The 252,368-nt window shown below is 39.1% G+C and overlaps 2 protein-coding genes across 10 annotated transcripts; one reads left to right on the top strand and one right to left on the bottom strand.

Annotated features, from left to right (window-relative positions):
- The first annotated feature begins 12,337 nt into the window (after positions 1 to 12,337).
- ESCO1 (establishment of sister chromatid cohesion N-acetyltransferase 1) lies at positions 12,338 to 36,649 on the top strand. Its single transcript, XM_070747618.1, has 12 exons — positions 12,338 to 12,720; positions 17,845 to 17,944; positions 18,034 to 20,030; positions 21,124 to 21,238; positions 23,504 to 23,567; positions 24,563 to 24,677; positions 26,803 to 26,934; positions 30,949 to 31,038; positions 32,314 to 32,454; positions 33,609 to 33,796; positions 35,599 to 35,766; positions 36,450 to 36,649. The coding sequence occupies exons 3-12, from the start codon at positions 18,036 to 18,038 to the stop codon at positions 36,472 to 36,474; spliced, it is 3,033 nt and encodes a 1,010-aa protein (XP_070603719.1). The 5' UTR covers positions 12,338 to 12,720; positions 17,845 to 17,944; positions 18,034 to 18,035; the 3' UTR covers positions 36,475 to 36,649.
- Positions 36,650 to 38,759: 2,110 nt separating this feature from the next.
- On the bottom strand, positions 38,760 to 249,998 carry GREB1L (GREB1 like retinoic acid receptor coactivator). 9 transcript variants are annotated; one of them, XM_070747610.1, is made up of 35 exons: positions 249,760 to 249,998; positions 198,193 to 198,364; positions 193,751 to 193,799; positions 154,475 to 154,577; positions 144,395 to 144,551; positions 143,613 to 143,810; positions 131,878 to 132,054; positions 128,311 to 128,487; positions 126,387 to 126,524; positions 112,811 to 112,945; positions 110,648 to 110,767; positions 108,135 to 108,284; positions 105,393 to 105,578; positions 94,682 to 95,008; positions 90,430 to 90,558; positions 88,999 to 89,133; positions 86,732 to 86,929; positions 85,307 to 85,487; positions 83,518 to 83,710; positions 81,295 to 81,428; positions 78,707 to 79,046; positions 77,089 to 77,204; positions 74,930 to 75,174; positions 66,191 to 66,744; positions 65,121 to 65,223; positions 64,582 to 64,737; positions 64,312 to 64,451; positions 62,485 to 62,646; positions 58,970 to 59,174; positions 55,837 to 56,002; positions 53,193 to 53,423; positions 50,435 to 50,576; positions 46,929 to 47,129; positions 46,327 to 46,465; positions 38,760 to 43,739 (listed from the first exon to the last, which is right to left on the bottom strand). In XM_070747610.1, exons 5-35 carry the CDS (start codon positions 144,546 to 144,548, stop codon positions 43,576 to 43,578), a joined length of 5,796 nt encoding a protein of 1,931 aa, XP_070603711.1. In that variant the 5' UTR covers positions 144,549 to 144,551; positions 154,475 to 154,577; positions 193,751 to 193,799; positions 198,193 to 198,364; positions 249,760 to 249,998; the 3' UTR covers positions 38,760 to 43,575. The 9 variants fall into 9 exon arrangements, with proteins under 9 accessions (XP_070603711.1, XP_070603714.1, XP_070603707.1 ...); XM_070747613.1 differs by having other exon boundaries at positions 108,147 to 108,284; XM_070747606.1 differs by lacking the exon at positions 249,760 to 249,998 and adding an exon at positions 150,677 to 150,724 and having other exon boundaries at positions 144,383 to 144,551.
- Between the last annotated feature and the right edge of the window lie 2,370 nt (positions 249,999 to 252,368).

Here is a 252,368-nt window from a genome sequence, read left to right as displayed (position 1 = left end):
TTTCTCAATGAAAAAGTTGAGTTTAAACTAGGACCAGAGTTTATTTTTGGCTGGGAAAAAATCCATTGGTAATATCCAAAAGCATCCAAAAGTATTACAGTAAATCACAAATTCAAATTTCCCAGAATTGTCAATAAGATATACAGTGGTACCTCGAGATACGAGTTTAATTCGTTCCGGACCTGGGCTCTTAAGTCGAGCAGCTCTTATCTCGAACGACTTTTCCCCATAGGAATTAATGTAAATAATTTTAATTGGTTCCAGCCCTCAAAAAACTCACAAAGTTAGTCTAAATTATGCAGAAAGACATGTTTTTAATGAAGAAATGTACATGTACATATAAATGAATAATGAAGTTTCTTTCACTTAACTTGTAAACTTTCTTAAACTTTTAAATTTACATATGTTCAACTTCTCTGCCACCCAATCCTGTAGGACAGAGGTCCCCAACCCTTTTTGCACCAGGGAGCGGCTTTAAGCGATCAAGAGAGGAATGGGTGAATGAATGGACGGAGGGTGGGAAGGAAGGAAGGAAAGAGGGAAGGGACAGGAACAGAGGAAGGAAGCAAGGAAACTTATGAAAGGGGAGAGTAAGAGAGGAATGAGTGAAGGGAGGGAGGGAGGGAAGAAGGTGGGAAGGAGAAAGAAAAGAAGAAATAGAGGAAGGGAAGGTAAAAGAGAGAAAGAAAAAGAGCAAGAAAGAAAGAAAGAAAGGGGGAAGGGACAGGAACAGAGGAAGGAAGCAAGGAAACTTATGAAAGGGGAGAGTAAGAGAGGAATGAGTGAAGGGAGGGAGGGAGGGAAGAAGGTGGGAAGGAGAAAGAAAAGAAGAAATAGAGGAAGGGAAGGTAAAAGAGAGAAAGAAAAAGAGCAAGAAAGAAAGCTGCAAGCACCCCCCCGAGCCCCCCAGGCCGGCTGCAACCTTTTAAAACACGCGCGCCGCTTCGCAGCTGTCTCCTGAAGCCGAACGCGGAAGTTAGCGTTTGGCTTCAGGAGACAGCTCCTTGGCGCTTGTATCTCGAATTTGGGCTTGTAAGTAGAACAAAAATATCTCTCCCCTCCCAGCTCTTATCTCGAGTTGCTCTTAAGTAGAGCAGCTCTTATGTCGGGGTTCCACTGTATTAGAGGAACTTTATCAAAAAAATCTATAAGGGGAAGTATTCTTAGTTGCTTATTTTTTCTTCAAGGAATTAACCATACTTTTGGTTAGCAGTGTCTGCAAGAGGGGTCTTGGAGTCTTGGTGGACAACCAGCTAAATCTGAGCCAGCAATGTGCAGTAGTATCCGAAAAAGCCAATGCAATCCTAAATTGCATTAATAAAGGGTCACTATCTAAGACAAGAGAGGTACTCTATAAAGCTTTAGTTAGACCACACCTAGAGTACTGCATCCAGTTTTGGTCACCACACTACAAAAAAGACATTGAAACTCTAGAGAAAGTGCAGAGCAACCAGGATAATTAGGGACTGGAAACTATAACATATGAAGAGCGGTTGCAGGAACTGGGCATGGGCAGTCTAGCAAAAGGGAGAACCAGGGGAGACATGATAGCAGTGTTCCAATATTCAATGGGCTGCCACAGGGAAGTTTAGTTTAGTTTACTTAGATTTGTATGCCGCCCGTCTCCGAAGACTCGGGGCGGCTAACAACAATAAAAAACAATGTAACAAATCTAATATTAAAAAGTAATCTAAAAAACCCCAATTTAAGAAACCAATCATACCAACAAACATACCATGTATAAATTATATAAGCATAGGGGGAAGGGAGAAAAAAAAATTCAATTCCCCCATGCCTGACAACAGAGGTGGGTTTTAAGGAGCTTGCGAAAGGCAAGGAGGGTGGGGGCAACTCTGATATCTGGGGGGAGCTGGTTCCAGAGGGTCAGAGCCGCCACAGAGAAGGCTCTTCTCCTGGGTCCCGCCAAATGACATTGTTTAGTCGACGGGACCCGGAGAAGGCCAACTCTGTGGGACCTAACCGATCGCTGGGATTCGTGCGGCAGGAGGCGGTCCTGGAGATATTCTGGTCCGGTGCCATGAAGGGCTTTATAGGTCATAACCAACACTTTGAATTGTGACCGGAAACTGATCGGCAACCAATGCAGACTGTGGAGTGTTGGAGTAACATGGGCATGCCTTGGGAAGCCCATGATTGCTCTCGCAGCTGCATTCTGCACGATCTGAAGTTTCCGAACACTTTTCAAAGGTAGCCCCATGTAGAGAGCATTACAGTAGTCGAGCCTCGAGGTGATGAGGGCATGAGTGACTGTGAGCAGTGAGTCCCGGTCCAGATAGGGCCGCAACTGGTGCACCAGGCGAACCTGGGCAAACGCCCCCCTCGCCACAGCTGAAAGATGTTTCTCTAATGTGAGCTGTGGATCAAGGAGGACGCCCAGGTTGCGGACCCTCTCTGAGGGGGTCAGTAATCCCCCCTCAGGATTATGGACGGACAGATGGCATTGTCCTTGGGAGGCAGAACCCACAGCCACTCTGTCTTATCCGGGTTGAGCTTGAGTCTGTTGACACCCATCCAGACCCCAACAGCCTCCAGGCACCGGCACATCACTTCCACTGCTTCGTTGACTGGACATGGGGTGGTGGAGATGTATAACTGGGTATCATCCGCATACTGATGATACCTCACCCCATGCCCCTGGATGATCTCACCTAGCGGTTTCATGTAGATATTAAATAGAAGGGGGGAGAGGACCGACCCCTGAGGCACCCCACAAGGGAGTAACCTCGAGGTCGACCTCTGGCCCCCCACTAACACTGACTGCGACCGACCGGAGAGGTAGGAGGAGAACCACTGGAGAACAGTGCCTCCCACTCCCAACCCGAGTCTTCGGAGAGGGGCGGCATACAAATCCAAATAATAAATAAATAAATAAATAAAACCCCTCCAGTCGGCGCAGAAGGATACCATGGTCGATGGTATCAAAAGCCGCTGAGAGGTCAAGAAGCACCAGGACAGAAGACAAGCCCCTGTCCCGGGCCCGCCAGAGATCATCCATCAACACGACCAAAGCAGTTTCCGTGCTGTAGCCGGGCCTGAATCCAGACTGCTGGGGACCTAGATAATCGGCTTCTTCCAAGGACCGCTGGAGTTGGAGCGCCACCACCTTCTCGACAACCTTCCCCATAAAGGGAAGGTTGGAGACTGGACGGTAGTTATTAAGCACGGCTGGGTCCAGGGAAGGCTTCTTGAGGAGGGGGCGCACAAGTGCCTCCTTGTAGGGATCCGGGAAGGACCCCCTCCCCAAGGAAGCATTGACAATCTCCTGGACCCAGCTCCGTGTCACCTCCCTGCTGGCCGAAACCAGCCAGGAGGGACACGGATCCAGTAAACAGGTGGCGGAACTCACAGCTCCAATGGCCTTGTCCACTTCATCAGGTGTCACCAGATCAAACTCTTCCCAGACAGGTGGACAAGTACGTGCCCCAGTCACCTCGACTGACTCGTCAGTCAACTCTGTTTTCCAATTGGAGTCGAGGTCAGCCCGGATCCGAGCGATTTTATCAGCGAAAAAAGTGTTAAAATCCTCGGCACTACTCTGCAAGGGCTCCCCAACTCCCCCCTGGCTAAGAAGGGAGCGGGTCACCCTAAACAGAGCAGCCGGGCGGGATTCCGCTGATGCAATCAAGGCGGCATGATACGCGCATCTTGCCGCCTTGAGCGCCACTTTGTAAGTCTTAATGTGAGCTCTTACAAGTGTTCGATCGGATTCGGACCTACTCTTCCTACATCGCTTCTCTAGACGTCTCTTCTGGCATTTCAACTCCCGGAGCTCCTCATTGAACCATGGAGCTCTACGGGGTCTAGCGCCACGGAGAGGTGGCAACGGCACAATTCGGTCCAGAGCCTCTGCTGCAGCCTTGTTCCAGGCCTCAGCCAGGGACTCTGCCGAGCTGTGGACGAGTGTATCTGGAATAACCCGAAGCGCCGTCTGAAAACCTTCTGGATCCATCAGGCGCCTGGGGCGGAACAACCTAATCGGTTCCGCCTCCCTGCGGGGAAGGATTGCAGCCAGGAAGTCAAGCCGCAGTAAAAAATGGTCCCACCATGACAAAGGCAATGCTTCTAAGCCCCTTAGTCTCAGACCATTACTCAGTTGCTCAGAGAGGAATACCATGTCGGGTGCATGCCCTCCCTCGTGAGTCGGACCCTGTACTACTTGGGTCAGGTCCATGGCTGTCATGGTGGCCATGAACTCCTGTGCCAGTCCAGAGGTTTCGCCGAGTGACGGCAGATTGAAGTCCCCCAAGACAATAAGTCTGGGGAACTCCACCGCCAACCCGGCTACCTCCTCGAGTAGCACAGGCAGGGCCTGTGACACGCAGCTGAGAGGCAGGTACGTGAGAAACAGGCCCACCTGAACCCCTAAGTCGAACTTCACAAGGAGGGACTTGCAACCCGCAATCTTTGGAGCAATGAGTCTACGCAGGCCAAGGCTCTCCCTGGCTATAATAGCCACTCCTCCCCCCCTTCTCTGGGGTCGAGGCTGATGCCATATCTGAAACCCGGCTGGGCAAATTTCAGAGAGAGGAACTCCTCCCTCCGGGCCCAGCCAGGTTTCAGTTACACAAGCCAGGTCGGCCTCCTCATCCAGGATTAAATCCCGGATGAGGAGAGCTTTATTTACCACCGACCTGGCATTGAGTAGCAGCAGCTTGAGCCCAGGGCCAGAATTACACTCATCACCAGTACCCAAGGTTGGGTTCAGAGAGCCGGAACAAGGGATCGTTATTAAGCAACGATCCCTCATTCCCCTGGAACGGCTAGGGAAGAGGGAAAAGCCAGGCAAGGAATAATGGATGGAAGCTGACCAAGGAGAGATCCAACATGGAAATAAGGAGAAAATTTCTGATGGTGAGAGTGATCAACCAGGCACCTGCCCCCCCCTTCCCTCAGCAAGAAACATTCCAAAAGAACATAGCATAATGTGGCAGGCCAAAACCTCCAAGTATTCTGACTTTGGCCTGACACTGAAGCTTTCATGGGGATAATTTAACTTAATTATTTTCCTTTAGAAAGGAAAATTCAAAAGCAAGCCAAGAAAAAAACTTTACAAAAACATATTCTAATAAAAATATTTCTGATCAAATTGCACACAAGTACCCCTTGGATTATGAAAACAATCTGCAACCTGCTCTGCTAGCTTCCTCACTGTTATGCCGACGTGTCCCAACCGCCTGTAATTACAGGGTAATTAGTCCAGGAAGACACACACCACATAATAAAAGGAAAACCCAAAAGTTTTTATAAACAGAAAAACAGAAACAACTCCCTTTTTAAATGTCAAAGGGATTTTCTGGTACACACAAGGCACAGGTTAAATGCGATCCAATTGCTTACCCAATAACTGGGAAATTGAGTCCAATTCTAAAGTCCAGAGAGTCCACACACACAATCCTGAAGAGCAAAAACCACGATCTTGACGAAACAATGAATCAGATAAACTGCCATGAGGCTAAAACAACAGGCTGCACTTTTATCTGTAGCACTAATTACAGCAGCCCCACCCAACCACAGGTGGCCTCATTTTCTCTTGTAATAATCCTTCAGTTGTTGTCTCCTATGCATCACTCTACGCATGCGTGGATGTGTCATTAATTCTTGTTCAGAATCCAGGGATGATACAGATGACTGATCTCCTCCTGGGCTGTCTGCCAAACTCCCCTCTTCCCTGTCACTCACGCTTCCTTGGTCAGAGGAGATTTTGTCGGCAGATTCTACTGGGAGCAAAACAGGCCTGCGGCATGTGGATGCCTCCCCCACATCCACCTCCACATTGCTTGGGGCAGGAGCTGGGCCAGAGCTAACCACAACACTCACTGACTACTTTGGGGGAGCTAATGGGGGGGATGGTGGTCACAAATGGTGATCCCATGATTGCATCCATCATGCCAAGCACCCAAATTGGGATCATATGACAATGGGGGAACTACAACAGTCAGAACGTAGAGAACTAATCATATCACTTGTGGAGCACCATTGCCACTTTGAACAATCGATGAAAGGATGATCGGTAAATGACAAATACCAAGTAGCTCTAAAGCATGACAGTGACTATTGTTCACCAACAGAAATCCAGGCATTCCTCATATTCAGTGTGACTTAGGGGTTAAGTGAGGAGCTCCTTGTAACCTCCTGTATTCTTGCAATGAAGAAATGGAGAAGCTATGAGGAATTCACAAGACCTACCCAGCTTGCAGAACGCTTATTGATAGATAAACAGCTGCTGCTTGCAGTGTTCCCTCTAATTTTTTGGGGGGGCGGGGCGGAAAAGTATAGTGTCTGAGCGGCAGTCCCTTCGGGACTGGGCAGCACAGAAATAATAAATAAATAAATAAATAAATAAACAAACAAACAAACAAATAAAAAACCCACCCTGTTTTGCCTCAGAGAATTTCAAAATAAAATACTGTACTGTGTGTCTATAACAGTGAGCTGATAATAGTGCAACTCTATCAATATCAAAATGCCACTTAAATAGTTGAGCTAGTTTCAAACTAGATTTTGATTTTCTTTCTCTCTTCCTTACTCCCATTCTTTTTCTTTCTCTTTTCCTTCCTCTTTTTTCTATGTTTCTCGCTCTTCCTCTCTTCCTCTCTCTCTCCTTCCCTCTCACTCTTTCCCTCTCGGCTTCTGGGCAGGTTTGGAAAACTCTGAGTTGATGCTGATTTTTAAGTGAGCGATTGCTCACTGCTCAGCTTAGAGGGAACTATGGCTGCTGGGTGGGAGAGGCTACGGCCTGTGGCCAGAGAAGCATGGTGTGAGCCTGAAGGGGCCAGGGTGGCTGTTGCCAGAACAGGGCTCTGAGTGACTTACTGGATCAACTTGCAACTTTCGCTGCCAGCGAGAACAGCTGTAAATTGGCAGTCATGAGATTGAGAGGCACCATAAATGTCAAGTGGTTGCCAAATTGCAAAGACATGACTGCAGTAGTGCTGCAACAGCCAGAACTTCCATACCTGGCTGTTAAGTCCCTCTTATGCTGCACTACTATTACTACTAGTTTTTTCTCATCATTCCTATCACCCATTTCCTCCCACTTATGACTGTATGACTGTAACTTGTTGCTTGTATCCCTAAGATTTTTATTAATATTGTTTCCTCATTGCTTATTTGACCCCCATGACAATCACCAAGTGTTGTACCTCATGATTCTTGACAAATGTATCTTTTTCTTTCATGTACACTGAGAGCCTGTGCACCAAAGACAAATTCCTTGTGTGTCCAATCACACTTAGCCAATAAAGAATTCTATTCAGAGCTGCCATAATTTTGAACCGTTGACAAACTCATGGTCATTAACTGAAAACTGCATGTAAATTTACTTTAAAAAAAACGTTTTCACGCTTTTCTTATGAAAAGCACTCCTTAACTATGGTTGTACCATTTGTACATACAGACAAGGTAAGACGATATACAGTATGATGAGCAGAATCCGAGACCAAGCTACAAGAAATAAATTGGAATCACTCTATAATATGTAAATAGATATATTGCTCTTGGGTCAAGTGGACTATACAAGAAACACCCCCGATTTGGTGGTGGGGAATGTGTGTGTGTCTGGGTGGTGGGCACATTTCACTATGCACTGTTTTATGTTGTGTGTAAATAAATTTGTTAAAAATTAATTTAAAAAAATATTTTTAAAAAAACCATTTGTACATACAAGTCAATGAATACTTCAGCTTCAACTGCAACTATACACAAGCACACAATAGATTCAAAGTCAACGTAAACTGGTTGAAACTAGACTACAGAAAATGTGACTTCAGCAACAGAGTGATCAATGCCTGGAATGCCCTACTTGACTGTGGTTTCTTCCCCAAACCCCAAAAACCTGAACCTTAGACTGTCTACTGTCAACTTCACTCCATTTCTAAGAGGTCTATAAGGGGCATGCATAAGCGCACCATCGTGCTTACTGTCCCTGTCTTACTCTTGTCAGTACTGTGTACTTGACTAATTGGGTTTTCCAATATATAACTTAAGCCAGCAATGTATGGTTAAGAGAATTAGCCCAATGTTGCTTTAAGGGCTAGTGCTGCAATTAGCTATAAGAGGAAGCCAGATGCATCTCTCTCTCTCCCCATCTCTTACTGATTATTTTCTGCTAGTTACTCTGTGTAACTGCTGTAGAACTCCTTTGTGCTAAATGCTGGTTTAATGTAAATGTATTATGTAACTAAGCTTGAAGTTGGTTATATGTATTGAATAAGACTTACTTTGTATATGTATTTGTTATGCCGGGCTTCACCTTACGAGCCCCAATTAAGTCAGAAATGTAAATTCAAACACACACACTGTTATAAAGTAAACAGAAATGCAGTTTATCCAAAATAAAGCTGTGCACCCGCACTTTAAACTGAGCAAATTAGCTCACACACAGATAACAGTCCTTGAAAGCTGTGAGAGACAAAAACAGAGCAGATAAGAGTAGCTGTGAGAGCGTCACAACCAAACCTCTTCGAGTGAGTCCACAAGATTTACTTAGCTGTGAAATCCCAAAAAGTCTGTGAAAGTCCAGGAACAAAGCAAACACAAGGTATTCTTCTCCAAATGGATAAACTCCCACATGCGCTCTCTGCAATGCTGGTAATTTATCAGCAACCCAATTAGCCTAATTGCCTCAGCCACAGAGGTTCTCCCTTATCTCCAACGATACCTGCACAGTTGGTCCCTTCTAGCCATGAGCCTGTGCATTCTGGCATCTATCCACCGATCCTCCTCCTCCAAGTCCGATGACCCATTAAAGGGGTCATTAACTAATGGGCTGGCTGCATCCATCTCTCTATCTGATTCTTCTTCTTTCCCAGCGTCTGACCTTGGCAAGGAATCCTCATTCTCAGAAGCTGATGGCAGTAAGACAAGTCTCTGGGAACCTGAGGACTCTCCTAAACCAACATCCAAATTCTCCGTTGCAGGAGCTGGCCCAGAGTCAGATTTAGATTTAGATTAGATTTTAGATTTATTGGATTTATATGCCGCCCCTCTTCGCAAACTCGGGGCGGCTCACAACAAAGTAAAAACCATACATAATAGCAAATCCAATACCCACCAATCCAATTACAATTTTAAGCTAAAAAATTCATAAAAAACAACCCCAGAATATTAAAAAACAAGCACACAATCAATCTAACACCAAAACAATATGGACAAGGGGGAGATGTTTCAGTTCCCCCATGCCTGACGGCAGAGGTGGGTTTTAAGGAGTTTGCGAAAGGCAAGGAGGGTGGGGGCAATCCTAATCTCAGGGGGGAGCTGGTTCCAGAGGGTGGGAGCCACCACAGAGAAGGCTCTTCCCCTGGGTCCCGCCAGACGACATTGTTTAGTCGACGGGACCCGGAGAAGGCCAACTCTGTGGGACCGAACCGGTCGCTGGGATTCGTGCGGCAGAAGGCGGTCAACCACAACAATATTGAAAATATTGCTTACTGTAATATGTAAATGACTAGAACTGGAACTGGAACTGACTACACTATTTGTTTACTGTAAATAATATTTACACATTTATTATTTATTTATATTTGTCAAACAATTATAGGATGGTAATTTATATAAACATAACATTAGAAAAGTAATGATAAAAAGTAATGATAAATGACAATAGGACAGTAGGACAGGGACAGTAGGCACAATGGTGTGCTTATACATGTCCCTTACAGACCTCTTAGAAAGTGGGAGAGGTCAATTGTAGATAATCTAAGATTAAAGGTTTTGGGGTTAGAAGTAGAAACCACAAGTAGTGCATTCTAGGCATTGATTATTCTATTGCTGAAGTCCCATTTTTGCAGCCTAGTTTAGAGCAGTTTAAATCTATTACGTGCTTATGTGTTGTTGCAGTTGAAGGTGAAGTAGTTACTAACAGGAAGGATATTTTGGTATATGATTTTATGAATTATAGTTAAGTCAGAAGGAAGACAACATTCATTGTATGCGGTCTAGTTATTTGAAGTTCTGCTCATATCGGTGTGAATATTAGCTGGATATCTGTAACCTCCATGTTTGTGCTCTGTGCATACACTCAGTAACTCTACTGACTCCTTAAATATATAACAACTGTCCTATTGTCCTAATTTACCTGTACCTACTTTGCTTTTTTAATGTTTATATACCAATACCTGTTATCTTGTACATGTTTTGACAAAATAAATACAAATAAATAAATAAAATAAGTTAAAGAATAAAATAGAGACTTAAAAATAATCTAAAACACGGTTTTCTGAATTAAAGACGGGTGGCATTCCAATCATATTCCATCGTATTGTATCATTATTTAATATTGCTTTGCACCAAACCAGAAGTGCTCGCTCCTCGCTTACGTCAAGTTAATCAGAAGCAGGAACTTAAAACATGCTGAAGAAAACTGAGCATGCTCCGTAAGAGAAAAATTCCTGACTGTCAGCGTTAACTCGTTTTGAAGAACTCTATGATTCTCCAAGCGGCTCTAAGGCGCTTTTCATCAACGGCGCATGTGCACCAGCTCCTTTCGCCACTCCTTTCTCGGAAATCCGGTTCTGACGTCATTATTATTTAAGAAGACCAAGCGAGCCTGTCAGGTGTCAGCTGATAGCGTTGTGGGGCGGGGACTTTGTTGGTGTAAAGAGTGACAGGACATAGCCATCACCGCTACACTTCTGGTTCCTCAGCGCAGAACTTTGGAAAAAGACAGCTTTGCCGGATTTAAAATGTGCTGGTGGCTGCTGTTGAACAGAAATAAAGTGGATCGATTTAAATCACATCGGGCATTTATTATATGAATTCGATTTCTTGGATTTATATCAAGAGGTATACCAGTACACTTTAATAACTTGACGCTCCTTATTGTTAGTAGCTTTGCAGCGCGCCAAGGGACGTTTTTAATCCTGTGGCGAAGCTATCCTCGGAATTCCCACATTTCCTCAAAGAACAGAGGAAAGAAATCAGTTACAAGTTTGAATCCGTTCATTAAACCAGGCGTCTCCAAGCTTGGCAACTTTTAAGACTTGTGGACTTCAACTCCCAGAGTTCCTGAAGAATTCTGGGAGTTGAAGTCCACAAGTCTTAAAAGTTGAGGAATTCTGGGAGTTGAAGTCCACAAGTCTTAAAAGTTGAGGAATTCTGGGAGTTGAAGTTCACAAGTCTTAAAAGTTGCCAAGCTTGGAGATCCCTGCATTAAAATGTTAGCCACATTACCTGAACGACGTTGACAAACATACGGCTCAAAAAAAAAAAAAAGTCTCTCGCCTTCCAATGAGACAGAGGGGCAGAACTTTTTACACTAGAATAGAATTCCCTATTGGGGAAGTGTCATTGGACACACAAGTAATTTGCCATTGGTGCATGTGCTCTAAGCGTACATGAAAGAAAAGATACATTTGTCAAGAATCGTGAGGTGCAACACTTAATGCTTGTCATAGGGTACAAATAAGCAATCAGGAAACAATATTAATATAAATTGTAAAGATATAGTAATATATATTATATAATAATATAATAAAATTGTAAAGATATAATATATAATATCCATACACATATATGTATATAATATATAAAATAATATTAAATAATATAATATAATAATAATGTAAATTGTAAGGATACAAGCAAAAAGTTACAGTCATACAGTCAATAATATGTATATATGTATATATGTATGTATGTATATATGTATATATGTATGTATATGTATGTATGTATGTATGTATGTATGTATGTGTATATGTATGTGTATGTGTATATGTATGTATGTATATATATATACTGTATATATGTATATGTATATATATATGTATGTGTGTGTATATATATATATATATATATATATATATATATATATATATATGTCACATGTTTAAGCTGAATTTGAAAATTAAGGGAGACTAGGATAGATCTATTTCGGCCTTATTTTGGCCTCATCAGCTAGCCATACCCACTGGGACTTGAACCTGAATATATATATTCTGTTACTATATTCTATATATTCTATATATTCTATTCCTATATCTTCTTTTCTATTCTTTCTTAGATATATTTTACTATGAGTATCTCCTCTATAACCTTCATCATGTATTTTACTATGTGTATATTGATATATACTCACTAAAACCCTCATTGTGTATTGGACAAAATAAATAAATAAATAAATAAAATAAATAAGTGGGAGGAGATGAGTGAAAGGAACGATGAGAAAATCTAATAGTAATAGTATTTTATTTATTTGTTTTATCAAGTACGTCAGGCCAGGGCCCCCAAACTTGGCAACTTTAAGACTTGCGGACTTCAACTCCCAGAATTCTCCAGCCAGCCACTACATATTCTCACAGCCATCTTTTTGACTCGTGCAGTATACAGGTCCTCAATGGAAGGCAGGTTGGCAGCAATTATTTTACTCTGCAGTTCTGATTAGTTGATTATAACTTCTCGCCCCCGCATATGGGAGACCTCGAAACCTGCCAACAGACAACCGGAAATCCACCTCCGAGGGAAAATTTAGGCTCGATTCCACCTCCCCCCCCCGCCTCAATCCGGAAGCGAGAAGCTAGTTCTGGTCGCCTCGTTCTTTCGTGCCGGCCGGGTGACATGGGGAATCGGCGGCGGCGCTGACACGGAAGCCGAGACGAGCCGGCCGCTTCCTTGCTTCCCGGGCCACTTTGTTCCTTGCGCTCTTGGACCGCCGCCTTTGTGGGTCCCGTTGGCCAGGTGAGGCCTGCCGGTGGTTAAAAGGTGGGCTCGCTCGCCTCCCCTTATTATAGTGGACGGGGGGGGGGGGGAGAGAGACGACAGAGGAGGCCTCGCTACGCCCGGCTCAGTTAAATCCTTCTCGCCCGTCCCTAATGCCCGGTAAGCGGCGGGACTATTGATCGCAAAGGGCCTCGACGGTGAGGAATCCGCCTTTTGGGGGGCGGTGGGGAGGGAATCCTCGGTGCTCTCTGAGCCTGGTGGCTTTTCTCGCGGACGTTTCATTACCGGACTAGGTAACCTCATCGGGGCTTCTGCGAGGAAAAAAATACCAGAAAAGAGGGAGTAGAAAGCGCTGGGTGGCTCGGCCTCTCTTCCTGTACCCCAATATTACTCTACAAATATATTTTCCTCAGAAAGTGGAACATTTACTCTACAAATATATATTTCCTCCGAAAATACCACAATAATAATAATAATAATAATAATAATAATAATAATAATAATAATAATTTATTAGACTTGTATGCCGCCCCTCTCCACACAAATATATTTTCCTCAGAAAGTGGCATTATGTAAAAAATGCCACTTTCTGAGGAAAATTTGTAAAGGATTCCCTTTGGGGCCCCCCACAGAAGAGCATCAGGGCTCCCTAACTGAGATAAAATGAGATCCTTTCAATTGAAAGTTTTTGACGTGTATGCTTTACTCGGTTTGCTTTTCTTCTGGGATTGTAGTAAGGCTTAATCTGCGGCCCTTGTTTTTAATTGTATCTTGTTACATTAATCATTTGTCTCACTGGCTTATGTTGAGTCCTAAACCATGGCTACAGCCAGAGTGGTTGCTGTGCTCATTCTGCTAAGTCAGGGGCAGACAAAGTTGGCTCTTCAACTGGTCCAAAGATGGGCTACAAAAATGGTGGAAGGTCTTAAGCATAAAACTTATCAGGAAAGTCTTAATGAATTCAATCTGTATAGTCTGGAGGACAGAAGGAAAAGGGGGGACATGATTGAAACATTTAAATATGTTAAAGGGTTCAATAAGGTTCAGGAAGGAAGTGTTTTTAATAGGAAAGTGAACACAAGAACAAGGGGGCACAATCTGAAGTTAGTTGGGGGAAAGATCAAAAGTAACACGAGAAAATATTATTTTACTGAAAGAGTAGTAGATGCTTGGAACAAACTTCCAGCAGACGTGGTTGGTAAATCCACAATAACTGAATTTAAAGATGCTTGGGGTAAATATATATCCATCCTAAGATAAAATACAGGAAATAGTATAAGGGTAGATGGACCATGAGGTCTTTTTCTGCAGTCAATCTTCTATGTTTCTATGTTCCTTCTATGACTTGTGGACTTCAACTCCCAGAATTCCTTACCCAATCATGCTAGCTTGGGAATTCTGGGGGTTGAAGTCCACATGCCATAGAAGAATCAACTTTCAGCCTACCCCTGTGCTAAGTCAGACCCCAAATGATTTAACACTAGCGTTAGAAATGCATGCTTTTGTCCTGGCTCTTTTCCTATCCCCTGGAAGCAATCCAAATGTGGTTTGTGGAGGTGCACAAGCTGGCTTTAAAAATAAATAAAGAAAACATGTATTTTGACAATTTAAGGCAAACATTAAGCAGACTTTGGAAGCTAATTTCTGCTGTGAATTGTTGTTAGTTTCAAACTGTTCATGCTTACCTTGATCTAAACAATGTGATTTCCTCTGCTTTGGGATTGTGCTTTGTTTTCTCTGTAATATGCACTGTTTCTGCTTTAATAATAAGCCTGAACGTTACATACACTCCAAAATTGTATTCCTGGTTCTCATGATAACTCTGTAAGTTTAGTAACTATTCTGTTACCTAGCTAACTTTTCTAGGTATTTACATAGTGTAAAATATGTGGAACTTCTGTATAGTTTGAGAAAGTGGCAGTGTAAAAATGTAGGTAGCATCTTTATATGACCCTAACCCTATATTGTTATCCATTATACATAAAATTGGGGTGTAGTTAGTTGTACTGCACATGCTGCATCATTTATTCCCAGATTTTTACTCATTATTATATTAAACAGTTTACTATAGTAGTAATATTGGCTTCAAAGTCTTAAATTGTACTCATTTCTTCAATCCTTTACTCCAGCAGTCCCCAAACTACGGCCCGCGGGCCGGGTGCGGCCCAACGAGGTCTTTTAACCGGCCCATGGCAAGCTCACGAGATTTTACTGGTCGATAAAATAAGCTCCCGAATCTCCTGTCAACTCACCGCGGTCGGCTGCTCAGCGAGAAGAAGGTGGAGAGGCAAGGGGGCGGGGAGGAAAGCGGGCCTGCAATTGGCCCCTTCCTTTGTCGCCTTTAGGGAGAGAAACTGTTGCTGCCCTATGGCAGAGCAGCAACAGTTCCTCTCCCTAAAGGCGAGAAAGAAATTGGCCAATTGCAGGCCCGCTTTCCTCCCCGCCCCCTTGCCTCTCCACCTCCTCCTCCCCTCCTCCTCCACGGTGAGTGGACACGAAATTCATGAAAAGGCGATTGGCAATTGAAAAACTGTCCACTGAAAGTCACAGCTAAGTGCACCATGGCTAAGTTTGTGTGTGTGGGGGAGGCGGCTGCTTGAAAACCCCTGACCTCCATCGCCTCCCCCCCACGGCACAAGGTGAGCACACCTCGCCGCTGACACAGGCGGCGGGGACTGCCCTGTCCCCCTGTCCCCCCTGCGCAAAACTACGCAGCCCCAGATCGCTTGCTTCTCCAGCCAGCAAAGCCGACTGCCCGGCTTTGCTGGCGATGCAGGAAAGGAAAGCGTCACATTTAAAAAGCACGCCACTTTCTGGGACTGCGGCGCCGTGGTGGCCTTCAAGCGCGGCCCTTTGCGGTGCCCCACCACCCGTTCCTGCAGGAAGAGATCGGGCACTTTACCGGGAGGTGGAGGCGGCTGGGTGCCGGGGAGGGCGAAGGAGTGGACGCGCCTCTCAGCTGCAGAGCGGAACGGGGGTGGAGATCAGCGGCGGAGTCCGGCGCTGGGGCCATGCGGGACCGCTCATCCAGCAAGCCCGGCAAGCCTGGATGAGCGGTCCCGCATGGCCCCAGGCCCCCAACGCTGGACTCCGCCGCTGATCTCCACCCCCGTTCCGCTCTGCAGCTGAGAGGCGCGTCCACTCCTTCGCCCTCCCCGGCACCCAGCGTCCGGCCCCACGCCGCCTCCACCTCCCTGTAAAGTGCCCGATCTCTTCCTGCAGGAACGGGTGGTGGGGCGCCGCGAAGGGCCGCGCTTGAAGGCCACCACGGCGCCGCAGTCCCAGAAAGTGGCGTGCTTTTTAAATGTGACACTTTCCTTTCCTGCATCAGCCAGCAAAGCCGGGCAGTCGGCTTTGCTGGCTGGAGAAGCAAGCGATCTGGGGGTGCGTAGTTTTGCGCAGGGGGGACAGGGGGACAGGGCAGTCCCCGCCGCCTGTGTCAGCAGCGAGGTGTGCTCGCCTTGTGCCGTGGAGGGGAGGCGATGGAGGTTAGGGGTTTTCAAGCAGCCGCCTCCCCCCCACACAGAGATAAGAGAGAGAAAGAAAGAGGGACAGAGAGAAAGAAAGAGAGGGACAGAGAGAAAGAAAGAGAGGGACAGAGAGAAAGAAAGAGAGGGACAGAGAGAAAGAAAGAGGGACAGAGTAAGAAAGAGAGGGACAGAGAGAAAGAAAGAGGGACAGAGAGAAAGATAGAGAGGGACAGAGAGAAAGAAAGAGGGACAGAGAGAAAGAAAGAGAGGGACAGAGAAAAAGAAAGAGGGACAGAGAAAAAGAAAGAGAGGGACAGAGAAAAAGAAAGAGAGCGACAGAGAGAAAGAAAGAGGGACAGAGAAAGGGAGAGAGAGAAAGAGAAAGAAAGGTAGAGAGAAAGAGGGAGAGAGAAAGAGTGAGTGAGAGAAAGAGAGAGGGGGAGAGAAAGAGGGAAAGCTAGAGAGGGAGAGAGAAAGGAAGAGGAGAGATAGAAAGGGAGAGAGAGAGAAAGGAGGAGACAGAGAGAGGGAGAGAGAAAGAGGGAGAGATATAAAGAGTGAGTGAGAGAAAGAGAGAGAGAGGACAGAGAGAAAGAGAGAGAACTAGAAAGACAGAAGGACAGAGAGAAAGGGAGAGAGAGAGAAAGAGGAAGAATAAATATTAAATATTGTATTTGTTCCCATTTTGTTTTTTACTTTAAATAATGTATGTGCAGTGTGCATATGGATGTGTTCACACGTTTTTTTAATAGTCCGGCCCTCCAACAGTCTGAGGGACAGTGAACTGGCCCCCTGTGTAAAAAGTTTGGGGACCCCTGCTTTACTCATTTGCCTCGGGATTAATTGAAAACCAAATGGGTAAAAGAAGACTGTCTTTCAGCTAGAATTTTTAGGAAAAAGAATAAATTGAGAAATATGTGTGTTATATGTATAATATCTATGTGATGTACTTAATCATGAAAAGACTTTTTATAGATGCAACTGTTTGATATTAGTTGATTTAATATCCGAGTCAACTGCTGTCACAACCAAGCAAAGAAATTTAGAATGAGCTTATATTTGAAATATGTTATGAAGGCTTAGAATATAAGACTGTCAGTAGACAATTAGAGGCTCTTCTCCTCACCATAATTGGGATGTCTATGAGGGGTTTTTTTAAGTTTCTGAAATGCACATAGATCTTCATTTATCAGCACTGAAAGTTTTCACGTTACAATAGAAGATATGGTATATATTTCTTTAATGTATTTAGCACAAATATATTAAATCTCTATTTGTTGCTGTTTAATGAGCAAGCTTTATTCCGCCCCCCCCCCCCCCCCCAAGCCTTATATAATGGCAAAGTTACAGGAATTAAAAAATAATTTCTGGGCCCATAAGCCTTAGAGGGTGATGTAAAATTTAAGAAAGTAGATTTATGACCCTGATAGTTAGCCAGTAGTGAACCATAACTGTTAGATTGTTGGTTTTTCATGATATGTGCAATTTAATCTTCACTGACATTAGAATACTGTAGGAAAAGCAAGATAAAGAACAATATGAACATCAAAGGATGAAATCTAACATATAATCCAGATGTTTTCCAAGTATATGTTGCATGCCCTAAAAATTGCAATGAAACAATTTTTTAAATTAGACAACTGTGCTCAAAATTAGTGGCACTCCCACTAATATTTTATTGTTCCTGTGTTTATAGGATATATATAATGCTCTCTTTGGATGTAAATTCATAAGGAATGCATTTTTCACAGATCACTACACTTCTATTGAAGCAGAATTCACTAACAAAACTACTTGTGAGTAAACCAAGTCAACACGTTAAGCTTCTCATTCAAAATGTATTTTTCAAGAATATAGTTATAACTGAATATCCTTTTTTTTTCAGAAATGGCAGCACAGAAAAGGAAATCTGTGCTGGTGGAATCCTCTGCTAAGCGGCGGAAGTTGAATAAAAGTAATAAATCAGTTTCTACTAGCAAAGAAAGAAAACTACAGGATGCTAAATGCATATCAAATAAGAAAGCAGTGCTGAAGAAAGAAGTGCCCCAACTCTCTGCCACAACTAAGAGGTCAGCTGTCAATAAGTTTATAAATAGAGCTTCTCTGCGATCTTCCCAAAATAAACAAGCACAAAGGAACTCCAAACAGACTTTAAGTGAGTTAAAGAAGAAATCATGTAAAATGGTATGCATGAAAAGGACCTCCTTAACATCTTTAGGTAAATTATGTCCCGCACAGACATCTCTGAAATCTTCCAAACTAAAGCATGCTAATTCTCTGAATTTTTCAAAATCTTCTTCCAAAATCTGTTCTAGGGGGAAGGGAAAATGCAACATTGTCAAAAATAAGGCTTCCAATGAAAACAAGAAACCGAATAAATCACCTGTAGATTCTAAAACACGTTCTACTGAAGCTCGGTATCAAAGACATCCAGTTTGGTGTGGTAAAACAAATCATAAGAACCTGCATTCAAAGTCACGGCCGATCAAAGAAAATACAAGAAGAATTACAAAATCTGGAAAATATATTAGTAGTAACTTAGAGCTTCAGAATTCTAAAACCCCTTCTCTAAAAAAAACAGCTTCTCGGAACAGTGAAGCAAGGTGGACTAAAACGTCAAGTGAAAAGCCTTGTGATACAGACCACAGAAAGATAGGCAAAAAATCAATGGGCACTGATTCTGCCAAAGGTGTCAGAATTAAGCAAGAACAATTACCTATTAAACAAACTAAGAAAGTATCTCAGAAGGATACAGTGCAGGACCTTCCAAAATCACAACATACTGTTTCACAGGGGCCTCAAACTAGAAGATCGCCAAGATTGCAGCAATCATCTGATGTTTCTACAATAAAATTGAGAAGCAGAAAGGTTAAAGAAACACGTGGCTCTGTCACAAAGCAATGTAACCAGATGAAAAGGCTGGTACCACAACTTAAACATGATATGTTGAAACACGTCCACCAGAAACCAGGAAAGTCTGTGGAAAGTAACGATCATCAAATTAAAAGAAGAAAAATATCAGATAATGAGAAAACCGGTTGTTTCTCAAAAAAATCCCATGAAATGGTTCCTGAAATCAGTGATTCATCTACATCTCAAGATAAACCAAGAGAAGAGAGAAATAATTTTGGAAGTAATAAAGAATCTGAAAAGGAAGTTGCCAACACAATTTCCTGTCCTATAAATTCAGTTTGTAGTATAGTAGGCAAAGCAAAGGCAAAGCACAAAAATGGAAAAATCAGTATAAAAGCAGATAGAGCTTTGTCAGTAGAACCTGTTTGTCAACAAGAGGATGTGATAAAATCCAAAAAGATTAGCATTCTTGAACTGTGTGAAGAAATTGCAGGTGAAATTGAATCAGACACAGTAGAGGTTAAAAGAATTTCTCCTAATCCTGACTATGGAAAAGAGGAAGAAAAAAACCCAGTGCTGGAATTGCCACAGGACATAGTATTAAATGATGAGAAAACTAACCAGAACTCTCAATGCAAGCGATTTTTTCCCAGCAGAAAAGGAAAGTCTGTCAAATGTACTGTAAATGGCAGACATAGCACAGTGAACAAAAATTCTAAGTGGACCAAAATAAAATTAGCTAAGGTCAATCATGTGAGCCATAGTATTTCAAGTACTCCAAAGCTTGATGTTTTAAAATGTAATAATCCTGAGGAACAAGCCAGAACTGTAGAAATAAACTTTCCAGACGTTCCAAGGAAATTATCTGAAAACAATGATAGCACAATACGTGAACGGAAGTTAAGTACATCTGATTTTGAAGGAATCCAGATTAAAGATAGAATGCTACATGCCGAACAGCCCACTGTACAGAAGATAGAGAATGGTTTGCCTGTGGCAAAACATTGTCCTAGGCCAACACCAGATAAGGTAAATATTTTGTAATTTTGTGATATAACAGTATGACTTTGTATTTTATTGCCAAATTAGTCTGTTTCATGGGGCAATATGATTTACTTTGTGGATGAGTGTAATGCAGTGCATTCTGTTTAAAATAACCCATTATCGCTATCATGCATGTATAATTTATAATTTATTGCATCATTTATCACTCATGCCCTAGTAACTTTGCAGCTTGACTATTGCAACACACTTACATGGGGCTGAACGTGGAGACTACCAAGAAGTTTAAAATCATCCAGAATAGAGCGGTATAAGCAATAATAGGCATGTCTTGGTATGCTCATGCAACACCTCTGCTTTGTAAGCCGTACCGGTTGCATCCAGTACAATCAGCTTGCTTCTGGGTGTGATTCAAAGTGCTGGTTGCTTTCTATAAAATCTTACTTGGCATCAGGACTGATTGTTTGAGGGACTGCCTATCTCTCATTGTATCTGTCTGACCACTTTAATCTTACAGGGTTGGTGTGCTCTGGGTTCCTTCAGTTAAATAGTATCATTGAGTGAAATGTACTACACAGTTATTTACTATACCTCATGAAACCATAGGTGGTATATGCAAACATAGCTATATATCAGTATTTGCTAAGCTTTTAGAGTGCTTAAAAGGATGAAAGGTTTCTAATGTTAACATGTTTTCTGGAACTTCTTAAAGCAGCTGCATCTTTTTCAGAGCCTGTTTGTAGTGCTGTGTGATCTTAGGGAAAGAGACATTTAGTTTACATTGAATCCAAATACATGTTTCTGAATGCTTCAAAGCACCTTTTTGCATTGAATCAGAAGCTGTGCACAACCCTAAGATTCCTTGAAGATTGCTTTAGAATTTCTAAATTCTTTATTCATTTGAACAGACTCAAGAAAACTGGTTAATATTATCATGAGATAAAGTACCTCTAGCCCAGCTATTGCAGCAGTCCTTATAATTTATTGCATCTCAACTAGACAGCTCAATTATGCAAACATGGTAAAAGTTTCTTAAAGTGAACAGGGAAAAACAGAATTTTTTGAATTGTTACGATCTGTTGTATGTTTGAATAAATAATTCTTATATGTATATCTTCAGAGTTTCAATTTAGAGTTTTCTACACAACCAGAAAATACTTCAGTGAAAATAATTTCTGAACAAGCATCAGTAGTGAAGCAAGTTAAAAGAGAGACAACAGAAATCAAACCTCAAGGTAAACTTCAAATTATATTTCATATTAAAGCATATTTAATTACAGAGAAAGTAATTTATAGTTTAAATCCAAGTTTATGTATTGTGATATATTTAAAAAAACCTATCTGGCCAAATAATCATGGAGTATAAACTTGGAAGGAAGCAAAGGTAATCAGATGCAATTTCCCTCCCATTAATAGGATAACTTGTGCTTAAAGTATTGCTAATAGTAGATTATAAGGCTTAACATAAAAATGCCAAAGTGAGGCTACTTATAGCGTTTTTTTTAACTGATTTTACCATTGACAAAATTTAACTGATTTTTTAATAGATTGACCACAGTATGTATAACTGTAAGCCAGAATTTGTTTTATAATGATGTTTTCAAGATATTGTGATACCTCACAATGAATTAGATTCATGATAACATGCAGTGCAAAATGTAACAAACCATATCAGTGATCAACTTGATGTATGAACTCAATTTTATTGCTGACAGGCAAAGCAATCACTACTTGTTGTATCAATTCTTGTAGCGTCAAGAAGAAAATAGATCAGAAAAACTAAATAGAAATAATATGAGATTCTAGATTTAGATCCAGTTACTTAATATAATACAAGCATTAAATTTCTTCCGGAAGTAATGCATAGTTATATGATTTATAAACGACTGCGGTTAAAAACATGGTGCTGTTCCACTGTCCCCAGTCAAAACTGAAATACAAAACAAAAACAAAAAAAATGTTGTTTTTTTAGTTGAGACCATCTTATTGATTTGTCTTTCACAACTATCTGTTGAACTACAGGGTTTAGTGCCATGGTCTAGACCAGTGATGGCTAACCTTTTCTTCCTCAGATGCCAAAAAAAGCATGCATGCTGCGTGACAGCGTGTGCATGCATGCCACCCCAATGCAATGCTGCCCCACAGTGCCCCCCATGCATGTGCAGGCAGCCCTCCCATTCTCCCCCACCCCTCGTGCATGCACCGGCAACCTCTCCCAACCCATTTTGGTGCTAGCAGGCCTTCCTGAAGCCTCCTGGGACCAAAAAGGGGGAGTGGGTGCTGGACTCCCCTACACCTGGTTTTTAGTTCCACGAGGCTTCGGGGAGGCTTCCTTCAGGGAGACCTGCTAGCACCAAAATTGGGAGGGGCGCGTTCCCCAGTCTCCTCAATTTATTTCCCCAGTGTGTGCTAGTTTTTTTGTGGATTTCTCCCTCCAGTGCCTCCTCTGATCTCCCAGAGGTCTTTCTCCAGTGCCTGTTAGTTTTCTCCTGGATTCCTCCCTCCCGTTCCTTCTGCGATCTATTCCCATTTCTTTCCCCAGTGCAGCAGGTGGAAATGACATGCCCCTGCATATGTTCTGCAGAGATCCTTATAATTTTGCGGAGCTTTGACGTCACGAAGACGTCCTTCCTGGTCAGCCGACACGTGGCCTCCAGGAAGGACGTCTTCGTGACGCCAAAGCTCAGCCCATGGAATTCCCTATTGGGATTCCCCACCTCCGTTTCAGCCTCCAGATCGGCCGAAAACGCCGCTGCTGATTGCAAAAATGGCGTTCCACCGGGCGATGGCGCCCAGCTGTAACCTTCTGAAACAGCTGGGCGCTTCTTGGCAGCCTCCAGAACCCGAACCTGAACTTTTGCCGAACTTCCGGGTTCGGCATTCGGGAGAATGCCGAGAAGCCCCCCGGCTGTTTCAGAAGGTGGCAGCCGGGCGGCGGCGCTTCTCGGCAGCCTCCTGAACCCGAATCTGAAAAGTTCAGGTTCGGGAGAACGCCGAGAAGCCCCCCGGCTGTTTTAAAAGGTGACAGCCGGGCAGCGGCGCCCAGCGGAGCACCATTTTGCGATCTGCGGTGGGTTCGTAAGCTGGAAAAAGTTCGTAACAAGAGGCAAAAAATTTCCGAACCCCGGGTTCGTATCTTGAGATGTTGGTATCATGAGGGGTCCGTATCACGAGGTACCACTGTATTTGTTCCTCTTATGCACTCTTAGGTAATATAAAACTGAAGGAGAACTTTGATAAAGATAATTATCCCCCAAGTAGTCTCTATTATATTTTAATTGATAAATATGAAGTAATATAATGTCCTTGGCTGTCTTTGAGTTTAGTTGTTTGATTACAGATGTTTCAAACAAACATCCAAATTCAGGAACACCAAGGACCCCAAGCTTAACCCTGAGCTACAGGTCTCTTCGGAGACGGGTTGCCATACAAATCTAATAAATAATAATAAAAATAATAATATTATTTTATAATGCAGTAACATATTGATTTATTTATAGATCCAGTTGGTAAACAGTTGATTCAGACTCCTGATAATAAAACCTCTGAGATACGTGAGAGCAGGTACAGTATTTTAAAATTATTTTATGTTTTCTTATATTTTATGCTGCAATATTTTACAAGTTTGTACTAAGTTTGCCAGTCAGTTGTTAAGAAATATCTAAGTATTATCAACTCAGACTTAACATCCTTTCTTTAATATTCCCTTTCCTTATACCCTGAGCTCAACTGGTCAAATAAACTGGCCCCATAGACTTCCAAGCTCCATTCAGACAGTTAATTATTACCTAGAAGCCTTATACAGTACAACTCAAATCACATCAGTGGCCATGTTATCTATATGATTCTGCCTGTCTTGTATAGTTGTACAAGAGGGGATCCAACCCACTGATCATAATACAGGTGTGGACTAGGATACAGGATGGTTCCACAGTAGCTCTTGTCCTTGGAATTTCATTTTCCCCCAGATAACTGTCTGTCTGTAAGACTTCTGATACTTCATAAGAAAACTTTACTTTTTAAACAGAAATTTAATATCTTGCAATTTTCTTTGTGTAACTGTCAGTAATATGGGTTAATGGATTTATGCTGTTTTTATTGTTAGGGGCTCAACTTTTGTACATTGCCGGACACTTGTGAGAAGGCAGTATTAAAATGAAATAAGCAAATATTTAGTAGAATATTTTAAAAGGCTGTGACTTTTGCACCTGATGATAAGGACAGTTTCTGCATATTTTTGTTTTATTGTTGGAGCATAGCATACCATCATGCAAACACCACATTTCAACAGATTAGGTTCACTTTAAACATATTTTAAAACCCAGCATGGCAAGACAGGGTTTTGATCTTCTTAAATAAAACCTTGTTCTTTTTGGACCATCAAGCATAGCTAAATTATTTATTTGATTGCCTTTCTTCCAGGAGCTTAAAGTGCCTTGTACTGCACTCTGTCTACTTAGATTTAATATTAATTAAGTTGAATTGTCTGGCAGAGAAATACATTTTATTATAATACATACACAAACAGTAACTTTTATGAATTATTTTTATACATAAAGGGCCTCTGTACCAAATATTCCATTAACAACAAAATGTGGTGGCTTGCTTACATCTGAAGAACATATTCAAAAATTAAAAGAAGCCGCAAAAGATGGTGATAAGCAGCTAATCATAGTAAGTATTTGTGTTTGGCATATACTGGTTGTTACTTTAAAACAATTATTCAATGTGTCAGGCTTTTATAAGTTAATAAAGTATAATATGTTAATAAAGTATAAAAATATTTTGTCTATTATTGTGAAAGTAGAAAAATGGGTTAAATCTAATTTAAAGGTTTGTTGGTGTAGTACAATTTTTCATTCATTATAGTAAAGAAACACATTATATAGCAATAGCACTTAGACTTCTATATCGCTTCAGAGTGCTTTACAGCTCTCTCTAAGCGGTTTAGAGTCAGCATATTGCCCTCACCAATCTAGGTCCTCATTTTATCGACCTTGGAAGGATGAAAGGCTGTGTCAGCCTTGGAACTGGTGAGATTCAGTTTATCAAATTGCTGGCAGCTGGTCACCAGCAGAAGTAGCCTTCGGTACTGCACTCTAACCACTGCGCCACCACAGCTCTTATTATATGTATTAAATTCAGCAGATATGGCCATCCATTAACATGGACTGACTATTAAAACATAAAATAGGGTTGCTGGAATTGGGTATGTTTATAGTTTAAAGAAAAGAAGGACTAGGGGTGACATGATAGCAGTGTGCTAATATGTACAATTGAGCCCAACATTTATGTTGTTAAATGAGAAATTTTTAAAGTGAATTTTGCTCCATTTTATAAACTTTCTTGCCCCATTTATTAAATGAATCACTGCAGTTGTTAAATTAATAGTAACATTGTTAAGTGATTCTGGCTTTATGACTCTGAGATCGACTATCATAAATATGAATCAGTTGTCAAACCCCCAAATGTAAATCATTTGGTTTGGTGCAGTGATCATAACTCTGAAAAATGGTCATATGCCACTTTTTTGAGTGCTGGTCCCTAAACAAAATGTTGTAAGTTAAGGACTACCTGTATTTGTTTCCCAGTTCTTGGTTTCCCTGGACTAACAGAAAATAATAGGAGAATATGCTATTGTACCATACATATTTTAATTAACAAGAAAGATCAAGTCAGTTTTCTGATAATGAATTACGGTATTTTTTTAGAATATAAGGCACACTGGAGTATAAGATATGCACCTTAGTTTTGGGGGAGGAAAATAGGGAGGGGGGGAAATCTACCTATCAGGTATTCAGCGACGAATCCCAGCGACCAGTTAGGTCCCACAGAGTTGGCCTTCTCCGGGTCCCGTCAACTAAACAATGTCATTTGGCGGGACCCAGGGGAAGAGCCTTCTTTGTGGCGGCCCCGACCCTTTGGAACCAACTCCCCCCAGATATCAGAGTTGCCCCCACCCTCCTAGCCTTTCGTAAGCTCCTTAAAACCCACCTCTGTCGTCAGGCATGGGGGAATTGACATTTTCCCTCTCCCTAGGCTTATAAAATTTATGTATGGTATGCTAGTATGTATGATTGGTTTCTAAATTGGGGTTTTATAAATTAATTAAATATTAGATTTGTTACATTGTATCATTATTGCTGTGAGCTGCCCCGAGTCTGCGGAGAGGGGCGGCATACAAATCTGATAAATAAATAAATAAATAAATAAATAAATAAATAAATAAATTCATCTACATAGTCTGGTCAGCTTCAGCACATTATTTTATGCCCTGGTTAGGGATGAAAAAAAAAATATTTGGAGGGAGTAGCAATGAAAACAAGCCTGCAAACACTTAGGGCTGGGGGGGAAAAACCTCCTTAGAGTAGCAATGAAAAAATCCTGCAAGCCGAGACAATCGCTAACACCTCGTTTAGGCTGAAAAATCATCTTCAGAGGGAGTAGCAATGAAAACAAGCCAACAAGCCAAGAAGAGCGGGAAGATAGTTAGCACTTCGTTAGGTCTGGGGGAAAAAGCTTCAAAAAAGCTACATTTGCACCGAAATGTTCAGCCTCTTTTAGTGGGGAAAAAGGTGTGTCTTTTGCTCTGGAAAATACTGAAAATGTTGCCATGACCCTAGTATGCTTCAAATCCCAACAAATGTATTTTGAATGGTCTTCATAGTTGCTATTCTTGATATTGAAAGTATTTGTGTATTTTAATGAGATAGCTTTGCAGCTATTTATGTTCCATAAATTGTATTATTTGGTTAGGAAAGTTTGTTTCATGAGCTATATTTTAACTTTTAATATATAGGATGCAGGACAAAAACGGTTTGGAGCTATTTCCTGTAATATTTGTGGAATGCTTTATACAGCTTCAAATCCTGAGGATGAAACCCAGCATTTGTTCTTTCATAACCAGTTTATAAGTGCAGTAAAATATGTGGTAAGAATATTTTTTTCTATATTCCAAAGCATTAAGTATTTTTTATATTCTCAGTATATTATCCAAAATTATACTTTTAAAGCAACAGTCAAATCCACTTAGAATTTTTTTTTACTTATTGGTTTAAATAAAGTAATGAAACATCCTTGTTCTCATTTCTCCTAACTAATTCTTCAGTGAGTGAATATTATATCATCTAAGTCAGAGGTGTCCAACCTTGGCAACTTTAAGATTTGTGGACTTTAACTCCCAGAATTCTGGGAGTTGATGTCCACAAGTCTTAAAGTTGTCAATGTTGGAGACCCCTGATCTAAGTTACCTAATACTGTCTGTATGGTGTTGGATTCAATTCAAATCCAAAAAGGTGTTTAGAAGCACTTAGAAACCTATCTGCCACCCTTTAAAACAACTGTGTCTTTTCCGGGAATCAAGTGGCAGCTGCAGAAAGCATGCTTTTGAAGAACTTTTGAAATCAAATCAAAATCATTCTATAGCCCTTATTATTTTATTTTATGCATTATTTTATGCTTTTACATACGCAGCGAAAATAATATTGCCCACAGTGGTATTTTAGTATGGAATTTTGTTTGGCTAGTAGAAAATAATTAGCATTTAATTGTGCAATTCATAAAAAAAACCATATTTCATATTAAAATTGTTAACTGACCATTATATGTCACTGCAATTGATATTCAGAGTACTAGAATTCTGTTTTCTTTATCATATATGTTACCTTCCATAACTTTTATTTATATTGATAAGACCTCCAGGATAATTGAACTGAACTCCCCCAACTGCTTCCAAAGTCTACCAAACAAATACAAACTGGTTCAAATCTATCTGGTGATTTAATCATTTACAAAAGCATTTATTAGTATTGTGGTCTTATTGACCTACCTGTAAACTATTGCTTACTTAGGGAAGAAATACATTACTAAAGCTCTGGAGAGTAGAACTTTTAAAGCATCTGGAAAAACAGTGGTGGTGAGACATTAAAAATGTTTGTTAAAATGATCAGAGCTTAAGATGTAATTTGAGCATCAGGTTTTTTAACCTCTTTGCTTTTCAGTTCAATATATTATATTCCTTTTCCATTTTTAAAAATATTTTGGCTAGGCTGGAATTCAAAATAGAAAACTCAGAAGCTAGAATACAAGTTTCTTATAATGAGGGCAAGAAATTAACAACTTCTTGCAGCAAGAAGAATTTCTGTATTTTGTAATTTCCCCCCCCCCCCAAACAGACCAGCCGACAGACAGTGTTTGGGGGTGACAGATTGGGTGGGGTGGAGCGGAGCTGGGGCTCTTAGGAATGAAGAAAGGCAGACAGACAGACAGAAAGAAAATTGGTAGGAAGAAAAGAAAGAAAAGAAAGAAAGAAAGAAAGAAAGAGGGTAGATAGGAAGTAAAACAGACAGAAAAGTAAAGGAGGGAGGGAAGAAGGAAAGGAAAAGGAAAGAAAGTAAAAAAAAAAAGATTTATGGCCACAATTAAGCCTAACATTTTGGTTGCTAAGCAAGAGCGTTAAGTGAGTTCCACCATATTTTAGAAGTTGGCCATGCCCACCCAGTCACCTGACCACCAGGCCACACCCACCTGAAGTGGTGGAGATGGGGAGCGGTGAGGATAAGTTTGTAGCACCAAGGGAGCATGGACTGAAAAAGTTTGGGAACCACTGCTCTAAGAGAAGGTTCATACTGCCTTTTATTGTCAGAGTTTTTAATGTTTTATATTTGTTTTGATGATAGCTTTATTATTACAATTTTTGTAAATTATCTAAAGCCATTAGAGGAGTGGACAGCGTAAATGTGGATATACATTTCTAAATAAAATAAATGCTAGAAAAGTATCATCTAAGTAACATTTTAGGTGTTAAAATAATATTTTGGGACTCTAAAATTAAATGACTTGCTTTATGAATAGGTGGGCTTAGAAATCTGATGATCAATTGTAATTGTATCACAAATGATACCAGAAATATCTTTATTTGAATTATGGTGTTAGCCTCAAAAGATCAGGACTACAACTGAAGTTCCAATTAAACTGATTTATTCAACAGAATTCAAAAGGAGTTGCACTTAATCTGTTTGTGGTTATATAAAAAAACTCCAAATGCCTCTTTTGATTCGGTCCCAGGTTCTCTTCTTCTTCTACTAATTGGTAGTATCACTTCAGCCTCTTTTCTTGGGTGACTGTTATAACACTATGTAAGAGTATGTAATTATATACATATAAAGGTATGTATATAAGTGTCACTGGAATATACAGTGATACCTTGTCTTACAAATGCCTCATCTTACAAACTTTTCGAGATACAAACCTGGGGTTTAAGATTTTTTTGCCTCTTCTTACAAACTATTTTCACCTTACAAACCCACCGCCGCTGCTGGGATGCCCTGTCTCTGGACTTCCGTTGCCAGCGAAGCAGCCGTTTTTGCGCTGCTGGGATTTCCCTGAGGCTCCGCTCCATGGGAAACCCCACCTCTGGACTTCCGTGTTTTTGTGATGCTGCAGGGGAATCCCAGCAGTGCAAAAATGGGCACTTCGTTGGCAATGGATGTCTGGGGGTGGGGTTTCCCAGCGAGGGGAGCCTCAGTGAAATCGCAGCATCGCAAAAACACAGAAGTCCGGAGGTGGGGTTTCGAGGACAGGTGTTTTTGTGATGCTGCAATTTCACTGATGCTCCCTTCGCTGGGAAACCTCACCTCCGGACTTCCATTGCCAGCAAAGCGCTCGTTTTTGCGATGCTGGGATTCCCCTGCAGCATCACAAAAACACAGAAGTCCGGAGGTGGGGTTTCCCATGGAGGGGACCCTCAGGGGAATCCCAGCAGTGCAAAAACAGGCACTTCAGCTGGCAAAAGGGGTGAATTTTGGGCTTGCACGTATTAATTGCTTTTCCATTGATTCCTATGGGAAACATTGTTTCATCTTACAAACTTTTCACCTTAAGAACCTTGTCCCGGAACCAATTAAGTTTGTAAGACAAGGTATCACTGTATTTAGTGAATTATTTAATTTTTAGTGAGCTTTCTTTTTCTTTCTCCTGTTTTTAAAATGAATATACAATAGGTTAGGCTTTTGAATTCATTAGCCTAATTCTGATACTTTTCTTTACATTTCCTATAAATACCGCTTAAGGCAGCCTTTGCAAATAACATAAGCTCTAATTTATGGATAACATTAAGTCTTAATAGACTTAAGTGGATTTTTGTTTTGTTTTTTCATACAGGTACTGATCATTTATCACCATCAGTGTGGATCTGAAGAAGAGTTAATTACCTCATTTTTGAGTATGTTTAACTTCAGATACACACAGCGTAGCAACTTGCCCTTTTAGAATGTTAGAAGGTAGCTATTCGTTTATAGTCTCATTTTTGTGACTATTAGTTATAATCAGTGACATAATAAACGATTTCATCTTTTGAACCACCAAACCACTGCATGCCTCCTGGAGGTCTCTTGCATGCCACTTACCAAAATGTACACGTATCTGTGGAGGTAACTGTGTTAAAGAAATGCTATATATACATATTCCTACTTGCACATATAAGCTCTAGACTGATTTTGGGGAAATTTGCTAAATGAATAAACATACTTCCCAATTCTTAATGGATGAATTCTACAATTATTCTGATGGGAAAGACCAGGGCTGCCCAATGCTTCATGTTTGAATCCAACAAAGTGTTGGATCGGCACCTCTCTCTAACTCTTGAAAGCAGCCACCTTTTCCTAGGATTATGTAACAGATATGGAAGGCATGTGCTATGTTTGAACTCCTACGTATTTAAAACCAAGTTTTGTCAAAGTATCACTCAGCCCTTAAATAGTTGTAAAGTGCAAAATATCTTCATATTTTGTGTGGAAGCTTTTGAGTTATACAAGCTATATTTATGGACAAGTATAATCAAGTCAGGATTTTTGTTTGCTAATATGAATTATTTAACATGAGATAAAAGTATAATTGTAAACAAAGCTTTTTATTTAGCCGAGCATTGTTTTTTTTTCCTTTTAAGGGGTGGAAAAAAGAAAGAATTTTGTCTGAGTATCCTGATGGTAAGATTATAATGGTGCTTCCTGATGATCCCAAGTATGCACTGAGAAAAGTAGGTGAAATGTCTTGAATTGTATTGCTTTGCTAAGCTTTTTACAATGGTATTTTTTGTCAAGAATGTGATAATAAAAACCTACAAAAATATTTTCTGATCACTGAAGTTGCAAAATACAGGACTTTCCATGCTTTGATTAGTGCAATTATTGTTCTTACCATATTAACTTGAGACTGGCATGACAAAGTAATATCAAAATTGATGTGTTGGTAGAACCTGTGACAGTGAGGGGCGAATCTATGGCATGTGTACCACATGCATGGCATGTGAATCCTTATCTGAGAGCACGCAAGGCATTGCCCTATGTCAGGCTGATTTTTGGCATTCCGGAGCACTGAGAGGGGGCTTCAAGAAAGCCTCCAGAGTCAGTGGATGGCAAAAAATGGACCCAACAGGCCTATCAGTAGTTCAAAAAATGAACTTCTTGTAGGCCCATTGGGCCGTTTTTTCACCTTCCGCAGGCTTCAGGTTTTTCTGGAGTCTGGAGACTTCAGTGAGGTCTTGGCGCATGTGTGGGAAGGGGCAGCGCAGGGGATTGTGCACGCATGCACTGGGAGGTATTGCATTATGGGTCTGGGCACATGTGCATGTGTTATTGCGCACGTGTGCACCCTTTTGGCACCCAAGCAAAAACAGGTTCGCCATCACTGACCTATGAATTTAATTTTCAGTTGAAAGATCATAGAGAGAAATAAACTATCTTCTCTGGCAGATTTAAATGGAATTGTTTGCATGACAAGTTTAGTAGCAGAAACAAACCAATATGTCTTAAATTCTGTAATGTGAGAGAGATTGACAGCGTATTTATTGTGTACAATATCACTGGAATACAGAATGTCAGAAAATTTTGGGTAGAACAAACTTAGTGTCTATGAATGTATTAAGCTTGTTTACGTAACTTTGCTATAATTTGAATTATAGCTCTGTTACATTCAAATATACATTGCACATTCTAAAGTTTTGTTTCACTATTGCTGTTTTTTCTGTTATGCACATTTTCTGTATTTGTGTGGTTAGATGGGTTAAATTGGTTTTCCTTCCCCAAATATGTTAAATTCCATATAAATTACATACCTGAATACTCTAAATTTGTACCTATGTACCTATATAGGTACCTATGTACCTATATATGTATTGAGTTTTGAACAATTATGCAACAATTCTTTTATGATTTTTTAATGTCTTCTGGTTAGAACACGTATTTTTGTTTTTTTGGTTTTTTTTAAATTGAATATATTGGTTCTAAGGTTTGTTATGGTGTTTATTTGGCAGGTTGATGAGATCAGAGAGATGGTTGATAATGATCTGGGATTCCAACAAGCTCCTCTTACATGCTCCAGAACTAAGACTCTCTTATTTATTTCTAACGATAAAAAAGTAATTGGCTGCTTAATTGCAGAGCATATTCAATGGGTGAGTAAAGTGTAGATAACTACTGTCTTAGTTGTTACATTTGTCTTAGAAAGTTTGTATATATTTATTTAAAATGTTGAAACCTCTCAAAATATTTCCTGTGAAAAATTAATAATTAAAGTAAGGAAATGTATGTTTATAACCTAAAATGAGAAAAGTGGATGGAGATAGACAGTAAAAAAGAAATAACAATTCTTAAGGTAACAGTTATTGTAGTGGCCATCTGAAATACGTATCTGAGACATCTTCTCACCTATTAGGCTTCAATTTGAAAATTGCAGTGCAGCGCTTGGTTGCAGAAAACAGAGCAATCTAAGTTCTATAGCAGTCAGTTATGTTTTAATTCTTAGTGCAACTGGTAAATACTGTTGCAAAATTCATTATGATTTGAAGATGGCTGCAAATAGAAGCAAGATTTTGCTGTTTTGTAATCCTTGTGCTGGTTTTTCTGGCCATACTTTTTCATCCATTGGAGAAAGGTCTTTCACCAGGTTTGCATTTTGAGTTATGGCCTTGTGTGCTGACTGTAGAAAGATGTTTCTTAAATGGGAGTGGATGTTGTGTAAAGTTCCTCAACCATTTGTTGGATAAGGAAGTCCATGTGGCAAGTGGATTTTCCCATAATTCTAGCCATCTTTTTTCTTTTGTTTCAAATAGCATTGTGTGGGACTATTCAGCAAATATATCTGGATGTAAATACCATACAGTGGTACCTCTACTTACGAACTTAATTCATTCCGTGACCAGGTCCTTAAGTAGAAAAGTTTGTAAAAGCAGCAATTTTCCCCATAGGAATCAATGTAAAAGCAAATAATGCATGCAATTGGGGAAACCATAGGGAGGGTGGAGGCCGTTTCCTCCCAGGAGATTCCTAGAGATGCCCCATGGAGGCTTGCCCCTGTTTTCTCCCAGAAGATTCCTAGAGAGGCCCCACAGAGGCTTCTCCCTGCCTTTTCCGGTTACAGTTTCAGAGGCTCAGCTTTGTAAATGGAAAATGGTTCTTGAGAAGAGGCAAAAAAATCTTGAACACCTGGTTCTTATCTACAAAGGTTCATAAGTAGAGGCATTCTTAGGTAGAGGTACCACTGTATTTGGAAAGAAGATAGTTAAAATAGGAAATTGTTATTAGAAATATGTTGTTATTGTTTCCCAAGGGATACAGAGTTATTGAAGAAAAGATTCCAGATATTAGTTCAGAAAATGATAAGCTCACTTTTGAAAGACAAAAGGCCTGGTGCTGCTCAACAACCCCTGAGCCAGCTATCTGTGGCATTAGTCGCATTTGGGTGTTCAGCATGATGCGACGGAAGAAAATTGCTTCTCGGATGTTAGAATGCTTGAGGTAAGGACCTTTGCATTAGTGTGAACAATTTACAGGCACACCTACATTACATTAAAAAGGGATGAGATTGCCCACATGGCGTTTTAAATTTTGTGACACCCTCCATGCCATTGCCCCTGACTGTTATGTCTTAAGACAGGGGTTGGCAGCCTGTGGCTCTGGAGCCAAATGCGGCTCTCTGTCATGGCTCTAGCACCCTGTTGCGGCAGTGGCATGGTCAGAGCCTCAGTACAGGAGCAAAGCATCCCTGCACTTGCTTTTATGTGGCAACAGCATGCCTCCTGGTACATTTGCTGCTGCCACCAGCGAAGATTGCTGGGAGAGAACGTCGGGGTGGATCTTGAGGGATGGAGGCCATTCCCCAACCCTGGCCTTGTCAGCGAGGCCAAGAGAAAGAAGGGGCGGTGTGGGGAAACCCTACCCAATGGGGCTGATGGCCCAGCAGAAGCACCCCTTTTGGCGAGTTGGACTGTGGAGAGACAGCAGAACGCATCGCAGAGAGCACTCCCGCTTTTTCCTGCCAATCAGGCAGCAATGACGGCGGGGGGGAGGAGACAGGTTCAGCTCAGTTCAGCCCTCGCAAAGACACTTAACCATCAGCCAGTCTCTGGGTGTATCTGTGTGTGTTTCTCTGTTTGTGAGTGTGTGTTGTTTTGTGTGTGTCTTGCGCTCTCTCACTCCATGACTCTGTGTCTCACTCTCAGAAAAGTCTGCACCCTGTGTGCTCTCTGGGGATATTTGCCAGCTATTTTTCTTAAAGCCAGGTTGGTGGATGATTGATTGGCGGAGATTTCCCTTCTCCCTCCCTCCTCCTCCCCCTCTTGTGCGTACCCTTCTGGCCCGGCCACAGCCGGCCAAGGGTCGCGAGGGGGAAGAGGAAGAGGAAAGCCTTTGCTGCAGGTTGCGCTCATTGCTCTGCCAGCCCAGCTTTCCAAATGGAAGAAAAACAGCTGGTGAAAAGCCCTAAATAGCACACTCAGGACTGCAGGGCTTTCCAAGTAAGAAGAGACAGTGGCAGGGAGTGTGAGTGAGCGAAACACACACTCATACTCACAGACATAGAGAGAGAGAGAGATACAGAGGGAGGGGGGAAGAAAGAGAGAAGGAGACACAAAGAGAAATGAGAGAGGGATGAAAGGGAGGGAGAGATAGAAAGACAGATGAAAGAGATAAAAGAGTGGGAGAGAAAAAAAGAGATGAGAGATAGAGGGAAAGAAATGAGAGGGAGAGAGACAGAGAGACCTGTTTCCCATAGAAAACATGGGAGTCACAAAACCTCAGTAGGCGTGGCTGGATGGGTCATGTGACTGAGTGGGAGTGAGTGACATCAAGTTGGTCACCCCCATCCAGGTTTTGTTGCTCCATGTTTTGTTTTCTGTGTGAAACATACCTAAGTGGCTCTTTGAGTGTTTAAGGTTGCCGACCCTTGGCTTAACATAGTCTGTATTTACTTTTATCTTAGAGTAGTAAAATACCTCATATACTGTTTAATAAATTGGAAGTAAACCAATCACAACTAAGAATTGTTAAATTGTTCACTACTTGTTATTTGGAAACTTTTAATTATGAAAACAGATGTGACTATTTCAGAGGTGTAATAATTTTAAGAGGAAGACAAGACTAGGTAGCATCTGAATACTGGTTTTCGAGAAGCATGAATATACATTGTATTTGGGGCAGTATTTTTATGTTTGTTAGCTCCTTGATTCATTGGTATTATTTGCCCAGTGTATGTTTTTTTAAAGTTTCTTTGCCAGTTTTATTTTGTTACAGTGACTTTTTTTTATCTTGTCTTTAATCAGAAACAATTTTATATATGGATCACATTTAAGTAAAGAAGAAATTGCTTTTTCTGACCCAACTCCGGATGGAAAATTGTTTGCAACACGGTATTTTGGGACTAGTCAATTTTTGGTATATAATTTTCTTAGTGGACAACAGCCTCAAAGTGATAACATATATAATAAAAGGTGATGAGAAATCATTAATTCTGTTGCTTGATGTTGACCAACAGATATGGACTTTTATTAGCAGTGACCTCAGGAGTAGTAACAACCAAAATGATGGTGGTTGTATTTTATTAAAACTGTAAATTGCACAGAAGTAGAATAATTTTGATATTTTTATAAAAAAAATTATGTATTATCTCTAGTACACTAGCCATGTTTACATGCAGCAAATAATTTGTTCATAGTGGACTGTCAATTAGTGCAAGAACGATGGTCGCCTTTTAAGTATATTCTGAAGTTCACAATGTAATAGTATACCTAAGAGAAGGAGAAAAAGTCAGTCTGTATTTGGTGGAAGTGGGAATCTGAGAATCTTCTTAGAAATTTCGACTGATGATTAGACATGTAGAGGTGTGAAAGTAATCTGTATTCAAGATCAATAAAAACTAAGATCTAATCAAAGTGTATAATTGGTTCGCTATATATGTTGAATGGAAATAATAGTTTAAAAAGGATACTAGCTTCTTTTGAAAACTACGCCTCCAACCATAGCTTAGCAATAGCAAATTGGGTATATACTTTAATTTGTGGACTTCACTTGATACTTTAGCCCAGTGTTTCCCAACCTTGGCAACTTGAAGATATTTGGACTTCAACTCCCAGAATTCTGCGAGTTGAAGTCCAAATATCTTCAAGTTGCTAAGGTTGGGAAACACTGCTTTAGCCTAAACCCCTCTTATTTCAGAGGGTGTATATAATGAAAAACTACTGTGGCCTTTCTTGACATGTATATAATGTAGATTTAAAAAGAAAACTTTTGATAACTTTTAAATAATCTACTAATGATAAATGTATTTAAGCAATTTCTTTGATATTATTGACTATTAAAAGTTGATTGAAACACTGGTCTGGTGTAATAATGATTTGAGGTGGTTAATAGTTGCAGTATTTATATTTTGGTGATCACGACACTTAATAATTTTCAAAGGAAGCTTTCGATCTACAAGTAGCTTGATTAGTTCAAAACAGTGCCTTATGTAGTTCAATACTCTAGTTCCAAGTGGTCTATACTTTAGGAATACAATGGATTTTGATGTAGTACATCTTCAGGTTCACTTTATACAAAACAGGCTTGTGCTCCCATTCTTGGATAATTGTGTGAGACAAAAAGATTTAGTACTGGGTACATAGTATGTATCCTGAATATGTCTCAGACAGAATGGCTACCTTCATGTTTAGTCAGTGCTAATATGAGAACCTTTTCATGAGGAGATACTAGAAATAGATCAACTATTTATTAACTTGAAGTTATACTAGGCCCAAAATACAAGCTTACCTTCTAAAACTTAAAATCTGGAAACATCCGTAGAGCCTGCAAAAGAAAGGCTGTAATCATGAATTTCTTAACATTTTTCCTTCTATTGAACTTTTTAAATGTCTGTCTGTCATCATTCTACAGAATTACAGTTAAAATGGAGGGAACTCCCATTCGCTATTCTTAAGGTTGGCTTAAATCTCAGTGACACTTATAATTCATATTTCCTAAGGGAGTCTCTCTTTATTGAGGCACACCTATTGATCTTAACTAAGGTTTGAACCACAGGAGTCGTCAGTTCATGAGTTGTTCTGGTCGGTCTTCATTCAGAAGAGATTGTCTACTGTCTGAATCTTAAGGTAATTGTTGTCTTTTTGTAACAGCAGCCATATATTTTGCAAGGCCTATGTGTATAGTTTAGGAGATGTTATGGCTGTCTTTGTAATTATGTAGCATTATATGAGCCTTGGAAAAGGCAATAGCTTTCTAACAAAGCTGCTTTTTTCTGTGTATAATAAAACTCCTTGCGAATATTATTGTGTTGTTTCCTGATATACTAAGCATCTACAGTCACCTTTGAGTAATGATTAGCTAGTCGAAGTTTAACTGTTAACTTATGTATTGGCTGTTCAAGTAATTACTAAGCTATTACATTAGTAATTGGTCAAAATAAAAATTCTGAGGCATCAAAATAGTGTAAACCTAATGTAGAAAGCATTAATTGATTAATCACTAGCATGGTACAGAATATGACAACAAAATAGTAGTACATCTAGCTATTTGAACAAGGGAGAAATGATATGTCTGCCCTGGTTTATATTTAGACTAATAAGCATATTATATGAATTGAATCAAGTGTACGATAAAAGGATTCATTACATTGGTCTACACATATATCATTAACAATGGGGAAATTGTCCCAGTAGCAATATTCTGGATAAGATATTTAAATGAACTACAGTAAAGGCTCTTGCATCTTTTAACTGGTTAGTATTAAATTCCAATTAGGATTAGAGGCTAGTTCGCCCATGCATTGTGGACAACAATCACACTACTCTTTTCAACACTCGATAAGGCTTGATGTCACCAATATGTACTCTACAGGATCATTTAGTTCTATCAAATCCCAAATCATACCTTTCTTTCCATCAGCAAAGGGGCATCTTGGAGACATACTAAAATTGCAGTTTTTTACATTGGACACATGCCAGTATAAAGGAAAATTGAACTGGTTCCTGTGTATATGGTTTTGTACCTTCACAGTATGACCAGGCTTCTGAAATTGGCAAAAAAGTAACCTAGCATACTTTTATCTGAAGTGATACAAACAGCATAATATATGCCAGTGTTTTTCGACTATGGCAACTCGAAGATGTGGACTTTGATTCCCAGAATTCCCCAGCCCACAAGTTAGGAGAGTTGAAGTCCATACATTTTAAAAATGCCAAGCTGAAAAATCACTGATTTTAGACACCACTGTGTTTTGAAAGTGTAATTACTCAAAATAATTGTGAAACATTATTTCTAATTTTTCAAATTCTAAACTAAAAAATGTACATCACTTACCTTTTAAACAAATAGAACAAGCAGACCAAAACCAAATTAAAAGATTGATTGCATAGTGGGGAAAAAAGCCTTAAAAGTATTTCGTTCATATGGACCAACAAAGAGTGCACTATATTAAGACCAACACTTCAAAGGTAATAAACATTACTGAATTTAATGAAAGAACATTATAAACATACTATAGACACAATTGCAGACAACTTCAGTTAAAATAAATGTGAGGTAGACTGACTAGTGAAGCTAAATTCACTGTGTTTTGGTTAAAACTTTTATACCAAGGACTGCTTCAAATCTGAGGAACTTCCTCTAGAGTAAGTAGCTCTGTGTAGGAGACAAGTTAAACAAGGAATTGTTGCCAAACAAGCTGCATGTGTGTTTGTTTGTGATGCGCGCGTGTGTGTATGTGTGTGTGTGTGCATATATATATATAGTGTATGTATATATATATATGTGTGTGTATTTATACACACACACACATACATACACACATATACATACACACACACACTCACAAACAATATATCACAATATATCACAAGTAGCAACAAACTCCATAACAAATGTGGCATGTACATCATTATCACACTGTTGATTTACAGATCACATATTTTATTTCTTAAAGTTTATCTCGGTAGGAAACTGGTCAAGTTAGAAGCAGTCCTAAGAAAGCAACATTCACTCACATAAAGCAACTGTATAAATTACAGAAATAGAATCTGAGTCATTTTTTTTTAAAAAATTACAGATTATATTCAGTATAACCTGAGACCAGGGGTGGGTTCCTCCCGATTCAGACCAGATCGCCTGAACTGGTAGTGATCCGCTAGTGACTTCACAATGATATCATGGATCCAGTTCGGTCAGTGCTGGTCCATGAACGCCGCCCTCTTTTGTTTGGAATTTTTTTTACTGTTTGGAAGTATTTTCCTCTGCTGCTGCTTGAAAAAGGCCCTTCCCGCCTGCCTCCATGTTTATACTTACTTTTATTCCTTCACCCAAAGCACAGCTGATCAGCTTTTCAGCTGTGTTTCGGGCTGATTATAGCTGCTGAGCATGCGCAGAAGCAGAATTGCACGAAGGGACATGCAAAACGTCACAATGCGAATGGTGGCGAAGGTAAGTGGAACCCACCCCTGCCTGAGACTTGTCAATTATTTATATTTAACAAACTCACAGGTAAAATAATGCTGGCCTTTTAATACATTCATATCATTACCTTGCTACAAGGCTTGTAAATGAAATAATATCATAACATTTGATATCTTGCTCTGATCTCATGTCTCACTTATCACATTCAGAATTTATTTCACTATTACAGATAATTTAACAGTGAGGTTGTGAAGACATTTACTGAAGAGGTTTCAAGGAACATTTAACCAAAACTCTTCTGTCTTTGCTTCCGTGAAACTATGTTGAACTTTCAATTGTTCTTGTCAAATTTAGAAAATGTCTTGTAAGATCTTTTCACACAATCACACAAAACATTGCTTAGTAATTAGAGAGAATAGAGTTTTTATACATCAATGATAAACAAACAAAATATATTCCCGCACAATTTGTTCAACAGGGAGTGCACTAGTAAATTCTAAGCAAAAACTACACAATTTGGATAGCATTTGAGTTAAACACTTCACTGTGATTATAACTCAACAGTAGTAAAAACCATGGTGCATCAAAAAAATAAGAACCTGCTACTCAGGAAATACATTTTCTTATGTATAAAAACATAGTGTTTGCTCAGATATTGTAACCACTTACATTCTCCTTCAAATATGGCCCTAAACCCCGATTGTGTGAAAAGACCCTTTATCTGTAAATTCTCAGCTTCTATTTTTATACCTCTTTAACAAGGGTCAAAGCACCTGGAATTTTAAGAACATAGTGCAAACTTCAAATATATAAAGAAGGTTTCAAAAGCTTTCTATCTGCAAAATTTGCAATAAAATGGCAACTCTTTGGAAACATTTACAAATCATGTTCAGCCTCATAAAACTACAATGAAACTTAGATTATCTGACAACCCATACTTGTAACTTTTATGTAAATTTCTATTCCCAAAATGTAAAGGTACTTATTAAAGTATAAGGCAAATGTTATAAGGGTACCAAAAAAAGAATATACTAAAGTAAACAATTGTTCATTTGAAATATGCTACATTATGTAAAAGTACAATAAAAACAATAGATTTGAAAAACCATTACTTCCCTTTCAACTTCAATATATTATGCTTTTCATTATTTGTAAACAGCTCTTTCACAAGGTTAAAAAAAAAAGTTGCATGATTAACACTGTTCTAAATGCAGTTTGGGCAGGTGCTTCATTGAGAGTTGCAGGTTATTATCCTTTGTATTTAAACAGCCCCAAACAAATCAATATTCGTTTTCACCATCTTATGAAATAGGCTGTACAATTTTAAATATCTGTGCAAGAAATGTAAGATTTGTGTCCAAAAGAAGAACTACAGTAAAGGATAATGTAAAAGAAATTGAAAACTGACTAACAAGCAGGAAATAAAAGGGAATTCTCTATATATACGTAGTCCTCAACTTACAGCAGTTCGTTTAGTGACTATTCAAAGTTATAACAGCACTGAAAGAGTGACTTATGTCGGTTTTTCACAATTACAAATGTTGCAGCCTCCCCATGATCGTGTGATCAAAATTCAGATGCTAGTTGAACTGGTTCATATTTATGATGGTTGCAATGTCCCAGGGTGATGTAATCACCTTTTGCAACCTTCTGACACACAACGTCAATGGGAAGCTAGATTTACTTAACAACCAGATTACTAACTTTTCAACGGCAGTGATTTCACTTAACAACAGAGATCATTTTTTTAAAAGCTCAGTTAACGACAGAAATTTTGGGCTCAATTGCGGTTGTAAGTCAAGGACTACCTGTATTCAGAGGTGGGCTGCTAAGGTGGAACGGTGATGTGTGCTCGCCTGTGCGGCTCTGAGTGCTAACGGAGTCCAGCGCAATTCTGCTACTGCGCCCCTGCGTGTCCGTGTGCAATTTCGCTCCCTGCCCAGGTGAAATAGCAGAATTGCACCAGACTCTGCTAGAATTCAGAGCCACGAGAGCGAACATGCATCCCTTGGCTCCCCTGCATGTCCATGTGCGATTTCACTCCCTGCCCAGGTGCAGTAGCAGAATTGCGCCAGACTGCGCTAGCACTCAGAGCCGCGGGGAAGAGCACACCTTAGCAGCCCACCCCTGCCTGTATTGTTGACTGCCGTATGAAGACCTGATTGTACTAGACTCATTTTTAACACTCGGCATATTTCACAGCACAAAGTGCTGGTGCAAAGAACCTCACTTACACAACTTAACGGCTACTTAAAATTTAACACATCATCTCTTTCTCTCTAATTCGAACAAAAAACGTACAGGCTTGATCCAGTCAAGCACATACATGGCTATATTTGCATATGAAGGAGAGTTGTGCTCAGCTCAGGAAAGCTCCAGTTCTCCCATTGCCCACCAAAGTACAGACATGTGCAAGCAGTGCAAGAGGCATTTGCAGCAAGAGATGCTCTGGACCTACCTCCCGTTTTCTCTAACTCTGTGCCATCTAAAATCCCTTGAGCTTTGGAGCAGAAGCATGATGCCAAGGTGCCAGATCCAGACAGGACTACTGCCCCGTTACGGTGCCTCCATTTGGCCATTTGCTCACACTGGCAAGAAGGGGGAAACAGAGCTTGTATGAGCCCCGCTGGGCCAGTGTTCAACTGCTTCAAACCCTACAGACTGGCCCACTTTTCTAGGTGTGTTTTAGATTGTTGCTGGTCCCAATTTAGTGGAAAATGACTCTCAAAGGACTTTTATAATTTAGTTACACAATAAAGTACTAAGCCCTGTTTTTTTCCTGTTTTATGCTCAGTCCCTTCATCACAGAATAGTAAAATGCTCTTCATAAAGAAAAAAAAACCTAACATTTTTTTCTATCCCCAGCACTTGAGAAAGCTGAAGCATATGTGAGGCATCCACTGCAGAAACAATTCCAGGAATTTCAGCTATGCAAGAAACAAGGTTATTTAGCCATTTCAAAACAACATAACCATAACACTGAGGACAGAAATCATTGGTGGAGCTTAAATTACACTGAGGAAACAATATGCAAAAGCTATCTATTTAGGCTGGCTGAACAGATACTTTTCAAACCATGGTCAGCGATGACCTGAGTGCAAAAAGCAGGTTTGTACGCAGCCTCTCCTTTGGGATCCAGTTCCGTACATATTGTCGAAGGGGGAAAAAAAGAAGTCACCTACACAGATTCTCTCTTCACAAAGGATCTCTGGAGATTTAAATCGCGACACCTCCAAGCTGCATCTTTATATCAATGCCTGCCGTACATTCACTGATTTGTTCAGGCTTTTGAAGTAAACGTTTCAACTTTTGTGGAAACTTTGCCAAAACAGTTTCAATACATACATACAAAAAAAAAAAATTACAAACCTTCACCTAACACTGCACAGAAAGTGAATAAAAATTATTGTTTCAAACACAAATATCTGTGTTTTGCAGTTTTAAACCCCTGAGTTTAGTCCGTACCAAAAGTACAGATATGACGAGAAATGGACAGCATTCCTCAGGACATCTCCAGACGTGGCCCCTTGCCTTGGATGTGTCTCATGTAGCTCCAGCTGGCAGAGGGCCAAAAGTAGTTTCACCCCCCCTTTCAAAAGATTTCTCCATATCTTAGTCACAGTGGTTATATCGTCTTCTAAATCAGTGACCCAGAAGTAATTCACTTTAATGCTTTTTCAATCATAAAATAAGAGAGAAAACTTCTAAAACTGGGCCTGGATTTGGGGAAATCCTTAAAACAGCGATTGAACACAAGTCTTGGGCTGCACTTTGCAGTGATTGTACATTGACCGAAATCGGGTAAAAAGATATCATTCAGCTCATCGGGTCCTCCTGTATCCTGTGCTTTGGACTGAAGCTTATACATGGCGCCCGGTTAGAAAATAGAGCGGCTTGTCATCGGAGCTGTTAGCAGTTTGGAATTCATCTCTCAGACGGAACTGCCACTCATCTTCCAGCTCTAAACGCACAATGGTTTGACGCAAGGAGCTCCTGTCTTGGCATATCACACACAGTGTCGCACCTAAAGTTAAAAGATGAAATTAAATAGCAGACAACTTATATCACAATTTAAGAACATAAGAAGAGCCATGCTGAATCAGGCCAAAGCCCATCGAGTCCAGCATTCTCTGTCCCACAGTGGCCCACCAATTGTCCATGGGGATCTTGAGCAGAAAGAGAAGGCAAGACCCTCCCTTTCCCCTGACCCCCAACAAATGGTACTCAAGGGAATCCTGCCTGCCTGAACCAACATAGAGGCGACATATGGACATCTGTTTCAATAACCACCGATATACTTGGCATCCATGAATCTGTCTAATCCTGCCTTGAAACTATCAAGGCTGACAGCTGTCACGACCTATTCTGGGAGTGAGTTCCATAAACCAACGACCCTCTGGGTGAAGAAATATTTCCCTTTATTTGTCCTTGCTTTCTTACCTATGAGCTTTAGGGAGTGCCCCCTTGTCGCAGTCTTGTGTGATAGAGAAAAGGATTTTTCTCTAGCCACCTTTTCTATCCCATACATGATTTTATACACTTCGATCAAGTCACCCCTTAAACGCCATCTTTCAAGGCAGAAGAGACCAAGGCGTTGCAACCCGGTTTCATAAGTTGCTCCATTCCCTTGATCATACTTGTTGCCCTTTTTTGCACCTTTTCCAGTTCCATTATATCCTTCTTGAGGTGAGGTGACCAGAACTGTACACAGTACTCCAAGTGTGGTCTCACCAATTTAATTTAGAATCACTCCCCCCCGGAGATTCACACTGTCCCCACCCTCCTAGCCTTTCGTAAGGCCTTGAAGACACACCTCGGCCAACAGGCCTGGGGACACTGAATTTTAACATCTATCCCGGCCCATGACTGACCCTATTATGTATGTTTGGTTGAATGCGGATGATTGCTTTCTAAATATATTGGGTTTTTAGAATAGGATTTGTTTAGATCTTTATATGTTTTTTTAGGATTGATGGTTTTAAAACCGTTAGATTTCTTGCACATTTATCTTTTGTTCTGTTGTGAGCCGTCCTGAGTATCAGGAGAAGGACGGCATAGAAATCTAATTAATAAATTAATGAATGAATGAATTAATTAATTAATGAATTAATAAATTAATAAATTAACTTCAGCAACATTTATCTCCTGCGATTGCTTGGAAACATTATTGTTTCCAAGTAATAGAGAGCAATCCCAGACGATAAACAAATCTTAAAAATAAAAAAATTACAGGAAAGAATAATAGCAAAAAAAAAAAAAAAAAATCCCACCAGTAAAGAATTAAAAAAAACAACAGTAAAGAATAACAACAAGAGCCCTGGTGGCGCCATGGTCAGAATGCAGCATTTGACATTAATGCGGTACTGACCATCTGACCATTACAGAATGCAGGAATTTGATCCTGGCCGGGTCAAGATTGACTCATATTTCCAAGATGATTAAAATGAGGAGCCAAATTGTTGTGGGCAATATGCTGACATAAATTGTCCAGAAAGACTGTAAAGTACTATATGTCGGTATAAATGTCTTCAAATTATGACTCAGATCATCACATAAATTTCAAAGTATACAAAGTACTTGCCTAATTTTCCGACCTAAAAAACCATATAAATAGAGATATATTAATACGTTACAGATTTTATTAAATCTATAGCATTAGGTTTTTTTATTATATGCTTATTTTTGGAATCTGGATGAAAACAATGTATAATATGTTAAAATATACCAAAGTTGTTGTTATTATTATTATTATTATTATTATTAGTAGTAGTAGTAGTAGTAGTAGTTAGTAGTAGTAGCAGTAGTAGTAGTAGTAGTAATTAGATTTGTATGCCGCCCCTCTCCGAAGACTCGGGGCAGCTCACAGAATAGATACAAACATAAGCAGGTAGCACAAGTCTAATAATTTAAAATACAACTAAAAACCCTAATGTAATAAGCAATCATACAATTATACAAAAATACAAAATGCAAGGTAGAATCTCTGCACAACTAATCTTTTACATGGAATTAAAAGTTTGACCTCACCTTTTATCATTCACTGAAAAAAAATGGAGCCAACCGACAGCCTATCACCGTGATGGTTAACCTTTTCTGGACTGAGTGCCCGAACCACGGGCATGCATGTGTGAATGCGTGCATGCACGGAAGAACCCCCTCAAATGCAATGCGTGCATGGTCCCCTGCATATCTCCTACCCCCTCATGCCCCCTGTCGCCCTGTCCATGGGCTTGCAGTCCCCACATGTGCCCCATCTCCCAATGCCTGCACACAGCTTCTGCATGCGCCCCATTCCCCAAGGTGTGCATATGCCCCGCCCCCTGCATGCGCCCCACCCCCATGCGTGCATGGCATAGACCCGAAGGACGGCTGAAAGCACACGTGCAGGCATTGGGGGAGCCGAGCTGGGGCGACAGCTCCATCACCCAGAAGGGATGTTGTGTGCCACCTCTGGCATGCATGCCATAGGTTCATCATCACAGGCCTATCACCTTTATTAATAAACTTTGTCAAATAAGGGTTGTTACATCGCACCGCATATAATGGCACTGTCTGTTCAGTCTATCCTTGTTAGGGAACAGCCATCCAGTTCTATACGGAAATCACATTACCTTTTAGGAATTTGAACCTTTTGAGAAAGTCCGGTCCAACGAAGGAGTCACAAAGGTAGAGAAGAAGACCACTGAAAAACACCCCTTCGCAGTTTACATTAACTGAATGTGGCCGTGAACTTACATAGCAAAGAGCTACCTATACAAGAAACGGGAACAGATACATACATTTAAGTCTTCTTTCCTTCAAATGTTCTTATCTCAACATGAACATAAATATCTTATCAAATTAGCTTTAACAATCCAGGGTAAATTCCAAACAAATTTGTGTTTAGAATGTAGATTATCCTTGTAATAAATCACAACTGTTTCCAAAATAGACAAAGTGAGTTTAAGAAAATTAGGGCAAAAGTTGTTTAAACGGTTAAAAAGAGATGGGAAGTATCTACAATATGCTGAATTAGATTGTCTATCCAAACATTTTTAAAAGGTGAATGGTTCTCAACACCCAAAATATTGATAAAGCAATTATAAAGAGTAATATCAGTGCTTTAGCTTGACCAATAAAAGATAAACATCTTAAGACTTGCCACATTCATTCCTTTCTAAGAAAAGACTTTATTTCTACTGAGCTGTAAAATACAAAGTTTCTGAACACATACCTGAGGCCCAATATTCAAATAGCAATCAACAGCTAAGACAGGGTTTTTAAAGTTGTAGATGGCCTTTGGGAAAAGCTTGTAAGTGGCATATTGAAGGAACTTCTCTAAAAGGAATTGAGCTGGAGCTGCCAAGAGGGTGTGCTCGCTGTCTGGAGCACAAACATACTGAAGAGGTATTAGTGGAGTCAAACTTTCAGAGACCTAGACAGGAAAACAATGCATCCACATGAAATATACTGAGAATATTTAGGCAGTTCAGGGTACAATTAGCATTTAATTATCAGTTTAAAATGTTGGACGGAGTGGGGAAAAATGGAGCTAAACTTGAACAGGTCTTGGCACACTATCCCTCTCTAGATCTTCTCTTGTGGTAGTGGTTGTGTATGACAGATAGGTAGATGACTGGGGAGGGAGAGAGAAAGAGAGAGAGGTGACAGATAGACAGACAGGCGTACGGATGGATGGATGGATGGATGGTAGACAGACAGACAGACAGACAGACATAGGGATGGATGGATGGATAGAGAGAGAGAGAGAGAGACAGATGCAGACAGACAGACATAGAGATAGATGGATGGATGATAGGTAGATAGGTAGGTAGATAGATGGATGGATGGATAGAGAGAGAGAGAGGAGAGAGAGAGAGCTAGGTAGGTAGGTAGGTAGGTAGACAGACATGGATGGATGGGTGATAGATAGATAGATTATAGGTAGGTAGGTAGGTAGGTAGGTGGATGGATGGATGAATGGATGGATGGATGAATAATAGGTAGGCAGGCAGGCAGGCAGGTAGATAGAGAGAGACACAGACAGACAGACAGATAGATGATAGAAGATAGATAAATAAATCTGGAAGTGCCATCCAGCAACAGTTTCAACACAAATCAATGATGCTGGACAGACAGCACTTCCTATACAGGAAGAGAGCCAATTTGGTCTAACGATGAAGGTACCAGGCTACAAACCGGAAGGCAATGACTTAAAGTTCCACCTTAGGCATGAAAGCTGACTGGGTGACTGAACCAATCATTCTCTCCCAGCCCCCGTCTGCCTCACAAGGTGGTTATGAGGAAAATAAAAGGAAAGAGTATTAGGTTAAGTCTGCCATGTTATTTGTAAAAATAATAAAGTTGGGAAATAACCAAAAAGCAAACAAACAAACAAGGGGGAAACCATTAAGAAAGAATTAAAATATTCCTATAACAAACGTTCATATTTATACAGGGACTGTGTAATGATGTTAAGTCATTGTGTAATGATAAGGAAACAAACAATTCCCTTTAGGAAGAGTTTTAGGAGGAGTGTTCAAAGCATTTCATATCTGAAGCATTTCCACCTTTCACATTTACAGTAAATTGTTCCTAACATACTTAGGTATGAACATAAAACATTTGTGTCAAAATCAAAGGCCTTGTCAAGCATGAAAAATTTCTGAAATAATCACAGCTATATATTGCAGCAACCTCTTTTGAACTCAAAACTATTTCAAATTCAAAATGGTTTATAACCACGAAGGGAGGGTTTTTAGGTGATATTGTCATTATTATTTTTTAAAGCAGCCTTTATTCTAGGCCTGATCCTGCACTACGCTACAACTAGATAGAGCCGGGGTGGCGCAGCAGGTAGAGTGCTGTACTGCAGGCCACTGAAGCTGACTGTAGATCTGTAGGTCAGCTGTTCAAATCTCATCACCGGCTCAAGGTTGACTCAACCTTCCATCCTTTTGAGGTGGGTAAAATGACCTGAATTGTAAGGGCAATATGCTGGCTCTGTTAAAAAGTGCTATTGCTAACATGTTGTAAGCCGCCCTGAGTCTAAGGAGAAGGGCGGCATAAAAATCGAATGAATGAATGAATGAATAAACAAATAAACAAATAAACTAACTAACTAACTAACTAACTAACTAACTAACTAACTAACTAACTAACTAACTAAACTATCTAACTTGCTGGAAGCATTCACTGAAACCAGTCAGGAAGCAAGCAGCACATTTGGCAGCTGCAGAAGGAAAAGTATCTATCAAATATGTTTATTTGTTTACTGATCCATTGATCAGCCAATTTGAACAGCTGGATGATCATCAAGAAAGAAATTGAAGGCCAAGAGCACAGAGCCAGAGTTGCCAAACAGGGCGGATCCTTGGGAAGGAAGTGCCCCTACCGCTAGTGAAGCCCCACCCTAGCTCTGCGGATAAAAGGAGGCGAGCAGAGACGAATCAATGTGGCAGACAATTATTCATCTTCCAGGTGGATGGACTTGTTGGCCTGAGGTGAGAAAGGCACTTTTTGCCAGGGTTGCCAGCACGCTTAGTTAAAGGAATCTCTGAGGGTTTGTCATGTTTGAGGAGCTGGGCAGTAGTGAGTTGCTACCGGTACGGTAGGGGATGGCGCCCCGGCAGCGAGCACCAGACTGCACAATTTGCGTGCAGCTGCTACAATGCCTGTCCTATGGGCATTGCCATCTTTTTTTCTTCAATTTTTCATATTTTTGCTTTGTGTGCATGTGCAGAAGCAAAATCTCGTGAGGGGGCGTGAGTGAGATTTCGGCAAATTTTTTGCTTCCGTGCATGCGCGGAAGCAAAACATTTGTCGAAATTTCACATGTGCTTGCATCCGGGACCGACTTCTGCCACACGAATCCCAGCGACCGGTTAGGTCCCACAGAGTTGGCCTTCTCCGGGTCCCGTCGACTAAGCAATGTCGTTTGGCGGGACCCAGGGGAAGAGCCTTCTCTGTGGTGGCCCTGACCCTCTGGAACCAGCTCCCCCCAGATATCAGAGTTGCCCCCACCCTCCTTGCCTTTCGCAAGCTCCTTAAAACCCACCTCTGTCGTCAGGCATGGGGGAATTGAAATTTCCCTTCCCCTAGGCTTATAGAATTTATACATGGTATGCTTGTATGTATGAGTGGTTCGTTAAATTGGGTTTTTTTAGATTGTTTTTAATATTAGATTTGTTTACATTGTCTTTTTATATTGTTGTTAGCCACCCCGAGTCTTCGGAGAGGGGCGGCATACAAATCTAATGAGTAATAATAATAATAATAATAATAATAATCATCATCATCATCATCATCATAATCATAATAATCCCCTCGCAAGATATCAAGATGTTTTTGCTTCCTGTGCATGCGCGGAAGCAAAAACACTCTGGGCCGCACACGAATAGCGCACACGCACGCAAGAGAACCAAAGTTATGCATGCAACGCACCAGTATTTATTTATTTTATTTATTATTTGGATTTGTATGCCGCCCCTCTCCGAAGACTCGGGGCGGCTCACAACAAATAGTACAAATCATAAATAATCCACTCAATTAAAATATTAAAGCTTATAGCAGCGGTAATGGCAGTCCGTCCCTGGAGCTGGGTCACAACAGGACTGCCAGCCCTGGCCTAGACAGATCAATGATTTGTCCCTCAGAAACCTGCCCTATGTCTATGACTTCATAAAGAAATGGAAGTGGGGAGAAGAGAGGGTTATACGATAAGAACTTTTTTCTACTCACCATGATTTTCGGTTTAATCTCAAAATCTTTCTGACTGCCAACCTGGATATATTTTTTCATAAGACTGAAGTTGTTGAAACAACAGATAAGCAAGCCACTGCTGTTTGTTCTCAGATTAAAATCTACATCTTCACAGAAATACCTAAGCAAATGAACATAGATTTACATATGGTTATATAATCTGAGGCTTTCCAAATAAGTTGATGCTACAGTTCCTAGAATTTCTCTTTGATATTTCATACGCTCATCGCGTCTTGATAGAGCTGAAATCTTAGATGGAAATCATAGGCTTAAAAAGCTAATTAGGACTTCTAGATTAGAATTTTACAATATAAAATCACAAGAAAAGGCTGTATATGTACAAATATTTTACAGTTAATGCTCCATGTAATTTACACATTAAGACACAGTCATTTGCTTAGAGGTTTCACTTACATTGCCTCCCAAATAAAACACTTAAAATATTGCTAGCCCAAAGTTACTTCTTCCTACCAGATAGCCCCCGGGAAGACAAGTAAATTTCCTTGGTCCCAATTCTGAAATGAGTTTCAAATGAGTTTCAAAATGAGTTTCAAATTAGAAAATGAATGAAAATAATAATAATAAATAATAATAATAATAATAATAATAATAATAATTTATTAGACTTGTATGCCGCCCCTCTCCGAAGACTCGGAGAAGCTCACAACAACAATGGAACAATACAGATACAAATCTAATAATTAAAAACTGTAAATAAAACCCATTATCTTAAAAACAATCAATACTACACAATCATAACCACACATAACTTTCAATGGTCAGAGGGGGGGATACACTAGTTATCCCATGCCTGGCAACATAGATAGGTCTTAAGGCTCTTACGGAAGGCAAGGAGGGTGGGGCCAGTTTGAATCTCCAAAGGGAGCTTATTCCAGAGGGCCGGGACCACCAGAGAAAGCTCTTCCCCTAGGCCCTGCCAGGTGACATTGCCTGGTCGACGGGACCTGGAGAAGGCCAACTCTGTGGGACTTAATTGGCCGCTGGGATTTATGCGGCAGAAGACGGTCCCATAAGTATTCTGGTCCGATGCCATGTAGGGCTTTGTAGGTCATCACCAACACTTTGAATTGTGTCCGGAAACTAATCAGCAAACAATGCAGGCCACGGAGTGTTGACGAAACATGGGCATATCTAATATTCATGGATGAAAGTGTTTGGCTAAAAGACAATTTTCTCCGATGCTTGAATTCTGTCTCATACAATGTCCCAGCTGGCAAAGAGGGAAGGTATCAATTAGCAGCAGACAGAAAAATATATTTCCTTCTCCTCCTCCCTGCACCCCTTACTAGTATTAATTTACCAGATTACCTCCGGGCCCACCTTCTCCCGCATGAGTGCCAGCGACCGGTTAGGTCCCACACAGTCAGCCTTCTCCAGGTCCCATCAACTAGACAATGTCGTTTGGCGGGACCTAGGGGAAGAGCTTTCTCTGTGGGGGGCCCAGCCCTGTGGAATCAGCTCCCCCCAGAGATTCACACAGTCCCCCCCCTCCTTGTCTTTCGTAAAAGTTTAAAGATCTATCTGTGGCGCCAGGCTTGGGGCCATTAGACCCTAGCCCCCTGGCCGATGAGTGTAGTATGTCTCACTGTGTAAATGGGAATGAATGATTTTAAATGTTATTAGAGCTTTTAAAGTTTTTTAGCTATATTAATTGGATTTTTTAGATATGTATATTGTGTTCGGAAACTTCAGATCGTGCAGAATGCAGCTGCGAGAGCAATCATGGGCTTTCCCAAATATGCCCATGTTACACCAACACTCTGCAGTCTGCATTTGTTCCGGTCACAATTCAAAGTGTTGGTTATGACCTATAAAGCCCTTCATGGCACCGGACCAGATTATCTCAGGGACTGCCTTCTGCTGCACGAATCCCAGCAACCAGTTAGGTCCCACAGAGTGGGCCTTCTCCGGGTCTCGTCAACTAAACAATGCCGCTTGGTGGGACCCTGTGGCGGCCCTGGCCCTCTGGAACCAACTCCCCCCAGAGATTAGAATTGCCTCCACCCTCCTTGCCTTTCGTAAGCTCCTTAAAACCCACCTCTGCCGCCAGGCATGGGGGAATTGAGATGCTCTTTCCCCTGGGCCTTTACAATTTCATGTGTGGTATGTCTGTATGTATGTTTGGTTTTTTTATATTAATGGGTTTTTAAATCATTTTTAGTATTTATTGGATTATTATTGTACATTGTTTTATTACTGTTGTTAGCTGCCCCGAGTCTTCGGAGAGGGGCGGCATACAAATCCAATCAATCGATCAATCAACCAACCAACCAACCAACAAACAAACAAACAAACAAACAAACAAATAAAATATTGTTTTGATATGTTGTGAGCCGACCTGAGTCCTCAGAGAGGGGCGGTATACAAATCAAATCAATCAATCAATCTATCAATCAATCGATAATTTAATCTGATGAAATGAAATGATGATCATCATCTCACAGGTAAAATAAGATGTTCTTGCACCTGAGTTCTCTACAAAGTGCTCAAGAGGAACGGAGGCAAACCTTCTGCCCTTCATCGTCCAATGCTCTTTCCAGCAGACTTCTACCTCCTACTTTACCATGTTCCAAATAACTATTAAAGAAAAATGGCACGTAGGAACTTTTCTCATTGACCTTTTTCAGGAGAGCAAATGAAAGCAAGGACAAGGAGGGAAAACATATGAAGACATCCAATCTGGCACCATATTTGACTTGCATGCATTTTCACCCACCTGTTCAGATCATATTGCACATTTTGGGTCAGGTCTATGTTGAGCAGTAGAAAATCATGTATGTGGCATCTTGAAAAAGGGACTTTGGGTGCTCTAGAATTCAACTTGCTGTTCCATTTCTGGATGCCCAATATTGCGTAATGAACAATTTTGGGTGTGGCTTCAATATGTTGTAGAACAGTCTTTAGAGATACGTTTTTACTGGTTGTTCCCTGATCCGTACACTGACTACTGAAAGCCAAAAAACCATGAGTAGATTAAAACACAGTGATATGTTCAACACATACATGAAGATAATGTGCTTAGGAAAAAACATTGAAAATGTCACAACGAATGCAACATTCTCTTTGGATCACTATGAACCAGATTTAAGCTGACATTCTACAGTCTTTTAGTCTTTTAAGCTAATCAGGAAGTGGCTATTTTTATGAAGATACTAGTCCAGGATGCACTCTAACCACTGCACTGAGCAGTGGTTAGAGTCAGGCAAGGGTTCCTTGTCGCCGGCCTTACCAGTATGGTTGTGCATGCAGATTCCGGTGACTGATGGGCACACGCACACTCGTGTAAGATTTAGCTTCTTGGCAAGCACGTAAAATGAAATCTTGCGTGAGAATGCTCGTGCACATGAAATTTTGCCGATTGTTGGCAATTTCTTTGCTTCTGTGCATGCAAAAAAAATGGCAAAATCTCTGCACATGAGATTTTGCTGTCTATTATGCGCAGAAGCCAAATCTCACATGGACGTGCGTGCATGCCTGCCATTCAGCTGAAGCTGCACACACAGCTCCATTTTCCCTACTGGAGCTATAGAGTGGCCTGTCCCCAGGGATGGGCAGCAGGCAGGATGGGGTGGAATGCAGTTCCACCGGCGGAAATCAAGCTGAATGCGCAGCTCCAGTTGACCAGTGGCAGTCACTTCCTGAATTACAGGTCTCCGCTTGGCTCTCCTATTTTTCCCTGCTACCGCTGCTGCTGTTGTGCGCTCCTCGCTTTTTTCCTCTTTCCTCCTTCCTGGTCTCAGACGAGCTTCCCTCTCTCCTGCCCGGCTCCCTTCCAGCCTCACGTGGCCGCCTCCCAAGGCCAGGAAAGAGGAAAAAAGCGAGGAGCAGCAGCAGGGGGAAAAAGGAGAGCCAAGCCATGCCAAAGCAGTCTGGGCTGTGGTCTTTTTCCCCTTGTGAAGCTCTCTGCCCGCAGCTGAGATGAAAAGGCATCGTGCAGCAATAATAACCTTGTGACTCTCCCTCGACTCTCCGATATTTTTAAATCCACCCTTCCCATCCTCCTCCTCCTTCTCAGAAAGCAGCAGGGAGACCAGCGCCAGCAGGAGTTGTGGGGGGTCCTTTTCTTCCCCCATCTTTTCTCAACAGCTGATTGGCACCTGTTTGCCTAGCTACCTAGCCTGAGGCAGGGGACGACCCAGGAAGGAGAGCATGGGAAATGTGAAGCAAATTGTCACCCCAGCGAGTGACACTGGTGAGGTTGTAAGTGGAGGACTTAACAGTTCACTTGAATGATGATGTCGTTCAAGCCACTCCCACCTGGCCACATGGCTGGAAAGCCACTCCTAGCCAGTCACATGAGCATTAAGCCACACCCAAAAAATAAGCCACACCCACAGTGGCAGTAAAAGTTTTGGCTCTCCATTACTGCCTGTACCAATTGGAACCCAATACTGGTTAGTGCAATACTGCAGACTACTTCTGCCAGCAGTTTGGCAGATTGAATCTAATCAGGCTCAAGGTTGACTCAGCCATCCATCTCCTTCCAAGATTGTTGGGGGCAAAAGACTGATTCTGTAAACCACTTAGAGAGGGCTGTAAAGCACCGTGAAGTGGTATATAAATCTAGGTGCTATTGCTATAGCTTAGGAGACTTCCACATAGCACCATTTTCACTTCCCAATATCTATCAATTTTTTTCCAGCAGATTATGCAATTATCTTGACTCCTGAAGATTTTAGCATGTAGAAAATAGACAAGCTAATCCATGTTTTATATCTGATCAATGCAAAAAGTTATCATGTCCTCAATGCATCATTCCAACCTTTCCCATTTTGGAAGAACAAAAGTCTCTTATACCCACTACTTGCTGGAAAAGGAAAACAAAATAAATTACTTGCAATTACTTCCAATTCATATTTTCAATTCTATTAGATCAAATTCATTCACAGACAAACACAACTGCATTGTAATATTGAATAATGGCTTTAAAATCAGATAGATAAACTGCTGAATACACTTGAGATTATCCTTAACATATTGCCCTTTATTTTTTTAAAAAACTGTCAAACAGTAGATACAGCTACGGTATCGATCAGTTTCAAGCATTTTAGTTTCTTTAGTGCAATATTTATATGATGGAGGTTTCCTAATAAAGCAAAGATTCCTGTTTACTAATCCTATCCTGTGTCATAAACCAGTGTTTCCCAACCTTGGCCACATATCCAAATATCTTCAAGCGGCCAAGGTTGGGAAACACTGTCATAAACTATCCCATTTTAGATGCTGAAAAGAATATCTTTTTCATGTTATGAAATATCATCACAGCAGACTTGCCCTTTCTTGCCTTGAGCCAGTGGATACCACATTAGGACTGACACTGCTCCTAGTCATTAGTGCCACATCAGCTTTGAAAAACTTACCTAGATTGTTCTTGGACAACATGACTGTTCCATAAGACACAAGAATCATCCATTACAACAATAAATGGCCAAACACACTGACGTTTAACTCCCAGTTCCTCCAAACGATTTCTTTCCAGTTCCAGGTTATGGTAAGAAAGCTCTTTAATGAGGAATCTTGCAGCACCTGAAAATAGGTAACAGGGAGACTGATTTTTCTAATTTTTTTGAGTGGCAAAAAACAGGCATGCACGAAGAGGAACAGATTCTAAATTAAAGGTAGATCAGTGTTGGCTGCCGATCAGTTTCCTGTCACAATTCAAAGTGTTGGTTATGACCTTTAAAGCCCTGCTTGGCATTGGACCAAAGTACCTCCGGAACCGCCTGCTACCACACGAATCCCAGCGACCGATAAGGTCCCACAGAGTTGGCCTTCTCCAGGTCCCGTCAACCAAACTATGTCGTTTGATGGGCTCCAAGGGAAGAGCCTTCTCTGTGGCAGCCCCGGCCCTCTGGAAACAACTCCCCCCCCGGAGATTAGAACTGCCCCCACACTTCTTGTCTTTCATAAATTACCGCCAGGCATTGGGAGTTGAGACACCTTTCCCCCAGGCTTTTTTTATATATTTATGTTTGGGTATGTATATGTTCTTTGCTTTTTAAAATATAATAGGGTTTTATGTGCTTTTTAATATTAGATTTGTTTTCACTGGAATATTGTTTTTATTATTGTTGTGAGCCGCCCCGAGTCTTTGGTGAGGGGCGGCATACAAATCTAATAAATTGAATTGAATTGAATTGAATTCTCAATCTCAGCAAGTTTAAGATAGAAAGTAGGGTTTTTTCTTAGTTTGAGATTTTAGTTTGTTTCTCTATTTTTTCCAGGTTTTTTTTTAATCTAAACAATACAGCCAAAAGACAAACTGAGGTAGATGCAAGCATTTTGTACTGATTCAGCAGTACCTACATTACAATAACATGGTTAAAATTAGCCTCAAATATAAGATCTTGCAAGATCATTAATTAAGGATATAATGTATGCAGGAAAGCAATCAATGGCAAACCACCTTGTGTGTGCAGAAATGGCTTTATGTCAATCTGTACCTCCTGTGGGGCTAATTTGAACTGTGTTATTGTAATGTAGGTACTGATGAGTCAATACAAAATGCTTGCATCTACCATCTGCATCTATCTCCCTTCGTCTTTTGATTGTGTTGTTTAAATTATTAAAAGGGATTGTTTTAAGGTTTTTTTTTAAGTTTAAAGATAGTTTTGTTAATTGTGCATCTATAATGTTTTTAGAAAAATAAATTGCTTTTTAAAAAGTAATAAAACGTACCTGGATTTAATAACAGAAATAGGCAAGCTTATTCTTAAAGATGCTACACAGTATGGAAATCATTGCTATTTAAAAGTTTACTGTTAATTAGACTGAAATATTTTTGTCCTTAGGGATTTTTCTTTTCTTTCAGTCCTGCAAACAAAAGGGAAATACCAAAATTCTAGACCAGGGGTGGGCTCCAATTATCGTTTCCTGCCGGTGCAAATCGCGACATCCCATTGCGCGATTTTACTTCCTCGCATGCTCAGAAGGAGGTTGCAGCCAGAAGCACAGCTGAGGAGCTGCTCAGCTGTGCTTCGGATGAAAAAATAAAGGTAGATAACATAGAACATAAGAACATAAGAAGAGCCATGCTCAGGCCAAAGCCCATCGAGTCCAGCATTCTGTGTCACACAGTGGCCCACCAAGTGTCCTTGGGGCTCTTGAGCAGAAAAAGAAGGCAAGACCCTCCCTTTCCCTTGACCCCCAACAAATGATACTCAAGGGAATCCTGCCTGACTCAAACAACATAGAGGCGGCACATGGACATCCGTTTCAATAACCACCGATACACTTGGCATCCATGAATCTGTCTAATCTTGCCTTGAAGCTATCCAGGCTGACAGCTGTCACGACCTCTTCTGGAAGTGAATTCCATAAACAAACGACCCTCTGGGTGAAGAAATATTTCCCTTGATTTGTCCTTGCTTTCTTACCTATGAGCTTTAGGGAGTGACCCCCTCGTCCTAGTATTGTGTGATAGAGAAAATAATTTTTCTCTATCCACCTTTTCTATCCCATGCATGATTTTATACACTTTGATCAAGTCACTCCTTAAATGCCGTCTTTCAAGGCTGAAGAGACCAAGGCGTTGCAACTTGGTTTAATAAGGGAGGTGCTCCCTAGATAGTAATGTGGGGGGGGGGCAGGCTGGAGGGCTTTTCTTCGAAGCAGGGGATGAGGAGAAATCACCCAAATCCGAAAAAATTGCCAAAAAGTGCGCAAAAAAGATGGTGGCACGCATGGAAGCCATCACACTAAAATGACCTCATCCAAAGACAAGAAATTCAGTTCGCCTTCTAACGTTCCACCAAAAAATAAACAACAACAATAGAATAAGATTAAATATCGATCACAAACAACTGAAATGTAAATATAGACCTTTCACAACATAACCCTTTAATTGTAGTTTGCATCACATAAACTTCTACATCCCCACACAAACACCAAAACCTACTACTATAGTTTTGCATCTGATTTACTACCCTTTATCATATACACCTACCACATAATTAAACTATAAAGTCGTATATCTCCAAAATGTCTGCCAGGTAGCAGACATCTTTTCCCCTCTTCCCCTCTTTACCTTTTTTCTCTTCCTAACCTTTCCCTCTTCCTAACCTACCTTTTCCCTCTTCCCTTCCCTTTACTGCTTCTATTACTTTATTTATTTACTTTATACTATATGTATTACAGCAGTGTTTCCCAACCTTGGCAAGTTGAAGATATCTGGACTTCGCATTCGCTGGCTGGGGAATTCTGGGAGCTGAAGTCCAAATATCTTCAACTTGCCAAGGTTGGGAAATACTGTATTACAACACTTAAAGATATATAATTGTTGTTTTGACTTTTTGATATGTATGTTTCAAACTATGTACAATATAAGACCTTTCTTTATTGTATACCCCATTCCCTTTGCCCCCTTCCCTTCCCCTTTTTTGTTTTCTAATTTTTAATACTCAATAAACTATTTTTTTAAAAAAAATTACATCAGCCCACCGCTACCGGTAGGAACCCACCCTGTTTTCTTGAGTCTTATCTTGTCTTACTCACCAACTCCTGCATTGTTGAACATGCCAGGTAGAACCAGCATGATATGGTTGGGCCAATATTTGCGGTAAAGTGGCATTTCATATTCCTTGACCACAAGAAGATGGAGGTGGTTGATGCCTTCCATAGCATGATAAAAATTCAAGAGACCATGTTCATGACGTCCACTCGAAGGTGTAAAAATAGGACTCTTTACGGTATTCAAATTCTGCAAGATGACAAGACAAGGGAAATACAACACGTTTCATATATGTGCTCATTTTCCATGATTGTAATGTTGCTTACTTTCAGGACTATGGGATATATGGAAAAATCATGTTGGGAGATTTCTGCCCACCAAACATTCTTCAATTTTCATTGCCTTCTCTCTTTTCCCCATAAATATTGTGAAGAATAATTTTAAATTGTTATACAGTAGTACCCCTAGATACGAGCATAATTCATTCCATAAGGGAGCTTGTATCTCGAGGCAACTCGTATTCTGGAACAAATAACTTTTCCCCCCTCCGAGATAACCAAAAGCAAGGATTCTAACCAAAAGCAAGGATTCTTGCGCCACCTAGTGGACGCTCGGCTTGTATCCCGAATTTCAGCTCGGGAGTAGAACAGAAATATCTCTCCCCACCTAGCTCGTATCTGGAAATACTCGCATGTAGAGCAGCTCGTATCTAGAGGTACTACTGTATAGTTGTATGACATAATTCATGTATGTTGGCATTATTCCTAAAAGAAAGCCTGGATAGGCTGAGATCAGTTTATAAAACTGAGAGATGGAAAGGAAAAGCTGATAGTTGAGTATCTAAAATACCTACTAATTTATCAGTAGCTTGAATCTAGAAAACCCTCACAGTGCACCCTAAATGTAATCTCACCAAATGGTAAAATCTCATCAGTAATGGCTGTGATCCTCTATCTAGATTAAAAGTGGATGGGCAATTTTTTCAGAAAGCAGAATTTTTAACAATGAACTCTAATACTGTCATCCCTTCAAGTTAGGTCAGGAAACAAATGTCACTATGAATACCAGAACTCTACTTCCCTGATAGAGATTATAAATCAGAAAATGGAAAGTTTGATAGCATTTCTCTTTCTTAGTCTCTTATACTAAATAGCGATGAAGCTTCTTGAGTTTTATCACTCTTCTGTTTTTCTGGGATAAATTTATGTTTTCCGAATGACTGCTGCATGTCTTTTCCAAGGCCCCCTTTGTACTTCTCTACTAGTTGGGGAAGGGAGCTTTATAGTTCCTGCTTTTCTCCCAGCAACTATTCTCAATGCTTGCTTGTTTCCCATTGAAAGCAGTGAAATAAATTCACAATCCTGCGCAGCAGTTTTTAGTCCCTATACATCTTTGGTTTTTAATTTACACATGGAAACGGACGTACACATGGGCCTCAATTCTGAGCAACAAGATGCTGCTTATATATGGCTGGAAAATAGATGACCCATTAGTTAATTTTAGGTAATGAAATAGAGATCTAGTTCAAACTCTGGAACTGAGTATCAGCCTTTTAGATATATTATTTTATAGATTTAGAACTTAAGACAGAATAACTTTATTGTCACTTTAAATGTACTATACACTAATTGGCATAAATTAAAATGAAATTTTGTTGCATACAGCTCTCAAAGGGACGCCACCTCCAATATACACAATGTAAGCATGATGAAATAAATACAATAAATATTTTTTAAAAGAAGTAAATAAAAAATTATATATATACCCATATTGCTACATATACTGCTCAAAAAAATAAAGGGAACACTCAAATAACACATCCTAGATCAGAATGAATGAAATATTCTCATTGCATACTTTGTTCTGTACAAAGTTGAATGTGCTGACAACATGTAAAATTGATTGTCAACCAGTGTTGCTTCCTAAGTGGACAGTTTGATTTCACAGAAGTTTGATTTACTTGGAGTTATATTGGGTTGTTTAAGTGTTCCCTTTATTTTTTTGAGCAGTATATTATATGACACAAAGAAAGAAGACAGCCTAGTTTGGCTGTATACATTTACCTGGTGATAAAAATGAATGTTGCAAGTCTACCAGATGGATGGCAAAGGGAACAAAGCTGTTACAGAATCTGGTAGTCCTGCTAGAGATACTTTAGAAAATCATCCCAGAGGGGTGCAACAGAAACAGACAGTAATCTGACACAGGAAATACAGGTGCTGATTTGCACACTTACTAAGGATGACATGACCTAAGTGCTAAAGCCCACTGCAACAATATCACCAAAAAGGCTTCTAGAGTTGTTAACTTGATCCTACGTAGCTTCTGCTCCGGCAATCTCACACTACTCACAAGAGCCTACAAAACTTTTGCCAGACCCATCCTAGAATACAGCTCATCTGTCTGGAACCCATACCACATCTCAGACATCAACACCCTTGAAAAAGTCCAAAAATATTTCACCAGAAGAGCTCTTCATTCCTCCACTAGAAACAGAATACCCTACGAAAATAGACTAACAATCCTGGGTCTAGAAAGCTTAGAACTACTACGCCTAAAACACGATTTAAGTATTGCCCACAAGATCATATGCTGCAATGTCCTACCTGTCAATGACTACTTCAGCTTCAACCGCAACAACACAAGAACACGCAACAGATTCAAACTTAATATTAACCGCTACAAACTTGACTGTAAAAAAATATGACTTTAACAATCGAGTTGTCAAAGTGTGGAACTCATTACCACACTCAATAGTGTCAACCCCTAACCCCCAACATTTCTTCCTTAGACTATCCACAATTGACCTCTCCAGGTTCCTAAGAGGTCAGTAAGGGGCGTACATGTGCACTGGTGTGCCTTTCGTCCCTTGTCCAATTGTCTTTCCTTTATCTCATATATCACATATATTTTTTCTTCCTTAGATATATCTTCTCCTCTATTTTATATTTTTCTTTATATATATTACCTCATGTCTATTCTCTTCTATGTATTGTGTATTGGACAAAATAAATAAAAATAATAAATAAATAAAAATAATAAATAAATAAATAAAATGTTCAGGCCAATTCAGATTGTTAGTTATCTGCCCCCCAGATACTTAATACTGCCGACAACTACTACAGCTCTATCCTTGATATTGAGTGGAGTATGACTATGTTGGGTTTTTCTAAAATCCACAATGATCTCCTTCGTTTTATTAACATTCAGAACCAGGTTATTTTTATTGCCCCGTTCCATCAGAGCCTTCACCTCTTCCCTATAAGCATCTTTACTATCATCCCGGATTAGACCCACCACTGCCATGTCATCCGCATAGTTCACATTATGATTCGAAGAAGATTTGGCACAGCACTTGTAGGGCATCAAGGTGAACAGTAGGAGACTCAAGGCACAGACCTGTGGGGAGCCTGTACTCAAGGAGATGGGGTTGGAAACTTTTCTTTGAACTCGCACAAACCTGGGACCTATCTATAAGGAAATCGATCCTTACTTAACTCCATGCTTGCATGTATCTACTCAACGCACCACTTCAGTCAAAACACAGTTCACTACTAACCTTATCAGACACAAGAGGAAGTCGCATGCTTTCCAAATGCCGGCCCTGTTTGCTGAACACAAAATAGCTTTCTTTGGATTTAGGAATGATAAAATGTAGCTGAATCTCTTCTCCTAACATTGAGGATGAGAATGTGAAGGCATGTAGGGTAGAATCAGACATCTGCATACAAGGGAGGAAAAAAAGATATTGCAACACACTAAAGAGACCAACTGGCAATATTAACTAGCTTTAGTTTGTGAGGCTATGTTATCAAATGTTATATACTGTATGTGGGCAGCATATTTGGATTACTCTTACAAAAATACAGTGGTACCTCTACCTACGAACTTAATTCGTTCCGTGACCAGGTTCTTAAGTAGAAAAGTTTGTAAGAAGAAGCAATTTTTCCAATAGGAATCAATGTAAACCAAATAACGCATGCAATTGGGGAAACCACAGGAGATTCCTATAGAGAGGCCCCACGGAGGCTTCTCCCCGCCTTTTCCGGTCCTGTTTCCACCCAGGAGATTCCTAGAGAGGCCCCATTGAGGCTTCTCCCCACTTTTTCTGGCCCTGTTTTCTCCAGGAGATTCCTAGAGAGGCCCCACAGAGGCTTCTCCCTGCCTTTTCTGGCCCTGTTTCCTCCCAGGAGATTCCTAGAGAGGCCCCACAGAGGCTTCTCCCTGCCTTTTCCGGTTACAGTTTCGGAGGCCCGGGTTTGTAAGTGGAAAATGGTTCTTGAGAAGAGGCAAAAAAATCTTGAATATCCGGTTCTTATCTACAAAAGTTTGTAAGTAGAGGCATTTGTAGATAGAGGTACCACTGTACCAACAAAACAGAGTCTATTTTCAATAAATGAGATCATATGGTGCATGCTGTTTGACTCATCTTCATTTTGCATCACAATTTACATAAGGATGTTTTCATATTGCTAGTAAAAAGTTTCCCATAGTTGCATTCTAAGGAATATTGGCTAAAGCTATATAATGCTTTCAGAAGAGATACTGTATTTCATAACACACGGGGATATGAATATAGCATTTATCTGCAGTATAGATAAATGTTTCCAGCATAATATGGGTAAAGTAGATACCTGTACAATCCCAGAAAATGACACAACTATGTTAATAAGTCATCAGTAGTGCTGTGTTCATACTCCTGCCTTTTTTAAAAGAACCCTTTTCATCAAAAGCCAAAGCATCTGCAGGCATATATTTAACATGCAGTAGCTTTTTCCAAAAGAGAAGAGAAACTCCTTATAAATTGTAAAATGCTTTCAATACTTTAACCACTACAGTGTTCCCTCGATTTTCGCAAGGGATGCGTTCCGAGACAACCCGCGAAAGTCGAATTTCCGCGAAGTAGAGATGCGGAAGTAAATACACCATTTTTGGCTATGGACAGTATCACAAGCCATCCCTTAAGACTTTAAACCCCTAAATTACCATTTCCCATTCCTTTAACAACCATTTACTCACCATTATTACTGGTACTCACCATTGAATAAGACACTTAGTGATCCTGATATTTATAAACATAATTATTTATTAACAATAATTATTTTTTTTGTTATTTATTTTCAAAAATTATTAGTTTGGTGATAACATATGACATCAGCGGGTGGGAAAAACCATGGTATAGAAAAAAACCTGTGAAGTATTTTTTTATTAATATTTTTTGAAAAACCGTGGTATAGGCTATTCGCAAAGTTCGAACCCGCGAAAATCGAGGGAACACTGTATTCCATTCTGTTCTCATAAAAGCATCACTCTGAGAATCTATTTTTTCCCTCAATGGGACCCTGGTTTTAAAAAATGATGCCTGCTAGATGGGAGCATTGCATACCGGAGCTGAAGGATTTGTGTCCATATATTGGTGGCACTGTTCACAGTGGTGAAACGTATTGTAAGCTGCGTACTTTGTCAGCATCATAGAAACAGTATTACGCTTTCTGGATTCTTCAATTTTGGTTTCTCTATCAGGTTCTGTGGACAAAGGGGATAAAAGGAAAAAAGGCAACTTAACAAATCCTAAAAAAATATTTGTTAAAATACTCCAATAAAATTTCTAAAAATCTAGATAGGAAGAAGAAACTATAATTTAGTGTCCCCTCACCTTGCTTTATTTTTTGCAGTTGCTGTGTGTAGACTGGGCTCATAAGAACATATTTGGGGTCGTGCACACTGAAATCAAATTTCATTTTCCTGACAACTTCAATGTCAGGCCACTGATCACTGCCAGCCTGGGCAATTTCATTTTCTTCCATGTGATCTAAAACAAATATGAATAACTAGTTAATACTCAAATCATAGTTGTGTGTTATCTAAATTCCTCAACAGATTATAATATTTTCAGTAAATATTACAACGACAATGTTAAGTATATAAAAACTACAAAGTCTTTTAGAGAAATTAGAATAATGTTTCTAAAAATAATATTTTATCATCAGGGAAAGTATCAAGGAAAATGTTGGTCAAGAATAATTTGATATTCCTACTTCTGATTTGTCATTACTCCTTCCATTTTTTTGTGCTAACACAAGGCCAAATTCATATTACAAGAATTGGTTTTCTCTTTTCGGATTATTCTATAAGCTTAACACATATTAAAGAGAACTGTCTTCAGAATTTAGAACAGAGGCCCTTAGTACTCACTGATATTAATATCTTCCTCATCATACACGTCTACCTCCAGCAATCTGATCAGCATTCGAAAGAGAATTCGCAGGAACTGCAAATAAGAGCCAGTTTTCCCAACCTAATAATAATAATAATAATAATAATAATAATAATAATAATAATAATAATAATAATTTTTTAAAAAACAACAGCTTCTTAAAATATAGTATCAGAAAAAGTGTATTCATTTTGTTCTGGGATCTCCTGCTTCAATCATTTCAAAAAAGAATCACTGTTCGTTCAAGCTGTGATAAACAAAATGTATTATCATTAATAATACACCGGACCAGATTATCTCCGGGACCACCTTCTGCTGCACGAATCCCAGCGACCAGTTAGGTCCCACAGAGTGGGCCTTCTCTGGGTCCCGTCAACTAAACAATGTCATTTGGCGGGACCTAGGGGAAGAGCCTTCTCTGTGGCAGCCCCAGACCTCTAGAACCAACTCCCCCCCAGAGATTAGAATTGCCCCCACCCTCCTTGCCTTTCGTAAGCTTCCGTCAGGCATGGGAGAACTGAGATATTCTTTCCCCCCTTTACAATTTTATGCATGGTATGTTTGTATGTATGTTTGGTTTTATAATAAGGGTTTGGGGTTTTTTTTAGTTGTTTTAGTATTGGATTGTTACATGGGGCGGCATACAAATCCAATCAATCGATTGATCGATCGATCGATCGATAGATAGATAGGCAAGCAGGCAGGCAGGCAGACAGACAGACAGACAGACAAATAAATAAATAAACAAATACATAAATAAATACATAAATAAATAAATAAATAAATACATAAATAAATAAATAAATAAATACATAAATAAATAAATACATAAATAAATAAATACATAAATAAATATATAAATAAGAATTACTAAATATTTTATTCTTTCTTATTTAACAGCACCTTCCTTAACCTGCTTAGATGTTTTAGGAATTTCTATTTCCAGAATTCCTAGCCAACATAACTTAAAGATGGGAAATCACAGGCACATCTTCCCAACTTATCTGGAAGAAGCCTGGCTGGAGAAGATCCTATAATGTCTATTTACCTGAGGCGGCCCTGTAAGAAGCAGCCGTCGTGGATGAAAACTCCTGCTGCTAGTGGTTTCACCATGGTTGTTGTAGTCCGCATGGTGTTGCCGTGCAGTAGTCCACTGTCGGTAGTGAAGAGACTGCTCTTCACTGCTCATATCCTTGTGAAGCAAAGGCCTGAGCGAGCTCACCCAAGATACGTCAGCGTGAGGTAACAAAGCAGAGGAAAATGGCGTCTGCCCACTTTTCTGAGAACCAAGGAGGCAATAGGCAGCTTTTGACAAGATCACGATTCGGGGTAAGCATATGTGCAGCGTCTTGCAATGTTTTGCTGGCTGGTTAGGCCATCGGAAGGTCTGGCTGACCGAAGGGGAAGCGGATGACAATTTAGACGTGGTGCTGCTGGCTATCTGGTTGGCCAGAGAGTCACATTCTTGTTTCAAAGATTCTCCAGCAGCAAAGCCTTCATCAACAGAGCTAGTAGCAACATTCTGGAAGTTCATAGACTGCGACTGTTTCTGAGACTTGTCTGTGGCACTAGAGGAGCTCACTCCATTTTCTGCTATAGAACCTGGAAGGTAGATTGAAAGGAAGGAAAAGAAAGGGCTGAAGGCTATTCAGCATCATAATAATGCATAATGCACTGTACTGCAACTTATATACCAAAAATATCCTGCTTACACCTGGGACTTTGGAACAGCACCAAAGATTAATAGAGGACAAGTAAATAGACGTGAACAGAAAATGAATTCTGTAGTACTACATGGACATGCAGAAGTGTAAATAGAACAGTCCATATCATCACATTCCTACAATTTGTAAAAGGTGTAATAGATGTGACATCAGCAAAAATGCAGCAAGAATCAGCAAATGTTTAATCTGGATTTTTGTAATCAAGACTTGGTAGACCCAGCACAAATTTTATACAGTAGAATAAGAACAGAAATCCTGTCGAGGAACAAAAAAGCAGATCTGAATCAGGGTTTGATAAACATTTTGGGGTCATGGTCACATCAAAATTTATTATTTCGTCAATGAGATTTATAACTCTTGGAAGAAGTACAAACAATTTTCCCGTCTCTCCAAAATATTTTATTCTAACTATAACATGTATGAAAAAAGACTTTTCCCTCTCCCCTAAATCTTATCCTCTTCTGCATTTATCAACTTATCCTTTTTATACTCTATATTCTGCTATTATCTCCCACCTTCTTGTTTTCTAACACATTTTTTTTTGTAAACAATGTAATAGATACTTGAGTTTATAAAAGATTTAATATGATGTATATCAATTGAATTTATGTTTATACATAGATTTCCTTTTATTATGTATACGTTCCCCTCACAGTTTTTCCCTCCCCCGCTTTCCTTTTTTAAAAAAAATATAATTTTATTGATTTTTATAAAATGATTACATAAAACAAACATGTAACAATGCACAGTGCATGTGCCCATCACCTAACAGACAAAACACCCCCCTTCACCACCACCACCCATTACAAGGGGTTCAAAATTTTTCTGGTTTGTTTATCTGTATTTCCTTGGCTCTACCTTGCATTAGATATTACTAAAAGAGTGATTGCAGTTTATTTTTCACATTTACATCACAGATTCTACTCAACATATAACCTTTCACATTATTCCATCGTACCATCAGCTTCTCCAATTTGTTTTCATCAAAATTGTTTAATCTTATTTCCATAATTTCAAAATGTATGTGATCCACCATGTACCAGTACCAATTCTGTAATGTCCATTTTGTAGAGTCTTTCCAGCCCAATACCACTACTGCTTGAGCACTTTCCAATACTGCAGTTTTTATTTCCTTGAATTCTCCTAATTTTCTTTGTTTAATTAAAATCGCTATTTCTTTTGTAATTATCCAGTTGATATTTAACATTTTATTAATTTCGTTCTGTACTTCCTTCCAAAATGTCTGAATTTCTACACACTCCCAGAACATATGCATAAAGATTCCTTTCTTTTGGCAACCATGCCAACAATTACCCTTCTCTTTCCCTTGGAAGTGTGCAAGTTGTGCCAGGGCGTAATACCATTTGTGTAAGATTTTCCTTCTCATCTCTTTAACTCTTGTATTTTTAATCTTATATATATTTTCTACTATTTCTTTCATTTCACTTTCATCTATTTGTAATTCATTTTGCCAGCATCTTGTCAAACTTTTTGTTACTTCCTCTTCCACCTGCAGTAACATTCTATATATGTTACTGGCTTGGGCTTTTGTCTCATTAATCTTTTCTTTTATTATTTTTTCTAAACAATTTTCTTCTCGTAAAAAAGCTTCTTTATTCTCACTTTTATTTAAGTATTTACTTATTGCATTAATCTGCAGCCATTTCTGTTGACCAAGCCACCATTCCAACCGAGTTCTGCTAACTCTTCCGTCCTTCTCATATAATTGTTCAATTCTCATTATCCCTTTGCTATTTAATACTTTTATAATTCTACTTAAATTAACATCATAACCTGTATTCAATACGTGTAACGTTGATAATTTGGAATTTCTAGTTCCACATTTTCCCTGCCATTTGGACCATATTTCTAAACATGCTTTCAGAGGGTCGATTAAATTACTGATTTCTATTCTACTCCAATTTTTAAATAATAGCTCTTTATTATTTATATTATTAATTTCCTTTTCCAATTTCACCCACTTCTTTTCCCCCCATAACTGTAATTCCATTAATCTTTCTATTTGAAATGCTTCTCTATATAGTACTAAGCACGGGCTGCCCCACACCCCCTCTTTCTCGTGGGCAAACTGCCATTTTTTTCTTATTCTAGGCCTTTTGTTTCCTTCACTCCAAAAATTTAATTTACTATCCCATTCTCTCAGTTTTGCCCCAGGGAAAGTGCCTGGTAAAACCTGAAATAAATGCATCATTTTTGGTATTATCATCACTTTAAGGGCTCTGATCTTAGCAATTCTCCCCAACCTTTTCCCCTCCAATTTTTTATCTGCTTCTGAATTCTCTTCCATATTAAATTATAGTTGGCTGTCGCAATTTTAATTGGATTCTTAAACAACCAAATTCCTAAATATTTCATTTTTTTACATCCTAGTTTCAATCCTGATACTTTTTGTATCTCAATTTGCTCTTTAGGGCCTATATTTAAGCAAATTATCTCCGATTTCTCTATATTAACCATAAGTCCCGATTGATCTTTAAATTCCTGGAGCAAGGTCATTATTCTTTTCATCATTTCAATTGGGGTTTCAGACATCACTATAGCATCATCTGCAAAGAGATTTAATTTCAATTCGAGTTTCCCTAGTTGATAACCTCTCCATTCCTTATCATTTCTAATTTTATTTGCTAAAACCTCAATTGCCAATGCGAATAACATTGGGGATAATGGACAACCCTGCTTAGTTCCATTCTGAATTTTAATCGTCTCTGTTCTGTTGCCATTTACTCTAATATGAGCTATATTATCCTTATACATTGTTTCTATAATTCTACAGAATGAATCTCCCATATTTAAATCTTTACATAATTGAAACAGGTAATCATGGTTAACTTTATCAAAGGCTTTATACACATCTAACTTTAAAATACCTAATTTTCTTTTGGTATTGGTAGCATGGTGTATAACATTAACCACGTTTCTAATTGGTTCATAAATCTTTCTTCCTTTAACAAATCCATATTGGTCTTCTTCAATTACCTTTGGTAAGATATTCTCTACCCTATTTGCCAATATTTTCATAAATATTTTGTAATCCTGATTAAGTAAGCTGATAGGGCGATAGGAACTTGGGTCCATTAAATCACAATCCGGCTTTGGGATAGTTATAATTTCTGAGATTTTCCACGACTGTGGAGTTTCAAAAGTCTCAATTACATTATTAAACAATTTTTCCAAATGCGGTAATAATACATTCTTATAAGTCTTATAATATTCACCAGTAAAACCATCTGGACCTGGGGCTTTAGCAGGTTTCAACCCTTTAATAACTCTAGATATCTCATCATTTGTTATTTTTGCATTTAAATTTTGTTTATCTTCTTCCGTTAATTTCTCATTAACCTCTATAGTTTGCAATGTAATATGTTCTTTTTTATATAAATTCTCATAAAAATCACTCATTATTTTTTCCATTTCTGCATTACTACATTTTATTGCACCTTCTTTATCCTTTAAAGCAGAGATATGGGATTTCTCTTTTCTTTTTTTCAAATAATGTACCATTTGTTTCATTGATTTGTTCCCCCATCCCATAATTCTCTGTTTTACAATCATCTTCATTTTATTCCATCTCTCTTCATCCAGAGATTGTAATTTCTTTTTCTTAGATAATAATAATGTATTCCAAGCTCTATTTCTTGTAATTTTCAAAGTTTATTGAATTAAATCTATTTCTTTTAATAGGCTTTCTCTTTCAGTTTCCCAGGATTTCCTAATAAAAGCTTCAGTGCTAATACAATTACCTCTCATAACAGCCTTATGTGTATCCCAAACTATTGTTTGCTTAGTTTCACCTGTTGCGTTAATACTAAAAAATTCACTCAATTCCTTTTGTAATTTGAGTCTATTTTTCTCACTAGCCGAAACCACAGGGTTATATCTCCAAATCCTTTGTTGCCTACCAACACCTATTTCAATCACTGCTTACAGTGGGGCATGGTCTGATAACCAAATGCTTTTAACTTCTGCTTTCTTAAGCTGTACCTCCCCTGTTTTGTTGATTAATATATAATCAATGCAACTAAATTTATTGTGTCCTGCCGAATAAAATGTATCCCTGTTTACTATATTTTCATGGAGGTCCATCATATTGATTTTATTTAAATGTAACTTTTTCTTTTCTCCCCTCCCTGCTGTTAATTCCAAGTTGAAATCGCCTGCTAAAATCACTGTGCCTTCCGCAAAGTTATCTAATTTCCGTTTTACATTCATTATAAATTGTTTTGCATTTACATTGGGGGCATAGATTACTGCTAAAGTTACTGGCTTATTATTTATTTTCCCCTTAATAAATAGCATTCTACCGTCTTTGTCTCTTTTAATATTAATTAATTGAAATATTATTCTTTGATTAATCAAGATGGCGACTCCTCTGCTTTTTGCCGTCCCTCTCGACTCATAGACCCGTTGCCACTCGCTATTGGTGACTAATTTATCTGATTTTTTCCTCCCTTTATGAGTTTCTGATAAAAATAAGATATCAGCTCTACTATCCCTAGCCAGCTTCATAATTCTATAGCGTTTTTTCTGTGATGAGAGACCATTTACGTTTAACGACAATATCACTGTTTCACCCATTTACATAATTTTAAATGTATTTCCCCCTCCTGCAAAGCAGAGCCTGTTGGAAAAGTATTTGTTAATTGTCATGAACCCCCACCCTTGTGCCTCTACCCTTGCACACACACCCCGAGGGGAGGTAACGAAAAGAATTTCCGTTATCCAAGAGGCACTCCTGAATTTGCGTTCCACTAGAGACCTCCCCTATCTCTCCCCTTTTAATACAATAAAGAAAGATCCCCCCCTCCTTCCCTCTTTTCCCCTTGTTGGTTAGCGTAAAATACACAAAGAAGTTAGTTAATTGAGAACAATAATACCATGTTGGCAGATCAACTCAGTTCAGTTCAGTTCATTATTTCTTCTTCTGGCGCGTGATTCTTGGTTCTTCTCTTTTTTCCTTTTCCTGGAGTAATTCAAGTTCCTTTTGAAGAGCTGCAATTTTTTCCTCTTTTCTTTGTTCTGCTGCACGAATTGGTTGGAGCGTAAACAAATCCTCTTCTCCTCTTCTCCTCTTGATGCCTGGGAAATTACCTTCGAATCGATCCCCAGCTGTTGAAGCAGTTTCTTCCCCTCATCCGGAGATCTCGCCTGGAAAACTTTGGAATCTTTAAAAACAATTACTGTAGCAGGATAACGCCATGTGAAACGGATTCCATTTTCATATAGTTGGGACGTGACGCCTCTCATTTGGTTTCTCATCTTAAGAGTTTCTGCAGACAAGTCTTTTAAAATGCGTATTGGAATGGCTTTGTAATGTAAGTTTGAAATCTGCTTTAGTTCTCTGAAAATTTCTGCTGCTCTCCTTTCCGAATTAAATCTTACGATAACATCTTTTTGATCTCCTTGACTCCGAGAACCAAATGCCCAATGTACTCTTTCAAATTCACCTGGATCACATTTAATGTTATTTTCACCAAACCATTGGTAAATTGCTTGGATAAGACGTTTGCCCTCAGCAAAATCTTGTTTGAATCCCCTCAGGCGGAGATTAGCTCTTCTTTGTCTGTCCTCCAAGTTAATTATACGTAATTCCTGGCGACTTTTCCCCTCCTCCAGTTTCACAATTCTCTGATCTTGTGTTTTCGACTGCTCTTTTAAATCAGCAATGCCAGCACCAACGGCAGATATTTCCTTTTTCATGTCTTGGAGCAGCTGCTCCATATTAGCAAAAGCCATTAACAGTGAATCCATTTTTCCCTCCAGCTCCCTAGTAGTCGCCATTTTTCCTTTGTTCTCACTTTTCCGCCTACTCACGTTTAAAACTGCAACTTGCTTCTTCTTTGACTCCTTTTTGTAAAGTTTTCAAAAGCTCCGTTCAATCCGCTCCCCCTCAATCCGCTTTTCACCAAGCTAGAGAGGGTTGTCAGGGGTTAACTTTCACTTTTCCTAATTCACATTAGGGAGCTCTCTGTAGATGCGTCTATCTAGTTCGACGCATGCGCAAATTCCCACCTCCCCCGCTTTCCTTATATTTAAAACTCAATAAACTATTTTTTTTTTTAAAGGGAAAAAAGAAAAAAAGACTTTTACTGACTTTACAGAGCTCAACAGCTATTTGAATAAAAACAACCCTGGTATTAGTTCTACATACCATTGCTACTATGTACACAATACTAAGCACAATAGGCCAGGATTCTCTCGGTTATTCAGCTGTCAGCAATGACTGTGCCATCCTTGCTCATTGGGCTACAGTCAATAAAGGTCAAAATTAGTCCACATCAGAAAATATATCTGTAACATTGGCTTAGAAAAGAAAAAATATCACTTTTTTTCATAATGCTAATTGGAAGAATGTCTCAGCCTTCCACCTGTATTCAAGGCTATTTGAAATCCTGCATAAAGGAAAATATATCCACTACTAATATTATGCAATTACAATCAAACTATCTCAGACAAGGAGATTGCTAAATTTAGATCCCATTATTCCAATTTCCTGGACGTCAACTGAACCCTAGGTATGGTCCTATGTCTAGACAAGATAGTCCACAAGTCTTAAAGTTGCCAAGTTTGGTGACCCCTGACCTAAGTGATATTTAACTGGCAAGGGTTTCCTATTACTTTAAGTGAAAAATACAAAAAAATATTCTGACCCCTCGCATCCTAGACTTAAACTGTTTCAACCCCTACCCTCAAAATGTCGCTATAGAGCCCTGCACACCAAGACAACTAGACAAAAAAAACAGTTTTTTCCTGCTAAACAAATAATTCCCTCAACACTGTCCAATTATTTACTACTAGTTTTTTCTCATCATTCCTATCACCCATTTCCTCCCATGTTGACTGTATGACTGTAACTTGTTGCTTGTATCCTTAAGATTTTTATTAATATTGTTTCTTCATTGCTTATCTGACCCCTACGACAATCTTTTAAGTGTTATACCTCATGATTATTGACAAATGTATATTTTCTTTTATGTACACTGAGAGCATATGCGCCAAAGACAAATTCCTTGTGTGTCCAATCACACTTGGCCAATAAAGAATTCTATTCTATTATGAACAGAGCTTTTTTAAATATCATTTTTGAAAGACTTAAAAAACAAAGGAAGAAAGTGAAACTTACAAAATTCCTGCTTCAAACCTAGCAAATAAAGTGAGCTACCCACAGGTGTGATGCAATCCTTGCCCATTATGGCCCTCATTTGCCTAATACATATAAAAGGCCACCTCTGACCATTCAATGCAGCCTGTTGAAAGGACACTTAGAATCAGGCATTTGAGCTGACCAGCCACTCTAGAGAGCTGTCACAATTTCAATTCACACCTGAGAAGTATCCAAGATCCTAATAGCAATGCATGAGTAAAGGGACTAGAGTGGCTGCCTCTCGCATGATGACGTCGGTGATTCCCATAGCCTCACAACCTTACAATGGCTCACTGTTCTAAGAGGAGACTATTGAGTGGATGAGTATCTCATTAATAAGTGAAGGAGGAAACTGTTACAACTCTGAGGATGCTTATAACACTTCCCCTTTAAATAATGGTCCCTCTTGAATTGCCTTTGAATACCCATAGAAACATAGAAACATAGAAGACTGAGGGCAGAAAAAGACCTCATGGTCCATCTAGTCTGCCCTTATACTATTTTCTGTATTTTATCTTAGGATGGATATGTGTTTATCCCAGGCATGTTTAAATTCAGTTACTGTGGATTTACCAACCACGTCTGCTGGAAGTTTGTTCCAAGGATCTACTACTCTTTCAGTAAAATAATATTTTCTCATGTTGCTTTTGATCTTTCCCCCATTTCACCTCTTTCATCTCCATCCCTTCCAATCTGAAACAATCAATCTGGATCACATTAAAACTTCACCAATGTCCATTCCTTTCCATTTTCCACTCATCCTATTCTGTCCTAAAAATTTCCCCATTTTCTTATACCCTGCAAAACTAGCTCTGCTATATCCTGGATTAGCAGGGCCTCCTGGACAAAAGGCATTCACTACAAGCTATAGCAACTGTGAATGATAAAATTAAGAACCAACCTGAAGTTCCAGTCACAGCACTGCTGTTACTCTGTGGCCTCTCCAAGTCAATCAACAGCTCATCAGTATCATTCTCACCAATGCTGGTCTTCTCTTGCTCCTTTTCACTAAGGTCAAGAGCGACGATAGGCCCTCGAATTGCCTCCTTGGAAACATAGCAGCATGCTAGGCCAACTTCTTGCTCTAAGGCTGTGCGAGTTAAATAGCTTGAATCAATCAGTCGAAGATCACAGTATTTCAAAGACCTGGGGAAAAAGCAATATAGAAAGGCTTGCTGGACGATGGGGTTATAATTCTGGTCATTTAAGTGTTGTACCACGTGATTCTTGACAAATGTATCTTTTTCTTTTATATACGTTGACAGCATATGCACCAAGACAAATTCCTTGTCTGCCCAATCACACTTGGCCAATAAAAAAATCTATTCTATTCTACTCTATTCTATTCTATTCTATTCTATTCAAGTGATAAGTGAACCATATGCACAAGGCAGGCAGGAGAGGTTTTGTTTTGTTTTTTTACTTTGCATTAACTTTTCTAATAAAGTAAACAAAATATTGAAAAGAAGGTAGGACAGATTTTTTTATACAAATAAAATAAAATTCAAATGACCTGTAGTGCTTTATAAAATCTGAACTTGTTAAGAGTTGTTTTGCTGTGATATTTAGGATACAGAGGCAGTCTCCATGATTGTTCAGCATTCTGTCGAACTACATTTTGTCCAATTACTCATGTGTGTTTTTTTGTTTAAATGATGGTTTTAAATTGTAAGACTAGTTTGGATCATTTTCCTCAAATCAATGAAGAAATCTAATGTTTTTGATTAATACATTTAATTAGACTCTCTTCATTTAGTTTTAGGATTTTTATGGAGAAAAGATCAGATTGTAAATCATATTTATGCAAAAATATTGAAAGTTCAAAAATATTTGCAACCTTTTATGATGCCATTTACATGTATGGACTTCTCTCCCCAGAATCTTCCAGATATCAGAATCATTACTAAAAATTCTGGAACTTGAATCCCATATAACTAGACAGCAACCAGATTGGTATAAAAATATTTGAAGCTAAAGGGCCAAGTGGAAGCCTTTTTACGGCTGGAGAATTTCACTAAATGAAATGCCTTCTGTGACACATCCTGAACCCAAGAAAAACTATTTCTATTATCCAGATAATAGCTCATATCAATTGTAATGTAAATTCTATCTGTGTTACAAGACATATGCTGGCTTCTTTCATATACAGTGATACCTTGTCTTACAAGCCGCCCCGAGTCTGCGGAGAGGGGCGGCATACAAATCTAAATAATAAATAAATAATAAATAAATAAACTTAATTGGTTCCGGGACGAGGTTCTTAAGGTGAAAAGTTTGTAAGACGAAACAATGTTTCCCATAGGAATCAATGGAAAAGCGATTAATGCGTGCAAGCCCAAAATTCACCCCTTTTGCCAGCCGAAGCGCCCGTTTTTGCACTGCTGGGATTTCCCTGAGGCTCCCCTCCATGAGAAACCCCACCTCCGGGCTTCTGTGTTTTTGCAATGCTGCGATTTAACTGAGGCTCCCCTCACTGGGAAGCCCCACCTCTGGACTTCCGTTGCCAGCAAAGTGCCCGTTTTTGCGCTGCTGGGATTCCCCTGCTGGGATTCCCTTGCAGCATCACAAAAACACGGAAGTCCGGAGGTGGGGTTTCCCATGGAGGGGAGCCTCAGGGAAATCCCAGCAGCGCAAAAACGGGTGCTTTGCTGGCAACGGAAGTCCGTAGGTGGGGCATCCCAGCGGCGGCGGTGGGTTTGTAAGGTGAAAATAGTTTGTAAGAAGAGGCAAAAAAATCTTAAACCCCGGGTTTGTATCTCGAAAAGTTTGTATGACGAGGCGTTTGTAAGACGAGGTATCACTGTATTATACTTAAGTGTTATAATAAATTGCACACTATGATCTTAGGGATTTGAAACACAATCAATTTTTTTTCAGTCAATGCTGTCTATTTTCACATTGCATTGTTTTTCTCCCTTAAATTCCCCCCCCCCTTTCCCCCTTAAATTACAAATGTGATGTTGAAGATTACCAGATTGTCACCTAAAGAAAGAAATTGGAAATAACCTAGATATTTAAGGAAGGTTTTATATTTGCACTGTGGAGTAAATCAGCATATACCTGGGAAATGTTTCTCCTAATGGATCCTTGCCAGTTAAAACAACAATGCAAGGTAGACCTTCTAAATCTTGGTAAGTGTGAGGAAACCAATCATCTTCTTCATTTCCTCTCCATGCCTATGGGAAAGAATAACAAAAAAAGTTTTTAATCCCATGAAGGCTGTTTCAGAAACCCTTTTTTGTATGAAAAAAAAAATCCTAGAAGAAGATAGCAATCAAAAAGTCTGTTCACCATCACTCCGCAGTCTGCATTGGTTGCCGATCAATTTCCGGTCACAATTCAAAGTGTTGGTTATGACCTTTAAAGCCCTTCATGGCATTGGACCAGAATATCTCCAAGACCGCCTCCTGCCGCCCGAATCCCAGCGACCAATTAGGTCCCACAGAGTGGGCCTTCTCCGGGTCCCGTCAACTAAACAATGTCGGTTGGAGGGCCCCAGGGGAAGAGCCTTCTCTGTGGTGGCCCCGACTCTCTGGAACCACCTCCCCCCAGAGATTAGAACTGCCCCTACCCTCCTTGCCTTTCGTAAACTCCTTAAAACCCACCTTTGTCGTCAGGCATGGGGGAACTGAAATATCTCCCCTGGGCCTATACAATTTATGTATGGTATGCTTGTATTTATGTCTGCTTAATAATGGGGGTTTTTAAATATCTTAAATTGTAAATTATTAGATTTGTTATGAACTGTTTTTATTGTGTTGTGAGCCGCCCCGAGTCTACGGAGAGGGGCGGCATACAAATCGAATAAACATAAACAAACATAAACATAAACAGCTGGAAATGTATATAAATTGAAACTCTTGCATTAGAAATCTTCTGCAACTCAACTCAACTCTCAGAACAAAAACAATGAAAATGATGGCAGCTTCAAACAGTGGATCCTTTCTTCCTTATATAAATGAACTTACGGCATTTTCTAAATTTCTCAGTTCTCTTTTTTTTAATTGTATTTTCCATGTCTTTGGCTCTTTTATTAGGATTCAAGCATACTGGCTGTTTTGAAGGTCACAAGACAAGACTGAGAACCTTCAGAAACTCCATGGCAGAGAAAATTATTTTTGACATAGAATCTCTGGTGCTTTTTTCTTTGCTCTGTGGTAGCTCTGGAATTGGCGGGTAAAAATGGCTACATTCACACTAGGCATGCTTATGAATTATCATTATGCGTGATCTGTCTTTAAATCTTCTTACCATTTTTGATAAGAATTTCATCTGTTGTAAAAACAAACCTATAAAAAATTAGGTGGGGACTAAACTCTGTACAAAAACATTCAATGTGTGATGACCTATTATCATAGTCTATCGTTATTAGCACTTGAACAAGTACAAGCTGATCGGAATAATTTCATGTCTGCCAGTTAATATTCATAATTTGTGGCCACAATTCTGCAAGAGAGATTCCTTTGTTTTATAAAATATATGCAATTATGTATAAAATATATACAATTTCATTAAAGAAGAGAGAATGCCAGTATTATATCCCCCTCCTCTGTCCAATATGACATCTCTGTGGCTTCTCAGTTTAACAGAGAAATCGAACAGTAGGTTGCTATATGCTTCCACGCAAGCTTAGCAGATTGGGCTATTAGTCACACATAAACAAGCCTTTGAAGCTAACCTTTAATCTTTTCACAAAGTGCTTGGCAACCATAAGCTCTGAAGCTGGGTTCCCCAAAATGATCTCAAAACGATACTGCAGGCCTAGTTTATCTCGCGCTTCTTGCAGCCTCTCTTTGGCCAGCATTGCCAGTTGCACGGAAGGAATTCGGATCACTAACATGTGGCCGCGTCCATTCTTATCCTTGCCAGGAGCAGAGATGATGTCATCCATTATGCTGAGTGTTTCTGGTGTGCTGTGGTCTCTTAGGGAGGACATGGTAGTGAGAGCCATCAAAGCTTCCAAATACTGCTGAATGAGGAGGTAGCAGCGAACCACCATACTGTGCAGCCTGGGATACCTTGAAAGAACAAAGGTCTTTTTTAATCATTTTGATACAAACAAAATAATAGTTGGAGGCCCTATCTTTACTCTTAGATTATCCACTGTTGATTTATCTCGATTCCTAAGGTCAGTAACAAGCGTGCTTAAATGCACCAGAGTGCCTTCCATCCCCTGTCATAATGTTTCTCTTTTACTAGTATCATGTATATAAATACAATGCTACCTCTACTTACAAACTAAATTAGTTCCGTGACCAGGTTCTTAAGTAGAAAAGTTTGTAAGAAGAAGCAATTTTTCCCATAGGAATCAATGTAAAAACAAATAATGCGTGCGATTGGGGAAACCACAGGGAGGGTGGAGGCCTTCTTCCTTCCCAGGAGATTCCTAGGGAGGCCCCACAGAGGCTTCTCCCTGTCTTTTCCATCCCTGTTTCCTCCCAGGAGATTCCTAGAGACGCCCCACAGAGGCTTCTCCCTGCCTTTTCCGGTTACAGTTTCGGAGGTTCGGGTTTGTAAGTGGAAAATGGTTCTTGAGAAGAGGCAAAAAAATCTTGAACACCCGGTTCTTATCTAGAAAAGTTTCTAAGTAGAGGCGTTCTTAGGTAGAGGTACCACTCTATTATATCTTCCTATACCACCAATATGTATGTGACAAAACAAATAAATAAATAAAACAAACAAATAAAATAAGCATTGTGTTTAAATATAACTTTTAGTTTGAAAGGTTACAGTCATACAGATGATCTGTAGACATTCTAACCAAACATAAGAAAATTCCACTGAAGTAATATTAATATTTATAAATATTTATTTATTAATATAACCTCCGACAAACATGGGCATATAGGCTGAAAATTCTGGTATTTGTATCCCAACACATCTAGTACTATAGGATTGGAAAAGATGCATTAGTATTTTCATAATTGAACTTATGCCTGACTTATACAAAGAGTACTGGAAGAACCCAAAGACTAGATATTTTATGAACAACATTCTCCTTAATGAGTGGGTGCTTGAAAGTAAACCAACATTGAAATCTAAGCTAACACTGTGATTTATCATAATTAACAAGTTTACAACATATTATAAATGTCCTTTTGGCACCTTAGAGACAAATATATTTATTATTACAAAAACTTAATGCCCTTTTAATCAGATACAGGCATGTATCTAATAAAGTAGTGATCCAGGAAACATTAACCAATAATACATTTGTCATTCTTTAAAACAGGGGTGTCAAACTGATGGCCCGCAGGCTAGATGTGTCACATGCAGGCCATGCCCACCCAAGTTCCACGAAGGGGAAAACTCTGTAATATGTCATGTGATGCCAACATGATGCCATGAGTATGACACCTGTGCTTTACAGTGTAACAAGAAACATTGCTTTGCTTCAACAGCTTATTGTTGTTTCAAAACTGTCTCAGTAATTAATAAGTTTATACCATTGAAAGATTATATCAGGGAAGCAATTTTCAAGCCTACTAATTATTTCTTAAAATTATTGCATTACCACAATTTGATGCAATTTTATTATTAGCCATTATAAAAACCCTTTAAATGTTAAATATATGAGAAATTAATTTATACTTAAATATAATAATGATAATTAGATAAATACTAATCGTTTATAGATTTTACCACTGAACTTAAAAAGCTAAAAAAGAACTAGATCTGATAAACATCCCCTCCAAAGTAAATACTAGGGCTGTAAACTTGACTGGGAAGTTTTTAAAAAATCATATATTACTCCTTTTGAAACACATGAGAAAAGCATTATTCTTCTACGGCAATCATGTATTAAAAGGTAGGATCACTCACAATGTAATTTAAAGACAACCTCTAACAGCCTTCCTCAGATTTATACCAGAAAGATTTCAATATGAATAATATTGCAAGATTTTACCGAGATCAGTTCCCAACCTTTTTTTAATCATCCCCCACTCCCACCTAAGCATCTTTAAAATTCTGATGCCCTCACCTGTGACATATGATTCTTACTATTCAAATAGTGAATTCCTACTCACACAGAGGAAGTCCAAAAGGACATTAACTTGGTTTAAACAAGGTTCCAATTGCCCCCATTAAAAATCAAATTCCCTCCCCCGGCCCGTGGGACATGGACCCCATGTTGGGAACCACTGAGCATTCTTACTGTTTTCCTATTTACATATTGAATTGTATTAAATAAAAAAGACTTTCTGAGTGCCTTAACATACAGTCCTATAAGTACAGTCCTATAAGTACTATCCCCAAAGCATTTACCTCTCTAAGAGGGTATTCACCATTTTTTCAAAAATGTCATCACATCTCAGAAGAGGGCTTGTGATTCCCCACTGCAGAGACTTGCTGTATTCATTCAAACCAAAGTAAAATTTCTCCTCTTGGGTTATTTCTTCCTGTTTGATACATTTCAAACAAAGTGAGTCTCAGAATCAGATTACACTTAGCCTGCATTTAAAACATGGAGCTTTTATCCCTTTCTCCCTTAAGAGTGAACAAAATTATATGTGTATACATTAATACTTTCCTCCATTGTGAACAATGCATCTGTTAAACACAACTGGCTGTTTAGCTAAACTATCTTTCCCCTATGAGCCACTGCAATTCCAAATAAAAGATTGTGAGATATACAGCAACATGAAAAATAACATAATTCCAATCCTTCATATGTATTATTCCAGAATTAACTTCAGAATAGAATTCTGAACAGAAATCATAACTGAATTAAAATCCAACCAAAAGAGAACCAACATATCATCAAACCAATCAACCAATCCGCCCACCCAAAAGTCTCATTAGAGGCCCAAGTGACCAGGTTGAAGTTATCGTACAACCCTCAATTTACAATCATTCATTCAGTGATTGTTCAAATTTATGACAGCACTGAACAAAGAACGATACAACCAGTCCCCAAGATTATGGCCATTTAAATACCCCTGAATTCACAAGCTGAGAATATGGGCAACCCACCTACACTTAAAATCACAGGACAGGGGTGGGCTACTAGCTGGAATGCCTAATTGGGCTTGCCTCCGCGACTCTGGAGGTCCTGCGAGTTCTAGCGGAGTTATGCTGCTGCGCCCATGCAGGTAGCGAAATCATGCACAGAGACACAGGTACGCCCGTGTTCCGGTGAGGTTTTTTGCTTCCGCAAAGTAGTTTTTAATTTCTCCCAATTTACTGGAGAAAAGCTACATTACTGCCAATGGGTCTGGAGGTTCCAATTAATGTAGCCTACTAACAGGGATCAAGCATTTAGACTCATTTACACATACTATGAAGCCTCTTTATTGGTTTACAAGTCCAAATTTAACTTCTATGATTTTACAGTTCTTAGAATTTAGGTACAGTAAATACTAGATTACTATCTTCCTCTACATCAGGGGTGATTCAGGGGTGTCAAAGTGGCAGCCCATGGGCTGGATGCGTCATGTGCAGGCCACGCCCACGCCCACCCCAGCTCCATAAAGGGAAAAAGAGGTCGAGCTACGTCACATGGCAGCAACATGACAATGCAAGCTTGACACCGTTTTTCTCATATGATGTGATTTATGCCTGTGGGTTTTTTGCAGTAAAAAGGGATTTTGAAGTGAGGATCCCTTCTGTGGTCAAAGATTTAAAAAATATTCTTAGCTTTTTTTTTTACTTTCCTATATTTTGAAGTCAGTTATTCTTATAAAATACTATTGGTTGGAAATTTTAGCTAGTATTTTATTTCTTTTCTTGTGTAATTCAATCCAGAAATCCAATTCATCACTAAAAGGCAAAATTTAAATTCCTGAAAATAAAGGTGGGGTTAAATAATTTCTAGGACAGTGAAGGCAAACCTTTTTTTCTTTGGGTGCCGAAAGAGCGTGCAGGTGTGCTATCATGCATGCACAAGTGCCCACACCCATAATTCAATGCCTAGGGAGGATGAAAACAGCTTCCCCACCCAAAAGGCCCTCTGGAGGCTGGAAATGGCCTGTTTCCCAAATTATGGTGGGCCCAGTAGGCTCGTGTTTCACCCTCCCCAAGTTCCAAAGGCTTCCTTGGAGTTGGGGGAGGGTAAAATGCCCTCCCCCATCCCCGTGGAGGCTCTCTGGAAGCCAAAAGCAACCTCCCAGAGACTCTGTGTGAGCCAAAAATCAGCTGGCCAACACATACATGCATGTTAGAGCTGAGCTAGGGCAACAGCTCACATGCCAGCAGATATGGCTCCCTGTGCCTCCTGTGGCACCCGTGCCATAGGTCCGCCATCACTGTTCTAGGATATCAAAGGTAAATCAAGGCATGGAAAATCTGGCTGGTTAGTAAATGGAGTACTTTATAAGATGACTACCTTATAAAACTACCCCTTCCTTCAATGCAACCATATATCGAAAATAAACTATCAAAATTAATTAACAAAGCAATCCCCCTCTTTATTATCAGTGCACTTGAATCCACGCTATTCCGAATACTTTAACATTTTCTAATTATTATTTGTAACTTGTAGACCCTTACCATATTGCCAAACTGTATCCAGTGCACTTCATTTGCTGAGTTAATTCGGGATTGGAGAGTCTGAAGGGCATATGGGAAAGAACTCACTTGGAGGACAAGGAGATTGAAAGCTTCAAGGACTTCTCTGCAGTTTATCACTCTATCAGCAAGTCCTTGACTAGGCTCTCCGTGAGACAGGGAGCTTGAGATAGCACTGGGAAGAGAGTCAAAACATAATATGTCTAGTATACCAAAATAAAAAAACATTAAAACAGAAACAGCAAGATTCACTCAGTTCAAAAAGAAGCATGATCCGTAGCTTTATCCACCCTTGTAATACAGTATAACCAACAAAAGTCATCGCGGTGAAACCTGTAGCACTGTTCCTGCTTAAATACTGGTACCAATGAAGGTCACCCTTGTTTTATAAAAAACATTTCCACACATTTAGAACACGTTTAGTGGTCTGCACTGGCTGCCAATTAGTTTCCTGACACAATTCAAAGTGTTGGTTATGACTACAAAGCCCTACGTAGCATTGGACCACTTTCTGCCACATGAGTCCCAGTGACCGGTTAGTGTTAAATATTACTAGCAATAAGGCTCAGGTTGTTTTCCCGCTGTTTTGTAAACCAACCGGCTTATGCCTCGGCTGTCTCCAGGGAGATGCCAGGACCCAACAGTTAGGTCCCACAGAGTCGGCCTTCTCCAGGTCCCGTCAACTAGGCAATGATGTTTGGCGGGGCCTAGGGGAAGAGCCTTCTTTGTGGGGGGGGAGGTCCTCTGGAATCAGTTACCTACTGGAGATTCGTATTGCCCCCACTCTCCTTGCCTTTTGTAAGAGTCTGAAGACTCATTTATGCCGCCAGGCTTGGGGTTATTAGACACTACCCCCTGGCCAATGAATTTATTCTGAGCTTATTTTATTTTATTTTATTTATTGGATTTGTATACCGCCCCTCTCCGGAGACTCGGGGCGGCTAACAACAGTAATAAAACAATGTACAATAATAATCCAATAAATACTAAAAATGATTAAAAAACCCATTAATATAAAAAACAAAACATACATACAGACATACCACACATGAAATTGTAAAGGCCCAGGGTGAAAGAGCATCTCCATTCCCCCATGCCTGGCGGCAGAGGTGGGTTTTAAGGAGCTTACGAAAGGCAAGGAGGGTGGGGGCAATTCTAATATCTGGGGGGAGTTGGTTCCAGAAGGCCGGGGCCGCCACATAGAAGGCTCTTCCCTGGGTCCCACCAAGCGGCTTTGTTTAGTTGTTAACTGAATGGGTATGAGAGCTTTTTAATTGGTTTTGAGGTTTTTTTTAGATTATTAACTTAAATTAATTGGATTTAGGATGTATATTGTTTCCTTATATGTTGTAAGCCGCCCAGAGTCCTCGGAGAGGGGTGGCACATAAATCCGATTAATAAATAAATAATAAATAAACAACAGAGAAACAATTTTAGAAACACGAAACTCCTCATTCTGGTAACAAAGCCAAATGAAATAATTACAGTTGTAACTGCTTTCTCCTGAATGAAACAAAACAAAACAGTTCAATCGTAAAAGACATTTATTAATATCGTCCAATCATAAAAGACATTTATTGCAATATAATTGATTATAAGCAATCTTGAAAGCACACCCTTTCTATTCGTTTATAATCTGAAATCTATGGTTTAATTTTTAATCTTTACTTCAATCTTTAGTTTAGTTTAGTTTAGTTTTGCTTTGCTTTGCTTATATTATCTTATCTTAGTTTCACTTAATTTAATTTACAACTTTACTTCAATCCATTACCTTGTTAAATCCACATGGGCATTATCATGTACAAGCACAAAAAGAGTATATGGATTCTGTTTCACTCGTCTCATAAAACTATCAAACTTGATTTGCACGTCACTGTCAAGCTGCACCACATATTTTTCTGCTCTTTGGTAAGCTGTTCCACTTTCTTCAAGCCCTAAGTCTACAAGAACACCTAGAAGAAGAAATAAAGAGTTTTATTCAAAATGAACAAAGATGTTTTAAAGTGTCAAAGCAGCACACAAAAGGTTCGATTTCAATTTATCAATCTGTATTATGCCTATAAAATCCATGCTATATCTGTATATATAGCATCGTATATAAATGTGCACCCATTGTTACAAAACCAAAAATATTGTAATTGTGGCACATCGTGGCATATTTACTCACTAATAACCTAGGAAAAAAATGAGAAAAATTGAACTAATGATGAGAATTAAGATTTACTTTTCCTACAACTTCTTATCCCAAAGAAGTCATTCAACAGCTTCAGAGACTATTTTTTCATCTACAAAATCTTCTGCAATTAAATAGCCCTGTGGGCAATGGTGGGTTCCTACCGGTATGCCCCAGAGCTCTGTTCCAGTAGCGCCCTGCAGATTATGCAATTTGTGTGTGATGACTCCAGTGCTGTCTTTGCTAATCCATTGTACAATGCCACCTTTGTTTTTTAAATTTTTGGCTTTATTTTGCTTCCCGCGCATGCACAGAAGCAAAATTGTGCGAGAAGATGTGTTCACATGACCGTAGCAAGTGCATACGCAATTGAATCATCATGATGCAAGCGCAAAACATTGGTAGGCAGGTAAGAGCAACCCGCCCCGGCCTGTGGGTATTTTCACTAACACTTCGTGCTTTGTAAAGCTTTAGAAAATTGCTTCACACTGCAATGTAAGCAAAGCATCTCTTTCTAAACAACAAAAATAGATGTGCTTTTTGCATTGCTCACCCAACTGCTCAATTTTCTTTATATGATTCAGAAGGAGTTGTTTTATAATAATAACAACAGAGTTGGAAGGGACCTTGGAGGGCTTCTAGTCCAACCCCCTGCTTGGGCATGAGACTATACACTACTTCAGACAAATGGTTATCCAACATCTTCTTAAAAATTTCCAGTGTTGGAGTATTCACAACTTATTGAGGCAAGCCGTTCCACTGATCAATTGTTCTAACTGTCAGGAATTTTCTCCTTAGTTCTAAGTTGCTTCTTTCCTTCATTGGTTTCCAAAGTTTTATTTAAGCTTTACTGAAATGGCTTCAGTTGAGATGCCTATGAAATTATAAATCATAATAAAAAGTCCTAACAGGACATTCAGCAAACAATCTCCTATGTAGCTCTTCTATCTCCCCTTGGCAGGAAAAAATAGAATTCTGAAAAATAAGTTTCTGCTGGATTTAATAAGCTTTTGGATTACTTACCTGATTGTCGAATTCGCTGGATGGTTTGTTGAACAAGGACCTCTGAACGAGGAACAACAATCATAAAATCTACTTTGTTGAAGTGGCCCAGATCCAGACTTTGGTTGCCACTATCTGCTATGGCACACACTTGTGACAAGAGCTTTCTGGCAACTGTCAGTTGTGGTTGATAAATCTGGAAAGTTTCAGTATCTAAGTCTAGGATAAAGTAGATTCATCATTTAATTTCTGGTCCAGAATTTGACACTAAAATCTACTGCTATATGTGGCCCCCAAACTCAATGTCTCTTGTATTCTATAAGTCACTATTTTAAAACAAAAAATACATAACATTAATATACTGTACATCCTAAAATTAACCTCTAAAACTTTTGTTCCACCCATATGCATCAATTTTGCATCATCCTTCTGCTTAACGTAGCTTTCTCCATCACAAACAATATTAGTTGTAGCTCCTGGAAATAAAACCATCTCTCTCTCTCTCTTTTTCTCTTGTGACTTACAGCAGTCGTTCCTAATTTGGCACCTTCCTGATGTGAATTTACTATATCTCCCATAATTCAAAGATTTCTGGAAAGACTTTTAAAAGTCATGTTCCACACATATCTAGAAAATGATTAGGGAATGCTGATCTAGAGAAGTCTGACTATTGGTTTTAACTCTGAAGTGAACATGGAGCCATATCAGTGGGCATGTGACTTCAGGTCTGGCACACTGATTTTCAAGCCTTCTGGGCCCACTGTGAGTCGGGAAACAGTCTGTTTTCAGCCTCCAGAGGGGATGGGAAGGCTTGTTTTTTGCTCTCCCCAAGCTGGGAAGCACCTGGGGAGGACGAAAACGGCCTTCGCCACCAACAACCACCAGAGTCCTCCAAAGGCCACAAGTTGGGAAATGGGCCATTTCTGGCCTCTGGAAGGGGATTGTTTTGCCCTCCCCAGGCTCCTAGAAAGGCTCTGGGAAAAAGAAAAATGAAAGGCTCTGGAACTTGGGGAGAGAAAAAAAAAAAAAGGTCCAATCAGAAGTTGACAAACAGAATGTTTCTGGCCTCCAGGGGGCTTTCGGAGGTGTGGGGAAGGTCTTTTTCACACTCCCCAGGCTCCGAGAAAGGCTCTGAAGCCTGGGGAGAATTAAAAACAGGCATGCCATCATGTGCCGGGAGCGGGAGGTCTAATGGGCATGCGCCCCCCCACCATGGAATTATGGATGTGGATACATGCGTGCATGGCCCCCCTGTTCCCCTCCTTTTGGCACTGAACCAAAAAGGTTCACCATCACTGGTCTAGGCCTTTCTATAAGGGGCTACCTTTGAAAAGTGTTCGGAAACTTCAGATCGTGCAGAATGCAGCTGCGAGAGCAGTCATGGGCTTTCCCAAATATGCCCATGTTACTCCAACACTCCGCAGTCTGCATTGATTGCGGATCAGTTTCCGGTCACAATTCAAAGTGTTGGTTATGACCTATAAAGCCCTTCATGGCATTGGACCAGATTATCTCAGGGACCGCCTTCTGCTGCACGAATCCCAGCGACCAGTTAGGTCCCACATAGTGGTCCTTCTCCGGGTCCTGTCAACTAAACATATTGTTTGGCGGGACCCAGGGGAAGAGCCTTCTCTGTGGCGGCCCCGGCCCTTTGGAACCAACTCCCCCCAGAGATTAGAATTGCCCCCACCCTCCTTGCCTTTCGTAAGCTTCTTAAAACCCATCTCTGCCATCAGGCATGGGGGAACTGAGATATTCTTTCCCCCTAGGCCTTACAATTTACGCATGGTATGTTTGTATGTATGTTTGGTTTTATAATAAGGGGTTTTTTTAGTTGTGTAGTATTGGATTGTTACATGCTGTTTTTTGTCACTGTTGTTAGCCGCCTCTGCGGAGAGGAGCGGCATACAAATCCAATAAATAAATAAATAAATAAATATAAGACTATACTGTAAGAACTGGACTAGAATTCCACTCTTCCCTACAAAAGGTTTATGGTTTGGAGGAAGACAGGATGAATAAATACTATAGTAAATAATATATAAAATTCATTAAATAACTATCATAAATAAATAACTTCAATTTTAAAACAATAACCTAAATCTGTGCAGCTACAATACTAGTATTTTTAAGAAGCATGCTTAATATAACTTAGACTTTGACAGAAATTCAGACATGGCCATGGATTAAGATATTTTGCAGGCCAAGAGCTGTATATAAGTCTAGGTGCTATTGCTATATGCAGACTAGCATTTGACATAAATTATTTCTCATGAGATAATCCTTACCTAGTACTTGAGTGGAAACCATGGCAGCTGCTTCTTGAGATGATACACATTCATTAACGTCGCCACTGAATGGAATGACGACGTGATCTCCCCGTCGCTGTTGCATCATCTCCAATAACTTGTCCAATTCGTCACCTGGTAGAGAAGTTACTCATGGTATAAATATTTATATTTATAAATAAATTATCTCAGGGACCGCCTTCTGCTGCACGAATCCCAGCGACCAGTTAGGTCCCACAGAGTGGGTCTTCTCCGGGTCCCGTCAACTAAACAATGTCGCTTGGCGGGACCCAGGGGAAGAGCCTTCTTTGTGGTGGGCCCGGCCCTCTGGAACCAACTCCCCCCCAGAGATTAGAATTGCCCCCACCCTCCTTGCCTTTCGTAAGCTACTTAAAACCCACCTCTGCCATTAGGCATGGGGGAATTGAGATCCTCTTTCCCCCTAGGCCTTTACAATTCTATGCATGGTATATCTGTATGTATGTTTGGTTTTTATAATAATGGGTTTTTAATCGTTTTTAGTATTGGATTACTATTGTACACTGTTTTATTGTTGCTGTTAGCCGCCCCGAGTCTCCGGAGAGGGGCGGCATACAAATCCAATAAATAATAATAAAATAAATAATAATAATAATTTATTCATTTCATTAAATATTTTGTAAGAAATGGTGTGAAGTTATGTATTACTTTAAACATGACCCAGAGTCTCATTTATTCTTGGCTGTTTCATTACTTCAAGGTATGAATTCAGATGTGGAGAAGTATCCAAGTGGGTTTGCTTAGGAGGGTCGTGTCAGCACTTTAAAGCCAGGTGTTTTCATTAAAAGACCTGCAACTTTAAGGCAAGAATACCATTTGTGATGTGAGGTTTCACTCAGTCAACGTTGAAGCAATGTTTTGTTTTTATTACTGTCCTTTTGCCATGGTAATGATTGAGGGGCTTTAGGAGCTTCCTGCCAAAGTTAATTTCAAAGAGGATACTGTAGCCAGAATCATTAGGCTTTAGAATCAAAGGACTGAAAATAATAGTTGATTACCAGCGTTGTTTGAAAAGAAAACATAAAGTCTATTGCCTTCCAATTTCTTTCCTGCCTAGGCAAAACACACAAGTTTGGTAGAAAAGGTAATTAAATTAATAAAGTTTGTACCAAATGATTCATTTGTTTTAAACAGGAGGGGGAGCTCTTACAGCATAAGATAACATTAAGAGGAAATAAATTGATGCTTTTAAGAATTGAGGAAAACAAAATTATTTTCCTCCTGTTATCTCTTTTTCTTTACTTTTATACATGCACTCCTTTATAAAATTTGAAGACTTTCTGAACCAGTTTTATGGAACAAGATTACCTGAATCTTTTTAAATGACATGAACTTTTCTTTAATGGCCACATCATTAATTCAGAGCAATGGCAGACTGTAACATTCACTCACCTAAAGATGTGTTTTTGAAATGTGATGCTAGAAAACTAACTTTTCCTGTAATGAGCTCGTAACTTATCTCCTTTAAAAACTCACTGGTGGTGAGCATGCTCTCTGCCAGAGCTCTAGACTGGTATTGACCTATGGAAAAAGCGAGGGGGTGGGACAAGAGAAAAAAATATCAAGACTTTGTTTATGTGAATTTTACCTTCCTGTGTTTCTTTTAACACTCCCCAGAAAAGCCAAATAACCTTATGTTAATGAAGACTCCTGCATATCTTTTATTTATCCAATCATCCTGAAAATCTAAAACTTCTCATATATGCTTGTAATCTCTCATTATAAAACATTTTTTTTAAACTGCTCTTCCAGAAACCTATCAGTAGCTCACCTTCTAAAAAAGGAAACACAACATTAATACAAAGGATTTATTGATGGAAACTCTGCCTTCAGTCCCAACCAACCCAGATCTCACTCTAGCAGCTAGGTTTGTTGATTATAAATTCCCAACAACTCTGGACCATATACAGTGGGACCTCTACCTAAGAATGCCTCTACTTACGAACTTTTCTAGATAAGAACCGGGTGTTCAAGATTTTTTTGCCTCTTCTCCAGTGAAGGGCTACCAAAATTTTTACTACCACACTGTGGGTGTGGCTTATGCAGGACGCCCTGCACATTTTCTTTCAACATCTTTCAGTAAAATTGGGTGCTCTGGGGTGGAGCTCCATTTTTACTACCCCACTGTATTCCTTCCCATCTGGGAAGTAGCCCACCCCTGCTCTTCTCAAGAACCATTTTCCACTTATAAACCCGAGCCTCCGAAACTGTAACCAGAAAAGGCAGGGAGAAGCCTCCGTGGGGCCTCTCTAGGAATCTCCTGGGAGGAAACAGGGCCTCCACCCTTCCTGTGGTTTCCCCAATCGCATGCATTATTTGCTTTTACATTGATTCCTATGGGAAAAATTGCTTCTTCTTACAAACTTTTCTACTTAAGAACCTGGTCACAGAACGAATTAAGTTCGCAAATAGAGGTACCACTGTATATGGTTGAATTAAATTAAACTCCTATACGTATTCATGTGTGGTACTAATGTTTAAATCCTATATACATTCACATAGAAACAAGTTTTATTTAACTATTACATTATCCAAGATTTCAAGGAGGCATAAATTAGAAGCCTGTCCCTAATTTTATCCTCCCCAAAATACATCTTAAGGTAGGATGACACAGTATTACTGGTGCAAGGTCATCCAGTTGACTCAGCGGTTGAACAGGACTTGAATTTCCCTGGTCTAAGTCCAACAAATGAACCACACACTGGTATATTTGAGTAAACATCAGTAAGATTGTTAAACCATTTAATACTCTAAATCTGCAATAGTGGTTGAAACATACAAATCAGTCTCTTTCTGTCACCATATTTGGTTTCTAACCTTTATTAATAATAGCCAATTTGATCTTAAGGCACCAGACTAGAAATCAGGAGACTGTGAACTTTACTCCTATATTAGATATGAAAGCCAGCTGGGAGATGTTGGATCCAGCCATTCTTTCTCAGCCCAATTCACATCACAGCTTTCTTGTTATGGGAAAACAAGAGGAGGGAGGAACATTAGCTGGGGTGGGATGCAGTGGGATAGCGAAAATGGAGCTCCACCCCAGAGGAAATTACTGTTTTAGTAATACTAGCATAAAGGTCTCAGTAGCACCCAATTTGCACTGAAAGATGTTGAAGGAAAATGCAGGGCGCCCTGCATAAGCCATGCCCATAGAGTGGTAGTAAAAATTTTGGTAGCCCTTCACTGAATAGTAGGTATATTATTTTCACCTTATCTTGAGTTACTTTTTTAAAATAATAAAGGTGGAATACAAATGTCTAAATTTAAAAAAATAAACATAGATAAATGGTGCAAAAACTCTCACAGCTCTTTGGCTGCATTTAATGCCACTTGAGAAAGTCTAAATACAGTGGTACCATGTCTTACGAACGTCTCTTCTAACAAACTTTTCAAGATACGAACCCGGTGTTTAAGATTTTTTTGCCTCTTCTTCTGAACTATTTTCACCTTACGAGCACAAGCCACCGCTGCTGGGATGAAGGGGTTTCTTTTTTTTTTCTTTTTTGAAGAAAGAAAAGGGAGGGGTGGCTTGGAAACAGCGAAAGAGTTTCCATTAAGAAAGCAAGGAGAACTGGAGTGCTTACAGAGGTAATAAAAGGGTGTATTTTGAAGAAAAAAAGGGAGGGGCAGCTTGGAGAGAGCGAAAGAGTTTGCATTAAGAAAGCATGGAGAACTGGAGTGCTTGCAGAGGTAATGAAAGGGTGTATTTTGAAGAAAGAAAAGGGAGGGGCGCCCCCTTTCCTTTCTTCCTTCCCACTCACCCTTTCCCCTAGCCTTGCTTCTTCCACCCACCCCCTTTCGCTGCTCCTCCCTGCCCTCCGTTCGCCTCCCTTCTAAAGTTTGGGATTTTCTGAAGGATTTGCACGCATTATTCGCTTTTACATTGATTCCTATGGGAAACATTGTTTCGTCTTACAAACTTTTCACCTTAGGAACCTTGTCCTGGAACAAGGTATCACTGTATTTGTAAAACAAACATCAAAAACAGCAACAGATAAAAGTATAAAATTTTAACATAGACTATTCTGCAAGCTAGTTCCCATGCAGTAATTTAGTACATTGTGCAAGTCAGAGTGCAATCCACTTTCCTTCACATCAGAAATCAAATTATTTACCTGAGGAGTTAACATCTAGTATATTATTTTAGAATTAAAATGAAACCTTGCTCACTTGGGGGTGTATGTGTTATTATCTCTGGTTCTATTTATTACCAAAGAAATCTAGCGCATATTATTGCAGGAAAGAGGGCACTTCAACCATAACAAAGACTACCACTCTGGATATGAAATCAGTTGGGGCCTGGAAAGGCACAAGAATTAAAGGGCTGAATGCGCTGGAGAAATCAAGAAATCATTTACTCCCTCCATTCTCAAAAAGCACCAATGTTCTTCCTACCACCCATGAATGGTGGCAGGGTGGGGGAATAGAGAAACATGTTTCTGGAATGTTTCTGAAAATCTGATGTACCATTTTACATTTCTAAGAGAGTCAAGACAAACTTCTGTAGAACGTTTTTCATGGTTAAAGTTGATGGTATAACCCACATGCCAGGATACAGAATATTGCATGTTGTCTTGCAAATATTTAATGTCGTCTATTTATGATTTTTGTTTGGAGTTGATAGTATAAGCAGGTTATTTAAAAGTAGATTTCAGTCAGTAATCTATCTGTTTCTCTCTCTGACAGATCCAACAATAAAGCAGAAATCATATGTTTAAAGCAGTAGTGGATTCTAAAACCTGTTTCTACCGGTTTGTGCACATATCCTGGGTGGATGGCAGAGCCTTCCGGCACCACCGCTATGCAGAACTGGGCCAAACCGGGAAAAACCCACCACTGGTTTAAAGCATTCAAAGACACCAAATACAGTAATACCTCATCTTATGAACTCAATTGGTTCTGGGAGGAGGTTCGTAAGGCGAAACGTTCATAAGACGAAACAATGTTTCCCATAGGAAACAATGTAAAATCAATTAATGTGTGCAAGCAAAAAAACACACGCAAAAACGGTGCTCCGCTGGGCGCCGTCGCCCGGCTGTCACCTTTTGAAACAACCAGGCGCTTCTCAGCGTTCTTTCAAACGCCGAACCCAGAAGTTCGGCAAAAGTTGAGGTTCGGCGTTCGGGTTCGGGAGGACGCCGAGAAGCCCCACCGCCCAGCTGTCAGCTTTGCAAAAGAGCCGCGGAGCTGTCGGCCGGTTGGGAGGCTCAAACGGAGGTGTGGCTTTGACGTCACAAAGACGTCCTTCCTGGAGTCCACGTTTCGGCCGGCCAGGACGGACGTCTCCGTGACATCAAAGCTCCACCCATGGAATTCCCTATTGGGATTCCCCACCTCCGTTTGAGCCTCCCCACCGGCCAACAGCTCCGCGGCTCTTTTGCAAAGCTGACAGCCGGGCGGCAGGGATTCTTGACGTCCTCCCAAACCCAAATGCCGAACCCGAACTTCCGGTTCAGCGTTCGGGCAGCGGGTTCGTAAGGCGAAAAAAGTTCGTAAGAAGAGGGAAAAATTTTCCGAACCCCGGGTTCGTATCTCGGAAAGTTCGTATGACGAGGGGTTCGTATCACAAGGTACTACTATATTTGTATTGCATTTCAGTAAAATGTAGTTAAGATACTGTGTATATAAAAAAAATACCTACCTAAAACTATCACACAGAACTCACTTCCTCTAATCTTCGAGGTGCAGATAGCGACCACGTAATCTGGCATCCTCTGTTGGTGCTTCATTTCGGTCAGTGACCGCAGTGTTTCAGAAATGCCTTCTGCCAAGGAATTCTGAGTAACCACCACATGTACCATATCTTGGGAAACGCTAGCAATTAACTTAGCTAGCCATGGAAGTTGAGCTGGTGACAAGGAGATGCTCGGTGCATTCATTTGTAAGGACTGTTCCCTTGAAGTAAATTCCTGCATAGCTTTCAGCATGATCTGTTCAAATTCTTCCCTGAGAGGTATCTTATCCGGACCTGCAATACCATTAAATAGGGAATCAAAACATATCATAAGTACCTTTCCCATCAACCTAACTTGTTCTGTTACTAGGTCAGAAGTTAATATTAGATTTGTTACTGTATATTGTTTTATCATTGCTGTGAGCCGCCCCGAGTCTGCGGAGAGGGGCAGAATACAAATCTAATTAATAATAATAATAATAATAATAGTAGTAATAATAATAATAATAGTAGTAGTAATAATAATAATAATAGCAATAGCAATAACAATAACAACAACAACAACAATAATAGTAATTTTATCAAAATAATCCACTCAAAATAGAAAGTTTCCTCATTTAAAAACACCAGCATCTCACTGTGAATAGATTTAACCATTATCATAATAGGAAATTCAAAAAAATCAAAACTGTTTGGCAGAAATTATGATGCCAGCTACAGAATAAGATGTCAACAGGTTACTTGGTTTATCTCTTAAAATGGTCCCTCACTTTCTTCTTAGCAGCCATCTTTTTTGCAGTGGGCTACTGTTCCCACCTCAGTGGTATTCTAGAACTTGCACTCTATTGGATTGATAATGACTATCTACATAAATGCTTGGGAAACAACTGAAACAAAAGATGTTCTATAGCAATAGCATTTAGACTTATATACTGCTCCATAGTGCTTTTACAGCCCTCTCTAAGGGGTTTAAAGAATCAGCATATTGTCCCCAATAATCTGGGTCCTCATTTCACCCACCTCGGAAAGATGGAAGGCTGAGTCAACCTTGCGCCAGTGGTGAGATATGAACTGCTGCACTACAGCTAGTAGTTTTTTTCACAAAAATGAGGTGGGCAAAGGGTCTAAGGAGCCTGCAGAGAGCTCCTGGAGACTGAGGGAAGGTAAAATGCCTCATTTTTTATGAAAAAATGGGCAAAAACCCGGCCCACTTTTCACAAAAATGGGGGGCTTTTTCCCCCATCCTCCAGTTCCCAGGAGCTCTCTGCAGGTTCCCCAGACCCTTTGCCCATCCCATTTTTATGGAAAAATGGGGCCATTTTGCCACCTCCCCAGCTCCAAGACTCGCTGTAGGCTTCCCAGACCCTCTGTTCAAAAATGGGGTGCAGGGATGGGGGTTCAGGGCAGGAAAAATGGCTTATTCGTTGTATAAGACGCACCAACATTTCCACCCTCTTTTAGGGGGGATAAAGGTGTGTCTTATAATATGAAAAATACGGTACTTCCCAACCCATTTAGACTACATATAAAAGCAGTTCATAGAGGACTTAACCCTCATTTAAAAACATGACTTTTTACCCAGGTCTTCCCTTACAATAGTTAGGTGGACCCCTTTAAATTGTGGAGAATGTGGAAGAATGGTTTATTATTCCCTAGACATCCATTCTTTTATATACTATTGTTGTTTAGAAACATAGAAACATAGAAACATAGAAGTCTGACGGCAGAAAAAGGCCTCCTGGTCCATCTAGTCTGCCCTTATACTATTTTCTGTATTTTATCTTAGGATGGATATATGTTTATCCCAGGCATGTTTAAATTCAGTTACTGTGGATTTATCTACCACGTCTGCTGGAAGTTTGTTCCAAGGATCTACTACTCTTTCAGTAAAATAATATTTTCTCATGTTGCTTTTGATCTTTCCCCCAACTAACTTCAGATTGTGTCCCCTTGTTCTTGTGTTCACTTTCCTATTAAAAACACTTCCCTCCTGGACCTTATTTAACCCTTTAATATATTTAAATGTTTCGATCATTTCCCCCCTTTTCCTTCTGTCCTCCAGACTATACAGATTGAGTTCATGAAGTCTTTCCTTTTACGTTTTATGCTTAAGACCTTCCACCATTCTTGTAGCCCGTCTTTGCACCCATTCACTTTTGTCAATATCTTTTTGTAGGTGAGGTCTCCAGAACTGAACACAGTATTCCAAATGTGGTCTCACCAGCATTCTATATAGCGGGATCATAATCTCCCTCTTCCTGCTTGTTATACCTCTAGCTATGCAGCCAATCATCCTACTTGCTTTCCCTACCGCCTGACTGTTTACTGACATTGTTAAAGCAACTAGAGTTGGTTTGGAGTTAAGTGACAGAGAAATTAAATTAATTAAAATTAAACACTTGTAGACAATCTAGTTGAGGTGTGGTTTCCCCATTCCCAGGTCCTCTTATTCTAACATTAACTTGTTTAGAATTCTCTCATCTCTATATTTGATCTTATTTCCCAACTAATATGAAAAATATTAAACATCTTACAACAATTTTGTCTTTATTCATCTCTTGGAACATGGGAATATTCTTTATGGATAAAATGACATTACGCAGAAACAAAACTCCCATTTTATGCTATTTGTATCCTGCTATTATTATTTTTACAAATAACTGAAGGTGGTGAACATATCGAATATTTTCCTCACAAAAACAATCCTGTGAGTTGAGTTGAGACAGAAAGTCTCTCAGCTGTCTTTCAAGGCTAATACAATATTTTGCTTTTTGATCATTCTTCCGTCAAAGACTAATGACTTTTCTTTGTAACATGGTTGAACTAATATCTAGAAAACAAAATACTTTATCTCTGTCCCAATTTAGGTCTTCCAGCCCACAAATGTTTTGCTAATTTCCATCTCTCACCAGAGCACTTACAAATCTTAGTATTATAGCCTTTCCACAAGGTTATCAGAACATTTTATGCCTGATCCTATTCCATCAAGCTTGAAATATACAGTTTTTCTACATTTTCTCTAAGACTCATATTATTTATTCTATTCTGATCCTGAATAACAGAAAATCCAAATAATGTCTGTAACTTTTCCAGTATCAATATTTATTTATGGTAACAACTTCATATGCTATGCCAGAATTTTGGGCAACCTCCACAACTTGAGGAGACAATTCTTTAAGCTGTTCATTAACTTGTTCAAACATAACTGCCAAGTTTTGGCAGGTTGCATGAGCTAACCTAACCCCTTATATCTTCAGTTTTTATCTGGGCTCCTAAAATAGATTTCCCAATGGACAATTTGAAAGTTTCATCCTGAATGGTGCTCAATTTTCCTTATATAGTAATACCTCGTCTTACGAACTTAATTTGATGTCTTTGTGATGTCAAAGCTCCGCCCATGGAATTCCCTATTGGGATTCCCCACCTCCTTTCCAACCTCCCGACGGGCCCGACAGCTCCGCGGCTCTTTTGAAAAGCTAACAGCCGGGCGGCGAGGCTTCTCGGCGGCCTCCCGAACGCCGAACCCGGAAGTTCGGCAAAAGTTCGGGTTTGGCGTTCGGGTTTGGGAGGATGCCGAGAAGCCCCCCAGCTGTTTCAAAAACCGACAGCTGGGCGGCGGGGCTTCTCGGCGGCCACCCAAACCCGAACTTTTGCCAAACTTCCGGGTTCGGCGTTCGGGCGGCGGGTTCGTAAGACGGAAAAAGTTCGGAAGAAGAGGCAAAAAATTTCCGAACCCCGGGTTCGTATCTCGGATTGTTCGTATGACGAGGGGTTCGTATCACAAGGTACCACTGTATTTTTAAAACCATTCTCCCCCACCATGTCTTTTTTGATACTATAGTGGAGTGCTTTGGGATCAAACATGTAAGCCTAATTCCTCTTTTTTGAAATGAACTTTCTTTGACATACTAATCATGCCAGTTAGCCAGATATTTATAAAAAAATGAATAGTAAAAGTTATTAGAAAAGATGGTTGAGAAGAGATCGACGCATCATCTTTTCTGGTAGCCAGCAACATCCTCCTCCATTTTCTCACCCTTGGTTCTAATACTGAAAGAAACCTGAGCATACAGATTTATCCCACCAATGTTAGCATATGCTAAGTACAGCCCTGCTGTTTGGATATGTTCCATTATTACAGAAACTTGTTTTTTGTAATGGCATTAAAATGAGTATGGTTCTTATTTTGATCAGAGGTGTTCAGAAGTTAGCTTTTCCCCACTTTATCTCACCTAGCCAGTTGCATCAGGGGATAACGGTTCATGCAAGAAATAGCTAAAAGGTTGCCAAGGAAATATGTCCGCTATAAAATCAGTATATAAAATAGTAACTGAATATTGATTGACACAGAGGAATCAAAGGATAACTTTTGCTCTCAGATTTGGATCTGTGCTCAATCAGATCAATACCCTAGCATAGATATTGGAATCAAAACACATTCCTCAGAAATGGAATTACCATATTTTTTCAGGCTAGAAGACGCACCGGTGTATAAGATGCACCAAGATTTCAAAGAGGTAAGTAAGAAAAACATTTTTTTGTCCTTCCTTGCCCCCAGGAGCACTCTGCAAGCCTCCCAAACTCTGTGCATACCATTTTTCAAAAAAATGGGCCCATTTATACACAAAAACAGGGGTGGTTTTGCCTTCCCCCAGTCCCCAGGAGCACTCTGCAGGCCTTCGAAACCCTCTGTACACCCTGTTTTTCATCCGTTTTTGCAAAAAATGAGGCACACAGAGGGTTTGGGAAGCCCGCAAAGTGCTCCTGGGGACTGGGGGAAGGCAACCAGCCATGTTTTTGAAAACAAATGACCTGTTTTTTGCCCATTTTTCCACAAAAACACGGGTGTTTTTGCCTTCCCTCAGCCCCCAGAAGCACTCTGCAGGTCTCCCAAATCCTCTGCTCACCCCATTTTTGCAAAAACGGGCCCATTTTTCACATAAATGGGATGTGTGGGGGGGGCTTCAGGAGGCAAAAAATTGTTGTATTTGGTGTACCTAAGAACGCCTCTACTTACGAACTTTTCTAGATAATAACCGGGTGTTCGAGATTTTTTTGCTTCTTCTCAAGAACCATTTTCCACTTACAAATCCGAGCCCCCAAAACTGTAACTGGAAAAGGCAGGAAGAAGCCTCCATGGGCCTCTCTAGGAATCTCCTGAGAGAAAACAGGGCCGGGAAAGGCAGGGAGAAGCCTCCATGGGGCTTCTCTAAGAATCGCTTGGGAGGAAACAGGGCCTCCATCCACCCTGTGGTTTCCCAAATTGCACGCATTATTTGCTTTTACATTGATTGCTTCTTCTTACAAACTTTTCTACTTAAGAACCTGGTAACGGAAAGAATTAAGTTCGTAAGTGTTGTGATTCCGTCTGAGGCCCCTCAGGGAACGGCTGATCCTCTGCCGGCTTCCTGCTCAGAGGGGGAGGATGAGGAACAGGAGGTTCAGGCAGACGGGGAGGAGGAATCTCAGGCTGAGGGAGAGGGAGGACAGCCAGAGTCCCCAGAAGGGGAGCTCTCCCCAGCAAGCAGCCTGGATTCCTTAGATGAAAATACACAAGCAATCATCGATCTCCGGCAGAGAAGAGCAACACAAGGAACGGGACAATTAGCCAGGTACTTTCAGCACTAAAGAGGCAACAGCTGGGTTTGGGTGTGGTGATCTCTGGAAAGGCTGAAAAGGCAGACCCACCCTTCCTGGCTTGTGGAGTATTATCTTTGGGAGTCCTGGGACCTGGCTGTGATCTTTGGCGTCTTGGAATTCTGGTTTGTGACTTTGAATACTGAAACCTTGGGGGGAAAAGGCGTGGGTCTTATTCTCTACAGTGGTGGGTGTGCCAGCAAGAAGTCTGCTGTATTGTCTGGCCGTCAGGACTCTGCTGTGAAGCCTCATAGCCTGCCTGTTGGGAAGAACAGGTTTTTCTCTGTGTTTATTTTTCAAACTATAAAGTGCTTTTGCTTTTACCAGCGTGTCTGGCTGCTTTTTCCAGTTGGTGTTGAAGTCTGGGGGCACCCAGACAGAACAGTAAGTAGAGGTACCACTGTATAAGACGCACTGACATTTCCACTCTCTTTTAGGGGGGAGAAAGGGGCATATTATACTCCGAAAAACATGGTATATTTCTCAGCGATGTTCATTTCTATTTCTTGGCCAAGGGAATCAGCATTGTCTGAAGATAGTTTCTGTGTTCATATGGCCAGCATGGCTATACTCCAAAAATAAACAGAATGCTGTTAGCTTGCCGCTGAAGTGGTCCCTATGCATTAAAACTGCTAAGTGGGCAGAAGCTGGGGCAGGAACATGAGCTTACCCTGTTGGGTGGTGCTTAGGTCTTGAACTTAGACTGTTAGTTGTCTAGCTCAACGTTTCTCAACCGGTGTGCCGCGGCACACTAGTGTGCCGCGAGACACGGTCAGGTGTGCCGCGAAGCTCCTAGGGAAGCTCCAGCTGGGCGGGGCGCTGCCGGTGCCAGTGCCTCCGACCTGGAGGTCCCACTCGCAGCTGTCCCCCGGCTCCTGCCCGATGCCGCGGTTTCTGGCGCTCTCCTGCTGGGCCCCAAAGAAGGAAGGCGGGAAAAATGAGAGCTTCATTCTTCGCGCCTCCTTTTTCCTGCCTTCCTTCTTTGGGGCCCAGCAGGAGAGTGCCAGAAACCGCGGCATCGGGCAGGAGCCGGGGGACAGCTGCGAGTGGGACCTCCAGGTCGGAGGCACCGGCAGCGCCCCGCCCAGCTGGAGCTTCCCTGGCATCGGCGGCAAGTGTCCTTTGGGGCCCGGCGGGAGGGCACTGGCGGTGGGAGCGGGAGGGTGCCGGCTGCAGCGGCCCCAGGCAGTCGCGGGGAGATGGCGGTGGCGAGAGGGAGCTCCAGGGTGGAGGCACTGATGGTGGCGGTTGGACGTGCTGCTGGACGCCGTACATGCTGGCGCTGCGGGGCTGGCATATACGGCGTCCAGCAGCACGTCCAGCTGCCGCCGTAAGGGCTCCCGCTCGCAGTCAGCCGAGAGAGAGAGAGAGAAAGAAAGAGACAGAGAAAAAGAGACAGAGAGAGAGAAAGAGAGACATAGCAAGAGGCAGAGAGAGAGAGAGAAAGAGACAGAGAGAGAGAGAGAGATAGCAAGAGACAGAGAAAGAGAGAAAGGTAGGCAGAGAGAGAGAGAGAGAGAGAAAGAGAGACATAGCAAGAGAGAGAGAAAGAGAGAGAGAGAAAGAGAGATAGAGAAAGAAAGAGAGATAGCAAGAGAGGCAGAGAGAGAGAAAGAAAGAGACATATAGCAAGAGACAGTGAAAGAGAGAGAGAGAGCAAGAAAGAGAAAAAAGCAAGAAAGAGATAGCAAGAGATACAGAGAGAGAGAGAGAGAGAGCAAGGGAGAGAGAAAGACATAAAGGAAGGGAAGGAGAGAGAGAGAAAGAGAGCAAAAAAGAGAGGAAGAAAGAAAGAGGGATGGAGAGAGAGAAAGAAGGGAAGGAAGGAAGAGAGAGAAAGAGGGAGAAATAGAGTGAAAGGCAGGAAGAGAGAGATTTTTTTTGTCCAAACTTTTCTTTAGCGCCCTCCCCCCCTCGTTCAATGTTCCCCAGGATTTTGAAAACATGAATAATGTGCCGCGGCTCAAAAAAGGTTGGGAAACAGTGGTCTAGCTGACAAACTCAGCATTTTTAACTACTGAACCATTCTGCCTCAGCCCAGAAAGCGAAAGTACACACTACAAAATTTTGTTTTTTTGTTTCCTGTGAAACTTCGATTGCACATTTACAAGTACAGTAATTACCTGCTCAAAACTATGAACACTGAATTTTGCTACACATCAGATTTTATAATATCTACCAGCTAATATGAAAGAAAAAGTTCATACCAAATCAGATGTGCAGCAAAATTCAGTGTTTGTGGTTTTGAGCTGCTAATTACTGTACTTGTAATATGCAAAGTTTACAAGTACAGCAATTACTTCACAGGGAACAAAAGTGTTAGTGTGCATTTTGCAAAAAATGAAGCAACATGCAATGTATATAAACACATGGAGAGATGTGTGTACTTTTGACATTACTTTTACTAAAAAAACCCACCCTCAAAAACACATAATCCAACTCTTTAATCTTCATTTTCCACATTTGTTACATGCCACTGAAAAAATTCTCCTGAGTTGTTTCCTGTGGTGTTTAGTCTAAATTTGGGGAAACATTTAGTTATTTAGGGACAGAAGGAGTGACCATTGTCAGTTACCAGGAATACAAAGTCCTGTTATTGGCACTTTCCAATATTTTTCCCTAGAAAAGTAGCCAGCATGTACAATATCCGATCAAATATTTACCTATGTATTATATGTTTATGCTTTTAAAAATAACATACACATACATAAATGCAGATGATACAGTACTATATAAATTTGTCTTCCCACAGTGTGGTTAACATACTGTTAGATTTCAGTAATTTTTAATTCAGTTGGGGTTAGAATCACATCTTATATATTTTTTAATCCATCCCAGTTTTCAACACTGCTTCTTTGATTTTACACCTTTTCCCAAATAATAATAATAATAATAATAATAATAATAATAATAATAATAATAATTATTATTATTATTATTATTATTATTATTAATAATTAGATTTGTATGCCGCCCCTCTCCGAAGACTCCAAATACAGATTCCTGAAGCAAAACTCCGGGAATACCCAGTAAAATACTGAGAAAACAAATTAAAAAATACTTGAATCTTCTGAAAACTGAATGACGGTTGAATTGTGCAATTTTACAAGAAAATAGATACAAAAAGCATTAAAAATATTGTATTTGCTTTAAATAATGATCCTTATAGAGAAGTGTGTGGTTATTTAAAAAATTTAATTACCCAATTTACTCATTCAGATCAAATGTATTTGAAGCACTTCAAGAACTTCATAAATTATTATTACATTTTCCCAGGGGAGAAACTCTTGTAAAATATTTATGAAAATTCTTGGCTAAAAAAGTACCCACGTATATTTCTGCGTAAAATGTGCTTAAAAGCCAGATAATTTGTGTGCATGCGGTCATGTGCACTGCTGTCTGCTGATGATTTCCTAATACAGTTCAAGGGCATTTCAAGTATCAACCATCAACCATTAATGCTTTTACAAATACAGATTAGCCATATTGTGGAGGGAATCTACTCATCAAGGAACCCTGGTGCCATTCCAAGGATGAGTCAGACTAATTTGTAACTAGAAAGCAAGCCATATTGGGTTCTTATATTCAGTTATATTTTATAATATTATATAAATATTATATACATTTTGAGTTGCAAAATTTGAAAAAGGTAGAAAATTATTCTGAAACATATTTATTTGATTAAGTCCTTTCTATTTTCTTAATGGGAATTATATGCAATATTCTTTGTATAGAGACAGCCCTACTTGCTTATACTTGCAGGGTAGAATTTATCCATTAGCAGTTCATGCATAGAAGCCTTTCTCAATGAAAGCAAGTGGTTATAATTTAAAGTTGCCCCAAAGGAAATCAGAATTTTTTAAATTGAAAAAAAAAGATAATAGAAACATAGAAATATAGAAGACGACCTCATGGTCCAACTAGTCTGCCCTTATACTATTTCCTGTATTTTATCTTACAATGGATATATGTTTATCCCAGGCATGTTTTATCTTACAATGGATATATGTTTATCCCAATTCAGTTACTGTGGATTTACCAACCACGTCTGCTGGAAGTTTGTTCCAAGGATCCACTACTCTTTCAGTGAAATAATATTTTCTCACGTTGCTTTTGATCTTTCCCCCAACTAACTTCAGATTGTGTCCCCTTGTTCTTGTGTTCACTTTCCTATTAAAAACACTTCCCTCCTGAACCTTATTTAACCCTTTAACATATTTAAATGTTTCGATCATGTCCCCCCTTTTACTTCTGTCCTCCAGACTATACAGATTGAGTTCATTAAGTCTTTCCTGATACGTTTTATGCTTAAGACCTTCCACCATTCTTGTAGCCTGTCTTTGGACCCGTTCAATTTTGTCAATATCTTTTTGTAGATGAGGTCTCCAGAACTGAACACAGTATTCCAAATGTGGTCTCACCAGCGCTCTATATAAGGGGATCACAATCTCCCTCTTCCTGCTTGTTATACCTCTAGCTATGCAGCCAAGCATCCTACTTGCTTTTCCTACTGCCCGACCACACTGCTCACCCATTTTGAGACTGTCAGAAATCACTACCCCTAAATCCTTCTCTTCTGAAGTTTTTGCTAACACAGAACTGTCAATGCAATACTCAGATTGAGGATTCCTTTTCCCCAAGTGCATTATTTTACATTTGGAAACATTAAACTGCAGTTTCTATTGCTTTGACCATTTATCTAGTAAAGCTAAATCATTTACCATATTACAGACCCCTCCAGGAATATCAACCCTATTGCACACTTTAGAGTCATCGGCAAATAGGCAAACCTTCCCCTATGTCACTCACAAACATATTAAAAAGAATAGGTCCCAGAACAGACCCTTGTGGCACACCGCTTGTAAATAATATTTCTAGAATAAGGGGAAAATAACTTCTGTCATAATTTTTGTGACAGTCTCACAAAAATTGAACACAGAAGTTCAATCTCTTATTACAAAAAATAAAGTTTATTAAATGCTGATTTGTAGGTGATAGTATTTATGTGTTAAAAAAGGCAATATCTATTTTAATGTCTTACCTAGCCAGACAAGATACTGTATTGTTAAAATAATCATGTTCTCCACACTTAGTAACTGATTACCAGTCAAACCAAAAAGATCCAAATCTTTGTTTTCCAGCTGAGGAATCTTGTAGGAATTGATTAACAATGGACTTACTACAATGTCTCCAACATTCCCATAGAAATAAGGTAAAGTGCCATAACCTTTAAAAAACAAAAAGACAAGTTCAAATTACTGCAGGATTGCTTTCCAATTTTTAAAAAATAAAATAAAAATTATTGTTAAGCAAGTAATGAAAGTACATTTTCCTACAAAAATATTTAAAATTATTTTTAGATGGAATATAAAGACTATTACAGACCATTACTAAAAAATGATAATGATGATTAATGATAATTAATAATTTGGACCAGCTACTCCATTGCTAAGCAACATAAAGTGCAATATCATGTAAAAAGAACAAGTTATGATGGAATAGAATAACAGAATGGAATAACAGAGTTGGAAGGGATCTTGGAGATCTTCTAGTCCAACTCCCTGGTTAGGTAGGAAACATTATACCACCCCAGACAAAGAATTATCCAACATCTTCTTAAAAACTTCCAGTGTTGTACCATTCACAACTTCTGGAGGCAAGTTGTTCCACTGATTAATTGTCCTAACTCTCAGCAATTTTCTCCTTAGTTCTAAGTTCCTTCTCTCTCCTTCATTAGTTTGCACCAATTGCTTCTCATCTTAGCCTCAGGTGCTTTGGAAAATAGCTTGACTCCCTTTTTCTTTGTGCCATTTGTTGAGATATTGGAACACTGCTATCTATCATGTCTCCCCTAGTTCTTCTTTTCATTAAACTAGACATACCCAGTCCATGCAACCATTTTTCATATATTTTAGCCTCCAGTCCCCTAATCATATTTGTTGCTCTTTTCTGTACTCTTTCTAGATTCTACAAGAGCAACAAATATGTGGTTCTAAACCTGGGGGTCGGCAGCTATTTTCCAAGACCATGTAAAAGAAAATTTCCCATGGTGTTAGGAACTAAAGCTTCTATTCTGGCGCCTCGGAACATATTTTTACAATCCGACCAATCAGGCATTTACAGTGGGGATGTCCCTTTGATCTTCTTGCCAATCAGCTTAAAACTCTGTTGGGAGAATTGGCGCTAGACTTATGGCTGGGGGTCACCACAACATAAGGAACTGTATTTAAAGGGTTGCGGCATTAGAAATGTTGAGAACCACTGATAGTGTTTCAACTTTTTTACATCATGGTTGGCCTTATCAAGGCATTATAAAGTGGTATTAACACTTCATGTTATCTTGATTCTACCCCTCTGTTTATGCAGCCTAGGACTGTGTTGGCTTTTTTGGCAGCTGCTGCACATTGCTGGCTCATATTTAGATAATTGTCCACTAGGATTCCAAGATCCCTCTCATAGTTACTACTATTGAGCAAGGTACCACATATACTGTACCTGTGCATTTTGGTTTTCTTGACTAAATGTAGAAGCTTACTTTTTTCACCACTAAATTTCATTTTGTTAGATACGGGCAAATGTTCAAGTCTATCAAGATCCTTCTGTATTTAAAACCTATCTTCTGGAGTGTTGGCTATTCCTACCAGCTTGGCGTCATCTACAAATTTGATGAGTTACTATCTATTCTTCGTCCAAGTCATTGATGAAGATGTTGAAGAGTACTGGGTCTAAATCAGAACCTTGGGGCATATTACTTTGTTTGCTTCTAGTTGTTCGTTGATTTAGGTCTGTAGTTTTCTGGATGTATTTTCCCTCTCTTTTTTGAAGATGGTAACTACATTCAACTCTTTTCCAGTCCTCTGGCAGTTCCAGGATGCTCCAGGATTTTTGAAAGATATAGTTTAGCGGTTCTGGGATCTCGTCTGACAGTTTCTTCAGAACCTTGGGGTGTAACCCATTCGGTCCTGGTGATATAAACTCATCTACGGTAGATAGGTGTTCACATACCATTTTCTTTCCTATGCGTTCCTAATTTGTTTTTTGTAGTGCTGTTTTTGATAGGTTGGACTATTTTTTATCTTTGTGCAAAGACAGATGCAAAAAATGAGTTAAGTATTTCTGCTTTCTCTCTGTTTCTTGTCACCTTCCTGCCACTTTCTCCCAGCAATGGACCAATTGCTTCCTTGACTTTTTTATTGTTTTTAACATGTTGGAAGAAGCTTTTTTTTTGGTTATTTTTTATTTGGGTCACAAGTCTTTGTTTATTGTGAGCCTTAGCTTTCCTCACTTCCATCTTTACAAGCTCAGGCTATTTGTTGATAGAAATAGTTGTAGTTTAGTTGTCACTGTTAAACAATATGTCATAAGATTACCATTTGCAATCATCTTTGCTTGTTGAAAACCAACAATAACGTCACAAATGGCATCACGTGATCAAGATACACTGCGACTGTCATAATGGTGAACTGGTTACTAAATGCTCAAATTGAAATCATGTGATTGTAGTTACTGTGACAGCTACAACTATGAGGATCAAGATACACTGCGACTGTCATAATGGTGAACTGGTTACTAAATGCTCAAATTGAAATCATGTGATTGTAGTTACTGTGACAGCTACAACTATGAGGAGTGGTAGCAAATCTCCTTGTTCAGTGCCACCATAACTTCAAATTGTGGTTGAACAAGGAATTATTCGTGGAGGACAAAATTTTAATCCAAAGATAAACAACAGTAACAAAAAAAATCAGGAAAGTAACAACTGTAGATTATTGTACAATATTACCTGAGAGCTTACCTATTAGAATCACTGGTCTGATTCCAGAGTTAATCAGCAGATTTTCAGGAACTATTACTGTCTCCCCTGCAGGGATGGGTTGAGGCTGTAAAATTCCAGTTAACATTGATTGCGGAACTGGGACAGATAAAAGAGGCTCTATAAAAATACAGAAAGAGGACGGATCTATTATAAAAAGGCTCATGCTGTGATTTGGCCTTATGAACAATTTAACAGTTTAAAAAAACAAGCATTCTTGTTCTGGAAATCATTAAACACAATAAAATTCAAACTACACTGCAGTTCCTTTTGAAATTCTTTCAAAATCATGAAGGCTTTATGTTTTTTTTAAAAAAATCTAAGTTTGTAGTTGATGGAGGTGAATTAGAAAGGAAAGGATGCATATACAATTTCCTTAAACTCAGGTATTATAATAGAGCTGCTTACAAAACCCCCATTTAAATGTTATCTATATAGAGAATAAGATTCAATACTAACTTATAAACAATCACACACAGATTAATAGTGAAACATTCTCATGGACTAATTGAATGTTAATTTATCATATCCTAATCAAAACTTTAGACACAAAGGAGCCATAGAGATTTTTAAAGATAAAGATGTTGCTTCAAGCACCAGGTACAAATCCTGTTATTCCAAAACTGAATTAATTATTTGCAATAATTAAATACACAGAAAGAAAAAACACATCTTTTTTAAAGTCACATAAATCTTTTTTGCTTACATAGTTTATAATTCTCTAGGGAAAATATCTGCATTTTTAAAAATGTCTAGTATACTGTTATCCATTAACATTCTATTTCAAAGTAATCTCACTTCAGCTAGCAAACACTCTGATGAATGATTGAAGTCAAAGCAAAATGGGGAAAATGCAATCCTGCTACCATCCCTGGGGATTCCTGGTAGTTCATATACTAGTACTGTACAGTGGTATCTCTACTTAAGAACTTAATTCGTTCCATGAATAGGTTCTTAAGTAGAAAGGTTTGTAAGTAGAAGCATAGGAAACAATGTGAAAGCAAATAATGTGTGCAAACCCATTAGGAAAGAAATAAAAGCTCGGAATTTGGATGGGAGGAGGAGGAGGAAGAAGAAGAGAAGGAGGAGAGTTGCTGCTAAAGGAAGAAGGTGAGGTGAGGGGAATCAAAACATTCCAAAACTTTAAGGCTTAAAAAAAGAGAGGGACTCTAAGGCAGCAAGGAGGAGCATGCGCCTCCCATATACCTGGTGCGAGGCTGCTTCCCATACACTGCGCGCGAGAGAGAAGCACAGGCAGACGAGAGAGGGGATCCTCCCGTTCCTTTGACGGAAAGGCTGTTATCTGCTTCCTCTTCCTTCCCATGCTGAAGGGCTCCCCTCTCCTCTCGCTCGCTTGCTTTGTAGCTGGTGCCTTTCCTTCACCATGGTGACTCCTCAGTTTGGCTGAAGCCGAGTTGATCCGGCCAGGCAAAGTGCCCCCCTTTTGCCTTGCTGCGCCCAGATGCTCCAGGAGGCAATCTTGCACCAGGTGTATGGGAGACAGCACGAGGGAGTCCCACAGCGAGGTGGTTTATTCCCTCTCCAAGCACTCAGAGAAAGGAAAATGCTCCGTTCGTTCTGGACTGCCAAAACCTCCCTAAGCACCACTGAAAGGCTCCTTTGGCAGTCCAGAAAAGCCCAAGATAGCCGGGATTAAAGTGGGAATAGCAGGAAACTGCCTGGGCCTTCGTGCTGCTCTCAAATTTCCCGGGAATTTTTTCCGGGCTCAGATTCTTAAGTAGAAAATGGTTCTTGAGAAGAGGCAAAACAATCTTGAACACCTGGTTCTTATCTATAAAATTTCTTAAGTAGAGGCGATCTTAGGTAGAGGTACCACTGTACCTGCAATCTCCTTCTGAGCCCTCTGGCAAAATCAGAACCTCCCTGCATGTAATCCACATGCTTCCCCATCCTCTGCACCTGGTCGCTCATCTCCCACATGTGCTCCACGTTCCATGCATGCATGGCAGAGACCCAAAAATCAGGTGCGAGGTGTGCACGCATGTACAGTGGAGTTGAGCTGGGGTGAAGGCTCGCGGGTCTACAGAGAGGGCTCTGCGGGCCACATGGATCTATGCTGTCCTATCCTATGAGGCATAACATTAACATCAGATCTCTTGAGAAGCTCATTTTGACCTTTATGACCCCTAAGAACAAAGGCTTCTTTTCATGATGTATAGATCCATGTTGGAATCATGTTTCTTTACCTTATTTAATATGCACGTATTGATAATCTATTGAGATTAAATTAAGTACAACTTGTACAAACATCAATTGGGATACTTGGATTCATATCCACCATTTGGTCATGAAATTATTGGGAGATTCTGGCAGAGCCCAATTTGGAGACAGAGGTTCTTGTTCTCTAACCTGAGCTGCTGTAGCAAAAGCTAGTTATCAATTCCAGAAATTAATAAAATAAATTAAGGTGGATGTATATCACCAGGTCACTGGCTGAACACACACATATATCAGAATCTTGCCTGCTCTCGGAAGAGGCCGGATGGCAGGAACAGGCACAATTACACCAGGAGGGGGGACTGGGGATCCAGGAGACCATCCTCGGTGTCGTTTCTTTGGTGGGCCAGAACTTGTCAGGGTAGCTAAGCAGATTTAATACACACAAAGAAAACATAAATAACAAAAAGGATATTTCCTTTCTATATGCTTTAATGTCTACTCATGTACTAAAGCATTTTCATTGACAACTCTGACTTTTAAAAACTTTATAACTGCTGAAGTCATGATAGTAAAGTAGGTAATAACAAGGTCAAGAAGTTATTTTTACTTTTCTTTGCAGCTATATTAGGGTCACGTAGTAACATCAGTGGTTTCCAGAGAAAGGTGAGCTGAACACAAAAAAAACCTACAAATATTTTTAGACAATTGTAAAACAACTGTAACAATTGTAAGAGCTGGGGTGGTGTTGTGGTTAGAGTGCAGCACTGTAGGCTACTTCAGCTAATGGCTAGCTGTAGTTCACCAGTTCAAATCTCACCATCGGCTCAAGGTCAACTCAGCCTTCCATCCTTCCGAGGTGTGTAAAATGAGGACCCAGATTGTTAGGGGCAATAGGTTTAATCTAACTGCTTAGAGCAGTTTACAGAGGGCTGTAAAAGCGGTATATAGTGTTCCCTCGATTTCCGCGGGGGATGCGTTCCGAGACGCCCGCGAAAGTTGAATTTCCGCGAAGTAGAGATGCGGAAGTAAATACACCATTTTTGGCTATGGACAATATCACCAGCCATCCCTTAACACTTTAAACCCCTAAATTACCATTTCCCATTCCCTTAACAACCATTTACTCACCATTATTACTGGTACTCACCGTTGAATAAGACACTTAATGATCCTGATATTTATAAACATAATCATTTATTAACAATTTTTTTTTTGTTATTTATTTGCAAAAACTATTAGTTTGGTGATGACGTATGATGTCATTGGGTGGGAAAAGCCGTGGTATAGGAAAAAAACTGCGAAGTATTTTTTAATTAATATTTTTTTGAAAAACCGTGGTATAGGCTATTTGCGAAGTTCGAACCCGCAAAAATCGAGGGAACACTGTATAAGTCTAAATGCTGCTATTGCTAAAACAAGCAATTGCATTGAGGACCAGAAGAACACTGTAAGAAGATAACAAAGCAAGGGATTTAAAAGGGTGGGTAAAAAAACACAATATGGCAGTATGGCGTCACCCAACTTTTTTGGCCTTTTCTGCAACAAAGATGATGCCCAATATCTCTGAATATCATGCAAAGCTAGGATAAGCAAGATCAGTATTTGATATCTGGATAGCATGCTAAGTTTTCTGTTCCACAATTGACAATTATTATAATTATCCCCAAGGAATTTATTTTCACTTTTTGTCTTATTAAAAATAAGTTGGGGCAGCTTTTTTTTTTTTTTTAGCTATTCTGAAGTCTACACATTTTTGGGATTTTTTTTAAAAAATAGAATATTTATATATGTTCAGACTTCAGAGCTCTGTAATGAAGCTCACAGGCTGATTTTGACTAATTACAACCTCTGAACCCTACCAGCTTAGCTTTCGAGCAAAAGTAAAATGGGGAAGAAAAGGAGAAGGAAGAACAGAGGTAGGGAAATATATTTAAATTAGCTACATTGTTTATATGAAGTGCAAATTATATATGTAACAAGTACACGAACTTAGTAAAAAATAATATTCCAATAGGACAGTTTATTGTTTGGAGATACCAAATTTGAACTAGAAAATAATGTGGCAATCACTAGGTGGCAGCAAAGAAAACACAGAAAGAAATTAATCCTTTCCTGACATCTAGTGGTTAATTAGATTGTTGCAACTTAAATCTGGTAATACGTATCACAGAAATATGATTTGAAAGTTGTATTCTCTTTAAAGTTGTCTTCACTAAGTTGAAACCTTTCTGATATACTTTGTGCCATTATATTGGTTGATCTATCTGAGAATGGTAAGAATTAAACATATTTGAAGGATACCAACTGGAAGACATGTGAAGTATGAGCTATTTATCATCTGTTTTGTTCCACAAAGACACTTCTACAGCAAAATATTTACATTTTGTGATACTTTACACATAACTGGTACATACTAGAGTCCAAGTAGTCCTAGATTGCAAGGAGTTTGAGTGAAAATATATTACCTGTTGCAAATGTGTTTCCTACAAGTTGCCCAGGCAAAGCAAGTGGTCTCACTATGTTCTTATTCCGAGTCAAATCTTGAATTCCACTTAAATTAACAGCAGAGGAAGACTGTGCTTCACTGAATACCGAGGACTCTGTCAAAAAGATAATTGTAACTATTTTTTTTAAAAATCTACAATAATTTTTGAAAATGTGTCTAATATACAGTATCATCAAGAGGGATTTTTTCAGATGCTATCATGAATTTTGAATATGTGTTAAATAATCATATTTATTATTTATAATGTAGTTCCCCCTTTATGGGTGTCACCTTGCTGTTTGTATGTATGTGCGGAGAGCTTATGCATTGGAGACAAATTTCTTGTGTGTCCAAATTACACTTGGTCAATAAAGAATTCCCTTCCCTTCTTTTCTTTTCTTTTCCCTTCCCTTCCCTTCCCATGCCATCCCATTCTCTTAATATTAATCAAATATTGCAGAAAAAACAATAACTACCAACCTGCCTTCCATTGAGGAATTGTATACTGCATGAGTCAAAAAGAGGGCTGCAAAAATATTTACTGATCCCTCACATCCTGGACATAAACTTCAACTCGCCCAAAATGCAGCCGCGTGAGCAGTCTTGGGCCTTCCAAGAAATGCCCATATCTCACCATCACTCCGCGAACTGCATTGGCTACGAATCTGTCTCCGGACACAATTCAAAGTGTTGGTTATGACCTATAAAGCCCTACATGGCATAGGACCAGATTATCTCCGAGACAGCCTTCTGCCGCACGAATCACAGCGACCGGTGAGATCCCACAGAGTTGGTCTCCTTAGGATCCTGTCAACCAAACAATGTCGGCTGGCGGGACCCAGAGAAAGAGCCTTCTCTGTGGGGGCCCCGGCCTTCTGGAATAAGCTCCCTCCGGAGATTCTCACTGCCCCCACCCTCCTCGCTTTATGGAAGAGTTTAAAAACTCATCTTTGCCGCCAGGCCTGGGGTTCCTTAGGTCTTCCCCCTCGACCAATGAATGCTTTAGTTTTATTGCTGAATGAATGATATTAATTTTTTTTTCTTTTTAATTAGAATTTTAAAGACTGTTTTAAATGTATTAATTGGATTGCTATTATTCTTGTTTTTCTGTATATGCTGTGAGCTGCCCCGAGTGCTCGGAGAGGGGTGGCATACAAGTCCAATAAAATAAAATAAATAAATAAATAAATTGTTTCAACTACTACCCTCAAAATGACACTAAAGAGCACTGTACACCAAAACAATTAGATACAAGAACAGTTTTCCCCTGAATGCCATCACTCTGCTAAACAATTCCCTCACCACTGTCAAACTATTCACAAAGGCTGCATTACTATTACTATTAGTCTTCTCATCATTCCTATCACCCATCTCCTCCCACTTAGTATACAGTGTATTACTGTACTCTGTTGCTTTTATCCTTACAATTTATATTAATACAGTAATACCTTGTAATTGGTTCCAGGACGAGGTTTGTAAGGTGAAAAGTTCATAAGATGAAACAATGTTTCCCATAGGAATCAATGGAAAAGCCAATAATGCGTGCAAGCCCATTAGGAAAATCCAAAATATGAAGGCTTTAAAAAAAAAAGCGGTGGGCAGACGAAGCTGAGGCGAACGGAGTGGGGGGAGGGAGTCCCAAGAAGCAAGGCAAAAAGAGCCTCCCTTGAGCTCCATGAGTCTTTTCCTCCCGTTTTTGTCCCCCCCTCCCACTCTGCTAATTTCCTCCACACCATTCTCCTCCCTTGAGCTCCATGAGTCTTTTCCTCCCGTTTTTGTCCCCCCCACTCTGCCCAGCGGAGCACCGGTTTTTGCGATCCTGGGATGCCCCTGAGGCTCCCCTCCATGGGAAACCCCACCTCCTGACTTCCGTGTTTTTGCAATGCTGTAGGGAAATCCCAGGAGGGGAATCCCAGGATCGCAAAAAGTCCGGAGGTGTTTCTGTGTTTTTGCGATGGTGCGATTTCGCTGAGGCTTCCCGCACTGGGAAACCCCACCTCTGGACTTCCGTTGCCAGCGGAGCACCCATTTTTGCGATCCTGGGATTCCCCTCCTGGGATTTTCCTACAGCATCGCAAAAACGCGGAAGTCAGGAGGTGGGATTTCCCATGGAGGGGAGCCTCAGGGGAATCCCAGGATCGCAAACACGGGCACTTCGCTTGCAACGGAAGTCCGGAGGTGGGGCATCCCAGCGGCGGCGGCGGGTTCGTAAGGCAAAAAACGTTTGTAAGAAGAGGCAAAAAAATTCCGAACCCCGAGTTCGTATCTCGAAAAGTTCGTATGACGAGGGATTCGTATCACGAGGTACCACTGTATTGATTGTTTACTGATTGCTTATTTGTACCCTATGACAATCATTAAGTGCTGTACCTCATGACTCTTGACAAATATATCTTTTCTTTTATGTACACTGAGAGCATATGCACCAAAGACAAATTTCTTGGCCAATAAAGAATTCTTTCCTGCCTGTCCTATTCTAAAAAAATGAGTAGGCTGAATCTTTGAATAATTGACCTGTGATTATTACCATTATTTTTATGAGAGATTCCTGCATGTTTTTTTCACATAACTCCAGAATTTAGGAAATAAATGGTTTAATCCTATATTGATAGACTAAAAAAAAATAAGTCCCATTTTTTCCAGTGAGACTTGCTACTCAGTAACTGAGTTCAGAACTGCAACCTGAACTCCTAGATGAATCCAGTAGATGCAATATCCTATTAATACACGTATTAAAAAAGGATTAAATTGATATGCCAAAGAATATGCAGATGTATTTTATTCTTCACTATTGGATATTCCAATCGTCTAAAACAGGGATATCAAGCTTCCATCCCATGGACCAGATGTGTCACGTGCTGCCCATGTCCAGTTTAATAAGGGGGGGAGTCCCAATATATCCCATGACAACATGAGTTTGACACCCAGAACCAAATATAAGTATGTATTAAATTGAAGCTAAATGTAACTTTTTCCAATAGGTCATCTCTCTCCATTATTATTAAGAGTGAGTTAGGCTAGCATCCTGATCTGGTGCTGATAGTGGCCCACCCACTCTGCCTCAACAGCCAGTAATTGTACCCCAGGGGCTGGCAGGCCTTTGGCTGGCATGCCTTTTTCTATAACTAGTATATATATCTACTCACAGTAATGTAGAGACAGAAAAAAGGCAATCTCAGGTAGAAAGGTGGAGATCCTTCAAGGGTGGAGAACACAAGTCCTTTATGACTAGGACAGAGTCAAAAGAGGGGGGGTGAAGGTACAGAGGTGTTTTTATACCTGTGACTTGCTCCTAATTGGTTAAAGGGCAATGTCTTCCCATTCTTGGAGGCTAGCTCCCACCATGGAGAATGTATTTTTTTACACTGAACCGAACGTGGTCACACTACAGTATAAGGTTATACAGTACATTTATCTTAACTCTCTTTCCTTTTAAACCATTTGGTTTATGTAGAATTTCCAAGGTCTGCTTAACTAGAGGCAAAACACTAGAGAGAAGGACAAATACAATGATTAACGTTATCTCTAACTGTACTATACAGCAGTAAGTCCTAGCAAGTGGGGGGGGGGGGAGATAGTAGATAAAGAGAATTTGTACGATAATGCCTAGACTAAATTGGTGTTAACAGCATCAGCAGCTTAGTTCAAGCCTTCATTTCACCAGCAAAACTACTGAGTCCCTAAAATAATAGGGCAGATTTCTTTCTCTTAGTTCATTCCAGAAAGGAAAACGTTCTGTATCTCTGTCTATCATACTAATGATTGTATAATGACTACAATGTATAATGAGTTTAATGATTGCTGCTACTCCTTTCAACTCTCTTAAGATAATCAAGCTCGGGATCTTTGAACTGCACCTGTGAGTTGAGAACTCTACCACTCTGCTTCCCACGGAAAATATGGCAAATTAGGCCTGCCTTCCAGAGTTGAAACTGGAGGTAGGAACAGGTATATCCTAGAAATACAGCACAGTTGTAGGTTTGTTCAATGGCGCCTCTTTCTTGATTTTTTCTTATATTTCGAGCCTACTTGCTCCCAGGGAAGCCTGCCAGAACGGCTTGCAATGCATATCTAGACAATAATAATCCTGGCCTTGAATAATAAAGAAGATACTAGTACTTTGAAAACTTTTGAAATACTATATGTTTCTCTGCAGCTAAAATCCTCCTCATTCAAGGGACTGTCCCTGACTTCAAAGAGACATGCAATTTAAAAAAATCAAAGGAAAAGTTTAATTATTTACTGAGGCAAGACTAAATGGGTGGATGGGTGGATTTAGTCTTGCCTCAGTAAATGGCTGTTCTAAATATTTTTATATTGCCCAATGCATATTTCAAAACCTGAGCAATGATCTTTCTCTATGCTCCATATGCTCCCAGAGTTTTCGGAGGGCGGCATATAAATCTAAATGATGATGATAATGACAATAATGATGATGATGATGATGATGATGATGATGATAATAATAATGATAATAATAATAATAATAATAATAATAATAATAATAATAATAATGGGACATCTTAGAAATATATAAAGTATGTTTGTGCTGTCTCTTTTGTTCTTCCAGGTCTCTACATTTTTTAATATCTTTTTCTTCTTGTTTTCCTGAAACAAACATTTCTGCCATTATCAACAATGCCTAATGAATGTCTCTTAAGATTAAGGCGCTGTACATTCAACTCTCATTATTCCTGCTTAGAATTCTCTATTATTTAAAGTATGATTAAACTAAAATATACTATTTCCCAATCAGAGGAAGTCAAAATGTTATGCATAATTCCCAGTCAGCATGGGTTCTAGCCTGCTGATTTATGATAATGAAAGCTGTAGTTCAATATATCTTGAAGGTACAAAAACAGAATCAATTACATGTGATAATTCAATCTATACATTATGCAAAGTGTGCAGATAGAAGAACCTTGCAAAATTCAGCTTTACGTAGCATAGAATATTGCTGACATGCAGCTGCTATATACTTGAACTCTAGTTCCTGCTCATACAAATGTACACAAATGACTTCTTTTGTCCCCAAGTTACATTTTAACGTGGGCTCAATCTTCTTAATGCTATTGATATCTCCAACATGTTGAAAATTGTTGTGAACTAACAGTGAACTTTTGCTTGAAAACAATGTAAACTGGTTTTCACCAGATAAATAAATAAATCTAAGAAAAGCAAACAGGTTGAAACTATACCAGTCCCACTGAAAGTAGTTTGGGGGGGGGGGGGCAGAAAGAAGATAGAAAGAACATTTCCTAAAAGCTTTGCCAAGATCACAGATCCTGGAAACAATACACAACTTTCAGGAATGAAGAGAGGCCAAGAAAGGTAGAAACGAGAACACGGGGCAATTATAAAATGGACATGAAAACTCTCTTTTGCAAAAGACCCAACAGCTGTAACATGTTTATGTTTGGAAATAAAACCAAGGAATCCAGAGGAGAAGATTCTCCCATCACTATTTTCCAAAATGATCTGTCTGGGTGCCTGGTCAGCCATTTAATGCCAGGTTAGGTGACTATGTTTAACCAGCAAAAGTAGAGAACAAATTGTAGTATGACAAAGATTTACACCACCTTACCCAATCTTCCACATGTATGTGAGTTTTTGGGTTGGAGAGCAGTGACTATGGAGATCTTAGTTCAACTTAACACATGATTAGAGAGCTCCCAAGGGGATTTGTATTTTTTTCTGAGCATAAAATGAGGCATAATCTAGATCTCTCTCTCTCTCTCTCCTCCCCACTTTATCTCTCCCTCTCTCTCCTTAGATTTCTTAAAGAAAAAAGTGGCTGTGGGTTCTGCCTCCCAAGGACACTTCCATCTGTCTGTCCATTACCCTGGGGGGAGGAACTTTTGACCCCCCTCAGAGTGTCCACAACTTGGGCATCTTCCTCGACCCACAGCTGATTTTGGACCATCATCTTTCAGCTGTGGCGAGGGAGGCATTTGTCCAGGTTCGCCTGGTGCACCAGCTGATGCCCTATTTAGACAGGGAGTCACTACTCACAGTTGCTCGTGCCCTTTTCACCTCAAGATTCGACTACTGCAATGCTCTCTACATGGGGCTACCTTTGAAGAGTGTTCGGAAACTGCAAATCGTGCAAAATGCAGCCGCGTGAGCAGTCATGGACCTTCCTAGACATGCCCATGTTTCTCCAACATTCTGTGGACTGCATTGCTTGCCGATTGGTTGCCGGACACAATTCAAAGTGTTGGTAATGTCCTATAAAGCCCTACATGGCATCGGGCCAGATTACTTGCGGTACCGCCTTGTGCCGTATGAATCTCAGCGAGGTCTCACAGAGTTGGCCTTCTCCAGCTCTCGTCAACCAGACAATGTCACTTGGCAGGGCCAATGGGAAGAACCTTCTCTGTGGGGGGGCCAGCCCTCTGTAATTGGCTCTCCCCAGAAATTCACACTGCCCCCACCCTCCTTGCCTTCCGTAAGAGTCTTAAGACTCATTTATGTTGCCATGCTTGGGCAATTAGATCCTAGGCCCCCTGGCTGATGAATGTTGTCTATGACTGAGGTCTGAGTGTGTGTGATTGATTTTTAAAATATTAGAGATTTTAGCTTAGTCATTTACTTGATTAATTGGATTTGTCATTGTATTTTATTGTTTTTTATTTGTAAGATGCCCCGAGTCTTCGGAGAGGGGTGGCATAGAAAGCCAATAAATAAATAAATATTGAAGATGTTTATTACAAAAAAGTTAAAAACAAATGAGAGGAAGCAAAGATATATAATTTTATCTTTTGAAGATTTATGGACAAGGAATTCTCCCCTGAGGCCAGAGTCTTATTCTGCTTTTAAAGATGCATAACAGTAATTCTATACTAATCTATAATATTTGCATCATTTCTAGACCCTCTTTACCTTCCATTTACCCCCAAAACAATATTAAGAGACTACTTTTTAACAAGGTAAATATTTAGTAGGTTGTTTAAAAATTGCAACAGCAAAAAATGGAAAGCTAATCCACATATTAATATTAAGCTCTCAGAAGATGACCTAAACCACTGAATTTTGCGAGGAGGCAAAAAGAATAGAGTGGCCAAACTCAAATGAAAGAGGAATCTAGTTCCTTTAACAACTCTCTAGTACAGGGATCTACAACAACGGCAATTTTCTTTTCATTGCAGGATATATATCCCAAAACTTTAATCTAAGTCTGTCTACAGTTGACCTCACCCCATTCCTAAGAGGTCTGTAAGAGGCATGCCTAGGTGCACAAGTGTGTCTACCCTTCCTGTTCTAATGTCCCCATGTATTCATGACCACTCCATGTACTCATAACCATGCTTATACACTTTGTGTATTCATTGTGTAGATTTTAAGGAAGAATATAAATACTAACAAAAAATAAGAAACAAAAGAGAACAGACTGGGTTTAGAACAATATTGATTAGGGTATAGCAGTACGAGTTTTTTTCAAATGTTTTCCCTGTTTCCCATGCTTAACAAATGCTTCTTTTTGTAACTCTTTCTGCATCATTCCTTCAAAGTCACATCTAGCTCTCAATACCCGATGCAAACATATACACAGAACAGAAAGTCATAGTCAAAGAAATGAGATTACAGTTAAAGACAACCAGATGACCAAACCATTCTTGGAACTGACAGTGAAGATTGGTGGAATAGCTTCTTCTTAGAACTGACAATTAATCAGCAGTTAAGAAATACACAACAACACCACTTGGCAGGGTACCAATAAAAGCCTTGGAAAAAATATTCAGATGTTGTGACATCTCTATACCTACAAAGATAAGAATGGTTTTTTCTGTAAACTCCATGGAAACAAAAGTTGGACTCTGAGGAAGTGAAATAGAAACAGTTTTTTAACTGCAAATATCATGGACAGGCAAGAAACAAACAGATGTATCATACATAGTTCCCTCTAAGCTGAGCAGTGAGCAATCGCTCACTTAAAAATCATCATCAACTCAGAGTTTTCCAAACCTACCCAGAAGCCGAGAGGGAAAGAGTGAGAGGGAAGGAGAGAGAGAGAGGAAGAGAGAAAAACAGATAGAAAAAAGAGAGGAAGGAAAAGAGAAAGAAAAAGAATGGGAGTAAGGAAGAGAGAAAGAAAATCAAAATCTAGTTTGAAACTAGCTCAACTATTTAAGTGGCATTTTGATATTGATAGAGTTGCCCTATTATGAGCTCACTGTTATAGACACACAGTACAGTATTTTACTTTGAAATTCTCTGAGGCAAAACAGGGTGGGTTTTTTATTTGTTTGTTTGTTTGTTTGTTTGTTTGTTTGTTTGTTTGCTTGCTTATTTATTTATTTATTATTTCTGTGCCGCCCAGTCCCGAAGGGACTGCCGCTCAGACACTATACTTCTCCGCCCACCCCAAAAAAAATTAGAGGGAACACTGGTATCATATAATAAATCAATCCCAAGCACTCACTTAAGGTACAAATAACCAGGCTCAAATTAACATACTTTGGATACATCATGCAAAGCCTTAGCTCCCTTAAAAAGTCCATAATGCTGGGAAATCTGGAAAGAATGATTAAAGAGGAAAACCAGCAACAAGGTGGAAGACATGACTGCATGACTGTTAAGAGTCCTGAACGTCAGCTTGGGAATTAATCATCTTGGGAAGGTCTATTTATGTCCGTGGTGGCGAACCTATGGAACAAGTGCCGGAAGCAGCCCGCAAAACCATCCCATGCAGGATGCGTGTCCTTGCTGGCTCTGTGCACATATGTGCACCTGTCAGCTGGCCATCGCATGCGTGGCAAAACCCGAAAGAGCAGCGTTCTGTTACACACAAGCATGCTAGCACACAAACTTCCGGGTTACCTCCGGACAGCCAGCTGTGACAGCCAGCTGTTTGTCAAGTGTGCATCATGGCCGGAAACCAGAAATTCATGTGGCAGGGCATGCATATGCACCAGAACATTGCTCTTCCGGATTTCACCACCCTCACAAGTGTGTAGGCCAGAGAGGCTGCATGTCCGGGTGGAATGGTTTTGCATGCCATTTCCAGCACACAGGTCGGCACACTGGGAAGAATAGGTTAGCCACCATTGGTCAAAGTGGATACATTGATTTAATGGCACGTAATCAGATCAAGCAATAGTGAAATGATTCACTTGTCGGTGCAAGAAAAAGCTTCACAAAGACGTCAGGTGCACTATTTCAAATGCATGTCTACCTCAAAAAGCAATCACAGGGATGTCTTACCCTTGAGAGGAGATTAACAAGAACAGCTAACTGGATCTCATTAAGGGACACACTATGGATTTTCCAGTTCTGCCATACTACTGACCTTTTCTAATTAATTAAAATAGTTCCTGGATGGGGATTTGTGCTGCAGAAACACTTTACCATGCTAAAACAACCTTTCCAGATTCAACCCCATGTTCCTAACCATACCATCAGGAAGCATGTTCCTTCACCCAAGATAAATACATCATCATCATCATCATCATCATCATTGCCATCTTCATTACTGCTACTACATCAAGAAGATCAGGTGCAGTGTTAATCTGTAGCAATAATATAGTACAAGTCTACTTCTAAGGGGAAATTAACTTTGCTCATCCATGTTACTTATTGATGAATTTGAACCAGTCACTTTTTCTCAGCTCAACTTATTTTATATACCACACAGTTAAAATTAGGAACATCTGAGGTAGACTATATGGTTTTCTTAGATGATTTTTTTTTAAAAAAAGATAAACTTTATTAAACAAGTAAAATAAACAAAATTAACCAACATGTTTGACATTAGTTTTTAGGCTTATAGATAGATAGATAGATAGATAGATAGATAGATAGATAGATAGATAGATAGATAGATAGATAGATAGATAGATAGATAGATAGATAGATAGATAGATGATAGATGATAGATGATAGATAGATGATAGATGATAGATAGATAGATAGATAGATGATAGATGATAGATAGATAGATAGATGATAGATGATAGATGATAGATGATAGATAGATAGATAGATAGATAGATAGATAGATGATAGATGATAGATAGATAGATAGATAGATAGATAGATAGATAGATAGATAGATAGATAGATAGATAGATAGATAGATATACTCTTTATATATTATATTGGTTACATAGTTGTCTTATTACTTAAGCCTAGACTAAATTTATACATGGTAAAAAGGAAAAGGAAAGAAAGGAGAAAAAGAAAGGAAAGGAAAAAAGAGAAAGAAAAAAGGGAGGAAGAGTAAAAAAAAGAAAGATGGAAGAAAGGGAAAAGAGGGCTGTTAATCAACTATTTCAGTTAACTCACGCATTTGAGCAAACTGTTCCTAAACACATTTAGGCATTTAGTAAGTTCTTGATTTGCAAATACAGTTATTATACAGCAAGGTACATTTTTTATAATGATATATGTGTGTATATACTCTGTGTATGTGTATGTGTGTGTGTGTGTGTGTGTGTGTGTGTGTGTGTGTGTGTGTGTATATATATATATATATATATATATATATATATATATATATATATATATGCAGAGGTGGCATTTGTTGTCATGTGATCTGCTGGTTATCAATATGGTATTCGTTAGTATATCTATATATCATATATTCGTAAATCTATATATCGTATATTCGTTATTTTCTATACATTGTATATCATATTTGGGATAAGGTTTATTTCTATCGGCTGGTGGCATGGGCTGTTTATTTCCTATATCCTATAAGCTCAGGTGCTGTTTGTTTTGCATCTTTTATGCTTTGTAAATATTTTTTCTGATCCAATTTGATCCAACCCAGGTGCTGTAAAAAATCAGATTCGTCCCTTTCTTGTATTTCGAGAGTTGTTTTGGTCATTTCTGCACACTCCATAATTGGAGATGAATTATTATTAATGTAGGAGCCTTATGAGTTTTATAAATAGATACAAATCCAGAAAAATGCAAAGGCAGACGCAATATATTACATCTGAAAGCAATTAGCAGAAAATGACTATTTATGTTTACCTGTCCATTTTCGGACAATTATATAATAAAAGGACTGCTCCTCGCCATCTACTCAAAATTATATTTGTGAAATAGAAAAGCTTGTGTGGGAGTCGATGGCTGGCAATGTATTTCTGTTTCTAAAGAAAGCTGGTTATATTTAGTACTGGCACCCAAAATAAATTCTTTAAATTTAAATGTCAAGTTATGACAAATTCTAGTTGATCAATCTCACTGAAATATTTCCCACTGTTCTAATCCCTGGAAAATTATGCCATGATAAACCAATTCATTAAAAAAATATTGTTCCTGTAGTCAGTGAACTTGAGCAACCAGAGTTGATTTGAGAACCTGTTGGTTTCCTGGCATGTTTAGATGATATCTCCCATCATCACCTTGGGGACAATATGGGTTATAGATTAATATACATCCTGGGAATCAAATTAGAAAGGCTATTCCAAACACTGCTCTATTATTTATGGTTCTCATTCAGAACTTTCAGTGCTAGTTACTTAACTTGTAGCTTCCTCATTGATTTGTGTGTACGAGTATGTGGATCAATAATCAATGACATATATTTTTTTAAAATCTGTGCCTTGAGTTACTCCCATAACACTTTTTAAATCAAAAACGTGTTTTCACACACACAATCTTGCTGATAAAACTTAAATGGATTGACAAGGATAATGCGACTTTTTTTTAAGGGAAAGATTACACTTTTGGCAGGAGGTAACATTGCCCTGACAAAAAAAACCACACATACAGAAGGTACCAAGTAAATAAAACCATGATCAACTAATAAGGAAAAGGGGAGTATCAAAGATAGATTGACTAACTTGGCAAAGATAGCCAAATTACTCAGTTCACTGACTACAGGAACAATATTTTTTTAATGAATTGGTTTATCGTGGCATAATTTTCCAGGGATTAGAACAGTGGGAAATATTTCAGTGAGATTGATCAACTAGAATTTGTCATAACTTGATACTATTACACATTATTCATTTCATTTCCAACTGTCCTATTGTCTTCTTTTATCATTATTTACTACTTATGCTATGCTTATACAAACTACAATCCCATACTTGTTTGACAAAATGAATGAATGAATGAATGAATAAAATAAGATGGTGAGAAATTATTCTTCACTGAAAATTCTGTGAATGAGACTGGAAGACAACAATTTAAAATTTCCTCTGGAAATACTTTCATTCTCTAAAACACAGTTCAAGATTCATTTAGTTGGCTCTAACGTCCCTTCAAATTTTAATTCAAATTCAAATTAACACACACGTGTGTGTGTGTGTGTGTGTGTGTGTGTGTGTTAATTTGAATTAATAAATATATATATTTATCAAGCAACAACAAATCTAAAGTAGCTGTGCATTCAAATTATACTCTTGATTTGATGAAAATAGTATAGCGTGTAACAATGGAAGGGCAGGGGTGGAGAATCTTCCCAATGGTCTAAATACAGAATTATCCTCCATCTAAATTTGCTGTTCTGCGACTTTCGTACTTTAGGAATTCTACCCTTACAAAATGTTACTTCCTAGTCCACACTGTAGGGTAAAGGCCCAAAGTGACACATCTGCTCTCTATATTTAAAGTCTCCACATAAGACTCCAAAATATGCAAGGAGCCTGTATCACTCCGCAGTCTGCATTGGCTGCCGATCAATTTCCGGTCACAATTCAAAGTGTTGGTTATGACCTTTAAAGCCTTTCATGGCATCGGACCAGAATATCTCCGAGACCACCTACTGCCGCACGAATCCCAGCGACCGATTAGGTCCCACAGAGTGGGCCTTCTCCGGGTCCCGTCAACTAAACAATGTCGGTTGGCGGGCCCCAGGGGAAGAGCCTTCTCTGTGGCGGCACCGGCCCTCTGGAACCAACTCCCCCCGGAGATTAGGATTGCCCCTACTCTTCCTGCCTTCCGTAAACTCCTTAAAACCCACCTTTGTCGTCAGGCATGGGGGAATTGAAACATCTCCCCCTGGGCATGTTTAATTTATATATGGTATGCGTGTGTGTATGTCTGTTAGTATATGGGGTCTTTTAAATCTTTAAACATTTTAAAATTGTTAGTTTATTATGATTTGTTGTTACATGTTGTGAGCCGCCCCGAGTCTTCGGAGAGGGGCGGCATACAAATCGAATAAATAATAATAATAATAATAATGAATCATGAACCTCCCACTCAAACCTCCCACTAACCAAGAAATAATAGGAAGAGATAACTTGTCATAAAATCCCAGAGGGAACAGAGGCCCCAAAGGGTTTTTAATTGTACTTTACTAGGAAGTCTTTACAAGCCTTACTGAACCAAATATATAGAGCGAAGCTTCATCATAATAAAGCAGTGCATCTTTTGATAGTTGGAAACTACTGTGTTCTTTCTTGATACAGACTCCATAAAAAGTTATAACTCAAAATATTTTATTATATAATAAGTTCAAACATAGCACTCCCGGCTAGATTATCGCAACCAGAAATTTTATGATTGGGGGCTTCACAGCTACAGATTAACTGTAATGGCGTCATAATCGCTACTTCATAAGTGTCCGCTCAAGGATGCAATGGACTCTCAGCTCCTACCTGTCTGGGTGAACCCTGGCTTGTATCCATTGGCTGTTCCACTCTCAGGAGTCACAGATGGAGATGCTGAAGAACTAGGTTTAGCAGAATGGCTAGCAACAGAAGAGTGCCTACTTCTACATTCTGCAAGTAAAGCAGCTATAGTACATATTAAGCAGCCAGGTGAGACAATGTAGCAGGACAGATATTGTATGCAAAAAAAAACAAAAAACAAAATGTAGTTACTGTGCAATCAAAAGAGTTAATTAAAAAGCAAAGTTTTTGGAATTTGTTAAATATTATTTTCAGTCTAGAAACCTTTAGAAAATTCATGCAGCAGCCATGACCCTAATTTTGTTATAGGAAACACAAGAATAATTTCAAAGGAAGTATACCTTCATATAGAGGGATCTTAAAATCAAATATGTCTGATATTATCATTCTCATTTCTTGTGCATGGGAGAAAAGATAACATCAGAACAAAGGACTCTTCTAGAACTGCAACATAATATATTCCTCATACTGGCTACAGAAACACTTTAGTTATTGTTTTAATATATAGCAGTGGTTCTCAACCTTTGGTTCTCAAGTGGTTCTCAACCTTTCTAATGCCACGACCCCTTAATACAGTTCCTCATGTTGTGGTGACCCCCAACTATAAGCTAACAGAGCTTTAAGCTGATTGGTAGAAAGGTCAGGGGGACACCTCCACTGTAAATGCCTGATTGGTTGGATTGTAAAAATATGTTGCCAGGTGCAAGAATAGAAGCTTTATTTCCTAACACCATGGGAAATTTGTCTTCCCATGGTCTTAGGCGACCCTTGTGAAATGGTCGTTTAACCCCCAAAGGGTCCCCACCCCCAGACTGAGAACCACTGATATAAAACCTTGCACAAGACACAGGGGTAGTGGTACATTAAGCACAACCACACTTACATGAATGTTGTATTAATTAGGCCAAGCTGCTGGCATAACGGTCTAAATAACTATAGGACTAGATTATAGGGTTATTTGTGTGTGACAAGACTATCATATTAAACACAATTTTTAGCAACTTCTGGAATAAATCATCATCATCAATGCTACATAGAATCCTTGGAATTCTGTGTTTTAACCTATGCTGTATCTCATCAACATGATATTTCTATTATCTTAGACTAACTTCATCTCCACTATTTATGATGTGTTTTTACAACCACCTATTTAGAAGGGAATTTCACTAAGGCAATTTATTTCCAGGTAAACATGCATGCAGTTGTTACATTTACCATGAACTGATCTGTTACTGACTGCACTAAACCTGTTCCACAACATTATTTTTTATTGTGTGGAAGCTAACTTCCAAAATTAAGCTACATTTTGAGAGTTAGCCTCTACATAATATAAATAGCTGGATTTGTGGTGGGGGGGGGGGATTGCAGGGGAACAATTATACAATCTTCTACCAATTAGAAAAAAATGACACCCAAGTATATATGCTTCTCTTAGGTTTAGCAATCAGAAGCATTCAAATACTTTTTTTTTCACTGACATAAGCATAACTTTTACTTTTCAATTTCATTACTTTATGGGCTGCTTTGAGACAAAAGTTGTTCTATGTTCTTTATTAGATGGGTAAGATTAAGAAGAAATGACATAATCTACTTTGCAAAAGAAAATTAAAGATGAATTTTATGTCCTTTAAAAATAATTGGATAACCCTAGATTGAAGAAGACTGTCCTTTAATATGGAAAAAGGTCCCCCAATGGATAGTAAGGAATACTTAAAACCATATATAGCGTCTTACAAACTAAAATGCTAGTTTTACTATATGAGTATCATATGGAAATTCCCACTTTTAAGAAGAAGCATCCCAAAACAATATACTATTTAACCATTCTAAAATGCAATTCTCTTAATGTTCTCCACACACACTCAAGTACATCCAAGAAGATATTTCTTACCTTTCCAACATATAAGAGGTCCCTTTGACAGCACACCTTGAGCATTTCTTATTAGGTAGTACTTTAAGTGCTTCTGCTTCTTTGGCTGAGTGGTGAGTTTCAAATTAATGTGGTTTGAAAATTCAGTGAAATATCGAAATCCTCTTTCTCCACAGCCTACACAATTTCCAGAAAAACCTGCAGGGTTGGAGAAAAACATGATAATTTTACAGTTTTTCTTCGATAGTTGATACTTTTGTTTCTATTCAACTTCACTTCTTGGAATCCATTTGTCTTATTCGTGTATTTCCCGCTACACACTGATAGTTTAAAGAACAAAGAAGAATAATGAAATTTACATTTTCCAAGTACCATACAACTTCTCTTGTTTGTTACCCATAGGCATCTGTTTTGCAAAATGTGTAGCATGGTATCATGACAGAAGTCCCACCCTTTTGTTCTTGTTGCAACTTTGCATAATATTAACGGCAGAATTTGCTTTGTAGTGTTTTGTCACACATCACCCTTCCCACGTGGATGTCCATACTTGAATTTGTGGGTTATATTTAAATTGTTAGGTGTCTAAATGTTTGGCTTCAACCTTTCCCAGGCCATCATCATTGGTTCCATTTAAGTTTAACAATCTTAAATTATTCCATCTTGCCATGTTCTGTAACTACAAAAGCCATTAGAAAGCTTTGAAGAAAAACTTTGGAGAAAAAGAACATCGGGATGCAAATGTCTTTTCCCCTAACTTTGTAATTTCTAATTTTGAATAATAGGCTCACTTATTTTGGGATATCAATTATTCAGTGCTGAATGGAAGCTCCAGTAGATTTTACCAGAAGTAAATAAGAACTCTAAATAGGAAAAAACATGCCCATTCCTGTTCCAAAATACCCAAGAAGACCAAAATGAGTTGTTAGGAAAAGCAATTAAGATATTTAAAATCTTTTTAGAGGACATGAGATTCAGGACATGAGAATGGAAAATACCTATACTTTCGATTCTATGGAAATTCCTGATATAAGTAATAATCCATATGTCACTGAAGAGATTTTTTGCAATATAGTAAGACATAAATATGTAAATTTCAACAAAAACTGAAAGGTCATTATTCTGAACAATAATGTAATTTCTTCAAAATACAAAACACAAAAGGTCAGATTGGAACATTGGATTACAAAGCAATTAAATGAGAGTTGAACAGAAAACTTATCAAACGTTTACGTGCAACACAGTATAGAAATTCAGATATTCCACAGAAATTATTTGCAAAATCTACATTTTTACAGGTTCTCAGATTGTCAGTTTATTCATGGTTGAATTGGGAATTATAATGCAATTTATTTAGAACACAGGGCTGGTTTAGAGGATTAGAAATTGATTGTTTCAAATGAAAAGAATTCATTCTTCCCTGAATCATTAATTTCAATGTGAACGTGAGCAAACTTGAACACTATAATCCAGCTGGCCCTTGTCTCAGTTGAATTGTTTATGCCAATCTCCAAAGTCCTTGCTTTGTTCTGTTATCTGTCTTTGATCTTGGACTAACCTATAAACTTGCATTCCTGCCACAAATAGGCTTTTCTAAACTAATCTTTAAGCTACTGCTAGAATTCTGATCTGATCCTGTAGAAATTCCTTCATTTCCAGGATGCTGAAAAAGAATGTGATGAAAAAAGTTGCAACTATACTTTCTAATTACTAAAGGCTTCCAAAACCTAATATTAGAGTTCCATCTCTCATAAACTCTAACCAGCACACACCAATTTTGGAAAATCATGAGATCTAATACATCTGGAGACTAGAAAAAAATAATTAAAGCTATACAAAATTTGTAAAAGCTAATATGTATCTCAAATAACGGCGCTCGTATGTGGTTTAATAGAAAAAAACACAACATCACTTTATTCATATTCCAAACTGGGGAAAATCAGGGAGAATATAATTACAGCCAAGCCCTATCAGACAATACTCAACCAGGCCATCATACATTACTGTATGATTCCGTTCATTGCACACATTACAACAGCACCTCCCGCCGTGAAAATCAACTGTATACAGGTAGTCCTTGATTTTTGAGACCAAAATGTCTTTGCTAACTAAGCAAGACATTAATTGATTTATCCCATTTTATTACCTTCTTTGCCGCAATTGTTAAGTTAATCACTACAGTTGCACAATAACATTTATTGTGTATTTGTTGTCTCTGGCTAAAGAAAAAAATCCCTGCCTGCAATGAATCTGACATTGACATTGCTTGACAGAAGTTCTCAAAAAGTAGGCACATGACAACAGGACACTGCAACTGTCATAAAAACATGCCATTTGTCAAGCGTCTAAATTTTAATCAGATGATCATGGAGATGCTGCAATACTCATAAGTGAAGGTGGAATATGCTACACTAATGTAATCTATCGGATCAACTGCATGGATTGTGCCTGTGAGTATGTAGGACAAGTGGGGAGGAAGCTAACCACCAGATTACAAGAACACAAGTGAGTGGTCAGACGAGGAGATCCAAACTCACTGATAGCCTCACACTGTAATGAACAAGGACTTACATTCAATTTCGCTGCTAATAAGATTGTTGGCAAAGCAGGTACAAAGAAAGCCAGGGAAATGATTGAAGTCTGGGAAATGGGCTCCTTCTCAGTCAACAGGAGTGCTGATTTATCATGTATCAGCAGTGAAAAAACAAAATTTTTACTACCACATTGTAGGTGTGGCTTATGCAGGACACCCTGCATTTTCTTTAAATATCTTTCAGTGCAAATTGGGTGCTCTGTGGTGGAGCTCCATTTTCGCTAGCCCACTTCATTCCCCCCCCCCATGTCCGGGCAGTAGCCCACCCCTGACACAGTCACACAAAAATATATATTATCTACTATATAAACTCTACGTGTATGTACACACACACAGAGAGAGTTCTGCTAAAATTATACACATTCAACCTCATTTACTGCAATAGAAAAACATAATCAAAATTTTTCTACTAGTACTGTGTACCTGACCATACCTGTAGGAGCTCATCAATGTGTATCAGGTACTTAGGAGTATACTACATTCTGGTAGTGAGAAGTTCCCCGAAAATGGGATTTAGCACAAGCCCCAAAATTTAAAAGACTAAACATCTAGTCTTGGTAACCAACTCACGGAGTAAAAAATGGTCATGTCACTTTTTTCAGTGTCATTGTAACTTCCAATTGTCATTAAACGAATGGGTGTAAATTGAGGACTTCCAAGAAAATTGACAGAAAAAAGAGGTCAAAGACAGTCATTCCGGTAAAGTATGTAACTTCCTTAATAAATTTTCCATTTGAAGGGGGGGGGGAATCCTTTGGCTCTCAACCCTGTGTTTATAATTATGCTCTTAATAGGTTTGCCAATACTGACAAATATATAGAGTGCACTTAATAAAGTGGAAGATTCCAAACAAATTATTCTCTAATGAAAAAGCTTTCAAAAATATTTCAGAATAGAACAGGGAGAAAGCTTTGAAGTGAATCAATCCAACATAACATAAATTCAATTCACTGCAAATTTGTCATATTATGAAGAATAATGAATGAATTCTCATTTACCTAAAAGTGCATTTTTTCCATGGTCATCTGGCAGAAATCTTTTATCAACAGCACAGACTAGAATATGGTCAGGAAGATTTGGAGATTTAGCTCCAACCAACAGGAAGCCTGGTGGAATATCAATCTGTTCAATACGCAACGATACTAATCGCAAATCTTTGCCGGCTTGACAAAAACCTGAAAAGAAATAGTACATCATGAAACAGCCATAAACTTCCTAGTACACTGGTCACTCTGGCCTTCATATTTCTAACCCCTTTCCCCTTTCACAAAACAGCCACGTGGTTCATACGTTTATCATGGGCAAATGACAGTAGATATATAAAACAAATGTATATTCATGAAATAAAATTAGGACTTCATGCACTATGTTGTGCTCCTTACGGGGAGAGAACTTAACAGTAGTGTATAGTGCTAGTAATTTTCATATAATAAAATTTGACAGAGTTTATTTCTCATAAACAAAAATGTCACAGCAAATAGAAAGATAATATTTTGCCTTCTCCTTCTTCCTGCTCCTGAAAAACAATTGAATACAAAAGATGCCTTCATTTTATTTTTCTTAATCAAACGTGCAGCTGTGTACTATCAACCAAACAACATTACTTTCAATAGGATGCCATATCTGGATACAATACAGGTAGACTGCCTTAGCAACTATAAAATGCCTCTAAACTCCTAAATCTAAACAGGTGTTCCCAGATTATTTGGATTAAACTAGTAGTAGTCTATTGCATCTCATGGGAACTCTGCTTTAATAAGTAGAGTTTATAAAAATGAATGTGAGGCACAGGCTCATAGATGTCTACAACCATGCACAACATTTTCATCTACAAAGAAAGATACACTGGTACGTCTACTTAAGAACTTAATTTGTTCCGTGACCAGGTTCTTAAGTAGAAAAGTTCTTAAGTAGAAGCAATTTTTCCCATAGGAATCAATGTAAAAGCAAATAATGTGTGCAAACACATTATGAAAGAAATAAAAGTTCAGAATCTGTGTGGGAGAAGGAGGAGGAAGAAGAGGAGGACAGTCGCTGCGGAAGAAAGGTGAAGTGAGGGGAATCAAAAAAATCTAAAACTTTAAGGCTTAAAAAAAAAGAGGGACTCTGAGGCGGTGAGGAGGAGCACGCACCCCCCATACATCCAGCACGAAGCTGCCTCCCATACACTGCGCTAGAGAGAGAAACCCAGGCAGGCGGGAGGGGGGAATCTCCCGCTCCTTTGACCGAAAGGTGGCTGCTGCTGCTGCTACCTGCTGCCTCTTCCTTCCCATGCTGAAGGGATCCCCTGTCCTCTCGCTTGGTCGCTCTGTATCCAGCACCTTTCCTTCACTGTGGTGACTCCTCGGTTTGGCTGGAGCCAAGTTGACATGGCCGGTGCGAAGCGCTCCCTCTTGCCTTTCCACACCCGGATGCTCCAGGAGGCAACCTTACCCCGGGTTTGGGAGGCAGTGCGAGGGAGTCACCACAGGGAAGTGGTTTATTCCGTCTCGAAGCGCCCACAGAAAGGAAACAGCTCTGTTCACTCTGGACTGCCAAACCCTCCTTAAGCGCCACTGAAAGGCTCCTCTGGCAGCTCAGAAAAGCCCAAGATGCCCGGGATTAAAGGGGGAATGGCAGGAAAGTGGCTGGGCCTTCATGCCGCTCTCAAATTTCCTGGGAAATTTTTTCCAGGCTTGGGTTCTTAAGTAGAAAATGTTTCTTAAGAAGAGGCAAAAAAAATCTTGAACAAAAATCTTATCTAGAAAAGTTCTTAAGTAGAGATGTTCCTAAGTACACGTACCACTGTACATGGTATTGTTTTCTGCTGCAGATGGAAAACAGTGTATCTGTTGCAACTGCAATATGGTAGTTTGGTACAGAGGAATTATTCAGAAGACACTTTTTCCAAGCCCAATTCTCGTTCATTCCTGCAATGTTGAAACCGTAAGAACCATTTGCTTCTCAATTTAAAGGGGGCAAGCAATCTCCCTCCAGTGTGGATCACACATACAAAAGAGGAGGTGGGAAACCTTAGAACTATAGGAAATACGATTATTGATGTAGTGACATCACCAAAGGGGGAAACATCCAAATGTTCAATCTTGGTTCATTTGGGAAAGGGTTTGGAAGTTCTAGTGTAAAGCTGCAGTTTGAATTCCTCCAGTCCAGTGGCAAGCTGTTTCACTGTCTTATAGTTTATACCAGCGTTTCCCAACCGGTGTGCCGCGGCACATTAGTGTGCCGCGAGACATGGCCAGGTGTGCCGCCAAGCTCCAGCTGGGCGGGGCGCTGCCAGTACTTCCGTCCTGGGGCTCCCGCTCGCAGCTGTCCCCCGGCTCCTGCTCGATGCCGCGGTTTTCGGCGCTCTCATGCTGGGCCCCAAAGAAGGAAGGCAGGAAGAAGAAGAGCTCCATTCTTCGCGCCTTTTCCCCGCCTTCCTTCTTTGGGGCCCAGCAGGAGAGCGCCGAAAACCGCGGCATCGAGCAGGAGCCGGTTGACAGCTGCGAGCGGGAGCCCCAGGACGGAAGTACCGGCAGCGCCCCGCCCAGCTGGAGCTTCTCTGGCGTCGACGGCAAGTGTCCTTTGTGGTCCGGCGGGAGGGCACTGGCGATGGGATTGGGGGGGTGGCCGCAGCGGCCGCAGGCAGTCGCGGGGAGATGGCGGCAGCGAGAGGGAGCGCTCTCTCGCTCTCTCTCAGCTGACTGCAAGCGGGAGCCCTGACGGTGGCGGTTGGACGTGCTGCTGGACGTCGTACATGCTGGCGCTGCGGGCCTGGCATATACGGTGTCCAGCAGCACGTCCAGATGCCGCCGTCAGGGCTCCCGCTTGCAGTCAGCTGAGAGAGAGAGAGAAAGAAAGAAAGAGAGACATATAAGAGAGGCAGAGAGAGAGAGAAAGAGAGACATAGCAAGAGAGGCAGAGAAAGAGAGACAGAGCAAGAAAGAGAGGCAGAGAAAGAGAGATAGAGAAAGAGAGAGAGAAAGAGAGACATAGCAAGAGAGGCAGAGAGAGAGAAAAAGAAAGAGAGACATAGCAAGAGAAAAAGAGAGACTTAGCAAGAGAGGCACAGAGAGAGAGAGAAAGAGAAAGAAAGAGAGACATAGCAAGAGAGACAGAGAGAGAGAAAGAGAGAGAAAGAAAGAGAGATAGCAAGAGAGGCAAAGAGAAAGAAAGAGACATATAGCAAGACAGTGAAAGAGAGAGAGAGAGCAAGAGAGAGAGAAAAAAGCAAGAAAGAGATAGCAAGAGAGACAGAGAGAGAGCAAGGGAGAGAGAAAGACATAGAGGAAGGGAAGGAGGGAGAGAGAAAGAGAGCAAAAAAGAGAGAAAGAAAGAAAGAGGGATGGAGAGAGAGAGAGAAGGGAAGGAAGGAAAAGAGAGAAAGAGGGAGAAATAGAGCGAAAGGGAGGAAGAGAGAGGGGGTTTTTGTCCAAACTTTTCTTTAGCCCCCCCCGCCCCCCCCTTTCAGTGTTCCCCAGGATTTTGAAAATATGAATAATGTGCCGCGGCTCAAAAAAGGTTGGGAAACACTGGTTTATACAATACAGTTTACAAGTTCCTCACAATGTCTATCTTGAACTTAATTCTTTATAGCTTTAACTATGTAGCATATATAGCCTATGTAAGGCTATATTTGGTTGAATAATATCTTGAAGTGTCTATATAAAAAATAAAAAAATAAAATTTAAAAGTCACATAGCCTTACGTACATATATGACATTGTTTGTTTGCCAAAATGTGCTCATCCAACATTATTTGAGGTATATTGTTTAAAAGTGACATAATGTTCCTTATGCGTGTAATCTTTTTACATCAAACGTTCAGCAGTAACAATTATCATGAACAATGAACAGTAGCAATTACTGCTATAGTACATAAGAGAGAATGGCTATGGCCAGAGGCACATAGAGATGAAGATAAGGAAAGCAAATACCAAAAGTGATAAGGAAGAGCAGGGTGTGTTAATTACAAGGAATAGTATTCCACAACTTTAGCTGGAAAAATGGTAACAGGGATATTAACTGTCAAAATGGTATAACAAAGAGCAAAATAAACTTAATTGATTATAGAAACATAAGAGAAGGAACCATAGCCAATTTTGAAATTCTCCAAGAGGGGTTCAAATGTGTTAATTTCATTTCAAGAACAGTTCACTATGTCAAAATCTATTGTTTATTGAAAGTAAATAAAAAAATCCATCCATCCATATTTGCTAATTCCTTTAGGAAAGACAAATATTTTATTTCTTTCATGTGACTTCTAAGACAATAGATTTTTTAAAAGTACATTTATATACAGTACAGTACAGTATATATATTTATTTACATTATCTTACTAATTTTAAACATCATATATTCTGTAAGCTATTTCTGACTGAGCTAGTAGCACCAGCCTCTCTCACATCTCACCCCACCATTGTTAAGCTGTGTCACATACATTATTGCTTTTAGATTCATTAGAAAGTGCTAGGGTATAATAAACTTTATTTAAAAAGGAAAGGAAGCTAAACAAATTTGTCTTTAAAGGGTGTAAGCTCAAAAGATTTTGGAGCAAGGTATCTGCACTACCTATTTGTTCTTTAATTTACAATCTTTGCATTTGATGATTCTGTTAGCTACAGAATAATATGTTAACTACAATTGAGACCTGAGTCCTTGGATCCTTTGAAACTCATTGAATATCAAAGTTGCAGCATTCTTAAATCCTAGAAATTAAAGATTGAACAATTTTATAAAAAGGCAGACTGTTCATTTTAGCCAACATTAGCTAATAGCTATTGTCTGAAAACAAGAGTACAATATTATTTTCCAGAACTCAATGAGTGTCTTTGCAATTCTGTTGTTTTGAACAAAAGAGATATTAGCATTTTGAATTAAGGACTGCAGCATGAGCTCAAAACAGCAGATAATTAAGGAATGCAAATTTACTTCTGGAAAGTAAAAACAAACAAAAAAACCACTTTACATTCTTATTCAAAAGAAATGCAAATACAAATCCCTGGAGCAATTCATTAGGCTCCATTTTCAATGGTGTCCATTCAATCAATCATTATTTGGTTTTAGGAATTGAATCAACATATTCAAATCCTTTAATAAATTGTCAATAAAATATTTCTGGTTTCCAGAAATGCTGATCTTTGCATTCTATAGTAATTTTTTAAGCAACTAAGAAGAAGAGGAGTTTGATCAACACAGCTGTGAAAATACAAACAAAAGGTCTGAAATTGAATAAAGTAAAATTTGTCTCTGTCCCCCACCATCCCCCACTTTCTTTAACAGTAACAATTACCATCTCCTTTGTGAGGTACAGACCTGTTTTTGTGCTACTTTAAGATAAGGATTTTGCATTAGAAATGACATACTAAGATTTACATTAAAATGCAGTTCACAGTCACCGCCATTTGGTATTTTCATGGTTGCTGAGTAACTCAGACCTCACTTTGGCTCTCTCTCATATTGCATTTAATAACCAAACCACATCATCAGTAATAAATAATACCCTCAATTGTTTAAAAAAGTGATAGAAACAAAATGTGCATCTTATAAATGAAGTAATATGCAAACTAAAATAAATATTTTTATTTTTACATATACTCTGGAGGCTCTATTAAAGTCACTAAAAATAAACAGTTGAGTAGAAAGACTCCAGGGATTGATTGAATAAATGTTTGCTGACACTAAAATAAGAGAGATACATTGAATTGCAAAATTATTTTCCACTACAACTCCCTGAAAGCTAATGAAACAGCAAAAGATGCTATCAACTGTTATCATATTGTTACAGTGGTCCCTCGATCATCGCGAGGGTTCCGTTCCAGGACCCCAAGCGATGATCGATTTTTCGCGAAGTAGCGGTGCGGAAGTAAAAACACCATCTGCGCATGCGCAGATGGTGTTTTTACTTCCAACGCCGCCCGCCCTTCGCCCGCCCACCCCGTTGCTCGCGCCTGGGGTTTCCCTGCGCGCGTGCCGCCCGCCCGCCCACGCCGTTGCTGGGGCCGCTTCCCAGCTGGGAAGCGGAGCTGGGATGTCCCCAAGCGCGCGCGCGTTGCTGGGGCTGCTTCCCAGCTGGGAAGCGGAGCTGGGGTTTCCCCAAGCGCGCGCGCACCGCCCGCCCACGCTGTTGCTGGGGCCGCTTCCCAGCTGGGAAGCGGAGCTGGGATGTCCCCAAGCGCGCGCGCATTGCTGGGGCCGCTTCCCAGCTGGGAAGCGGAGCTGGGGTGTCCCCGCGCGTGCCGCCCACTCGCCCACGCCGTTGCTCGCGCCACCGCTGGGGTCTTACGGGGCAAGAGGGGGAAGACCCAGGGAAGCCGCCCAGCAGCTTATCTGCCCGGCGGGAAACTCCACCATCTACGCATGCGTGGCCATAGAAAAAAAGGCACACATGCGCAGATGGTGGAGTTTACTTCCGGGTTGAAAACTCGCGATATAGCCCTTTCGCGATGCTCGAGGACGCGAAACTCGAGGGATCACTGTATTTCCACCCCAGCCCCATCCCACCCCCTGCAATCCATTAGGGAGAACCATGTGCCAGAGAATAGTATAGAATAGAATAGAATAGAATTTTATTGGCCAAGTGTGATTGGACACACAAGGAATTTGTCTTGGTGGATATGCTCTCAGCGTACATAAAATAAAAAGACACATTTGTCAAGAATCATGTAGTACAACACTTAGTGATTGTCATAGGGGTCAAATAAGCAATGAAGAAGCAATCAATATCAATAGAGCAGCCAATATCTGCCTCTAAATCTAACCAATCATGTAGAAATGAGTATATATTACAAGAGCCCCCCCCATCCCATTATTCCATCTTCAGAATATAAATAAGTCCACAATTAATATTCCTTCAATTCATGGGAAACAGGTCAGTACTGACACCAACTGATGACAATACATTAATTGAAATATTGCAAGGTAGGGTGCTAGAATACATAGCTTGCTTCTATAATGGAGGGGAAAGACCAGAAGACTGGTGCTGTTGCTGAGCATCTGTTGTCCAAGATGACATTCTGTCCAATAGTAGGGCCATATCTACTACCTCATTCATTCATTTTGTCAACAAGTGCAAGGAAACAAGACACATGGAAAAATGGCACAAAAAATAGCCATGAACACATAAAATGACTACATTTTCCTTTATCGCGGGTGGTCCTGGAACGTAACAGGAACAGTAGGCACACTGCTGCGCTTATGCACGCCCCCTTCTCTTAAGAAACAAATTAAGTCCATGGTAGACAGTTTAAAGAAAAAGGTATGGAGGTTAGAGAGGCTAGCAACAGGATCAGGTAAAGTGTTCCAGACATTTACTACTCTATTGCAGAAGTTGTATTTTCTGCAATCAAGATTAGTGAAGAATATGTTTACAGTATTCCCTCGTTTATTGTGAGTGTTACGTTCCAAGACCACCAGCAATAAAGGAAAATCCGTGAAGTAGCGACATTGTATTTATTAAAATACTTATACACTATTTTAAAGCTTTATAAACCCTCCCACACACTTTTACGCTACATAAACCTTTCCCATTCCCTTAATAACCATTCCCACACTGTTCTGTGCATGTATTGTACCTTTACACTTACTGTAAAATGTTTTGAATTCCTAAACCTATACGATGAAACGATGCTCCACATGAAATGGCCGAGTGTAGAAGCAGACTCAGAGATGGTGAAGCTGCGCACAGATGAAAAGTAAACAATGTGCTACTGTACTGAGCCAATCAGGCTCTGGGATACAAAGCAGCACTCTGCGATTGGTCACTTCTCCATCAATCAACCAATCATGTGTTGTTTACAATCTCATGTAGGCAAGTAGCGTCTCAGTCGGGCAATGCTGCTTCTTGTTTCCGGTGTGTACTGTATTCATCCACTGAGTAAATATGCACTATTTACTGTTCTGGTTTCAGGCTAATTCAGATAATAATTGGAATAAATGATTGCCAAATGCTAATATTTGTAAAAACACAGCAGCTTCTTTATTTTTCCTTCATCTTCCTGTAATACATATGCTCTGACGCAATGCTTTTCTTTGTCATCTCCCTTCTTAGCAGATAAGCAAATTATCTCAGTAGTAACATTAAAACATTCCACAAGTCATTCTAAAATGTATGGGCTAATCAGCATTAGCAAGGAGCCATAAAAACAGGTTATAAACCACACGATTCTTTGCTTACTTTACGGAGCGTGTCGGGATCGCCTCCATCTAGGTATGACAAGATTGAACAGAATCAGCTTCTTCTTCCGTTCACACCCAGATGTGAGGTAATTGATTAGCTAGTTCCTCACCTCCTAATATTTCCTTCTTGTCACTTGTTCTAATCGCTTCTGGGAATGTCTGAACTAGGGTTTAATCCACCTCAAGTCCTCCCCATTTGATCCTGAATCCATCTCTACGTCATTAGCTTTCTCCTCTCCTTCACTAACATTCCTTTCTGTCTGTAAATCAGGCAAATCTGCCAATTCTAAATCACTCCCCCCCTTCATAATCCGAGCATTCCTCAGGCTGAAAGGGAGTATGCACAACATTTACTGTATATTGTAATATGTTATGATTTATAACATTCCTTTATTGTTAGAATTAATATTTTTAATATATTTTTATACATTTTGGGAATTATTTCATGTAGAAATTCATCAAATATATATATTTTCACAGATCAAGTTCCGCAGAAAACCCGCGAAGTAGCGAAAATCCGCAATATATTTTTTCCATTAATATTGTATAAAAACCCGCGATGCACTGAGTCAGCGAATTGTGAACCGCAGTGGCCAGGGAACACTGTAGTTTGTTTCTATTGATAGCCTTGGTGTTATTGCAGTTGTAGTTAAAATAGTAGTTAACAGGTAGGATATTAAGGTAGATGATCCTGTGTACTAAGTTTAGCTCGGAATATAGACAATGTAGTTCAATGTTATCCAGGCCAAAAATTTGAAGTCTACTGAAATAAGGAATTTTATTGCGAGCAGAGGAGTTGAGTACTCTTCTTGTAATATACTTCTGGACCCTCTCTAATGTAATTAATGTCCGAAATACAGTGTGGGTTTCAGGCAGGTCAGCATATTCAGTGATAGTCTAAAAAATATTTTGTATGCCTAGTTAGAAGTATAATGTTACCAGAGAGAAACTTCATAAAATAAGGTTGACAACTCTTAATGCCTTTTTAGCAATGTCGTTATAGTGACCTTTGGACTTAAATCTTTTGATTTAAGACCAATTATAGATTGGTCTATAAATCTCAACAAGGCTGGGGTCACATTTTTTGAAGATAACTATAACTGTTGCTAATGACCATAGCATAAGCAAGGATCTTATTCTAAAAGATACTTCCTAGATGATGCTTAGAGGTTCAGCTATGGCAGAGGAGAACTTTTTTAGAAAGTAGGCACATATTCCATCAGAACCTATAGATAGAGATGGCTTTAGTTTGTGTAGTGACCTTTTGACAGAATCTTTAAAAAAATCAATGTGAATTAGATCATTGCAATTGGTTGAGGTACGACTAGGAAATAAGGGGAAGATGTCATTGCTGTTGACAAGGACTGAACTGAAAAAAGTGTTGAAGAGATTAGCCTTAACAGCATCATCGTTACAATCTTCACCATTTTACCCTTTTAGAGGTGGGATGGTTTTTAAATCTTTAAGTTTGGTGTTTACAAAACTATAGAAGGCATGATTGGATTTTGTGTGTTCTTCTTCCTGTTTGCAGTGGTAATTGGTACATTCTGTTTTTATTTGGTGGCATAAAGTTTTATATCAGTTTTTAAAGTTTAAAGAGCTAGTTTTATTTTTCCGTCTAGTTGATCAGTTCTGCTTCAATAGCTCCACAGAAACATCACATGTTATTAAGTTATGGTCTCTACATGAAGTTCAGAGTTTTTAAAGTAAAAAATATTTTGATTCATTACTGCAGTCTTTTCTGGAAGATCAATTGTAAAGTTTGGACTTGCCATATTGTATTTTTATACCTATATGTTACAATGGAACAAAATATCACCAAACAAAAACACAGGATGTTAAAGGGAGAGTAGAGGAGCTGGGTGGATGGAAACACAAGGAATAATACTTGCAGTTATGATCGAAAAGAAGATTAATATTAATCTTATCAAACAGTTTTCTGCTGAACATATTCAGTACCTCATTTGTTTTAACATAGCTTTCACAATTCCCATAGCAATAACTTAAATTTTTCATACAGCCTTGATCCCAGCAATGTAATTGCTATGATTTATATGTATGATTCGGTATATGTATATTTTGTCTCAGTAAATTCAGTGAAATTTGATTCCAAGTAAGCATGTTTCATACTGCAATCTTAATCTAGTGCAAATAATTTGTCAATCTTTCGACAAGAGAAATAAGGGCAGGAAAGCACAAAGGTCATAGAAGTGAATGAAGTTTAAAATGAAACTAGTCTGAAGAGAAGCATTTATTTGTTGGCTTAAACAACCTCCATAGTAATTCTCAAGAATCTCCTGCAAATAAATTTCTCTTCTGATGTATTTTCGCCTTAAAACTCTCTGCAACCTGAGCTGTACTTTATGTAGCAAGTTTCAGATTTGGGAAGTGGAAAAGGGACTGCTTTCTTTAACGAACAAAATATTTTCTTCATATAGGTTATTAAAATATATTTTGCTTGGTGCCACCAGAAAGTCAAACCAAACTGTATCTAAAAATATAATCTAATTTTTTTTATTTTAATTGTAAAGTTTACCTGAATAGTACTGTTCCAAAAACATGTTTCATTTTTGGGTTAAGAAAAATACTACCTGATTTATTCTGTATTTTCAGAAGATAATTAGAAGATATTTATAAAATAATTTATAAGAAAAATTAATTTTCATAAAGGACAATGATTGAAAAATATGTTGGATCTTAAACATATTAACTGAATTACTATTAATATTTATGATATAAGGTTTAAATAAGCTATTCCTTCTGGATCACTTCTTATAATGTCCTTTAAGAATATAATACCAAGCTTTAAGAATATAACAATTTGAGCTATTTCCAATATTGCTTGTTGCTCAAGTAATATTATAAACAGATCAGACTTTAATCTTGCATTTAGTTTGCATGCAAAAATCCAATTTTAACTAAATAAAAATGTTTCATAAAGGGGCCCTGGGTATTATAACATGTCAAAAAGTACTATAAAACCAAGGGTGAAATCCAGCAGGTACTGATGGGTAGGGGGAATTTTGAGTAGTTCAGAAAACTGGTAAATACCTCCTCTGGCTAGCCCCAGAGTAGGGTGAGAATGGAGATTTTGCAATATCCTTCCTCTGCCACACCTACCAAGCCAAACCCACCAAGCTACACCACACCCATCAAGCCATGCCCACAGAACTGGTAGTAAAAATCATTTAGATTTCACCAGTGTATAAAACCTTCAGATTTTGAGAAATTCTAGCCTAGAGTCAAATTAGAAGCAGACATTATATTGTCTTTTTATGGCTTTTTAAAGATTTTGTTACGAAAAAAATGTTATATGTTCATATCGCAAATGTATCCTTAGCTTAGCATAATTTCTTTCTTTCTAACTTTGGACAAAGTAGTATTCTGCAGGGTATGACCCTTCTGTGAAAGTAACAGAACCATCATAAAACAACCACTGCCCTTTTCCTGTATGCCTGTGACATCACAATGTGCAACATACACAAAGGAGGAAAACTGTTTTCATCATTTGATAACTGCTCTGTCAAAGACATCTCTGATTCTGCATGAAATGTTAGATAGGGAAGATTTAAACCAACCATCAGTAGTGCAAGATCCTTCCGGGGCAGGTTTTTGTGCATATGGGATTGGCGGACTATTGGAATCAGACATTTCTTCATCCTCTTCATCTTCTTCTGTTTCATTAATAGTCTGGCTGGTGGAAAAATCCAGACTTCCATTCTGGGTGTAACGATGCATCAATTCTTTGTCTAGCTCTTCCACTTTTGGTTTCACATCTGGAATGCATGGTTTTTTTTTAAAAGTCAACCACATATAACCTTTACTTACTTACAGATTACTTACAGGACTTCCCAGCGACTGGTTAGGTCCCACAGAGTCAGCCTTCTACAGGTCCCATCAAGTAGACAATGTTGCTTGGCGGGACCTAGGGGAAGAGCCTTCTCTGTGGGGGCCCCACCCCTCTGGAATTAGCTCCCTCTGGAGATTTGTACTGCCCCCACCCTCCTCACCTTTCGTAAGAGTCTAAAGACTCACCTATGCCGCCAAGCTTTGGGTTATTAGATTCTCCCCCCTGGCCGATGAACATATAGTGGGTTGTTGATTGAATGGTTATTTATATATTTTAATTGGTTCTTTAATTTTTTAGTTGTAACTGAACTTTAATTATTTGGATTTCGATATATATTGTCTTTTTTATATGTTGGAAACTGCCCCAAGTCCTTGGAGAGGGGCGGCATATAAATCCAATAAACTTAAACTTTAAAAAAATATACTTCTGAAAAACTTATTTAAAAATAATAATAATAAACATTTTACATAGGATAAGAACAATTAGAATATGCCATACTTGCTTGGTTACCTTCCGGCAAAATAGGAGGCTCAGGATCAAGATACAGCTGTGAGAAGATGGGGCGTGGAACCACACTATTGCATCTGAGGGAAGCTTCTATGGAGTTATGAAGAGCTTCTTCAAAACGGGCAGATTTCAGTTGCCCTGCATAAGAATTCCCCATGATCTGTTAACAAATAAAACAAATGAAATTAAATAAAGTAAAGTTTTAAAAAATGAAATAATTAGGCTAAGCATTCCATTCGTTTATTATGGAAAGCAGAAGTTATCTTTGAATCGGTATTTTACAACAGTGCACATTGCAAGGATAAAATATTGGCAATGGTAAAGAAACCATTAAAAAATACTATCCTGAAGGAGATGTGTTTGTTCTTGATTTTGCTTTTCATGGAGGGAGCTCTTTTTTGTCACCTTTTCTTTCACCTTTTATTATTATTATTTTATTATTATTTATTAGATTTGTATGCTGCCCCTCTCCAAAGACTTGGGGCGGCTCACAACAGTAATAGAAACAATATAACAGTGAAACAAATCTAATATTAAAATAAAACATATCTAAAACCCCAGCAATTTAAAATCATACAACACATACATACCAAACATAAAATATAAATGCCTGGGAGAGGATGTCTCAGTTCCCCCATGCCTGGCGATAAAGGTGGGTCTTGAGTAATTTGCGAAAGACAAGGAGGGAAGGGGGCCATTCTAATCTCTGGGGGGAGTTGATTCCAGAGGGCCGGGGCCGCCACAGAGAAGGCTCTTCCCCTGGGGCCCGCCAAACGACATTGTTTGGTCAACGGGACCCGGAGAAGGCCAACTCTGTGGGACCTTATCGGCCGCTGGGATTCGTGCGGTAGAAGGCGGTTCCAGAGGTATTCTGGTCCAATGCCATGTAAGCTTTAAAGGTCATTACCAACACTTTGAATTGTGACCGGAAACTGAATGGCAGCCAGTGCAGGCCACGGAGTGTTGCAGAAACGTGGGCGAATCTAGGAAGCCCCACGATGGCTCTTGCGGTCGCATTCTGCACGATCTGAAGTTTCCGAACACTTTTCAAGGGTATCCCCATGTAGAGAGCGTTCCAGTAATCGAACCTCGAGGTGATGAGGGCATGAGTGACTGTGAGCAATGACTCCCTGTCCAGGTAGGGCCGCAACTGGTGCACCAGGCGAACCTGGGCAAATGCCCTTCTCGCCACAGCCAAAAGATGGTGTTCCAATGTTAGCTGTGTTTTACCTCTCTTGAGCATCCGTGTAAATTAAAATGGATCTTGTGCAGCACAGGAAATGTTCACATAAAAGTCAGCATGTAGAGCTTTTCAAGAATAATACCAGTCAACAAAAAAAAATCATCAGCAAAAGTAATACAGTATGTCTGTTTTATGGAGTTTGATGTGCTGATTCCAAAAATATGCTTAGTTTTGCTCTGTCACATAAAGTGTCTGATATAGAAGCATTTTTGTTATTATGTCATTTCTGATATGGAGATTACTGTTTTCTTAATATTGCCAGTATATTTCTTATACCTTATAATCCGTGGAAACTTTACCTGCTATAGAAAAACTTTATACATTTTTGAAATCAGAACAAACAAAAAAAAGATTCAGAAAAGTACAAGGTCAACTGCGATGATTACAAAAAATATTTTTGGTAGACTTGTGTAATTGAAAACATTATCTGTTTTGGGAGTATTTGCTTTCTACTCTATTTCATAGAAATGTGATACGGTAGCAATTTTGTTTTGGCTGGACTGACTACTTCCCCCAACTGAACCAACATCAAAATGTCAATGAAATGGAGGTCATACAGAGTTCCACTTGGGAAAGTATAATTTATTGTTTCAAATTTAATTTCCTAGCAGTCATAAAGGACTGTCATGAATTCCCAATTGTCTCAAATCCAGCAGATTGCTAGTTAACATGTATATTGTAGTGTTGTGGGGCGGGGTGTGGAAGTAAATCAAAGAAATTGAACATAATTCTCAAATAAATCCGTTAAATACATGTGAATTAATTACATGTTTAACTGAATTAATTAACTAAATTAACTAAATTTATAATTAACTGAAATACACTGATTTTTAAGAGACAGAGAAGTTGCTTAAATCATTGGGTTTAAAAATACTTGAGAGTACAACGCCTAAAACACGATCTAAGTATTGCCCACAAGATCATATGCTGCAACGTTCTACCTGTCAATGACTACTTCAGCTTCAATCGCAACAACACAAGAGCACGCAACAGATTCAAACTTAATATTAACCGCTCCAAACCTGACTGTAAAAAATATGACTTCAGCAACCGAGTTGTCGAAGCATGGAACACATTACCTGACTCAGTAGTGTCAACCCCTAACCCCCAACATTTTTCCCTTAGACTATCCACGATTGACCTCTCCAGGTTCCTTAGAGGTCAGTAAGGGGCGTGCATAAGTGCACCAGTGTGCCTTTCGTCCGCTGCCCAATTGTCTTTCCTTATCTCATTTATCTTTTCTTCCTTTCAAATTTGTTCACCTATACTTTTATATCTTTTCTTCTATTCATTTCTTTAGTTAGATTACTACATATCTATTCTCTTCAATGTGTATTATGCATTGGACTAAATAAATAAAATAATAAATAAAAGTATTTCCTGCTCTAAAATTGCTATTGGATTGCTTTTCAATAGGAAGTGGGGGGGGGTTGTTCTAGAGTTCTAACTCTAATACATTAATAAATTATTACTGAGGTGAAATAAATATTAAACCCAATGATACATTTTAACATCAAATAAGTATCCATGCGATACTAAAAACAAACAAACTGAAAAACAAACAAACTAAAACCTTTAAAATGTAAAATATACACAAACAGTTCAGATTTCTGCTTTCTAGAATCAGAGAAAAATGAATATTTACTGTTAAAATGTTTCTGTCCTGAGCATGAGAATGCTTCAGAACAGAGATGAAGTAACAGCAGCTTGCACACCATACATACATTCCAGGCTACATTTCTTTTTAATTCACTTAATTATATTTCACACTTCTTACCTACCCATCTCTTTAGTTTACCATGTACTCTGGCAATCTCACACTTACAAAACTTTCCCCAGACCCATCCTTGAATACAGCTCACCTGCCTGGAACCCACACCGAATTTCGGACATCAACACCCTAGAAAATGTCCAACGATACTTCACCAGAAGAGCCCTTCACTCCACCACTCGAAACAGAATACCCTACGAAACTAGACTTACAATTCCTGGGTCTAGAAAGCTTAGAACTACGACGCCTTAAACATAATTTAAGTATTGGCCACAAGATCATATGCTGCAAAATCCTGCCTGTCAATGACTACTTCAGCTTCAACCGCAATAACACAAGAGCATGCAACAGGTTCAAAGTTAATATCAACTGCTCCAAACTTGACTGTAAAAAATATGACTTTAGCAATCGAGTTGTTGAAGCGTGGAACTTATTACCAGACTCCGTGGTGTCAACCCCCAACATTTTTCCCTTAGACTTTCCACGGTTGACCTCTCCATATTCCTTAGAGGTCAGTAAGGGGCGAGCATAAGTGCACTAGTGTGCCTTCCGTCCCCTGTCCAATTGTTTTTCCTATATTTTATATATCTTTTCTCCCATTCATTTATCCTTTCCTCTACTCTTCATTGATGTATTCTATTCTCATATCTCTTCTTCTATCCCTTCCCTGATATTTACTACTACATGTTTTTATTCTCTTTAACTTTCAGTATGTATTGGACAAAATAAATAAATAAATAAAATAAATACTGTACTTCCATTGGACAATTTACCCTGTTGTTCTGACCCTGAGAATCCTTTACTTATACATACAGAGGTAGGCGGAAAGTGAAAGAGAGAGAGACAGACAGACAGACAGACAGACAGACATATATATATATACAAAAGACATAGAGCTCAATTAAATTTATGCAAATGAAATTAGATTAAAATGCACATATATGCAAGCACAACAAACAGCCTTGAAACGAACATTTCTTTCCAATAGTTTTACAGATTTTCGCCAAAGTCTGCTGTAGAACTTTCTCAGTGACATACCTCAATGTATTAAGACTCGCGCAATGGCTATTCTGGAGCTGAAAGTTAAATCTTTTGGGTGACTGAAAAAATGGTGAAAAATGCAATGGTGGTCTGAAAAAATCCCAGGAGAAAACCAAACGCCTTAATTTAAAAGAAAAATAGCATTGAAAAACAAACCTGATGCCTATGAAGAAAAAGTTATAATCAATATGCCATGAAAAAAGACCATCTTGAAGAAAAGCTCAGAAAATGTTCAGGATTCAAGTTGAAGTAACTTTAGCAGTTGCTTACCTACATAATGAGAGGCACATGAACCCTTCCCATTAAAGTGGGTTAAGTTCAGTTAAGGACAGACTTTGCTAAGCATTTCTAAATAGTTGTGTTGAAGATACAATCTACCACACACCTCTACTCATAATTAATGTGGCTTTCAGAAAGAAAACTGAGTCCAGATTAATCTTTGGAACTTCAATAAATTTATGGCTTTAAATATAGTTCACTGCATTTGACATTGCAATTGAATGGCATGTGAATTACAGTAAGATATTGTAACTGTAAGTCTGAGGTAAATTTTCCTAGTATTCTTCTAGTTTACTACCATAGCAACACTAATTCAGTTAATAGGATGCAAGGTATTAAATTATTGGCATACTTGTCGTGTTAACTTGTAATATTGTAATGAACCAGCAAACATGTGGAGAACTCTTAAAAATATCACTGGTTATGGCAAACCACCTTTCCAGGCTGAAGGAAATCAGCAAATCAGACCTGAATGTGTTTTGCTGCAGGTTTGAAAAGAAACTACAGCCACCTATCTCCAGAACTCCCATCTCAGATACACCAACAACAGCCAAGACTCCTACAACTGACCCCATACCATTGGGTTCACAACCTCTAGTGATTCTGATACTTAGAGCAGACAGGATTGTAAAATTATGGGACGGGAGGGAAGGGAGGAGGCTTATGTATATATATCAACAACAGCTGGTCTCAGGACATAACTATAATAGGAAAATTATATGAGAAAAACGTGAAGCCCTTACTTATCAACTGCAAACCCTTTTGTTCTCAAGAATTTATTTATTTTATTTATTTATTTATTTATTTGATTTGTATGCCGCCCCTCTCCGCAGACTCGGAGCGGCTAACAACAATGATAAAAAAACAACATGTAACAATCTAATTTAATAAAACAACTAAAAAGCCCTTATTATAAAAACCAAACATACACACAAACATACCATACATAACTTGTAATGGCCTAGGGGAAGGAATATCCTAACTCCCCCATGCCTGGCGATAAAGGTGGGTCTTGAGTAATTTGCGAAAGGCAAGGAGGGTGGGGGCCGTTCTAATCTCTGGGGGGAGTTGATTCCAGAGGGCCGGGGCCACCACAGAGAAGGCTCTTCCCCTGGGGCCCGCCAAACGACATTGTTTGGTCGACAGGATCCGGAGAAGGCCAACTCTGTGGGACCTTATCGGCCGCTGGGATTCATGCGGTAGAAGGCGGTTCCGGATGTATTCTGGCCCAACGCCATGTAGGGCTTTAAAGGTCATTACTTCATTTCTATATCCTGCCACAAGCCAGTGTAAATAAGACTTTACGAACTCTAGCTGATCAGATAATGGTAGCTGAAGCCAAATATCCTGGCTATTATTGTAGGTCAGTGATGGCGAACCTATGGCATGGGTGCCATAGGTGGCACGCGGAGCCATATCTGCTGGCACACAAGCCATTGCCCTGGCTCAGCTCCAACGTGCATGTGTGTGCTGGCCAGCTGATTTTTGGCTCGCACAGAGGCTCTGGGAGGGCACTTTTAGCTTCCAGAGAACCTCCTGGGGGTGGGGAGGGCATTTTTACCCTTCCCCGGCTCCAGGGAAGCCTTTGAAGCCTGGGGAGAGCAAAACATGATTCTTTTGGGCCCACCAGAAGTTGGGGGAACAGGCCGTTTCTGGCCTCCAGAGGGCCCCCAGGGGTGGGGTAAGCAGTTTTTGCCCATCCCAGGCATTGAATTATGGGTGTGGGCACTCGTGCATGTGATAGTATGCCCGCACCCTTTTTTGACACCCGAGGAAAAGAAGGTTCGCCATCACTGTTCTAGGTGATTCACTGGCCATTACTCTAGGTGATTTAACAAAGGTAACTTAAGGAAAGAGCTTCCAAAATATTCTCAGCATGTCGATTGTCCCAGAGGCAAGAATACTTTAAACCACTGCTATGCAACAGTAAAAGAAGCTTATCGGTCCTTACCACAAGCAGTTGTGGGCCACTCTGATCATTGCATGGTTCACCTTGTACCTGCTTACAAACAAAGATTTAAAGCCACAAAACCAACAATTAAATCAGTGAGGACTTAGACTGAAGAGGCAAAGTTAAAGCTACAGACTTGCTTTGACTGCATGCACTGGAATATTTTTGAAGATAAATCTAGCACAGTGTTTCCCAACCTTGGCAACTTGAAGATATTTGGACTTCAACTCCCAGAATTCCCCAGCCAGCGAATGCAACAATAACAAAAGATTTCTTAATCTCAATAGAGTATTAGAAATTCCATTTTAAAATTTTACAATTGTCTTCTTTCCTGAGTGCTACTGTTTTCCAATTCAGTTTCCAGTGAAAATTGGTGTCATATTTAATAACTACAATAAAATGCATTACATTTATGCATATGTGCCTCTTCCATGTCCTTTGTCACACATAAAAAGGAATGTGTTTTCTCACTCCTCTCACTGCCTGACTAATACGCCAAGATTATATATGCTATAACAAGAACCCACGGATCATTTGGAACCTTATTATTTTAAGAAAATAAAGAAAAAGTTGGTACCTAATAATATACAGTATTCTTCATTTGTTTGAATGTGAGACAGGAAGACAGCATTAAAAAATAATCAGTATTTTGCGTCAGACAAAATAGCCATTCCTATATTGGTTTGCACATTTCCATGTTTTTGGGAAAGCACCAAAGGTTTATTATTCTTCCTTGTATTTTTTAACCTGAAAACATGTCTCCGAGTTCCAGCTTAAATAAAACCATTGGGGACTAAAGACTGCAAACTTGCTTTCTAAACTGTTATCTTTAATAAACTGAGCCCCTTCCTTTCAGCATCTACTTAAAAACAGCTCACTTAAGCTAAAATGCTTTTGATTATTCACTCTCATTTCATCTAAACAAAAAAAAAAAGCAAGCAAGTTCTGCTCCATTTTTCCCCTAGTAACAAATGACTTTAAAATGCTTAATCTGAACTGAAGAGAGCTCAAATGTATTGATTGATTGATTGATTGATTGATTGATTGGATTTATATGTCACCCCTCTCCGAGGACTTGAGAGTGAGAGAATTACAATTTAAAATACAATAAGAAATTTTATGAGAGTGAGAGAAATACAATTTAAAAGACTAAGACTAAGTCTGGAAAGCGACTGGCTTCCATTCTGTAATTTGGTCTCCTTGTCTTTTGCTGAATGTACTAGCAAAACTGCAAACATTTGGTCAGGGTTCTCCTTTCACTTCGACAAAAGCAGCTAAATCAGCACTTTTTGCATCAGACTCATAAAAACCTTCCCACAACAGAGATTTCAAGAAAACCCTTTAAAGGTTTTAGGATATCCCTTAAGTAACAAAATACACCCCACGGTGTCTGACCCCCACTCAGCTGTCTTATGACCTCTGCAATTGTTGCAACATCACTTCAGGGGCCACAGAACTTAACTCCTATATCAAGAAAGAGGACCGCCCGCTTCCTCTGAGCACCTGGTGAAACAAAATGCCAGCAGCGCCCTCCCCCACTCCTAGGACCCAGATGTTCCCACAGCTGCCTTGGTGTTCATGTGGCAATCAGAAAGCAACAATTAGGCCCTGGATGATGGCAATGACCCTCTTTTTTTATTGGGTCTGAATGCTCTATGGGGCCTTCTGGCCTTAAGGATACAGCAGGTCATAAAACAGAAACAGATCTTCAGCCTGTGCGAAATAGGAGAGGGTTGGGTTTTTTTTAAGAACAACAAGGAACAATAGGAGTCCAATGTTATAAATAAAGTAAATCAAGCCAGTCCAATTCATCCACAGCAAGAACATATAAGTTACTTGACCTCTCTTGTTGAAATACCCATTCCACATTTCCCCTTTTTGTTTCTATAGATTATATTTTCACAGAAAAATTCAAAAATCTCTCATGTGCATCAAGTGTTTGATTTAAATAAAACCTATTTCAATTTACAAAATTAGTTCAGTTGGAGAAAACCTCAAAAGACATGTTTGTGGCATCATCTCATTTATTTTAGCTTCTTCGTTTCACTTCAAAACCATCCCATAAAATGTGTCTAAGTTTCAAAGTCATGGATCTCTCCCTCTCTCTCTAAGGAACAATAGTGTATCCTTTGTTATTGAAAGTACACTTCAATAGACTAAAAAAGTATTCACTCCGATTCAGTGTTAAATTATCCTGACTCTTAATTTCAAAATTTGTGGCTTATTGCTGTAATGTATGCTAAATATGGGCAAATAAGATTAAGTTTAAGGTACACAAGACTAATATACCGTAGTACTCCTGACTGGAAGACTCATCCCTGCCACTGATGCCTGCTTTTCTTTTGAAGGAGCTTCCTGGAGTCCACGTTTCGGCCGACGAGGAAGGACGTCTCCGTGACGTCAAAGCTCCGCCTATGGAATTCCCTATTGGGATTCCCCACCTCCGTTTGAGCCTCCCAACTGGCCGACAGCTCCGCGGCTCTTTTGCAAAGCTGACAGCCAGGTGGCGGGGCTTCTCAGCATCCTCCTAAACCCGAATGCCGAACCCGAACTTTTGCCGAACTTCCGTATCTCAGAAAGTTCGTATGACGAGGGGTTCGGATCACGAGGTACCACTGTATTTTGGGTTTTAGTTGGCGATAGGAACTCAGAATGCTTTGTTTATTTAGGTAGTGTATTAATCATGCCAGCTCTCATTGTGGAACTTACTTGTGGACATGTGTAGGACCCCTAACCTTTTATTAATGGTGTAATGCCATTACATTAAAACATTTTAGGTACAGATAGTCCTCGACTTACAACAGTTCATTTATTGTCCGCTCAAATTTATAATAACTATAAAAAAAGAATATATGTGACCATTTTTTACACTTAACAACCATTACACTATCCTCACGGTCACATGATCAAAATCAAGCGTATTGGCCAGCACCTGATTCATGTTTCTGACATTTGCAATGTCTCGGGGTCATGTGACCACCTTTTATGCGCTTCTGACAAGCAAAGTCAACGAGAAAGCCAGATTCACCTAACAGTTGCATTGTACTAATTTAACAACTGCTGTGATTCACTTAATAGCTGTGTCAAGAAAGGTCGTAGCATGGGCAAAACACACTTAACAAATGTTTCACTTAGCAACAGAACCTTTGGGTTCAATTGTGATCGTAAGTCGAGTACAATTTGTAGAACTTTTTAAATAGTTTAATAGTACATATTTTTTCACAATTTTCAGTAATTGAAATACTGTATGTTGCATGATTTTATAGAAGCACGCATTAACACAATTTTCAAGACCTGTGTATTTTATGACAATGGTACACAACATATATTCTAGCAACAACAGGCTATCAGTAAAGGTATTACAAGTGTTTTCTTTGAAACACATAGAACTTTCTATTTTTTTCATTGGCAAAAATGTCATGATATTGTCAATATGCTTTGCCAAAATCTTTCAAGATTTGATGATTCCACATTTTAGCAACTGAAAAGTAATTTAAATTGGAAATTTTTAGATTTAGTTTTGGAACCCTATAGATGTCCCTGCATTCTGTGGTGAACACAGACCAAGCCTTAAGTGGTAATCCTCAAAGTTTTGATGATTATATAGTAGAGCATATAAAATAAAGGCTGCAGGGTAGTACTGTACACAATTAAAAGATTGACATTAACCATTTAATCATAATATCATCATACAAAAAGCATAATTATATCAAATTGACACAAACTATTTTTGTACTCTTGCAGTTACTGAAAATGTTACTAATGATAAATGCATTACAAATCTGGAAACAATAGTACCTTCTTTTATGCTTTTCAACCTTCGTTAAATACATTCATGATGGATGATTGTTCAAAGTTATTCTGCTGCCACTTGATTCAGGCTGTTGGAAATTTTAGATGCCTGTGAAAAAATAAAATAGTTTAAGATTGTAGATGACGGATTTAAATCTCAATATGACAGCAAATATTTTAAGACTATACAAAAAAGACAGAGCTTCTTAACAGTATTTATTTATTTATTTATTTATTTATTTATTATCTTGCATTTATTATTCAAAAGGGTAAAACATGCAAAATACTCTTTTCTTCTTCTTATTTCCCGAACAATAACAAACCTGAGAGATAGTTTGGCAGAGAGAGATGGGATTTAAAGGGTTTTCATGCCCAAGATGGAATGGGACTAGAACAGTGATGGTGAACCTTTGGCATGGGTGGTGGCACGCGGAGCCATATCTGCTGGCACGCGAGCCTTTGCCAATCTCAACTCCAATGTGTATGTGTGTGCTGGCCAGCTGATTTTTGGCTGGCACAGAGGCTCTGGGATGGCGTTTTTGGCTTCCAGAGAGCATCCCGGGGAATGGGGGGACGACATTTTTACCTTTCTCTGGCTCCAGGGAAGCCTTTGGAGCCTGGGTAGGGTGAAACAGGAGCCTACTGGGCCCACCAGAAGTTGGGAAACAGGCCGTTTCCAGCCTCCAGAGGACCTCAGGTGGGGTGGGGGAGGCTGTTTTTGCCCTCCCCAGGCGTTGAATTATGAGTGTAGGCACTCACGCATACATGATAGCACGCGTGTATGCTCTTTTGGCACCCGAGGGGGAAAAAGGTTTGTTATCACTGGACTAGAACTTACAGTCTCATTTGCTAGGCCAATAGCCTAATCGCTACATCAAAATGGCTTTACTGTTTTGTTCTTAACTATTTATTATTGCTTTGAGCTTTGAAGTAATCCCCATGGATTACTGCTAAATATATCTAATACATATTTTGTCAAAATACCTGATCATAAAACCTAACTAAATTTTACTGACCAACATTTTAATTTCATCAAACAACTACAAGTACTACAACAAAGAAAAATCTGCAATTTTTCTCTCAACATATTGGAAACAGTGAGAGCATTACACACACATACACTGACAGACTTGTTTTGTATACTATTTGTTTCTTACGTTTATATTTTCAATAGTTGTGTTTTTATCAGCTGTGGTTTTTATCAGTACCACTCAAAGTCACTTTTTGGTGAGATGGTCACGACACAAATTTGATAGAAGATAATAAAAAAATCCTTTACACAGGGAAATATTGAACAATAATTGGCTCCAATGAAGATGATGGTAATATGTAGATTGCAAAATTCAGTATGTATTCTCTGAAATATTTTTCAAGACATGCTATTAATTAATAAGATATTTGATTCTAAATAAAAGCACTGATCATTCTAATAGTCTATGGTACCAATGCACCTTATTAATATGTGGAGGGGAAAAAGTTGAAATGTGTGAATATTTTAAATATGCAATAGTCATGGGATTAATTAAATCAACATTAATTATCCATCAAGATGCACTGGATAAATTAAAATCAAAATGAAAGTATTATTTCAGGGATGTATGTGTTGTGTGTAAAAATAGAAATAGAAACAGAAATATATTCACATTCTATTGATGGAATTCTAAAACAGCTGGATTAAAAAGATGTTTGGCTAAATCCCTGGCATATTGTTATTGTTGTTAGCCGCCCTGAGTCTACGGAGAGGGGCGGCATACAAATCCAATAAATAATAATAATAAATAATATGGGCAATCAGAGGAGAATGGGAAAATAAATTACATTGTAATCTGAGGTTACCTTAAAAAAAACTTGTGTAAATGGTTTAACCACAGAAGGAAACCATTTTTTGCCAGTCTCAGCAACAGGGAAGTTTATCAAACGTGGAGGAGAGCCAAGTTTTAACAAGGCTACATATAATTGGTTGTCATGTGGTTCATTAAATGCCCCTGTTTTTATCTGCAAACCTATTCTGATTTGGGGAACTGAAAGTTCAAGGTGTCCATAAATATTTCCTTCTATAGAAAGTTTTTGTTTTTGGAAGGAGTTGCCAGCACTGAAACATGACCTTGAATGGCAGTTCTGCTAATCCAAATTTTTGAGTGTGAGTGAGTGTGTCTGTTTGTGTGTGTCTAACAGTATACTGCAGGAGATCCTTAGGAAATCAACACTTTCTGATTTGTTTCTTCAACTCTAAGTTTTACAAGACTCAACAGTGATGATGATCAAAGTCAAGCTCTATTGTTTCTGAAGAAACTGAAGGAGAGACCTTGCAAAGATTTTTAAAAAAAATAATAATTAAAGTCCATAATCCAATTTCAACAGTCATAAAGGCTAAATCTGCTATTTTTGAGGCCACGTGCTGAACATTTCACCTGCTAGTAATGACATCTTTGTATTGTCTTCTAATTACACTCAAAGCTAAGACCTTTGGCCCTGAGCCACAGACCTCCATTCAGGCTGCATATAATTCTCTTAAGCACCCTGAGCCTTTGTTGTCATTCTCAGTCTTTCATCTATTATTTACATTCATTGAGGAGGGAGCTACTCTACCATTCACAAAGCTTTAAAGCTTCTAATCATCTTAATTTCTTTGCCTTTTCCACTCTTGATTCCTGCCTCATGGCTGAACACAGCAAGCGAGCAAACGGAGGGAATCATTTTCAAGCCACTGGTTCTAATGGCAAGGCACAATCAGGGAAGCCTCTTGCAAGAAAAAGGCACGTTCTGCCATTTTGTCCTTAGCAGCAAAGGTCAATCTTTTAAAAATTAAAGTAAAAATAGCTTTGTGTTTCCATTCAGCTACATGCGTCAAATGAACTGAAAAACCACATAGCTACTTTCTGAAGTGCAATAAAGGTGCTATGCTTAAATTTAAATCCTTTGATTTCTTAATGAAGAAATAATAAGATCTAATAGAGTAATCCGACAAAATTTCAAATGAAATTAAAGCAGCATTCAACAAAACAATATTTTTCAGAAGAAATACATATACGTATAACCATTCAAAATGAACCACAAAAGGAAAGATTTGTGAATATAATTTACTCACGTTGAAAAACATGCTTTATCTACATTACTAAGTATTTTTTCCTACACTAACAGAAAACATAGAAACATAGAAGATTGACGGCAGAAAAAGACCTCAAGGTCCATCTAGTCTGCCCTTATACTACCGGTATATCCTGTATTTTATCTTAGGATGGATATATGTTTATCCCAGGCATATTTAAATTCAGTTACTGTGGATTTGCCAATTACGTCTGCTGGAAGTTTGTTCCAAGCATCTACTAAAACTTCATATAGTTCTTTTTCCTCATATATTGTTCAAAGGATAACAAAATGGAGGAGATTGCCATGATTTCAAAAGTCATCTCTGTCCATGATTGTTAGGATTCAACTACGATAACCTGTGACTCATCTCGTAATAATAATAATAATAATAATAATAATAATAATAATAATAATAATAGTAGTAGTAGTATTGCATTGTTATTGGTGTTGTGAGCGGCCCCGAGTCCTTGGAGAGGGGTGGCATACAAATCTAAATAATAATAATAATAATTATTATTATTATTATTATTATTAATTTTATTGATTGATTGATTGATTGATTGATTGATTGATTTGATTTGTATGCCACCCCTCTCCAAGGACTTGGGGCGGCTCACAACAGCAATAACAATACAATACAAATCTAATATTAAGAAAAACAAGTTAAAGCCCGTTATTACTAAAAACAATCAATTTTCCTTCTAACACTGTTGTTTCTCTCTTGTGAAAGCCTCCAGCCTCCTTGTCTTTCTCTTATTTTCACCATTTGGTCCAACCAGCAGTTCACTTGAGACTCATTCATCTTAGAATACTTCCAGTGACAGATGCTCTTAGAAATAACCATACCGCTCAGCGAACAAAAGATAACATCACTTCTAGGAAGTCAAGGGAGAAATACAACAACAGCCTTGAGAGTATGTCCCTACACATCAGTCAATAAATACATTGCAGACCTCTTGCAAATTGAAGAAGTGAAGCAAATGCTTGAAAAGAAAACAATGATGAGAACTGCAAGCAATGGACCTAAGCAAGAACCAATGGTTTAATCCAGATAAATGTATTATAAATTTATTATATAAATTGTGCTTAAAAAGCAAACAGTTGATTCTAAATCTAAAGTTTAAACAGAAATTCCTAAAACAGAGGCAAAATGATTCGTTCATGCCTTTCAACTGTGAAAGTGGAAATTCCAACAGGACAATAGTAATTCATATAATAATTCAGCTGATTTCGTAGAAACTTTAAAGCATAAAATTCATTACATATTAAAAGGAATCACAAAAATCAACTGGGCTTTCTTACTTTTATTTCTTTTGAAAACCTTTCACTTCTCATACAAAAAGCTTCTTTAGTTCTTGGATGAAACACAAAATGTTTTTGAAGGGAAAAAAAGCACCTTTGGGACAATCATGACCTGGATGATTGAGAATCTTCCTAGACATTAAAAGGAACCAATGAGAGAATTGACATCTTCTCTACTCTAATAACATTTACTTGTAAAGTAAGCACCAACAGTTATTACACAATGTATGGTTTCAGAAGAAAAGGTAAAGACAAGAGTAAGGAAAGGATGCTGTGTTGAGTTACAGATTACAAAATTTTGCCTAGGTAGAAAAGCTGCTTCAAAAGCTCCTTATGAAAAAAGCAAGGATTTGTTTTGGGTGAGCATAAAGCATAGAGTCTATGGAGAGGGGCGGCATACAAATCTAAAAAATAAATAAATAAATAAACATTAAGCACATTACTACCCGAAAACCTGAGCTTCCTGGTGGAAAAGGGTGTTTAAGCTAATAAGATGATAATTGTTCGTGCTTCCGGTTTCTAAATTATCAGGAAATTATTTTTTCATTCCACAATGATAACAAGTCATGAGAAGCCTAACTAACATTTCTTTGTCTAGACATTCAAGAAAAGGATTATTGAGATTTACTATTTTCAGCTGTTTTCGTCTTTTCTGCTGCTATTGTTTTAATTTAGCAATGACCTAGAGTCCACTGGAGTTGGACAACCAGTACATTTAAACATAAAAACACAAATAAATAAATGTAGTAACTTTCTTTTAAATATTTTTACTAATTTTCCACTTTTAAAAAGAAAACACAACACTAAGTACAGAAGAAAATCAAAGAAAATTAAATTAATAATAGTATATACAGTATACTGATATTAGCAATATATTAGCATTAAAGTCACTATATTTATATTATATAAATTATGCACTGCATAATTAATATAATTATATGCTGTAGTAACTTTCAAAACCTGGCAAAGGAGTTTATCCTTCAAAAGATAATTTTTCACTGTTAATTATCCTCCTCCAAAAACTAGGCATGCAAATAATCCTTCAGAATAACATGTGAGGTAGCACATTTCTTTGAAGGATTAAAATATATATACAGTACCATGGTTTTTCTCTCCCGATGACATCATATGTCATCGCCAAACTTTCGTCTGTGTTTAATAAATATTTTTTTAATAAACTTTAATAAATAAACTTGGTGAGTAATAATCTAAATGGTTGCTAATGGAATGGGAAATTGTAATTTAGGGGTTTAAAGTGTTAAGGGAAGGCGTGTGATACTGTTCATAGCCAAAAATAGTGTATTTACTTCCGCATCTCTACTTTGCGGAAATTAGACTTTTGCGGGCGGTCTCGGAACGTATCCCCCATGAAAATCGAGGGAACATTGTACCATACATTGAAAATAAGCTTCTTCAAAATTCACATGGGATGTACCCTGAATGAGTGATGTTTTAAAATATTGAAATTATTTAGCTTTATCTGAATTTAGTTGATTTATGCAGTGTCACCTTTATTGTCAACAACAGGATACAATAAAAGTCTGCACTATTAATTTTAGTATCAAGGAATATCCTGCCAAATCTGAAAAATGCACATATGGTCTGAGTCAACTTGACTCCTGGGGATTCATGGATACAATCATGCAGGGTTTTTTGGTAATACTAAAGAGGTGATTTCTCACTGATTCCTTGAGATGTTTTTAGACTTTCTTTCTATTCCAGACTCCTGGATTTTCTGATGGTCTAGAAACGCATTATTCTTCAGTGCAGAATGATGGCCAAATCCTGCTTGCACAAATTAGTATTGAGATAAAGTTTAGGAACATCATGAGTTTTCAGAACTTTTTTGTAATATTATGGACGGGTTTCTTGAGAGGCTACCATTTCTTAATTCAAATTTTCAGGTAGCACAATATTTCATTTTGCTTATTTAGCATATAACTCTTCTCTGGTAATTTTGAACTGCTAACAAGAGCTTACAAAACATTTGTCAGACCAATCATAGAATACAGCTCGCCTGTATGGAACCCACATTGCATATCTGACATCAACACAATTGACAGAGTCCAGAAATATTTCACAAGAAGAGTCCTTCATTCCTCTTCTCACAACAAAATACCTTACTCCACCAGACTTGAAATTCTTGGTTTAGACAACTTACAACTCTGTCGTCTCTGTTCCGACTTAATTATAGATCATAAAATCATATACCAAAATGTCCTACCTGTTAACGACTACTTCACCTTCAACCACAACAACACACGAGTGCGAAATTGATTTACACTAAATGTCAACTGCTCCAAACTTGACTGCAAAAAATATGACTTCAGCAACAGAGTAATCAACGCCTGGAATGCACTACCTGATTCTGTGGTTTCTACTCCTAACCCCAAAACCTTTAACCTTAGACTATCTACAATTGACCTCTCCTCCTTTCTAAGAGGTCTATAAGGGACGTGCATAAGAGCACCATTGTGCCTACCGTCCCTGTCCTATTGTCTACTTTTTATCATTACTTATCTAATGTTTTATATGTACAAATTATCACCCTATAATTGTTTGACAAATAAATAAATAGATAGATAGATAGATAGATAGATAGATAGATAGATAGATAGATAGATAGATAGATAGATAGATAAATAAATAAATAAATAAAGTTCTGATAACAATATTAGATTTTATACACATCCAAATAGGAAGCATGTTTTCTGATTCATAATATCTAGAAAACATATTTCCTCCTGCTACAGGAATCTATTGGCTAAGTAGTTGCCAGGATAAGAACATGACCTTGAAATGACAACTCTACTAACCCATGTCTTAATGGATAGATTTCCTTCCCCCTCAAAGATCGTAAAAAATTAGCTACTTTTAAGCACAATAAGATCAATATGAATGGAAGGGAAAAGGTACATCCCCCACGGCCAGTTCTTAATGCATGATTGATCAAAAACAAAACAAAAAAATCCCTGTAGCTTTCCAGATCACAGCTAGTGCCAAAATATCTCCTCTTTCTTGACAAAAATCCATCAAATGAAACTCTGAAAGGGTTCACCCTTCACCAGCCTATTTGCACTTCAAAAACTCTTTAAGTCCCTTCAGCTAAACCCCAGGATTTAAAACACTGCAAAAATAAAGACAGGGTGAGTGTCATTTATCTTTCTTTTGGCCTCTACTTATAGCAGTAAAGTCTGCACGTTTGGGGGGGGGGGGGGACCATTTGTTTTTCCAGACTCAATCCTTACACAATTCATGCCTTTAACATGTAATCTACAATTAAGAGATATAGAATAGAATAGAATGTTATAAGCCCAGTGTGATTGGACACACAAGGAATTTCTCTTGGTGCATATGCTCTCAGTGTACATTTAAAAAAAGATAAGATTGTCAGGAATCGTAAGGTACAATACTTAATGATAGTCTGGCTACAAAAAAGCAATCCAACTGTATTAGGAACCAGTCAATATAAATTGTAAGGCTACAAGCAAAACTTTAGTCATACAAATCATTTATGGGAGGAGATGGCTGATGGGAATGATCAAAAGATTAATAGTAGTGCTCCTATACTATTGAAATCCATTGATCTATGAACAGGCAAGGTTACATGAGGAAGACAGAAAGTTCCTTTTTTAATCCCATCACATCACCAAGCAGCACATTTTAATTCAACTTAATTTAAATTAACAATATACTAGCCAATATACAAAATATATTTTATGATTTCTACAGTATAATATGAATGGACATTTCATTGGGCAAAAGGACTTTCTTAAATCATTGTGAGGCATTCTAATTTCACTTATGAATTGTACCCCCAGTATTGGACACATTCTGCAATTATATGTTTGAGACTTTTTAAGTATAGCACTTACTGTACATAACTTCTGTGGTTACATCAAAATCTAGGTCCAGTGATAAAGTATAGTAGCCATCAAATACAGTTATCACTAATTCTCACTCTGCTACTGATTTCAATGCATTTATTTATAAATAAAACTTTTTAGCTATTAATGATATTTGACTGAGATGTTATATCCTCAAATTATACAATTGATAGTGAAAAACAGCACAGCATTTATTTCATTTAAATAAATGCTAAACCTTTTACACATTTCTTAACTTCCTTATGTTTTCAAATTTAGAAAAGCAATGATACATCTCCCCCAGGCTTTTATATTTTTATGTATGGTATTGTTTTTAAATGATGGGGTTTTTGGATGTTTTTTAATATTAGATTTGTTTACATTGTAACATTGTTGTTATTATTATTGTTGTGAGCCGCCCCGAGTCTTCGGAGAGGGGCGGCATACAAATCTAATGAATGAATGAATGAATGAATGAATGAATGAATGAATGAATGAATGAATGAATGAGACAAAATTCGAATTAGGAGCTGCCTTATTCAAATTTTGCCTACACAAACTAAAATCAAACATTTATTTCTAGTTTTCCTTCATGCCCAAATTGCATAGCTCATGTACAAAACAGAATTTGAGGAACTCAGGTTCATCTTATTCAAATCTCTTCTTTCTACCAGAGCTTCTTTAAAATTCACACAACTGGATGGGGAATCTCTGTGTATTTGTCAACTACCTTGGGGTGTAAGTTTATCAAATATTTCCTGCTTAGGACTTCTCCTCAATGCATTTTTATCTAGGACTTTCCAACTCCTAAATCAGGACCAGATTAAGGTCCAAGGACTTGCTAAGCCGAGCCCAACAATGGTGCCCTTTGGCCCTTCTAATGTTTAACTGACAAAACATTTAGACTCAATAAGTAATGAAGGTGAAATAAAAATTCAGCCTTCTTCAAAATTATTCTCCAGGCCACATCAAATAAAGACTTTAAAAAAAAATTAACAATTTATTTAAGCAATATAAGCAAATAATTCATTTTATAACTTAGGGCAAACTATCAATACTTTTTAATTCATTTTTAATCAATGTTATAACAGAAAACTGCAAACACAAACATTTATTGAAAACTAATATTAAGTATGAGAGTGAAAGAGTTAAATGGGGGGAGGAAGCTTTGTGCTAATCCCTTCCCTTTGTACCTACTTAGGTTGTTTAATGGTGAATAGGTTGCTTTCCTACTATTTGGTTTGTCAATCAATTATGTGCTAAAAGAAATTTTGCTCCATTTTAAACTTTTATTTCCAGAGTTGTTAAGTGAATCATTGCAGTGGTGCCCCCTCACGCTGCATCTATTGGTGAAATTCATAGCACTGGATGACTTTTGACGGAGTGGGAGTGTAGTGGGTTTTGAGGGTCACTTGCAGGCCTGCCCCAGTACCGACTGTACCGGGGTTGGGTCTGACAGTGCTTCCACTGTGTCAAACATATCGTGGCCATGGTGACTGAGAAAAAGTACATTTTTTTAATTGTCTACCAGACCCAACAGATCATTAGCTTCTAAGAATTAGTCAAACCACATCATATTTATTTTATTTATTTATTTATTTATTAGATTTGTATGCCGCCCCTCTCCATAGACTCGGGGCGGCTCCCAACAGAGTAAAACAGTTCATAACAAATCTAATAATTTACAATTTAAAATATTTTAAAAAACCCGTTATTAAGCAGACATATGTACAAACATACCATACATAAATTGTATAGGCCCGGGGCAGATATCTCAGTTCTCCCATGCCTGACGGCAAAGGTGGATTTTGAGGAGTTTACGAAAAGCAAGGAGGGTGGGGGCAGTTCTAATCTCTGTGGGGAGTTGGTTCCAGAGAGTCGGGGCCGCCACAGAGAAGGCTCTTCCCCTGGGTCCCGCCAACCGACATTGTTTAGTTGACGGGACCCGGAGAAGGCCCACTCTGTGGGACCTAATCGGTCGCTGGGATTCGTGCAGCAGAAGGCGGTCTCGGAGATATTCTGGTCCGATGCCATGAAGGGCTTTATAGGTCATAACCAACACTTTGAATTGTGACCGGAAATTGATCGGCAACCAATGCAGACTGCGGAGTGTTGGTGTAACATGGGCATACCTTGGGAAGCCCATGACTGCTCTTGCAGCTGCATGTCTCCCAGTTTTCTTTCAACAGGTTGAATGGCACTGGCGGATGGAAGACATGCTTGGCACATATTCTGCGGTGTCTTCTGAATGCTACCTGTCTGGTTGCGATGCCAAAGGTTCGATCATCATTGTTCTCCAGATCCCAAAACCTTCATCGCCACTTCGTCATGGGAATCACGACTCAGGAGACAGACTTTATGAACACTGTTTTATTGGCAACTCTCTGTACAACCAGCAACTTGCAATCTGACAACTAGCCCTGGTATAGAGAGCTGTCAGATGCTTTAACCAATAGCATTTGACTAGTCTCCCCTCAAACACTGGACCTGGTTGTAACCATGTTCAACTGGCAGTATACACTACAATTATATTGGTTATGGTTATGTAAATAAAGTTGGCCATTGACCAAAAGGTTTGCAAACTACTGTAACATTAAGCATATGTAATCATGTTGCAAGTTCTTATTTATACCACAATCCTAAACATATTTAACATATTTAATGTTCTACTATACAGACTTGGTTTATAATGAAAATGCTCACTAGATAATGCAATGTTATCAGAAAGTGCTTAACCCAATATATCTTTTTTGGATTTGATTTAATTAAACAGTGCCAGAGACCTTGCATTCTATATTATCATTGATTATACTGATTTATTTGCTAGTGGATAAGGTTTGGAACATGTTAAGGTACTTGCAAATGTTATAGGTTTTGATTTTTGCTTTTGCAATTTTCATTAACAGTGATGTACTGATACTTAATTTTCATTATTTTCAAGGTGGGAGGAACACATATAATGTATATGTTTATAATATTGACAAGGAGCATTTTGATACTTTTCCAATAATTGCTGATTCAATCTCTTACCATTAGCTATGTGAATAATATAAATATATTAGATATGAGGTATCTTTTCTTATCTTTTTTCTGTTATTGCTAAGAATATAAATCCTAGAATTTACAGTCAACATGTTATAAAATTGAAAACAACTAACACAAGCTACTTAGACATGAGTTTGGTTCAATATAACTCTCCTCATAAGTGATAGTCTTTATCTTCCTAAGCCAACAGTCCATGATTAAGTATCAAATAATGAATTTTATAATATAACAAATAATACTAAATGCAGCACATCTTCTGTAGCCAAGTATATTAGAAATAGGCAATCTGTACTTCTCCAGAAGGGCAAAACTACAAACTTTAGAAGCCTTAGCCAAATTAGCCAATCTGTAAGAGATCTGAAAGCTATAGTTTTCTCACCATTGATAAAAGATACCCATAAATCAATTGTCTTCTGTGCTACTATCTCTATGGTACAGAGGTTTGTTCCAAGTCACATCTTTTAACATTTCTAACAGAAAAGCTTGTTTGAAGCTGCTGGGTGAAATTATGAAAAAAGATGAAGAATTAAGATTATATTAAAACATTTTGCAAAACAACCGGGGAAAGAGGTTCCATAAATCTCTCTTAAGCTAATTATCTCTAGAGCATGCAGCTCAAAATACATTTATGAGCTCTAAAATTAAGAGTGGGCAAACAAACAAGGCCAGGTACAGTTGTGACCAATTATCACATCACACAAGAGGAAAACCTTCTGAGCACAAAATCCAACTGTGGTTTCTATAATTTTGTAAACAACAAATGTAAAGACTTTTACACTGTAAAAACATATTATTTTTAATTAATTATTTATGTACAGTATTTATTATTAGAGTTGGAAGGGCTCTTGCAGGTCATCTAGTCCAACCCCCGATTGTGCAGGAGACCCTACATCACACTAGTCCAATAGCAGTCCAGTCTTTTCTTGAAGGTCACTAGTGTTGGAGCGTTCACCACCTCTGCGGGCAAGCCGTTCCACTGGTTGATCACTCTCACAGTCAGAATGTTCCTCCTTATTTCCAGGTTGAATCTCTCCTTGGACAGCTTCCAACTGTTGCTCCTTGTCTGGCTCTCTGATGCTTTGGAAAATAATGTGTTCCCCTCCTTCCTGTGGCAGCCTCTCAAATATTTGTAGACTACTATCATATTTCACTACTAGAGCATACAAAACATTTACTAGACCAATTCTTAAATACAGCTCATCTGTCTGTAACCCGTACTACATATCAGACATCAATACAATTGAGATAGTACAGAGATATTTCACGAGAAGAGTCCTCCATTCATCTACCCACAATAAAACACCTTATACTACCAGACTTGAAATTTTGGGCTTAGACAATTTAGAACTTTGTTATCTTCGATTCTACCTAAGCATATATCCATAAAATTATCTGCTACAATGTCCTACCTGTCAATGACCACTTCAGCTTCAACCACGACAATACACAAGCAAACAACAAACTTAAGGTAAACCGCTCTAAATTTGATTGCAGAAAATATGACTTCAGCAACAGAATGGTCAATACCTGGAATGCACTACCTGACTCTGTGGTTCCTTCCCCTAACTCCAAAAAATTTAACCTAAAACTACTGATCTTACCCCATTCCTAAGATGTCTGTAAGGAGCGTGCAAAAGTGCACCGATGTGCCTACTGTCCCTGTCCTAATGTTCTTTTTTATTTGTAGCCTTTTCATGTATTCAAAATCATGTTCATACTTTTATCTATTATCTTATATAAATAAATAAATAAGTGTGCGTGCGTATGTGTGCTTGTTTACATATGTGTGTGTGTGTGTGTTTGTGTGTATATATAGTTACATATTTTTGCTGATAAATGAAAATGAAGGGAGCCTAAATAGATCTATTTCGACAGAAAATCAACCATATATACAGTATACAGGGCCAAGAGGCAGAAAGGAATCTGTGATGCTCCTTCAATATACCAGGGTGACTCCACAAAAAATCACACATAACTCTTCCCTGGTACAAGCTGATACAGGAGATGAGCCTAGAGGCTAAGGCCACTGCCTTACAAGGCAGAGCCCCAGGTTCAAATCCCAGTAAGGGTGTAGCTACTTGATGAAGGCAAATAAGCCCGAAATAGATCTATAGTAGATCTATTCATTATCAGCAAAAATATGTTACACACACATACACACACACAGTGGTACCTCTACTTAAAAATGCCTCTACTTAAAAACTTTTCTAGATAAGAACCGGGTGTTCAAGATTTTTTTGCCTCTATTTAAGAACCACTTTCTACTTAAGAACCCGAGCCCGGAAAAAATTCCCAGGAAATTTGAGAGCAGCACGAAGGCCCAGCTAGTTTTCTGCCATTTCCCCTGGGTTTCTCTCTCTGGTGCAGTGTATGGGAGGCAGCCTCACGCCGGGTGTATGGGAGGCGCATGCTCCTCCTCGTCGCCCGTATATATATGTATATACATATACAGTGTCCCCTCGATTTTCGCGGGTTCAAACTTAGTGGATAGCCTATACCACGTTTTTTCAAAAAGTATTAATTAAAAAATACTTCGCGGGTTTTTTTCCTATACCAGTTTTTTCCATCCGATGACATCATACGTCATCACCAAACTAATAATTTTTGCAAATAAATAACAAAAAAAATAATTATTGTTAATAAATAATTATGTTTATAAATATCAGGATCACTATTCAATGGTGAGTACCAGTAATAATGGTGAGTAAATGGTTGTTAAGGGAATGGGAAATGGTAATTTAGGAGTTTAAAGTGTTAAGGGATAGCTTGTGATGCGGTCCATAGCCAAAAATGGTGTATTTACTTCCGCATCTCTACTTCGCGGAAATTCGACTTTCGCTGGTGGTCTCGGAACGCATCCCCCGCGGAAATCGAGGGAACACTGTATACACATACAGTACATACACATATACATGCATCTGTTTAACATCCCTAGAGAAGAGCCTTTCCATGTTTATAATGCCCTTGTCAGTTCCTGGAAAGGAAGAAGTCAAAAGCTGTAGATGAGTTCCACACTGCTTTTGTTCTTGCCTTTTTTGTCTGACTCCACAACCCGTTGTTTTATTTTTTAGATTCAGCCATTATTTACTGTTTCTCTTAACTTGGACAGCAAGCCCTGACCCTAGTTGCTGACCCAGTAAAGCAGTCAGTACTCAGAAGGAAGATAGCACTCAAGAATTGCAAGAAGGCCTTTCCCTGGAAGAAAGACTGAGCAAATGGATGCACTCAAGTGCTATTCCAGATGCCTTGAGTTTGATTTATGAAAGATCACTACCTTTAGAAACAATTGCTGCAGCCGCTTTCTTGTGCTTCATTCCTGCTTCTCAACCATCAATTCCTATAAGTATGCCATGAAATGCCCACTTTTTTACCTTTTTTACCTTTACAAGAGAAATCGCTCTAAGTAGACCTTAAGCATCTCCTTTAAAAAATGTTAGCCACAAATTTAAACTAGGTTAGTGAATGCTCAGTAACAAAATACACTGCTCAAAAAAAAAAAATGGAACACTTAAACAACACAATATAACTCCAAATAAACCAAACTTCTGTGAAATCACTGTCCACTTGGGGAAGCAACACTGCTTGACAATCAATTTCACATGCTGTTGTGCACATTCAACTTTGTACAAAACAAAGTATTCAGTGAGAATATTTCATTCAGATCTAGGATGTGTTATTTGAGTGTTCCCTTTATTTTTTTTTAGCAGTATACGTAAGCATCTTTGAGAGTCCTAAGAGCTTGTTCATATATAATCTAATATCAGTAGTGGGTTCTAAAACCCTTTTCTACCAGTTTGTGCGTGTGCGTTTGCGCATGAGCAGAAGTGTCCCGGGCAGGTGGCAGAGTCTCCCACTGCAGACGCTACCGGTTCATGGAACCGGTCCAAACCGGAAACAACCCACCTCTGTCCAAGATACTTGAAGTCTATACAAACCTCTGAAAATAAAATATAATAGATGCTTCTATATGAGTAACATATATCTTGTAACTGCAACATCATTTTAAAAACATTAAGCATAACATTCATCACCCAGTTCCTCTTTGAAATAACTTATATGCAGATCACAGAAAATCACTAAAAAGTAACATGCAAATATTTTTTTTAAAGGAAAGGAAAACCTATGTTGCTTGCAACACTATTCACTATATCTCTCCTTCCTTTCTGTTCTTGCAAACCAATCTTGTGTCTACCCATCAGTTGTAAGTGATTCCCAACAGTGGTGAGGTTCAAAAAAGTTCACTACCGGTTCTGTGGGCAAGGCTTGAGGGGCATGGCAGGAAAAGGCTACTGCAAAATCTCCATTCCCACCCCACTCCAGGGGTAGGTTACTGCAAAATCCTCAGCTGGGACTCAGGAGGCAGAGAATAGATGGGAGTGGGGCCAGTCAGAGGTGGCATTTACCAGTTCTCCAAACTACTCAAAATTTCCACTACCGGTTCTCCAGAACTGGTCAAACCTGCTGAATCCCATCTCTGGTTCCCAACCTTTTTTTGGCCATCTCCCACCTAAGTATCTCTGAAATTCTGATTCCCCACCCCCGCCCTGTGACATATAATTCTTACTATTCAAAAAATGAATGCCTACTCATGCAGAGGAAGCCTAAAAGGCCATTAACTTAGTTTCCAACTGCTCCATTAAAAATAAAATTATTACCACATGTGGTGGATGTGCTCAATGGTGAAGAAACTTTGGAAAAATATTAGAAACAGATTAGAACAGATTATGACCGAAAAATCCCATTAAGACCTGAACTTTTCCTATTAGGAATAATCAGGCACAAAACAACAAAAGAAGACACATATCTGACACTACAATTGATAACTGCAGCAAGATTGCTATACAGTGATCCCTCAATTTTCGCAGGTTCAAACTTCGTGAAACAGCTATACCATGGTTTTTCAAAGAATATTAATTAAAAAATACTCCACAGTTTTTTTCTATACCACGGTTTTTCCCACCTGATGATGTCATACGTCATCACCAAGAGTCACTTCTCTCTCTCTTTTTCTTTCTTTCCTGTCATTCTCTGCTTCAATCATTTTCTCATTTCTCTTTTTTTCTCCCCTTTTTTCTATCATTTCTCTCTCTCTCTCTACCTTCCACTCTCCCCCCTCTTGATCTCTCTCTCACTCTCTCTTTCTCCCTCTCTCTCTCCCTCTCTGTGAGAACGCCTGCCCCGCCTCTCCTGCAGCCCCCTCGCTGATAGCTGGGACGAAAGCGCTCTCAGCTAAGGGACTGTGAGAGGGGTGGGGCGGGCATTCTCAAAGCGCTCAGAGCGGCTAGTGGCCGAATGAGGAGGATGAGAAGCCATAGCCGCCAGCGCTGCTGCAGGAGGACCCGTGTCCCAAGAAAGCCGGTGAAAGGGGCGGATCGGGTGGGTGGGGGGTAGCGGCGAGGGGGCCGGAGGCCCTGGGGGGGCGGGGGCGGCTGACATTCAAAACAATCTTTGCCGGCCTCCACACTTTCGTCGCTCCCCGCCCCCAACTTCAAGCCTGGCTCCTTGTGCTGCCTTGAAAAAGGGTGCGTGGGGGTAGTTTTTGGCTGTCCATAGCCAAAGATGGTGTTTTTACTTCTGCACCGCTACTTCGCGGAAATTCAACTTTCGCAGGCGGTCTTGGAACGCAACCCCCACGAAAATTGAGGGAACACTGTATCTCAAAGCTGGAAGTTAGAAACTCTCCCCTCGACATTAAACTTAATAATCAAAATTCATGAAGTAGCAGAGATGAATAAGTTAACACTAGAGCTCCAGGAAAAAGATAACACAGAATTTTACAACACTTGGGACAGGTGGTATGACTGGCTAAACAAACAAAAAAAATATTTGAAACTTTAAGACTACACACGCTTCAAAAGAAAATGAATGAAATTAAATAGGAATCTTATAAATCCTTTAACTATGATTATACAAAAATGTAGACAAACTGTTGCTAAACCAATTTATTGATATATTGATGTACTGAGACACCGATTCACAGCTATTAGAAACAATACAACCCAGAAAGAGTAACACAGTCAAATGTAAACTATGTAAATTATGAAATATATGTTATAACAAAGTTTGAAAACAAAATAGAATAATATAAAGTGGCTGTAAGGAACAAGAACCTTCAGGACAGCTGGCGTTTATGTTGATTTATGATCTGATACAAAAGTAATATACATATTGCATTTCTGTATGTTTTTGTATGTTCTATGTGTGTTTCTTTTTCCTCATTCTTTTTGTTATGTTACCGTTTTTGGTTTTTATGTGTAAATACTCAATAAAGATATTTTTTTTTAAATAAAAATAACATGAAGACTTCAACTCCCATAATTCCTGAGCTATCATGATTTGCTTGGGAATTCTGGGAGTTGAAGTCCACAAGTCATAGAAGAACCAACTTTGCCTACCCCATGTCTCATGAAGGGAAGGTTGGAGACAGGATGATAGTTGTTAAATATGTATGGGTCCAGGGAAGGCTTCTTGAGGAGGGGGTGCACCAGTGCCTCCTTGTATGGAGCCGGAAAGGACCCCTCCCTCAAAGAAGTGTTGGTAATCTCCTGGACCCAGCTCCGTGTCACCTCCCTGCTGGCTGAAACCAGCCAGGGGCATGGGTCCAACAAACAGGTGGCGGAACTCACAGCTCCAATGGCCTTGTCCACTTCATTAGGTGTCACCAGGTCAAACTTGCTCTAAACAGGTGGATCAAGTCGGGCCCCTGTCACCTCGACTGACTGGTTGTCAGTCGACTCTGTACTATTGGAGTCAAGATCAGTCTGGATCTGAGCGAATTTATCTGCGAAAACTTATTAAAGGCCTTGGCACTACCCTGCAAGGGCTCCCCAACTCCCCACTGGTTAGGAAGGGAGCAAGTCACCCTAAACAGGGCAGCCAGGCGGAATTCCACAGACGCAATCAGGCTGACATTGTAAGCATGCCTTGTCAACCTGATCGCCACTTTGTAAATCTTAATATGAGCTTTTTCAAGTATTTGGTCAGATTCGGATCTGGTCTTTCTCCAATGCTTCTCCAGACTTCTCTGCTAGAATTTCATTCCCCAGAGCTCCTCGGTAAACCAAGGAGATCTCCAGGGTCTGTTGCCAGAGAGAGGTCGCAAAGGTGCAATTTGGTCTAAAGACTCCGTCGCAGCCATATTACAGGCTGCAGCAAGAGACTCTGCCGAACTGTGTACAAGTGAATCCAGCAAAACCCCAAGTGTCCTTGGAAAACCTTCTGGATCCATCAGGCATCTGGGGCGGAACCTCCTAATCGGTTCTGCCTCCCTGCGGGGAAGGATTGGAGCCTTAAAATCAAGCCACAGTAGAAAATGATCTGAGCAACAAGACCACATGTATCCCTAGGTCCAGCCTCATAAGAAGGGACTCACAACCTGCAATCTCAGGAGCAGTGACCTTACTCAGCTTGGAGGTCTTTTTGGCTATAATTGCCACTCCTCCCCCCCCTTCCCTGGGGTCGCGGCTGGTGCCACCCCTGAAACCTGGATGGGCACATTTTCGAGAGAGGAACTCTTCCCTCTGGGCCCAGCCACGTCTCAATCACACATGCCAGGTCTGCCTCCTCCTCCAGGAGTAAATCCTGGATGAGGGGAGCTTTATTTATAGCAGAACTGGCATTAAGCAACAACAATCTGAGCCCAGGGTCCGGATTTTGCTTGTCACCAATACTCCGAGTCGAGTCCACAGGGCCAGAACAAGGAACCACTTTCAAGCAGCGATCCCTTCTTCCCCGAGAGTGGCCTACCCCATGTCTCCCACCATATCTGCCTCTCCCCAGCAAGACCGGAATATTTCGACCCTCTACCACCCCAGAGATGGGCTCCCCCACTCCTCCTGCCCTCAGGTCACCAGGTAAGCTGGCCCTTCCATTCATCCTATACATTTCATTCATCCCACACAGTTCAAACATTTACACTTCCAATCATATCCATTTATCTAAGTTAAAAACAAAGTCATGTGGCTATGCCACTTAGACCACAAAAAAGTCTATACGGATGGCAAGTTCTGCCACTTTTGGTTGCTTCACTATTAAGTGAAGTTATTAAATGCAATGTTACATCGTTGTGATTTGCAATCTCCTGTTAGCTTCCCTTTGCCTTTACTTTTTTGAAGAAAGCAGCAAAGGTTGCAAATGGAGAGCATGTGATATATATATTCAAACTTACAAAGGACTGATAAAGAACTAAAGGGAGACTAGTATAAGTCTATTTCAAGCTATTTAGCTCTCATCAGCTAGCCATACCCTTCTAGGATTTGAACTTATTTATTTATTAGATTTGTATGCCGCCCTTCTCTGAAGACTTGGGCTGCTTGCTTGTTTAGGCAGTGCTTTTACATTCTAAGCCACAAATTCTCCTCCCTTATCAACTGAGCCATGGGAAAGAATAAATGTTTTTCTGTGGAGCCATCTGGTATAACCAAATATGGCAAGGCGCATATTGCTTCCCTTTTGCCTTTCAGCCTTGCCATAGAAAAACATATTCATTCATTCATTCATTCATTCATTCATTCATTCATTCATTCATTCATTCAATTTTTATGCTGCCCTTCTCCTTAGACTCAGGATGGCTTACAACATGTTAGCAACAGCACTTTTTAACAGAGCCAGCATATTGCCCCCACAATCCAGGTCCTCATTTTATCCACCTGGGAAGGATAGAAGGCTGAGTCAGTACACATATATACTGTACATATGTATAACAACGTGTGTGTGTGTGTGTGTGTGTTTTGTAGTTTTTCATGGGTATATGTATGTAGATTGTTGTGAGTTCGGGTTTTTTCCCATGTAATATATTTTGCTCTGAGTATGGTACAAAGCCAATAACCCACCTCTGTCGTCAGGCAGGGGGGAATTGAGATATTCCTTCCCCCCAGGCCCATACAATTTATGCATGGTATATTTGTGTGTATGTTTGATTTTTAACAAGGGTTTTTAGTTATTTTAAATATTAGATTTGTTATATGTTGTTTTATTATTGTTATTAGCTGCTCCGAGTCTACGGAGAGGGGCGGCATACAAATCTAATAAATGAATGAATGAATGAATGAATAAATAAATAAATAAATAAATAAACAAACAAACAAACTTCAGCCTGAAGATGGAGAATGTGATTTCTCCAAAACATCGCAAAGACACTCAAAATATTACACGGGGAAAAACACGAACACACAACAATCTACATTATACACTGCTCAAAAAAATAAAGGGAACACTTAAACAAGACAATATAACTCCAAGTAAATCAAACTTCTATGAAATCAAACTGTCCACTTAGGAAGCAACACTGATTGACAATCAATTTCACATGCTATTGTGCACATTCAACTTAGTACAGAACAAAGTATCCAATAAGAATATTTCATTCATTCAGATCTAGGATGTGTTATTTGAGTGTTCCTTTATTATTTTTTGAGCACTATACAGTATATCTATATCTATATCTATATGTCTGTCTGTCTGTCTGTCTGTCTGTCTGTCTGTCTGTCTGTCTGTCTGTCTGTCTGTCTGTCTGTCTGTCTGTCTGTCTATCTATCTATCTATCTATCTATCTATCTATCTATCTATCTATCTATTTCTCTGCCTTACAAGGCAGAAGGCCCAGGATCAAATCCCAGTAAGGGTATGGCTAGCTGATAAGGCCAGAACAAGGCCGAAATAGCGCTATCCTAGTCTCCTTGAATTTTAAAAAATTCAGCAAAACATATGACACACACACACACACACAGAGTATTATTTTCATTATCAGCAAAAATATGTTATACATGCATACATACATACTTTTGTAAAATAACAATTTCCATACTGAAGCAGAGTGTTGGGGCAAATAGAAAGATAGAAAGACCCAGATATTGAATTTCATGTATACACCTCCGCCTTCTTCACCCCCACCTCAAAACCTATCATTGTTGGCTTCTGTGTTCTTCAGGGTGGTTTGGAAACTCACCAGCGTGCTACCGATTACATTTCCACCCTAGTTAGTTTAACCTTTGGAACATGTCAGTCGGTGGATAGACCATTAGGTAAGGTCAGCACAACCCTGCCCATGCCAGCATTCTCTCTCTATTTGCTCAGAAAACAACAGTGCATTCCACAAACCCTTCCCTGTGAATGCAACTTCTAGCTGATCTTCTCTCTTGCTATTGGATACAGCAATAAATTATCCCTTTGAACTAAATGCATATTCATTTGCACTTTTTACACTTTGAAAAAGGCCTTTGTCTATAATATTAAGAGATTTTATCAGAATTGTATTAAATTCTTTTTTAATGGTGCTTCTCAAAATAAATTAACAGCATGCAAACAATAACTTGTGGGAAAGTTGAATACAATTAAAATAACAAAGTTCATATTAATTTTTACATTTCTCTTTAGGGGTTTTTTTTGTACTAAAAGGGGATTTGTTTACAAACACATACTATGCACAAACAATCCTTGCATACTTTCTGCCTAAATATTTCTGCAGATGGAAACAGATCTAACAAAGGAGTGATTATTTATTTCATGTTTATTTATTCCCACATTTCTTATTTTTACAAATAACTCAAAGCAGCAAGCATATCCAATACCTTCCTCCTTCTATTTTTACCATAACAGCAACTCTGTAAGGTGGATTGGGCTGAGAAAGAGTGACTGTCTCAAAGTCATCCAGCCCACTTTCATGGCTAAAGCAAGAGCAGAACTCAGGGTTTTCTGTTTTCTGGCCTGGTGCCTTAACCTTCAGACCAAACTTGCCCTCGTTATGTTTCTCATTAGGCCTCAATCCTTGATTATAAATATTCAGAACAACAGAATTTGAAGGGACTTTGGAGATCTTCTAGTCCAACACCCTGCTCAGACAGGAAACCTTACACCACTTCAGAAAAATGGTGGTCCAATCTGTTCTTAAAAATTTCCAGTGTTGGAGCATTCACAATTTATGGAGGTGTTCCACTGATTAATTGTTCTAATTGTCAGGAAATTTCTCCTTAATTCTAGGTTGCTTCTCTCCTTGATTAGTTTCCATCCACTGCTTTATGTCCTGCCTTCTAGCACTTTGGAGAATAAGTTGACTCCTTCTTTTTTGTGGCAACCCTTTGGATCATTGCTCTTCAAGCTTGGTAACTTTAAGACTTGTGGATTTCAACTCTCAGAATTCTCCACCTAGGATAACTGGAGAATTCTCTCAATTCTGGGAGTTGAAATCCATAAGTCTTAAAGTTGCCAAGTTTGGGGATCCCTGCCTTAGATATTGGATCACTGCTATCATGCCACCCCTAGTCCTTCTTTTCATACAATTTATTTGGTTGGCATACAAATATGATTACATAAACGAAGAGAAGTACAAGAACATTATAAAACAGCAAATGGAGTATACTGCATAGAAACATAGAAGTCTGACGGCAGAAAAAGACCTCATGGTCCATCTAATCTGCCCTTATACTATTTTCTGTATTTTATCTTAGGATGGATATATGTTTATCCCAGGCATGTTTAAATTCAGTTACTGGGATAAACATAAATCCATCCTAAGATAAAATACAAAAAATAGTATAAGGGCAGACTAGATGGACCATGAGGTCTTTTTCTGCCGTCAGACTTCTATGTTTCTATGTTTCTATGCAGTATACAGTACTCCATTTGCTGTTCATAGTTCTTCTGCATAGAAGCATAGTTCTATTTACTGCACTAGTAAATTGGTAGTCCTATTCCCACACCAACCATATCCTCAATCTCACTAGCCCTCCTTCTACGTATCTTCATTATCATTCCCACATCCTTCCACAGTTGGGGATTCACATTTCGACGCAGGGAGCCATTCAAATCAACATTGTCCAAAGTTTGAATCCTGGAACTCACTGCTCCTAGTCTATAGGAGACTTCAATAATGAGGATATTTGGTAGAGAGCAGAACCAAATGCTCATGCACACTCCTCACTCACCTCGAGTGAAATGTTGAAGGCAAAAGTAGGAAAAGAAGATTGAATTGGTTGTTTCTCTGCATCTAGGGAACGTTTGTTGGGCCTATTTAGCACGTGGATGGGGGACCCGTAGAGAAATCTAAGATTTGAATTAGTTTGGGAAGTTAAAAAACACATCTCAGGAGGCAGTATTTATCCATTATTATTATTATTATTATTATTATTATTATTATTATTAATTAGATTTGTATGCCGCCCCTCTCCGCACATGCTAGCTAAAGCATTACATAATCCAATTAACTCTGATTTATAGATTCATATAACCTATTACAGCTTATTAGATATTTTGTGTAAATATTATGTAAAATATAGTTTTATATTATTTTACATTTTTACAACGAATTTGAATTTTTGAGATACAAACCCAGGGTTTAAGATTTTTTTGCCTCTTCTTACAAACTATTTTCACTTTACAAACTCACCACCGCCGCTGGGATGCCCCGCCTCCGGACTTCCATTGCCAGCAAAGCACCCGTTTTTGCACTGCTGGGATTCCCCTGAGGCTCCCCTCCATGGGAAACCCCACCTCCGGACTTCCGTGTTTTTGTGATGCTGCAGGAGAATCCCAGCATCACAAAAATGGGCGCTTCGCTGGCAATGGAATTCCGGAGGTGGGGTTTCCCAGCGAGGGGAGCCTCAGTGAAATCGCAGCATCACAAAAACACAGAGGTCGGGAGGTGGGGTTTCGAGGACTTCGGTGTTTTTGCGATGCTGCGATTTCACTGAGGCTCCCTTTGCTGGGAAACCCCACCTCCGGACTTCCGTTGCCAGCGAAGCGCTCGTTTTTGCGATGCTGGGATTCCCCTGCAGCATTGCAAAAACACAGAAGTCCGGAGGTGGGGTTTTCCATGGAAGGGAGCCTCATGGGAATCCCAGCAGCGCAAAAATGGGCACTTCGGCTGGCAAAAGGAGTGAATTTTGGGCTTGCACGCATTAATCGCTTTTCCATTGATTCCTATGGGAAACATTGTTTCGTCTTACAAACTTTTCACCTTAAGAACCTCGTCACGGAACCAATTAAGTTTGTAAGACAAGGTATCACTGTATTTCAATAACAGAGGTTAATATTCTTTCTGTATGCTTTTGAAGAGTGTACACCTAACACATGTAGCAGACTTCTCGTTAAACTGGAAACTCTCCATTTGAAAACAGACACAATGTTCTCCTTTGGAGAGAGAGTAGGGAGTACTCACAGCTGGCTAAAAGCAAACAATTCAATTGCATTTTATTCAAACTTTAATTTTGAATTTTTTTTTTTTTTAAAGTTGCATTCTAAATGTACAGAATCTAGCATGGCATTTCTGATTTTAAAAAACTTATTTTGAAATACAGTAGTCCCTTACCTATCGCTGGTGTTACGTTCCAGACCCAGCCGCGATAGGTGAAATCCGCGATGTGGAATTTATCGACTGATAGTACTTATTTAAGTATTTATATTGTAATTGTTTGGTAAGTTTTCATTGTTTTAAGTGTTTATAAACCCTTCCCACACAGTATTTATTTTAGATACAGTACAGTATTTAAATACAGTATTTACAATTTTAGATTTTTTATTTTTTTTAAACCTGCCGATCAGGTTCGGCGGGCTGTTTAAATCTGCCGATCGACTTCCTCAGAAACCCGCAAACCAGCGAAGATCCGCGAATGATTTTTCTCATTAATATTTCTTGAAAACCCGCGATGAAGTGAAGCCGCAGTAGGTGAAGCGCGGTATAGCGAGGGACTACTGTAGTGCGTCTATTTTCTGTATGGTTTAAATAATAACATCTCATTGAACATCTATTTTACAATCCATTAGATACTTGCTTAATGTGAATTCTTCTCTGTTGCTACTTTATTGTAAACCCATCTTCTCTCTGCATCATTATTTAATGGCATTATTTAATTTCACGTTTTAAAATGGTAAGAATAGTATTGAAAAAAGACAAGCAATGCTCCCCCCCCCCCCATTTCTCAAAGATTAAAGGATTTAGTTCCTTTAAAGATGCTTGGAATGGAAATCCTCCTTAGAATCAATCCACAGTCTTTTTTGAACAATCGTGGATTGAGCCAAATGATGTGATGAATGTTTTCTAAATACCCTCAAAGATGCTTAGAAAACTGCAAGGTAAGGACAATTAAGTCTTTTTTCTTTGGAGTTCCTGTCCTGTCACAAATCAGAAGGGTGACAAGCTAGTCTTCCCAAGTAGTGGAAATGTTGTGTGTGCATGAGCACAATTAATCTGTGGCAGCCTTGACAAAGAAGTTCCTTGACAAAACAGTTTTCTGATTTCCTTGCAGGACAGAGTCTGTTTTGATCCATCTTTCCTGCTTCCTGATCTCTTCTTACCGACTAAAAACATCAGCAGATCTGCCTATCAGCTGAGACAGCGGGAGGGAGAAGCCTAAATGATGGATGATGAAACACTCTTCTGCCATTGCTATTTAATGGTAAGAATCTATTGGTAGAAACTTACTTTACAGCAGTTAAACAAATATAATGGTTACCCAACCGACCATTGTGCCGTTTGAGCAAATCTAAAAGAACCAAGTGGAGATTAGCTGATTATGCTAAACCAGATTCTAAATCCAGCCACCAGTCATATCTCACTGAAAGGACAGTTCAAATATATGCAGATTGGAGGAGAATTACTGTTGCTGTTTTTATGTTTCATAAACACAGATTTCTTACACAATTTTCATTAAATCAGTACTCTGCATTAAATCATACCACAACCTTTTCCGAAAAACAAGATGGTGACCGCATGCACAGTGCCGCAAAGTCGGCTTCTGCGCATTTGCTGGGCGAAAAAAAAACCCAGTAAAAAATTCAAAAAGAAAATTAACCCCCACCTCCAAAAGCCAAGATGTTGACCGCACACACGATGCTAGAAACCCAGCTTCTGTGCATGTGCAGAAGGAAAAAACAACCTGGAAAATAAACCTACCCCACCCCCTAATTTTTTTTAAAAAATCCCCCTTCTAAAAACTGAAAACAAGATAGCAACCACATGCACAGTGCCAGAAACTCATGTGCAAAAAAGGGGGGAGGGGAAAATTATTTTTTTTAAATTATTTTTAAAAATTAATTTTTTTTAAAAAAAGAGATGGCATTGTGACCTCACCAGCGAGTCGGTACCAGTTCAACAACAACCCACTTCTGAAATAGGTCAATAAAAAATGTCAGTACTCTATCTCACAAGCTCTCAAAGCTAGTATTTAATCATCCGGCACTCTTTGTAATATGTTTATTTGGGGGGGGAAACCTATGTAAAAAATTTGACTTCATTCAAAATATAGATTTTATGAAATTGATCTGTATAAAGTAGTGATGGCTAACCTTTTCCTCGTCATGTGCCGAAAGCGCAAGTGTGCCAGCCCCCATAATACAATGCGTACACCCCTGCATGTGCACTTGACCCAGGGGTGGGCTGCTGCCCAGATGGGGGAGGGACGCAGTTTGATAGTGAAAATGGAGTTCCATCCCAGAGCACCCAATTTGCAATGAAAGTTGAAAGAAAATGCATAAGCCACGGCCACAGTGTGGTAGTAAAACTTTTGGTAGCCCTTCATTGACCTGACCCCCCACTGCCCCCGCACGTGACCCCCCCCCCATGCTTCCCATTTCCTGAGCGCATGCACACATGACCCCCCCACATCTAGGCCTAGTAGCATTCCCTGCAGCTTCCTGGGACCAAAAACAGGCTGTGGGTGAGCCACTGCATCCCCCCTGCTTCCCTGCCCCCATGCATGTTTGTGTAATCCCTCCCCACGTATGCATATACATCTCCCGCTTGTGACCCCCACGCATCTCAACAATCACTGGTCAACGGGAGGTGCGCATGCACAGTAGAGCTCATCTTAGCAAAGGCTCTGCGTGCCAGCTGTGCCAGGTGTGTCATAGGTTCACTATCACTGATATAAAATAGTCTTCTAAAAAGTGGCATGATCTAAATAGGACAAAGGAAAAGGGAGTGTATATATGTATGGTTCATACTGAGTAAATATTATGATATTATTTACTAGCAATGCATTTTGCTATTGCTTTATTAGTAAGACCCCTGTGATTTCAACCATTGCTCTCATCTTGGCAACTTCAGTTCTTGAATTTAGTTCTGTTTATCACCAGCCTATAGCTCTCACCATCAGCTTGTCATTGTTTGAAAAGAATAATGGGTTCCAACAGATGAAGGAGCCTTACAAACACAGTGCTTGATTGCAGGCATTCAGACTCCAACAATGAGAAAGCCTAGAGTAGCTAAACAAGCTTCATCTTGCAAGTCATTCAGCAAAACTAAAATCAGACAAGTTCAAGCACTTCCAGGAATAGCAAGGTAGAAAACATACACTTCATTAATTACTGGAAATAATTATCTTTACACAAGGATTAGGTTTTAATATTAATGCTCACACATTATTTAGTTGTGAGTAGGAAGTCCCAAAGGCAACTGGACTTTTTAAAAAAAACCATTTCGCTTCTCATCCAATAATCTTCTTCAGAATCAATTGATTAGGAGGGAGAGGTCCAGAGGTGGGCTGGTAAGGTGGAACGGTTACGTGTGCTCGACCCCGTGGCTCTGAGTGCTGGTGGAGTCCAGTGCAATTCTGCTACTGCACCTGGGCAGGTAACAAAATTGCACGTGGACACGCAGGTGAGCCTATGGATATCCCATGGATATCCAAAGTCATCTATGTAAAATGGGCAGATATGTAAGAGTCATCTATGTAAGATGGGCAGATATATAAATTAAATATAAATAAATACTTAAATGGAAGCCACTGAGAAGAATCTAGATGAAGCAAAGCAATCTGTTCATGCTTATAAAATGATATTGAATATATCAAAAAATTATATGTGCTTTGAAACACATGGAGAGAGGTTCGCTGGGGGGGGGGGCATGTACAGGAATCATTGCTTTACAAAAAACTCATCTAAATACTTTCTGAAGTATGCAATAATATTTATTATTGAGCCACAGAGTATAATCTAGTCTAATTGAGATTGCAGTTTTCCATAATAAGCATTCATTGTTTGGGAATGTTCTTGCATGCTTAAATGATATTTGTGGCCAAAACCTCCCCCCCCCCTTTAATCTGAAATATCCAAGTACCCCTAAATGACATAAGCATTTTGCATATAGATTAGAATTCTTTATTGTCCAAGTGTGATTGGAAACACGAGGAATTTGTCTCGAGTGCATAAGTTATCAGTGTATACACAAACAATTGCAGCTACCAAAAATGGTGCCTGAACCCATCACTGTACATGTTAGACAAGCACTGCTTTGTCTATACCAGTGGTTCCCAACCTTTTTTTGGCCATGCTCCCCCCCCTCAATGACATATAATTCTTATTATTCAAAAAGTAAACTACTCAGGCGGAGGAAGCCTAAAAGGCCATTAACTAGGTTTAAACAAGGTTCCAATTGCCCCCCTGTCGGATGTGGGAACCAGGGGTCTATACTAATTACCAATATTTTTCTATACATTATTCAAAGCAAGACTTGGAAAGAGATCAGGATCTTTCTCCAAGGCAAATGTGACAGGTGAAAAAATTCTTCTTCTTCTATAGATACAGAATGCTTCCTTTATAAAACTTATTTGGATTTTTTTTTTCTTTAGCGAATTTCAGAACAATAACTAGCACAAGTTGTACAGTTATATCAGTTTTTACAACTGTTTCATTATTTTATTTTGTTTGCGGTAGTGCATATAGCTTTATTTTTAAAAAAACTCTCAACCTATTATGTTGACTGATGGAAAGTTATGAGTACATTCTTTAATAATAAAAATAAAAAACATGATTACATTTTAGACATAACAACTGCATAGAGGAAAACTCTATGCATATTTAATCAAGAAATGCCTGGTGATAAATTTGCCACAAAAGTATCCACAGCAACTTAAATGTGAATAAAAACATTTTTGCATGTAGAAAAGTATTACAAAAAACAAAAACTAAGTCTGTTATAGTCATTTTTCTCTTCTTGAATGAAAAATTACCCTCCTAATAGACTCATGTATTAATCTTTGCAGTTAACATTTCACTTCTGAGTGATCTGTTTCCAGAGAAGGCTAGTTAGACAAGAATCTTTAGAAACCTATATTAGCAGGCCTGGGAACAACAGCAAAGGTTTATGGTAGTCTTTATACTCTTTTGGAGTCACTGCCAAAAAAAAAAGCAGCCTGAAGCAAGATGTGAGGACCAAGTGAACTTTCAAGTTTATCTATGCCATGATAACATGACTATTTAGATTTGGCGGTGCGTTATAATTTTGTTTTGTTTTGTTTTCCCTGTTTTCTGGTGAATGTTCTGCTTGATAGCCTTTTCCCAGAACTACAAAAAGGAGGCATGAAAGGAGGCATGGGAATGAAAATTTCACCTATCTGAAATTTTTTTGCTCCCCTTAGAAACATAGAAACATAGAAGTCTGACGGCAGAAAAAGACCTCATGGTCCATCTAGTCTGCCCTTATACTATTTTCTGTATTTTATCTTAGGATGGATATGTGTTTATCCCAGGCATGTTTAAATTCAGTTACTGTGGATTTATCTACCACGTCTGCTGGAAGTTTGTTCCAAGGATCTACTACTCTTTCAGTAAAATAATATTTTCTCATGTTGCTTTTGATCTTTCCCCCAACTAACTTCAGATTGTGTCCCCTTGTTCTTGTGTTCACTTTCCTATTAAAAACACTTCCCTCCTGGACCTTATTTAACTCTTTAATATATTTAAATGTTTCATGTCCCCCCTTTTCCTTCTGTTCTCCAGACTATACAGATTGAGTTCATTAAGTCTTTCCTGATACGTTTTATGCTTAAGACCTTCCACCATTCTTGTAGCCTGACTTTGGACCCGTTCAATTTTGTCAATATCTTTTTGTAGATGAGGTCTCCAGAACTGAACACAGTATTCCAAATGTGGTCTCACCAGCATTCTATATAGCGGGATCATAATCTTTCAATCAAAAGTCAAGTTTAGAATCTCGTGTTTTAATTTCCTACCGAAGATTATATCTATATAGATATAGACCTCATGGATTCTTAATATTCTTCATATTTATAGAGATCCAAATATTCTAAGCTTGTAAGAAGTTGAAACATATCTTCTTTCTTCGCAACTTCACACTGACTGTATTCCCAGTCTTTGTCCACTGAGAGTGATTGAAATAGTTCACCAAGAATAATGACTTTAACAGTGTGAATAAAATTTTTTTCTTTCATTTTATTGCAATAAACTCAGAGGGAAAAACTTTCAAATTTTAATTTAAAATAATCAAAATGAAGATTCTTAAATAAGCAAAATAAAATCATGTAAGTCCCAGCTGATCTGTCCATTCTGACATTATATCAACCACACAGAAGTTATAAACCCTTTCAGCACTGTATTGGTAACAAGGAATCTTCGTTTGCTTCCACCTGGATTTCAATTCTCAAAAGAGTTAGGATTTAACTCAGTAAGATTACAGTAATAGCAAGGAACCAGGTAAATTGTTCATGCTTCTTGAATCATATATTTATTGAATTGTCTTTTTTTATAAAATAACTGGAGCAAAGCTGGTCCAACAACAAATCATGTTGTAGATAATAATAATAATAATAATAATTATTATTATTATTATTATTATTATTATTATTATTATTATTATTTAGATTTGTATGCCACCCCTATCAGAAGACTCGGGGCACTCATGAGATGCACTGATCCTACCAGATATTGGAGGAGGAGAACTGCATTAATCTATGGTGACAAAAAATCAGGGATCTGATAAAATTTAAATCCTGTATTACTATTTTGTGCATCTGGTGAAGTAAGCTGCAGCCCATGAAACTTTATGCTTTTTAATAAAATGTATTGGTTGAATTAGATACTACAAGAATCCTGTTGGGCTTTTTACCACATTACTGTAGTGTATTATTGGCTTCATCATTTGGGTAAAGATAAAAATAAAAAAAAGGTTTACAGCTAAATCGCATGTGCACACATTTAAAAGGAACTTGGGGAGAGTTATATGGATTGGGTAATTGTGCAAAAGAAAGGGTTAATTCTTTACCCAAGATTGCCACTTCAGATGAAAAGCTCTTGCTCCCTCTCTCCCTCTCAGAGAGAGAGTGTGAGATCTCCATCCCCTGGGAGCAATTTAAACTGGAGTATAAAGTGGCTTGAGGCCCTGCAATTATGTTTAAAAAGCACACAGCAAATACATGTAGAGAGAGAATTAGCATCTGCCTCATTTAAAAGGCAGCTGTTTATTTCAGGATATGATTGATTGATTGATTGATATTTTATTTTATTTTATTTTATTTTATTTATTTTTTAATTAGATTTGTATGCCGCCCCTCTCCGGGCAGGAATAGTGAAAATATACATGCAGTTTTCAAATCCTACAATGAAGGATTAATTCTATAATGACATTCTTACTGTATGCTCCACTCCAACATAATACCTAACATAAACTAAGAAAATATGCTCTTCAGATGTGTTGGTTTACAAAACCCTAAACACTAGATATGTTGGATAGGATTTTTGGGGATTATAATGCAAAACAGCCAAACAGCACTGTTGTGTATTATTGTCATAAGTTTTATGTTGTTTTATGTAGTTACTTGAAAGTAGTGCGAGATCAGAAGATGTTGAGAGATCTGGTCCATAGAATTGCCAAGAGCCAGACATGACTGGATGGATCATTCAGGTACTTGAAATACATTTGATTCTTTAAATTTAAAAACAGACTTAACCTTCAGAGTGCTTGCTCTAAATCCTAGGTCACCAACCAGTGGTTCACAGACCACTGGCGGTCCATGAAAAAATTTTGGTGGTCCATGGAGAAATCTTAACCCCTGGGCCAGATATGGCCAAGGGCAATTAATCCAATCCATGTGCGGGAGCACAATGCCATATTGCCCATCACCCTGCCCAGCCCCCATTCTTAAGGCTGAGCGCAAAGCTCACCTTCAATATAGTGATGGGAATAGGAAGGTAAGAACAAGAACTCGCTCTGCTACAGCTCTGGAATATGGGACTGACTTTCCCAACATCAGCAAGCCACCCTCAAATAAGCTTCAATTATTTTGTAATAATTACACTAACTTTAATAATTTTGTTACAATTAAACAATCTCTAAATATTTTGTTATGATTAAATAAGCATTTACAATTATGTTACAATTAAGTAAGCATTTATAATTTTGTTATATTAAATAGGTGCATTTCACATTAATAAAACGGAAGTTCTCTGATCATTATTTTACTAGTGAATTTATCTTTTTTTAAAAAAATCATATGTGATCTGCCAGACTTAAAATTATGAGTTAGGATCCGTGGGATTTAAAATTATGAATTTGATGGCCTACAGGATTTAAAATTATGACCTTGGTGGTCCCTGAGATCCAAAAGGTTGGGGACCCCTGCTTTAAATCACTGAAACATGGACTTGCTCCTTATTACTCAACACATTCTAAAGTCAATGCCGCATTTTAAAAACATTGTAGATAATTTGATTTAGCTCCTTAAACAAACCACCCCACATCCATTCTGGCACCAAGCAAGGTCCTTGACACTGCACAATGAACCTCAGTGGAAATGTCGGATCAGCACATTAGCAGAATTCAAATATCACAAATTCCAGGCACTAAATACTTACTTTAGTAAAAACAAATGCAAACCGAACCAACAAAAATGCAAAGATTTTTCCCCCCAGCAACTCAACATTTTTTTCTTGGACACTATGAAAAAAGTATTTTCTTTCTTCTGTTTCAAAATTGGACTCCGGGGAACTTACAATCATGAACCATGCCAATTTTCCAGTATTTCCCCTTTCAATGTAGTCATACAGAATTCCTGTCCGATAAGAAAATAGAAGGAAGAAACAGCTGCTAATCGCTTTACTCTGATGTCAATGCCTTAGTTAAGCAATCAACCAAGTCAAACAATTTCTTGGGCTCAAATCTCTTTATCCAAGAAAGCAAGCAAAAGGCATGAAGGAGTTAAATAGCCTGCTCCCAGAAACAATGCCAATCCCCATCCCCTCCCCAACACACACACACACACACACACACACACACACACACACACACACGTCAGCTGGGCTTTGAAGAACTGTGCAGGCACATGCAGCTCTGCCCTCACTTGAAGAAATAAAAAAAAACCTACAGAGAAACCTTGTCAGATCAACAGTTTGCAACAACAAGGACCACTAGAAGTTCACAGTTACTCTTCACTGATGGTTTACACCAAACATGTGAATGTCCAGGTTCAACAAAAAAAGTACCCCACACAATTAATTTTTTAACCCACAACAGATAGAAAAGGCCAATTAACATTTTCAGTACACATTAATATTGTCAAATTTAAAAGCAATTTCATCTGCAAACTCCTTAGAATGATGTGGACTTAAGGAATTTCAGGCATCTTCCTACACAAGAAGCTCTTAATAGAAGCAACATCAAATTCAATAGGTTTACATATAAAAATATTGGTAACCAAGTGTTTTGATCGAGTCTACTGACTGCAGCAAACTATCCTCTGAAAAGGGGGTATGTATACTGTATATGTATGTATAGCTGGTAAAACAAGAGTGATACATTAGATTCACACATAATACTAACCTTCAGTTAATAAAATAGAGTATAATTTGTTCTCTCAATATGCTAAACTATAATCCCTGGTTTATAAACTACAGTAATTGAATATACACAAGAAAATAAATCAAAGCAAAACAAGCAGCAAAAAAAGTTCACTATAGTATCTGTGGCTACTTTCACAGAAAGAGAAATGATGACTCTGAGAAATTTAGAATTTCAACCACTCCCATTAATGTGGAGAAGTGATATACATTCACTAGACACTTTATATTCCATATTGATGTAAATGACAGTTTCTCTCAGCAACTTCTAAATGCATAATTAAAAGGAAGGGATACAACAACAGATTGTGAAAAAATAGTATCCTATTAATCTAAATTGGCCAGTTTTATTCTTGATCTAGGATTCTTTAAATCCACTGGGAAAACAGTGGAAACATATTACATTATCTCAATGTTAGTAAGGCACTCTTCCTCCAGTTAACATTCCTTGGATGCATAGCCCTACAGTTCTATACTATGTAAATTGGCTCGGGCTAAAACTTGATTCAGACTTTAAGAGTGCTGCCAATCCTGCTGTAAAATTTTAATTTGCCTCTAAAATATGCTAGAATGAATGCCTAACTACCCGTATTTAAAAAGATTAGCCTTGGGGAAATATAATATCCATTTACAAGGGAATAAGCCCCATTAAATTTAATGAGTTTAATACTGACTAGATGGATTTGTAGGACTGTACTAGGGATTGCCTTGACTTTTCTCCAAGCAATTGGCTCAAGAACAGCTTTTCAAACCAATTCTCAGATTAAAAATCTGGCCTACTTTCCCAGGGAGCAAATGCGATTGAACTGTACATATCAATACAAGCAGCATTATCAAGTGAAGCATTTAAGGTACCTAAAATACTGTAAAGGGGGTTGGATTCTGAGATCAATCAACTGAGTTCAACATATCAATTAAAGCATGCTGGGTTGCTATAAAAATAGAAAAAGAGGATGTAGATTACTTCTGACCAGCTTTCTCTCTCCAGTCCTTTGTATTTTTGTTCCATGGGTTTAGAGCCCTCCAGAACAATATGGGAAGTGACATGTAGAATTGTTACAGAAGGCTCCACTAAATTTCCCTCTATTCTTCAATTCTTAGAGACCCAAAGTGGAGGAACACCCTTCTGGAAAACAAAACAGGGCTTTTTAGAAATAAAAGGACTCTGATAGTTACTGTGTTCAGTTCTGGAGACCTCACCTACAAAAAGATATTGACAAAATTGAACGGGTCCAAAGACGGGCTACAAGAATGGTGGAAGGTCTTAAGCATAAAACGTATCAGGAAAGACTTAATGAACTCAATCTGTATAGTCTGGAGGACAGAAGGAAAAGGGGGGACATGATCGAAACATTTAAATATATTAAAGGGTTAAATAAGGTTCAGGAGGGAAGTGTTTTTAATAGGAAAGTGAACACAAGAACAAGGGGACACAATCTGAAGTTAGTTGGGGGAAAGATCAAAAGCAACATGAGAAAATATTATTTTACTGAAAGAGTAGTAGATCCTTGGAACAAACTTCCAGCAGACGTGGTAGATAAATCCACAGTAACTGAATTTAAACATGCCTGGGATAAACATATATCCATCCTAAGATAAAATACAGAAAATAGTATAAGGGCAGACTAGATGGACCAGGAGGTCTTTTTCTGACGTCAGACTTCTATGTTTCTATGTTTCTAAACTGTCACTAGGAACATTGGTAAATAAATAACCTTTAAGTGTTTATAGTTATTACATCACAAAACACAGAGCATGTATTATATTTAATAGGACAGAATTCAATCTGATGAAGATTAAGGTGTCTGACTTCTTCATTATTTGGAGCTTGTATTCTCACCACCGTAGTCAGTATTTTCAAAGGATAATGTTTTATTCAGTGCTGCTCATTCAATATATTACAAATGAATGGACGCTGAATGAGTGACAGATGATGTTTTTGTACATTTTCACCTCTATGGTGGTTGTCAACTCAACTATTTCTATGTTTGGTCTCTTTTTCATAAAGGCAACCTAACCATTTTTTTAGCCTTTCAAATACATGTCTTCTTAATTGTAACTTAGTAGCAGTACAATGGTTAATAAACTTCATAATTCAAAAAAAGTCAAATACACAACAGAGGGAGAACCATCATATTTGCTGCAGGCATTTTGAGGAGTGGCTCTTTGATTCTGTTGGAGAAAATCACAAGGTCCATAACCTTGGAATGAATGGGCAACTTAATCTTGATCAGCTAGCAGTGTTTTGGATGAGTTCAGGAACACTGCAACCTTCTTTCAAAGCAACCAACTACATCTTGAAAAAGACACAGCTGTTCAATTATTCAAAGAGAGGGTTTTGTTTGCATTCCTTTGCATAACAAAACACTTGTTTTGAATGCCTTTCAATCCTAATGGAATTGTTTAGACCTTAGATCACAGCTACTGAGGATGCCATTCTCTCAAGGATAACATCAAGAGAAGCCACATTCCAAGGAGCTGAAGCAAGTGGTCAGACAACCAAAAGCCCAAGTGGAGGATTATCCATCCGATTCTCTGTTCTTTGCCACTATAGAAGCAGCAGTCTAGGGTGGGGGAAATTCGTGTTTGGTGGTAGGTTGAAATTAGTTCCCTCCTATTTTAAACTAAACCTTTTAAGTCAGGACAACATCACCTACCTCTCACAGCAGCTTGCCTGTTACCAGTGTACAAATCACCAAACTATGAAGGAAGACACTAAGGGTAGATCAACAATAACCATTGCCATAAAGCATGGAGATGTACTAATTCCTAATCACTATGAAAGGATTCTGTTTTCTTGGGGCAACTGGATAAGTAATTCATAAGATCTAATTACCAAAACAATGCATTTAAGTAGAATTGTATGTTACCTTCAAAATCTTTACACTTTTATGATATGAAAGTATTCATCAACATTGTAGTCAGCTTGCTGAATACATTTCCATCTATTACATGAAAAGAGAAGTTCACCTCTGTTTGTATTGTATTTCTCAGATGTTATTCCGAAAGAAAATTTCACACAAAATGTCACTATGCTGAAAGAGTATAAGGTCTTGTGTATTTATACCACACAGGATTATTTAGTTAGTAGGAGGGTCTTATTTGCTGTTTTAGAAGTTTGTTAAGTGCCTTTTGCCCCGTTTTACACCTTTTTTTTGCCCTAGTTGTTAAATGAATCATTGCATTTGAAAAGTTAGTAACCTGGTTGTGAAGCGAATCTGGCTTCCCCACTGACTTTGCTTGTCAGGTGGTTTTAAAATATCCTCACAGGATCCTGGGACACAGCAGTGGCCATAAATCATCAATCATCAATAAACTTATGGACAAGCCATCAACATTCTACTGTAGAAATTATTCTGATTTTGGATTATGCTACCTACGTTCTACTGTACAAATTATTCTGATTTTGGATTATGCTACCGACGTTCTACTGTACAAATTATTCTGATTTTGGATTATGCTACCTACGTTCTACTGTAGAAATTATTCTGATTTTGGATTATGCTACCTACGTTCTACTGTAGAAATTATTCTGATTTTGGATTATGCTACCTACGTTCTACTGTACAAATTATTCTGATTTTGGATTATGCTACCTACGTTCTACTGTAGAAATTATTCTGATTTTGGATTATGCTACCTACGTTCTACTGTACAAATTATTCTGATTTTGGATTATGCTACCTACGTTCTACTGTAGAAATTATTCTGATTTTGGATTATGCTACCTACGTTCTACTGTACAAATTATTCTGATTTTGGATTATGCTACCTACGTTCTACTGTAGAAATTATTCTGATTTTGGATTATGCTACCTACGTTCTACTGTACAAATTATTCTGATTTTGGATTATGCTACCTACGTTCTACTGTAGAAATTATTCTGATTTTGGATTATGCTACCGACGTTCTACTGTACAAATTATTCTGATTTTGGATTATGCTACCGACGTTCTGCTGTACAAATTATTCTGATTTTGGATTATGCTACCTACGTTCTACTGTAGAAATTATTCTGATTTTGGATTATGCTACCTACGTTCTACTGTACAAATTATTCTGATTTTGGATTATGCTACCGACGTTCTGCTGTACAAATTATTCTGATTTTGGATTATGCTACCTACGTTCTACTGTACAAATTATTCTGATTTTGGATTATGCTACCGACGTTCTGCTGTACAAATTATTCTGATTTTGGATTATGCTACCTACGTTCTACTGTACAAATTATTCTGATTTTGGATTATGCTACCGACGTTCTGCTGTACAAATTATTCTGATTTTGGATTATTCCTCTTCTGCATTTCCTCTGAAGAAGAAAAAGGACAATGCATGGGATCATCTCTTTGCAGGGAGCCTTTTCTTCCTGTGCATGTAGAAGAAAGTGGTGACTTCACACTCCATGTGAGTGCTGCCTCTCCTTAGAGATATTTTCGTAGAGTTAAAAATGCACATCAAATGTCATTATATAAATCATTAAAAGAAGTACAATGGAAAAAGATATTGCAACTTTACAGACCTACAAGTCTGAAGGATTTATACTTGTGTCCTTCACCATGTGGTTTTAAAACTTGAAGTCCTTTTAAGTACATAACAATTAAACAGGAAATAGCAAAGTCATAATCAGTAACCTTAGATCTTTTTGAAGTGCAAAGAAACCAAATGACATCCTACTGAGTAAAACAACATCACACCTTTACAGAAGTGTCTGATGAGGGAAAAAGCATTCAATGGCTATCCTATTGTACAGTGAGTATTTAGAAACCGTGTAACGTAATAAAAAGATTCAAAAAGATTTATCCAATATTTCCTATTTGCATTTCACTTTTAGAAACGTCCTTAAAAGGTTGTTCAAAAATTTAAAAATAAATCCAATCTGAATCTATTTAAAAATAGCTTTAAATGTGAACTTCAACTTTAAGTGTGAAAATAATGTAAAAATATTCAATTGTCTGTTCTTAAAGAAAAGCCAAATGTAAAAAACAGAAGTAGAAAACCAAGTCTAGATCATTATATGACTATGTACAGTTTACTTAATATCAGAGTCTAATATTATTAATAGTGATTTAACATTTTTAAAAGAAGATATACAGTATACACCATCCAGCTTTAATGAAGACAATTATTTCAAGATAAAACAAATAAGGCTATTTGCCACACTGTACCGCAGTTAGAATTATGTTGCATTAAAGCAATACTTTTTTTCCAAATATTAAGCATGTTTTCCCCAATATTAAGCATATCACCCACAATATTAGTGAAGAGAAAGTCACTGAAATTTAAAATTATGGAAAAAGATTCAAACTTTTTATATTTGTACACAGTCCAGAAATTATATTTTAGTAACTCCAGATTTTTTTTAAAATTAAAACAATAAACTACCGTAATATAAAAATGAAATAGAACATGTACCTCTTCAATAGGGAAATACAGGTTATGTAGATATGTAATTAAAATCTCCCTGTGGAACAAAAAAAACGAAAGAAAAATTTAGGATGGTATCAGATGTTGCCATAAACAAACATAGTAATCTTGTCTTTCCCCACTTTAGTGGTCTCTAGATCAATTCAACTACTATACACATCAAACTTTTGAATTACTGATCTTGAGTTCAATTTCTCTGGAGGGAACAAAGCAGAAGCGTGAAATGTAAAAGGCAAAGAAAACACCATTTCATAATGGTCTGCTCTACTTCCCCATGCATGTAAATTCACTGCTCACAGATATTATGTCAACTTCAACATCAATTCCATGTTTATCTTTAGTTCTTCTCAGTTCTTCTGGTGCAAAAGAGGTCAGGAAATCAATGAGGTAGCATCATTCAAAGCAGGCCATTCACTGGGCACTGAAAGGGGTAACTGCCCCATAAACTGCAGTGATCCATTTCCAATTAGCATCACACAACAGAAAGTGACATACATCATTTGCATTAACAATTTTTACAGCCACCTTAGGTAAAAGGGGCAAGGGTAGAAAATTTCTTTTGTACTGCTCTAAAATGTTTCAGAATAAGATTTTTGGCAAAATGCTTTTATTCCTGTGGGAGAAAGAAAAGACATTTCCCCTTTCCATTTTAAACTCCTTAAATATGAAATATAAAACATTTTTTTATAATGGGAACAACCCATTTACAAAATAAGTTCTGGATTTATAAACTCATGTCATATATTTTACAAATGTAGAGGGGAAAACAGTCCAAGAAATTCAAATAAATGTACTAAATGTACTAAATAAAAAATTAAGATGATTTAAAAGAATAAATTGTCAGAATCATAAAATCATAATAAATGTGAAGGACGAAAACCAGGGTTTTGTCCCTTGTGATTTTTTTTGAAAGATAACTTTCTTTCTTTATTGTCAGGAAAGCAACATTTGAATATCAGCAAACTAAATTTTAATAGCACCTAGCAGCCATAAGCTATTTCAAAGCAACAAAGGGTGGGTGAAGCTTTGAGCTTGGGACAGCTCTTCCGCATATTATATACCCAGATTATTTTCAATCATTACTTATTGTATCAATGCTTCAAAAATCTAACAGAGAAAAAAATGCATGAAAAAGCATAACCATCGCTATCCAGAGACAAAGGAGATAAGGTTCCTATAGCATTAGCAGATGCTAAAAGAGTAATAGATAAGCTGCAGCAAGTGATCCTCTAAGACTGTGTTTCTCAACTTCTGCAAGGGCATGCCAGTTGGGGAATCCTGGAAGTTCAAATCCATACATCTTAAAAGCTGCAAAGGTTGAGACAGGCTGCTCTAAAGTAAGAACTCCCCAAGTTATGGTGTATAGTATATTCTTAATTTTCTGACACTGCGTGTTCTATCCATTACTCTAAACCTTCTAAATCTTCACTGCATCTCTAAAGTTTCCTCTGTTAAAGTACTGAAGTTTGCATGTGATACAAGAGTCATTGGTCTCATTGGAAGCAGAAATGAGTCTGCAGGAGGCTGAACAACTGGCCGGGTGATGTAACCAGAACAATCTGGAGCTAAACATGCTTAAAACTATAGAGATAAGGGTGGGTTTTAGGAGGAACTCTCCTATGCTATCACCTCTTACTATATTCAGTTTTAGATCTGCCAAGATTTGAAATGGACACCTAACATTAGAACCATCATTAAAAAGACACACACACAAAATTTCTTCCTGCGCCAATTTAGGAAGTTCAGATTGCCCAGGAGCAATTCTAAGAGGAATTATTGAGTCTGTCATCTGTATTTTCTATAACTGTCTGGTTTGATACAGCAACTAAACATAACAGGTACAGACTGCAATGGACTGTTAGAACTGCAGGAGGGAAAAATTGCAACTAGCCCACCTTCCATAGAAGACCTGTATATTTTGAGGGTCAGAAGGAGGTTGTCACAACCTGTTACAACATAAACTGTTACAACTCCTCCGCTCAAGATGCCACTATAGGGCATTGCATACCAAAATAACTAGAAACCAGAACAGGTTTTTCCCCTTTGGCCATCACTCTGCTGAACACCTAATCTTCATACAGTGGTACCTCTACTTAAGAACACCTCTACTTAAGAACTTTTCTAAATAAGAACCCGGTGTTCAAGATTTTTTTGCCTCTACTTAAGAACCATTTTCTACTTAAGAACCCAAGTCCGGAAATATTTCCCAGGAAATTTGAGAGAGGCATGAAGGTCCAGCCAGTTTCCTGCCATTCTCCCTGGCAGTGACTCTCTGGCGCAGTGTATGGGAGGCAGCCTCGCGCCAGGTGCATGGGAGGCGCATGCTCCTTCTCGTCGCCTCAGAATCCCTTTTTTTTTAAGCCTTAAAGTTTTAGATTTTTTTTTTATTCCCCTCGCCTCACCTTTTTCCTTCGGCAGCGTCTGTCCTCCTCTTCCTTTTCTTCCTCCTTCTCCTCCCACCCAAATTCCGAGTTTTTACTTCTTTCCTAATGGGTTTGTACGCATTATTTGCTTTTACATTGATTCCTATGGGAAAACTGCTTCTACTTAAGAACATTTCTACTTAAGAACCTGGTCACGGGACAAATTAAGTTCTTAAGTAGAGGTACCACTGTATTTGCCCATGTTGCATGACTGTACTATTATTATTGTCCTTCTCAACTTCTCTACCATCTCCTCTTATTGGTATGATGATGATTATTACTCTGTTGCTTTGCATGTACGCTGAGAGCTTCTATATATTGACCGTTTTCCTGATGTGATTTGATTACTTACTTGTGCCCTATGACTATCACTAAGTGTTGTATCTTATGATTCTTGACGAATGTATCTTTTCTTTTATGTACACTGAAAACATATACACCAAGACAAATTCCTTGCGTGTCCAATCATACTTGGCCAATAAAAATTCTATTCTATTCTGAGAGCTTCTGGACCAGAGATAAATTCCTTGTGTGTCTAATTACACTTGGACAAATAAAGCATTCTATAATTCAATAGGTTTTTTTAATGACTCCATACCACTCCATAAGTACTGTAGCAAATTACTTCTCTTTTCTAAGTATCAAAAGTGTTCTGTCTGGGTCACTCCAGAAGCCAATACCAATCCAAAAAGAGAATCCAGACACACTGGTAAAAGGCAAAGGCAGTTTATATAATTCACGGAAAACACAGGTAACAGAAAATGTCCTTACAAACAGGAAAAACGCTGGAACTTCAAATATATACACGAAGGCAATAGTCCATGAAGCAATACCAGATTCTTGCTGCCAAGACGAAGCTGTAGATAGCAAACATACGCCTCCCACGAGTCTTCCAAACTGCTAGGCCACAAGCCAAGATCAGAGACGCTGAGAATCAAAACAGGTCACCGCAACTCCAATTGATAACACTCCACATGGCTTCAAGGCCTTGCCTGCCTTTTAAACCCTGCTGATGAGGACCACACCCAAACCCAGCTGTTTCTAACTCAATGGTGATAATATTTCTTTAACTGCTCCTTTCGTTGCTCTGAACGTCTCTGTCTCATGTCAATGACAGCTTGTGCATCATCACCTAATGACTCCAAGCTACTGGCTGGGGAGAGGCCCCCCCCCCGGGGCTCTCATGCTGTTCTCCTTCATCCCATTCCTGACTCTCCTCTCCCCCGTCCGACTGTTCAACCCCCTCCTCTGCGCTGTCATCCTCCTCCGGGCATGGAGCAAGCAGAGACGCAGCTGGTCCCTGAGCAGCCTCAGGCTGAACCACAACACAAAAGGGAATAACAGCAGGGATTCATGAAGCTCTCCATTTTATTTTCCACCAGGACTTGCTCATGACAAAAAAACAGCTCCTTGTCAATATGATGCAACAGCTTTTCTAAACATTTCAACAAAGCTTGCTGAGAAGAACAAGGACAGAGGAGTTCAGGATCAGGATTTCATATGACATAGAAAATTCATTTTCTATGTCATATGAATAAATCACAAAAAGTCTTCTCAGCATTGCTTGCAAGCAATCAAGCAAGCAAGCAACCAAACCAACATGAATGCTTGCAAGTTTCAGGATTATAACATGGACCAGGCTTACATGTTTTTGCATAAATCTACATTTGTATATATACTTCAAGCATCAAGGAAGAGCCAGTGCTTTGCAACATAGAACTAACAAGACAAGAATTCAACTGGGGAAAAGAGCAGCTTATTTTCACACTTACAAGAAGAGGTAGCAGAAGTAGCATTCTCTAAAAAAATAACAGCAGCGTGCAAGAATATAATTGCTAAACAAGGACTTCAGCAAGGAAGTTGACATTTAATCACAGGCTGAAAACATCCCATCATTCTATATCTTCAAAACAAAGTAGCCAGAATCAGTAGCATCAATCACTAACGTACTGATTTAGTGGAAAAAAATATATATACTTATAATACCAAATAGAATCTATCACTTACCACAGAAGTGTGTTAACAAAGTAGGTTTTCTATAGCATAACTCATCTGTTAGATGGAGCGACCATTCATTTCTACAGCATACTGTAGGCCTTTATCATAAATAAGACTCTGCCCTCACAATTCACATGTGCTTAGCAATCACCAAGAACACAGCATGTTGTGGCAGTAATTTCTGCAAATAGGAGAGAAAATCATGCATTTCAAACTACATAGAGAAAGAGACCCTCAAAGCTACATTTGTATAAAAAACACATTTATTTATATAATACCAGCCAATACATTTAAACTTCACACATTAGATTAACAGGAATTAGACCTGTGAATGACACATAAGAGTTTTCCCCTTGTGACAAGAACTTTATTTTCTTGATTTGTTCCACCCAGTTGTCTCTTACCTCCCACCGCGTTCTTCTACACAAGAGGTATATTATGGCTTCATAAATCACAGACACTCCTGCAAAGAACCTTATCAAGGAAACACTAAATGCTAGATGGTTCCCCCCCCCTTCCTTCCTTTCTTTCATTATTCTTTGGGAAAACACAAATGAAAACAAATTCAAAAACACAGTGAGCAATTGTCAAAATATACTAGTGCAGCTCTCTGGCATAGTAATTCCTTTGTACTTCTCAACTTCAGAAACATTATATAGTTTTCATTTTTATTTACTTATAGATATCATATGGAAGAATTTATTGTAAATATCTATTTAAAACATATTATTATTATTATTATTATTATTATTATTTATTAATCAGATTTGTATGCTGCCCCTCTCCGCAGACTCGGGGTGGCTAACAGCAATAATGATACAATGTAAACAAATCTAATATTTAAGTTAATTTAAAACCCCAATTTAGAAACCAATCATACATACTGACATACCATGCATAAATTTTATAAGCCTAGGGGGAGGGAAAGTCTCAATTCCCCCATGCCTGACGACAGAGGTGGGTTTTAAGGAGCTTACGAAAGGCAAGGAGGGTGGGGGCAACTCTGATATCTGGGGGGAGTTGGTTCCAAAGGGTCGGGGCCGCCACAGAGAAGGCTCTTCCCCTGGGTCCCGCCAAACGACATTGTTTACTTGACGGGACCTGGAGAAGGCCAACTCTGTTGGACCTAACTGGTCGCTGGGATTCGTGCGGCAGAAGGCGGTCCCGGAGATATTCTGGTCCGGTGCCATGAAGGGCTTTATAGGTCATAACCAACACTTTGAATTGTGACCGTAAACTGATCGGCAAGCAATGCAGACTGCGGAGTGTTGGTGTGACGTGGGCGTATTTAGGAAAGCCCATGATAGCTCTCGCAGCTGCATTCTGCACGATCTGAAGTTTCCGAACACTTTTCAAAGGTGTTCAAATCTATTTCAAAATGTTATCAACATGGTTGGAATTGTCCATTTGTTATGATGATTCTTGCATTTAATTATGTTAGTTGAGTTAGTTGAATTCTGGCAGTGTACATGATTGGCCACATTTGTCTGAGTTCACTCAAAAATGGTAAGGCAAAATCACATTAGAGCTTAGCATAATATGTAAAGTACATCATTGTTCTCCAGAAGTAGCAACAGAGGAAGCTGGTAAAGGCTAAATTCTTAACACTGTTGTTCATCAGGACTGCACAAGTCTTTCAGATTCATGAAGTGCCTAAGCAGCATTAATCTTCATTATACAGCAGAATGTCCTCCTTTTTTGCACCTATCGAGTGACATTTATGAGAAGGACGCGGGGAGACACAAGTGAGCATACGAACAAGGACTCATTCACTGTATATGTAGATAGAATATATGTAGATAGAATAGGGATACCAGATAAAATTTTGACTGAGCTTTTTAAGAAAACTCTTGCCAACAGGTTTAAATTAAAGTGTTGTGTGCTTTGACCAGGTTATAACTTGTAAATTGGTGGAAGGGTGTGTGTGTGTGTGTTCCCACAGATAGCATCTTACAAATATATGGAAAAATTATTAAAATAAGGAGGAGGAAAACTGTGACCGTAAACATACATGTGGCCCTGATTTTTTTAAAAAATATAATTCTGAAGTGATAACTGTAACTTGAAAGCCCTGTTCCTCTTTGTTAAAGCAAGAAATAGATATAAGCCTCAATGCAGGCATCTGATATAAAAACAAAAAGCAAGGAACCTTTTCAAATTTTCAAAGCCTAACCCACTAGTCCACCCAAAATGTTGTATGCAATTCTTGGGCATCCAAAGGTTGTTTCCTCCTGCCACAAGCACAGAGCCTACTGTTTTCTCACTGACACTAAACAGGCAACACTAAGTATTCTACCTGAGAGGATGAAGGAAATATGGGATTCATAAATCAACAAGAATGTGCAGTGACACACTGAACCAAATGGGACACATTTAATTCAAACTGCATCTGTTCCAAAACAAATGCTACAAACAATATTATATTAGCTGTTATATAGCACTTTTTCCTTTAATCACCAATTTCAAGATGGGGGGAAATCTACCTTTCCTTAACAGTACTTAGCATAAAGCTATTTCTTATTACTGATTTATACAATTTTCTTAGGAAATTATATCAATTGTGCTGCTCAAACATGCTTTACATTTTATTCTGCTGCTCCAGAGTGAATAGCTTTTTGCATATGAAAGTCCTATTTAAAATTGGGCTGATTTCACATTTGTACATTTATTTATTTATTTATTTATTTATTTATTTATTTATTTATTTATTTATTTATTTATTTATTTATTTATTAGTTGGACTTGTATGCCGCCCCTCTCCGAAGACTCGGGGCGGCTCACAAAAAGTAAAACAGTCACAACAATGCAATTAATTAAAATATTTAACGATTTAAGAAAACCCCATGTAATAGCAAACACACTCACAAGCATATCATGTATAAATTAACGTGCCCAGGGGAGATGTTTAGTTTCCCCATGCCTGACGGCAAAGGTGGGTCTTAAGGAGTTTTCGGAAGGCAGGAAGAGTAGGGGCAGTTCTAATCTCCGGGGGGAGTTGGTTCCAGAGAGTCGGTGCCGCCACAGAGAAGGCTCTTCCCCTGGGACCCGCCAACCGGCATTGTTTAGTTGACGGGACCCGGAGAAGGCCCACTCTGTGGGACCTAATCGGTCACTGGGATTCGTGCGGCAGAAGGCGGTCTCGGAGATATTCTGGTCCGATGCCATGAAGGGCTTTAAAGGTCATAACCAACACTTTGAATTGTGACCGGAAATTGATCGGCAGCCAATGCAGACTGTGGAGTGATGGTGAGACATGGGCATACCTAGGTAAGCCCATGACTGCTCTCGCAGCTGCATTCTGCACGATCTGAAGTTTCCGAACACTTTTCAAAGGTAACCCCATGTAGAGAGCATTACAGTAGTCGAACCTCGAGGTGATGAGGGCATGAGTGACTGTGAGCAATGAGTCCCGGTCCAGATAGGGCCGCAACTGGTGCACCAGGCGAACCTGGGCAAACGCCCCCCTCGCCACAGCTGAGAGATGGTTTTCTAATGTAAGCTGTGGGTCGAGGAGGACGCCCAAGTTGCGGACCCTCTCTGAGGGGGTCAATAATTCCCCCCCCAGGGTGATGGACGGAGAGATGGGATTGTCCTTGGGAGGCAGAACCCACAGCCACTCCATCTTATCCGGGTTGAGTTTGAGTCTGTTGACACCCATCCAGGCCCCAACAGCCTCCAGGCACCGGCACATCACTTCCACTGGCCAATTTCTTTAATCCCTAGAAGTGCTTGTTTTTATATTGAAATATATGTTTCAAGTAAGCATGGAGATGTTCTCAAGCATGTATGATATTCTTTCATAGGACTAATTAATATGCCCCAATGGAACAGACCTAAACAAAGAAATATAAGTATTCAGCATTTGAAATGGGCATTTTAAGATGATATTGCAGAACTGGAAGCTTTTATATTGATATCCTACATTTCATCTATGAGGTTGAGAAAATATCCGTGGGGTCCTCCTCACATTTATTCTCACCACAATTACTTTGCTAGATAAGCTGGGCTGACAATCAGTAAGGTCCAAAGCTACCATGATCAGTGCAAATTTGAACTAGAAAACTAGAAAACCCTCTGTCCAAGTTCATGAATTGATTCATTACAGTACTGTCTGTCTCTATACATCAAATATAATGACTATATGATCTGTATTTGTTTTTACACCCTACTGCACATTTTTAGTAAAATGGTGCAGATTTTGCAGACACTTTTAGAATCTTTATGAAAATTCATTTTTTTTAAATTAGCAAACAGGGCAGGCAAGATATATACTTTTCTTCTTTTAATACAATATCCATTATTCTAAAGTGATTGTGTTGATCTTACCAATATATTAAAAAAGGTACCGTATTAAACTGCATCCATTATGGAATAATCTCCATAAACTCTATATGCCTTAGTCATAAATTGACAATATAAGGAGGAAATTAAAACCAAAAGTGTTTTTTGTCCTGCTGAGCATAGCAGTCTGCTACTTAGACTTAGGCAAGCTCTTAGTTTCTATTTGAATTCATTCTACATAATGGAACTCAAAAAGCCAAGCCAAAAAGAAAATGTATCTTTAAAAAAGAGAATCGCCTTTAAATTAGGCAACAAATGGCAGTGTGCCAGATGCTGTCTGCTCACGCTTTTATTGCAGTTCTAGGACCAATTTGTGTAATACTAATGTGTGCAAAACAGCATGTTGTTTCTATCCCACATATCTCCTGCTCTCCTGGCTAGTTATGTCACAATGTCCCATAAATTGCCTTGAACCTAATTGCCAAAATGTTGAAAGTCAAGCTTTAGAAAATTGTTTCATGGATGTATGAAGAACTGGAAAATCACTACTGCCAATTTAACCACCGATGAACCTGAATTTTAGAAAGCATTATTTTGCTTATATAGATAAACCCCATGGTATGTCATATAATTTTATAAGGTTGAAGACCTAAGGCCAAATTGGCAATTTGCGGTGGTTGTTGTGTTTTGTTTTTTTTTAAAAAACCCTCTAAAACTGATCAATTTCAATTTCTGAAAATGATTATTTATTCCTAACCTGGTATTTGGAGTTAATACTTTCTGTAGACATCCCTGCTTCTGCTTAATAACTGAAGCACATCACCAAATTAAATAAATTTTACAAGATTTAAAAAAAAAAAAAAGATTTTGCTCATTTTCTTTCTGAAGTAGCAGGTGGGAAAATGGTAGTTTTATTGTTTTATAAATTATGAAAGAACTCGTTAACTGTATCTCTGTCCTGTTTGATCATCCTTTGCAGATAATAATCAACTCAAGTGATAACCTATTGGCCTTCCATAAGGCCTTGGAAACCTATTCCTTCCCCTAGGCCACAGCAATGGATAAATTTGTCTTCTAATAACTCTGGAACAAGAATATGCTATGGAAAGTTATGCTTTCTCTTTGTGTGTTTTGTTATTTTTCTTAATGTTTTAATAGTATTTAGGAATCCAGCATCACTATTTATGAGTTGGGCAGCCATATAAAGCATTTAAATGAAATAAAATAAAATCTACCACTAATCAGAGAGATAAAGCAGAAAAGACAATTTGACTTTATTATGCATTATTTAGTCTTATTATTTTGTATATACTGTGAAATAATGATTTTTATTGCAGTAACTCCTAGAAACTAGGAGACCATAAATTCTGGTCTTTCCTCATGCATGATAACCAGCTTTGCGGCCAGTCACTTTCTCAGCCAAGCAAAGTTATGAGAAAAATGGGAAGCAAAAGTACTAGTTATTATTATTATTATTATTTTATTACTATTATTTTAATAATAGTTATTATTTATTAAATTTGTATGCCGCCCCTCTCCGTAGACTCGGGGCGGCCACCTTGTTCACCACCTTGAGTTATTTATACAAAACGTGGGTTAAAAATGTAAAATTATTTCTGCTAGTTTGATCTCTCTTCTAAATATAACTGAAAATATTTTAGAATGGAAATTAATTCCTCAAAGATAGACTAAAATAATTTAGCTTTGAGAAGAGAAGGCTAAAGAGAGATATGATTGTGCAGCTGAAGTATATAAAATGGTGCAGACAAATGAAGGCCATTACATAATTTTCTATCTTTCGAGAAGGTAAAAACTTGAAATAATGGCCTTAAATGACAGAAAAGCAAATTCTAGTTCAGGAGTCATCTTAATAGCTACCTGGGGAGATGTCCCCCATTTACTCATGAGGGGATGAGTAAAACATTGTACTAGATGACTTAAATGGACCCATGCAATTAAATGATGGTATGAAATAGAGAAAATAGTAATGTTGCTTATGTTCTGAAGCTATTTAAGAAAGTGTCAAACCACCTAAAAGTTCACACCATGCAATTATTGTGTACAATAACTGGCAACAGCTCTCCAATTTTTAGACAATAATATTTTAATCCCCTTTGAAGTATTTATGGACAAGCTGTGTTGTATGTTGACAAACCAATATTAAAGGAAACTCTTTTAATCCCTTTAGGGGCAAATTACTGTCTGAGTATCTTTTGCATGAAAAAGAAAACATTTCCCCTAAGATTTATTTATAATATTTACCATATGTATTAAATTATCATCAGCAAATCGCTTATAATTGTTTGAAACCCCTCTTTTATATAGCTCAATTAAGCACAAGACTTAAATATGATTTAGGATCAGAAATGCATAATGCTTAGTTATGGAACAGTATTAAATTGTTTATCAATTTATAAATGTATACATTATTTACAAATCAGCTTATGTGAATAAAAGCATTTGTTTTATCATTAAAATTCATTAACAACTATATTCTTTCACAGTAATCATATTCCGGGTAGAGCACAAACTATGTTGCATCTAATATAACTCTTTATAGTATTTAATCAGAAAGCTCAGTACCTAAACTTCAATTGTCAATACACACATTCACTTATTTCTTAATGTAACCTATTTAAAAAGCTTACATTGATAGGATTGTTTTAAGCAAGAGAAAGGGAAGAGCAAAAAGAAAAGGAAATGTGAAAAAAGTGCTTTTTAAGTCAGCTCTAAATAAATAAACAGCATGTCTGATATACAGAGATCCAGTTGATTCATTACATCAATTTCCATTTTATTTCTTTTTTCAAAGGGCATTGTTCAAATTGCCCTAATTTGAAAGCAGCACAATAAGTGTAGGAAATACTTGACAATGAAGACGTAAAATCTCTGAAAACCAGTTACCTTAGTAACCCTGAGAATGTAGAAGAATAAGAATACACAGCCAGTCAGAACCTCATTTCTAATTCTGCAGGTTTTAAAATGGAATACAGTCAAGCTTTCATTAGGTTTTTGTTTTTCTCAGCAGGTCCTTGGCTTTTGAAAGGAAACCTGAATGACAACTAAAAGCAATTTCAATCTAATTCTTGATTACCCAGACTGATAAGGAAAGCTTTCTCCAGTGTAAACCTCTCAGGCAAACCATTGTCAGTGGGCCCAGAAAAGTACCATTAGCCACAATTCTAAATACCAAATTATCAATGTAACTTCTTTCTCTAAACAGAAGGAATAAAATGGCAGTATTTTGTGGATACACCTAGTTAATATTTAACCACAAGTTCAGCAAAAAGCAAAGCAAATTGTGTTTCATTTGAAGGATCTTATTATCATACAAAGTCCTACATTTATAAGGATCTTTGATGTTTTAGAAGCTGAAAAATAGAAGAAACAAAAACCATACCTTGGTTTTTAAATGTATTATTTAAGACTTACGGTAAATATTTGCAATAAAATATGACACTTAGAGAAACAAATTGTTAATCTTCAAACTTTCTGCAAGTAAAGTCAAATTAAAAATTGTTCAGTAATTAATAATGAACATGATTTCAATGACACATTTAAAAGAAGATAATACTAGCGACTAGAATGGGGGTTTATTATCAGAAACCTTTTATAGAGGCTGGCAGAAATGAAAATGTGAGAAAATGGTTTTAATGTGTTTCAGCATCCTATAATCTGTAGGAGAACCAGTTTGCCACTAGGCTGGAATTCTAGTCTAGTTAAAAGATATTAAGAATAAATAAATTAACAGTATAGAATTGAAAATACAATTATTGAAATCTCACTAAGATCAGCTAAATTTTCTGCATTATCCAAAAATCAATTTAAAAATTCAAAATAGTACTAAAAACTAGTGCCTAGAAACATTTGTAATTGTTTTGCAACACTTCAACACTAAACAATATGCAAATTTATTGAAATGTTTTCTCAAGAGATACTAATTTATTTTTTGGAACAGAAATTAAGACTCATGTGATTGCCCAACATATGGTACAATGTTTGGAAATTACTAGAGGAAGCTGCAAGTACTATAAGCCATTAGCAGCTACTTTTATTTAATGATAATTTTTTTCCATTGCTTGGCAAACTGGGGTAGGCTTTTTTCGCATCTTTCAAAATTTTGAGTTAATCCATATTAGTTCTGGAACCAATATGCATGGAAGACACATAGAGGTACATTCAGCTAGCCCCATTTTAAAATAAATATAAAAGGCCCCAATTCTATCCTTATGTATCTAGCGGTCAGCTTTGTAGATCTGGAATGTAAGCCTCAATTCTGGAAAAAAAAGTATGCTGAAATTTGTTATATGTGGCTGTCTTGTTTAAAATAAATTATCCAAACAAAAAACTCCAATATTGCTTCAAATGATGTACTTGCTATGTTAATATTTGTTCCTTATTTTTCCTTACTAACATATTACAAGAAGATATTTTATAGGGAAAACACCATGCTTTCCTCTTTTCCTCCTGTAATTGCAGAGTGACTGTTATTATTATCTGCATCAAAATACAGCTGGCCATTGTTACAGAAGGAAGCATGGAGAGAGATACCACCAGTGGTACTTGGAATGGTATATAGACACTAAAGAGAACCAATTGTTTGAGAGAAACAAAAGGGAATTCAATAGGAAGCCAACCAACTCAGGACAGATGGTGACTGATTCAGGTTTCACTCCCATCTCCACCCCACCTCCACAACCAAAATAAGCTTAAAAGGCATTTTCTGTTACTAAGCAACAAGCTGAAGAAGGCATAAGTCTTTTACTACATCTTATTTTGGCTATTTCTCTCTGATTTAATATAGGGGCGTGCATAAGTGCACCAGCGTGCCTACCGCCCCTATCCTAATGTTTCCCTCTTATTAGTACCAACATCATGTATATAAACAGTGTTATATCTTTGCATACTACCAATATGTACTTGACAATGTCTTTCCTTAAGATAGTGAGATTTAAGCATTGAAACGAGTTCAGCTGTCAATATATCCAATCAGAGTTAGAATCTTAATTACTTAAAGCAATGAGCAGAGATTAAAACCATGCAGTGATTTTGGAAATGTGAATTGTAGTTTACAAACTTTTATCTATTTGTAAAGTTTCAGCAATACGGACCATGTCCGTTTTTTTAAAAAAAGAAACAAAAGTTAAAATCTAGACTGCTTTGTCATATAAGTGATTCCATTCACCCATATCTAAAACATTCCAAAGTTCAAGTTTCTTTCCCTTTCTTTTCCTATGTGTCTAGTTTCAATTCAAACCCAATGAACTCTGAAAAAAAATGACAAAGACAAGAATTTAATCCAAAAGCCATTTTACTTCTTAAAAAAAAAAAGTAACCTAGTAGCAAGGCCTACACTTCAGTATAGAAATATGGAAGACCATTAGAAGGAATTCAGGACATACCGTATATAAGTCAAAGAAATAAATAAATAAAATTCTTTGTCATCATCTAATGAATGTACAGCTCAAATTTAGTATAATTTTTAAAGACAATGATTTTTTAAAATTACCATTGAAATATCTCCAGTACCGCCTTCTGCCGCACGAATCCCAGCGACCAGTTAGGTCCCACAGAGTGGGCCTTCTCTGGGTCCCGTCAACTAAACAATGTCGTTTGGCAGGGCCCAGGGGAAGAACCTTCTCTGTGGCAGCCCCGGCCCTCTGGAAGCAACTCCCCCCAGAGATCAGAATTGCCCCCACCCTCCTCGCCTTTCGTAAGCTCCTTAAAACCCACCTCTGTCATCAGGCTTGGGGGAATTGAGATATACCTTCCCCCTAGGCCTATACAATTTATGCATGGTATGTTTGTGTATATGTTTGGTTTTTAATAAGGGCTTTTAGTAATTTAAATATTAGATTTGTTTTATGCTGTTTCTTATTATTGTTGTTAGCCGCCCCGAGTCTACGGAGAGGGGCAGCATACAAATCTAATGAATGAATGAATGAAAGAATTAATGAATGAATGAACGAACAAACAAACAAACAAACAAACAAACAAACAAACAACATGGTAAGTAGGTGTGTTTTTATCCTGAGATAACTCACAAAACAGAACAGTGGGCCGGATTGGTGGGGAAAATAAAGCACTTATAAGGAATTTGTTAATCAAGGCAAGTTAATAAAATAATTTCTTATGAGAAGGGAAGAGGAGAAAGAAAAGAAAGCAATTCTCCCCAATCTTTACCAGAACTTTGCCAGTTTTTTGTATTTTAGCTGCAGAACAAGAACCAGCAGATTAATATTTGTCCGCAGCCTGAATTCAGCCTTAACCTTTCTAATTTCTTGTCAGATAAACTAAATGGCTCCAAAATGTCTGCTAAACACAGCATATACACTGAAAGCAGCAAGAGGGCAAAATGAAAAAAAACCCAGCCTAAAACTCTAGCAATGCACAGTAATTTAACAGTATAATTTTCTCAGAACAAAATATGATGGCCCCTTTGCTTAGGCAGAAAACATGAGGGTGAGAGAAGCCAAAAAGAGGAGAGTCTTTGTAGTAGAAGCCCTTTGGCTCAACTGAGATTACAATCACGAAAGAGTAAACAGGTTTGCCAGACTTTATTTTATACAAGGGAGTAACTACAAAGAGACACATTTAAATTAGCCACATGATTGACCTGCAAATTAAAAAAAAAAGTTTTATAATTATGGTATTATCTTCACCCCAAAAGTGTGATGGAAAGATCAATCCATTTAATAGTAGCCAAACCTCAGTACCAAATGTGGGCCTATCTATCTATCTATCTATCTATCTATCTATCTATCTATCTATCTATCTATCTATCTATCTAATCTATTTATTTATTTATTTTATTTTATTTTATTTTATTTTATTTTATTTTATTTATTTTATTTTATTTTATTTTATTTTATTTATTTACGGTATTCTTTGTCCAATATACAATACATATGGAAGAGAATAGACATTAAGTAATATATATAAAGATAGAAAGTAAAAAAGAAGAGAAGTACTGTAGATGGGAGGGAGAGAATATATATGATATAAGAGATAAGGAGAGAATATATATGATATATATATAAGATAGATAGATAGATAGATAGATAGATAGATAGATAGATAGATAGATAGATAGATAGATAGATAGGTAACTTTTCAAAAGGAATGCCAAATAAATCTTCACAAATCTTATTCTCTTTACCTGAATGTAATACTTACACATTGAGGCATGCGCAGGCAGGCAGGCACTTTCTATCTAGTGATACTCAGATATTCCAGACTAAAAACTATCAGCCTCTCTAAACGAAAGACTAGTACCAAACATATGGTCAAATAAAAAAACCACAAGGAAGACGGCCTTGACAACATGTGGTCCAAAAAAGCATTACTTTTCCTGGGCACTTCTAATCTGCTGAATAGAGCCAATTTTGTCCCTCAAGGTTAAGACCAGATATAATCATATTTAGTATTTTGTTCATGGGCAATCAAAGATTCTACTTAAATAATAAGCAGGATACTTGATATGAAGCACACAAAATAAAGCCAGTTATATTTCACACAGCAAACAGTATGGTTTAAAAATCAATTTCTACATGTTCCAAATTAAACCAAGATGAAGCAGGCTATAATCATCTTTGCTATTGCCATTCTAAGAATTATTATTAATATCAAACTTTTAGTTGAACATAATATATTTAACCATATATTTTATTTGGTTTGAGCACACAGCGTGACAAAAATTGATACACTTAAATTTGAAAACTTAAGAGGCAAAATTCATAATGACTTGCAGATTCAATTCATGCAGTTTCAAAATTATAATTTCAGGTAGGTTTCTGGTAAAATATAAATGGACACAGATTTTTCTTCCATCTAAATACCTTCAGCTGAACAATTGTATCTGTAATCATTCCTTGATTATGACCCTGTATCAGTTCTATTTTTTTTTGCTTATTCTTATTTTACTCTTATTATACAACTACAATAGAATTATGAGAGAACTCTTCAGTAAAAGATAATATGCTATTTGTTCTTATCTACTAGTAAAAAAATATTTCCTACAGTGTTTCCTACCAGACATACAGAAAAGAGTTTCATGATGATTCTAACTTCCTTTACCCAATCTATTGGAATCTTATCTTACATCTGTTATGTGATAATACTATGAACACCAAATTTGATTAGGTTTTCAAAGTTACCAAGATATAGGGCTTTAAGATTAAATCAAAACAACCCTATATATCTACAAGACCAGTGATGCTGATTGGAAAATTTAGCACTAGCTTAAATATACATATCTGAAGCAGTTAATCTATATTATATGAACTATTACAATAACAATTTGTAGTACAATTGTAATGTAGGTTTTTGCTACAGGAACTATAAAGATATAAATTGGAATCTTTCAGATTTGAGTGACTATCATTCAAACAAATTATTAAACCATAAGATATCACAAAATAGGCGTTGATTGCTTACCTGAACGCCTCTTCTCGTACGGTGAGCGGGTACAGCAGTCACATGGGTTGCTCATGTCCAATCCGGTGGAACTGAGCCTAGTATTAAAAAAGCTTGCCGGATCCGCCCCTTCCCCAGAATTCGCGAATCCATAGACTAGGCTCAGTTGTGAAGCTCTGTAGTGTTCAACTCTCATTGTTAGAGGAAAAGGATTATAGAAAGGTGAAGAAGACACATACAAGGGCGGGAAGTGACTGCTGTACCCGCTCACCGTACGAGAAGAGGCGTTCAGGTAAGCAATCAACGCCTATTCTCCGTACTGAAGGAGCGGGTCCAGCAGTCACATGGGACATACCCAATAGATGGTCCCTAGGGTGGGGTTAGATTGCTATCGTGTGAGATAACGGATTGGAGTACCCTTCTGCCGAAGGCAGCGTCCGCCGAAGCGTAAGAATCAATCTTGTAGTGCCTGATGAAGGAATTTGGCGAGGCCCAAGTGGCTGCTTTGCAGACCTCCTCCAACGGGGCTTGAGTCGCCCAAGCGGCCGAGGTGGCTGCGCTCCTGGTGGAATGCGCTGTGATGTTCCTTGGAACTGAGAGGGAAGCCGACTCATAGGCCTTAGATATAGTCCCTCTGATCCAACGGCCTATTACTGTTGAAGACACTTTGGCCCCCATGACTCTGGGATGATAGGCTACGAAAAGTGCTTCTGACCTCCGAAAGGGTCCTGTGCGTTGGATATAGATCCTCAGCGCTCTGATGAGATCCAGGGTGTGCCATCTAGTTGCCAAGGGATGATCTCGTTGGAGGCAGAAGGAAGGTAGGACAATATCCTGAGATCTGTGGAACATGGAACTGACCTTGGGTAAGAAGGTGGGGTCCAGTCGCAAGACTACCTTGTCCTGATGGAATTGACAAAGGTCCTGCCTGATTGAGAGGGCAGCCAGCTCCGAAATGCGTCGGGCAGAGGTAATAGCCACCAGGAAAGCTACCTTAAAGGATAGGTACCTGAGGGACGCCGATTTTAGGGGTTCGTATGGTGCCTGCGTGAGGGAATGGAGAACCCGTGGCAAATCCCAGGATGGATACCTGTGGACCTTGGAAGGTCTGAGGTTGGCTATGCCCTTGAGGAATTCCTGAACTTCAGGGAAGGATCGGAGAGGCTGTCTGCGGGGACCCCCTAGGACAGATGAAATGGCAGCCAGATGACGCCGGAGGGTGCTGGTGGAAAGCCCTTTATGGAAGCCTTGCATAAGGAAGGAGATAATTCTGTGTATGGGGATGCACAGAGGGGATAGACCTTCCTGTAGACACCACTGGTGAAACTTGGACCACGTGTGGTCGTAGATTCGATTGGTCGAACCCCTTCTGGCCTTTAAAATGACCTCCACTGAATCGGGGTCATGACCACGCAGTTCTAAGTCTCTCCTGATAACAGCCAGGCGGTGAGGTGGAACCACTCCGGGTCTGGATGAAATGAGGCCCCCTGCCGCAGCATATCCCCCGAAACGGGGAGTCGCCAAGGGTCCTGGACGGACAGCTGTTGGAGGTCCGCGAACCAGGGCCGGCGGGGCCAATGAGGGGCGATTAAGATTACTCGGGCCCTCTCGGTGAGAACCTTGTGAATCACGTCCGGGAGAATTGGAATTGGAGGGAATGCGTAGAGTAGGCCTGGAGGCCATGGACTCCGGAGGGCATTGATTGCTTCCGCTCCCGGGGATGGAAATCTGGAAAAGAAGCGAGGGAGTTGGGCGTTCACATTGGTCGCGAAGAGATCCAGGACTGGTAGGCCGAATCTGAGGCTGATTTGATGGAACAGGTCCTGATGGAGGTTCCACTCTCCTGGGTCTATCGTTGCTCGAGATAGCCAGTCCGCCTGGACGTTGAGGCTCCCCGAGATGTGGTCGGCTAGGAGCGACCGAAGATGTTTTTCCGCCCAAAGGCCTAACTTGAGGGCCTCCCTCATGAGAGCTTTGGATCTCGTGCCCCCCTGTCTGCAGATATGGCTTTTTGTGGCAATGTTGTCGGTGAGAATGAGAACGTGCCGGTTGGGAATGCGAGGAGAGAAATGCTTCAGAGCCAGGGAAACGGCTCTTAACTCTAGCCAATTGATTGGCCTGGAAGCTTCCTCCGGGGACCACGTGCCCTGGGCTATCATCCCCTGGGCGTGGGCGCCCCATCCCGATAGACTGGCATCTGTGGTGATGACAAATTGATCCGGGCATCTGAACGGGGATCCTTTGTCCATGGCCGGAGACTTCCACCACTTGAAGGATCTGCGAACACTTGGTGGGATGACAATGCGCCGATTTGAGTTGCTGTGCCCCGATCTCTGAAAGGGTAATAGGAGCCACTGGAGATCCCTAGCCTGAAGGCGAGCCCAGGGAATGATGCCTATGCATGACACCATCTTCCCCAAAAGGGAAGACAGAGTTACTATGGATACAGAAGAATTAGATAAAATGTTAGAAATTAACTCCCCTATACTGAGTTTTCTCTCAGGAGAGAGAAAAACCTGGGAAGATTCTGAATTGATAATGGAACCCAGGTGAGAAATGGATGTGGAAGGTTGGAGGTGACTTTTTTCAAAGTTGATGGAAAAACCATGGTCCTGAAGGACTGACATGGTGACAGAAAGGTCTGTTTTCACTTTCTCTAGGGAGTTCCCATGAATTAAAATATCATCGAGATAACATAAAATGTGAATGGGAGACGACCGGATATAGGCCGCCAGGGACCCCAAGAGCTTTGTAAAGACCCGAGGGGCCGAGGAAAGGCCAAATGGCATCGCCCTATACTGGAAATGCCTGCCTTGAAAGGAAAAACGTAAAAACTTCCTGTGGCATTTGGCTATAGGAATGTGAAGGTAGGCCTCAGTGAGGTCTAGGGAGACCATGAAATCTCCGGGGTGAATGGCGGCCAAAATAGAAGATAAGGAGTGCATTTTAAACTTCCTATATTTGATGAATAGGTTTAGTTTCTTTAAATCCAAAATAGCTCTCCAACCTCCAGAGGATTTTGGAACCATAAATAAAATGGAGTAAAATCCTAGACCCTTCTGACCGGAAGGAACCGGTTGAATGGCTCTGATGGACAATAGATGAAAAATGGCCTCCTCCATACGGTTACAATCTGAGGAGGACCTGGGAGAAGGGCAGGAAATAAAACGTTTGGGGGGAGGAAAAATAAATTCTAAAAGAAGGCCAGTTTGAACAGTGTCAATGACCCAGGGGTCCTTGGAGGTGAGACGCCAATTTGAGGCGAAATGAGCTAGGCGGCCCCCTATGGGAATAGAGGGAAAATTACCATCTAGGTTTTTTTGAAGCCCTGTTAGAAGAAGCTCCCCTTTGGAAGCGAAAACCTCTACCCCTGGAGTTCCTACTTTGGGAACGAAAGCGGGGGGAATACTGACCTGGAGATCTCTGATAGGACGCCGCTTGATCTTGCTGGCGCCCCGGGCGACGAAAGGACTGCGTTTTGGTAGCCTTTTTTGTGGTTGGACCCAAAACTTTCTTCTTATCCGTGGTTTCCGTGAGGAGAGGATCCAGAAGATCACCGAAAAGAAGGTCGCGCTTTAAGGGTCCCTGGGATAACTGCCACTTCTGGCGTACTCCCGCTTGCCAAGGGCGAATCCATAGGAGTCTCCTTGCCGTTGTAGAAGCTGCAATAGACTTAGCAGAAAATCTGGTAGATTGCAAGGTGGCATCAGCCACGTACTGGGCAGCTGCAAAGACCTTGTTGAAGTCTTGTTGACCTCTCAAGTCATCGGGAGGAATATGCTGTTGAAGTTGGCGAAGCCACAGCAGCGTGGCTCTGGAGAAAAAGGAGGCTGCTGCAGAACTTTTAATGGCTCAGGAATCTGCCGTGAATCCTCTTTTGAGCATTTGTTCAATGCGCTTGTCCTCTGGGCGGAGGACTTCCTCCGCCTCTCCCGGCACAGCCGCTGCCGAATGAAGGATCTTGACAGGTTCATCCGGTTTGGGAAAGGATAGAAGCTCTTCATAGGAAGAGGAAAGTTTGTACAACTTCCTGTCTTTAGTTGAGGGATTAAGACTAGAGGCTGGGAAATCCCACTGTTTGAGTAAGGCATCTTTAAACAATTTAGGCATAGGAATTACCTCGTTATCCTCCTGTTCCTCAGTGAAATAAGGTAAATTCTCCTCCGGGGGATCAGTGGAAGTGGAGGCTTGTTTCTCCTGGGCCGCTAATCCCGTAGAAATCCTAGCTTTGAGGAGGAGAGATTTGAATAATTGAGAGGGGAAAATGGTAATTGGAGAAGGAACCTTTATTTGGGATTCTTCATCATCTGATAGCCCTTGGAAAGGGTCCTCATCATCCTCCATATCCTCATATTCGTCCTGAGAGGAATCTAAATCATCCTGAATAGGAGCCCTAACCGCTGGGGAAGAACCCAAGGGGCGGGAGGGACGAGGAGGAGGAGGAGGTAAGGGAAGCTCATTGATGGAAGAGAGTTTGGCATCAATGGCCTTAGACAACACAGCAAAAATAGATTGGAACTCAGGAGGTAAATTAGAAATATCAGCAGGAATGGCAGAAGAATCCCTAAAGGCCTGGGAGGATCCTGGCTGGGAGGGATCTTCAATAATATCTGGTTCCTCTGGCCCTATGCCCCATAGGTTAGGTTGGGGTCTGTCTAGGTTAGGCTCATCCAGAGATAACACAGGGACCCCAGAAGGAGGTAGACTAGAAGCCTCTGGGGGGTCTTGACTACTGAGTACTTGGGCCTGCACTTTTAAACGTTTTGCTGATTTGTCATGGATTCTTTGTAGGGCTAGGTCCCTTCTCTTCTCGGCCCTGGTGACCTTAGTCGAGGGGCGGGCCCCAGGAGAAGAGGAGGAAGAGGCCTGGGGGATACTAGTAATCTCATCGCCTGTAGGCCTGGCCTCTCTGGGACCTTTAGTTGTGCCTCTCTTGGGAAAGGAAGCCATAGTCTGAAATTTAACAGAAGACAAGGCTGAGCCAATAACTGAATAGAAAAGGAGAAGAATTTTAAGGACTTCCCAAGAGGAATGGATCCTGCTTCGAGGCCTCGAAGCTGCTGAGACGTGAGGACAATCTGGGCAAACCCAGAGTTCGTGCCCCCAAATCCAGCGGGGCCAGCCTCCCTAAACTTTTCAATTAAGTAAACCAAGGCACTCTGGTTGGAGGCTTAGCCGGTGGAGAATTTAGCCTGGGACCCCCAAGGCCCGCTCCGGGATCCACGCGGTGGACTGAGGCCTACGCGGCTGGCAGGAGGCCAACACGAGAGGCCTAGTTTAAAAAGGGCGCGAAGGCCTTCGCGCCTAAAAATCGCTCCGAATATGCCTTAAAGGGGAAGCGATCGACTAAGTCCAGGAGACTAGAAGCCGTCTCACTCCGCAGGAGGTATATTTTAAGCCCTTTAATATATATGCAATAATTAGAATCAATAAGGCAATCAATTAATACTTGCACTAGAACCTCCAGGCCAAGGGATTAAAGGAATCCACAAGCGGCCGCGGGGATCGTACACGGCAAAACCGCCGGGGGAAAACGAAACCGCAACTTCTCCAAGGGAAAAAAGCCGAGCCGCAAACGGCTGGCGCTATTAGTGCAAGTAAAACAAATAAGGATAAACAGTCTTACTATTTTTGAAGGAAAAGATCGAAGGGAAGGTGTTAGAATGATGAACGAATGTTGAACGAGCTATCACAATACAACCGCAGGATATGCGAACTGAGCGAATTCTGGGGAAGGGGCGGATCCGGCAAGCTTTTTTAATACTAGGCTCAGTTCCACCGGATTGGACATGAGCAACCCATGTGACTGCTGGACCCGCTCCTTCAGTACGGAGAATTGGTTTGATATACTTTTGTGGAAAGAAGATACTATTGTCTAAATTATAATTTGGAAGCAATTTTTGGATGGGATTTGTGGGAAACCTTTAAGTATTTCAGGGACAATATGTGATTTTAGGGCCTTGAAGAGAGCACCTGTATTATGGAATAATAATAATAATAATAATAACAACAACAACAACAACAGCAATAACAATAATAATACAAAAATAGGCAATTAAATTGAAGAAGCAAAGACCTATGAGCAAAAATAATAATACTTGATGCTTATTAATATACAGTATCTTCAAAATAGCTTATTTTGCATTGCTCTGGAGGCAACACAAGACTTTCCTCTCAAACTGCCCTTGGTATTCAGTGGCAGGTTGCTGCCAGTTCAGACCAATTCGCCCAAATGCACACCACCCTCCAGTAGGGAGGGTAAGTGGAACCCACCCCTGCTATGTTTGGAGAGTAGACTTAGATTATCTCCCACTAGTTTTATTCTGTGCCGCATGAATCCCAGCAGCCGATAAGGTCCCGATAAGGTCTCCGGGTCCCATCGACTAAACAATGTCATCTGGCAGGCCCCAGGGGAAGAATCTTTTCTGTGGCGGCCCTGGCCCTCTGGAATGAACTACCCCCAGAGATCAGAACTGCCCCCACCCTCCTTGCCTTTGGTAAATTGCTTAAGACCCACCTATATCGCCAGACATGGGGGAATTGAGACATCTCCCCCAGGCTTATAGACTTTATGTATGGTATACTTGTGTTGTATGTTTTTTAAATGACGTTTTTTTAAAAATACTTTCTTTTAATATTAGATTTGTTACATTGTATATTGTTATTATTATTGTTGTGAGATGCCCCGAGTCTGCGGAGAGGGGCGGCATACAAATCTAATAAATTATTATTATTATTATTATTATTATTATTAATTAAATTAATTATTATTAAAATAAGAATAAAACTGATTTTTTAATTTTAATTTTAAAAATTTGGACTTAATTGTGGCTGGTCTATTTGTCTATTGGCTCCTGACTCAAACTAACTATCAGATAAGGAAGTTGTTACTCAACATTTGCTACAACCTGACCATGAAGGGAAAAGAGAACAGATGGACACAAAAGGAAAAATGGAACAAAAGACTGGCTAAGGGGCCAGATCTCTGAAGAATAGGAGTGTCTTGTAGGAACACCAAGGAAATGCTTCCTCATCCTGCTACATGTCGACTTTATGTGATTTTTTTATCTTTATCTTTCATATTACAACAGAGTAGTGCCACCACATCCTCCTTCTGTGCTTTCCAGGAGTACATTTCCATGGGTGGCTGATCAGTGATGGTGACAACTCTGTTGCTATACCTAAAATGTCCCCCCCCCCCCCCCCCCCGTGTGATGATCTCCTGCTAAACTCCTGGCTGCAAGGCTCAATATTCCATGCCAATGGGACTTTAAACTCAAAAGTGACAGCATAACAAAAACGAACAACCATATGCATACACAGAGAATAGGGAAAGTGTCATGGCAATTTTTTAATTTCATAATGTAGTTGTCTGGTGGAACTTAGGCCAATTAGGTTTTACCCCTCCTATTTGTCAGCTAGAAAAAATGTTAATTGTTAATGGTGTTGGAAGAAAGTTGGCTTCATCCTGTGACAAGAAAATTCAGTTTTCATACAGCTTGGAGTGACTGGAGAGAGGAAATAGAGTACACAGTGTTCCCTCAATTTTCGCGGGGGATGCGCTCCGAGACAGCCCGCGAAAGTCGAATTTCTGCGAAGTAGAGATGCGGAAGTAAATACACTATTTTTGGCTATGAACAGTGTCACAAGCCTTCCCTTAATACTTTAAACCCCTAAATTACAATTTCCCATTCCCTTAGCAACCATTTAGATTATTACTCACCATGTTTATTCATTAAAGTTTATTTTAAGAAAAATTATTAAAGATGGATGAAAGTTTGGCGATGACATATGACGTCATCGGGCAGGAAAAACCATGGTATGGGGGGGGAAATCGCAAAGCATTTTTTAATTAATATTTTTTAAAAACCATGGTATAGGCTTTTCGCGAAGTTCAAACCCGCGAAAATCAAGGGAACACTATAATAGTGTTATGTAGAAAACCTTTCAGAAACACTGGAAAAATAGGCAGGAAAAAATATTGAGTTATGCTATATATACCATGTACAAAATTAAATAACAGGCAAAATTAATGACGCTATAGAGTGGGAGATTCAAATCTGATAAAAAGCTATTCCATAGTGATGGTCAGCATTTAGAATCTGGGTACAGATTTACAGAGAACAATGGCAACTACTAGTTATAATGACTATTATCAAACCACTAACTTTAGCAGTAACAATAGGCCTGTAACAATATGCCAGTTTTACAGTATTACTAACTAGATATTTGATCTGATCTTATGTGCTTTTTTGTGCGTCTCAAGGTTATCTAAATACTATATATTGATCCATATAGAAATCTTCAGGGACACTAATTCATATGTTCTTCACTGGATAACATTCCTTTCAATTTGATATATTTTTCTTCTTCTTCAAATGATAAAAATGACTTTTGAGGTAGATTCTTCAATTTAGAACCTACTCTCTTGATCTTCTTGTATACTCATAATTTAAAATAATTAATGGATTTGTATAGTTGCAAGTTTTACAGATTTTTTAAACTGATGTTTTAATTATGATGACCTTTTCATGATTTTTAAAACTATTTTAAGACTCCTTTATAGCACTCAGACATATAAAATTATTTACTGAAGTATTCTTGTGGAAATATTGAGATATCCGGAAAGTTTCTTTCACTGTACAGTGTTCCCTCGATTTCCGCGGGGGATGCGTTCCGAGACCACCCGCGAAAGTCAAATTTCCGCGAAGTAGAGATACAGAAGTAAATACACCATTTTTGGCTATGGACTGTATCACAAGCCATCCCTTAACACTTTAAACTCCTAAATTACCATTTCCCATTCCCTTAACAACCATTTACTCACCATTATTACTGGTACTCAACATTGAATAGTGATCCTGATATTTATAAACATAATTATTTATTAACAATAATTATTTTTTGTTATTTATTTTCAAAAATTATTAGTTTGGTGATGACATATGACGTCATCGGGTGGGAAAAACCGTGGTATAGGAAAAAAACCGCGAAGTATTTTTTAATTAATATTTTTTGAAAAACCGTGGTATAGGCTATCCGCGAAGTTCGAACCCGCGAAAATCAAGGGAACACTGTATTATCAAAGCCAGATATTAACTGATAACTTATACAAAAAGTTATTTCTTTTGGGCAAAGTAGTTAATATATTTAAAATGCATTAAAATACTTTTTCTCTTCAACATGTTCTTATGCCATTAACAACAGGAAATAGCTTGTCACCCACCTATTTCAGTGTCCCACACATGTAATCTAATTCTCCTGATAATAAGCTGTTCCCTTTCTTAATGTTATAAAGAGTTAGTCAGCACTCACCCTTTTGCACTTGGAAACAATGAACAGTCTCAAAACTGAGGAAAGGAACCCACACAATGGTAACTAGAGCTGCAATCTTGCAAAGACTTTTTTGGGTTAAGTACCACTGAAAATAAAACCCTTGCAGGAGGGTTCATTATTGTTTTTCATAAACTGAGATGCTACAGGTATTTTTAAATATGGAATAAAGAAAGGCTATCTAACTATACAGAGAGTCAAGAACTTGGGCAAATCTTAGCAATTTAGGAGCAACTTGGTTTTTTTTTTTTAAAAAAACCCTTGATGTTCATCCATTAAGCAAAGTTGTAATGTTTTGTTTTGATGTTAGAATAGGATTTTATTTAAACACACTCATTATTTATTCATCAAATCAGGATTTTAAAAACCCTAACATCTGGACGAAATACAAAAGCAGCCAAACTACAATTGAGATTCAAAGGAGGGGGGGAAACCTTTCTAAATGTATTTATTCACTGTAATGACAGGTCACTCAACTCCAATGACTCTGGGCAACAAATGAGTTTAAAAGAACATTTAATACTGTAAGTAGCCAAAAGAAAGCCAAAACCTGAGCCTAAAACATTAAAGTGTTAATAAAACTCCCTGCTTCCCTCAGGCAGATGTTCCCTATCCTAACACCTGGGGAAAGAACCAGGTGTTCAAGCCTTTTCAAAGGACAAAGAACTGGAAGAACTTGAGGCTCAGAGGGGATGGTGTTCCAAAAGGCAGATGCTATGACAGATAAGGCATGTCACCTGGATGTCATCAGATGAGACATTTATAAACTGGGACTTGGCCCATGCCCACTTTGTCAGATTTTACTAGACCATGAGAGATTTTGTAGCTCACAATGAGCTTTTTCTGTAGGCTCCATGGTACTGAAATGCAGCAGGCATAACAAAGTTATTACTGTACATAGATGTATAAAGCGTAGCCTTGATTATCCATGCTCTTACACTCCAAACAAGTTGTAATTTCCAGGTGTTCTTCAAAGACAGCTTTTGTAAAATGCAGTACAATAACTTACATGCTGAGGTGACTATGGCAGGAGTCTGTGAGAAAGAATTCCTGCCCAGAAAAAAACCACAATTGGCACACCAGTTAAATCTGGGCAGAGTCCCTCCCTGGCAATGACTGTCACATGCTCTTTTCAAAAGAAATTGGAACTGTCAAGAAAGTTCTCCTAATTGTACACCAGCTCTGTCTGGGAGAATGCTGCTCTTTTCACAACTAAAGGCAGCAAAGCCTTAGATGCAGAAGAACCAGAAACACATAGCCACTTAGTCCTCTGTGATCCTTCACATCTAGACCCTGTCAACTTCCTAGACCAGCGGTCGCCAACTGGTGATTGGTGGCCCACTGGTGGTCTGTGAGAAGATTCTGGTGGTCGACAGAAAAATCATTTGCATTGTTTTATATTGCACTAAATCAGGGGCTCTCAAACTACTTCCCCTGGGATGGATACGTGCAATGAGTGTTTATGTTGCTGCAGAGTTTCTCCCTTTGGGGTCTTTTTATGTAGGCAGAGGGAGACAGAAATTATGACTTGGGTTCTGCTTCAACCTCCCGATGTGGGGCTTTGGGCGAAGGTTGGAGGGAAGCACCACTGGTGGTGGCAAAGAGCCAGAGGGCCCTATTTCAGTAGAATAGATCATGGTCGGAAACTGGCCGACCCTCTTAGCCCACAGAGCCTCCAAGGGCCGGTACCTGGCATTGAACTCCCGCAGATCTTCCTTCGGCTTGGAAAGACTATGCTCACAGTGCTCAGTGAGGTGCTTCTACTGAGCCTCCTTCTCAGTCAGATCAAATTTGAACTGAGCCAGCTCTTTTGCCAACTCTTTCTCATGGTGGCTGCTTACAACAGCTGCTTCCTGTTGGGGCCTTAAAGGGTCTGGGCGGGGAGGCGAGGAGTGGATGGGATGGGAGGGCTAGTAGAGGCCAGTGAGGTACCCCTCAATGTGAATGACATTGAGTTGACCACGGCCACCTAGTCATATGACCACCTATCCACGCCCCCCCATCCAGTCATTAGGCAGATCATATTAGTGGTCTGCAGGATTTAAAATTATGAATTTAGTGGTCACTGAGGTCCGAAAGGTTGTGACCCCTGCCCTAGACAACTGTCTATTTATTTATTTATTTATTTATTCATTCATTCATTCATTTATTCATTCATTCATTTATTGGATTTGTATGCCGCCCCTCTCCGTAGACTCGGGGCGGCTAACAACAATGATAAAAACAGCATGTAACAATCCAATCCAATACTAAAATAACTAAAAAAAAACTTATTATAAAAATCAAACATACATACAGACATACCATGCGTAAATTGTAAAGGCCTAAGGGGAAAGAATATCTCAGTTCCCCCATGCCTGACGGCAGAGGTGGGTTTTAAGAAGTTTACGAAAGGCGAGGAAGGTGGGGGCAATTCTAATCTCTGGGGGGAGTTGGTTCCAAATATCTCAGGCTTCTCATTTAGCTTTTTTATATGCAAACATAAAACTGGATATTATCAGCATATTGATGCTTACCTCATTCATGAATGATCTCACTTGGTGATTTAATGTAAATGTTATACAGAAGAGGACAGTGTGCCAAGTTCTCCAGTACCCCACAATTCAATAATCATCAGTTTGATATCTCCTGCCAATCCCTATTGGGATTGACTGCGGAGGAAGGAGGAGAACTTTTATAATATCTTCCATTCCCAATCTATACTAATACGGAAACAATATTGAGACAAAGAAGGAAGAACAACAACTTAGACAAGAGTCTGATAAATAAAATAAATAAAATTTAAGTCCAAACAAGGAGGGGTGGTGAAAATATCTCAGAAGGATCCTCCCTAGTTTTCAGAGGAATAAAAGTGGGGAAAAATGGAGAGATACTTTCAAGCTTGCAAGGTTTTATTAACATAAGCTTACAATAAAGATACAGCAAGTACTCCTGGTGGTGCTTCTTGTCTGGACTACCTCACAAAGCTAAACATTAATCCAAGTGACTTTATTTATTTACATGTAGAATATTCCTCACCATGGCCTTGAAGGTGTCCCTGTGACTTCTCTTTCTCCAGCAAAAAGCAGGCCACATTGAACAAAGGCATTTATTACAACAGTGAGAAGACACATTTGGTCTATCTGATTGTAGTCATTAATAGATAAGTCCACACAATTTTTTAGCAATCTAATTGGCTACTCGGTGGCTCAGTATATCCTAAAACATAATTGTATGCATAAAACAAAAAAGGACTTATTAAGGACTAACTTTGACCACGGTTGGATTTCAAATCTTGTCTCAGTACATTTTTATAGCTCAGGCTCTAAGTATGAAAAACTCAAAAGGATTGAGGATTTCTGAAATGTACAGGTTGTAACCATTTCAAAAGATTCAGAGAAAGAACTGGGTACACACAAATCTGGATATAACATGCCATTATGAATTATGAATAACAATAACAATAATTGTCCAAGAAAAACCGAGCTGTATTTCATTATATTTAGCAGCACAATTGATATATTGGTTTCCCTGTGCATAATCTTCAAATCTGCTGCAAATGGTTGGGATAGCAAATGTCCCTTTTTCCTGACCTGAAGAACAATGGTCCATGGGCTTTATTTGGCTTTGTCTTCAAAAAAATCTTGATTTTATGTTTTCGTTGTATTAAGCAGCTGCCAGGCCGAAGCTATTTTAATTGGCATCTTAGGCCTGCCACAGTTTATACTATTCTAGTATATATTTTGTATTGTGGGAGAATGGGAGGGGGGATTGTTTGAAGTTGCTGTCATGCAGCCATAACAAATTCTTCCTAGGAAGCCAAGGTCATCCTTTGTCTCTGCACCTCTACACCTGCACGGAAAGAGATGGGTGGACTCTGTCAGTATGGCAATTGAAGATTGGACAACCTGATGGATTTGGGGGAGGGGGGCAAAGGCTTGAACTTTCAACTAGGTGGTGAAACCTGGAGGACTTCAGATTCGGGGCTCTGTTAATAAATTGGAACTTTGAGGAATACTTTGCCTCGGATTCTGATTTAGTTTTGGATGCTATTTGGAACCTGACAGCAGCATTCTGACAAAGTAAGTCTGGATTCTGATGCCACAGATACATTACTAAACATACTTCCCAATTTATAAATTAGCAATGTAGAAAATATCATTCATTATTCAATTTTCTTTCAAAAAGAACAAATCACAAACATATTGTAGATAAAATAATATAGAAACTTTTCACCAAAGCATATATCGATCGGCAAAGGACCATTGATAGTTGTTAACCTAATTTTGCGAACCTTCTTCTCTGATAAAATTGTACTGCTAACTAGGGAATACAAAACTTTTGCCAGACCAATTATCAAATACAGCTCGATTGCATGGAATCCACATTATATCGGACATTAATATCATTGAGCACATCTAGAGGTATTTCACAAGAAGAGTATGCCACTCCTCTGCTCACAATAGAATCCCTTATATTATCAGGTTCGAAATTTTGGGTTTGGACAACCTAGAACAGTGATGGTGAACCTTTTTTCCCTTGGGTGCCAAAAGAGCATGGGCGTGCACTATTGCGCATGCGTGAGTGCCCACGCCTATAATTCAATGCCTGGGGAGGGTGAAAACTGCTTCCCCCGGAGGCCCTCTGGAGGTCAGAAAAAGCCTGTTCCCCAAATTCTGGTGGGCCCAGTAGGCTCGTGTTTCACCCTCCCCAGGCTCCAAAGGCTTCCCTGGAGCTGGGGGGGAAATGTCCCTCCCACCCTCCCGGAGGTTCTCTGGAAGCCAAAAATGTCCTCCCAGAGCCTCTGTGTGAGCCAAAAATCAGCTGGCTGGCACACACATGCACGTTGGAGCTGAGCTAGGGCAACAGCTTGTGTGCCAGCAGATATGGTTCTGCGTGCCACCTGTGCCACCTGTGCCACAGGTTCACCATTACAGACCTAGAACTATGCCACCTATGGTCTGACCTAAACATAGTACACAAAATTGTCTGCTACAACGTCCTGTAAACAACTACTTCAGCTTCAACCTCGATAACAATAAATTATTGGGCAAACAATAAATACAAACTCATGATAAACAGCTCCAAACTCAATTGCAGAAAATATGACTTCAGCAACAAAGTGGTCAATGCCTGGAATGCTCCACCTGACTCCGTTGTTACATCCTCAAACCCCCACAGAGTCAACCTTAAACTGTCCATGGTGGACGTCACCCCATTCCTAAGAGGTCTGTAAAGGGGCTTGCATAAGTGCAATATCATCCCTGTCCTACTGTCTCTATTTATTTGTAATCATTTCCTATGTTCATGTACATGTTTATACTTAGCCCTATTATCTTGTATATGTTTGTTTGATAAATAAATACATATATACATAATATCCCCCCAACTCCATGCATGAGGTACCTATAATTTCATATACTTTGACCAATTTTAAACAGCAGAGACTATACAGCATTTATTTGACAGCAATTGTTTTAAGACCATCGTTAAAATTTATGCACTTTTCTTTTCCTGTATGTTTGAAATTAGACACAATAATTTCTATTTACTAATGTCAAACTTATGGAAAGTGCTTTGGGAACTTCTCCGGGACCGCCTTCTGCCGCACGAATCCCAGCGACCGGTTAGGTCCCACAGAGCTGGCCTTCTCCGGGTCCCGTCGACTAAACAATGTCATTTGGCGGGACCCAGGAGAAGAGCCTTCTCTGTGGCGGCCCCGACCCTCTGGAACCAGTTCCCCCCAGATATCAGAGTTGCCCCCACCCTCCTTGCCTTTCGCAAGCTCCTTAAAACCCACCTGTCATCAGGCATGGGGGAATTGAAATTTTTCCCTTCCCCCTAGGCTTATAAAATTTATACATGGTATGCTTGTTTGTATGATTGGTTTCTTAAATTGGGGTTTTTAGATTATTTTTAATATTAGATTTGTTTACATTGTCTTCTTTATTGTTGTTAGCCACCCCGAGTCTTCGGAGAGGGGCGGCATACAAATCTAATAAATAAATAAAATAAATAAATGTATAAACTTCCAGATGGAAAAACTATGGGGAGAGAGAATGGCAAATGACACTGTTCATTCTCCTGAGATCATGAGATAACCCCAAGAGAGAGGCAGGCATGGCTGTGCAATAAGGAACCATGTTATCCGTTGCTCACTAACATATGTCTTTAAATATTTTAAAGTAATGAAGCATTCAAAAAAGTCTACATCACCAAAAATGTGATGTATGATTATACTGTGAGTAAAATAAACTTACACGTTATAATGATTAAAATAAACTAAATGTAAAAAACCTCTAACGGCAAAAGATCAACCTAATAATTATAGTAAATGTAACCTATATAAAATTATTTCAGTAATTCAGGTTTTTATTAAATCTGTGCCTTACATAAAGCAACATACTGTACAGAAACATATTACCGGTATATGATCTTCTCATGATTAGCACACAGAGACTTTTAAAAAACAGTTAACTCAATCCCAGATCCATTCCTTAAAAACAGGGGAGAAACATTATTTTACACACCCAGTCCTGATACAACTAAAGCTCTACCTGGGATGAAAAATTCTGCTTTTAAAGAATAAAATGCTATTAAAAATTCTATCTCTCCTCATAAAATTAATAGAAATTTTTAGATGAGGAGAGATAAGAGCCTCCATTGAGTGTGTAATAAGAAAAGAAAAGTTTATATATGATTGATTTTAAGCATTGTTGTTGTGTTTATAACCATATATTGTTTTATTTTATGGTGGAAAAAATAAAAAAAAATATGTACAGTACTGGGAAAAAAAGAATAAAATTTAAGACCATATCTCATTGGATAATTTACACATTGGATTGGATTTAATGTAAAACTGTTATTTTAGATTTTAAGTATTAGATTTGTTACCATGTATTGTTTTTATCACTGTTGTGAGCCACCCCGAGTCTACGGAGAGGGACGGCATACAAATCTAATAAATATAATAATAATAATAATAATAATAATAATAATAATAATAATAATAATAATAATAATAATAATAGTGAAATACGAAGATCTAAAAATCGAGCTGCAACGACTCTGGCATAAGCCAGTGAAAGTGGTCCCAGTGGTACTTGGCACGCTGGGCGCAGTACCAAAGGATCTCAGCGGACATTTGAAAACCATCAGAATTTACAAAATCTCCATCTGTCAATTGCAAAAGGCCGCTTTACTGGGATCGGCAAACATAATTCGCCACTACATCACGCAGTCCTAGGTGCTTGGGAAGCGCCCGACTGGTGATGAAATACGAAATCCAGCATAGTGATCTCGTTTGCTGTGTTGTACTGACATAATAATAATAATAATAATAATAATAATAATAATAATAATAATAATAATATTTTTAAAAAAAATCTTAGAGAGTCAAAAGGGCATCGACTCTCCAGGTAGGATATTTTCCTATATCACTTTTCAAGGACAGCTAAAGGGAGGACATGATATGATTCCAGAGCACAGGCCCTTTGATGACTTTTTATCCTACCATACTTTTTTTTCCTCTTTAACTTGCTCATCTGAATAAAGTATCTAATAATAATTAACCTGGGAATGCTCCTAAAATACACATCTATCAATCACAATGCAATAGTTCAATATCATTGATCCTCCCTCAGAAGCTTAATGCAAGTTTTAATGATTGAGATATATCTATTGAAACATTTATCCATTGTGCAAGCAATCTTCTCCACAGAAGATTGCTAAAACATCTAAGAATTGCAGCAAGGGAAAACAAGGCAGCATTTGTGGTGACAAATTAACAAAGCTCGAGATGGATTCTTAGCTATCATCAAAGAAACAAAAACAAACACCTACTCCAGTTTGTGATTTAAGGGAAACCAAGGAAGCCCACAGCAAGGAGAGCTTAGAAATATGCCCATATTATTAGATTATAACACTTAACTTGAAAATAAAATTGCCCACATCAATCAAACATTTAGAGAACATGCTCACAAGGACCAAGTTGAAAAAAGAGCTTTCATATTTTTGTAACATTTTGGGCTCCAGTTGCTTTGTGTTTTGCCTGAACAAGGTATTACAAGGAAGGAACTATTATTTAGTACAATAACACAATCAAATATCATAATAACTCACTTTATAGGCATTAATGGTTATTTAAAAAGAAGTCCTAGGTCTAAATGGCAATAAAACTGCTTATGCACTTGAGAATTGCAATTTACTTCCTACCAGTTCATTGGTGATTGCAAAGTGGGCAGATACTACTGTGTTTCCCTAAAAATAAGACCTTTCGCGAAAATAAGACCTCCCCTGAAAAATAAACCCTCCCCTGAAAATAATCCCTCTCTCAAAAATACTATTTCCTGTAGTTAAAATTAATGAGACAGAACTGTAAATCAGGTAAGACGGCAAGAGGAGTCTTGCTCCACGTGCCCCAAAATAATAAGACTTCCCCGAAAATAAGGCCAATCACTTATTTCAGGGTTCAAAAAAATATAAGAGGGGGGCTTATTTTTGGGAAAACATGGTAATAAACTGGTGGAGACTTGTGCACCTTATATTCATTCTAGTTTTAGATCCAGTCTGCACTAACAATCTGGATCTTAAACATCTAGTTTAAGTCATCAAACCATTTAATCATATGAACTATTTTTATATATGAATGAATTAACTGGATTTCTTTCATGGAGCGGACTACAGTAGACATAGATGGTTACGGAAGAAGTCCATCTACTACTACAATCCCTATTATACAGGTACTCCTCGATTTATGATGAAATTGAGCCTCAAGTTTCCGTTGCCAAGCAAGACAGCTGTTAAGTGGCTTCTGGCCATTTTATGCTCTTTCTGCCACAGTTGTTAAGTGAACCACTGCATTTGTTAAGTTAGGTCAGGAGTAGGCAAAGTTGGCTCTTCTATGGCATGTGGACTTCAACTCCCAGAATTCTTTGGCTAGCGTGACTGGCTCAGGAATTCTGGGTGTTGAAGTCCACAAGTCATAGAAGAGCCATCTTTGCATACTCCTGAGTTAGGTGAATCTTGGCTTCCCAAGTGACTGCTTGTCAGAAGGTCACAAAAGATCATCACACGATCCCAAGACACTGCAGCTGTCTTGCATCATGAATATGAGTCGTATTTCATTTATTTTCACATGACCCTGAGCATGCTGCAAAGGTTGTAAGTGTGAAAAATGATCATAAGTCACTTTTTTCAGTGCCATTGCAACTTTGGTCACTAAAGGAACTGTTTGTAAGTTGAGCCCCATCTATATAAGCATTCAAGTGTCTGCAGGCAAAGCTAGGCTATAGGAAGTGACATGAAATAGTGGGATACAGCAAGGTAAGGTTAACTGAACAGCTAAGTTCAAACAGCACGTTAAGATAGCTTTTGCTTCACCGCTGTGTGTTGAATCTAGCAGTCAATGCTTACAAGCCACAATGTCAGGCGTTGCACAACAAACTAAGCCAAAACCAATATTATCATTGTGTAACAATGTAAATCTAGCTGAACTGTCTTATCTTCTGTTGTTCTAAATGCATTTTTATCTAGAGTATGTTGGCTTAATTTATATCTTGTTTCAATATTGATTACATTCAGTTATACTGCATTTGCTCTACACTGAAAACAGTTAAGCTATTCTATGGATAAAAGAGCAGAGTAAAAATAATTTAAAACGTAATGGTGAAATGAACAACATCTTTCTTTCATGCCAATACTTCTGCATAGCAACAAGGCCATCGGAAAATCAACTTTCTCAATTAGAGAGAAATAAATCAGTAGAAATCAATATTCTAGCTGCTGATTAAAGTTCCCCAAAATAGGAGATCATGCTAAAAAAATCCAGCAAGCATGACAAATCTCCCAAGATGTACTTCAAAAACCTCTTATCATCAGGGTTGGGTTCAATTTTTTTTACAAACACTGTGGGCATGGCTTAATTTTGTGGGTGTGACAGTCATGTGACTGGGTGGGGAATGGTTTGGCAGTCATGTGACTGGGTGAGAGTGGCTTTGCTTCCATGTGACTGGGCGGGGGGCTTGATCAACTTGACATCAAAGGTTAGGGTGCCTGTTTAATAGGCTGTAAGTAAAATTTCTACATTAACAAAATATATACTTAAACAACAGAATACTGTATAGGAGCAAAAAATGATAGCAATAGTCTGAAGGACAGAAATTGGTGTGTGGCTGCAAAACAGAAGAAAGGCATTTTTCAACAGTTTTCTGGGACTAAAAAATTGAGGGGACCCAAGCAAGGGTGGGGTCTAACTTACCTCACTTCCAGTTCACTTCCTCAAGATGGCAACTGCATGCATAGTGCCAGAAACTCAGCTTCTGTACATGCCCAGAAGAAAAAGAAAAATTAAATTTAAAAAAAACTCAAAAAAAATCAAAGAAAGAAAGAAAAGAGAAAGGAAGGAAGAAAAGGAAAGAAAGAAAGAAAGAAAGAAAGAAAGAAAGAAAGAAAGAAAGAAAGAAAGAACAACATGGCAACCACATGCACAGTTCTAAAACCCGGGTTCTACACATGCTCAGAAAAAAAAAGAAAATTAAATTAAATTTTTTTTTAAAGCCGAAAACAAGATGGCAACTTGGCTTCTGCACATGCTCAGAAGACCTTTTTTTAAAAAAAAAAACATTTTTTTTAATATGGCAGCACCCATGGACTGGCATCGACCAATCCGGTTCAGCGATGTCATTGTGACATCACCAGCAGATCGCTACTGCTTCCCATGAACTGGTCCAAACCAGGAGAAACCCACTCCTGCTTTTCACATAACTTGAGGTCTAGGCCAGTAATGGCGATCCTTTTTTTTCCTCAGGGGCCAAAAGAGCATGCATGTGTGCTATCGCGCACGCTTGAGTGTCCACACTCATAATTCAATGCCTGGGGAGGGCAAAAACAGCTTCTCCCGCCCCCCCCCTGGAGGCCCTCTAGAGGCCAGAAACGACCTGTTTCCCAACTTCTGGTGGGCCCAATAAGCTCGTGTTTCTCCCTCCCCAGGCTCCAAAGTCTTCCCTGGAGCTGGGGGAGGCTCTTTGGAAGCCAAAAACGCCTTCCCAGAAACTCTGCGCAAGCTAAAAGTCAGCTGGCCAGCATACACATGCATGTTGGAGCTGAGCTAGGGCAACAGCTCGTGTGCCAGCAGATATGGCTCCGAGTGCCACAGGTGGCACTCGTGCCATAGGTTCGCCATCACTGGTCTAGGCTTTTAATTAATAAAGCATTTACTATGAAAAAGTGTCAATTATTATAGGACTGCACTCTGCAACATAACCACACCCAGCCAGATGTAATTTCCATCAGCCTCAAGTAAATAATATGATTTACACTCAGATATAGCTAGAATGCTGGTTGAGATAGGTTGTTCTGTTGCAGACTGTAACTAGAGGATGTTCAAAGAGAATAACCAATGGGAACTACAATAGGAAAGTTGGGCTGAATATGGAGCTGTCATCTGCATAACCACTGGACTAATTAAAGCAACACCTTTACCAACATTTAGCATTTATATCAGAAGAGAAGGCAGAATTTGATTCTAGTTAACATCTCCATTAACAAGGAATTAAGATTAAGTTTAAAATCCAGATGTTGATCCAATTCATGATGACTCTGGATGAAACTAGACGATGTGATTTGTACTCAGACATAGCTGAGGAATGTTTTGAAATAATTTCTCCAAGTAAAAGAATTACATTTCTGAACAGAGAAACAGGCAAAGCTTAATCTTTTTTTTTAAAAGGTAATGCCTCCCCCATCCTAACGTTAGCAATATTTCATCAAAGACAATCCAAATTTAAAAATACACTGAAAATTTAAAACAAAATACGTAGACCTCAAAATATGGTCTTGGGGACAAAAAATAAAAATAGGCCCACTTTTTTAAAAAAAAAAGTTATATATGCAAGGTAAGACCTGGACATGTTTTCTATTTTTTAATTTGGAATGCAATGAAACAAATCAACAATTGCCATGAAAGTGAAACCCACCTCCAAATCCTAAACCTGCTCTCCATCAGTGATGTCATCTGATTCTCAGGAAGGTGCTATTTCAAAGTACCAGGAGCGCTTTGAAGTAGCTCTTTCCTTTGAGACAATACCAGAATACATTCTCAGCAGGGAGTGCTTTTGCCAACTTGTTGCTGGGAACCAGCTTCAACTGTGGCTGTTGAAAAGGAACGTACAGGATGGCAGAGGCAGCTTCCCACGTACTTAAAAAGCTTAATGGGAACCTTACAGATGGCTGGAAAGTCTGATGGTTTGATATAAAGTTGCAAAAATTGAGTTCAATTTATTTTATTTATTGATTTGATTTGATTTGATTTGATTTGATTTGTATGCCGCTCCCCTCCGTAGACTCAGGGCAGCTAACAACAGTGACAAAAAACAGAATGTAAAAATCCAATACTACAACAGCTAAAAACCCTTGTTATAAAACCAATCATACATACAAACATACCATGCATAAATTGTAGAAGCCTAGGGGGAAGGAAGGATTATCTTAATTCCCCCATGCCTGACGGCAGAGGTGGGTTTTGAGGAGCTTACGAAAGGCAAGGAGGGTGGGGGCTATTCTGATCTCTGGGGGGAGTTGGTTCCAGAGGGTTGGGGCCGCCACAGAGAAGGCTCTTCCCCCGGGCCCTGCCAACCGACATTGTTTAGTTGACGGGACCCGGAGAACGCCCACTCTGTGGGACCTAACTGGTCGCTGGGATTCGTGTGGCAGAAGGCGGTCCCTGAGATAATCTGGCCCGGTGCCATGAAGGGCTTACATCTTCCTAAGTAGCAGATATTCAAACCTTAAGTATGACCACACTCCGTAGTTCTTAAATCCAAGTTGCTTCATGCAAACGTACATTGAGATTGGAAACTCATTTTATGCAAACCCGCTTTATTTTGCCATAAATCACAAATTAAATAGACTCTGGGCTCAAATGCACCAACAACGTTCAAGAGCTTCCACAAGCCAAGAAGATTAAGTCAATCAATTTTCTATGAGCACCAGAAGTTAATGAAGCTTCAGCTATCCTCAATGTACATGTGGTGAAGGGGAATCAAAAGGACTCACAATCAGAAATATTTTGGGGTGGAGGGAGGGTGAAGAAGGGAGACCAAATTCCTATATAAGCAGTCAATGTTCTATGTAACTTCAAAGAACTGGTAGAATGTGTTCTTGGTCACAAGCTGTGCCAAAAAGATAGACAGCTAGAGTTTGCTCCAAAATACAAAATGTTCTCTTCCAAATGTATACAGATAAATTAACCGGCCATCAAAACGTTTTTTGCAACATCTTTCTTACTGTCAATAATGGGAGGAAGGGAGAGAAATATTTTCTTTCTTTCTTTTTTGTTTATTTAAGAAACTTAGGGATTCTTTTTGGAAAAGTGAAAATGTACATTTATCATGAAAAACAAAGCACTGACACGTACTCCAAGCAAACATTTAGATCTGCAATAAATTGGTTGTCAGTGGGAGGAATAAAAGCTCAGTTTCTTCTGGATCTTTAAATCATAGGTATATAAATATTGCCACCCCTTCCCCCATACACACGCCCAGATTCCAATTTGCCTGTCAATTCTAGCCTCGATCTCCATTGCCATTTCTATTTTCTTTTTCAAACTGCAATATAATAATTCTGTCCTTGATGAAAAAACCCAGCTCTCAAAGAGCTTTTACATGTAAATCCTTGCTTAATGACCACCACTGGGGCTAGCAACTCTGGCACTAAGAAACACGGTCATAAGCAAGATATCACAGAACCATGACAAACACGACATCGTTTCCATTGTGATCATTTAGCAAGGGATCACATGATGCACAATTTTAATTCTGGTTTCTCCATTGAATCTGTTTATCATGCAAATGGTGATCATATGACCATAGGAGAATGAGATGGTTGCAATGTGCCTGAATTTTGATCAGATAACTGTGGTGATGCTGCGAAGCCCAGGCATAGTGTTACTTTTCAGTGCCATTGTAACTTCCAGTAGTCACTAAACATGGTAGTCATTCAGCAGTCATATTATTTCAGACATGTCTATGGGGGTAGTGCCATTCTGACTTTTTAAATCTCCCTTTGGATATCACAGTTTTATTTATATATATTTATATTGTTTTCAGGACAATTTTAAACATTTTTTTTTACTTTCTACTTCAGAATAGGGAAATTCTGGAAGTTGAAGTTCACCTAACTCAGGGGTAGGCAAAGTTGGCTCTTCTATGACTTGTGGACTTCAACTCCCAGAATTCCTGAGCCAATCATGCTAGCTCAGGAATTCTGGGAGTTGAAGTCCACATGTCAAAGAAGTGCCTACCCCTGACCTACCGTAGCTTAAAGATGCTAAGGCTGAGAAACACTGCTCTAGATATTTCCATCTTGAACAGTGTTCACATCTTGAACACATCTTGAATAATGCACTTCTTGTTTCCTAGTAGTCCACATGGCTTTGTTAGTATTCATTATGGAATCACCAACAGAATTAAAAGCAAATTGCAACAATGTCAAATACTGCCCTTACATATTAGCAATAGCATAGCACTTAAACCTATATACATAATACTTTACAGCCTTCTCTAAGCAGTTTACAGAATCAGCATATTGCCCACAACAATCTGGGTCTTTATTTTACCAACTTTGGAAAGATGGAAAGCTGAGTCAACCTTGAGCCAGTCAGGATTGAACTCATGGCCATGGGTTTCTAACATTCTAACCAGTGGGCCCACGGCCCAGTCTTTTTGGGTTCTAATGGCTGATGCAAATATGGAAGTCATGGTATTTTTGTGCTGCAAATTTAGAAGTCGTGATATTTTATCTTAAAGTCAGGAATCAAAAAATCCATTATAGAAGCAGAAATAAAATATCTGCTATTAAAAAAACTAATATAAAAGATAAATGATAAATGTATTCACAATAAAACATCTCTATAACTTACATTAAAACATCCATGGTAAGAACTAAAAAAATGCAAAAACTTTTTTAATGTTAATGCAAATTAAGAAAAAAAACCAATTAAACCAATACATTGTGTCCATAGCTTTAATAAAATAATAAAACTATAGTTTCTAGTTTTCAGAATTTCTTGTTTAACAATCCCAAAAACTGGTATCGCTGGTTTGCGCTCCAGAGCTAACCGACACACTGCAGGAAAGCAACAGTCAGAAGCAGCTTAGCAACTTTATAGTTCATAAAATCATATTCCAAAATGTCCTACCTGTTAACGACTACTTTACCTTCAACCGCAACAACACACGAGCACGAAATCGATTTAAACTAAATGTCAACCGCTCCAAACTTGACTGCAAAAAATACAACTTCAGCAACATAGTAATCAACGCCTGGAATGCACTACCTGATTCTGTGGTTTCTACTCCTACCCCAAAACCTTTAACCTTAGACTATCTACAATTGATCTCTCCTCCTTTCTAAGAGGTCTGTAAGGGGCGTGCATAAGCGCACCATTGTGCCTACTGTCCCTCTCCTATTGTCTACTTTTTATCGTTACTTATCTAATGTTTTATATGTACAAATTATCACCCTATAATTGTTTGATAAATAAATAAAATAAATAAAATAAATAAAATAAATAAATAAAATAAAATAAATAAAATAAATAAAATAAATAAAATAAATAAAATAAATAAAATAAATAAAATAAATAAAATAAATAAAATAAATAAAATAAATAAAATAAATAAAATAAATAAAATAAATAAAATAAATAAAATAAATAAAATAAATAAAATAAATAAAATAAATAAAATAAATAAAATAAATAAAATAAATAAAATAAATAAAATAAATAAAATAAATAAAATAAATAAAATAAATAAAATAAATAAAATAAATAAAATAAATAAAATAAATAAAATAAATAAATAACTTGCTAATCTCTACTAGACACAAAAGATTAGCTTTGCTAAGGAGAAAGGTGGTTCTATTCCTGAGCAAGAAAGACCACTCCTTGGGGATCTATGTTAAGTAACATGGTTTGTTGGCTTCGAGTGGTAATGAGATGGTGGAGTGCAATCAGAATGGGCATCTCACTTGCGCATTTCCCACTAACTTTAACTTTCCTCCTGGTGGATTCCCTCCAACCACCACAGCTAGAAGATCAAAGGACCACAGAGCAAGTAATTCAAGATTGTCTTCTCAAAATGTCTACCTGGACTTGACACTCATTAGTCAGGGCAGGAGAGCAAACCACCTCCCTGCTTTGCAAACTAAGGGACAGAAGCAGATACCAATTGCAGTGGCAATGTACCGCAATAATTGTTCAGAAACCTAACCAGGAAAGAAAATACCTGGCAGCAGCCCCAGCGCAGCCCTTGCCAGCTGCATCTTACGGCCTATTACCCCCATGCTAAGCACTTCAGAGCTGCAGGGGGTGGAGGGAGGGGGGGTGTAACAACGCCGCACAGACTGAACAACTCTCTTCCCAATCATGAAACCCAACAAGGCAGCTTTGTCTCTCACCTTCCATCCACAGGGGCCTTGCCAGACAGGTGAGGATTAAAAAGAGCTACATCTAGTTGTTGCAATTCAACAACACAAAACCCAAGTTCTCATGCACTAGTTAACGAAAACTGTAGCCACAGTGAAATGCTCCTCACCCCCACAAGTCTTTAAAGCAATACAGCTCTCCTAACTTAATAAATGTATGTGTAACGGCTTATAACATGTGGCCTTTTCTATTTTCTGCCTTTTTACTTTCTTGAGATATACATCTGAATGAAAGTGTTTCAGTGCTACAGCCCTCAAGCGAATTAATGAATTCTCATCAAGCCCTCCAACTTGGTCTTAAATGGAGACCCACTGGATTATGGTCTGATCCTGCTTTTTTGCAAATAACAAAGATTTGTACAAATATTTGCAAGCTTTCAGAATCAGTAAAGATTTTTTAAGAAATAGGATTTGGGAGAGATAGAGTTTTAAGCTACAGCCTTGAGCACATTTACTGAAGAATTTCTGAGTAATCACATTTTAGGAATCAGTTACGAAGGGCTTTCACACATGTCTGGTTCATGACTAACCCTAAGCCAGGCATGTTTTAATTACAGTTTGTTGACTTTTGGTATTATGAACCCAACACAAGAAAACACATTATGGCTCAGTATAATGTATGAATCCAGCCAATCCCCAATACACCAAAGTTAATAATCATGGAACTACCGTAAAAAGGACCTTGAAAATCTCTCCTGAAACATCAAATCTGCTAAGTTAATTGTTGCTCACAGCTCTTCTCATTTAAAACCTGCTATGCTTTCTTCCCAAAAAGAGGAAATATGAAGGTTATACAGTATTTATATCCTCATACTTAGGGACAGAGAGGAAATTATTAGATTACACTGTAATGGGAATTATTTAACCCAAACTTCCCAAACTTGATACAACATAAAATATTAAGTTATTTCTTAATTTTATAATGTAATTTGTAACTTAAAATGTACAGCATTGCATATATTAGAGAAAGCCTAAGATAAATACAGTTTGAAACTTTGTTTGAAAATAGGCGTATTCTGTATATTTAGAAATAAAAATTCAAAAATGCCCATACCACAAGAAAGGCAGACAAAAATACAAATTTTGGAAATTTGCATCTTTGTCTGCCTTTCTTATGGTGTGGACAACATAGTAAAAGAATTTAGGCATACAAATTTAATAAAACTAACTTCACAGATGAAATCTATGCGGTTCTCTGTGGAACATTCACTGACAGCCCTATTCAAATAAAGGCTAAATTCATTCACTACTACTGTCTGCATTAATTTACAGGAAAGATTTAGTTCAGAAAATTCATGCTGCAATAATCTTAAGCAAATATGCTGGAAATCTTAAATCCCAAAGTGAGCATAGTCAAACATGTATCTTGGACTTTAAAATCAATTTGGAACAATGAAAAGTAAGATACTGTGATGAGAGTAGCTAATTCAGTAACAGATATATACCTTGCAGCCTTTTAGCTGTACAGTACTTTAATTCCAACATAATACAGTATCATGTTGTATATATTCAAAAAGGTACTTGGTAAGATCACAACCCCTCCACCTTCACATTCTGGCAAGCAGGAGAATTTTAAAACAAACAGGTGCGCTAGTAAAAAAAAGACTGCATATCCAATAGCAAAACCCTTAGGCTATGAAAGCAAAATGATCTAGCTTTCCCAACCATTGCTGTAAATCCATTCAATTCAGTGATATTGTATTCCTCTTTAACGATCTATTATTAAACACTATCTCTAGCAATAGCACTTACCGGTATATACTGCTTTACAGTGCTCTCTAAATGGTTTACAGAATCAGTCTATTGCCCCCAATAATTTGGGTCTTCATTTTACCCATCTCGGAAGGATAGAAGTCTGAGTCAACCTTGAGCCTAGTGAGATCTGAACTGCCAAATTGCAGGCAGCCGGCAGGCAAGGAGGCAGAAGTAGCCTGCAGTACTGCATTCTAACCACTGCATCACTGTGAATTTTAGGAATGATACCAAAAAATTAAATGATAATTGATTTACTCTGATATACATAATCAACTCAGGGAGTACATTAATGTGAATTTTAATCTAGTTATTGAATCTACCTGGGGGAAAAATACCAAACACTTTTGAATCTGAATTGAACAACTGGTGAATAATTGAAATACAAGCCTCCTAGTTCTCATCCAGAAGCATTTTATTCCATGATTTCTACTATCACAAGATATAATCTGAACCATACAAAACTTCAAATGAAAAGGAAGAAAGAGACCTAACTCCTGCCCACTCCAAATGGTGGCATGAAAGCATCTAAGCACAGAAACTATAACTGACTTTTCCTGGCGAACTAGGCAGGGATAAACTAAGAATGCAGGGCTCAAGAGACTGAGAGTTCCCTATAAAGTTAGTGGAACCTTCGGCAATTGAAATCAGAAGCAGTGCACAAAGCTCCAGAACTTAATTTGATGGTACACATAGTCCTGGACTTACAGCAGTTCATGCCGCATGAATCCCAGCAACCAGTTAGGTCCCACAGAGTCGGTCTTCTGCAGGTCCCATCAACTAGACCAGACCTGGGCAAGGGGCTGTCTGTGACCGGCCCGCCCACTATCTGTGACCGGTCCGCGGAGGTTGGGGTCCGCTCCAATGCGAGGATGAAAGAGCTCACCGCGTCTGCCGGGACTCCTCTGGTTCCTGCTTTCCTGATGAATCATGAGGAAAGCAGAAACTGGAGGAGTCCCGGCAGATGCGGTGAGCTCTTTCATCCTCGCACTGGAGCGGACCTCAACCTCCTACCGAGAGCGGCTGAGCACAGAAACCATGCAAACACTCCAGCGCAGTGACTGTGGCGCACTGTGTTGCCGTAAAGCAAACAATTAGGGGTCTGTAGAGGAGGTCTGTGTGTTTAGGTCAGGCCAGGGTCTGAGTCTTTAGAGCGGTCAGTGCCGAAAAAATTCCCTAACTGTGAGCAGTATAGGAGTGGTACACAGATACCACGTGCTTCCTCCCATGTCCCCTGCAGCAGCTACTAGTGCTCTGTTCTTCTGACACTCGGGCAGAGAATCGGAGAATGCATATGAGCCGGGGTGGCGCAGCAGGTAGAGTGCTGTACTGCAGGCCACTGAAGCTGACTTGTAGATCTGAAGGTCAGCGGTTCAAATCTCATAACCGGCTCAAGGTTGACTCAGTCTTCCATCCTTCCAAGGTGGGTAAAATGAGGACCCGGATTGTGCGGGCAATAGTCTAGCTCTGTTAAAAAAGTGCTATTGCTAACATGTTGTAAGCCGCCCTGAGTCTAAGGACAAGGGCGGCATAAAAATTGAATAAATAAATAAATATGTATACTATATACTGTATACAGTATTGGGTAGAACTGAGTTAATTATATTAGTCCGGCCCTCTAAAACCATCCCAATTTCTTATGTGGCCCCATGGCAAAATTAATTGCCCACCCCTGATCTAGACAATGTCACTTGGCGGGACCTAGGGGAAGAGCCTTCTCTATGGGGGGGACCGGCTCTCTGGAATCAGCTCCCCCTGCACATTCGTACTGCCCCCACCCTCCTTGCCTTTCGTAAGAGTCTAAAGACTCAACTATGCCATCAGGCTTGGGGTCATTAGACACTATCCCCTGTCCGATGAATGTATGGTGTAAGGTTGCAGTTATGTGATGCCCATTTGTGGCCTTCTGACAAGCCAAGTCAATGGGGAGAAGCCATTGACTAACCATATTACTAACTTAACAAGTGCTGTAATTCACTTAACAACTATGGCAAGAGAGTTTGCCAAATGGAGCAAAACTCCCTTAACATCTATTTCACTTACCAAAAAAATTTGGGGCTCTATTGTGTTCGTACATCAAGGACCACCTGTACTTTGTGCAACAATTCACTTCATAACGCGTTCACCAGAGAATCAGTTTCAATACACCAACACAGAGACTACCTAATGTGCACTGCCTCACTACCCAGTTAACTGTTGAGAGAAAAAGGTATTTCTGATTAAATAACCTCAAGGTGACAGAAGCGTTTCCAGACCACAGTATACAATTGAGGTGTCATGGTAACAGAATAATCTGTTGTGATAACGAGCCTCTACAATGTTATGATGGATTTCCAAGAATCATATGCCTTTCTGTATCAGTTGTCTTAGAGGCTGTTGCGGCCCATTAGCAGCTCATGCAGCTGGTAGCAGAGCCCTCCTGAGAACAAGCCGATATGGTGATGCACCAGCGGCCTGTGCAGCTGGCACGCAAGTTGGACAGTGAGGAGGCTGGAGAGGACTTGGTGCCAAAGGCAGAGGTTCAGCCAGGGCCTTTGGAACCTCCAGCACCTCACATCAGTGATGAGGAAGAATAGACTCCTCCTCTTCTTAATGCAAGGGCATACAGAGCTGCCAAAAGGCAGGAATGGTTCTTCAGGAAGAAGTCTCCTCGGAAGTAAAGCTTGGGGCTAACTGGCCACTCCCCTAGTCTACATGACAAACTCTGCAAGGAAACAATGCTTGTTCGTTCAGGTGCCTCTGTGGTCTGAACACATTTGCACAACTTATCTGTTTTGGCTTTTTTTCACCGGACTGCTTCTAGGCATTTTGCCAACCCTTGTAATCTTCTTGAGATATCCAGGACTAATTGCTTAGACTTAACGTCTTTATGGACATGCTAGCTGTTAATGCCGTTTAATTAACAACTGGTTTTTCAAGAAAAGGTTGCTTTAACTTGTGTTTGTGTGTGTGTCAACTACTAAGCAAGATTATTGTCGTTAATTGAGTAAACATAGGTTTGAACAAGCTGCATGTTTGTTACGTTTTTTTCTGGTCCATAGCTGGAGCAGGACAGATGCTTCCCTCTGCTTAACACCAATATTCGGTTTTATCAGGATCAAGCTTCAAGAGACTCACCATAATCTTCCTGATAAAAATATCAGGATCACACTAGGAGACACACAGTCCCATTAAAAATCTGAACCCATTGAAACAGTGGTCAGTATCACCGATGAACAAATGATACTGCAACTCATGGAATCGAATCGTTCTCCCAATGGTCCCAATGTAAATTCTGAGCACAAAGAGAGATAGGATATCATGCAATATCCATGAAGGAGGAACCCAGGAGATGAGGAAAAGGTACCGAGTGTTACTAAGGTTCAGTCTTCCAAACAGTAATGAAGTAAGGCATCACCAAACATATGAGCTGTTTTCCCAATTTTCAAATCCAATATAGTGGTACCTCTACCTAAGAACGCCTTTACTTACGAACTTTTCTAGATAAGAACCGGGTGTTCAAGATTTTTTTGCCTCTTCTCAAGAACCATTTTCCACTTACAAACCAGAGCCTCCGAAACTGTAACCAGAAAAGGCAGGGAAAAGCCTCTGTGGGACCTCTCTAGGAATCTCCTGGGAGGAAACAGGGCTGGAAAAGGCAGGAAGAAGCCTCTGTGGGGCCTCTCTAGGAATCTCCTGGGAGGAAACAAGGCATCCATCCTCCATGTGGTTTCCCCAATCACACACATTATTTGCTTTTACATTGAATCCTATGGGAAAAATTGCTTCTTCTTACAAACTTCTACTTAAGAACCTGGTCACAGAACGAATTAAGTTCGTCAGTAGAGGTACCACTGTATTGTGTTATTATCTATACTTCAACATGTTAGTTCAAGTATAAGATCTCTGATGGTCATTTACATTTTAGTCATCCCTACTGAAATGGCTGCCACGTGTAAGCTATCTTTGAAGATCATCCAGAAGCTATGCTTGGTCCAAAACAGCACTGCAAGGAGATATGGGCACGCCTCAATATGCCTATGGACGACAATACTCTATGAGTTGTACTGTCTTCCTATTGGCTTCTAAGTGAATAAAATGTGCTGTAGAACCTACCTATGCAACACGACTAGGTTATTTGTGAGACCACCTTTTTCCATTGACATCTGCCCATCTCAAACTCAACCCGGATAAGACGGAGTGGCTGTGGGTTTTGCCTCCCAAGGACAATTCCATCTGTCCTTCCATTACCCTGGGGGGGGGGATTATTGACCCCCTCGGAGAGGGTCCGCAACTTGGGCGTCCTCCTCGATCCACAGCTCACATTAGAGAACCATCTTTCAGCTGTGGCGAGGGGGGCATTTGCCCAGGTTCGCCTGGTGCACCAGTTGCGGCCCTATCTGGATCGGGACTCACTGCTCACAGTCACTCATGCCCTCATCACCTCGAGGTTCGACTACTGTAATGCTCTCTACATGGGGTTACCTCTGAAAAGTGTTCGGAAACTCCAGATCGTGCAGAATGCAGCTGCGAGAGCAGTCATGGGCTTATCTAGGTATGCCCATGTTTCACCAACACTCCGCAGTCTGCATTGGTTGCCGATCAATTTCCGGTCACAATTCAAAGTGTTGGTTATGACCTTTAAAGCCCTTCATGGCATTGGTCCAGAATATCTCCGAGACCGCCTTGTGCCGCACGAATCCCAGCGACCGATTAGGTCCCACAGAGTGGGCCTTCTCCGGGTCCCGTCAACTAAACAATGTCGGTTGGCGGGCCCCAGGGGAAGAGCCTTCTCTGTCGCGGCCCCGGCCCTCTGGAACCAACTCCCCCCGGAGATTAGAACTGCCCCTACTCTCCTTGCCTTTCGTAAGCTCCTTAAAACCCACCTTTGTCATCAGGCATGGGGGAACTGAGACATTTCCCCCGGGCATATACAATTTATGAATGGTATGTTTGTTTGTATGTATGTTTGTTTAGTAAATGGGGTTTTAAAATATTTTAAACTACAATTTAGATTTGTTATGAATTGTTTTTTATTCTGTTGTGAGTCGCCCCAAGTCTGCGGAGAGAGGCGGCATACAAATCTAAATAATAAATAAAAAAATAAAATAAATGTTCCAACCAAGAGTGCATGCTTGGTCTCTTCTATGAAACAATGTAATCTAATGGGAGGCTAAGAGATATGCCTTTTCCATGTTGGTATCTATTTTCTGAAATGTTTTCTACCCCATTCCAGTAGTGAAATGCTACCAATTCAGCCCACCCACCCTTCCAGACGCCACCACCTTTTAAAAAATCCTCTGTGCATGCACAAAGCCTTCTGCGCATGCACAAGCGAAAAAGCTTGCACACGATTGGAGGGTAGGTTAAAAAGCATGAAGCATGCACTTCCATAGGAAAGGTAAGTATATTTCACTGTTGCCTTACTCCTTAGCCCAAGCATACAGTTAACTTTGACCTTGTAGCAGCAGCAGCGGCAAAGACTTTCCTTAGTCATATCAGTCAGGATAAGTGTCTATCAGAAATTTAATAAATCACTTAACAGTTAACTTAAAAACAATACCTGTTTTTTGCTTCTATATAATTTGGGGTTTTTTTTTTCTATTGGTCTTTTTTTTTTTTGCATCGTACCAATGAGATTGATACTGTACAAATTAGGCAGCCATATAAATGGCACATGTGTATGTATGCATGTAAGTATATATGAAATAAATTGCATTTCAGTGACAGATGAATTCAATGGAATTAATTCTAAGAAACAACTAAGAGTACTTTCACTTTATATTAAGTCCGAAAGAATTTTTTTTAAAAAATCATGCAGTAGAGAAATAAAATGCCGAATAAAAAGCAGAAGATAAAAGTCCACGTGAGTTTTAAAAATATCCTGAAAATTACCCGTTTGTGTGCTACCATAAAAAAAGATCTTCACAGCAGTAACCTCACAAGGAGTTGAGACTTAAAGAATGAGCTCAATATCTTAACGGTTCATGTGAACATCAGATTTAGGGGATGTTTCCTTCCTCCAGGTAGTTTCTACCTTGAAAAGGAATTCCTTGCTGTCAAGATCCAGCCAGTTATTTCCAACCAGCACATTTTCAGTCACTGAAATTCTTGCTGCAAACTATTGACCAACCAAGCTCTGGCCGCATACTGCAAATATACTACGACAAACAAAGGTAATTTTATCTGCAACATGCCTTGCAAGGCTATTACAATTGGTTTCCAAGGATAACTGAATCTGCCTGAAGGCCAAAATAAAATAGGATCTTTATATTTAGTACAAATTCCACTAAACGCAAACACACCCATTGCCAAGAACTACAACTTTACTGTTCTGCCCATTGTCACATAAGCTTCCCAATTGGTTCTAGTTAGAGTTTTTTAAAAATTGTTAAATTTTTCTCTAACTGGATTCCAGTTATTTTCCTTACTCACTAATTGCCCCAAAGTCCCTGGAGCGCTATGAAAGTAATACAGTTCTTACCAGTAAGGGGGGGGTGTCTATCAATGATCATATTGATTGCCTGGGTTCATTCCTGATTCGAAGGTCTGATAGAATTCAGCAGGAATCAAAAGTATTCCCATGTTAGCAACAAAAAAATAGCCAGGGCTGCTGGATCTATCTTGTACAAAGTGCAATACAGTATATCATCCAAAACAGTCCTTTGCTATTAGGCAGGATAAGGTCCCAGTAGTTTATTCTGTAACTTAGCAGGTTAACAAAACTAAAATGACTAAAATTGTAACAATGATTACACCCCCTCCCCAAAACAAAGAAATAAACCACCATCAACCACCACCACAATTCAGATTACAGAATGGGACAACCGGTGAAGGGCTACCAAAATTTTTACTACCACACTGTGGGCGTGGCTTATGCAGAACACTCTGCATTTTCGTTCAACATCTTTCAGTGCAAATTGGATGCTGTGGGGTGGAGCTCCATTTTTACTACCCCACTGCGCCCCCCCCCCCCCAAATACGGGCAATAGCCCACCCCAAGGACTACTCACCGTAGCCAACTTGCCACAGCCACCTCATCACAGGACAACTTGCTGTGGGACAATTCAACAATTCAATTTAATAGAATAGAATTCTTTATTTTCCAAGCGTGATTGGACACACAAGGAATTTGTCTTTGGTACATATGCTCTCAGTATACATAAAAGAAAATATATTTAATATAAAATATTTAATTATTTAAAATAGTTTTTAAAATATTTTAATCTTTATCATTCACATTTTATTTTGTTCCTCCTTTGGCCTCCTTTCTTTAATTATTCTATTTGACTATTTCTTTGGTATTAGTGTAACTTTTGTCCTGCGGAAAATTGTCCCATGGTGAGTTGGCCCATGGTGAACTGGCCATGATGAGATGTTGAAGACCCCCTTAGAGCTGTCATGGCAAACTTATGGCATGCGTGCTACAAATGGCACGTGGAGCCATATCTGACAGCACCTAAGGCAATGCCCTATGTCCACTCCCATCTTCAGGAGGACAGGTGGGAGGCCATTTTTTGCTCTCCCCAGGCTTCAGGAAAGCCTCTGGAGCCTGTGGATGTAGAAAAATGACATTTCTGAACTTCTAGTAGGACTGTTGGGCCCATTTTTCGCCATCCACAGGCCCCAGAGGCTTTCTTGAAGCCTAGGGAGGGTGAAAAATGATGAATGAGCTTACTGGAAGTGAGATCTTTGTTCATGTGCAGGGGGACATATGGGGGGTTGTGCATGCATGTATGGGGGGACGTCATTGCATTATGGGTATGGGCAGGTGCACTATCGTGTGTGGCTTCCCCTGCCCCTGGCCCCTGAAGGCCAGGAAATGGCCTGTTTATTGACTTCTGATGGGCCCAGTAGGCCCTCCCCAGGCTCCAGAGGCTTCCCTAGAGCCTGGGGAGCACGAAAATGCCCCCATTCTCTCCCCTGAGGCCCTCTGGAAGCCAAAAACACCCTCCTAGAGCCTCACATGAGCCAAAAATCAGCTGGTTGGTGCACATGTGTGTGCTGGAGCTAAGCTAGGGTAACGGCTTCCGTGCCAGAGATAAGGCTCCGTGTGCTTCCTGTGACACACATGCCATAGGTTTGCCGTCACTGATCTAGGCTATTCACCATTCATAGAAATCAAGGGAACACCTTAACCTAGGCTCAGAAACTGATGACAATGCACTGATCGTGCATTTCACAGCACTGTAAATTTCCCTTTCTTTTTTATCCCTAAATTCACTGTTAGTATTTAGAATGAATAGTCTGTTTCTTCCCCATCAAAAAGAAATATGAAAAAAGTGAAAAACAAAAATTGCCAGGTAGCAATAATTAAAGAACAGCAAATAAGAAATCTTAAAAAGAATAGTGCATGCAAACACCAATTAATGGCAATAAATATTCTCCAGGTCTGTAATTTTAAGCCTATTTAATTGAATGTAAACATCACTGAACTTCTTGTGGCTTAATAAGGGGTACTTACAACACAGTTAAAATTGCCAAATGGAAAAAAAAGTATCTTTGTGTTCCAAAGGATTTACTCTCAGATCACTTTGTGTTGTAAATTGGCTTCTCACATGTGTAAATCAAACAGCTGTATCAACAACCAGTTATTTTATAACAGTTTTACTTTATTTTTTTAAAAGCCACTGCCAGTGTAGGGTTTTTACCCTACACTGACAGCATTTTAAACAAAAAGTGATTAAGACTTGAATAAAATCCTTACTCAGAACTAATTTATTATGATTTATTCAATTATTACTCTATTTTTCCGAGGACACGTTTTAACTATATGCTTATCACAGTCTATATCTTGTAGAAACATCTACAAAATTGGAGGGTTTTGTCACAATTAGAAAACAGTGTTGCACCATAAACTTCATCTCTTCTGTATGTGTGGAATCACAATAGATGTACAAAAGGGGGGTGGGGGTGGAGCTTGTTTTACAACAGCATGATAATACCCTCATCATTCGCTCCCTTTTACAGGCCTGTGGATTCATACAACGCACAAGGCTAAAATGTGATTTGCTTGACTGTAGTATAATGCATTGTGGAACACCTGCTTTAGGCTACTACATATTCTCAGAATCATGACTAAACACAGTGTACAAATAATTATGTGAAAGACTGTGTTGTGACTCTCAAGCAACAATCACACTGCATTAAGCCATTGTTTCTTTAAACAATGTTTACTAAATAAATGACAAATGGCTACATTCACAATTTGATTTACTATATTATGTGACTTGCCCCTGCTCAGCCTTCCTCCAGAAACATACACAAGTGAGACTGAAGCAAATCATATTCTCAGGATTGTTTTAAACAGATGCAGCTTTAAACACTTTATTTGAAACCAATAAATGATCCTGCTTGCTGTGTCACCAACTTTTGTGGGATTTGCAGAAAATGGGGTATGAAAATATGGGTTAATATTTAAAAAAAATATATACCAGAATTATCTTCTTACATTTCACTAAGAAATAACTCACTGAAACACAGTCATCTTGATCCTAGTGTGCAATTAATGTAAGGTTCAAGTACCCCATGAAAATGCAATAAAACTGTAATCCAGTTAAGTGTGAGCAGGAGGATTGTACAAACATGCACAATACTTTTGGGCAAGGAATTTGCAAGAACAGACTTGTATAATTAGGGAAAATGCACTCCCCTTAAAATTATTATCTGTCTGTCTGTCTGTCTGTCTGTCTGTCTGTCTGTCTGTCTGTCTGTCTGTCTGTCTATCTATCTATCTATCTATCTATCTATCTATCTATCTATCTATCTATCTATTAGATTTGTACGCCGCCCTTCTCCGAAAACTCTGGCCGGCTCACAGAATAAATATAGAGAACAAATCTAATACATTAAAAAACTACAGCTAAACCCCCTATTTATTACTCAATCAGTACCCAAAATCAATCCAGCTACCCATAATTTGGATTTTACAACTTCCAACCAGTCTACCAATTCAGAAATTCACAGGTTATACACTGCTCAAAAAAATAAAGGGAACACTCAACGAGTCTTCGGAGAGGGGCGGCATACAAGTCCAAATAATAAATAAATAAATAAACACATCCTAGATCTGAATGAATGAAATATTCTCACTGGATACTTTTAAAAATAAAGGGAACACTCAACGAGTCTTCGGAGAGGGGCGGCATACAAGTCCAAATAATAAATAAATAAATAAATAAATAAATAAACAAACACATCCTAGATCTGAATGAATGAAATATTCTCACTGGATACTTTTTCTGTACAAAGTTGAATGTGGACAGTCCGTGTTGCTTCCTAAGTGGACAGTTTGCTTTCACAGAAGTTTGATTTATTTGAAGTTATATTGTGTTGTTTAAGTGTTCCCTTTATTTTTTATTTTTTTTTAGCAGTGTTTTGTTTTCTCCCATCTTTTGAATTAAACGATGGTGTCTGTGTGTGTCTATAGAAACTAACTTTTCCCAGCAAAGGTTGGGAAAAGGGGGGGGGGAGAATTCTCCCACGCAATTCCCCCATTTCATTTTCTCCTCCGGAGTGACAAGAGGCTGTCAACTGTCACCCCAGCAGCATCTCTTGCAAAAAAAAAAAAGGAACCCAACCAAAAACACCAGACGATGCAAAGTAGACGGCTCTCCACACACACCCCTCCCAAGGAAAGCCCACCTATGACAATCGTCCTTGGGCCAAAGCTTTCCCACTCGCCCCTTCTTTCCCGATCCTCGGGCTGCGCTGACAAGCCGAACGGCCCAGGGGCAGCCCTCGCGGTGGAGCTTCGTCTGGGCAGATGGCCGGCAAAGCCTCTTTTTTATTATCACTATTCCCGCCCCCCCCCCCCCCCCCCGCCCGGGCGAGGACAGGAGCGAAGGTTTCGGGCTCAAAGGAGTCCGCCGCCTCTCCGCGGATCTGACACGCGACACGCGAGTTTTCTTTTCCAAAGGGGGAAAAGGACCCAGCCAAGCCAAAAGCCAGGCCGAGATCTCCGCTCGGGTGCTTCCCTCTCTTCCATCCTCCCTTCTTTCCAACTGGGTCAAAAGACGACCCGACCAGCTCCGGAGGCGAAAGCAACTAACCCGCAGCACCTCCCGCCCCGGCGGAGGAAAAGAAAGGCAATTGGGACGGACCCGGGAACTCCGTTTCGCTGGGAAGGGCAATTTCGGAGCAGAATTGCTGGGACTCGGCCTGCGTTCCCGATAGGAGCGAGGAGAGGAGAATCAAGCCGCAGCCGCCGCCCCCCGCCTCAAAATCTCCACTCCCGTCCCCGCTTTAGCTATTTTTATTAGCTCCGGAGGGGTTTTTTCTCTCACCTCTCCCACATCCAAGAAGGCCCCGCCGCGGCTAAAAGCTCCGGGCGCTGCTGCTGCCGCTTCTTACCGTGCGGAGTCGGAAGGAGTTCGGGAGGCGAGCGCCGATCCCACGTCGCTTCTCCCTGCAGCCCGCTCCCCACCACCCCCAGGCAGCCTCCCTCCGCCGAAGTCGCCTAAAGCGCCCGCTGCTCCGCTTTCTCCCCTCTCGGTCGCCCGCTCGCAAGCGCTCTGGCTTGGCCGGAGGACGGAGAGGAGGGGCGGCCGAGCTGAGGGGTGGGGACTCCGCGACGAGGCCTTCCCCTTTACTCCGAAAGGAGAGAGGGGAGGAGGGGGGCGAGTGCCGTCCGGGCCGCGCAGTGGTTGGCGGATTAGGCTCGCTGCTCCGAATTTCACCTTCGCGGCGTTGGGGAGGTGGATGGGGCCCTCTTTTTTTCTTAGCGGCCCTTTCCTCTCACTGACGAGAAGTCCGCGTGTTTTGTTTTTTGTTTTTCCTTTCAGCGCTTCTGAAAAGACGCTGGCAGACCAATCAGTCACGCTGTGGCCTAGTCTGTATTGTATTAATTCAAACCTAGTCTGTATAATAATAATAATAATAATAATAATAATAATAATAATAATAATAATAATAATAATAATAATAATAATATATTATTATTATTAGTAGTAGTAATAATAATAATAATAATAGTATTTTAGTATTATTATTATTAATTAATTAATAATTATTATTAATAATAATAATCATTAATAAACAGTTGGAACATAAACAGAGTTGAAAGGGACCTTGGAGGTCTTCTAGTCAACCCCCCTGCTTAGGCAGGAACCACTACGCTGGTTAAAACTAGTTGTGTCCTAGTCTGTATTGTATTAATTCAAATCTAGTCTGTATAATTAATAATAATAATAATAATAATAATAATAATAATAATAATAATAATAATAATAATAATAGTTGGAAGGGACCCTGGAAGTCTTCTACAATCTAGTGCAACCCCTGCTTAGGTAGGAAACCCTACACTACTTCAAACAAATAGTTATCCCACATCTTCCTAAAAACTTCCAGTGTTGGAACGTTCACAACTTCTGGAGGAAAGCTGTCCCACTGATTGATTGTTCTGTCAGGAAATTTCTCCTTAGTTCTAAGTTATTGTATTATATTAATTCAAAGTAGTAGGGCCGTCTGGAATACTCTGGGCTCAGTTTCACCTCATCTATCGGCCTCCCAGAATTTTAAAACCTAGAGGCTGAGAGTGAATTTAGAAAAGAGGATAAATGAAAGCTCTGTTGACAATGTTAAGTGTGTGTGTGTGTGCTGTAACAGTCATGAAAATACGGCAAGAATCTGAAAAGAATAGTTGTGGGAAAGCTAGGAAGAGCCAGTTTAAGGCAGGAGGCTGGAAAGTAGGAGACTCCAGTTAAAAGTCCTGCCTTAGCTATGAATGAAAGCCAGCTGGATTGCTGAGGGCCGGTCATGGTCAGTCCAATCCAACTCACCGGTTGTTATCATCTAAGATGGCGCCGACCAAGGCTGCCTCAGTGAAATGCTCTCAGATGATTTCTTTATTTTCTATTGTTCTCTGTGATTCTCTACTGATTTCATACTCACCAGACCATCTGTTAACAATTAAGGAAAGTGTCTTTAAGGAGCAGCTCTCTAACCTCACCCCCACCTGTCTTTACAAACAGGGAGGAGATTCTAACACAGGAGGAAGCTAATTCCCCAGAACTATGGATCACCAAAGCAAAGGCACCCTGCAGAAGGGAAGAGGCAAAAGGGTGGGAATTTTAAATAGACTAAGGAATAATTTAAAAACACCCTTCCCTTCAATATTTTTACCAATTTACATTCACTTGTTAATAATATGGATGAAATCCTTCTTTTAAACAGATGTGATTCCTATTTTTACAACACATCTGCCCTGCGCTGTATTGAATCCTGGCTAAACGAGAAAATTGATGACAATAGCATGCATATTTATTTATTTATTTATTTATTTATTGGATTTGTATGCCGCCCCTCTACGGAGACTCAGGCAGCTAACATATACCATTGTTTCAGTTACTTAGGACAGATAGGATTGTAGAATTATCAGGGGGAATATATATCAGCAACAGCTGGGCTCAGTACTGGACAGAACAAAAAAAATCTGTGATGAAAACTTGAAGTTCTTATCTATCAACTGCAAACCCATTTGTTCCCCTAGAGCAGAGGTAGGCAAAGTTGGCTCTTCTCTGACTTGTGGACTTCAACTCCCAGAATTCCTGAGCCAACCATGCTAGCTGTGGAATTGTGGGAGTTGAAGTCCACAAGTCAGAGAAGAACCAACTTTGCCTACCGCTGTCCTAGAGAGTTTACTTCATTTTTATATCCCGCCACAAGCCAGTGTAAACAAGGTAAAACAGTGTGAACAAACTCAAGCTGATCCAGATTATGGAGGCTGAAGCCAATACCTAGATTCACTGGTATGGGTGATTTAAAAAAATTTAACTTAAGGAAAGAGTTTCCAAAATATTTTCAGCATGTCAATTGTCCCACCAGAGGCAAGAATAAACCACTGCTAGGCAACACTAAAAGAAGCTTATGGTCCTTACCACAAGCAGCTGTAGCCTGTGGGCCACTCTGATCATTGCAGGGTTCACCTTGTACCTGCTTACAGACAAAGATTTAAAGCCACA

The sequence above is a fragment of the Erythrolamprus reginae genome, chromosome 3 (genome assembly GCF_031021105.1).
Source record: "Erythrolamprus reginae isolate rEryReg1 chromosome 3, rEryReg1.hap1, whole genome shotgun sequence".
Classification (NCBI taxonomy): Eukaryota; Metazoa; Chordata; class Lepidosauria; order Squamata; family Dipsadidae; genus Erythrolamprus; species Erythrolamprus reginae.
This window is presented reverse-complemented; position numbering and strand designations above follow the sequence as displayed.

What these genes read in the sequence shown, in the direction of transcription:
- ESCO1 (XM_070747618.1), top strand. Translation starts at nt 18,036, where the DNA reads ATGGCAGCACAGAAAAGGAAATCTGTGCTGGTGGAATCCTCTGCTAAG. An exon ending in CTAGGCCAACACCAGATAAG is followed by an intron (nt 20,031 to 21,123) that starts GTAAATATTTTG and finishes GTATATCTTCAG; the next exon opens with AGTTTCAATTTAGAGTTTTC. An exon ending in AACAGAAATCAAACCTCAAG is followed by an intron (nt 21,239 to 23,503) that starts GTAAACTTCAAA and finishes ATTTATTTATAG; the next exon opens with ATCCAGTTGGTAAACAGTTG.
- GREB1L (XM_070747606.1), bottom strand. Translation starts at nt 144,548, where the DNA reads ATGGGGAATTCTTATGCAGGGCAACTGAAATCTGCCCGTTTTGAAGAA. An exon ending in GGTTTCCACTCAAGTACTAG is followed by an intron (nt 86,930 to 88,998) that starts GTAAGGATTATC and finishes ACTTTATCCTAG; the next exon opens with ACTTAGATACTGAAACTTTC. An exon ending in GTGCAATATGATCTGAACAG is followed by an intron (nt 50,577 to 53,192) that starts GTGGGTGAAAAT and finishes TCATTTGCTTAG; the next exon opens with GTATTTCTGTGAAGATGTAG.